This window comes from Diorhabda carinulata, chromosome 4 (genome assembly GCF_026250575.1).
Source record: "Diorhabda carinulata isolate Delta chromosome 4, icDioCari1.1, whole genome shotgun sequence".
NCBI classification, from domain to species: domain Eukaryota; kingdom Metazoa; phylum Arthropoda; class Insecta; order Coleoptera; family Chrysomelidae; genus Diorhabda; species Diorhabda carinulata.
In genome coordinates, this window is record NC_079463.1 from 15,544,824 (window position 1) to 15,754,449 (window position 209,626).

At 31.8% G+C, this 209,626-nt stretch overlaps 4 protein-coding genes across 6 annotated transcripts; 1 reads left to right on the forward strand and 3 right to left on the reverse strand.

The window, feature by feature from the left end:
• Window positions 1-3,176: 3,176 nt before the first annotated feature.
• Window positions 3,177-33,452, reverse strand: LOC130893258 (N(G),N(G)-dimethylarginine dimethylaminohydrolase 1). Its single transcript, XM_057799205.1, has 5 exons — window positions 33,149-33,452; window positions 24,902-25,004; window positions 13,289-13,386; window positions 6,189-6,413; window positions 3,177-3,531 (listed from the first exon to the last, which is right to left on the reverse strand). Exons 1-5 carry the CDS (start codon window positions 33,404-33,406, stop codon window positions 3,406-3,408), a joined length of 810 nt encoding a protein of 269 aa, XP_057655188.1. The 5' UTR covers window positions 33,407-33,452; the 3' UTR covers window positions 3,177-3,405.
• A 6,259-nt stretch (window positions 33,453-39,711) lies between these two features.
• On the reverse strand, window positions 39,712-55,137 carry LOC130893256 (sodium/hydrogen exchanger 8). Its single transcript, XM_057799200.1, has 2 exons — window positions 53,052-55,137; window positions 39,712-40,054 (listed from the first exon to the last, which is right to left on the reverse strand). The coding sequence occupies exons 1-2, from the start codon at window positions 54,960-54,962 to the stop codon at window positions 39,920-39,922; spliced, it is 2,046 nt and encodes a 681-aa protein (XP_057655183.1). The 5' UTR covers window positions 54,963-55,137; the 3' UTR covers window positions 39,712-39,919.
• Window positions 55,138-58,645: 3,508 nt separating this feature from the next.
• LOC130893259 (uncharacterized) lies at window positions 58,646-105,848 on the forward strand. Its single transcript, XM_057799206.1, has 4 exons — window positions 58,646-58,935; window positions 64,541-64,737; window positions 72,019-72,206; window positions 103,691-105,848. Exons 1-4 carry the CDS (start codon window positions 58,908-58,910, stop codon window positions 103,758-103,760), a joined length of 483 nt encoding a protein of 160 aa, XP_057655189.1. The 5' UTR covers window positions 58,646-58,907; the 3' UTR covers window positions 103,761-105,848.
• A 12,815-nt stretch (window positions 105,849-118,663) lies between these two features.
• Window positions 118,664-165,624, reverse strand: LOC130893257 (uncharacterized). Of its 3 annotated transcripts, none has more exons than XM_057799203.1 (6): window positions 165,357-165,624; window positions 149,145-149,289; window positions 138,035-138,231; window positions 130,638-130,870; window positions 126,423-126,859; window positions 118,664-118,892 (listed from the first exon to the last, which is right to left on the reverse strand). In XM_057799203.1, the coding sequence occupies exons 1-6, from the start codon at window positions 165,560-165,562 to the stop codon at window positions 118,689-118,691; spliced, it is 1,422 nt and encodes a 473-aa protein (XP_057655186.1). In that variant the 5' UTR covers window positions 165,563-165,624; the 3' UTR covers window positions 118,664-118,688. The 3 variants fall into 3 exon arrangements, with proteins under 3 accessions (XP_057655186.1, XP_057655185.1, XP_057655187.1); XM_057799202.1 differs by having other exon boundaries at window positions 149,121-149,289; XM_057799204.1 differs by lacking the exon at window positions 118,664-118,892 and adding an exon at window positions 122,440-124,116 and having other exon boundaries at window positions 149,121-149,289.
• Window positions 165,625-209,626: the final 44,002 nt, after the last annotated feature.

Here is a 209,626-nt window from a genome sequence, read left to right on the forward strand (position 1 = left end):
ACTATTGAACTTTTAAATGGACTTTCTGGTAAAAATTGTGTTATTAGTGAAATTAATCTTCAAGAAACAATACTGGAACAAGTAACAAATGATGAACTTTTGGTGATTCCAAATTTAGAAACTGACGTAATTTCTAAATGTGTATCAGACCGCTATTTTAAAATAATGTATCCATCGCTTATAAAAATTCCAAAAAATTGTAATATTCAAATAGGAAGTGAAATTTTCTCAACTAATGTACAAATTAAAAAAGGAAAATCAATAATATTACCGAAATTAAACTTTAAGTTTTTGAATAATCAAATTTATAAATCTCCTAATTTAACTAATATAGATTTTAACAAATTGTATGAAATTAATAACATTGCTAACAATATAAAACCAATCCATGAAATTTATAATCCGCAAAGCCATGTATCGATAGGACTATTTACTGTAATAATAATAATTTGTATAATTTTAATAATATTTTGGATAATTCGTAAATATAAAGCATTATTTTACTATAAATAAGATTTTTGTAAACAACTCGATGATATTTAATGTTTATAATTAGTTCGATCTTGAGATTAATTGTATTCATTCAAATATTCAAAATAAATTTTTAAAAAATAAATTTCGAAACCCGAAATTTATAATTTGCGCAGTGGAGAGTACAATGGAGTTCAAAGACAACTTTTAATTTAATATTAGCAAGACTTTTATATTCGTTATTATATGTCATTGATATTTTATATTAGATATGTTCACGATCGTAAGTCGATCTTAGATGTAATTTTAAAATTATTGTAAAAAATGTATGTGCAAAGGGAGGGAGTGTTAGGAATGACGTGCTTTGCGCATACATGAGGCACCATCTATTAGATGAGTAAAACAATATCTGGGCCTCTGGGTTATGCTCGTGCGTATAGACACACTTACTCTGAAAGAGTACGATAAACACGTGCTTCTATATACACTCGGTGTACTTTAAATAAGCAGTTACTACACATAGTACATACATATATATCTTAAATCGTTGTGTTATATTTTCAATATACAGCCATCCTTCCTAACTTCCATTATATATATTTAAACCTTTACTCCTTCAATAAGGTTTCAGTTTTTGTGATTTCGATAAGCCATTCCATTGTGTTGATAAAGAAATTCTGATCAACAAACTAGAATATTATGGCATCCCAAGTGTTCCCATAAAATGGTTTGTATAGTACCTTGAATGTCCAAAACAATTGGTAAGAGCTAATGGCGAAGTTTCAAGTAAATTTGCAGCTAGTAGTAGTGTACCTCAGGGTTCAGTTTCTTTTTTTGCTATTCATTAATTATGTCACACACTTACGAATTAATAGTAAATTCACTTTATTAGGAAATGACCCAAGTGTAACCTGGAGTGGTCCATATATACAAGCTTTACATTTTACCATAGGTAAAGATCTCATTACTCAAACACTGAGAAAACTTTAGTTCTCTTCTATAAAGGAGCTTTACCAGCTCTAAAACTCAACAGCTCGATTCTCGTACTGCTTTAACAACTTTCTACTCGTTGTTCGAATCGCATCTTTGGTGTGGCTTGCTTTCTGAGGGTCTTGTTGTTTACACCTCTTCGAATCTACTTTCAAATTACAAAAAAGAGCTATTTGTTATAGTTTTGGTTTGATTAGTTGAACGCATTGAGAATTCTATTTAAAAAAACACAAAATTCTAACTCTATCTATCAAATATCATATCAATTTTTATCAATCTCTTAAAAATTATTAAAAAAAATATTTTAAAACAGAGGAGACTTAAAATCAAGAACATTTAGAAGCATTATTATATCAAAATGTCTAATAAATAAGAAATATTATAATTACTATATCAAGTCAAATTGTTGTTTTATATTATTATATTTTATTTATTCTAATATATAATTGTATTGGTTTGTCGAATTGTAAAATTTTCTAATGGCAATAAAGCTTATCTCTTTCTCTCTATCCTCAATAGTTTTAATGAACAAAATTATCCAGATACGATTTTTGAGACAACAAGCGCCATCTATATTTGTGGTTTGCCATAACACCAGTTACGGCTTAAAGTGTAAAATGATTGTAGCTGATTTGAACCTAATATTTAGGTTAGTTTTGTATTATATTGATAAATATAACGGAAGTGTAGGTGAAACGTCAAAATAAAATATATATAATAATAATAATATATAGAAAACTTAATTTTGTTTCATATACAAAATGCCAGGGATCTACAAAAACTCTCCTGACGTTTTTGCTATTTTTGTGGTGAATTCACTATAAAATCTCAAAGGAACACATCGATTTATTGGATTGAAATCGCTTATAAGAGTTATTTTTGGATTCCAAACGATAATAGACAAAAATATGTTCAGTTCAGTTGTTCAAGAACTTTAAGTCTTAAAACCATGTCATTTTCAATGCCCGTGATTTGGATGACACCTTAAAACCATTAAAACGTTTATTTTTTTTGAGTTTGACAGAGGGATTCACAAAAAAATGAGCACAAATTTCAATTTTCATAAAAACCGGTACCGCGAACCAGTAATAAGGAAGACAGGAGAATTTGTGTGCAGTGAACTATTGCGCGCTTAAATATTACGGAATCTAATAAGCGTTGTCACCTAGCGATCGATGTATCAAGTATAGCATACACTTGGAATCGATTAAAATACAGTTAGTTTGAGAACTTTTTGGTCGTACACCAAAGATGGTGTTTGGCTATAATTTTGGCCGATTAAATAAACCCCACTCCCATTTCTTATTCTGACGATTTAGGAAATCGTAATCAACCCCTTATCTTAATCTAACGCGCTCGAGTATTTCAGATGAAATACTCGAGAGTTACTTCACTAAAGAGGATGATATATTGGTATTTGGTAATGATGCGACATGTATATTAACGCGAAATTTTCATGGCGAGGTATCAAATCTATAATATTCTTTTACAATAATGAGGAGCACAAATATTTTTTTGCAGACCAGTGTTATTTGGTAAAACGTTTTGGCATGTTCATATACATGTGCCATACACAAATTTCACGTCAAACTAATTTGTCTTGACAGTATTAAACGTTTTGTTCTGTATATTAAATTCGCAAACCCAAATGTTTTGGAAATCAACAAAAGCATTTTTTTATGTGACTATCTCTAATTAATATGAAGAAACAGCAATTTAATCCGCGTTTATATCCATTTTATTTAGTGTGCTTGTTCTTAAAATTCATCTTTAACAAATTACTGTCAGCTAACTCAATAAATCTTTATAGCTATAGAAATGGCAGAATTTGGACTGTAATTATTTTTCTTCCAATTATCATTAAGAAACATATTTTTCAATAGTTTCGAAGTAACAAAAATTATATAGATGTTTAATCAGACTACAAGCAAGAATATTTTGTATTTAAAGATTTCTCAGATGGCGTGTTCTTCGTACTAATATACAACTTGAAGTTAATCCGTTTGACTTCGACGCTAGCTGGGAAATTTTAATGGGCCTCCTGGGATAGTCGATTTTTTCACTGAATACCTACAACATACAAATTTCTGTTATACATTTTATTAAGACTTCTTTTGTTATAAGTTAGAGAGGCTATAAAATTAAATGAATGAACTTGGTTTGGTCCCAGTTAATCCCTCAAATATTTGGACAAGAAGTAAGTATAGGACTCATACATGGCCATTCAAGGCATCAGCATCAAATCATGTAGTTTGATTTTTGACAACCAGCTTAAAACATACAAAGAGCAGCTTTGCGGCTCCGAACTAATCTTATAATTGTACCTGTTCCAGAGTTCACAATCCAATTGAGGAGGTGTCAACGAAGGGTGGAGCAAGACATATACTGATAGTCTCTCCTGGTGACGTGAATCTAACTCTTTTATATAGGCGCTAATGCCAACGCCAACAATGCGAAGGGTGAGTATCTTTTTGAATATTTAAACTCCAAAAACATTAATATTCTTGACAAAGACAAGGCTTTCCCGGCTGAGAAGTCACAAAAAATGGTGAAAACCAGAAGCACTTACTGGAAGAAGGCATCTTCATACTTCCTAATAGGAAAAGCAAAATTCTGTCACGTAAAATCTGTTCAATAAACATATCAAATGGGCGATTGAGAGCTCTAGGCCCTACATATCACCTGGCAAAGTTGACATACTACAGAAAGGCTTCGAAGTAATGAAGAAATATCTCCAGAAGTCTATATACTAGCCGAAAACAGTTGGCGTATAAATAAACTATGATTTTATAAAAATAAATTTTTGGACTTTTACACACAAAAAATTTTCTACCATCTTCTACGCGAATCAGTTTTAATGATACATGACTATTTTGATCAATCCTCACTTCGTTGGAATCTGATGGAAGTATCGTTGGGACAATATTATTCGTTTTCAAAAGATGGACTGCGATAAATGATGTGAAATTTAATTGTAGCATTTTGCTATCATTTACAGTATTGTTTTCTTTTTTCCAGAATTTATAAGAGTACTGTCGATTACATTTAAAAATAGTGACCAGCACCACTTCTTATCCAACACACAGGAACTAACACTAACTAATTAACACTTTTTTTAGATTTATATTATATCTCTTCTGTTTCGACAGCAATTCACTTTGTATCAACGGACAGTTACTTGATCGGTTTTTGCGAATCGTCTCTGTGACGAAGAATCTTTACGATTTCAAAAGACAATTTAAACCTCGTTTATATCCATTTTATTTAGTGCGATTGTTCTTAAAATTCATCTTCAACCAATCACTGTCAGCAAACTCTATAAATCTTGATAGTTAGTTATTAAAGAACATATTATGATCCCAAACATTTTTCTCACTTGGCAAAAGTTCAAGAACTACACTTGTGCCACGTCTAAGATCACTTGTCTTTTTGCAGTTACCGCGAAAGAAATGAGCTAGTAAACGTATCCACTCGTAGAACAAATCTTGAATCCAAAACGGAGTGGCTTTCCTTTGATATACATCTTGCAAGAATGTTGCCCAAAATAAAAAACCATTTGCTTATCAATAGACAAGTCAAATGAAAAAACTATAACAATGTTTGATTGAGTGAGTCAAGAAAGGGACGATTTTTTGTGAATTTGTCTGTGAATGTAGATTGGTAATGATAATTGATCCGAACTTCTTCCGGCTCATACATTTTCTAACAATATCCACAGTTTTATTCTCATCTGAAGATTAATACATATCAATCTGCGGTAATGTATGGTCTCCTGAGAAAAGTCTGATTCCCAGAAAGTTCAGTAATTCCTCTCGCCATAGATGGAAGTCTTGGTTGTTATTGTTCTTTACGTATTTTTTCCAAAAAACTGAATAATCATATACATTATGTCGTTTAATGATAAGGACTTTAGAAGATTATCCAATGTTGACAGGGACTCTAACTTGACTTTCAGTCGTTAAGGTTGTGGTGATCCCTCATCTAGATACTCTAGGTTGGTACGAACCATGAGTTTCCCTGCTATGTCAATATTCTGGCTATTATTTGAGTCGTCAATTTTCTCTACAAATATTGAAGAATTTGCTGAATAATGATTGAAAAAAAGATGCAAAGATCTCTAAGAATTAATATATACCACTTTCATCGTCCAACTCAACGTACTATGCCCGAAGCCAGTTCTAGTTGCTTTTGCACATTTCACAAAAAATAATGCAGAAATACGGACTCGAACTCGATTAGATCAAAACAGTTGAAGTGTATGTCTTGACAGAAACTGTTTATGTACTTCCTCGAACAATTTCCGTTTTTCTCAAGATTTGTGCTAACAGTTTACATTTAATCGGTTGCAATTTATTATCTAATTTAGGGAAGAGAAGGGCATTGTAAGTCATGCTTTTGAATTTTATTATAAATTTTGTAATATATTCAATAAAAAGTGAGTACCAAAATTTTTAAAGTGATTAGATATGTATATTTTGATTTTTAAAAATTTCTGAATAACATGTTACAAAATTAGATTTTTTCTGGATATTTTTTCAATTTTCAATTTTTTCAATAAGTACTTTCTTTAAATTCTATCATCTTATCACATTTCTTCTTGAATTCATTTTTGATAAAAAAATAATTTGTGTAGTATTGCGTTAAGACAGACAGTAGGTTTTACTTAGCAGGAATAAGAGCGAGCGTATTATGTGATTCATAAGTTATTATGTCATTATTATTGTTACCTTAACTGACAAAGGTATTTCTTCAACACTACGATGAACCAACGTGTTATTTATATACAATACGTTAGCTGCTTCATCTTCTGGTAAAATTATAATGCCATAACTGAAAGTTGCTTCTCTTTCCATTCGTTTTAAAACTTCCTGTGCTTCCTTTCCGCTACCTACGCATAATAGATCTGGTCCTCCCATAGTTATAAATGATTTAAGGTGTTTTGACTCTGGAACCTTTAACAAAACAAACATTGTTTAATATAAATAAAATAAGAAATGTAATACAAATAACTCTTCTGCTTTCCTGTATACCGTTGAATGGTTAGAATATTTATATATATAGCTGAGGAGATCAGTTATTCTACGAGCAAAAATACTGATGGTTAAATTAACTCAAGTGTTATTCTTATTATGTTGAAATCATTTTAGAAATTTGGTATTAATGCATATCGTCTACTATTTTCTTGTGCCAACTTTGTTGTTCTATAAAATATTCAATTGTATGTAAGTCTTCGTTAGTATCAGAGCCCTATCGATGTTTTCTATTAAACAACATCTTACCTTTTAGCTAATTTATAGGCCTATCCAAGTAGCTGTCACTTGAAAACAAATCTCTTTCGCGTGCAATGATAATATAGTTTAAATCCGTTAAATAACATAATTTCGACATTCCAATCAATAATCATCGGTGTTCTGTGATTTTCCTGTAACTTCACCAGCCAAATGGCCGACGATAAGGAATAATGCAGCCGCTCTTGTACCCGCCCGCGCCCCATTAAAAAACAATCAAAAATTACACAATATTGCCCCAAACTGGAAGGAACCTTCCTCTCTTTAAAAAAATCCTTATCCAACCCCAAATTGATAGTACTAGAAATTTTTAATTTATATTTGTGAGAGAAGAGATATATCAAGATAACTCATTTAATATATACTTGATGCAAACAATTCAGAACTGAGTAGATGACGTGAAAATAATGCTTACACAAAAAAATTTCTCTCTCTGAGTTATAGGCGTTTAAAGTTGCGAAATCAGAACTTATACTTAAGTATATTTTCCAAATTATACATTCTAACATTATGAATTTTTAATGAATGATTACGTATGTCCATAGTGTGTTTGACAGAATAAATAATTCTACATTACTATCTGAAGACCAGGTCCGGCTCATGAGGAACATCATCATAAATTGTAATTATTTATTGAAAATACTTGCAGAAGGTATTAAAACACAATCATTGCATCAGTGTATGGAGAGAGAGGGGAGCCGAGGCCAGCACATCACTCGTCTGACCTTGTAATTTATGCTTGTTCATTGTTCAGTTGCCATCATGTCTCTGTGGAACGCAGAGCATCGCGTTTTCGTGTATGACAGTTTTGTTTGGAGTGGCGAATCAGTCACGGAAGTTCAACGCCTCTTAGTTTAATTAAAAGGCAGCCACCGGGACCACGTCGCACAGTTCGAACTCCGGAGAACATGGAACGTGTAAGACAGGCTATTTTAACTAGTCCAAGATGTTCAGTTTGTCAGCATGCATGAGCCTAATGCGATTTTGATAATGAGCGACGAGGCTCATTTTCATTTCAATGGTGTTATGAATCGTCAAAACTTCCGATAATGAGCATATGAAAATCCACGCACTTTACATGAATTATCATTACACAGCCCCAAAGTTACGGTGTGGTGCGGCGTCGGGAAATTTGGTATCGTGGGAACAACTTCTTGAAAACTGAACTGAGACGACGACGGATCAATCTGCCAGATGTTTATTTTCAACAGGATGGAGCTACGGCCCATACTGCCCGAGTGTCGATGGCTTCAGTTAGACAAATGTTCCCTAATCGCGTTAACTCTAGATTCGGTGATCTGCATTGGCCCCCTCGTTCTCCAGACCTTTCAATGTGTGATTTTTTTTGTGGAGGTTCCTAATGTTCCTTAATCGCGTTATATCTAGATTCGGTGATCTGCATTGGCAACCTCGTTCTCCAGACCTTTCGATGTGTGATTTTCTTGTGGGGATTTCTAAAGTCTCGTACGTTGGGCGAACTGCGACAAGCTATAGAGCAGAACGTTGCTCAGATCGATCGTCAACTATTGGAGGGAGTGGGAAAGCAAACTTCAGTGAGCGTCTCCACATTTGTCAGCGTGATAATGGACACCATTTTAATGATATTATTTTTCGTACATAGGTTAGTCAAATTGCATGTTCTGAGAAACTATTTTTAAATTATAAAATACTGGAGTGTTGTCCATTTGAAAAACATCCATTTCCCGTGAAGAGCCCTTTATAAGGATTATGATTTCCTACAAATAATAATATAAATAAACTTCCGGTTCACTCTAGAACCTTATCTACTCGTCCGGAAAAAAACAGTACTTTCTGGACTTGTACGGAAGTATAGGTACATAAAATGTTCCAAAAGAATTTCCACTCAACTAGCGCAGTCACATTTATAATCAGAATAAATATGCGATGCTTTTACTAAGTTAGCTCGTATCAGTACATTATTAAAATATACCCTTTCTAGCGAAGCTTTAGGAAAGGAGAAGAAAACTATAAATTATACAGGTTTGATTAACTAATAACAATTTAAAATGATTCTAGGTTTATTGGAGCTGTACATAGTAATTCATTCTCACAGGCAAAGAAGAGATATTGAGATATTGCTAACATTAATAAAATCACATTTAAATTTGGATTACAATGATTTGGAATATCAACTTGGTATAAGAACATCAAATAGCTTCGTATTTTGAAAATTTTATTCAAATAATGTGTATACGATTTAAAAATGTACTATCGAGGTCAGAAAGAGTCGTTATTAAAAAGACAACAGAACGTAGGATTACAATAAAAAATTAGTAAGCCCCCTTGTCACCATAGCGTTAAATATGTTATTTGTCGTATAGTACCCATATTAGTGTTGCGCAGGCTATGGTTCTGGATTGCATTTTAAGAAGAACTGTAACGAGGTTAAGTAGGTTGTTGGATTGGTTAGGTTATTTTACTTTTCCCTGTAACTTGTTTTGTGTCTATACAAGTCTACAGTTATTCAATAATCTGGAGAGATATGAGACTATAGACGTTACTGGTACGCAGGATGCAGCCCTGGATTCCATTTTGATGGTATCATGACATTTATCACATTTCCTTCTTCAACGAAACTCATGCTTTTCCAATTAGTACTCGTTTGCAACCTCTCCGCCGTGGCTCCATGACTTCATCAAAACCGGTGTACCTTCTTCCTTGCCCACAGTAGCTACGCTACTATCATGAAAACGATTAATTTGATTTTGAAGAAATTTCAAACAAACCACACTTAATAACACAAGAAAACCTAAATAACTCTTCAGGCCATACTATTCTCACGATGTAGATTTGGTGTATTGTAATGATATAAATGAGGCGATGGATGATTTGAAAATCGAAACAAAATCCTCTTATTGATGTTTATTCATTGATGTTTCGAAAAGGCAGTTTTACTGCATAATGAAAAAGTAATTCCTCTTGTACCTTAGACTACAGCTACATTAGATTTGTATTTTTCTCGATCCGATTGCTCCCGACCGTCGGAGGAGAGCCAAACAGAAACATTTTAACACATATTTACAAAATGAGTTCCAGAGCTTGATTCCTCCTTCATATTTCCATAAGTAGTTTCTTTATTGATTCGAACATTCCTGAAATTTATCATTGTGATTGCGTAAATAAAAATCTCTCCTCTAGATCCATCCGAATTAAAATCATGCACCCAAGCTTTCATATACATATGGTCTAGGACAGGGATCGGGAAACTTTTTTCTTTCGCGTGCCAATTTTGCCATAATTTTCTGAAATACTAATTCTGGGTCTGGTCTTTGTGGGAACATGTGACATATGAAACTGTTTTTGTTTCTGCATGACTTTAACATAAGCTGACTCCATTTGTGATACTGAAATTTTTAACAATGAAAAAAGGAGGTCATCTGAAAGCCTATTACGAAGACATTTTTTTAATTATTAAAAACGTTTGTACGCACAAATAGCTTGTACAAAACATAGCCATTATTTTATTTTCTGGGCGTGGGAAACTACATTTGGGTATAGTGTACTGGATAAGGTCTTATAAAATTCCAATTTGCTGGTGTTCAAAAATAGTTGCCTCAAATGGGTAGTCGTTCGACGACAGTCGGGTTTTATGCCCGTCGTGTACTGCCTTTCCTGCCAATTCATGAGAATGTAGTTTCTGATAAAAAGAAAATTGTACTTAATTTTTGTTTGTTAATCGCGGGCCGGATTTCAACGCTTTGCGGAGCGGAGATGGCCCAAGGGCCGTAGTTTCCCCATCTCTGTCTAGGATTACCTAATTTTTGTCTTATATTAATGTGACTGTGAAGAATCATAAATCTACCTACTTACTATTGTATTCGTATTGTATTAGAAGATTTATTGTAGACTGACCGTCCTCAATGTCTTCATAAGAGGTTCGATATGTCCCTTAAACACTTGAAGTTCTATTAACTTATCAAATTACTTATTTTATTAATGTGACGTGACGACCATAAATATAATTAATTATAGATTTTGTATACAATAGAATTAGTATTTAAGAGAGAATAAACTTGCATAGATTGTCATATATAATCTTAACATTCAACGATAACAGTAGTCAGATTATTGAGACCATTTATTTATATTTTATGTTAATAAATAGATTTTCAAAGTTGTGAATTAAGTTATTTAACTGGCGCAGCCAGATTGAATTTCCATAATTGTCGCGTATCGAACGTAACAATTTCGTTTCAACGATTAATTGGATCGATTTACAATTAATCCAACCCGGTATCGCGATTCGTGCGTGGAGGCGTTCGCAGTGGAGAAGTTCCCAAGAAATCGAGAATCTATCTAATCCATAGAAGACTACTATGAATTTTTCAACGTCTAGCGTCGAAAGTTCAGAATAACATTGCTCAGCATTGCAAGGAGTACATACCCAAGAGAAGGCACCGTTCATCCTTATATTTTAGATGAGAATATGCTCAAATTCAAAATATTTTTGTAAACAATTTTATCATTATGTCTACTGACTCATTCAGTGGTTTTGACTTTGATAACTTAATCGATCTTTCTAGACCAGAGAAAAAAAGCTGTTCTAGAATGAATAAAAGATTAAAAAACAGAAATATTAAATTCAAATATAACATGGCAGATTTTAAACCAGAGTATGTATTTAAACTGTGTACCAGGGTTTGACGGTAGCCTAATGAACTCAATAAGTATTTATCCGATTGCGAATCACTTATTGATAATTTTTATAATAGAGAACAACCAAATGATTTTCATTTACATTTGATTAATTCCTTAATTTCTTAATTTCGTGGCAATGCTAAACTGGTGGTAAATATTCAAAACGTCACTTCTTGGACATCACTTAATGAAACACTTTCTAGACATTTTGCAGATCAAAGATACAACGCCTGCTTTAATCGTGATCTTGTTATGAAGAGACAAGAAAATAACGAGCGACCTCAACATTTCTATGACAGAATAAATTGTTTTTCAAAGTTGTGAATTAAGTTATATAATTCGCGCATGTTTATATGTTGTCAGTCAGCGCCAAGTTGAAATTTGCGGGTTCCGGATTATTCGTTTAACTTTAACTGTGAATTATTTTTTCGGTATTTACGATTGTAGTTAGCCCTGTGATACACAAGAACGTGCTGTGATTTATACTATTTAGACCAAGACATTTTTTGTGAAGTTCATATACGAATTATTTTCGTTCTCGCAAATTCAGATTTATTTTAATATGGGTAAAAGAAAGGAGCTATCAGTTCAAGCTAATGCAATAATTGTAAGTCTTTATAATCATTACCACCGAATTAAGAATACCTCGACGTACCGTGGACTACATAGCGAAAAAATAGCTTTGGTAATAGCAAACATTCAGGACAGCCTTGAAAAACTACACCTGCTGAATATAAACATATTGTATGGATCAGTTAACGTGATTAATGAATCACGAATCTAGCCCTCCAGTACCCGCTTGAAAATCTGGGAACGGTTACCCGTTTCGGTCTCATAGACCGTTTTGTTTCAACGAATAATATAATAGCTTTTTCTATTTAATTTATATAGAGGTATTAAAACAAAATAATATTATACTAAAATATGTTTATTCTTTATTAAATAAAACACAGATACAGATAGAAGAGGTAAAGAATAAACTGATAACTTATTCTAAATAAATGTAAACTGAATCACAATGTGCAAAATATATGATCGAAAAAACACAGCAACTAATTTTACATTTTCATTTCGAAAACTTCTCGAAACATGTTTCACATACGATGGTAACATGTTCGTGGCACATGAATTTTTTACATTTTACACAATGAAAGCGGGTTTTTCTATTTCTTTTACTATCGCAAAATTGGCACCTTCCTCTTTCAGGTAGTGGTTCTGCACTCGTTCCTACTTGGCTCATATGCCAAACGACTATACAGATTTAGCTATCCCATTGAACTAACGTCGAACGGGTCGAGCTAGGATGGTTCTTCGTTCCTTGCGGCCTCCATTGAAGTGTTCATACAGTTAGTCTTAGTCTGGTTATATGTCTGACGACCTTCATTCAAGGTTTTATGTCTCCTTCACTAAACCCTTTAATCCGAATCGTTGAGGAGATGGTGAAGATTGTACATTTAATCGATCTCTGTGCCATTTATCTTCGCTCTCCCATCCCATATCTCAATTGCCAAGTTTGTTTCTTAGAGATACCGTAACATTTAGTTAGCATTTATTTTATAAAATTTCCTTTGATTTGTTGTCAACTTAAGTAAAGCATCGATTTTAAAGGTTCAGTAATTTATTAGGAGAAATAAGACCAACCTATACTGAACTAAAGCTACAGCCAGATAACGAAATTACTCACACAAGTAAATTGATTATACAATCCCGGTTCTACATTATATACATTTAAGCAGAGCCTGATGAATATTATGTCACAGCATATGTGTTTCTGTTCATTTGTTGAAAAACTTAATTGTTATGAAAATATTATATAACTTTGAAATACTTGAAAAGCCGTCAAAGTTACAAAGAGCGTCAAAAATGTTTCGCCAACATACCTTAATAGGTGTACAAGGATATTCTGGAAAAGCGCTTGCCACTGCTCTTGCTCCAGCTTCATTCGTAGCTTGCGAAATTCCAACAAAAAATTCTCTACCTGTGAAAATTTCAAATAGTTTTAAGATCAAGTTATAGACTAGAAAATATATTAACATAATAATTATAAAACTAGAATACAGGATCAATAGACAAAAAAAGAACACTCATGAAATAATCAACATCTACGACACGCCTGTTTTAACGTACTTTTTTTAAATCCTGAAATAGATGAACATAGAGCTAAAAGATATAATAATAATAAGTCGTCCACTAATCGAACAACTTGCCCTTAAAATAGGGCGAATTGACCTTTTCAAACTACACTCTCGACAGATAATTGGACTATGTTAAATCTTTTAGAGGAAATCAGAAACATCGGCCCAATATCATATTATATCTAAAGCGGATAAGAATTCCTCACTGAAACTGAAAAGCTGGAACAATGGTTCCAAAAGATATTACGCGGTAAACATCATCACGACCTCAACCAGCCACTCATTGATAAAGAAGCTTCAAACATATGGCTAACTAACTCTTTTTAGATGACTATTCAAGATTGAGTTACCAACCCTAAAACCTACCTAACTAAAATCATTCTCTCCGATAAACAGATGACGAATAACAGACCGGACATCGTGGTGGTTCATAGAAGAATCAATTAAGCGTAGCCATATCAAACATAAACACAACGAGAAATTGGCCTAATACGCCACAACTGAGATTGACAGATGTTTCCCAGCAAGCAATTCTTATGTCATCAATCGGCGCCATATCTAAGTCCCTGTAAGATAGCATCACCAAAACACACCTTCGCCGACATAAAGAACGCTATATTGAATACTTGCGTGGTATCCTGCATAGGTAAATGATACCAGCTCTAAGCTAAGTACATAAGTCTTTTGTATAATAATAATAAATTGTTTAGATTCAACATTTAGATACGTATACCAAATTTCAAAATCTGTGGTAAACTATAACTGGTATTTTTATGTTTATTTCACAAATTAAAGAGAATATTTATCATAAAGACTGTCATTAACAAACAAAATTGTAACCATATCAATATTAATCTGTTAAAATGAGCTGCCAAAAACTACTTTTTTAACTTGAAGTGTCTTGTTGCAAATCAATAGAATGTGGAGTGTTCCAAAGCTCAGTACTAGGCTCTATTTAGTTGTTTCTGTTTTTAAACGACATCGCCTATCTAGACATCCGTGGTGTGGTGCGTCTCAATTTGAGTGAATCTTCAAAATACAAAAGAGAATTGTTAGATATTTACTCGGTCTAAACAGCAGGGCTCACACAGGCACAAGATTAAAAATTCTGACACTTCCTTCCTTATTCATCTTTGAATCCGTTTGCCTAATTCGTAAGCACGCTTCTCCAATTTCAGAAAGATCATTGCACGGCTACCCACTCAGGAACGCTCAGCACGACCTTTAGCTACCTACTCCACGTTCAAAATTAGTTAAAAGCTCAATATTTTAAAATACAAAAAAAATGCACAATCACTTGCCAATTGAAATCAAATCGATATGATATTCCTCATTAATTTGACACTGGAAAGTGCCTTCTACTCTGTGAACGACTTCTGCATGCTGCATACTGGTAATTTTTGTTATTGACTTATATAGGACTTAAATACTAATTATTTCCTATTACTATTAACTATATTTTTTTACTCATTGTACTGCATTGAAATAATTACTTCAATAAATATGATATTACTATAAGTCATAAATGACATAATACATTATCCAAATATTTTACTAAATTAAAATCTGAAACACCAAAAATCAAAAGAAGTAATATTATATATCAAGTTCCTTCTACTAATGGTGACGCTGTCAGTCATAGGGCAGACATCTCAGTATTTAGAAAATAGACTAAAAGGTCATCAATACGATAAAAAACTGCATTAACGAACCATGAAATACCAAAAAAACATGAATTCACAAAGATTCAAAAATTCTTGAAACGGAATCTAATATGTACACAAAAAAGAAAGAGAATTTTTAGAAATGGTTTACATTCATAAGAACGACAAATCTATAAATGATAAAAAAGACTTTTTCTCTAAATCTTTATCAAAATATTTTGATAAAGACTTGAAGAAAAGTCGAAACTTCAAAATTTATCGTTCCTTTAAAAACTATCAAAAAAAAAATAATTTTGAAACAGGAGAGACCTAAAATCAAAAAAATTTAGATGCATTAATATATATATATATATATATATATATATATATATATATATATATATATATATATATAATTTCTAAAAATTAATTTTTAGGAATTCTAGAAATGTCCTTTCGGATATAAATTCCAGCTTGTTAGCCACGAAAGTTAATTTATATTAAAGTCATAGTGAACGGAAAAAAATAGAAATGTAATCAGTGAATTTAAATAAATTAGAAAAGTAGTTATAAAATAGTGAATATTTAATTATGAAAGTAATGATAAGTTAGTTATTATATAAGTTGGTCAAATCTAATGTAAGTGTTTAAATAAATTAAGTAAGTAAAAGGCAGTGTATAAAGTTACCCAACCGTTGAAAAGCAGCTTAAATAAAATGCGCTGATATTGTTTTTCTCATTCTTTTAGCAGTAAAATTATAAAAAACTCATTACTGTATAGTATAATGACATATTTAGACAATTTCATTCTACCAATTATTGACAGTCGTACTTTAAGTTCCAAGGATTTATTTATAAATAAATTTATTTACTGATATCTCTGTATTGTAAAATGGCACCCAACCACAAAAGTTTTTGTGTTATTGCTAAAAGTGAAAAAACGTCATAAAATTGATGTGTTTTCTAAGTCAAAAAACTAATTAAGAGCTTGATAATACAATTTGGAGGAATATTATGTTAAATTATATATTAATTATGAAAAATCAATATTTCTGTGTTCAGAAATATTAAAATAGGTCTAGAGTACGTGCAAAATATAACCTATATTTAACCTTTGTGTATAACCCTGGAATTCAACAGAGCCCAACAGTTTTCATTCATATCTAAACTCAGTTGTCACTCTTGTGTGATGTTTTTGCACTATTGCCGCTATTAGGCAGTCTGCCACTGTCCTGTGTTATCTTCTCTTGTGTATTTTATGTTGTTTTTGTTTACATGTGAGTGTTATTGTATTTATCAACGCAATGGCGCACCGATCGACAGGTAGGTGCTTAACATTGTAAGACAGTCGTAACATCGAAATACATATAAAAAAAAATTATTGCTTACATAGGGCTTTGCTGGTGTGCACAACGATTCAAAACTAAATTTGGAAGAGTTTTGGTCACCTGATATAGGATTTTCTATTGACTTAGTTACTATGTCTTTGCAACGGTTTCGCTTTTTGAGTACTTCGTTGAGCTTCGATTATAAAGCCACTAGGCAAAAGAGGATAAAACAAGACAGAGATATCTGCGAAATTTTTGAATTCAAAACCTGCGGGAGAATCGTTATTCGTTTTCAATCATAACATAATATTAGTTTTGTTTAGCGCTAAACAGAAAAAATATTGTATAGTTCTTGACAATGCATCAAAATGCAAACTTGGATAAGGAAATCAAGAAACCAAAATCGACCTCTTTTATAAAGAGAGACAGAGAGAAATGCTTTATTGTCAAAAAATTGTTACAATTTGTAGACAAAAGCTTGAAAAAACTAAAAAACAAACATAAATATAATTAAATAAAACGACAATGAATAATAAAATTATTGGTAATAGGGAAAGGTAATAATTGGTATATAAATCGATAGCAATAATTAAAGCAGTATACAGCATGTCCGGAATTGAATATTATTATTAGTAGTCGTTTACGGAGTAGAAGGCTCATTCCAGTAAATATGCTCTCAAATTATTGCGGAATACGGGAAAAGATGATATCGATTTGATTTCAATTGGCAAGTGATTATGCATTTTTTGGCATTGTAAAATATTGAGCTCTTAACTAATTCTGAACATGGAATAGGTAGTTAAAGATCGTGCTTAGCGTTCCTAAATGGATAGCTGTGCAATGATGTTTCGGAAATTGGAGAACCGTGCTTACGAATTAGGCAAACGGATTCAAAGGTGAGTAAGGAAGGAAGAGTCAGAATTTTTAATCTTGTGTCTGTGTGAGACCTACGGTTTGGACCGAGTAAATATCTAACAGCTCTCTTTTGTAGTTTGAAGATTTGTTCAAATTGCGTCGCACCACACGTACTCCAGAAGGGAAGGGCATTTCGGAGATATGACTGAATAATAATAATAATAATAATAATAATCTTTAGTAATAGCACTTGGCTAGAACATATACATATACAAAATTCCATATTCACACAGAAAGAAGATAAATAAATCAAATACAGTACTTCCAGAAAAATAGCTACCATTTATATAACAATATTCTCTCTTATAAATGTTTTGCACAAATTCTTGAACTGCGACAGACTACCCGAATGCCTGACGCTTTCAGGCAGTTTATTGTATTGCTTTAAACCTTTGTAAAATAAGCTATTCTGGCTGAAATTAGTAGATACCCTATTTATATAAAAATTATTTTGTGACCGTGTATCATATTTATGTATATCTCTTACAAATTTACAGTTTTGGAGTAGGTGTTTAGGTACTAAATCATTCAACATCTTGTAAATAAATATCATAGTGTTATAAGTTATAATTTGCCTTACACTTAAAAGATTTGTTGTTTTTAGCATATCAGTTATTCTAGTATATTTGTCACAGTTCAGAATCATACGTAATGCCTTATTTTGTTTTTTCTGTAAAATATCTATCTGGGTATTATTCATCAAAAATAACAATGTGGAACAAAAATAAAAATGTGGAGCAATGATAGTTTTATAAATAGTTAACTTAGACCAGCAAGCAACTCAAGTTTTGTGACGTACGTCCTAATACATTACTTTTTTTAGCAATTTTATTTGTTATAAATTTATAATGCTCAGAAAACGATAAATTTTCGTCTATTATACAACCTAGGTACTTATACTGTACTACCCTTTCAACCATTTCATTGTCTATTTTAACTACACTGTTTGCATTGAGAGTCAATACCTTATTTTTATTTTTCAGAATCATCAATTTAGTTTTATTTATATTAAGTCTGAGTGAGTTGTTATTCAACCATTCAAATAAATTACTGAATTCCTCATTTAGTGTTTGTATTATTTCATCAACATTATCACCCACAGTATATATCATAGTGTCATCAGCAAACAACTGAATTCTACACTTTTTTACAGCCTTAACAATGTCATTTATATATAGAATAAATAGAGTGGGTCCCAACACCGTTCCCTGTGGTACACCATAAGTGGTTTGAGCAGCGGTTGAAATATTATTATACTTAGTTACTTGAGTCCGATCAGTTAAGTAATCTTGAAACCACTTGAGAATGGATGATCCAAACCCATATTTTTCCATTTTGTGTAATAGTAGCTGCCTGGAGATTGTCTCAAAGGCACGCTTAAAATCTAAGAAAACTACACCGACAAGATGACCCTCTTCCAATGCCTCTTTCCAATTAAACATCACAGTTTGTAAAGCGCTTTCACACGAATTTTTATGCCTAAAACCTGTCTGATAGTCAGTAAAGATTTTATTATCTTCAATATATTTCACTATTTGATCATTAACACATATTTCAAGGAGTTTTTCATATGGTGGTACCATATTAATAGGCCTGAACTCCTCACATTTAATAGTACCCTTAACTTTTTCAACTGGGATGACCATACTGTTCTTCCAAGAGTTTGGAAAAATTCCCTTCTCTATGCTGCTGTTAATTATTTTAAGAAATTTGTCTCCTATTGCTTCAAACCCGTATTTTAATATTTGTACCGTGATACCATCAGTATTACTTTCTTTATTTTTCATCTTTTTTACTATTTTTCGTAGATCTGCCATTTCTAAAATTTTAAATTTTTCCATTACGCATTTAACTTCTATATTACTTACAATTTCATTTTGATTATTATTTTTCACTATTTCTTTAATACTGTCTAGGAAAAATATGTTAAATTGTTCACTTATTTCTTTACCTGTGATTCGTTTATTATCAAATATTATTTCGGGTTTAGGTCCCTCATTTGTTTTGGAATTTATAAGTTTTTTTATTGTTTTCCACATTTCTGTGGGGTCGTCCTTCAACAAGTCAATCTTATCATTGAAATAATTAGTTTTCGTATTTCTGATCATTGATACAACTCTGTTTCTTTGTTGTCTATAATTGTTCCAGTCCTCATCAGCTTTTGTTACTATGGCTCTTTGATATAGATGATATCTTAGTTTAATTTCATTACTTATCTCTTCATTCCACCACTTCTTATCTCCAAATTTTTCCGTATATACCACTGTTCTTTCTGGAGCAAACTGATTTAGTGCACATAGTAGATTATCGATTAAACATTCAGCTAATTTGTTTGTGTCTTGTGACTGAGGCCATGCCATGTCCATAAGTTTAAGTTGGAATCCCATTACATCCATAGATTTGTAGTTTCTATAACTTTTTTCTTTACGTTTTTTAATATATTTACTTTTAAGATCTACTGTAATAATTGAATGATCGGTAATTTTAGGGGTTGTTAGTACTTCGTAGTTAATATTCTTTTGGTTTGTGAGAAGAAGATCAATTTTTGTGGATGATATCCTTGTTACTCGAGTATACTTATCAATCAGCTGGTAGATACCATGCTTTGCGATTAGATCATTAAGTTTAATACTATAAAAGTGATTACTTGCCAGATCTATATTGAAATCACCCAAAATTATAATAATTGCATCCTGGTTCAGGTTTTCCATGAAGTTATCAAGTTTATTTAAGAACTCTGCATCACTTGTGCTCGGTGAGTGATATAAAGAATATAGATAATATTTTTGTTTTTCCAAGACAATTTCAATTCCTGTTATCCATACATTTCTATTATCACTTATATTAAGAATTTCTTTATACCTATATCCTTTTTTTATGTATATTATTGTTCCTCCTGTATGAGCACTTGTAGAAAAACTAATTACCGAGTTATATCCTATAATCTCTATTTCATTTGAGGTAAAATCTTGAGTAACGTGAGTTTCTGAAAGACATATAATATTTGGTTTATTTTGATTTGCAATCCACGTTAGCTCTGTTTTGTGTGTACTTAATCCCTGTATATTTAAATATAAGATACTTGTTCCTGGTTGCTATATTATGTTGTTTCTTCTATGTATTTCAGGATATTTTATTTTTTCTTGTAACTGTTCTGCTACTCTTTTATACGCTTCGCAGGTTTTTTCATATGCCTTATGTTTACTATCAATGTGTGGTATTTTTAATAAGGGCATAATAGACTGTTAAGGAGGTGGATAAATTTAATTCTTTATTTATATAATTACAAATACATCAATGGTGGTGCTATTTAATAAAAAAGGCTGCCATGTATTTTTATATGATAAAACTTTGTTTTTAGAAACGTTGAGATAAAGAAGATAGAATCGCACCATGATTTAAGGGTGATTAGGTCACTAGATATGGTCCTATGAAGTGCTGTAGGATCGGGGTTGTTTCAAGAGAAACTATTTTCGTCTCAAATAGATATATTTTATCACGAATGTCTAGATAGGCGAAGCAAAAGAAACAAAATAGGGCCTAGTATTGAGCCTTGGGGTACTCCACATTCTATTCGCTTGCAAGATGACATCGTTGTATCAACCCTTACAAACTGACTTCTGTTGGTAAGGTATGACTTAAACCATGCGAGAGGTGTTCTCCTGAAAATGTAGCACTGCAATTTGTTGATTAAAATATTATGTTTAACACAATCGAAAGCCTTAGAAAAATCAGAAAAATTTGTTGTAGTGGAGTGATGGCTGTTTAAGATAGAGTATACATTATTAAGGAGGGAGAATGTAGCATAATTAGGTAGTTAGTATATTAATGCATCTAAATGTTCTTGATTTTAGGTCTCTTCTGTTTCAAAATTAGTTTTTTTTTTATATTTTTTAAAAGAAAGATAAATTTTGACGTTTCGACTTTTCTTTAAGTATTTTATATTTAAACAGAAATAATTTCAACCTCTTTTTGACCAATCTTTCTATGATCTTAAATAACGTAGGAGGGAATGCGATTTGGCGATAATTCGATGCTTGATTTTCATCTCCTCCTTTATGCAGATGTATAAGTATAGCAGTCTTAAGGTAATTGGGAAAAGTGCCATTTTTAAATGAAACGTTAATTAAAGTGGTAAGGTGATTTAATGTGCAGTTAAGATATTTTGTACGAGAAATATCTTTTTAAAAACAAAATTTATTTAATGTAAAATTCAAGTTTACAGTTACAGAGTTACAAACAGAATGAGAGTGAAATGAATAATCATGATAATATAAAGTTCTTTTATCGCTCACACAGATATTTTTATATAAAGCAAAATAACTACACATAACTGGCAGACTCGATAACATTTTTGAAGTCCATCAGTTCCAGATGAGTATTTATTTTTGATGTCATTAACTGTACTGCGAAGCTCTGCTAAAACTACGGGCATAAAGAAGAAACTGTGTAAGTTAGCATTAACATCAGAGAGATATGAAAGCGGATCATGAGAAGGAGTTTTGGCTACATTTACAAAGTTATTATTGAGGTTATCAGGTGAAGTACATATTATGCTCTATGAAGAAGGCTTATTTCTTAGATGATTCACAATGGACCATGTTTCTCTAGAAACATTAGGAGAATCGGCGAGATACCAACACATTTGATAAATTATGCCATTGGTACAACGTCAGCAGAATAATAAAACGTTGGCCAGTGAGATTTTTCTCGGAATGTTGGAACATTACTCAAGAATCTAATCAAATTATAGCTATATGAACGCTTGGACATTCCAATCATTAAAAGAGGAATCAAATTGGCAATCAGAGAAATACTGCAAATCTCCTTAAAAAGTCCAGCTGCAGATGGCGACGAGCCTCCAAGGAAACGGCGTTGCTCTTTCTGTCCTCAAGTAAAGAATAAAAAAATAAAACTTTACTGTTTATTTTGTAAGGCTACAATGTGTTAGGAACATCGTTCAATACTTTGTAGGAAATACGGATGTACTTAATAGAAACGAGTATAAACCACCTGAAAGCAATTTTTCTATTATGAATTTGAAAAATTTACTGTATATAATTTTTTTTAATTCAATTACTACAATATGTGTAAAATAAATGTAGCCTAGGGTGTGTAAATAAAAACTGTTGTTGCAGATTTCATTAACTCTCATTTTATACCTATTATGTCAGTGATTATGTTAATGGTATATTAGAAATTTGGTAATTTTCAGAGAGTGAGATTTATCTCTTTGGGAGAGTTTTAAAAAAAACATTTAAATTCTTTCATGTTTATAATTATGTTCAAAAATTTTCACTTTTCCCATACTTTCAAAAAAGATAATTAGTTTTTATCCTGTTTGAAAAATCTCAAAATTAAATCGGTTTTTCAAACTCGATGAATTTTTTAAATCAAAATATAAATCTCCAACATTATATGCAAGTGTTTTACTAGTCAAAACTGATTTCAGCCTGAACCGAACAAGCAGTAGGATGACTGATTCCAAATATTTTTAAAAACTTATGGTAACAAAAAAGAAAATTATAATGGGGTCCATGAAACCCCAAGGTTATATATCTGTATATTCTAGTAAGTGTTATACACAGAGGTTAAAGGTATGTTTAATAAAATTAATATGAAGGGCACAGGGAAAAAACGGCGACAGTCCATCCGGAAGAATTTGGAGAATATCGAAAATTTGGGTTTACTAACTCGTTAGAAGGTAAAATATAAGGAAAAAAAGTCACAAAAAATATGATTGGTGTAAATAATGTGTTTATTATTACATAAATGAGAAAAAATAAACATTAATTCAAAACTAGTGACGTAACAGAAAAGAAAAAAAGTTTTATCCTGGACTCATGCCACTTTTCCCCAGCATCAAACTAATCTGTTGGTGGGTCATCCACAAATTCGTCATCGCTCTGTTTTTGAGCTTGTTCACCAATTGGTAATTGTTGATAAAACAACCTGGCTTCTGTTCTCTCAAGGAATGATGTCAGGTCTTACAAATCCTTCCATTTGGCCATTTTAACAGGGATGGGACCCTGATAAAAGTTTTCTCGGCGTTTTCTGGTTTCCTTCTTGTTTCTTTTTCACGATTTTTTTTTCGCCAAATCATTGCTTGCAATGTTCCTCGTTTTATCATCCGGGATGAAATTCAATTTTAGAGTAAGTGATGATGTCGGCTTTAAAGGTATCACAAGTACTGCACACATATAGCCAAACGATATATTAAAGTTGCTTTCAAAAATTCCTCGAAAAGTTTCGTAGGAAACTTTATCATCAGTGTTGCGATCAGAATACATTTTGTGTAGTTTGACAAGGAATAATGAGATTTTCGCCTTTTAAGACACACTTTCTGTTTTGTGTCCTCTGAAAGTCTGTGAGGTCGTGTGTTGTTTTCCACGCATATCGACAGGTGCTTCCTAAGTTAGAAGCAACGACTCCCTTACGTATCTAGCTCGACGCCCTGTGATTCCGTGTAAAGATAAAAAAGCCTTCATACATACTGGAACATCACGAGTTATTCCATCCTCAATCAGTCAGAGACTGATCCTAAATGAGGCATTATTAAGCCTTGATTCAGCTTCATTTTTCCGAGGACGCCTATGCATAACAGGAAGAACAGTGATGAGATCACCAAGGTAAAAGTTTTGTTTGTCAGTGTTACCTAGAACAAAAAAAATAACTGATTAGTCAGTAAGGTAAGTTGTTTGTTATTGTTACCTAGTTCGTTAAATTCCCGAAGTATTCTACGGCGTTCAGGTTCAGTAACAACAGTAAAACAGCCAAAACGTTTACACAAATAGTCAAATCCAAGTTCGTGTGTAGTGGCACGCAAAATTTTCATTACATCTCGCCCTCTACCTGTTTTTTTGCGTTTCTTCGTTTCTCTGTTTGATGGACTAGCTTCATTTTCACTTGACACTGAATAGTCACTATCTATTGTGTACAAAACTGTAAAACTAAACCAAATAAACTGGCCTAGCTAATAATATTGCCAAAATGTACGCATTTAATGCAACATGCAAACTAACGGCTAATGCAATAAAAACTAACAGTGAACAAGGGTCGTCATACGAATTATCACCGTAGACATGGACTGATGCCGTTTTTAAATACATGCGCGGACTCATGTCATTCTTCCCAAGTATAGCGTATGTTTTAGCTGATCTTTTGTTTTTATCATTTAACGATTTCATTATCTGAGAATAACCACAAAATATCATAAAATAATACTGCGTGCGGAGTTTCGTATAAAAATGGACTACTGCCGTTTTTCCCTGGACCCTTCATATGTGAGCAATTGGTCAATTAAAACCAAAGTTTCCAAAGTTCTATGCAACTTGACAATTGTATGGAATCTATTCAAATAAAAACTGTATATTTTATTTGTAAGCCATTTTAATCTTTGTATTATTTGAATAAACCCTGCAAAGCAATTCCAAACTTCACTATTTGCTAAGGAAAAAAAAGTTTATTCTTACCTGTAAATAAAACATCTCCACCTTCTAATCTAGCTTGGGCATCCGAAATTTCGATAATTGGTAGACCTAATTCCTTTTTTAATACCACCCTAATTGTTTCTACCTGAAATACATAAATTTAAAAAAATCAGTTATGTGCCTACTAACAAACTGAAATGATTCAGTTATAGTTAGGAGATTTGGTACAGTGTTTCTAAAATTACTCATTCATTATCTGCATTCAAATTTCATATACATATAAGGTGTTGGAAACGTATCACCTCATATATGTTATTCACGTAGTTCAGTCCATTAGTACTAGGCCTCATATAGTAAATAAAATTCGTTCATAAAAATATTTTAGTCTCAACAAGCTTTACATAAAGTTTCAACTTGATGCTTCGATCCATTTGATTAGAGTAAAGCTCGAACGACCACTCAGTCAAGTTGTTGAAAAATGTCTCAAATTGAGTTCGGGTTGTCATGAAATTTTTGACTAAAGAAGGATTTAACATCAAATCGGAAAACAGAATACAAGCTGTTTACAGTGACTAGGGGTTGTTTCGCTGAAGACGAGAATCATAAGAAGATAACTTATGTGCGGGAGGAAGAAGTGTTCTACGTGACCGGCACTTAATTATAGACATTGCGACACATACCCGCATTTCCAAACAAGTTTTGTAAGAAACTTACATGAGTATATAAATAAGACATATAGTGCAAGATGGTTTTCATGAATTCTGAGCGCAGTGCAAAAGCAGCGTTGAGTAGAATGTTGTGAGCATTTTTAGAGCTTTGTAGAGAGGCCAAAAATGTAATCTGATCAATTGTAACAGGTGATGAAACTATGGTCTTTTCTTGATAAGAAGAAACAAATTTATTTCTTTATCTATCGATTTTAGAATAGTGTTTGTTAAGACAATTATATTAATTGAGTCGAAATACCTTTCTCAAGTTTTTGACAATTTAACATCTTTACAACTTTGAAACATTATGTTTTATCTTTTGCATTGTCTAAAATAATGTGTAGTGCTATTGCTATCGGTCATACTGGTTTTGATTATCAAAGGAAAAATATTGTCTGATTTTCTATTCAATTTTGGAAACAAATTGTCCAAAAGGCATCCAATTTGATTGGCTTATTGATGGTGTACAATATGAGTCTGTAATTTGGATTAAATTGACTATTAATACTATTAATTTTTTTGTTATAATCATATAATTCATTATATAAATTTTTATATTCAAAATATTTGGAAAAACTAATATAATATATTAATGTGACAAACAAGAGTATTCGGACATGAAATTGTCAAGATTAATTTATTGGCATTACGAGTAGTACAATAGAATATTCATTTTCTTTCTTTATTACGTATTTATACAATTTTTCAATACATCACTATCAAAAATTCTGATATAAATATACGTATGTTTTGAATGGCTGAATGCACTGTTATGCGGGAACAGTCTTTATAAGCTGTGTCCATGAGTCTGGCAAAAGCTTTAAATAACATACTAGTCTTGTATATATAGCGTGTTCGCTGGGAAATTTTAACTACATTTACCAAACATCGACACTCTTTGAATTTGTCTTCAGTTCGGGTCTCAAGCCCTAACGAGGATTGTTAAACTGCTCGTAACGACATCGAAAATAGTCGTTACAACCTCTCCTTGCAATTGCGAGTCATTGGGGATGTTAATATCGACAAATTGGTTGATTGACATCACACTCTTCCGAAGAGTTTTCTCTTTTAAATAATGAATTAATTTCATATAGCTCGTAAAGACTTAGAGACAGACTAAAGATAATATATATATATATATATATATATATATATATATATATATATATATATATATATATTCTAAAATTCTAAAAATTCTCTTTTTCGTGTATTAGATTCAGTTTCAAGAATTTTTGAATCTTTATAATTGAATTTATTCTTTTTTGACATTTCATCGTTCGTTAATGCAGTTCTATTTTTTTTATCGTATTGATGATCTCTTGGTCTATTTTCTAAATACTGAGATGTTTGACCTATGTAGGCAGCGTCGCAATTAGTAGAAGGAACTATACGATTATTACATTTTTCACGCACTCATATTTACCTTTTCACAAAGCCGGCACTCTAACCGCACAAACGCCGAAGACTGAATTGTTCACGATCACTGATACAGTAAAACGTCAAACATGATATTGTCAGATTCAAAAATGAGAAATGAATGACGTATGCAACGGTACATGAAATTTTATATGAAAAGTAACGAGTTTTGACAACTAACCTCTTTCGGAAAATAAATGAGTTATGGAGTCAAACGCCGTGATAAATTAATGACTTTTGCAACCAATTTCACTTTTGTGATTGATTTTGTAGGAAATAAGCGGGTTTTGGCGCCGTATATAGTAGACAGAACGATAGAAGGTAGAATTGGCTGGCGATTGACATTGCCAGCTCAAAATTTAAAAAAAAGTAAATTAGCGACTTTTGCAACTGGACTCCTCATATATATATATATATATATATATATATATGTTGTTTCATTCATTCATGTGTATTCATTCATTTATTTATATTAAAATAGAAAGGAATTCAGGCAGCGGTCCTGTCAAGTTTAAAAAAATTTGGAAACAACACGTTGGTTCGTCCTATACAGTGTCCTATACCTCAAAATATGATGATTCTGCTCAACATGCCTTACGTAAATATTGCTAGTTTCCGAGATACGGGGTGTTCAAAGTTTAAATTTAAATTTTGATTTTCAATATTAATGTCCCGAGTGCATGTCAAATTGTCGATAATTTAATTTTCTCGAGTGCGCGAATGCGCACAAGAGGAAATTATGAGACAATTTGACATGCACGAGAGGGCATTTTGGCAGACTATTTCCTGAGAAAAATTTAATTCAAAATAAACTTAATTGTTCCTTTTCTTAAAATATAAAATTAAAACCAAATGATGTTTATTAATCCTAGACGAAAATTTGGCACTAGTGCAAATTATCGATAATTTGCACTAGTGCAGTATTATCGCTGAAATTTGATCGTTGCTAGGTAAACATAAAATATTACAGCTTTTTGGTTGGCTTAAATTTTTCGAAGGAAATAGTCGCAATAATTTTTTATGTTTTCACAATTTCTCTTTGAAAATTGTTAATTTTACGTTTTTCGGCATGAGGAATAATAATTTGCACTCTAATTTAACATTACTAATAGAGGGAGCTAGTTACACTTGTTTGTGTTAATTAAATCAAAGTAAACTTTTTTTGAGCTAAACTTACAACTAAAATAATAAAAAAATTCTACAAATTCTTGATTCGTGTAACTTAATCGGTTATCGAGTTATTTGCTTCTAAAAACGTCTATAAATTCTAATTTTTTCATAAAAAAATTTTATTATTCCTTAAATATCTAATAATAACAAATTTGTAAACAAAAATAAGAAACTTCAAAGCAAATGCTCAAAATGCCCATCATTTACTTCAATAAAATTTATAATCCGCTTTCGTAAACATCTCTTAATATCAAATAATCCTTGTCTATTATTTTTAATTACATCCGCGGCTTCTTCTATATTCCGTCGCAGTTTTGAAAGAGAAGTAATTTTTTCTTTATAAACTAATGCCTTCATTTGCGACCAAATTGAAATATCCAAAGGATTTAAATCAGGGCCTCTTGGTGGCCAAGCAAACTCACTTCCACGACCAATCCATCGATGCGGAAACTTCGTTTAAGTATTGACGAACTTGTAAAGAATAATGTGGTGCTGCTCCGTCGTGCAAAAACCACATATTTTGTCTTAAAGCGAGAGGTATTTGCTCTAGTAATTCGTGTAAATGTTCTTGAAGAAAATCTAAATATAGAGGTCCATTTAAATTGGTTGGCAGTTCAAAAGGACCTATTAAATACCCACATATTACACCACACCAAATGTTAACGTTAAACTCGTGCTGAAAATGTGTTTCCTTCATAGCATAGCATGGATTTTCAGAATCTCACAAATGATTATTTTTATAATTAAATATTCCTCGTCTGGTAAATGTGGCCTCATCAGTAAAAAGAATTGTATCCAGAAAATATTTAAGGAATAATAAAATTTTTTTATGAAAAGATTAAAATTTATTGAACTTTTTAGAAGCAAATAACTCGATAACCGATTAAGTAACACGAATCAAAAAAGAGTAACTTTTTTTTGTAGAATTTAACACTTTTTAATATTTTAGTTGTAAGTTTAGTCCAAAAAATGTTTACTTTGATTTAATTAATTCAAACAAATGTAACTAGCACCCTCTATTAGCAATGTTAAATTAGAGTGCAAATTATGATTCCTCATTTCAAAAAACGTGAAATTGTCAATTTTCAAAGAGAAATTGTGAAAACATGAGAAAATTATTGCGAAAATCAGAATTTAAATTTAAACTTTGAACCGTATATCGGAAACTAGCAATATTTGCATAAAGCATGTTGAGCAGAATCATCATATTTTATGGTCTAGAATCTACAGTTCAGAGATTGGACATTCTTAATGAATCACCCTGTATAAAGACATTATAATAGGCTACATAATTTTACTGCCAAAAATTGAAGATAAAAAATTATTTTTATTATTAACTTTTCTACATATTTCACGATTCTGAACCGATGACCCAAAAATAAAAAAAAAATATTCAACTATAACAAAGTTCACCTAATTAAAAAACAATTAACAACAAATTGTGATATAAGTACTTTTCATAACACCAAAAAAATTCATAATGTTTACATTTGAGCGCTGACGCACATCGTTCGACTTGATATTGAAGCCCCAAAATTTCCTCAAATTTCTTGCAAAATACACTTGAATATCGAATCCTATGGTATACAACAAAAGGTTTCAGATATCTGGGGAAATTCCACCCAGGATAGTAGTTGCTCAAAATTTACAATTAACCAGAAACATTGAGGTTAAATGAGCAGATAGTGCCACTATATTCCACGTATTCCAGAGAGTAGGGGAGGGATGTGATTAGTGGAAGAATATATCCGACCCTTTTTTTGAGAGGCTGTCTTAATTTTTATAGAAAACTCTACCTTGATTAAATTGGTATCTTGGTTTGAGAAGAATTACAATTATTGTGAAAAGTCACAATCAGCACAGAAAACGCTTTTACTTAATTAGTAACTATATAATCTAGCGGTATATAAAAAGATCTTACTTAAAAAGTAATTTCCCTTTTTATAAACAAATAGTAACGCTGACGTTCATATTAAAAAACTTTTACACAGTGAAATATGCCATAAATAATGGCGTATTCTTATTAGCATTATTAAATAATTATAAATTCGAATGTATGTAAAAATTTATGCATTTTAATGTAGTAGATATTCTTCTCTATAGAACCACAAGAGTAATTTATATGAACCATCCATCCATCATTTTCCGATCATTGTGTGAGAGATGATTTTATTACTGGTTATATAAATTAAAAGAATTTATTGCATATCCAATTATTGCTGGTCTCTCCATTTCTTTTCATTTAGTTACCGTTCCGACAAAGGTGTTCCTCCCATAAATAATATCGTTTTCGGTTTTCAAAAAATTTCAAGATATTGATGCACTATAATATTACTTTACAATTTAAATTTTAGTTTAGTTTCACAACGATTATTGAAGTGTAAGTTACTATTTAGATATTGTGAAGTAGAATCAAACGTATTTTGTTTTGTCGTTATAAAAAATACATCTCAATTTTTTGTTAATATGTTCCTCAGTGAGTGTTCTTCAGCACTCAAATGAAGTTGTGAAGTTTTAAAACATACTTACACCACAATTTTTGGTTAATTGTTTTCGAATTAGGTGAAACTTTTAATAATTGAATAATTTTTTTAATTTTTCGGGTCTTCAGTTCAGAGTCGTGAAATATGTACAAAAACACGTTTAACATTTTTTCGCAAAAATTCAGTTTATTTTGTAAAAAGAATGTTCGTTGCAAAAGTATGTGGATAATTTCACGGGGATGTTATTGGGCTCTTTTATTACCTTAAGGTTACAGAACAATTGAAAAAGTGTTAGATGGTCCAAAGCTCTATATATTAAAGATACATAGCCGTATCGTAAGATCTATAAACTCCTATTGGCGTTAAAAATTGTATGCAATTTTTTCAAAAGTCAAAATATTTCATAGCTTAATATTTCACGTTGTTTGACTTTATAGGAATACAGCTGCCCCTAACAAAAATTCCATAAGTAAATTAAGCAAATTCCTAGCCTCAAACTTTATTCAATATTTTTTGACAGTTTAAAAATAAACAAAGCTAAGTGAAATGGACAAGAAAATAGTGATCAGTGAATAACTGGCAATAATGATATCTGCCGCTTTTGAAGCCCGATTGACAGATTGATTGTTACGCAAAAAGCTACTGGACTTCTCCCTAAAATTTCAGCTGACCCGCAATAAAAATTTTACCAAATCGGTAATTTTGTAAGTGCGAGATATTTCATGAAACGATCAGCTGAACTCAATCTGCGCACGCTTTTGATCGAGAGATATTGCGTCTTACATTGCATTGCATCATGTCAAACGGCTGTAACAGTTTAGTTTCGGTACAAAATACAGTGTGCAATCTAGTGAGATTATGGAAAATTTGTAAAAGCCGCGTAAAAGCCCTAAAAATCCGTCCTTCAACAGTTATTGAAAAACCAATATATTTAATTGTTTTATATATCATTTATAGACAAAAATTCATGTAAAAGTATTGATGACACAGTGAAATTACAACTTAGCTTAATGTTGGTGAATTTACGATTTACAGAGTTATTAGGTAAACAGTTCAATAGTACACATCGGCAGTTTAAACAGTTTGGTTAAAGGTGGTTTATTGTCTTTTGAATCTACTTGTTCCGGTGACTAGCGAGAGGATATAAATGCAGATGTTTTTAGAGAATGGTTTGAACAAGTGATAGATCTTCTTCCTCAGAACTGTGTTGTACTTAAAATGCAAGATATAACTAGAGACTTTTTGAAAAATTGCCCACAAATGGTTACTAAAGGATTTACTCAATATGCTAAATTCAAAGAATATTAAATTCCATCCCGATCAGAAAAGAATCGTATTCTTTATGTTCCCTTTATTACGAGAAATTAGAAAAATATATCTGAAATTGCAGAACATCGTGAAATGAAGGTGGTTAGATCACCACCATATCATTGCAAACCAAAACTGATAAAACTGTATTTGAACAGTAATTGAATATGACATATTTTTTTAAAAATTGCACTTTTTTACTTACAGCTGTTGGAAGTTAATTGAATAAAAATTATGAGTTCACAACCGTTATATATTCATTATATTTATATAAATTTTATTTCATAGGAAAATACTGGAGATATAATATATATATATATATATATATATATATATATATATATATATATATATATATTATAAATATTTTAACTGTCTTCTAAAAGGAGTGATACGCCTTCAACATTTTATTACTCTCTCATTCATAGAATTTAAAGAAAAAATGATGTCCACGGAACTAACACATAAAATTTTAAAGGCGCTAAGCAATTAAGCAGATGTGGGCAATAATTTAAAAAAAAATTTAAATGGAACAAGTTTACTTATCACAGATGTAAATGAAGAAACTCTGATTCAAAGAAGTATCAATGACGCCTAATTTAATGAAATTATCTTGTATTCTTGTATCTTGAGCTTTGAAATGCAACTGACCACTCATTTTTCAGATTATTGAAATAATTGAAAAAAATTTTTTAAATATTTACGGCTACCCTCGTTTATCTTCACTAAAAGTTTGTAAACAATAAAATTAATTCATTTCTTAGTCACATAAAAGTATTCTGAATTAAGTAATTTGCAAATAACCGTATATACCTATAATTAAAATAAATGAGTCTCTATACTTATAGTTTCTATATATATATATATATATATATATATATATATATATATATATATATATATATATATATATATATATATATATATATATATATTCACGGTATTTTTAAAAAATAAGTCAATAACACCTCAAAATACGTCACCTTACGGAAGCTATAGTATTATTACAATATATTTGAATTTATTATTGTAGTTGTACTATTTTTTTTTAATATTTAATAGTGATCAGCACCTCGAAATTTTCCTGTGTATTTGAAAAGTTATTGCATTTGTTAATTCTATTCACAGATATTACAACTGAACCAAATAATATTATTACTTTTTGTAGTTCAATAACCCCTGAATTAAATAATGCAACGTACTTCTTGTGTCCGATGTGCCGCACCTGACCTAGCTATTAAAGCTGTCCCATTACAAACAACCGCTGTGTCTTCTACGAATACACACTCTGGTAAAGATTCATCAGGCGGCAATTCGATTACATCCAAACCGATTTCTCGTAACAATCGAACATAATTTTCGTGTTGTTTTTTCGCTTCTTCTATATCAATATTGCCTTGATTTTCTAAAGAATTTGGCAATCGGCTGACTACAGCGTGTGTATACCGAAACGCCGCCATCTTGCGAAGCACAAGCAGTTAACTTTGCAAACACGAGAACGCAACTGCCATACGATGATCAACGACTGGACATTGTTGAGTTGATTATAACAGAACCGGAGCCGAACATATTTCCGACGCATCGTTTTCAAATTACAACGTTAAATCCTTTCATTTTTTAATTTCAAAGTATCTGACAGAAAAATATATTAATTGTTTATCAGTAAAAAACTGAATTCATTTTAAAATAAATTATCTATTTATTATTTGAAGGCTTAAGAGGTGCGACAAAAAGAAAAGTTATATAGAAATCACAGTAAAGGAATGAAATATTGTTTTTATTTTGGAAATAATAGAAAACGCTCGATAAATTGGGTGCGATTTAAATACCAAACCAAATTTACAGGGTGGTTTACAAGAGTGAGGCATAGTCGGTATTGTTTATATTCGTATATTTTTGAAAGAAAAAAGATTGGGGATATGGTCATGACAGCGGAAAAAGGAGCACGGAAACAGTTTGGCAAAAAAACGATAAATGAAAATATGAACTTTTCTCCAAAGTTCCAAAAACTAGAAGGGGCATCGAATAATATAAAACATAAAAATGGTATTGTATTGAGGCACTATAGACAAACTATAGACCGGTGGAGGAATACTTTCAGGAAATAATAAAGAAAAAGAAAAGGAACAACTAGAAAAGGATAAAAACAAGCGACATAAACTACACTGCGTGAAGACAAAGGCTACGGTATTTGGAAAAAAAATACCTGGTCAGAGTAACGAAAATATGTCAGGGGTCTTGCCAAACTACATACAGTTAAACGTCGACGAAGTAGAGGTCCAAATTAAATATGCAATTATTCCACAAGTTATCATTTGGAATATCAGAAGTATCAGAATTATCGAGTTTGTAAGAAAATAACGTATCTGAAGGTCACTGTGGGAAAAAGAATTGTGATCTCTAATATGGCAAATTCCAGATTATTTGCTTTAAAAATAAATTTGGCGTCTGATTATCATGTACTTCGCAATAATCAATGAAGAAATAAGAATAAAATCGTTTATTATAAGTTATCAAGTATAATTGTTTCCTCATTTATTATTATTTGTATAATTTATTTTTATAATTCAATAAATATCTGAATTACAGAAAATAATAGTTTTATTATTACATATTATTAATTGAAATTGATATGTCTAGGAAATTGTGTAATTCCACAAAATAGTTAAAATTTTTATGAGAAATTTGTGTGAATCCATTATAAACAAAAAACTGAGATTATGAGTTATTTTTATTTCAGAGATTAAATAAGTTCTGCTTCGTATCTAAAAGTTTTTGTAGTCTTAATGATAGTAGTTTCAAAGATCTCTCAAAAATTTGTTATAATGGACGTACACTAGTTAATGACACTAAATGATGACAGATCCGAGGATTTCACGACAGAAGAATGATCAAGTCCGGCATTATTTCAATGATATTGGCGGAAGCAGTGAAGATAAAATTGAAACAGGGAACATGAATATTAATATGGAGAATGGTAGTGGGAAAAATAGGATTTTAGAATCGAAATATATGAAATACAGTTGAAAGGATTAAAGAGTTTCAAATATTTAGGTGTGGTTATATCAAGCGATGAAACAGTGTATGTTTGTTAGAAATATTCTTCCAAAGCAGACCCACAGGAGTTTCTACTTAAACAAAATTTATATTTCGAAGAGAACTATAGAAAGAAGCAACAATAGATGTTTAGAAACAAAAATAGTTGCCAAAGAATATACTGTAGATGACATTGTCAAAAGGAATGGTCACACTGTTATTAATTACCTCAGTACTACTGTGTTTTAAATCCAATCGAATTAGTTTGGTTCCGAGTAAAAAGAAAACAAGAACTTCACCCAAAACTTTTTTCTCCTTTGTAGAAGTGATAATGAAAAAATTTTCAAATATTAGCGTCGATAATTGCAGAAATACTGAGTAACTTTCATCAAGAAGTGTTACTTAACTTTTAATCTAGTTTCTAAGTTACAAATGAATCTTTGAAGCAAGAAATTCATCTTTTTATTTAATTCTACTCAAATTATTTTCATTTGTTATAGTAAGTACAACTCTGTGCAATTCTTAATGAGAGGTTCCTTAGCTACGTTTATGGTTTTAAAAAGTGAGAAAATTTTTGTTATTTGTTGACCTTTATTAATTAAATCATCATAATAATTAGGTATTTTGATTGGAAGGAAGTCAGAATCAGGCAGAAACGCAAAGAAAATGCCAAAAAAAGAAAAAGGAAGCCTTGGTAAAGCGACTCATCAAAAACTGGGAGTTAGATTGCGAAAATTGGGCAAAAATATCACCCAATTCTTATGTTTACATATTAAACGGGCAATGAGATGATTTTTATTGACAGTTGTGATACTGCAGTATTTAGTATTACTTTTCTTGTTGTGAGCTGCACTTTTGTGAAATTATCTGTTGTGGTAACTTTTATTACTCGATAATGGATAAATTTGTTATAAAAAAGCCGAGATTGAATTCAGCTAGGATCAGGCAGAAAAACTGAAAAATACTAAAAAAGAAGAAAGAATCTTTGATTAAACTAGCTCAAAACTAAAACTGGGGGTCGGTTTGCGAAACTAGTAAACAGTAAATTTAAAACTTATAAGAATTATGAAGGCTAAAATCTAAAGGAACTGTTTAAAAATCAAGAAAATCAGCACTCAAATATTCTGAGAAACAAAAATCAAAACCCTCAGTAACGAGTTTTCGCCCACTAAAGGTTTGGAAATCATTATCGACAACTAGTCATATTTTACTTTTGAGGATAATGAAACAGCCAATAATAAGATTTATTATTGTCAGAAAGGGCAGAAAATAACTTCAGAAGTATATTCCAAAAGACACAAAAAGTTCAACTCAAAAGTATAGGTATGGTTGGCGATACCTTCACGTGGTCGTTCTTCAGCATAAATTTGTCCTTCTGAAAATTCTGTAACCACCAAAATATATTGAAAAGTGTTTTAGATCTAGATTAATGCACTTTATAAAAAAAAAAACTTGAAAACAGAGTTGTATCAATAAATATATCCTCTCTTAAAGAAACTACTTAATAAGCTCTATCATTTAGCGAAACTAAAAATATATTAATGGAAGTTATTTAAAAATAGTACTGAGTATTATATTGGTATCAAATAATTTGCCAACGTGTTTTATAATCAAATTAAAAAGTTTTTTTACCCAAAATATCCTTTTTATGAATCCGTTATTTGTAAGGCAAAACTTCCTAAGAAGGTAAAACTAACAATTATTAGTATCGTAATTTGTTACAGATGAATAAATGCCAAACAATACTCCAGTTCGTCATTATGAAAGCGATGTCAGTTGCCTTTAGAATAAATATTTAGACTGATTATGATCCAGAATCTGATGAATCAGAGTAATTTAACAATGAAAGTGGTAAAGAAAATGAAGATGAAAATATAGAACAAAGGAAAACGGGTAGCAAAAGAAGTTAAAATTAGCATATGAATAGAAAGAAGAAAAGGAGGAAGTTGCACCCAAGGACACACCGGTTAGGTTATATAAAATAGAAGAAAGAGAAGTTGAAACACCGATCACGTATTTTGATGCTGATATGATGAATAATATTGTGGAATAATCGAATCTATATGATATTAAAAAATCCAGATGAAATATTATTCATTACATCACTGAGATGAGGCAATTTCTAGGTAAAAGTGAACCTAATCCTAACTTTCCGGATACTGGAGTTAGTTTAAATGTAATCCTAAATATCATTCAGTTTGTTCCACCCAATAAAAATTAAACAGAATAATTTGTTCAGCTACATAATCGGAGAATTGTTAATCTGGGTACATTTCAAACAAACGGATTTCCTGGACTTACTTTTACAGCTGACAAAGACGTGGCAAAAAAGGGGACGTGATTCTGGTGAACCAAAGAAAACAACAATAAATGGTGTTGAACTAAGGACTAGAGAGTGTTTACATAATAAATCTGTCTAATAGTATCTTCTATTTCTTTTTTATTCTTATTTCTGTTTATCCTACGAAAAAAATGAAAATGTATGACAAGTAAACAAAAATACATGGGACGAGTGGATTTAGTAAATTGTTATCTTATTATAGAAATTAAAATAAACTCAAAGAAATATTACCTTTGATTAGTTCTTCATTTTTTGGATGTAGCTGTCAACAGTTGGTTATGTTTTAAGACGTTTTAAAAAATAAGAAATCTATTTTCCTTCAAATGAATCATTGCTGAGAATTTATTCAATGTAAACCATAATGTTATATTGAAAAGGCCTTAGAAGCAAAGAAAAAAAGTCCACCATTACCTGAGATGGAAATAAGAAGACAATTTCGGCCACTTTTTAGACGTAAAAAGCAGTTGAGTGTACGAAGTATCAGACTTATTTGGCTAAATAAATCTAGACTTTATTGAATAAATCTTTGCTATCTATTGAAACTAATATTATGTCCCTCATTCACCATTGTATCATAGGCGATACATAATAGATGCAATTTAATAATCATAAAAAAATAAGCAATAATTAGACTAATTAACGGCTCATCATCAGTTTGAATGTTTATAAAAGTTCGAAAACAAAAATATGATAAAGATAAAACATCGTTTTAACTTTACTTTATTGTGTTGTAAGGGTACGTATTTATAGCAAAAAAGTGAGTCTTTATATTATGTTTTTTTTCCTTTTGTAACCATAAACATAAAAAAATTAAGAGATAATAATACGTTTTGCTGTGCGCTAGAATAACAATTGTAAAGGCCTATTCATAAACTTCACTTTCCGTTCACTATTACAATATTAAAAACATCGAAATTCACAATACCATTCAAAATTGCCGTTTGACGTCGTTGTTGGTGACTTTCAACATAAACGAATTTTATCTATTTCTGCCGGCCGTTCGGAGCAATAGAAAATCATATATGTTTGCATTTGTCACGTGATTTTGCCTAATGCTACTAATAAAAAATCTCTTCGTTATTTTTCATAATATCGTCCATAAATACCGGATTATAAAAAAAACAACAAAAATATCACGAAAACAAAAAGCAGTACACACGTCAAAAATAATAAAACATTTTTTAAGTTAACAGCAGCAGCGTCAAACTTATGAATAGGCTCAAAAGACGCCAAACTGCAAACGGAAAGTGCAGTCTATGAATCAGCTTTAATATTGACGACCAATGTGTAAGAAGGGTGAGATCGCACTGCCGAATAAGCAGCGCGATCGACTCGCTGCTGCGTTTGTGACCTTGAGTTTGATGGATCATCGTGCGTAGTAGAGGGAAAATGTCTATATATTTATTTATTTTGTCTGTCTTATTAAGCCTGTGCTATCTATTTGTTTGATAAATATTGTTTTTTTGGCGTTTGCCGCACTTTGGTCAATATTCTCTTACGTTTTTTCTTTTTTCATGTAAAAAGCAAGCACAAGAGAGTAAGTAGTTCGAGTGGAGTCCGCCGTGTAAAGATGCATATAGCTAGATCGTATTGCCTACGTATTTCAGTATTAGCCAAGTTTCTTGGGGCGTTTGATTTAGAAAATGACACTAGTGTTCTATCGTCGGCGAACCTATAGATCGGGGTTTATAGTTTTGGTGATGCATCCCTGGGAAACCCCAGCGATGACCTCTTATCTTTATGATATGTATCCATCGATAGCTACCTGGATCGATCGGTCTTTAAGAAAGCTACTAAGCCAGTCGATGAGTGAGAAAGACGAACCGTACGATTCAATTAATTAAGAAGGTTGGCAAATTAACGTCTGTTTATAGCTTTCTATATATCCATTGTCATTGATGTATGTTTACGAAAGCCGTATTTCTGTTAACAGGTTCAAAATTAGCTAGTTAGCCACAACTCCATGACTTTAGCAATGGCTGGGACTAATGCAATCGGACTGTAGTTGTTGGGAACCAACATTTTTGCTTTCTTTGGTACGGGTTTAACTATATCAAGTTTCCAATTTGCAGGGAAGATATCTTTTTATATGATAGAGAAGAGTTTACAAAGCGGATATGTTAGTTCAGCAGAGCATTTCTTCAATACGGTTGGTGGTATTTCATCGAGGCCAGTAGTTTTGATGTCGAAGCTTTTGAGACGTTATAAAAATAATAATTTTTTATAGTTTGTTCAAAGGTTGCCAACCTCTGTCCTAATTGTATAGCAAGAAAAGATTCATTAGATACTCTTTTTGATCCTAAAAATAACAAATTAGTTTTTCTTCCTATAAAACCGATTGATGATTACAGAAAGGCCTAATCAAACGTATTTAAATAATAGACAATAAGAAGATGATATATTTATTATCATCAAAAAATCTTAGTGCAGACTAATTAACAATATACAACCATATTTTTTAATAACAACCTACAAATAAGAAATTAAAACCAAAAAAGGCCTAAGTACATTTTTTTATTTGACTAGGGACATTTGCATTTCAATACTGTTTTTTATATGGATATATTGATAAACGGGTTATAAATATATTATTTAGTCAGCGAACGATGCTCGATATACTTGATCGTGCTGTATTCGCGCTATCTTCATCAGATTGGTCCGGAGATATACGGATTGCCTGGTACCACTGGTTGGTTAAATCTGTCATCTGACTCTTGCAATCTTTTAATTCCTTAAACAAAACAGATAATTCAACAGATACAGTAAGAAACTACCTTTTTATATGATATATTTAATAGAATATATACAGGGTGTCCCACAACGAGTTAAAACTATCTGTATATAGCAAAATACTTAAAGTAAAATCATGAAAATTTTTATGTTTGGGTTTTCGGATACGATCTTTTCAACTAAAATATTACAAAGATGGCCGACTTCCGGTTCTACCGGAAATGTAAACTTGCTTTTAATACAAGGTAATTATGGCAAAGTTGTTACAAGAACATGTGCTTTCTTCGCATTAAGATATCCAGATAGACCACGATGGAAATCGCACATTGTTAAAAGAATACATAACAATTTGAAACTATTCGGTTCATTTTAAGCAAAAGTTAATCAAATTAAACCATTTGTGACAACAATAAGATATGCTACACAATTTTTTGGAAAATTAAAAGTCAAAGGAAAATAGTTTGATGTTTTAAAGAGCACTTCGTCTTCGAATCTTCGTCATCATGGCATTTTATTCATTATTAACTCTATTCGTTTAATAAAATCGGTTGGTTTTAAACTTTGACACAAATTGTAAGAATAATGATGCATTTTATGTTTTCGTGAGATACGGTGAATCGACGATTTGCTTACTCCAAGATCTCATTTTCCATGTAATAAAAGCAAATTTACATAATGTTCGTTATTAAATTGAGAACGAGCCATTTTAACGATATTCGAAAGTATCAACAAGGAACTAATGACAGTTAAATAAGTGTCATTTATTATAAAGCCTACTAAAAGTATACATAAAAAAATAAAACTTGTTAAAAAATACAATAATAATTTAAAACCTCAAATATCTCGGAAACGTTTAAAAGTTGGAATGGGATTAGTAAATACAATTTGATTTGATTTTTTTACAGACCTTAACAAAATAAAAAAAATTTAGACACATCTGCATCTCTACCGGGTTCGAATATGGTCTAAGAAAATTTAATAATGTTTTTTATGTGTACAGAAATAAATTGATATTTATTAATATTCTACATAAAAAAAATTATAAAAGGCGATTTTTTGTAGTAAAACCATATAATATAGCTAAATCAAGAAAGCATCTGACAGCTTTGATTAATGAATTTATTAATTACGGCAGAGTATTATTAAAGTCGAGGTAATAGATGTATAATGAGTACATTAAACGACAGTCGTGGATGAAATCAGTTTAATTTAAATTAAACAAAAAACAAACAAATAATTTTTAGGTTTTTTATAACGATAAATGAGTACTTGGATAATGATAAAACTTCTAGAAGGAATACACAGAAATTGATACTATTGACTCGTGACTCGTCGGGAATGTGTAGAAGGTCCGAGAAACTGTCTAGAATGTCTCCCATTGAAATGCTCGGTTGAGATTTCCTGTTTTCCTCATTTCTACTATTGAGTGTTCACCTCTTTGGAATCATGTTTTGATATGGTGAGAAGGGCTATAAGCCCCCTTTTAGCCAAATACTTTTTCATTTCCTATCTGGCACCCATATAGAGGGAAAACTATTTTATTTGACTAGTTCATTTAGATTTTTAGATATTCTCTTATGTCAGGTAAGGTAAACTAGTAAACAGTTTACTTTCAGCCGAAAATTTGGTGTAGTGGTAGTTTGTTCAGTATATTCAGCTGAAAATAAAAACTGGTCCTTGTTTTAGTTTTTTTTATATTTGATCGATTAACGATATAACTGCAACAGAAAAATATTTTGAACCAAGCCATACATTCATGACAGCCGCAGTGATCAATCACATCGCAGTGATTTTCAATATGGTTGAGAAACAAACTGTTCGACTTTTATGATTTCATTTCAGCCACCAAGCCTTCGTTTGCAAAACATAGTGTTAGTATGAAATACAAGAATGAAGGAGAATTCAAAGAACTCAAGTTTTTGTTGTCCCAACTGACACAGGCAAACAACAAACCAAGAGAAGTATATTGGAATTAGAATGGAGAAAGAATAATCTCTAGTTTTTTGGAGAACTTATTGAAAAAATCGCCTACAATTTTGGCAAAATACTCCTGAGAAATGGTCCTGTTTGTAGAAGTAAATATAACAATTTACGTTTTTTTAACGCAAATTTTTAAGCAAACTCATTTTAAAATCTTTGAAATGACATTTTTATTTTTTAAATAAAACAATCAAATTAAAAAGAATATGAATAACGATATGAACAGTTTATATACATATACCTTCTCAAAATAAAAATCAGTAAGTGAGCAATTTATACTGAAAGCATTTGTAATCTTCAACAGTTGGTATTAATCGAGAAACACCTCTTAGACTTAAGATGGCAGTATATGTAGAAACAAATTAGCTTATATTGTGCAATACAATAATTTTATCAACAGTTTTTTACAAAATGTTTTTAGTTCGTACTTAGGGCGATCTTCGACCAAATTCAAAATCCATAGACTGATGCACTTCTTGCGCAAACAGATGTGATTTAATATTTGTCTTGACTTTTGTCATGAAATTATTCTTTTTGAAACACTGAGCATTCCAAAATATATCTGTATTTTAGGTATATTATGAATAACGGGTTTTTTATAGAAATTATTTTTGTTGCATTAGTTCATTACACAAACATTTTCCCATGGAATGTTCAGAGACGTTTTCAGAGTGTTTTGAAAATTTGAATTTAAGTAGTAATGTAAGTAACGCCTTCTATTATGATATATATGTTATTCGAGAAATTTATCGATTGACTAATTCTAAGCAACTTTTGTTTGGAAGCTTTTTTTAATTGATACTTACTAACGATTGCAACTCCCTTAAACATTCTTGCTTTTTAACCTTTTTCCGTGAATAACTCAAAAATATCTAATTTAAGCAAAAAATCATTCAAAACAAAATCTAATACGAGTGAAAACTTTTAAGCTTAAACAACTTGTATTGGATGTAGCTGAAGTAGCTGAAAAGTCTTTTGAAATGAGCACTGGTAGAATTTTGCATTAACAAATATAACAATATAACAATTAGGAAGCATGTGGCGAGCTCGGGTTTTTAACAATTATTTCCTGTATAGTTGTAAATGTGCCGAAGTAAAAGAAATTTTGAGCTTATTAGGAAAAAATTAATCAAATTAGCCAAAATGTTATCCCATTGGCCAAATGACCCCAAATTGACGTTAATCGACGTCTATTCATATCATTTGAGGTCATTTCTCATTTCATATTATGAACATTGTCAACAAATAATGAAGACAAAATATTAAATAAATGAAATTTCTCTCGCGTAGAAAGTGCGCGACATTTTTACTTGTTTTAATTTGACAGTTTGCTCAAATTTTTATAAAAATGGATGTGTAAATGTCGACTCAACCCGTAATAGCCATTGGAGATGGTCATTAAATGTTTGGAGTTGAATTATAGGTGATCATGTGATAGGATTATATTTCTTTCATAAAAGAGTAACTGGTGCGGTTTATGTAAACTTTGTTCAGGTTCTCTGCTAGTTTTATTAGAAGTTCCAGTTGATATGGAGCTAAAGAATTATTCTGAACTACCAACATGAATATAATGAGAAATTTTGGTCAATCATTTCAACTTATTTTACAGCATTGTAATGTAACGGTGAATAGTTAAACAATCAATTCATAGTTACATTCAGAATTACACTTTGATAACGATTGCAAAGAATAAACGGCCTTTAAAATGATTATAAAATGTATGAGATCAATACCTATTAATTATGGTTTACGATAAGTGATACAATATAATTCTGTTTTAATAAACTTTGGATATAAGAAATGCTTAACAAAAATTGAATCAACATAACTGAAGATTTTATTTGTGGTATAAAATACGGGGCTACATTTTGAAGAAAATGGTAATTTTCGAGTTTCCGTACACCCTGTATACAAAAAATTTACTCGAATACAGAGAAATTGCATCATATTACAAAACCCTGTTAGGTTGAATAGAATTTGTTTCACTCTACAGTATGAGGGTTGCTACTTAAGTTTTGATATAAGGCCACAATGATGTGAAATGTCAAATCTGGCATGGCCATCATAAAGTTTTACATTTTTAAAGGTGAACGTACTCAGAACATGTTGTCATAGAGAGAGAGAGAGTGAGAGAGAGAGAAAGAGAGAGAGTGTGAGTAGGTGAATTCAATAGATCTATAAATAATTTATTTCCACTTTATTTGGACAAAATACTGCTCATATCGAAGACTTTTAAAATTTTTGTAATAAGGGATACTTTCGGAACTGAAAAATAAAAAGTTCACTTCGGTACAAATTAGATTTTGAAGAAAATGATAAATAGACCTTAGATCCAAATTTTCATGAAAACCTTTATATCTAAAAATTCCACGGATTTAAAGTTTTTTACCGCCGAAGACGGGACTAAGGAGTAAAAATACATAAATTTCAAATATTTCAAAGTAATCTCCTGTAATACCCATTAAAACTGAAAATAATATTTGTATAAAGCTCTTTGATCTTTTGGAATAATTCCCATAATGGACTGTAATATCTATACTTGATAAAATTATTAACTCCTATTCTAAAACCCTGCTTTTGTGAAACATTACGTACTTAAAGTATATTATCAGTTCAATCAACGGAAAACAATTACTTCGTCAATGCCAACAATTTACTTATCAATAATTTATTTTAAACAAATAAAACATATTTGAGCTACCAAACCAATATTTTATGATAAGAAAAGTTTAAGATCATTTAATTTTTCAAATGCAGTTTGCAAGAATATTAAATATTTTAGCACCGTCATAAACAGTATGAAGATTATCCACGTGGTACTGGATTAAGAAAAGTCAAACTACACTAACTGAATGCCGATAAACTGCACAACAAAAATTTAGTGAAATAAAATACGAGCTCTCAAACTACAGTTCATTCGACTTTGGTACCTAACGCGTGGATGGCTTACTCATGAACAATTCTTTTCTCAGTATATGCTGATAGCTTCTTCTGTCTCTCTAACCTTAAAATCTGACCAGTATTATTTGGTGAAATTTGTCGATAGTATCGATGGTTGTCACAGTGTTTGGCCGTCCCGAATGTTCATCGACAGTCAAGCTTATACGACCACGGTTAAAATCAGTTGTCCACAATTGAACAGTCGTAGATGATGGTACAGTTCCTTTGCATAGGCGTATGGCTGTATGTAGATATATGCTATATATAAATATTTATGAATTTATATTGATAAATGATGACATCTTCAGGTTGAGGTACGAAACTTTTCAGAAAATCCTCGTAATTTTACGAACTACGGAATATATTGGCACTGCACAGTTATGTGTTTTTGTACTTATTTACCGTTGTTAGTTGTGTGGATTTATCAAATTTTTTTGCTTGCTTCTGTCTTATGAGTTTTTTTACGAAAGCTTTTTGTTCTGGTTGAAATGTTTCAGGCTTGTCTCGATAAACATTTAGTTTTTGTACAGTTTTTGATTCAAGGGCAATAAGATCTGAATTAATTTTTGAATAAAGTAATTTCGATTTTTCCTTATGATTGTTTATATAGTCAATTATCAATATCTGATCGATTTCCATATTAAAAAGATTATTGACTGTTATATGTCTATAGTTTTGAATTTTGTTGTAGAGTGCAGAGAATGATTATAAACCAAAATTGCATAAATGATTTTATTTTTAATTGGGATTTTAAGAAATCCTTTTGTATTTATTATTCTGATATGTTCGATTAATGTCGAAGGGAACCTTTCAACAATTGCATTTGACTGTGGGTGATTTGGACCGCAAAAGTGGATATCAATTTTGTGGAGTTTCAATAACTCGGTTATGACAGTATTTTTAAATTCGGTACCGTTGTCAACTACTATTTGTTGAGGCACAGCGTGATGTGAGAAGAATTTTATCAGATTTTCAACGATTTTTTTGTCGACCAGTGTAGTTTTCGATCATATACGAGTCTGTACAGAACAATTGATAACTTTTATTTCAAGAACGCAGAAGAGGCCAAAATATCTTCTATTGAGTCAAAAATTATGGTGCACGAACCAATTTTTTAAGTTTGTATCGATATCTGGCAATAATCGGTAATCAAAGTTTCTGTATAGCTCTGTAAAAGTGATGACGACTTTCCAGATTTTATGGAGTATCATTGTAAAATACATTCTCAAGTGAGCGCTCAAAAGTACTAGAATTAAATCATATAAATTAGTAAATTCTATAACATCTAAAAGTTTGTCATACTACGCTTTGCTGAAAGAATATGACAGTGAACCCTTACAACAAACAGGACTATAGTTTTATTAATATTTCAGATATGCTCATATTTGAAAGGCCTTTCAAATTCATAATTGAAAGATCAAGAATGGTTCCTCGATTTTGCTCTTTTCTGGGACAGTAATCTCACTAACTAAATTTACAAGCCCAAGGTAGAACAATAATAATAGATGTGATAATTTTGAAGTCCTTGAAAGAGAAAATAGGTGCAGGGTGAACCATTAGTATGTGGAAGTGGAAGTCAAAAATATTTTTTCGCGTTTTGGATATCGTTAATCAATCGCTCAAAAAAGGTCGCGTCGATTTGTGCAAAGAAGTTCTGAATAAATTCTATCGTGATGCTTCAAAAAACGTTTATAAGATCGTGACAGGCGATGAATCATGAATCTATGCATATGACACTAATCAAAAATCGACTGTTTAGTTTGAATACCTAGGATTAAAAATAATAGAGGATGATGAAATAAAAGAAAGAGTAGGAGCAGCAGGAAGATTCTTTGGAAGTATCAAACATTTCTTCTTGGTAAAGAAATACTAACAGAAATGGAAACGCAAATTTTTGAAATAGTCACTCCAATATGCATTTTCGGGACAGAAACATGGACCACAATTGAAACATACAGCGCATGTAGCTACTAAAATAGAAAAAGCAAAACTAAGACGATTTGGGCACATCAACGAGTAAGAGGATACAAAATTGTTTGAAGAGTGTAAGAAGCAAGCACAGAAAACACAAAGTAAGCTCTAGAAACACACTACATGGTGGGATATTAGAATATGGAAGAGGTCCGAAATAACGGAAGATCTATATAAAAAATTTACAAATATATAATTAATGCTTGGAGGACATAGACATGACGATAAAGGAGGAGACAACAAAGACATAAAACTTAAAGTCATGGTCCTTAAGAAATAACGAGAAGAATAAGGTGATATAATAGCTGCGATCATTTGCTTCGATGTGCTTCTTGGGCAAACAACTTTTCTTGTATTTGGCTCATTTTGAAAGACCTAAACAGTCGATTTATGGTTAGTGTTCATATGCATAGATCCATGATTCGTCGCCTGTCACGATCTTATAAACGTGTTTTGAAGCATCAGGATTGAATTTATTTAGAATCTCTTTGCACAAATCGACGCGAGCTTTTTTGAGCGATTGTCAAATCTATCTAGTTTCTCTTTAAATGACTTCAAAATTATCACATCTATTATTGTTCTACCTCTACCTTGAGCATGTATATTTAGTTAGTGCGATTAATATCCCAGAAAAAAGCAAAACCAAGGAACCATTCTTGATCTTTCTATTATGGATTTGAAACGCGTTTCGGATATGTCATGCGTCTATTTGTTGTAAGGGTTCACTGTCATATTCTTTTAGCAAAGCGTAGCATGGCAAACTTTTAGATGTTATAGAATTTATTAATTTATATCATCAATAACATGATTTAATTCTAGTACTTTTGAGCGCTCACTTGATAATTTATATTACAATGATACTCCATAAAATCTGGAATGTCGTCATCACTTTTAAAGAGCAATATTACCAATTATTTCCAGAATCTTTTTGACAGCCAAAACTGCAATATTGAGTGTATGCTATTAGAACTAGTGTCAAAGTATGGCTCAATCTTACGGTATGTGTCATGACGATTTTGCAATATCAATTTGCGCACAGTATAGATGTTTTCTGGCACAAAAGCCGATTTTGGACGACCTTCGCAAAATTTATTCAGAACCGAAGTGCGACCTCGATTGAAAGCGGAAAATCAGAGAAAGACAGTCGCTCGAGATGGTGTTTCATTACCAAAAGTCAAAACGAGTTGATCTGCACACTACTGTTATAGAAAATCATCGAAGCAAAAATTTCGCGATTTAATAAAATAGTTTCAAGTATCTGTAAACAACTAATATGTTCCGAGTACATGCAGCATTAGAAATGACAATCTTTATGATGGTAATGCCAGATTTGACATATCCAAATAAGTATTGCCATATCTCCAAACTTAGTGGTTGTTTAAGTGATTTTTTTGTAAAGTGAAACCACAAGTCTTTTCAAATATTTTTGAAGTTATCACACACTATTATCAAAATCAAATGAAAACTGAATACATTTTAAATGTAAAAAAACTATCCATGACCTAAAATTCAAAATGCGTAGAATTATAAGTTATGCATAAGTTAAGGCAAGCAATAAGTTATTTTCAAGGAATGATACACAATTAGTAAAATTTTTCGTGGAAATTTGTATTATTATAATGTATACTTAACACTATAATTGTTACAAATTTCTATAAATTTGTAGGTGCCAATACCTAACCCAAAACATATTTTAACAATTCCGGTTCTGGCAACCGTAACGTTAACAGTTAAAGTGTCAGTTCCTATAAAAAATAACTATTTTTCGATAGTTATCACAGTCCTAAAATCTATGAATAGAATTTCATCCGTTCATACCAAAACAGTGAATTTGTTACACACAATTTTACATTGGTTTGGAAAAAGAGTTCGCAAGAAAAACCAGCTTTTATCAACTCGATATGAAGGGGGCCTGTGCCAAAACAGATGCGTACTCTCGAATCAAAGCGGAAATATTTCTAAAATTAATAATGTCAAATACAAATGTTGGGACTTCTGACTACAGAAGCTTTCAGAATCCAAACACTACAGAAAACTACTCATCTGCACTTAGTCAATCACAATTCCTTACAAGCAATCGTTTTTCCAGCTGTCCATAACCTGAAACTTCAAGATTACCTGATATCACTTAGAGAGCTAGATAGAATATGAATGAAGATATTGTAGAACGCTTCATGACCTAACATGAAGGGCTGATAGTTATCAACAACACTCCGATCCATCCCGAAAGCTTATAACACCTTCCGAAATATTAATACTCTCAAATGTATGCCATACCACACTCAGATCTAATTGATGATCTTAACAAAATACCAATACCCTCTCACCAATGTAGTTCCTCACAATTAGCTCCACAATTCCGGAATATAACTACATCTACAGCTTCAGACGACAAATCTTCATTTCACCACCCACAATACAAATACTCGATTGTCTAATAATCACACACGAGAACACTAGCTACAGAATTTATCTATCTCAAGTCCGTCTACTATATTTTACATGAAAAAAAAACTAGGTCATAATGCAGCAAACTGTAAGAACTCTCAATTACAAACTTATGGCGAACATCAAATAACTGAACTACTACAGAACCCGACCCAACCTTCTTGCCAACCCCAAAATTCCGAAGCCAATAGTCCACAATCTCACACCGAGATCCCATCAGAAACCCCTGTAACACCTCACTCCCAAAATGTATCCCCCATAAACATAAAATAAATTCCGCAAAACAGTACCAAACGCAACTACGAGCAAATAGTTACGCCTCCTCCTTTAAACAGACGGAAACGAACCAGAGAACCCTAAGAAACCGTCTTTCCCCAAACCAATTAGACCAAGTAAAAAGCTTAAAAATAAACCAGACATCTCTACATAAATTCTCATGGAATCAATTAGAATTAGAAAAATGATTTTACTGCATTAATAGACATGGTAACATAAATTTACCCTTTTTTAAGCACAGATCTATCAAAAGCAGATGCAGAAAACTCAAGAAGAAAATGTTTTCTCACCTGCAATTAAATATATTAGAAACAGACCTCTTAGAAATAGAAAATTAATCATCGCAAACAAACAAATAAATTAACCAACAGAACGAATAATTTACTTTGATTTTTTTTTCTTTCTTTTCTGCATCCTCATTGACCATAACGTAGAACTGTGGTTTATCCCTACTTTTGATAACAGGTGCATACAAAATAACCAGTGGAAATTCTGTACTGGGAATCAGGGGAACCATCTTTAGGAGAGAGAAGAATACATTTGAGCCTTACGTATGCAGCCAAACTAAAGTACAATACTTCCATTCCTACCCTCCAAAATTGCTTCTCCAAGACATTCCCAAATCTTTTTTCAAATAAGCCCAGAGCCTCCAAACCTTTCTAAAACCTTATTACCTCATACTCATAGATTCGCTTAGCTCAATCCAAACTCTTCAAAAAATTCACACCTCAAATTCCTTAGCAATCAAAATCAAGCAACAACTGCAATATATACAAGACAACAACAAAAATATAGCATTTTGTTGGATCCCTTACTAATTGGAATAAAAGGAAACGAAGAGGCAGACCTGGCCGCTAAGGAAGTTGCAAATAGTAATAGTGCGGAGTGCGAGAACTTTTTAACTACTGCCGATATTAAATCAATCTTAAAGTGTAAAGTACTCAATGAATGGGAGAACAAACGGTCAACGTCCACACATAAACTTCGTGAAGTGAAAGACTCACTAAAACTATGGTCAATACTACCGAAAAATCGCAGAGATGAAGTTCTTCTTACACGTCTCTGTCTGGGCTACACGCGACTGACCCATACCTACTTATTTGATGCGAAACCTGAACCAAAGTTAGCAACTGCAAAATTGCAAATTGACTATAAAACACATAATCGCAGAATGTCCATCTCTTAACTCAAAAAGATCATCATCAAATCTACCACTCGAAACAATACGTGAAATTTTAGGACCTAAATACAATATCTTAACTTAATTTAACAAATATTTATAGATAAAACACATAATTTTCACTACATCGCTAATAACCAGTATACGGTTGATGCGAATTTTGTAATAAAAAAAATCCTCTCAAGTGTTATTTCTAGAATGAGTGTGCATGTGTTTAACATAAACCTCTAAATATTTTAGTGTGACATTAAGATAAGAAAGAATACATTAAACTAGAAAGTTGTTATAATTTTTGCATACTTAAACATACAAGTAATTAAATTTTTTTTTATTTTATGTATTAAGTTTGTTCTCTTTTTGCGAATATTAGATTACTTTTCTGGATCGTATCCGTACATGGTATTGCAAGTAAAAAGATTTGTACATTTCAAAATTGTTGTTACACCTAGGAGCTATTGCCAATTCAAGTTATTTGTTTATTTCAGAATGACAAACTTACTTCAGAAAAACAAAATGATAATCTTACAATAAATCAATCTCCATAAAATTCTACGGATGATTGAACAGTGGCAAATTTACCACTAATTTTTGTTGATGTTTCATTTATTATAACGAAAATTCCGATTATATCGAGCAGCGTAAGTGATGTTACTACGAGAGTGGCTACTTAAGTTTTGAGATATGGCAACACTGATATGAATATGTCAAATCTGGTAGTGCTAGTTGCTTATAGACATTCATATTGGTCAAAAAATGGATAGCCAAAGAGAACTCTTCAGCTTTGCACATGACACTGTGGTGTTTTATAAAAACACCTGTTGGACTACATTGAAAATAAAAGCCGAATTAGATTTCCAAAACATTCCGAACTGGTTCAATCACAAATGCCTAGCTGTGAACTATGAAAAAACAAAATTTATACCATTTACAGCATACAAAAATAACTTGCATGACAATTCAGATTTGAATACCTCAAATAATGGTAAAGTTATCAACGCTACCCAATCAATGAAATATTTAGCGATAATACTGAACGCGAACTAAGATAGGATTCACACATTCACAACATAACCACAAACCTGTGACGAATAGTACCTATATAAATTCAAGTTATTCAACAAAATCCTAAATATAAATAGTCTAAAATTTTATATCATGCACTTTTTGAATCCTGACTAAAATTATGTAATATGTACTTGGATGGGGCGGTGTGGCCAAAAGTTAACTAAGAAACTTAACTGTTCTACAGAAATTATACAATATTATTGTTATGGTATTCAAAAAAGGACTTCAAGAGAATTTTCTTGAACATAAATATTCTACTAGACAAAAACAAAATCTATCTGCTAAGACCAACATGACCAAAAAATAGAAACGTCAGTTACACTTACAATTCACTGAATTAAAAAGGAAAATCCTTCATTATATTCAAACTCTAAGAAAGTATTAAAAATGAAATTAAATCATACATAAAAAATATAAATAGACAAAATATACATGAAATGATTGAAACATAATGCAATTGATAGCATATTCACCCCGCTCTTTCTTCATATTCTACTACCCTGTCACATATGATTGATATAAATTGGAATATAGATTATCATAAGTACTCTGGTTTTACTTTTCTTTTGTAATTTTGAGTTACTTTCTATAATAGATATTGATATATTAAAATCAGAACAATTGAATTGGAAACCCTACTAATAACATTTTTATTCCTGTAGGTTTCAAAGTTTATTCCTCCATGACTAAAATTATATTGTTTGTTTTTAATGTCATTCACAACACCCTTTCATAACTAAACATTATAACATATACTTATTTATATTATATTATGTGCAATATTGTAAATATTGTATAAGAATTGGTTTTATAACTTAAAATGAATGTATGTTTCCAATTGACAGTTTCTATAGATATTTTTTAAATCTTCTAATGCTCATAATTTTATTGCCATTTAAATTACAATATATGTATGTGACATGTAAAAGTTTGGAAGTAATATTATTGATAATTGATTTGTGTACAAATAATTTTGACATATGTACATGGAAGGTATTGTACCTAGGTCGTCGATATTTTTGTAAATAGTAAATTGTCACTTCAAATCATATGATTTATTATTGTGAAAATTTGACAAAATCAAAGTTTTGATTTAAATTTATAAATCATAAATAAATATATTCTATGATACACTAACCTGCTGAGTAAATCTCCTGGTGAAAAACGGTATGAAATATTTTAGATCATATTTAGCAAAGCCTCGGATGCGATCAGATACAAAAGAAACTTCCACTTCTCCTTCGGTAGTTTCAGATAAATGCTCAGAATCCAGAGTTTGTCCCCATTCTCTCGTTTTGCTTAAAGTTACTTCTCGATCTTTTTTACGTTTCTTAAGTCTTCTAGAAGGATTTTTGGTTGCTTGCATAAATTTTAAAAGAGGCATAGTAGATCCCCCAAAGAATAACGTTGTAACTAATACAATAATTAAAGTAGTAGTAATTATCACATGCCTTGTCTCATCACTAAAATTTAGATGGAGTGAAAGAGCATAAGAAATGGCACCTCTCAACCCACTAAACCACATTATAAACATCATCTTCTTAGTTATCTGATGTTCCCTAAATTTGTTAACTAAAATTGCTAGAGGAAATATATTACAGGCTCTCCCGAAGAGACACAAAACTATGCTCCAAACAATTAAAGCAGGTTCTACTCTATGCTTGAAACTAAATAATGCTAAACCTAAATATGCAAATACGCATGTTTCAGCAATAAAAGCAAGAGTTCTAAGAGTCTGTTGCATAGTAATTTGTGTAACAGTAGAAAGATTGAAGTGTGTATAATGGGACATTACTATCCCACAGAATAAAATTGCCATTATACCAGAAAGATGGATACCTTCAGCCAAAACATAGGGAGCATAAGTGAAAACCAACATCATACCAAATTCTAATGACGGATTTTTCCGCAAGTCTACATGTTTTAATAATAGAGCACTAACAAGTGCAAAAACAACTCCTAGAAGAGCAGAAGCAAAGAACATTAAGCAAAATCTTTCTATACCTAATACTATAGCTTCACCTGTATTCATATTAGGATTGTTAGACTCTAATGCTGCATTTGTTAAAACGATAGCTATAGCATCATTGAGAATGCTTTCTCCAAAAACTAACATGTTCAGAATCGGATCTACATCTAGAGCATGAAAAATTGCTATGGTAGCAACTGGATCGACAGCTGAAATAAGGGAGCCAAATGCAAATGATTCAACGAAACCTAATTTATAAACCACATCAGCCAATCCCAAAAAATATATACCAAAACCAATTACGAATGCAGAAATAGTTGTTCCGAATATTGCAAACACTAATATTGATCCTATATTTTGGAAAAAATTACCCTTGTGTAAGTTATAACCTGATTCAAATATAATAGGTGGTAATAGTATTAAAAAGAATGCTGTTGGCGAGAAAGCTTCTTCTTTTCTCCAGTTGCTAATATTTCGGTTTGAAAGAGCATTCATAGTTAATCCAATCAAGGCTCCAAGAAAGACAATGACAATACTTTCTGGGACATATTGGAAATGTGTTTGAAGCATAAGATGTATCAATAAAATACCTAAAGCAAGAACACATAATACAAAAAATATTGCCATGGAACTGTTATGTTCATCTTCAGCAGCTTCTTTGGCAGGTAGCACAGGAACTGGATCTGCTGTTTGTGATGTGGTTTTAACCTCTGGTGCCGAGCTGTTACGCTCTTCTTCTAAAGTATCTATATGTGCTAAATCTGTAAGTTGTACATTAGTTACATTTTCTCCAGTCACATTAGCATGTTTAACAATCGTTGAATTATCAGGTTTCACTGTAGTTGATATTGGTTTCACTAGGGTTGTTGTTGTAATTGAATCATTTTGTAGATTTTTAGTATCATATATCCCTTTATCCTTTTGGTCATCAACAACTTGTTCTTGAACATTCTGTTTAGGAGTTCGTGATTCATCAATCGTCAAGGACGATGGTATTGTCCTTACATACGTCGCAATATTAAAAATTAAAAATAAACAAATTAAAGGATTTATCACATATTTTCTTCTATTAGACTCCATGATTAATAAACGCTGTGCATACTTTGGTCAAACTGTTAATTAACTATTTTCACATTCACTCTTTAAAAATATTCGAGTCGTTTACATCGCAATTTACAATAATAAAATTAACAATGGAGGATTTTTGATAACATATGATTCGTCATTTGAGATGTCATTACCAGTTTAACCAACTGACAACCAACGAACAAGTCACCTAAACATTAAAGAAAGTTTCACGTTCTGTGAAAACTTTTGCAAACTACTTCAAACAAATTTGAAATATATTTGTATAGTGTGTCTGTATGATATGCATCACAAAAAATCATCACAGAATTTATGTATAAAATTCAGACGATTCGATGCTTAGGCAACACTCATTACATTCTATCTAATTGAATTAGATCTATCACCCACATTACAGTACGCAATACAAAGAAATGAAATCAGAGAAAATTAGTGTGGGTATGATGGAGTAGAAGGAACACAGCTGTTGAATTACAATGATGAAATAAATGGAGATAAAGGTTCAAAACGAGAATGATGGTTGTTAATGAGGATTTTCAAAAAGGAGAAAAAACTAACCGGGAGACTTACCGATATAGAATAATTATCAATGAGATTATCCCAGCAAAAATGACTTTATCGGTTTCAAAATTCTCTACTAAATATATCGGTTTCAATTGTAATTTACAGCAAAATTCTCCATTAAATATATCCGCTCCAGTTTAAATTCATTCAATCATTTTAAGAATCTATATATTGAAAAAATTGGCTGGCCGTTCTCTCTTGCTTGTTTATTTCATTTTTTCTTTCGACTGCACGGTATTTACGGGTGTTACTACTTAAGTTTTTCGATTCCGATTGAGGCATCTCCAAAACATCCAAATAAATAATTTTTCACTTCACTGAAAATTTCACAATGTTTATGTAATTTACATATATATAAAGAAACTAATAATGTTCTATGTAATATTTATTTGGAAATAAATTAAAATTACAAAATACTATGTACAAAATTTGTCATACAGAGCAGCCACATGCTAGCAGACGATTGTTTACAGCGATATTGATTGGTTGCATTATCGATTACACAGAGCAATTCATTAATCAGCTGATTGTCTTTGCAAACAAAATTTAAATTAGCGCTAGCAGCGCCAACTATCTTGTCTAAGAAGTAAACAAAACTCGGTTTCAGATCTCCCATTTGAGTATCACACCTTACTTTGGCTTCGCTGATTGGCATCTCTCAACGCTTCCCTGTTGCGATCCTCAGCAAACTGTAGTTAACAGTGCGTGCTTATAACAGTTACACGGTTTTATTCTATGTCTAGAAAGTATACACTTTGTTAAAGAGAAGAAAACAGAATATGTAATGTAGAATGGGAGTTAGATTTTTTCTTTGCTTTCGTTGCTTTGTTAAAAAAGGAAAACTTAAACTTGAAAAATTGATATCATTTCACTGCATTTTGCATCAGCATTACCATTTTGCAAGACACTCTGTATAGAACTATTGCCATTGTCAACTATATTCGCGTAAATGCAATGCATCATCGTGAATATCGGCAGATGCTCTCTTTAGATGAGGAAACGTATAGTGTTGATCTACCATAATACTGCAAGGTTCGCTGGCTATCAACAGGTCAGGTTTTGATGAAAGTTTTGTCTTTAAGACGACAAATTTTAAACTTTTATTAAGAACAAGGAAAACATTGTGATCTATCAGATGAAGTATTTCTCAGAAACCTTGCATTTTTGTCTGAAATGATGACAAAACAAAACAATTTAAATATTTGCCTGCAAGGTGAAACGAGGTATATTTATAAAATGTGACAAAAGATCCAAGCGTTAAAAAAATTATCATTTTTCAAAACATTTGTTGATTGGAAATATCTGCACAACACTTCCCGGAGCTAGCTAAAATGTTAAATGAGCAGAACTGTGAAAATAAAATAATCGATGAATATGTAGGTGTCTTGAATTGTTTAATAGAAGAGTATACTAATAGATTTTCTGATTTTGACGAGCACACTTCTGCTATGAAACCGGCATTTGAACCACATTTAATAGATATATCCGAGGCTCCTGCAGAACTACAAATGGAGTTAATTGATTTAGGGGAAGATAGTATCATCAAATCCCTTTTTAACGCTAAAAAGGATCCCATAGAAATCTGCAAAAATGCTGTTGAATATCCATGCCTTTGAGAACATACTTGCCGTTTACTTTCCTGCTTCGGAAGTACCTACTGTTGCGGGATAAATATACAATTACTGTCAAACAATAAACAAAGCCAAATAAGTCACTAACTTAGTAAATAAAAAAATATTTTTATTGTATTTTTTTATATTTTTATATTATTTTATATGTATATTATATTCATAATTTTGTAGTATTATATTTTATTTTTTCTATATAAATTTTTAAATATATAGAAAAACTATAATAATTTCACAAAAGTCACTTTCTTAGGTCAATCAGCTTATGCGGCCTCTCTTATTGCTGCCTAATTTAAATGTGACCTCTAATGGTAAAAAGGTCCCCATCTCTGGTATACAGTATATTTGTTAAGAATAAAAATAATAAGGTGATGCATTATTATTGAAGAATCAGACACCATTAATAGCACCAAGAGGTCAATTACAACTGTAGAGAAACGATAGAAACTAATTATTTTCCAGCAAACATACAGGATGAGTCATGAGAACTTCAGGGAGGATATCATGATGCTTGGATTTAGAAATTCCAGGACCGCCTTTGGAAAACTTTATTGAGGGATTCGTATAGAATATTGCACCCTAAATAATTTTTTTTAATGTAATGAGTGATCTCCAGATTATATTGATAACCAATGAAAACGACGTATGCGACAAAAGTGTAACATTTTTATCTGTATCGAATTACAATAACGATAAACACCAAACGACAAAAAATAGTAACGTGCAACAATTTTAAAACAATAACTAAAATTATGTACTCAAGACATATTAATTCGAATTAAGAAAAAATAGTAATTGCAACAATATAAAAATAATTTGAAGTAGATTCTCGAAATAGAGCCGAGCCTTCACATTTTTGTTGCCAAATTGTTAATTATCGTATTGAATCACGGACACTCTGGAGATCGTTTTTCTAATAGTATTACAAAACAGTATATTTTTTAGTATTTTTAGTATTTTTAGTAGCTTCAATTGTCCCTAAATATGGTAATCAAAGAAATCGGGGGCTCTTGAAGGTCACGAAATAAGACCTTCACGTCCTATCCACCTGTTGCCATAAACATTATCTAAATTTTCTCTCCCTGTCAGTAAAAAGTGGGGGAATGCCCTCTCATGCTGAAAATACATCCCTCGGATAACAACGTTCGCCTTGGCAAGTAAATTCAGCAAAATATTACTTTTGTTTTCAGTTCTGTTATTCTTCCATTTGTCATTCTTACTTCATGTTAAAATATCAGTTTTGTTGTAACGAAAAGGCAACTTTCCCAAAGTTAAACTCAATCAAGAATCAAAGCTAAGAAGGTTTTACATTTCATAGTTCTTCGATGAATCAGATATTTGGAGCAGAAATCTCAATCTTCCATCACAAACATGTGGTCTCTGAAGCAGTCTCTTCGACCACATTGAGCAGAGGAATACTGAAAGAGATAGATGAGCATTATAAAAAATCTCTTCCTAAAATAAGAGTTGTAATTGCATAAAAATTATTTATTGCGAGCAGACAACTTGTCCTTTTAAATATAAAGTCGGTCCTGGCTCGTTTTTTACTCGATATAGATACTTGGGGTGAATAAATTGGAATGATTGTACCTTGCTCCAATATTAGTTTGAATCGTGCATTTTTCCAAATTTAACCTTGTCTATGAAAAACTCACGATTTCATCAATAATATTAATATAGTCACGAATTTTCTCATACATATTTTGATACACGTAAAGTGAGTTTATGAAACATATTTCGTTGTGTGATGTTTTCAGAAACTGTATCTTCTAACGGTAAATATTTCATTAACAATCTAGTAATATAATGTAATATTTTAAAAACGCAAATTATTTTATTTGTTGTATTTTTTATTATATTCATTATTATTTCGTCCTGATTTTATGGTCAATATAGCTCCAAAATTTAGAACTATAATCGGAGCCGTATCTTAGTTTATATATTATATAATAAAAGCATATTTATTTACAACGATATGGTATGGAGATTTATGGTATTGTATGGTGAAGGTTATTTAAAATAATAAAATCAATTAAGTAGTGTGACCCAGAAAACAATATTCTCTTTAATTGTATTATGTATCGAAAATTGATTTTTAAACTTTCAAATGCGTATACCTATAAGATCAGCTCTTCAGGGAAATAATAGTAATAATAAATCTTCTGTATCGACATAATAAGTGTACAAAATACAATTTACAAAGTAGGCATACAATATACATACTCGTACATCATGCAACAGGAGTGGTGAGATTTAACATATATTTTATTCTCCCACCTATCTAGCACCTTAAAAATGCAAAATAACTTAATACAGTCTCAACTATAAATTGATTAAATAAGTAGGTACCAAAGCCCCAAAAAGATAAAGTCAGTTACATATTTGCTTACTACACAAAATTGTTCTTAACTTAGATTTAAAAGAATTTATACTATTTTATACTATTTATACTAAACAGTCCTAAGGTCCTTGTGGAGAACGTTATAACCAACAGCTACATACTAGTCCAAAAGGAAGCTTAAATCTGACTAAACATATTTTACGGTACCAAAAATTTTGTCCAGTGAAACTGCTACACCCCGTAAACAAGCAATGGGTTATAGCTACTCGTAAGGGCAGCCGCGATAGGTTTGGGTCAACCAGGTTTGGAAATTGAGTAAATTTTTAAACTATTTTACGGTGTCTGCCGATTTAATATAATGTACCTCTAGAAAAATTTGAAAAAATAACTAAGGCTGCGGGTAGCCACTTTTCAAAACTCGGAAAAATTTTTTCATGTATTTAAAGCGTCTGCTATTTTGATATATTATTTTTTTCTTACTAATTGAGTCCGAAACTTTACGGTATCCTTGTACTTTCCAGTACTATTAAATTCTCCTAATTCAATATGTCTGCCTTTGTTTACAATGTTACCTTAGTGAGTTCTGTTAATTTTTATTTTTTTAAATAATAACCTAAAATTTTCAAATATGATATTTCATATAAATTTGATTTTGGGTTAAAAGCGAAAACAGTATGAAAAAAAAACATATTACGATATATGTCCGTGAAGTTATTATTACAGTACTCGATTAGGTAGAAACATATATCTCGTACCGTACTAAATCACTTCCCAAACTTATAACGTAAATAACTATTTTGGACCAATATTAAAAATGTCTGCCTTTTTTTCCAGTTGTAAAATCCCTTTGTCTGTTTTGATCAGATCCAGAAACCGAGTAATCTACTAATGGTGCTTCATGTCGAAGACTCCGATCGTTGTGTTTGACGGAAGGGTACCAATATCAATCATAGATAATATCTACGTAAATACTGAAAATTTAGTTATCAGTTGCAATATCTGACAATTTCAACCTTCATTATTTTCTTCGACAATTATTTTTAAAACTTAATATATTCTGATATGAGTAAATAAATATTTTCCATTAGCGTTTGAGTTTTTTTTCATTATAATAATAAATTGATATTTGTTACATTCTTATAATGGACCTTTTTTCCTTAATAAGAACATAGCTGTAGATGTATTCGTTTTTATGAATGTTGACTATGACTCCAAAACTACCACGGCATGGCTTAGCTATAACCCATTGCGTTTGCTGGATATAGCAGTATCACTGGATGAAATTTCAGGTACAGTCAAATATGTGCTGTTAGATTTATGCTGGTTATTAGACTATAAGTGTTTGGGGTAGATAGCCAGCAATCATTCATTTGGTTTGTCTTTGAATTTCTAGATTGTCTACTTGAATAGTTACCGGGTCATCTGAAACCATCAGAAAGAAATGAATAACTTATGTTGTACATGTTACTACATACCAGAAAAAAAATAAACAATATGATACAAAGTGAATGATATGAAATGAAAATTATAGATGGGTATCAATTTTCTGTTTCCACTTCTTCAAGGATGTTGATGTCAATTTGGGTCTTTTTTTTGGAACGATAGTGTGAAGTGTAATAGAAACGTTGGATTTTTCTGCAGACGGCTTTCCTGTAAAAATCTCAATTTTCATATTTTTACACTTATATATAACATATGTAGAGAATGATAAAGGTATCGAAGAGTGTGATTGTAGTGTAAGTAAGCCAGGAAATATTTTCCTGAATACACTATTTGTTTACATATTCGTATAGGTTTTTGGAGTATTGGTCCAATTTGTGTTTTGTTACTTCACGGTGACAGTATCAAACTCCAACGGTTCTATTTTAGATACGTCTAATTTGGTTGATATGTTTGGGCAACAGTCATTATTAATTATTACAGGATGAGGTACGTGAGGAATGTTTGTCGTTTTGATGACCCCACGAAAACACCGAAGATAATACAAACTGTCTTTTTTAATCATTAATTCTTTGTTCTATCGTTGTTTAATAAAAAATATCATAACACAAATTATAATTTTGTTTCTAAAAGTCCAAATTTGAAGTTTTAATATATAATTCGCGTAGCGTTTCGACCAGGATATTCACGTGAAGTTCATTGTTTTTTTAATATCTCTCTTCGTTAAATACACGAGTTTATGCACATTATAACCTTGTCCGGTGACTACCGCACTTTTACAAAAAATACAAAGAAATGTCTTATAATGTTTCAACCAACGAGTGTTGTACATCGCGTTATCTCTATAGAATAGGTGTAAATATCGCGACACATTATTCGAAGCGTTGATAATTGCTTGCTGTATGTATTTGAATATAAGATAAAGAAAAAGGGAAGCGAAAGAGAAAAGTCCAGAGGAAAATATCAGTTTTTGGCAAAGAAATCATAATTAATTATTAAATGGTAGGTACATAATTATTGTTTTGTAAAGAAAAAGCAAAATATCTCATAAACTAATAATTTTAAGTGCAGAAAATACTTGGTAAAAAATACTCGATGGAAACATCTTCATGACGCTGTTTTTTGTTCCATTATGGGCAATCGCGGCACCCAACTTGCGCACAGCTCTCTCATGTCCAAATTTTTAGTTAAAATGCGATGTACGGGAATTTGTGGATTTTCCTCAATATTCCTGGAGTCGTTACCTCATTTTGTTGACCACTGCGATGCTGCGATATTAGGTTGTACGGCCTCGCTTGAATTGTGCTATCCAATATTTTACTGTGGATAACGAAGAAGCAGTCTCACCCCGAAAAGAATCTAGATCAGCTTTTATATTGGTTGGGCTAATGCCATTCAAATGAAAGTGTTGTATTACATAACGATGACCAATTTTTCCATTTTTACAATTACACTATTTATGGCTGCTAAACAAATACTTAGCTAATAAACAAGTGGCATCTTCAATCTTGAAACATATGCTCTATAGACTGTGTAATTTCTGATAAAGTGATATTTTTCAAGCAATTACTCCCATTTCTAGGTTAGGCCAGGTACTCTGGGACAATCCTGGTATATCAAGTGCATTCTAATGATTCTGTTGCTATTTACTTGGGACAGAGCATTTACAAAATAGATTAAAAGGCTATCAGTACAATGAAAATAATATATATATATATATATATATATATATATATATATATATTTAATTAATAATTATAGTTATGTTTTATAAATTTCAATGCAATTGATAGTTTTTACTTATTTTTGCGAAACACTAACTGGAAAAGTTGGTAATCATGTTATAGGTGATCTATTAATATAATTTTACAAGTAGTCAATGTCAATATTTTGATAAAGACCCCAACAGGTTGGAAAGTCACATTTTTAACTGTCTTCAAAAATCAGACCAAAAATGAATGAGTGCTCTTACATCTATTACTTGTGATGGTGTGATTGTCCTGTTGCTAATCAATCATAGACTTTTGATCTCTGGGGTTAGTAGATGTATATTTATGTTGCTCTTTGTGAAGAAAATACGTGTTGTTTATTCGTAGCTCGTTTCTCGCACAGAAGTCTATCAGGAGTTCCCCATTTTCGTTGGTTCAGTATATATTTGTCTTATGTCCGGAATTACCTCTCTTCCTATTCTGGCGTTCAGATCTCCGAGTATAATGATTCTATCCGTGCTGCTTAGTTTATCTATAGTATTTTGTAGGTGTTGGTAAAATGTTTCGCTCTCCTCTATGGGTTTACTTATATCCGGTGCATATGTGCTTATTAGGCGTGTCTGCGTATAGTTGATTTTAAGAGATATTTTCAGGATTCTGTCGTTAATGTAGTCTATGTTTTCTATACATTGTTCGTATTTCTCTTGAAGTAGAATTCCCACTCCCAATTGTGCTCGTTCTTGCTTAGTTCTTCCGCCATAGGCTAAGATGTAATCATCATATCTTGATGTGCCCTCTCATTTCTTCTTCGTTTCTGATAGAACGCATATGTCAATCTTATGTTGTTTTATTTCGTTAACAATCTCCAGGTCTCTGCAATTCCACGATGTTATATTCCAGCAGGCAAGCCGTGTTATTGTTCCGATCGGTTTCCGGTTTTACCCCAGGCAGAGTGCTAGCCTAACCTTAGAACCCTCCTTCTTTTACCCGGGCTTGGGACCGGGCTGAATGACCGTTGAGCTACTCAGTACACCCAACAACCATAAGGCAGAGTTTGCTTTTTAATTGATTCTGTTTATCCTTTTCTTGAATATGTTATATATCATTTTTTCCGGATAATCATTTTCTTTCAATGCAGTTTTTACTTTTTGAACAGCTGAGCATCTAAATTCAGGATCTGATAGTTGGATAGATCTATCAGCCAAACTTATTATCACTGATCTTTTTTGTGACATAGGATGAAGTTTAAATATCCTGAGGACCAAGTTGGTTTTGTATATCATTCTTTTCATATGTTATTGTTAATTTAATTTAATGTTACATCAAGAAAATTAATTCTATTATGCTCGACCTCGTTTGTGAATTGAAGTTTTTTATGATAAGAATTGAATTTTTTATTTATGTTTTCAATTTGATTCTTTGGTACTGCAGTAACTCAATCATCTACATATCGGAAAAAGAATAGATTATTTATATCAAGTTTGCTTAGAACCGTTTCCTCAAGATCTTCTATTACTAATTGTGCTATAACTAATTAATCAAGATTTCCGATCATTTCTATTCTATTCTATAATTTCTAGTAGCAAAATTAAACAGAGTGTATTAACTCTAATATATTTCCGAGCGTTAATTGCTTTTGTTAATTGTTAATGTTTTAAATAACATTAATTTCAACGAATTCAAAAATCAATAATCAAACAAATTTAAAATGTCGCAATTCTCAAATAATTAATTCTCAGATGGTATTGGAAAGCTTGGAAATATATTGGAGTTAGTAAACTTTGGTGCTTAATTTTGCCACAATCCCACTACGAACTCTCTGATAAACTAGCTGGCAAAGAATTTGTTCCAATTCATATATATTTTATCAACCAAATATATATATTTCAGAATTTGAATATATTGTGGAAGTAAAAAAAGAAGAAAGAATATGCTTTGGTTCTACCATAAATAGAAGTACAGGTCCAATCGGAAAGGGATTGTCACCATACCAAAAAAGAATGGTTAACGAAATTAATACTAAAACAGGTCCTGGTTATTACAAAACAGAAGCTTTCAGATCAGCGCTACACCCTCTATTAACAAAGGTAAAAAATCCAATAATAGTTGAACATTGATTTAATATCAGTATTTACAGATTTATTTCGAGTCATGAACAAACCTAACTATTTTGTTTCGCGAAGACCGGTACTTTTAAGAAGTAATGCTTCTGTACGATTTGGAAATTGTTCCATTGTCTGACAGACAGCGTTTTATGTTTTTATTGAAATAATCCATATTGTGATTATTGTAACAAAAGATGTAGGTTTTTGTTAATCAAATAATCCTTGAACCTATTGTCGACAATTTTTCAAATAATTAGAAAATGGGGTAAGGGAATGTCAGGTTTGTGCAGCTTTGGTAAACCATAAATTTTAGGTGGTAAGATCCAAAAATTCTTAGACCGGAATCTAATACACAAAAAGAGAATTTTTAGAAATGGTTCACATTCATAAAAACGATAAATGATAAAAAAAGACCTAAATTTTATTTTGATGTTCATGATGCAGGTGATCTATTGATTGATATAAATACGCAAATTGTCAGTGTCAATATCATATATTGATAAATATAGTCGAAACGTCAATTTTTATCTTTCTGTCAAAACTTATGAAAAACAACTAATTTTAGAACAGAAGAGATTTAAAATCTAGAACATTCACTTATCGTTTATATATATATATATATATATATATATATATATATATATATATATATATATATATATATATATATATATATATATATATATATATATATATATATATATATATATATATGTTACCGGAACTGTACGAAATCTAAGAATTGTATACAATATATATATATATATATATATATATATATATATATATATATATATATATATATATATATATATATATATATATATATATATATGTTACCGGAACTGTACGAAATCTAAGAATTGTATACAATCCTAAGAAATTTATAGGAAATGTACAAGGATTTATTGAAAAATTCTTAGCCTACTATAGAACCAAATAAAATTTTAAATGTCAAAATATTTTCTTACTTAAAATATTCTCCTCTTAATTGGATCCCGCAAAAAAAAACACCTTTGGATAGTTTTCCGCGTCTTTTCACTTAAATTTTTTCCTATAGAGTGGTCAATGATGTCGAATAGTAATCTCCAGTTATTGTTCTACCCTCATCCAAAAAATCAATTATGAACACTCCATGTCAATCCCAAAAAACTGAAGCAAGAACTTTTCCATTAGATTTTTGGACACGAAACTTCTTAGGTCTTGGAGAGCCAGAGTGTCGCCATTCCATCGATTGTTGCTTTGTTTCTGGATCGTAAAAATGTGCCCAAGGCTCATCCATAGTAACAATTTAGTTTAAGAAGTCTACATCGTTTCCAAATCGAACACATATCGAACGCGTTTCTTCTTCCCTTGCACGCTTTTGGTTAACATTCAAACATTTGGGGATTCATTTTGCTGCAATTTTTTCATGTCCAAATTGACGTGAATTATATCATGAACTGCATCGATATTTTCGGAGATTGACACAGATACTTGCCTTCCGGGTCGGTCAATATCACCAAAATCGATCGATCAAACTTTCCCTCTTTTGAAGCTTGCAGTCCAATTTTTCACGGTCGCATTCGAAGGACATTGATCACCAAGGGTATTAAGCGTATATTCGTAAATCTGTTTACCTCTTAACCCTTTTAAATACAGGTACTTGATGATGGCTCGATACTCCAATTTTTCGATTTTCACAAATTCGGTGGACATTTTTTTCTCTTAATTTATTGTGTAACTCTGGTTTTGATGTCAAACTTTACACTGACACTTCTACTAAATTATTGTTCGTTGCTATGGTAACGCAATATTTTGTTTATGCATGGAACTGATTTAGGCTAACTAGATATCTATACATCCTCGTATAAAATCATTTTTATACAGAGTGGCAGATTTATTGAGTATATAATCTTTGTATAAAATATTGTTTCGAAAACTATTTAATACATAAATGTCCTAGGAAATGTGCACAATTCCTAGGAATTGTATATAATTCCAATATCGTATTAGGAAATGTATCAAAATAATGATTTCTATAATAAAACACGTTGTTAAAATGAGAATAATTTTTATTAAAGCACTCGTTGAGACAACAACGTTCAGGTAGCAGTCATATAGCAAAATATAATCTTCATATTATCTTACTAATTATAGCTTCGAAAATCAAGTATGTAGGAACTTTTAAAATGTATCACAGAATTCAAATTTTACTTCCGAAGAGCTGTTCACAAACGACTACGACCAATCGGATGACCAAAATCAAACGTACTATAACTATGACAAGACAGAAAATGAAAATTTTATTCAAATGAGCCAACGCCAAGGAACACCTTAGTAGAAATTAACATTTCATCAGAAAACGCATTACCTTACACAGAAAAACTTATCCGTTAATCAAAACAATGCACAAATCAAGACAGCTTTGGGTAGTCAAGATATTTTTTATCAATCAACACTTAGAGCATTTGCTGAATTCAGAATCCAAACTATTTCATCTCCATTCTATTATTTGATTTCCACGAATATTTCGATGGTATTATAGGACTAAATGATTTAAGAAATATGAACTTTAATATTGGGCTATTAGGTCTACTATTCAACTACTACTATTCTACTATCAAATATTAGGTCCAAATACTGATATACCTCTCAGATATAGACGAAAAGAAAACTCAAATATTTTATTCTCAGTAGAACCACAACAAAAAAATCTGAAGAAGTTACCTGTTTCTATTTTTAATGGAGGAATATTGATAAATGATGGTAAAATAGGACCATTGTATATACCGCAAATTTTGACTGATGTCAGAAACGGATTTGCTCTTGTAGAAATCCAAAACAAAACACATCGAATAATTTCAGTTTATCTTAAAGAACCTTTAGAGGTACTGTCATTCGAAAAATCTAGTATACTATACTTTTAATATTAATTCGTTTCTTAACTTAAATAACGAAGACAATGAAAAATCAAAAAAATATCGATATATCACAATTAATTAGAACAAACCATATGAACGCGGAAGAAAAAACTGAAATCTTAAAACTTATTCGAAAATTTTCAGACATCTTCTTTATCTTTCACGGCAAGAACAAAACACGAAATTAAAATGATCGACGAAATTCCTATATATTGTAAATCGTACAGATATCCCTATATTCATAAACAAGAAATAAATAACCAGATGAATGAAATGTTGGATAAAGGCTTAATACTTCACCATGGTCATCCCCGATTTGGATAATCAATAAAAAAGAAGACCAATCAGGGAAACAAAAGTATCGTCTAGTCAACGATTATAGGAAACTCAACGAAAAAACGATTCCAGATCCCAGACAAACCAATAAAATATGATTACGGAAATAAACTTAAAAAGTTCACTTTCCAAGAATCTTATAAAAAAATTACAATCCGCATCTTATCAAAAAATCAAAAAAATATCAAAAAAAAATAATTTGGAAACTCCATAGCTTTTGCAAAACTAAACACACTTCATCCTTCTATTATCACTAGTCAAGAGTTACAAAAAACGCTAGAATATTTAAGGAGAATTTACCCTGACAACCAAATTAAAAAATTTAAAACCATTCTAACATACTTACTACCAATTTTTAGGCACTCAAGTTTCGTTTGCCAATAATAAGTTAATTTTTGTTATTCATATACCAATTACCAAAGCCGAAGTTCTTAAATTATATCACCTCTTTCCCATCATTCAAAAAAACCAAATATTTTCCCTAAAATATTCCTATCTGGCACGAAACAATTCGAATCACTAATTTATAGAAAAAATCTGTCCACTACTAAAAAATGTATATTTCTGCATCGAAGACCACTCTCTTGATGACAATTGCACTCTGCAGCTCCTCAAAAATCAATCGACTATAAAAATAAATTCAAAACTAGAGCAAATCACACAAGACGAGATAATTATTATTCCAGTAAAAACGGAAAAAGTTTTTTTCAAATGTCACACAGAAAAATACCTAGAAGTAAAAAAACCTACACTAATAAAAATACCAAAGTCATGTCAAATAGAAATCAACTCAAAAAATTCTTCAACGACGTCAAAATACAACGAGAAAAACAACTACTTCTTCCTAAACCAATTAAGGAAAAATACGATATGACTTCAGAATACGAAACACCCAAAATGGAAAAAATCAATTTAGAAGATATTTATAAAATAAACAGAATGACGAATCAATTTATACCACTAAAAATTGCAATATCCAACCACTATCCCAAAATTTCTGTTAGCTTATCTTTACTAGCCATAATTTTATTAAGACTGAGATGAATTTTTGAGAAGAAAATCAAGAGAACTCTGCAAAAATGCTGCAAAAACCAAAACAAGAAAGAAAATTCAATAGAAGAATACCAAGAAAAGTCCAAAATCGAACACCACTGCGTTATGTTCTCATCTTAGAGGGGAGGAGTTACATATGAAGTAACAGCTGACAGCATAGTTCCAACGTTGCTTAATAAACATATATTGTAATTGTAATTTTTGTTTGTAAAAATCCAAATTCGAAGTTTTAATATCTAATTTGCATTACTTTAGAGTGTCTAAAACTTCTAAGGTAAATCGGATTTTTGTTTTTTGTTTTACTTAACTTCAAAATCTGTTTTTTCTCAGAATTCAAATGTTCTGTGCGAATAACTGACTCGTCAAAATTGCCTTGTGGATTTGTTATTTCATTACTTTACAAGTTATCTACTATTATCTACTATCTATAAAACCATGTCTTACCGTGTGAATGGACTCTGGAGTTCTTATGTTATCAAAAACGGTTTCCGGGAGTAATATTTCACCATTACTTATACTAAAAAGAATTTTCTTACATAATGTTTCAAACGGAATTGTAATATTTAAATTTCTAAAAGTTAATGTTTCTGTTGAATAATTTAAAATTACGTTAAATCGTTGTCATAATTGCCAAGTAAAATGTCAGAATTTTCACTCCAGGGGCCAATTCGAGCGTCAATAAGTTCGTTTATGTTATATTCGTCAAATAAGGGTGTATTGATGTTAGAGCTGAATTTATGAGTTAATAAGTTAATATATATGGTTTATGATAAATATGAGATTTGTTAAAATACTTTGCAACATCTGGAGGGATTATAGTGTTAGATCCACCTGAATCGATTAAACTTTTAATTTTGATTTCAGCATTACAAAATAGAGTAGTTGAGGGTATTCTCGAATATTATTTAAAATTATGTGGGGGGCGGTTGTTCTTCGGTAAGGTTCTCGTGAAAATCCTGAAAATTATTTTCGTCGTCGTTTTCTGTTTCGTTTTCAATTGTGGAATTTATATTGTAATTGTGTGTATCGGTCGTAATTTCCATTAGATTTTTGAACTGTTGTTCAATTGTGTAACTAAAATATCTTTTGAACGTCTGTCACCGTACTTAGATAATAAGGCCGGTCGTACGTCTGTCCAAATAGATTTCTTGGAATAATTCAGAGAATCTCTAGGTGCTCCCTTGATACGAGATATACTATTAGCATTTCAAAAGGATTCTTGATTTTACTGATAGAAAAGCAATTAAGTTATCGGCTGATTTTATGAAGGTTGATAAATTATCTTCCGAGGAAAATACGAGCAATGTAGCTCAAAGGCTAGAAATATCACTGTTATTCATTGGTATATTGCTTATTGAGTTATTTGATAAATTTGAAATACGTTTATTAGAAATATCTATGACAAGATGATCGAAAAGTAAATGTAAATTAACCTGAGAAATATCACTAAAAACGCTCATAAAGGGATAAAAAGGAATAAACCCTTACAAAAGGATGATCACTGATGATTTCCTCAGCATGCTCTTCCTTCTGTTCCCAGGTTCGGTGAATTCTCGTCAAACAATTTACTAGGAAACGGATAGCGTCTGTACGAGAATCCTGTTCGCAACGCCAGAAATGTCGTTTACAAAACTTGTCACTTCTTAAAAAATATTTTATTTCCAAAAATACACTTATTACAAACTTTTTGAAACTTGAATAGTACTACAATTCTACTATCGTCGTGAAAAAACATGTGTTCTGTTACTTTATAATAACTCATCTGCTGATTAAGCATGTCGGCGGCAACCGTCTTCCGTTTCCTTATGCTTACATTTCATAAAGAGATTCCACAACAAGGTTATGTTTATTTATATGGTAAAAATTGAGATATTTAGTAAAACTCTTTGAAAAGCATATCGATATACTGGGTGCATAACGTATAAAATCTAAAATATAATATTAGCTATGCTGGCTTACTAGCTAATTTTTCTGCAGGATGATATATTCATGTAGTTCACAATGTTACATAAGAACGTTTTTTGGGATAGGCTATAGGTCTTGAACAGAAGTTCTAGCTGGAACCGAAAGCCCTTCATATCTAAGTAGTGCTTGGTTAGATTAGGTCCTCTTAGGTTTGTTCTCTGAAAAATTCTAACAATCATAACAAGAAAATCATACTTTTTAAAAAACTGTATATAATATCATAATATTAATGTTATGACATTAAAAGACAAAGTTGAGAAAAAAGTGTGTATGAGAAGTTTTTACATTGATAGTATACTGTTAAGAGAGAAACATGAACTGCCGATGCCCTACGAAACATCAGCAAAAGTAGATTCTGAACAAACCAATATAGTGTTAAATGTGATTTAATTGCTGATTCCTGATAATGTAATCCACCAAGAAACAGTTAAAGCTTGTTCCAAGAAATGAGATGCGATGCTACCACCTCTAGAAATAAGACCCAGAAAACTTTTGGGCACCATTTGACGGATATCTGTTACACTAATGATCAGAAAATGAACTCAACAAGTGGTTTCTATTTTGAGGAGCATAGAAATTATTAGAAAACAGGATAAAAAATACAGATCTCAGGAAATAAAAAAACCAAGTCAACAGTAGCATAAACACAGGTTGACTATAATAGTGATACGTATTCTGCGGTTAAATACAAGTTTTCAGAACAGAATGGGTTAAAAATAACTTTCTAAGGCGAGAGGAAATTCTTCCAGAACCATTTAAATGGAACTCCAGGTGATCCAGAATAACATATGGGTTAATTTGACCCCTTACCACTATATTTTTTTACATCTAAAAAAGTTTCATGTGTTGATTGAATTTATTGAATATTTCAAAACCTTTAGTCTAAACTAAAGGAAACTCTAGCGTTTAAAAAATGGTCTACCTATCTTGCATATGCATATATTCTCCTATTCCTGAGCTTGATTGAATTACTGGAGTGCTAAATATAGGTATTTTTGATTTTTAGATTTGCAGTAAAAAAGGCACTGTTCCCCTATGCAGCAAAGTTCCTAGATTTAAAGAAAAAGTCTGCTTTCAGATTCCCTCACCTGGACGTTATAATACTTGTCATTTCGTAGCAAAATTCAAACAAAATGCAGTCCCATTTTGTACAAACAGTAAGATTGGAGAAAAATGGCTCAACTGCAATCCCGGGTAAGTTAGCTTGATACGAATTAAGACTGAAAAGAAGTTTTATATGAAACAAATAAGTTACAAAGAGGAAAAATCAAAAGATTAATGCAGTGTAATTTATCAGTTTTTTGGGACGCATGGGATATTGAGAAAATGGTGGCTACAGGTGCTTATCTTATTTTGACAAAAGTTTTGTTAGACTGCCATTAGGTAACTTATGCTGTTTGTTAGTTTGGTTTCCATATATTGCTGTACAGCCAGTTTACCACTGATTGGATTCTAATAAAAAAATTGGGATACAAAGCTATTGTTTTTTGTTTCGGTGGAAGCTCGTATTATTTTGACTGAAGTGTGTTAATTAAAAGTGAGCTAATAGGAGGCTTGCTCGAGATGTAGTTTTAATTTGGCAAAAAGGGTACAAATATAAGAGTAGAAATACAATACAAATACTACTATCTTTTGACATAGCTTAGGCCATTAGTCATATCGTGATACAAGATTTGTATACTATCTTCATAGACTGTCATTGAATCATTGAATAACTCTATTCTTAAACAATTTTGGGAAATTTTCTGACAGCTGAATGGATGATGCAATATTCAATCATGTGTGAGGGTGGTATGGGGTCATTTCAATTTCAAGATATTATGCACAATAAACTATAATGAGTTCCTAAACAAAGTAAATGTGGTCATGAAATATGGACAAAACATACAAATCTACAGTGAAGAATTTTTTTGGAAAGACCTTACCTTAAAATGAATAAATGGTTTAATATATTGAAATTATTATGTGCAGCTCTCTAAAGAGGTAAAGTATTTATAACGGTAGAGGCCACGTCTCGCAATTCTGGTGGTGTAAATTGAAGCCCTTCAGCCGACATTTCGCTTACAGGATGAATTTTTGCTGACGTTACGGCCAACTCTCTCAAACACTTGAAAATTTATTGAAAATTGGTAGTAGAGCAGAAGTTGGATATATTCTTTTTATCGCGAATAATACAGAGAATACTCTATTTCATAATTAGATAGAGGAATACTAGTGATTTTGATTGTAAAATATAGATACTCTTATTTTTTTCATATTTGGATAATTAAAATCATTTGAGTATTATTTTTATTGTCATATTTCCTAAAACAAAAATTTTCACCTATAAATATTAGTTCATTTTCTCAATATTATTTTTATATTTGCTTTGTTGTACATAATATTCGGAGTTCGTGCTTGATGTTGGTATATTGCGGGAATATCTGGTGTAAGTAAGTATATGATAAAATATATTGCGAGCTGTGTTCAAATTGTGTAAAAAACTATTCCTAAAATGTTCTGGTTCTATCTATTCTGTTAACAAATATTTTATTTATTAGTGACGTCCCTCTAGTGATTCATCAATACGAATGATGAGACTCTAGATCGAAAGCCACACAAATTATAATTTTTGGTTTTCGAAAACTATTTTTAAAAATTTATTTTACAATAAAATTAAATGAATACAATTAATCTCAAAAGCGAACTAACTAATATTCATTGAATGAACTATATATTCAAGAGCGATACATATAATCATTGAATGAACTATATATTCATTACCAAGTTGTTTACAATAATTCGTATTTATAATAAAATAAATGCTGATGAAGTGTTTACGATATTTAATACAATTGCGTTTTATATAAATGTCCTTTTAGAATTTTCTCCATGTAACTCCTCCATCCCTAAGAATGAAAAATGACGGATGTATTTTTCATGTCTTGTTGTTTTCCTTCTTCTAATTCGATATTTTCTTTCTTCTTTTCTTCAAATTTCTGTTTTCTTAGAAATTTACTTTTATATTTGCGAATTAACCATAATGTTATGAGAATTACACAAATTATTATTATTATAGTAAATAGTCCAATTGATACATGGTTTTGCGGATTATAAGTTTCATGAATTGGTTTTATATTTCTAGCAATTTTATTGATTTCGTATAATTTGTCAAAATCTATGTTGGTTAGATTAGGAGATTTATAAATTTGATTATTTAAAAATTTGAAGTTTAATTTCGGTAATATTATCGATTTCCGGATTAACATCTGCAGAACTTTTTAATCAAAATGTAGATAATTCTTATCCTTATGATCAAAAATTATTATATATAGGAAACAGATCGTCACGTTACGGAAATATCAAATAATCAGACTCAGGATTTTCATACTCACACTACAATTACTATAATTCTATACATAGATTTACAAGCTACTCGTTTTGAACTTACTTTTGGTTGTACAGATTCTAGATACCCAAGCGAAATTTTTGTACTTCAAACTTTCTATAATGACTATGTAGATAATCATCGAACAAAATTACATGTGTTTAAAGACGTACAAGAAAAACTGAGAGAAAACAATGACAAAATTATACAAAAACAAAATAAAGGTGACTTGAATGGTGAATTTAAAATTGGTCAAACTGTATACAAGCATAATCCCAAAAAACGGAAGAAAAAGAACAAACGTTTTCTAGGTCCTTTCAGAATTACTCAAATACTTGACAGCAATCGTATTGAAATTTCTGGAAAATTACTTAAACCTAAAAAACTTAAAGCATAACATAAAATTGTTCACATAAATGAATTAAAAAAATCTCCCATTTCAGTTTCCTTTTTTGGACCGCCAAAGGAAAATTAGATACCCCCAAATTTCATAACCTAAACAATAATCCTGACCCCCAGCCTTACAATTAGGCATAGCACATATACAAACAGGCAGGTATACGACATTACAAATATAACCGACCTCTTTTTAAATTTAAAGGACCATTATAATAATCTATACGAATCTTTTTTAAATCATCCTAACAAATTCAAGTCTACAGAATATTTCGATAAATCCTATCACATAATTCAAGTATTAGAAAATAAAATCAGTTTGCAAATATAATTAAATCCATTATGGAGAATACACGCAAAGCTTCTTTAGACCAAGAAGATGCTGTACGGTATGTCGAAGATATTAAAGCCTTATCTAATTATAAAAATAGAATCAAAACATTGCTAACACATTAAATTACGTTACTTGAATCAACTATTAATTATTTTAAAATAATTCCAGAATACTATCTCATAACCAAGAAATATTGAGCTTACAAAAAGAATTACGAAATATAAAAACAGAAATGATAGAAACTTACCATTTCTTTTCAATTCAACAAATTGTTTCTCAATTTTCAATCTGCTTTCAAATTATTTAGGAAATATTTGCTGGAATTAAAGTGGCTATAAGCTTTGCAAAAATTAATATTTCTCACAATTCTATAAGAAATCCAAATCAAATACTTTTTGGGATAATATCATTTGAGAATAATATTGATGAAAATAACTCGTTTCCTTTCGTAACATGTTTGAACATAATTTTATTATATGAAAAAATTATCAGAGTTAAAAGTTATAATATATATAATAGTATCATTTTCATATTAGAAGTACCGATTTTAGAATATCTTAATATAACTACTATCATCTTTATCCCATACCTACACCTTCAAATCAAAAAATTTTGAACACATAATAACTCAATCCAAATATCTCCTTTCAAATGAGTAAAGCTATGCCTTTACTAAGTGGCAAGAAATAATTTGAGAAGAATTCATCTGCCAAGCACTACAAATAAGAGCAATATCTCTTTGCAAAGTCCAATTATTAATCTACAAATATTTGCCGAGGAATTCCGTCTACCACGAAGGAAGTCAAAATTCAAAATTTAAAAACTAACTGTTGGTATAGTGCTACAGTAAAAAAACTACAACAAACACATTACAAACTTCCTGTGAACGGTAGTTATCTAATTAACCTTAATACCGAATGTGAAATTTATTAGAGAATTTTAATCTAAGAACTTTCAGATCTAGTTTTAGAGAATTATAAGAACATTTCTTCGATTTCTTATTTCTTAGATCATTATGTTTGTGTATCTAAATCGTCTTGATTTTAGGACATTGTTTTAAAATTATTTTTTTTCTATAATTTTTTATATAGATTTCACGTTTCGACTACTTTCAGTCTCTATCAAAATATATATTTTAAATTGTGTTTTTCTTTTTCTGTGTTTTAAAAATTATAAAAAAACTGAATTTAAAACAAAAGAAGTTTAAGATCAAGGCGATTTAGAAATACAAAAATATAAGAAAATTGATGTACCAAACTCTAATATTCATATAAAAACTTTTACCTTAGATAGTAAGTTGAAATCTGTTTAGATTGTTGATTGGTGTGAATAAATGTTGTGAATGTGAAGAAATTCAATCGCAATATTTCAAAAAACCTCTATGGAACGTGTCAGGCAACGAATCATGGATCTATATATATAAAAGCCCGTAAATAAACAACAATTGATTGTATGGACCTTTCAAGACGAGCCAAATCCAATAAAAGTTGTTCGCGCACGAATCACTTCGAAATAAACGGAAAAACCTAGGAAAATTAATCGCAGAAGACGAATCATTCTTCTCCACAACAATGCGAGTTCTCGCATATCAGTTCAAAAAAAAACGTTTTTGAACAGTCAAAACATTGAATTGATGGGCCATCTGCCGTACAGTCCTTGTTTGGCACCCAATGATTTCTTATTCCCGTATATCTAAAATAAATTGCGTTTTTCTACATTTGAAGAAGAGATTGATGTGTTCGAAACACATGTTTTGGAGGTACCTCAATCGGAATGGAAAAAATGCTTTGATAATGAATTAAACTCATGAAAAAATGTTTTGACCATAAGAAGAATTATTTTGGAAAACAGTTGAGCCATATCCAATATAATAAATATTTGTTTTTGTTTGTCATCTCATAACTTAAGTAGCAATTCACGTGTCACTTCTAAATCTAGAAAACTTACTCAAATACTAGTACTAAATATAACGGACCTCTTCACAAAAACTTATTTCAAGACAACAGCTTACAAAGCTGAGATTGATAAGATTCATTGGAATTATATTAATTTTCTGTTAATTTTGAGTCTTCTCGACGTCTGGAGGTTTTTATGAATAAATTTTAAGCTGATAAAGAAATCATCGTATCGCTTTCTGAATTTCTGTTAGTTGATGTAATTTGTTTTCTCATTAACCCAAAAGTATTATAAAATTTAGACCGATATATATTTGGTATCCAGAACTTTGAAAGAATTATTGCTTCACTGAGATGAAATACATTTATCAATTTTCAGTCCTCAAACGTACAATATTAATAAAAAGATTCATAGAAGATCAATGATATTGAATAATTTTGGCATTCCTAAAAGAATTCACGCTGTAGAAATGTTTTGTGTGAATGAATCCATTGATTTATGTAAAAAATGCGAACAGCTCTGTCTAGGTGACTACTGGCAAAAAAATTATACGACTTTTTTATGTAATATTTGCTGGAATCAAGAATTGAAATCCAATGAAATATTTACAAAAAGGAAGTTGGAGGAATTTAAGGTGTAAACTATATTTTTTAGTAGTTAATTTCAAAAAAAAGTATGTAAACTACAAGAAAGTACCGAGATGTAAGCCTTATATACTCCAAGGGAGTTAAGTATCAACTATTATTCAGTTTTCCTACTTCATCTCAAATTTGTTGCATTGCAATGGACTCGATTTATGCATTATAATAGTACATTATATTACTAGAAGTAGAAGGCGATCATTATTGTTGAGCCCAGATTCTGGCACTGCCGAGACATTTTTGCAATACACTTATCAAAAATGACAAACAAAAATAAAAATTAAATGACATTTCCTGACTACTTGGTTACAACGTCCATAATAAGACGTTGCAATGGTTTCTCTTTATTTGGTTTCGTAAGCGAACACTTTATAAATGTTGGATGAGTCTTACAAAGAAAACAAAAAAGAAGCCTTCTCAAAATTCAAATTGTGTACAAATCTTGATCAAAAGTTCAACAACTGAAAAGTTTTAGTGACCTATCTACGGTACTTTCTTGTTATTTTACTACAGGAAGTCTCCAAAGTGAAATATTGTTTTTGAAACGATACAATAAAAAGTTTGTATATTTATTTCATAATTTTCAAATGAAAAAAATATTAGGACACCACAATTCTCAATCAATTAATATAAATAATGTTTGATATTGTTACAAGCATTTGGAGAATAAATATTTTAAGAAATTATTGATTATTTATAATATAATTATAACTACAGATAGTTCTATTGACTTATTCAACGGCTTGAGAGACTATGTTTCTCTTTGAGTTCTGGCGTTGATAATGATTATATTTATAAATCAGTTACCTATATTTAATTAATAAATTTGTATTATACTGAGAGTTATCATTACTAGTACTAATTTTGACGAAGTTATTCAGATAAGAAGAGCTAAATATTTTCCGGATGGCATAACTATATAATTCTAATAACAATAAGAAAATTGTATTTCACATTTGAATTATGTTAGGTGCATAATGATTTAATCTAATTAAAAAATTTTAGGTAGTTCTCGACACATGTGTATTGTTCCTTTTATTGTTACTAATAAATAAAATTAACTTTAGTTGTAATCACAATTTGGAAATAAAACTGCAGATGTGAAAGAAGCGGTAGAAGATAAAAATGAAAATTTGAGAAAAGAAATGCGAGAAAATGGGGTTGAGATCAATGAAGGAATAGAAAAACATGCAGGGGAAGAAATTAAATAATTAAAAAAGGATTTCGAGGAAAAATCATCAGGAGAAATTCAAATGGAGGTGATTAATCCAAATGAAGACTTATCCAAGAAAATGGAAGTCTATAGTTAAGTTACTTATACCCCTCTATGCTAAATGGAATGAAAAAGTGAACAAACAGTGCAATAAAGAATAAGAGGAAGTGAACAGAAAATTGAGTATTAAGAAAGTGATACACAAGACAAAATAAGAAAGGCAAATCTGTATAGTAAACGTGGAAGTTGGGGACAACTTTGGGGTGGTAATATAAATACAATTAAGCCAATAATTTTCGAAAATATAATAAAAACTTGGTATGGAAGAAGTCAGGGTCATGATAAGAAGGAAATTGATAATCATGGCCATGTTATTATATTTACACGCCAACAACTTACTAATTATTATGATAGTATGCTTCTGGATATTACCTAAAAAATATTATCATTATTAGAATAAGAATAATAGAAATAAATTAGCTGAATAGATAGATTTTAGAGTAAAGATATATAATTAAGATAGACATAACAATTCAGCTAATATTATAAATAGTTAAAACGAAAGGTAACAGATTCATAGTCACTAATTAATAATAATCACACAACATTTTAAATAAAATAGTAAATAATATTAGAATGATTATTATAATGAACAAGATTAATGTTTTCATATACTACCAACTTACCATTTATAGTAATAATAGATATGGTTATTGGAATTATCTAAAATTAAAATTTAGTAAATGTGATGTAGTTGAAACAACAAGATTAAAAAGAAAATCACTTGAAATTTAACATGAACTGAAAGTATTAAGGTGAGATAGAGATATCAAAATTTTCATATTTGTACCAAGACTAAGACAACAAACGGAAAATAACTAATTGAAAGAGCATACTTGGAAATATAGTAAAAGGGAAAGATATTGTAGAAAGAGTTATATTAATTAGTAGTAGAAGAGATGAAAAACTTTGATCGAAGAATATTATATAATTGAAATAGACAATGAAAATATAAGGTGGAAATTTATGAAATTGAATTGAAATGAAGTTAAATACATAAAATGATTATTATTATTTATGTGAAGAAGAGAATAGAATAGATTTATTGTTTGTTGGGATAAAGATGATATATAAAACCAAAATTACACAAATCGAATATACCAATGCGTCCAATAGTGTCATAGTAACCTTTCTACAAATTATCCAAGTTTCCAATAGTTTATAAAAAATAAGCAAAAATTGTTTTTACATAGAAGATTAATTTATGCTCAAGCAGTTTTTAGACATAGTACATATTCCTGACAATTATAAATTATACCATGTCTCTATACGTTGTCTCAATGTACACAAATATTCCTAATGACATTATAACACACGTATTGAAAAATAGATGGGATTCAATCAAACAACATACATCACTCAGCTATGACGAATTTCTAGAAGGTATTATGCTTATTCAAACTAATAATTATTTCTAATATAAGGACAACTTTTTCCAACATCTAAACGAATGTATAATAGGAACTCCAATTTCCTCAATTTTAGCGCAAATTGTTATGGAATATGTAGAAGAGAAGATACTGGATGATATGGATATTGATGTAATGTTTTTTAAAAGATACGTTGACGACTGTTTAGCGGTTATTCCTTGGAATGAATTCATTATATTTCTCAAGTATCCAATTCACTTTAGAAATTGAAAACAACAACAGAATGAATTTATTAGACATGACACTTATCAAAATCATTAAAATGAAAACTAAATTTTATACATAAGAATCATAGTCTGGAAGATATCTTAATTATAACTCATGCCATCCTGATTCACGAAAAAAACAACGTCGCTATAGGAATAACAGATAAAGCATTTAAATTAACTTATCCAGAATATCACCGCAAAGTAATAAAAAAATTCAAAAATACTTAGGGAATAATAAATATCCAGAAAATCAAATTAATGGTATCTTCCGACAACGCACATATAAATTACACAATAAGAACAATATGAATCCAACTACACAAATAAATTCAAGTAAAGAAAACTCCCATATGCAAACCAAATATCAGAAAAATTGAAATACATTTTTACGAAACATAACATCCATATAAGCTATAAATCACACAACATATTATTATCACCTCCATTCGCTACTATAAAAAACAAAACTAAAGACTCTTTAAATAAAATCTTATATATTCCATACCATGTCTGAATTGTCTTAATTATATAGGAATGACTACACAATACTTGGAGAACAGAATAAATGGTCACAAATACGCCAAAAATGCATCTACTGCTCTACACAAACATGAAAAAAATAAACATCATGAATTTGATTAAAAAAAAATCTTAGCTCAAGACACGAACAACCAAAAATTATGAATCAAAGAAATGATATACATAAAACAAGATAAATGTTCTGGAATAAATAACCAAAATTCAAAATTCACCATAAATTGATTAATTAGTTTATTTCAATTTACCTGGTATAATATCGTTTGATTGAAATTATGAGGTAAATACATTGATTCTAATACTATGTTTTTAATAATGTTTTTAAGATATCTACTAATAATCATATATTACTAGATTTCTCCTAGCATTTGAGTATAAATTTATTTTTCTCTTTCTAATTTCTCAACCTACAAACCCAAGAAATTAGGTAAAAAAAAATAAATATATATACATACATACATACATATATATATACATACATATAAAGTTCGAAAAATATAACAGTAGAATTTAGTAGAAATACCGTTTACCAAAAATTCATAAACCTACTTACTCTATCAGCTAGACCTATTCTAGCATCAATTAACACTCCCATCGAATCCCTTACAAAGTGGTTCACTGAAATTTTGACTAAATCTAATGATTATCACAATGATTATTATATAAAATACTCATTTAAAATCGAACAAACTTTTAATAATATGATATTACCACCGAATTATGTATTGTTAGGATTGGATGTAATATCCCTATTTAGTAAAGTACAATATATGCCTTACAGATTTACAACATAAATGGAGCAATATAAGTAAAAAACAATATTCACATCAGCGGATTCCAAAATTCGTATCAAATAAATATAAGTTTATTGCATTAAAATTCGAGCTCATTCATTGTTTTGTTACTGTTCATTGTTAAAATATTGATTTGTCTGTAATTTTAATTTTATGTAGAAAATATAAGTCGTTTATTGTGACTAAAAATACTTTTTAAAAAAGTTAAAAGTGCTTCAAAGAACATTTCTGGCGCTGCGAACAGGATCAAATTCGTACAAAAACACAAGTTTTCCTGATCAACTTCAGTTGTTAAACGAGACGATCCATCAAACAAAGGCGAGAAAAACGTAATATGCAGAAGACAACACCAGTGATTATCCTCTTGTAAGTACAACGTTCCTTTTCACCTTATTTATGAACACTCTCTATAAACCCTTTCGACAGTTCATCTTCAGCTAATAATTCTCGATTTTCTAAAATTGAAATTTCAAAAGTTCGAAACACTGATAGCTTGAATATATCTCTTCAAAACAATGATATCTCCAGCTAAATACGGAGATCGACGCTCCGAAGATATTTTACTAACTCAATTATCTACAACAGTTCAGTACGATAATGAGACCTATGACCAATATCACCAAAGAATCTATAATAATTTAAATGATTTGCTTCAACACATAGCTCTTAATGATAATATAGAAACTGTAAATTTCAACACCCCATACTTTAAAAATATTGTTCTCAAAACCTTTTGCACTTAACGAGCCATATTGTGAATATTTATCACATTTTTTCAAATAAATTCTTTCAATGAAACCCTGCAAAAATGTATTTCCTACGATAATCATAAAAATCAACAATTATATATGAACTTTTTGAGGAGTCAACAAATAGAAAATTACCCTCTATCCAAAATGTTGATTCCCATCAAAATGAAAACTTCAACCCTAACGATACTTTAGACTTTGACGATACAAATGATAATTTTGAAAACGAAAATTCTCATCCTGACGTCCAGGCCGAAAATTTTTACGAAGCCACTCACGAAGCACCAATTCAATAAATCTTGATAATATCCTTAACAACCCCCAACAACCATAATTCATTATGCCAAAATCAAAACTAAAAGCTTTAATTGATACAGTAGGCTCAGATACAATCATATCTCCTAAAGTTTCTACCTTTTTCAACTCAAATCATATTTATAATAAGCCCTTCACGTTGACATCCACGAAAATAACACGGAAGTATAACTCCAATATTAAAACACCCTTGCTCAAAGAATTTAACATTTTAGAACCCATCGACGCTAGAATTGCCGAATGGAGTAAAGACTTTGACATACTATTAGGAAATTATGACCTAGAACGCTTGCATGGTTTGATAGATTATCAAAATAAATTACTTACATTAAAACGTCTTAATATTACTATTCCTTTTGACACCTTGCATAATAAAATTCCTGTAGACATCTTCAATGGGGACATTTTCCAACCCGAAACTATAATAAATAACATTAAAATTCCTGAATCTATTCATACTGCTACAAATGGTTACATTAACGATATCTATTTACCAATTCCTTTGCCCTTAGAACCTATACATGTCGAGCATTTAGATCAGGTATGGGCAACCTTTGACATGCTGAGGGCCAAACTAGCGTGCAAAACATTCGCGGGCCGCGTTTAAAAGTACTTAGTGCATTTTAAAGTAAGTAGTGATAATATTTTATTGCGATAGATATTAGACATGAAATAATACGACAATGTTATTATTGTATTATGTATTTATTATTGACATGTATGTGTATATTGACAATGTGATTATTGTATTTATTAAAATAACAAAATGAAATTTTAAAAAATGGTACAACATTATAATTAAATAGTTACATTTGCAATTGTTACAAACTACAAAAGTTAAATACACTGAAATCAATGAGACACTTGAGCTTGAATTTGGGAAACTAATCCATCGATATTTGGATGAATTCCACTGATACAAAGACGTAAAGAATTTTCCAAATTATCGTCAGTCAGTCTTGTACGATGTGTTGATTTATTAACTTTCATCAATGAAAAGAACTGTTCGCATTTATAAGTACTGCCAAACGCAGAAATCAATCTTTTTGCGAATTTTCTAAGCTGCGGAAAATTGTCTTCTTCTAGGTATTTTTTGTAGAAATCCCACGACTCTACGTCTTCAAATTTGGATTTTAGGAGTGAGTTTTCTTGAATCTCGATTAACTCCATTTGTAAGTGTATTGGAGCATTTTGTACATTACATTTTGTAGGAGTAGCAAATAAATTGAAACATTCTTCCATGTTTTTGAAGTCGCTAAATCTGTTCGAAAATTGTTCCGACAGTAACTTGAGTTCTTCAGCATATTGAGCATAAGCAATATTTTCATACGCAGAGAGCGTGTTGAAATGGTAACTGTTACCAGACTGCATCTGTGACTCCCACAAGCGTAGTTTGATCTGAAACGCTTTCAAATGGCTGTACAAATCATTTACTAACTGTCCTTGTTTTTGAAGTTTCAAATTTAAATCATTCAAATAGCCTGTAAGATCGACCAGAAATGCTAAATCACATATCCATTTTGGGTCACTCAATTCAGATAGTGGCTTATCTTTTATTTTCATAAAGTCTGCTATCTCATTTCTAAGCTCGTAAAACCGTTTCAACATTTTTCCTTTGCTCATCCATCTGACTTCACAATAATATGTTACGTCGTTATATTCAGCTGATATTTCATCCAAAAACGTCTTGAACTGACGATGGTTAAGCCCTCGGGATCGAATAAAATTGATGGTTTTTACTACCACATTCATAACATTGTGGAGTCGAATGGACTTAGAACACAAGTTCTGTTGGTGGATAATGCAATGAAGGACTATCAAATCATCTTTTTGCACATTTAATTCTGTTGCTTTTTCATTCAAAATTCCGATGAAACCTTTTCGTAAGCCGACCATAGAAGGTGCACCATCAGTGCATACTCCAATTAATTTTGACCATGGCAGGCCAAAACTTGTGAATACCTTTTGAACTTCATTAAAAATATCCTCTCCTGTAGAGGTTGCTTTTAGCTGCTGTAAAGCTAGCAATTCCTCAGTAACAGTGAATTCCTTATCAATACCTCGAATAAATATAGCCAGTTGAGCTGTGTCAGACAAATCGGTGCTCTCGTCTAATGCTATGGAAAATGATTCAAAACCAGCCATACGGTAAGTCAATGTTGTTTTTATATCATTAGCCATCATTTCTATACGTCGAACAACAGTTCGTCTTGACAAACTAATTTTTTCAAATTCATTTTTCTTTTCAGGACACAAAACACCGCAAACTTCTAACATACACTCCTTGATAAATTCTCCTTCGGCAAATGGTTTTAATGCCTTTGCCAACCAATTTTGAGCTAACTATAAAACTAGCTTTCACAACATTATCAAGTTGTGTTCTTTGTTTATGAAACATTTGTTGCTGTTTTTCAATATTTGCTCTAAGCTTCTGGATTTTGTCTGTTCTTAATTGTCCTGTCAGTGAGTGCTGTGTAGCATGCTTAGTTGAGTAATGCCTTTTTATATTGAATTCTTTCATTACTGAAATGGATTCATTACAAAGCAAACAAATAGGCTTACCATTGTGCAAGATAAAAAAGAATTCTTCAGTCCATTTTTCTTGAAACTGGCGACCCTCTATATCTACTTTTCGTTTCTTTCCACCAGACATCATTTTTTTTACTTTTCGTTCAATAAACTTAATAACAAACTATAGTTAGTAACCACTCAAGATGCACAAAAATTCACAAAGCAAGTTGACGGCTCTAGCCGTTCGCTAGGATATCGCTTGTCTGAGTTATCACCTCGGTAGCTCAAATAGAACTGAACTAACTTTCGGGCCATCCACCCGCTTATATAGACAAAATGAAGGAATAATCTGGAATAAACTAGTTTAGAATAATCGAGAAGTAATAAATAAAATCTTTTGATGTGTAGCCCATGAGGCGGCAAATTTCCAAGAATTTGATCGAGCAAGCCGAGTGGCGGTGAATATCAAAGAGTGAGGTGGCAAACATCTAAGGTTTTGATGTTTGCCGCCTCACCGTCACTCCCGTGAGTAAACTAAGGAAACACAAGGAAACTTGTGTAGACTATGGGATTCATTAGTCTATTGATGACTCCACATTTTTATAGTCTATTCATATCATATCCGGTGCCGGATAAGATAAAAAGCACAAACAAGTGTTTTCTTTTAAAGATATGTACTAGTATAAGTATATGTACTAGTACTAAGTATAAGTACTTAGTTTAGTGTAATATTTTTTTAATTGGGTTTTTCCAAAATGTCTCGCGGGCCGGATCATATCTTACACGGGGCCGGATCCGGCCCGCGGGCCGGTGGTTGCCCATATGTGATTTAGATAAATACGGAATATATAACGGTCCAAGTAAATTCGATCCTTCATTAATCCGTACTCAGCATTTGAACCAAGAAGAAAAGGTAAAAATTTTGAAGCTTTGTAATAAATATAAGGATACTTTCTTTGACAATAACTCCGATTTAACTTCTACTTCGGCTATTAAGCACGAAATAAGAACAAAAGACGAAAACCCAATTTACGTCAAAGGCTTCCGACATCCGAAAGCAATGCAAGAAGAAATTTCCAGACAGATTAATCAATTACTCGACAAAAAAATTATTAGACCATCAATATCTCCTTATTACGCCCCTGTTTGGAATGTACCAAAAAAACCGATGCTTCCGGCAAGAAAAAATTACGTATGGTTATTGACTACCGCAAACTAAACAAAAACACTGTTGAAGATAAGCATAATCTTCCCAATATAGAAGACATATTAGATAATCTAGGAAAAGTCAAGATCACATCAATATGTCTAACCTTCCCTTACTACCAAAAACCAATCCAAATATTAACTCTCCACCTTTATCATATGCTGCAGCTACCTCAGCAAAATCCCCACCCCCTTCTGTGCCCTCACGAAATCAGGCCATTATTATGCCTTCTATCTCCAACACTGTACTATTTGACTACATTAAATCAATAGGTCTCTCCTAAAAATGTCATTTTCGCATCCAGAATATCACACGGACGCATATGCATTTATTTATCATCGACGACTCTAATCGACGAACTTCTAAAAACCAATCAAAGTATCCTAGTTAATTCCAATTTGATCCCTATACTTCGGCTTATATCTCCAACCAAAAGAATACTCATTTCCAATGTTTGTCCATCCATTCCCCATTCCGTCATTGAGAAAGCACTGCAAGACCTAGGGTTATCACTCACCTCTCCTATATCATACGTCAAATGTGGCTCACCTGATGACGAATACGCACATGTGTTCAGCTTCCGCCGAGTAACTTACGTATTACCAACCAATAATGATTTTTCTCTGCAAACGTCGACTGTCATCAGTCATGAAAATACAACACACAGAATATTCATTTCTACCGACAAACTTGAATGCTTTCTCTGCAAACAGGCTGGGCACACTGCTGATTCATGCCCAAACACTCCCATCCCTCAAGATCCCTCTCCCAAATCAAATGATTCGGTCAATCTGATCCCCACCTCCTGTGCTGACCCTACTGCCACTACTAATACTTCGGTTATTCCCGTAGTATCCTCGGAGGATACACTTTCTCATTTTCCCTCCCTAATTTCCTTATCAAAAACTAGCGAAAAACGTCCCCGTTCAAATGACCCGCCACAGTCTATATCTCCTACTGATCTTCATCCAGATCCAATGCCTACCCCCGAATTTTCAACATCCAGCTCCAGAAACCCTGCGAAAAAGAAGACCAAAAAATCTAAACTGACTAAAAACGATTGTCACTTCATAAGCCCTTAATCATGCTCCGTTATACATAAATAATTCAACGATTCTCCTGAATCATTTTCCCTTACAGGCACCCAATTTATTGCGTTTCTTGAAAACACGTATGGTACCAATGACCCCTTCCCCGAAGCCAACAAATTTATTTCCGACACAACCCTTCTTCTGAAGTATTTGTCCCTAATTTATTCTAATATAAAAGAAAGATCTTTAAAAAACCGTATTATACTTCTAATCAATAGAATTAACTTTAAACTTCACCCCGAACAAAAAACTCCTCCCGAAATGTCTATTCCTGATGATGGGAATACCACTGACTCCTCGACATTATCTCAGTAAATACTCTCTCCCTTCTTCCTAAACAAGTACATTCTCTCTGATATAGTGGAACTGCGATGGATTTTATCCTCGACTAGAAAGAATTCAGAAAATCATTTCCTCTCATAAACCTGACTTCCTTTATCTCCAAGGAACCAACTTCAAAATTGATCATAAACGCAATTTGAAAAACGTTGAAGGATATCATTACATCCGTACCAACTGCATAAGAGCTAGTGGCGGCACTTCAATATTTGTATCCAACGACATATACTCATCCCACCTCCAATATCAACAAACCTTGAAGTAGTAGCTACAACTACTTGTTGCTCCAATAAACTTACCATTTGCAGTATATACATTCCACCGGACCACCCCCTTGATGAAAAAGAGTTAACAGACCTAATTCGTCAGCTTCCCCAACCATACATTCTTGTTGGAGACTTTAATGCACATCACACTATGTGGGGCGCCACCCAAACTCACACTAGAGGCAACACAATAGAAAAAGTCATAAATGCAACTGGTATCTATCTGTTAAATACTGGAACCAAAACTCACTTTAACATCTCCTCAGGTTCCTTTTCTACTATTGACCTCAGCTTCTGTGACTCTAAAACTGCACTTTCTATTTCTTGGCAAGTTTCCGATGACCTACATGATAGCGACCACTTTCCTATTATTATTTCCAATCCTTATAATAAAGAAAATGTTGCCAAAAGCTTCTGGAAAATAAAAAATGCAAACTGGCCTGACTTTACCTCTCTCTCCGCAGCATACTTATCACCTTTGATCATTTCTACGAATATAAACTAAACGCTTAGTCCGAGAGCCGGCTGTATAAAAGTCCTATGGATCAGATGTATCAATCATTTTTGAACAATAAAACCATAGGTCTAGAGGTCGACACCCCTGAAGTTGCTTGATTTTGCCCGCATGCAAAATTATGACGTCACTTCCGGTTTTTATTTTAGGTGTAATTATAATTCATGAAATACATCAAGAAAATTTATGTCAAACGAAAGTTTTCGATGAGTAGAATAGAAATGTCAAGGGTCGACAAGCTCTATTTATTCGCTACTCTGAGTCGACCTCCGTTAAAAATTATTTTTTTTAAATTTATCTTAAGCCATCGAATACATGGATTTGCTTACGATTTTCTGAAACTAGAACCTCTTCAATGACTGAAAAAAATTGGTCGACACCTTTTATTTGCCCGGATCTAACTGTCGACTTGTTTGAAGAATTAAAGAGCCTATGCTTCTACATTTCATCTCTATGTACATTTAATTATTTAATCATCTATATATCTTCTTCAAATACAATAATATTTTTTTTTAATTAATTCTGTAACTCTAACATCACTAAAAAAATGGTCGACCCCTTTTATTTGCCCGGATTTAACTGTCGACTTAGTTTGAAGAATTAAAGAGCCTATGCTTATACATTTCATCTCTATGTATATTTAATTATTTAATTATCTGTATATCTTTTTCAAATACATTAATAACTTTTTTTTCATCAATTGTTGAAAATTTCATTTCCTTGAAATACTTACTGTACATTTCTCCATTCTTTACCACATATATTGTGAGTTTTGGTGTTATTCATTAATTCCTGTGAGATGGAACGAAAGAAATTAAAGCCTTAGATTGTGAAGTTAACACATGAATGAGTTTTATTACATACAAAAATGATATACAATGATTAACTATTAATGTTACATATAACTATCGTCATTAAAATCTACATCATTATTTACATCATCGCTATAATTCGGAATATTAACATTATCGTCATTGTTGTCTACAATGCTACTTCTATCATTATTGAAGTCGTCAGTATTATCGTTATTACAGAATTCATGGCTACTATCAGTTAAAATGATTTCTTCTATTTGAAGTGGTGTAGGGCTACCATTAAACATATTCGGCGTTATGGTAATATTATCATGATCATATATCCAACCACAATTTGCGTAATTCATTACAATACATTTTTTATACAAAGAATTTTGCCACATCGCATTAACATAAATTGTTCTAAGAATTTTTTGTTTTAGCGGTTCCCAGCAAGGTGGCATTAGGCTGGAATCATAATTCCTTACTTCATGCAAAAACGCCTCTTGAGTAGAAACAGCAGAAAAATTATTTTGAAAAATGATTAATCGTGATAAATTAACATCCGTGCAATTTTTTATACCATAAATTTCGCATGTATACTTTTGAATTGTTTCCTTCATCTCCTTATCTTCGATCTTACCAAGATTATTAAGTAAAGCAAACATTTCTTGATATTTTACATTATTCATTAAAATATTGAAAGGTCTGGCTTTACCTTTTTTAAAGAAACTACAGGTATAGTCACAACCTGTATACGCGTGAAACCCGGGCAATGCGTTGCACATTTTTTCACCTAAAAAGTTCGCTAATTTGGTACAATTAATACATTCATCACCGTCTTCACTGTTTGTTGAACTTAAGATCCAAATTTCAAAACGCAGTAATTTAAAAATATTTCCTAATAACATTATTAAAACATCTGTATCTGATGATTTTATCATTATTTTAGAGTTATCAGCGCACTTATTTATATGGTAAATTATCCGAGTGTCAGCTTCTTCATGCAGACATTCTAATCGTTTTTCTTCTCTTTTAATAATTATATTATTACTTACAGAATACGAATAGCATTTAATCACGACAGTAAGAAAAATTGTTTTTTATCTATAATGGATGCTAAGCTTGAATTTTCCCAATATTGACCTAAAAATTCTACTAAAGCTTCTTTAAATTTTTTATTTCTTAAAGCTTTATAAAAATCATTTGGTCGACTTTGAGATGGCTTAAAAATCGTATATAGAATATCTGTTTCATTTCTGTTCATTCTTTCGATGTCTTTGATTGAAGGAATGACATACCGGTCAAAAATGAGATGAATTTCAGCAGCTGTGCTGTTACAAATCACCACCATCTGCGGTTTTTATTATTTTTTTCAAACATTCGGAAGCAAAATTTTCAATCTTTAACCTAACAATTGATGAAAAAAAAGTTATTAATGTATTTGAAAAAGATATACAGATAATTAAATAATTAAACATACATAGAGATGAAATGTATAAGCATAGGCTCTTTAAATCTTCAAACTAAGTCGACAGTCAAATCCGGGCAAATAAAAGGGGTCGACAATTTTTTTAGTAATGTTAGAGTTACAGAATTAATTAAAAAAAATTATCAATGTATTTAGAAAAGATATGTAGATAATTGAACATGCATAGACATGGAATGTATGAGTTAGAGCTCATTGATTTTTTAAACTAAGTCGACAGTTGGGTATGAGTAAATAAAAGGTGTCGACCAATTTTTTTTAGTAATGTTAGAGTTACAGAATTAATTAAAAAAAAATTATTAATGTATTTGCATACATAGAGATGAATTGTATAAGCATAGGCTCTTTAATTCTTTAAGCTAAGTCGACAGTCAAATTCGGGCAAATAAAAGGTGTCGACCAATTTTTTTCAGTCATTGAAGAGGTTCTAGTTTCAGAAAATCGTAAGCAAATCCAAGTGACGTCATAATTTTGCATGCGGGCAAAATCAAGCAACTTCAGGGGTGTCGACCTCTAGACCTATGGTTTTATTGTTCATACCCCAAAAATGATTCATGTATCTGATCCATAGGACTTTTATACAGCCGGCTCTCCGACTAGCTAGATATGTTCACTAAGAGCATACTTGCGGCTGCCGAGGTTCACATTGGTAAAACGCTCGGCATGTAGGGTTGTTCCATGGTTGAGTCCGGAGTGTGCGAATGCCATACGTGAATCAAAACATGCTCTTAATAGGTTTAGACGTCATAAAACACAAGAAAACCTTATTGTACATAAAAGGCTTAAAGCTAAAGCTAAATTTATTATCAAGCAAAGTAAGAAATCTGCTTGGCAAAGTTATACTTCAACCCTTACCCACAATACAGACCCCAGTCAAGTTAGGAAAAAAATTGCACAAATTCAAGGCCAAAAAACTAATATCAAAATTCCTTCTTTATTATCTAACGATCTGCTTATCACTGACAGCCAAAAAATCTCTGACACACTCATGCTACATTTTAAAGAAAATTTCAGCATCCATAATCCGGCATCCGATTTTCATAACTCATATATTCAGCCCTCCCCCACACTACAGCTAAATCCTCTCGATATTGCGTCTGTCAATGCTCCTATTAGTTTAAATGAGCTAAAATACGTGCTATCGTCCTGCAAAAATTCTGCTGCCGGTCCTGATGTTGTCCTGTATATATTTCTCAAAAAACTATCCGACTCGTCCCTCTCCAAGCTCCTTCACATCTATAACATTATTTGGAATACTCACCATTTCCCAGCAACTCTATAATCATTCCAATTTAAGAAGTAGGTAAATCCAAATCATCCCCTAAGTCTTTTCGTTCAATCTCACTCACTTGCACTACTTGCAAACTCCTTGAAAAAATAATCATTAGAAGACTCCTATGATTCCTTGAAAAATCGATCGACATACGACAATCTTGTACTTTTGCAAACAGATATCTCCTCTGCATTAAATAACCATCAGGACGTCATTGCAACTATTCTCGACGTTGAAGGCGCTTTTGACTCTATATCCAGAAGTGCAATACTGAATAAACTCACTCAATACAATCTACATGGTAACATATTATCATTCATCCATAATTTCCTAACTGATAGAATTTTCAGGGTAAGCTCTCCCTTCATCATCCACAAAATACTGGCATCCCTCAAGGTTCAGTATTAAGCTCTACTTTATTTTTCCTCACATTAAATGAGCTATGTGACAATTTCCCATCTGCCGTAAAATATGTCCAATACGCTGATGACCTAATCATTTATTGCCACGGTAAATACGTCCCCTCTACATGCCAACTGCTCTAAAACGCAATAAATCTACTTCAAGAGAGATCCTCCTCCCCCTACCTAGGATTATCATTTTCCCGAAACAAATCCATACTGATAAAATTCTCTCGAAGAACATCTATTCACTCACCCCACATTTTCCTTGATAACTCTACCCTCTACCTATTGTGAATCAATGCAAAATCCTTGGTGTGACTTTTGATTCTCAACTGGAATCACCATATTCATGATGTAAAAGGTATTTGCCTAAAGAGGCTGAGTATAATTAAAACCCTTAACCACCTTCAATGGGGCTCCAATGAAACTATACTGCTAAGAGTTTACACAGCTCTCATACGCTCAAAGCTTGTCTATGGTTGTTTTATCTATATGTCCGCTAGTCTAAAACTGACTTGTTGACTCTGTACACAACACCGCTCTTCGCCTTTGTCTTGGTGCCTTTCGCTCAAGCCCTGCCGCTAGTGTCAATGTTGAAGCTAATGAGCCACCACTATTCTTAAGACGACAATCTCTTCTCCTGTCATATGCTGCTAAAGTATCTTCCAATCCTTCTAATCCTGTCCATTCGCTACTTACCACCACTTCCGTACCTAACAGCTCAGGAACAACTGTAATTTCAATCCCTCAATTGCTCACACCTCTACTCGAAAATACCAATCTCTCGTTGACCTCTCCACTTCCTTTGCCTTCTTCTCCCCCGTGGTAAAAAATATTCCCATAGTAGATACCTCACTAACCATACACGAATCCCCTAGCGTTCTTGTAGAGAAAGCATTCTTGGAAATTATGCATAAAAATGCCTTCGACCTAATTCTCTATACGGATGCCTCCAAAGCTGAATCTGGTGTGGGTTGCGCAGTCACTACAAACCACGAACTCATAAGTTCTTTCCGCTTACCTTCGATGTGTAGTGTTTACACTGGTGAAATATACAGTATCCTTCAAGCCTTCAAATATATTTCTTCTCCCCATAAACATATCGCCATATGTACTGACTCTCTTTCATCCATACAATCAATCACAACCATATTCACCGACCACCCAATAGTCCAAAACATTCATGACATCTACCAAACTCTCATTGCTCTTGATATAACAGTCTCTCTCATCTGGCTTCCATCGCTCACTGGAATTACTGGAAACAAATGTGCCGATCGCCATGCAAAAGAAGCCACAAAAAATCATCTTGAAATCCCAGTACAGCTGGCCAATGATCTGAAGATTACTTTCAAACACCTCACTAAAAAATCTTGGCACGATACATGGAGTAAGAGCACTACAGCACTACATCAAATCCACCCAACTACACATTTCCCTGAACTTTCTGAATAGGAGAGAAGCTGTGACAATAAGAAGACTTCGCATCAACCACACGAAACTTACTCACAACTATTTGATGTCGTCAGAAAGTCGTCCTGTCTGCCGAACTTGTCAAGTTCCTGTGACTGTTAAGCACATCCTCACCGACTGCAGAGAATATTCCACCGCATATCAACAGGAGACACTTAACTGCCCGATGGAAATAAGGAAAATCGTGCAGTTACTTAAAGCCACCAAGCTGTACAAGAAAATATAATTTAATTTATACATTGTAACAGATTTTATTTTTTGTATGTAAATGTATTTAACTTATGATTGTTTTTGTGTGTCAATGACCAGCGCTGTCGAGGCACGTTAAACTGAAATAAAAAAAAATAATTATTGTCCCTAAATCCAGAGAATATGACATTATTTATAAGAAACCTTTTAAAAAACATAGATATACCGCAAACCTCACTGACAATTGGATAATGGAAATACCTGATGCTCTCAAAAAAATACTTAGATCAAATGAAAAATTCGCAATACATGTACCCCAAGAATTTCGACCCTTTATCTGTGATTACTTTTGTCTCGACCGTTGAAGCTATTTTTCGTAATGAGTTACTACAAGACATAAAAGAAGAACAAAGACGAATAGACTGTGTAAAACAATATCACACCGAAAATCACAACGGCATAGTCGAAACTTACAAACATTTGAAAAATCAATTTTATTGGACAGCCATGCAAACTACTATTTCTAATTTAATAAATCAATGCGAGATTTGCTTAAAAAATAAATATGAACGACAGCCTTGTAAATTACCTCAGTTAGGCCCATTATTAGAACAAAAACCTTTCGACATAATTCACATTGACTTGTTCCATTGTAACAAAAACTATTATCTAACGATTCATTTAGCAAATATGCTTAATGCTATAAAATCTCTGATAAAACTTTCGTATCAATTCTTAGCAAGCTAAGACATTATTTTTCTCACCACAATTATCCGAAAAAAATTGTTTGCGATAATGGCACTGAATTTAATTCTGCTGTCATTAAAGAATTTATGAAACTCCACAAAATTGAAATACATTTCACAACTCATCTTCTAATTCCCCTGTTGAACGATTCCATTCCACCCTTATAAAAAAACTAAGAACAATACGAGACCAAAATCCAGATGATCCCTTAGATGATAATTTCACACATGCAATTTTAATTTATAATCAATCAATCCACAGTTCCACTAACTTCTCACCTATTTCAATTCTTTAGGGCCCCTATGCCGAAGAAATACATTTCGATTTTGATCTTACGCTATACGAAATATACAACCAAAAACATAAAGACGAACTCCAACCATTCATAATAGACTTATATAATAAACAAAAAGAAAAACGACAGAAAATTCTAGACAAACAAAATGAAAATACTGAACCAATTCTGTAATCGATCCCACTAGTTCTGTCTACGTAACTAAGAAAAAACATCGACCTAAACTGAGCTCTCCATATTCTAAACTACATCCAAAAAAACAACTCAAAACTAAAATTATTAGTAAGACCGACAAACAAAACACCACAAGTACTCACTTAAAAATCGCAAAACGACTTCGTAACGTGAAGAAAAAGAATATCTCAGATAGACCTTATTTACAGAACGACCCTGGGACATCTGCTCAAGATACAAGAAATCCCCAATAACGGCTATTATGCAGAAGACATAGGTAAATCGAACGAGATTAATCATTATCATAGACATATTTTACAAATTAATTTAGAAAAATTAACTGATACTTCAGAAACGAACCCTAATGACCTTTTCGATTCACCTTTAGAAAATGGACCTTAGCCCCTTTGAAATCTCAATATATCCACCTTTTAAAAAAAGCAAAAGATAATCTTCATAAAATTACCCGTAACATAAAAGAGGTTTGTTCAACTTCCTCGGAACAACTATTAAATATATATCTGGAAACCCTGATGATTTGACTTGGAATTATTGAAATCACAAATTCCTACTATAGAGGTTAAAGAAAATGAAATTATTAACAATCTTAATAAAGAGATATCTTTTGGACACTCTATTTATACGAGATTTAATAATCTTCTAAATTTGATAAATAATAATAATAAAATAATTGTGGCTGTAGTGAACAAGTTATCATCCGATTTCAATGGATACGTTGGACTTCATAATGAAATACTAAACCCTCAAACTATAAACGAATTCTTTTTGAAACTGATTCGAACTATAACTTTATCCCAAGGAGACCTTTCGAATATTGAACTCTTTACTTCAGATGAACTGGAAACTTTAAAACAAGAATTATTAGAAACATATTCTCGGAATGCCCTTTTAATCAGTGACGAACATCCATATCGATTAATTGAAGCTTATAAATCATTAGTTTGCGTTACCACCAAGACCCGCACATTACTACGCAAATAATAAATGATACGAAATCTGCACCAGCTTAGCTGAACATATCAACTGTACGAAACCTATAAGATCGCAATGCAAAATCCCGAATATAGAGAATTGCACCAAGTCAATCACAACAGAGAACTTTTCACAAGAAACCAGCAAAGTAATTCTATTAGGAATAGTTCACCCAACCATAATTCAAAACCAAGAAATTAGGAGAAGTAGCATCTTAATGACAAATGAGCCAATTACTATAAAAGAAATACGATACAATAAGAAAACTGTGCAAGAAATTACAGTGCCGCAAGTAGTCCCAATCAAGCTGCATCCGAAGCACGAAATTATGCTGGAAAAACTCCAAATTCCAGAGACGCATGGACAAGTTCAACACATGGAACCAATTCCACTCCTGCCGCAATTTTTTTGCAGGACTCAGTATGGTTTCTTTAATTACAATTTTGATTATTTTAGCCATTTTAATAACAGCCTCTGTAAAGAAACGAAAAAGAATTTGCAGATTCTTATATGGTCCCAAACTACAACCCACTCAAATCCAGATTCTCCAAGATTTATTCTCAGAGACTTCGAGGACGAAGTCATCACCAAAGGAGGGAGGAGAAATGTGAAAGGTCCCCGACACTGCCATACGACCAGCGGATTCCAAAGTGTAATAAACAATATTCACATAGTCAGCGGATTGCAAAATACGTATCAAATAAATATAAGTCCATTGCATTAAATTCGAATTCATTCATTCTTTTGTTACTGTTCATCGTTAAAATTTTGATTTGTCTGTAAAGTTATTTTCTGTAGAAATTATAAGTCGTTTATTGTATTTCCTAGAAAAATTTTATGCAAAAACCACATATTTTGTCTTAAAGCGGAAGGTATATCCACTAGTAATTCGTGTAAATGTTCTTGAAGAAAATCTAAATAAATTTAAATTGGTTGGCAGTTCAAAAAGACCTATTAAATACCCACATATTACACCACACCAAATGTTAACGTTAAACTCCTGCTGAAAATGTGTTTCCCTCATAGCATGTGGATTTTCAGAATCCCATAAATGATTATTTTTATAATTAAATATTCCTCGTCTGGTAAATGTTGCCTCATCAGTAAAAAGAATTGTATCCAGAAAATCTGGGTTAATATTTTGTTTATCTTGCAAAAAAATTAAAATTTATTGAGCTTTTTAGAAGCAAATAACTCTATAACCGATTGAGTAGAAGAAGAAGAGTAACTTTTTTTTGTAGAATTTGACGCTTTTTAATATTTTTTTATTATTTTAGTTGTAAGTTGACCCTAAAAAAAGTTCACTTTGATTTAATTAACACAAACAAGTGTAACTAGCGCCCTCTATTAGTAATGTTAAATTAGAGTGCAAATTATGATTCCTCATGCCAAAAAACGTAAAATTGCCAATTTTCAAAGAGAAATTGTGAAAACATAAAAAATTATTGCGAAAATCAAAATTTAAATTTAAACTTTGAACACTCCTTATCTCGGAAACTAGCAATATTTGCATAAGGCATGTTAAGCAAAATCATCATATTTTGAGGTCTAGAATCTACAGTTCAGAGATTGGACATTCCTAATGAATCACACTTGAAAAATTTGATTTCTTACGAGTCTTCAGTTTTGTTTTTTAGAGTAGTGAATAGAGGTGATAATATGTTGTGTGATCTATGACTTATATGGATGTTATGTTTCGTTAAAATTATTTCAATTTTTCTGATAGTTGGTTTGCATAAGGGAGTGCTATATATGTATCGTTTTTTTTTACTTGAATTTATTTGTGTAGTTGGATTTATATTGTTCTTATTGTGTAATTTATATGTGCGTTGTCGGATGATACTATTAATTTGCAGTGCGTCGGACGGAAAATGTCACTTTTTTAATAAATACAGAGGACTAAATTCTACGTTAACTGACATTTGAAAAATCAAATTCATTTTATTGATATAATCAAAATCGAATATTAAAAACGTAAAAAATTTCGTATTTTGGTGCAGCCTTATATTATACTGCTTTCCAAAACCACATATCGCACCTCTACTCAAATAGTGTCATAGTCAATAAACAAACTATCGAGAAGTTAGCGTTTGAAATTGACTCTGACTTTATTTATCTATTTCCAGCCAAAAACTTCAAGTAGAGAAATAATTTGGCGTTTTTTCGGTTAACGAATATTAAGCTTACAACCTGGTATGATGCAATCTCAGATTACACGCATTTAGGACCAAATAGAGGTTTCAAAACGATTTCCAGCTTGGTGGAAATTAGTTCCTCAAAACATATTAGTTTGATTGGCCTATTAATAAACATTAGAATTATAGCTGAAAAACTCTATTGAAACTGGCATAAATGATAACTTATACTTATGTCTACTTGTTTTCCACGCACTATTTATAAATAAACAGAATTATTTAAATTAATAATAAAAATATTTAACAATTAATTGCTTTCACCTTCTTAATACTTCTTAATAGAAATATGTTTTTATTATAGAATTTAAAAGTCAAATATAACCTTAAAATCAAAAGTATTATAATGGTCTTGTCAGGGTTTTGAGATAATTTTTGATACAAAAATGTATCGACTAACAATTTCAAAGAAAATAAAATTAGAAATAGTTTATTTAAAAGAATTTATGTTTAATGTAAAAATTTATGAATAAGAAAGGTTACATACATAAAATTTAGAATTTAGGTTGTTGGAATTTAGTTAGTAGTATTAATATATACGAATATCGTAACCTATAAATCAATTATAAAATTTCAAAATATATCTCAAATGAACATTTAAAATATTAACAAAGTATGTGATGGTATAATATGTGAACCATTAGGAGAGAGCATGAATCAAAGAGCTCGTAATTTATTTTAAAACTATAAAAATTTATGGATAGTATTGAATATCTGTGGTTTCGATAAAGATATTTGATTGTATAAGAAAATTTTTCTGAGTTTACTCTTTAAATGGTTTTTTTTGAGTTTGCTCTCTCGAGAAGGGTTTCGGAAGTATTTAGGGGTCGAGAGGACGTCGGTGTCTCGTTTTGGGAGAAAAAGAATTATGAAATGTGGAACCGATCATTAACATATAAATCATAGGAACAATGAAGCATATGTTGAGATACATATCTAAATTAAATAAAATTAGGATAGAATAATTAATCAATCTTAAATTAAATGTTAAGTTAATTATAAAAAAATATATATTATGTAATCCTTCATATTTGATTCATACTGTTGAAATTAGTAATTTTTGTCAATAAATATATTAGAAAATAATTCACAAATATAGTATAATATATATACAATATCTCAGGGGTGGTGACTGGTGACTGAGGTTTAATATTTTTTCTAAAATGTTAAAATGTTATATATATATATATATATATATATATATATATATATATATATATATATATATTCTACTTTGGTATTTCATTGCCACGTTCCCAAGAAGAAACCGCTCAGAGTAAGTTTTATAGATGGAACTCATAATTATTTTGGAAGCGGCTTGAACGATTTTGATAAATTTGTGTACATGGGTCTTGTGATACGGCCGCTAGTATAGTGGTATTTACAAAGTTGACAGATCTTTCCTTTTTCCGGAAAAATAATGAAATTTGTTATTTCAAATGGATCACCTGTATATTTTTCGCAATTCGAAATCCTTGAGAAATACTTATTATTTTTCATTGATGGTCACTATACCTAAAGTCATAATTTCGGAGTTATAGCTACATTTGCGTTATCTCCGCCGAAGTTAAAATAATACTTTTAGGTGGCTATGACTGCTTCAGTAACAAATTTGACGTTTCAATAAATTATCATTGTTGAAGTTTATTGAAAGTCACAATGGATCCATATTTTGATTCAACCAATTTTAGATATTCTTCCAAACATTTGAATACCTCACTTTTATAATTCATGATATATACAAAAACAACATGAGCTGATGGAGTTCTGGTCCTACCACATCACTGTGTACAATTTTTAGACGTCGACATAATTTCTAGAGAATAAAATCCTGAACAAGACAGTCATGCTATCTGTTTTTGGTCAAATGTGAATAAAAGTGTAAGTGTAAAAGTAAAATTGTATTTTTTACGGATTCAGCCCCATCTGAACTTTGGAATGCCAAATGTGAAAAATATAAATGTGCTGCCTATTATCATGTACCGAAGCAATTAGGTACAAGTTTTATGCAAAAGCAGATACATGCATAATGGTAAAACTCGAAGAGGAACAGAAATAAATGTACCGAACAAGAGTAAAGTATCTTTATTTTTTACAATTCAGAAAAATGTTATAATGTAAAGTTGTTTTGATTTAAAAGTTATATTCGAATATGCAGTTACACCCATTGACTATGAAAATTCAGGTTTTGTGATTATTTACTAATCATTATCCTGACGGGATAAAATTTTCCGCAATCTACGATGCCCTGACATGAAGTATGTGACAGTGAATGTCAGAATGAGTTTTTGTTTTTAACATTACAATATAAAAATGACAATTTTACTAAATCGTGAAGAAAAAACACTTCATTATATTATAATGAAAATTCAGGTTTTGTGTTTATTTACTAATCATCCGTATAAATTATTCTGGCTGGATACAATTTATCTCTCTCTCCCGTTAAAAATATGATAACCTTTCTATTTATTACTGTTTTTGAACAACTTTGCAATTTATATACGAGGATATATTAAAAAATTCTCACCCTAGTATAGAACCAAAAAAATTTCAATGTCAAAATATTTTATTACTCAACATATTCTCCTCTTAATTGGATATATTTGTTACAGCGAACCTGCAATATCTCTAGACCTTTCAAAAAAATGTTTCTTCTTGCCCTGATCATTAATATGCTGATCTAAAGACAAACTGACTGTCTTATATAAAATTTGATCATTTTGAAAATGTATTGGGCTACGCGAGTACACATAAGTAACTTTTGTAGAATTGAGGGAGAGTGTCATGTCACCAATTACTACAAAAGTAATTGTGTGAAGTTACAATAAGAAAATTAAGATATGCTTTTTGTTTTATCTACATATCTGCAGTCTGTCTGTAATATAGTGATAAAAAGAAAAATGTGGGAGCAGTTTTATTATATGAATAATTTATATAACATTTATTTTCAATTGCAATAAGTGATTTTTAAAATACATAAATAATCAATGAAAACGATCAAATCTCATCAAACAGAAAAATATTATTCAAAGTGCAATGTTTAATACAAATCCCCAAATATGAATAATCAAATGAGATCTGTAAACATTTTAGCCAATAAAAATTCATGGTGAATTTCACAAATCACCCAGTGAATTGATAAGAAGGAGAGTTGCCACTTTTTAGTAGCTTCATGATATACTCTACTTATGGTAGAAGTATGTTAAATTTCACATGACTCCCCTGCATACTTTTCGTTTCACGAGATTTATGTTCAAGTTGCATTTGATTGTATTTTCTGATTGAATATAGCTTTGTATAATTAGAGAATATCTATTTTTATTTAAAAGTGTGTATTTCTTATGGTTAAAAAATAAGATTGTTTTTGTTGTATTTTATTTGCTTGAGCTGATATTTGCCTTTTTTTCTTGGATGGATAGATATGATTCATGGCATCGTTAAATAGTAGTAAAATCAGGGATACCAATCCACCACGTCAATGCAAGCTCTCAAACATTAGTACAAACAAACACGTTTTTGAACATTTGAAACATCAAGTCCTCAGTCTTTATTTGGCATTCCAATGATTTCTTCTTATTTCCGCAGATCAAAATTTAATCACTAGGTCAACGGTTCACTACACATAACGAAGCAGTTAATGCGTTGTTTAAATAACATGATTCGGAGGTACCTCAATCGGTACCAAAAATATTTCCATAGTTGGTTTAAATGCATGGAAAAGTGTATTAATCTTTATGAAGAATATTTTGAAAAAGAGTAAAGCCATATCGAATTATAAATGTTTGTTTCTATTTATTTATTTTTTAAGCGTCTGTCCACAACATTTTGTTTTCATGAGACAACAGAAGATGCCTTTTTTTCGAAAGGACGATATTGTTTCGAAGCTTCCAAATCTAGTAAAAACCAGTACTTTCAGATTATCAAATTCAGTCAGATTCTTTGACGACCTCGCCAAATACAGTTTTCTTTTAAATTAACGTATTGTATTTTACGTTCAATTTTTTTTCAATAAAGTTCAGTTTTTGTTTAACGCCTTCCATATCTTTTATTTTGGTGCACTTACGTAATACTGCCTCATTTGTAGAGTAAAGCGTACACAAATGGAGATTTTTTAAAGGCATGTTTTTCATTTATTAGTGAACTTATATAATATCCTGTCAATACTAATAATGGAAAAGCAATATGTAAGCTCACCCATAGTAATTTTACAAAAATTGAAAACTATCATAATTTCTGTTATCAGAGCAGTGGCAGTTGGAACGCGCCCCGGCACATTTTCTACGTATCTAATCAATGTATAAAGGTACCCTTCCATATTTGGTAGTGATACTACGGATATGTTTCAGGTACATTCATGGTTTTAAGCGTATTTATTTTCAGACGATTCCGACTCCATCAACGCATTATACGCTATAACGTTTATCCAAGATATTCTTGACTATTAAGAATGTATACGTCAATCTATCAGATATCGAGAAGTATACTATTTTTATTCTCATTTGTTCTAAATATCAAATACATACAACACTCAACAACATATTAACAAGAAAGTCTACCAAAGACCTTTTAGAAGAATAAGAAGAAAAAAACTTTATTGTCAAAAATTTGTTACAAATTTAATGATATGAATAAAGCAGAATATGAATAAAGCAGATAATAATATCAAATATACGACAGCCCCAAACTTTTATATTACTTTGGAAACTTCCGATTTGCTGCAACAAAACAATTTATGATTTATTGCCTTAGAAAACTTCCTTTTTAACTCAGTTTTTCATATTTTTAGAAAATTAGAAATTGTTCCTTTATGCACCAACATCAAAAATCCGATGCTGCAATTCATATTTTACCCATGAAAACAGTGAGGAAAAAAATTCGAATAGAGGATTATCTGAATTTATATATGTGAAAAATAAAAATACGTTTAAGTTCAACTTTTATAGTAAATATTTAGGTGGTATTGCAATGCATTCAATCAGGTAATAGAGTTGTCACTTCAAAATAATGGAAAATATCGCATCGTATATGAAAACTAAGTTTTCCAGCACCACATAGTCGTAGCTTAATACCTTAGGAAGTGGAATCGTTAAAAAGAAAATTTTCTCCATTTTCAGGTCCCTTCTAAATGCCAAAAAATACAAAAATATGAACTCTTCCTATATACAAATTCCAAATGATTTGTCTTTTGGAGGGTTAAAATTCGTTTCAAATTAGTCCAGTTTTCTTTAGTGAGGTGACATTGAAATCTACTGAAATAAGATACTGAAAAACAAATTGTCAGGCCTAGTTGTCACCGTCAAGTAGGTCAAATCCCCAATAAGTTCACGATAAAGTTTTCTCTTAATTTTAAATTTAATTTAATTAATTTAATTTTAAATTAGTTTCAATGGGAGTGGAATTTGGTTTACAATCACTCATATTGAATTTAATTAATAGTTTTTCGATAAAACTATAGTTTCATTATATGATTTAATGTTAATTCCTATTTCCCCCATATTTTTCATTTCAAATAGTTTTGCTAAGGATATATTTCAATATATTTCAAATCATTTCCAATAAGAAAGAAATCATCTACATAGAGTAACATAAAATTGAGACTGTATTTGCATTACTCGGAGAATAAGCATTTATATTTATTATTATATATTCTGAATCCTTGTTGTAGGGCAGTCGTAAGATTTTTATACCATTCCCTTGATGATTGTTTTAAACCATATATAGTTGTATGCAACTTACCCACCTTGTGTTGTTAATCTTATCCTGGAGGCTGTTTCATATATATATTGTTTCTGATAATTTTCCATTTAGAAATGCAACATTATTCTTAAACTGTTCAATTTTTATACTAGGGAGTTAGTTTCTGAGTAGTCTAAACCCTTCTTCTGAGAGCAGCCTTTTGTATCCAATCATGTACGATATCTTGTTATATCTCCTAACACATGCCGTTTTTATGAGAAAACCCATTAACAATTGATAGCGTTTCTACCTGCTGGAGATCAACAAAGTTCATGTTTTATTTGTTTCTAAAGCGTTTATTTCTTTATTCATGGCTTTCTGCCACATTATCCTTTTTGGATGACTCAACATCTGAAATATCTTATGGTATGTTTTCCATAAATGTTTCTGCATTCAGTGCAAATATGAGGTATGCTTCATTGTCTTATGGCTCATTTTCTACAGCATAGTTTTTATGCCATGTTGGTGTTTTTGTCATTCTTCTGAGTCTCAAATTACATTTGCTTACTGCATTGTCTTCTATTTCTTCTCTTTCATTAAGTCCATCAATATCATCTGTTTCTGTAATTTTCTCATTATCTATGTCTATAGCTGCTCGATTTGTTTTGCAGTAAAACTCTTCCTCATTGAATATAACGTCCCTTGATATGATTACCTTTCGTTCTGTCTTTCCATTATGTTCTGGAGTGTATGGTGTTGTGTAGTCTATTTAACGTACCATTCTTGCAAAATTGCTTAATATTTCCTGAAATATATTCACCTCCATTATCACAACGCAATACAGATATCTTTAAATTGAATTTTCTCTGAACTAGAATAACATATACTGTGAAACATTGATAAACCTCATTTTTATTTTTTATAATATAAACATAAACAAAATCAGAGTAATAATCGATAAATGTTAAAAAAACATTTGCCACCTTTATGAAAAGGGGTATTATAGGTCCTGCAACATCTATATGAACAATTTCAAGTATTCTTACCTGTTACGGACGAATTATGTCATCTCCACCCTATGCAACTGTATAAGAAAAGACGATGCCATTGTAAATAACTTGATTATGTCATGTAAATTAATATTATATAAAAGACCATTTTTCTGTTGTATAAGTAGATCTAAATTATAACTGTAACGCTGTTGTACCGAAAAACATTGTCGGGATAGTTAATTTGTAGTTTGACTCAGTAAATATATTTTTTAAAAAGGACTTCTTTTTTTATCAATTACATATTTGGCGCAGTCAGAAGGATTGTTCGGATCGTGCGAATTGAACGACCGATATTCGTTTAAACGATTCACCGAGACAATCGAATATCGTTAGTTAAAAAAAATCTGCCTGTGTACAGTGAATATTCAAGATTTTTGGATTCTATCAACAGTCTATTGAAGACCTGTTCCAGTTCATTCAAATCCGAGAATTAGGATCGCCTAGCTCCTTCGAGGAATAGCTGTTAATTGTAGTACAAGAGGCATGATCAAAGTAGCACTATTCATCTTTGTAAGACAGTCTATTAGAAGAAATTCCAACTGCTTTTAGTAAATTTACAGTTGGTTCTCTTTCTATTAGTTCAAATTCCAAACATAAACATACAAACGCCCACTCGACCTCCATTTAATTCAAACACTCCGAACTATATATTCAATAGGCAAACTAATGATTTTCCTTCTGAGCCTATACCAATACAACTTCGACCTATACAACACAATTTTCCTAGAAATTCTCAAGTCTTTAGACAACCAAACTCGAATACCTATGTATCCAGACCAAATCCGAACAACAATAGATAGAAACGAGAAAACGATAGATGATTACGACGACTTGATTACGACGACTTGACAACGACGAAAAACGAACTCAAGACGCCCCTGACGAAAATTAACGACACGATAAATTTTATCAATGAATATATTGTTCCAGATGTCTCATATTACCTATATTTTGAAGACTCAGCTCTGTATGAACCATTTTCAGTTTTTTCACAGCAATATTTTAAATTCTCTTCCATTAAATTAAAAAATGTACTAGTAAACTAATCGACGTTACGGATAAACGAGATATATTTGAAACAATAAAAAATTATCATGTAAGCAAATCCAATAATTGTGGCAAAAACGAAGCCCCTCAAAAAGTTGAGAAAAAATATCATTGGCCCGATATGAAAAAAATCAATTTACAACTATATTGATGAATGCGAAATATGTCAGCACTGTAAATATTACCGGTTTCTAATCAAAATCCATATGAACCTTACACTAACAGCCAACCATTCGAAATAGTACACATTGAAAATTTCGAAAATTCAAAATTTCTAGCAATCGTAGACAGTTTTTCAAAGTATTCTCAAGCTTATTATTTAAAAGCCTTATCAGGAACAGACGCAGTTAAGAATCTCATTAAATTTTTCTGTCATAACGGTATACCCAAACAAATAATTTGTGATAATGGAAACGCATCTGAAAATCAGTTGTAATGGAACTTCTAAGTCTACATAAAATTAAATTACATTTTTGAGACCACCCACAATCAAAGGGAATTGTTAAACGTTTCCAATCAACAATAATCTAATACTTAAGATTATTAAATACACAAGGATTCTCTGATACCCCATAAAAAACTAAAATCTTATACGTTATTTTGGCCTATCCACTCTACTGTAAAATTAAATGAACTAAAAACTAAAACTAAATCAAGATAAAGACAAAACAGAACTATTGTACGCAAAATTAATTCTGATCTAATTGAACAAAAAACTAGTCATTTAGAAAAAATCAACAAAACTCGAAGAACTTAAAATATTTGAACCAAACCTAAACATATTTATTAAAAGAAACAAAAGAAAAAAAACTCCAATAAATTCGATAAGCCGGTTAGTCTTAAAATCAATAAACACGAAACGTAAAACCGCAACAAGGCTAAAACGAGGTAAAATACATATGGACAACATCAAAAGCTCACTAGAAAGATAACATTCCTTCGACTTTTAACTTCATCTTATTATTTGAGATTACCAGAAATTCTAGAATTCCAATAAACTATCTCCAAGATAACCCCAGCCTACTACCAGTTAAACTCAGCAGCGCAAAACTAATTAAATATTATCATTAGATTTTCTACTACTCTTTGAACATGGAATTTCAAAATTTAAAATCTGAAACTCTAAAAACAATCGATTTAATTAAAACCATTAAAATAAAAATAGTAGAACTCCCGTATAATTTGAATACAGTTAATTTTATAGAAAATCAGATATAAACTAAATTAAGTGAGTTATTACCTTATCATCTGAGAACAAAACGTGGATTAGTCAATGGGCTTGGTTCAATTTTTAAGGTAATTAGCGGAGATTTAGATGATAACGATGGCGAACCTAACGAGAGACTTATTAAAGAACTTCAACAAAATCCAAATTCCTTATCACAAACGATCAAAACACAAAATACTCTAGCTATTTCTTTAATTGACGATTTTAATTCAACTATTCGACAAATTAACAAAAACAAAAAACTATTGGAAAACAAAATTACTATCATAAGTTCATTTATTCAAAATCAGTATAATAATAGTAATATTTCTATCAAAGACAGGTACTAAATATGTACGAAATTTTAAATTTGATTTTACAAGATGTCCAAAATTCCATTTCTTTTGCAAAAGCGGGTCATGCTCTCAAGTAAAATAAAACGATTTATTGAGACTCCTTCCTATTGAGAAATATACGAAAACCTTGAAGTAAATAAAAAGCCTGTCAGTTAAAATTTAAATTTGATTCCTATTTCCGAAAACCTCATATGTATCATATTGATTTGTTCCAATGCCCATTCTTGAAGAACACCAACCAAAAACTAACATCTCTCAAAATAAATTTATTTTAAAAATAAATTGTACTTCGTATATTTGAACGACTCATGCTTCTAATAACATTTCTAATAACATTTGTTGTGCATATTAGTTTTAGGACAATTGAATTCTGAAAAGTCGCTCAAGAACCTGAAACCAACAAAAGTAAAGAAAAAGCTGAAAATATCCATTTTCCTTGATCTGTGGCCTTTAGAAGCCGGATCTTCAGCCATCTCCACTCTATACAACTATATAAGAAAAGATGATACCATTGTAAATAACTTCTCTTTTATCAATAACATATTTCACTCTTCATAAAATCCAATTTCACCTATAGTTACATTTTCTATACCATGAATAAGATTGTGCGTAATTTATTTTTCTAAATTAGAATTAAAAATATGTTCTAATCTTTTGTGCCATAATATTAAATCATTACGTTCAATCTCAATGTTCAAACTCTCATTAACTACTTTGAATTTAATTTCATAGAGGTTGTTCCTGAAACCTGTACCTCAAATTATTATTTTTAAACAAATTTAGAACATAATATACATGTTAAGTACATTTAATTTCTTTTCCATTTACATTGCTTATAGCATTATGATCCCTATATAGCTGTAGCTTCTAGATGATAGTTATTTTTAGAAACTGCAATTTTAATAGGATTATTCAACAATACTAAGGTGGAAAAGTACCTTTTAACATTGACCAAGTGGTTGGTACAACCAGATTCTATATAAAATAATACATTATCAGCACTTACATTATTGGATGTCAAATCTGTCATAAAACAAATGTTTTTCGCATTTGCCGTTTCATCTCCATTATTTTCAGTATAATTTACCCTTCCAAGACTTCGTCTACTGGATATGATTTGGCTGTGTCCCCCTCTACCTCGGTTCTGAACTCTCTTATCTCTATTTAAATAATTTTTGTTGTGTTGAAACCTGCCGCAGTTTTTTTGAATGTGTCCTTCTTCCTCACAAGTGTAACAAGAAAATATTGCTGGTTTTTCCAATTTCTATCTTTTACATACTATACATACTTTCCTTCTCTCTATTTCAGATCTTAATTCCAGCTTAGCCAGTTCAAGAGTAAATTCTTCTTCTGGTAGATTTTCTAGCAGTGTGATAAACAATTTAAAATGATGCTGACATTGCGAGCAATAAACTGCAGACAATATCATTTTCATTTATTTACAACCTGATGCTCTTAATTATCTTATATCATCATATTCTCCGAGGAATTGATCCAAGTTTTCGTTCTCTCTCAGTCTCATACTCATCATTTTTTTACGGAGTATTAATTGTCCAGAGATATCTCTTTTTAGAATTTTTCTTCTAATGTTTTCCATATATCATATTCTCTAATCTGGTCTAAACATCACACAATTAGAGATTTAAATAGCCTTCCATTTTTATTCGATTTTCCATTTCTTTCGGATCATCGTAATAACTTGTAAAGAAACTCTTTCTTTATAAATTTTTTTACACTTTTTTCTTCCAATAAAGTTATTATTCGAAATTTTCACGTGTTATAATTAGTTATTCAATACATCCATTTTAGAATTTGCATTGATCTTACTAGATATTATCTTCCTGGTGTTTCTTTAAAATTCTTTTCTTATATGTCACACAATAAATTTTAATTTTAAGCAAATTCAAAAGTTCTAGAATTACAGAATTTCCATTTCATTGTGTGTGTGTTATTAACGATTTTGGTGCAAGATAAATTGTTTAACCTAATCAAACAAAATTTCAATGTCAAGATATTTTATTACTCGACATATTCTCCTCTTAATTGGTTACATTTATTAGAGCGAACCTGCAACGCCTCTAAGCCTTTCAGAAAAAATGTTTCCTCTTGATCTGCAAACCAGACCTCATAACTTTTATTACTTCCTCGTTAAAAGAAAATTTACGACTTTTTAAAATTTTTTTCAGTTGAGAAAAGAGATGATAGTCGGACGGAGCCAAATCTGGTGAATAAGGAGGGTGTTCTAGTTATTCAAACACTAAATCACGAATTTTTTGCATGGCAACATGAGATTAGTGTGCAGGGGCGTTGTCCGCAAAAACAAAACACAGTAATATCGAATAGTAATCTCCAGTTATTATTCTACCCTTATCCAAAAAATTAATCATGATTATTCCATGACAATCCCAAAAAACTGAAGCAAGAGCTTTTCCAGCAGATTTTTTGACACAAAACTTCCTAGGTCTTGGAGAACTAGAGTGTCGCCATTCCGTTGATTGTTGCTTTGTTTCTGGATCGTAGAAATGTACCCAAGTCTCATCCATAGTAAATAATAATTATGAAACCTCTATAACCTTTTTTCAGCACACGGTTGCCTAAATGATTAAGAATTTATTAGTTACAATTTAAATTATTTTTTTTAATTTCAGTAATTCTTTGATACTATTTTCTCTTAGCTATTTACAATTAATTGTATTGTATAGTACTTGAAAACACTATATAATTTTGTTCCATACTCATGTTTGTCTATATATTATAATAATTTTAAAAAATGCACTGTAACAGAAATTCTTCTTTCCTTTTCTAATTTAGTATCCTACCCTAATAATTTGTTTCCTCTCAATAGACACTTTTTAATACACTGAGATGATCCTCCTTACTTCTATTCTCTATAAAGTTAATACATATGTTATTAAATTCTAGGATCTACTAACTTAAAAAATATAAGTCAAATTCTTATTTTTCTGTTGACCACAGAATTATAGTTAATAAGAGAATATTTACACTTAGTAAAAAAATGAAACCTAACAAAACCTTTGTCTTTGAACAAAATAAATGAATGGAATAGTTTCCTTGAGAATCATGAGTTCTTAAATAGAGGCAAATGGCATGTGGCAAGTGGCTTTTTAATGGACATTATTGAGAAATATGATTTGTGGCTTAATGTGGTAAACTTAGGAAATTTATTTCAGAATCGTTAAAATATAATACATCATTTCCAGAAGTATCTACATCTGTGTTATAGGGTTATGAATTGGAATTTTGAGGATAGAAATCATTATTCTGAAAATTTGCATTAATTAATTAGATGAGTACAAAATTTTTTCGAGATTGATTTCGGTTTACATAATTTGCGAAATTTGTACCGTACCTTGTATTAGTACTCGTAGTTATGGAATGAAATTTACCTATAATCAGTAATATCAATGTTTTATTTGTACGAGGTCGTTGGTCTGCTGTGTCAGCAATACGACATTTCCTTATTATTAAATATAACAAATTTGACTTTATTTATACGAGGTCGTTACTATGCTGTATCATCTGTAACATCTTTAAAAATATTAGCAACGCTAATGACGTAACAGAATTAATACGTACCTCTCTCTTAAATGAAGAAGAAAAGTTTCATATTACTAAACTCTGTAGGAAATACTCAGATATATTTCATAGAGAATATTCTCCCTTAACTTCCACAAATCAGGTCAAACACCAAATAAAAACAAAAGACGAAATTCCCGTATACACGATATCTTACTGATATCCTTTCATCCATAAACCTGAGGTTGAAAAACAAATAAATGATATGTTAGAAAGAGCCATCATCCGTCCAAGCGACTCTCCTTGGAGTAGCCCAATTTGGATAATTAGCAAAAAACCTGACGCTTCTGGTAAAAAGAAATGGCGCATTATAGTGGACTATCGTAAACTTAATGAGAAAACCATAGATAATCGTTACCCTATTCTCAACATAACTGACATTCTCGACAAACTTGGCCGATGTCAATTCTTCTCAACTCTCGATTTAGCTAGTGGATTTAATCAGATAGAGATGCATCCGGATGATATCAAGAAAACATCTTTCAGTGTTAAGAACGGTCATTATGAATACCTCCGTACGCCATTTGGAATAAAGAACGGACCTTTAACCTTCCAAAGGGTAATGGATAATGTCCTACGAGAATATATAAACAAAATCTGCTTCGACTACATGGACGATATAATTGTGTTCTCTGTATCCCTTCAGGAGCACATCGTCAATTTATAGAAAATCTTCCAAAAATTAAGAGAGAGTAATTTAAAGATTCAGCTAGACAAATCAGAGTTTTTAAAGAAGGAAGTTGCATTCCTTAGTCACATAGTTACGCCAGACGGGATAAAACCAAACCCGGAAAAGATTCAAGTTATCCAAAATCACCCGATTCCGAAAACGGTTCGTGAAATAAAATCATTCCTAGGATTGCTAGGATATTATTGCAAATTTATTAATAACTTCGCGAAAATAATTAAGCCTTTCACGTTGTGTTTGAAAAAGGGCGCTAAAATAAATATAAACGATCCATTATACATTAAAACTTTCGAAGATTACCTTACCAACCAATTTTAGCCTACCCCGATTTTACTAAAGACTTTATCATAACTACAGGTACTAGTAGTTTTGCTATTGGTGCAATTCTATCCCAAGGCCCTATTGGTCAGGATAAACCAATTTCATACGCCTCACGCACACTCAATGATGCAGAAACATCCTATTCTACAATAGAAAAGGAACTTTTGGCCATAGTATATGCTACAAATACTTTAGACCTTACATTTTTGGTAGAAAATTCCAAATTGTTACAGATCACAAGCCCCTATAGTGGTTAATGTCTCTGAAAGAGCCAAACTCACGATTAGTACGTTAGAGATTAAAATTAAAGGAATTTGATTACGAAATTGTCTACAAACGAGGTATATCAAATGGTAACGCGGACGCTTCAAGTAATGTAGAAATTTAGCCTGTAGATTCAACACCATTTCTCGAATACATGAAAGAATTCAACAAAAATCTTAACCAAACTCTCAATCCAGAGGACTCTTCCATAATTGCCCAAATACACCGTGAAAACGAAACGGTACACACAAATCAAGAAGGCCCAATCTTAGGAATACATATTACCGACAGACCCCTTAATAATTTTCACAACCAAATTATTATAATAAAAGTAGATAAAAACCCTTGTCAAGAAATTAAAAAGCTTTTCGATAAGAATGTCAGAACTAGATGGCAACTATATGTTACCAACGAATCTTTTCAATCTCAAATTATAACATTCCTTAAACAATATGGGGTTCCAAAGAAACAATATGTATTTTACTTTCAAATTGACGACAATAAAGTTTTTTATAAAAATATGTGTAGATTCATACCAGAAATATTCAAAAATTCTGCCTTTAAATTACTCAAATCAAACACCCTTCTATTTGATGTCCTTAATGAAAAAAGGCAACTTAACCTAATAAAAAACTGTCATGAAGGTATAACAAACCACAGAGGTATAAATGTAACTATTCAGGAATTGAAAAATGAATATTTTTGGCCCAAATTGAATGAAGATGTAAAAAATTTTATAAATAATTGGAGCATATGTCAACAAGCAAAATATGAAAGACATCCCCCTTTAATAAAATTACAGCTCCAAAACCCATTAAACCATTCGAAACTGTGCATATAGACGTTTTTAAATTTGATAATACTATGGCATTAACAATTTGCGACAGTTTTTCCAAATGTGCACAAACATCACTTTCAGCTATTCACGTCTACCAATCTTTATTAAAATTCGTTTCCCGTTTTAAAATACCCGAAAATATAATCTCAGATAATGGAATCGAGTTCTGCCAAAATATGATCGAAGAATTTGCCGACTTATATAATATCAATTGGCATTACACTCTTCCATTCAACCCAAATAGTAATTCAATTGCAGAAAGGTTTCATTCAACTCTCCTAGAACATATGAGAACTCTTTCAATTAGTAAACCAAAACTTACCCCTTTCGAAAAACTGAGTTATTCAATTATAGGATATAACAATTCTATACACTCCGTGACAAAACAAAAACCAACAAATCTAACTTTTGGACATCTAGAACTTAAAGATCCATTTATTATAAACTCCGACGAACAACTTATAAATCATCAACTCAATGAACATAAGGAAACAATGAAAATATTATATGACAATTTACATAAAAGTTTATTCGAAAACAAATTAAAAAATTATTGAGAAACGAAAAACGCTCTGATCCTCCTACTATCGAACCCGGTACCATAGGTTACAAAAAACAAACAGACAGACAAGCAAAGACTAAACCTCATTACAAACCCGAGCATGTTCTGAAATCAGAAGGGATTACAGTTACAACTCCTCAAAAAACCTACCACAAACTTTTATTCAAACCTCCCAGGAAAATGACCAATTACAGGATGACGATCCTCCCATTGACAATGAATCAGAAAATTCAAGTGCAAAATCTTAAAGACAACTCCGGTAATCTGCCTTACAAATTAGGAAACGCTAAAGTTAAAACTGCTACACATACCTTTCTCCACTACATTCCACTAAAACCTATCCAAGACCAAATAGACTCATTAACTTCATCTTTTCGACAATTAAGAATTGTAATTGAAAACTCCACAGCTCCCAATAGACTTGCACTTTTTACAATGTACAAACACTTACATCTTGAAATTGATAACTTAAATAAAAAAAATGTTCTCAATTTTCTCTAACAAATTATACAAAAGAGCTTTAATCAATCATCTAGGATCTCTCGTAAAATTCATATCAGAAAACCTAGACGAACAAGATGCAATAGAAGTTAACAACAGTATTTCTCAAATAGAAAATAGCCAAAATAAAATTATAAGAAAACTCAATAATCATATTTCATTAAATCAAAAGTCTATAAATGTTTTAAATGCTACATTATCAACATTGAACAGAAACCAAATATCAATTTTCAATAAAATAAGAGAAACACAAACAATATTAAATGAATCTAGAAGTAATGTTACTCAATATTTAGAAATAAGAGATATTATAGATCAGCTAAAATTTAATTTGGACCTAATATTAAGATTTTTAACAGATGTCGAAAACTCAATAGGCTTTTCTTTATTAAACGCCGTACAACCTAGCTTAATTTCTCTAAATAATTTCAGAGAAATTATAACAGATTTACACAGATTCCACAATAAATATCAAATATTTTCAGCGGAACTAAGTTGATTTTCTATATAGACTTTCCTCTGGTCCACCCAGACTACTTTGATCATCATCATCTCTATTCCGTTCCAAATATAAATCAGACTATTATTATTCCCCAATCACCCTTCTTTATAATGAGCAACAATTTGTACCAATACCAAGAAGAAGAATGTCTGCAATCAATATTTCTATGTGAAGAGAATAGAGTCCAGCCAACGAAGAAAACAGACTATGCGACATCTCTACTCTCATTCAGTAGCATAAATAATTGCAAGCAAGTGCCTGTCCAGATGAATTTCCAACTCATAGAAGAACTAAGTAATAGCCATTACATCGCTGCCAAATTAAAACCTCATCTGTATCATATTCGAACGAAAAGAGTACAATTACAGGACACGCCCTAACATTAGAAGAGATTACCGAAATCTCTTTCCCAATTATGAAGGTACAAAAATTGAAAATAGAGAAGATTCATCTGGATAAACTTCATCAAGTACTCCTTCAAGAAAAGTAAGAAAAGCCACTAGAAGAAATTAGAATCCACCAGAACATCTCCATATATGGCTTTAGTAGTATCACGATAATAATCTTAATCTTTTGCAGTATCTACATATTTAGGAAAAAAATACTTGATACTGAGTTTGTGTAGAAGAAAAGAAACCTCGAAGAGCCCCGACATGACTCAAGTTGCTCCACCGCCATTACGCCCTTGAGTTCCATTTGAGGAGGGAGGAGTTATAGAATGAAATTTACCTATAATTAATCAGCAATATCAATGTTTTATTTATACGAGGTCGTTGGTCTGCTGTGTCAGCAATACGACATTTCCTTATTATTAAATATAACAAATTTGACTTTATTTATACGAGGTCGCTAGTCTGCTGTATCAGCAATACGATATTTCTTTAATGTTAACTTTAATTAAATTAAGCAGAATGACTTTAGACTTCATGGTAATAACATAAAAATCTGTGTAAAATAAATTAAATAAAATTTTTAGAAAATATATTATGTGATTTCAAAAATATAAGTCGTTGGTGTATGTACCTGTTTGAAATGTATTACGTGTAGAAACGGATATTTGCGTTGGATTCGGTAAATTTTAGTATTTGATTAGGTTTAAAAATGTTGACATTTCTTGACTGAAAGTTTAAAAGCTGGTTGGAAAATTTTGGTTTTAGGGGTCGTGGTTAAATATTTACGGGACTCATCGGTAAAGGCTGTTGGACTTGAAAGGAATAATCATTTGGAAAATTATTATTATTTGGAGTTTGTACATTTTCACCTTGATTGTAGAAGGTATTTCTACTATTTATATTGTTTCGATTAGTAAAATTATTCCTATTGTTGTAGTTATTCTTTGGTGCTTGTTTATTTACATTTTTATTCTGAAAGTTTGGAAATTATTGAATATTATCTTCTCCAAAACATATTGTAAGGTTTGGTTTAGACACTCAGACTTATACTCATACAATTTATTAAGATGTGTTTTTTCATGTAAGTCAATAATGTTGAGATCGTTAGTTATTTTCTTGTCTCATTATAACAAGATCGTGATTTTAGCAGGCCTCGTATCTTTGAACAGCAAAATCTCTAGAAAGTTCAAACAAGTGACGTTTTGGACATTTACAATTATTTTAGCATTACCACGAAGTTTGGAAATTAAGGAATTGATGAAATATCAATTTTAAAAATGATTTAGTTGCTCTCTATTATGAAAATTGTTAATAAGTGATTCGAAAACGAAAATATTTGAATTTGATATTTCTGTTTTTTTTTAATCTTTTATTCAATCTAGAACAGCTTTCTTTCTCTGGTCTCTGGTCTCTGGTCTCTGCTCTCTGGTCTAGGAAGATCGATTATTTACAAAATCGCTGAATGAATCGAAAGACATATAATGACAAAGTGAAATCGAAATTACTTACAAAAATATTACGAATTTGAGCATTTCCTTATCCAAACTATAATGGCCAATTCTTGGATGTGCACTCCTTGCAAGTTTAAGCAATGTTTTTCTCAAATTTCGACGGTTTCCAATCAATCGTTGAAATTAAATTGATACGTTCGATACGCGAAAATTCACAACTTCACACAAATATATGAGAATTGATGTGATTCGACTTCAAATGGCGAAAATAGACTTCGAAAATTCGAAAATCACAAAGTGACAATCGACCTCAATCGGCTTCAATGCATACAGGGTGATTCATTAAGAATGTCCAGTCTCTGAACTGTCGATTCTAGACCTCAAAATATGATGATTCTGCTCAACATGCCTCATGTAAATATTGCTAGTTTCCGAGATAATTTAAATTTTGATTCTCGCAATAATTTATGCGTAATTTAGGCATAACGATTATTGCGCAAATCAAAAGTTAAATCTAAACTTTGAACACCCCGTATATTGAATAAGGCATGTTGAGCAGAATCATATATATATATATATATATATATATATATATATATATATAAAATAATGCTTCCAAATGTTCTTGTTTTTAGGTCACTTCTGTTTTAAAATTAGTTTTTTTAAATAATTTTTGTGACGTTTCGACTTTTTTCAAGTTTGTATCAAAATATGATATTGACATATAAATCACCTACATCATGAACATCAGAACAAGAATAAGATCAAAATAGAAATTCGTTCTAATAAGAAAAATTAATTTTTTCTCAGTCCTTACATCTCAATATGTAATAGTCTTAATCAATCAAATTATTTGTAGTTTCATTAAAATTCACAAAATACAGGTTGAAAAAAATATGAGGGGCACGTTTGCCACAAATTTCTTTTATTCCCTCAAGTTTGTACAGAGTCTGATAATGTTTTTAGTCATCGTAATAAATTTAATAGCTGATCATTTTGAAAAAATGAATTTCTTTGAAAAGAGTGGAAGTTATGGGATGGTTACATGATGATAGGTGAAAGTTGAAAGAATAAAATACCGCAAACTATCTAAAAAGGTTATGGATTGACGGTTTCGTTTTAAGTATGTAATGAAATAGTTAGCTTTGGAAACTCCCATTTCGCGTTTGACTTTCGTTCGAACTAATAATTATTTCACCTTCATAATATAGCATGCATGCAAAGTACACTGGAAGACATCCAGTGGAAATTTTTTCAACCTGTGACAAGTTTTGGGCGAAACTTCTGGAAAATAGACAAATATCCTTTGTCCTCTGAACAACATTTATTATTACTTCTTGATAGTTTTAAATTTGAGCAGGATTGATTCTAGTTTTACATTTTCATTTTGCAACGTTTTTATTTTTTCGTTATTTTCTTCTATTTGCTTAGTAATATCTTCGATGGGATTTCCTTTTACTTGTATTTTTGTGTTGGTATTTGGAGCGGACATAGCATTAAGTCTCATTGCAAATAGTTTTTCTATAATCTTTACCTATAAAAAGATGAATAGAGGAATTAGGTTTAAATATCAAAGCTTATCTATAAAAAAAACACGTTATATATTAACTCTTATGTCGAAACCTGTTATTACAACGTTGTCAGAAAGCTGGGGTACCTAGGTACCTACAGAGGTTATTCATTCAATATACGAATATTCATACTTGAAGACTTTCACATTATACATGTTTCTATAGATATATTGAACTCAGGAAAGAAGATAGGTACAGGAATAGTCAAAATTTTTTTGTGTCATTTATAATGGTCAGTTCCATACCAAACTTGACCTGGAGTAAACGTTTGAATATGTTGTGTGCATTTTCTGTCTGAAATAGATTGTTTGTGTCAAAATTGATATAAATAATAAACAATTCATATATAAAGGCTAGCAATTGTTTTCATTTCATAAATTTATGAAAGTTCAATTTATAAATGCTCAATTTATAATTAAAAAATCAATTACGGATTGACAGTGAAAAATGATATTTGGATGAGTTTGATAGAAGATTCCGTTGTCGATAATTATGTCTCAGATTTTAATGACGAGGAATGCAAAGCATTTATCAATTTTGGATCGTTAAGGATCTAACAAGCACCTCATTTTCGTTAGGTCTGTATCATATAAGGAAGATCAGTGTCACCCTATTCTCTATTTGTTACTCAATTGTCATTAATATTTTCGCAATACATTCATACATTTTGAGGCTATTTGCTATATTTGATTTCATTATGCATCCAACTCTCTCGTTTTCTAAATGTATAACTTCCGCTTTTTCTGCGTCTGTGTAACAGCTGGAGTTTCCGCATATATTTTCTTTTCTATGCGCTTCAGATTTTTTCCCTAAGAAGCCCCTTATATTCCATGTTACTAATTTTTGTCATTCCTCTTTTTGAAGTTATATTTTCTGAATTTTATCAATGACATTTAGCTTTGTCGTGTCGTTCAATCCATTCTTTGTCTTATAAGGTTTTCGTGTTGGATGAACCATCAATTCTATTTTTTGACTGTTCTAAAATGTTTTTGTTTCAACTGATATGTAAGAGCCCGCATTGTCGTGATAAAAAATGATGCGCCATCTGCGACAGATTTTTCCAATGTCTTCACGTCGCTCTAATGGAATGGTGGCGAAATGTCCAGTGATTCTGAATAAAATGTCGACCACTTGCTTGGAAGTGCTTCTTACGCGAAAAAATTTGGTGTCATGTTACAATTTTTGTGGTATACGAAATAAGATGTTGATTTTCATTGGCAACTAATTATTGCTTTCTAACATAATTTGGTGAAAATCTAGAACACTTCCTTGACTTCTAACATATTAAATGTTGCTTATACAATTTTTTAATAACGTAATCAATTTTATTTTTATCTCATTACTTAGGCTAAGATGGCTAATTGCAATTGAGGGTAAGATGACGACATCGTCATCTTAACCGCACCAGTTAACAATACTAATTTGTTTATTAACTTTTCAATTTAGTGATAGGAAAGAACACACGCAAGACAACGAAACAGTCATGGAGCCAGTATGCCAAGAGAGATGCGATGAGAGCCTTTATATACAATGGTAGAAATATTAACTCAGCTTTAAAAGAGTTTGCTATTCCAAAATTATATATTATATACAACTAACATTCATGAATAGTGCTCCCTCAGATTCAATTGGCGTGGCACATGAAACCATTTTATTCAATACGTCAAGCCCTCTAAAGAAAATTCCATTTTATTATTGATGGATAACCATGCTATACATGTAACTCTGGATGCCATAAATTTATGTAGAGAAAACATCACATTACTTGGATTTCCGACGTACACAAGCTATAGAACGCAGCTTATTGATTGAATGGCAATTTGGTATGTAGAATATTTCTACTTAACTTTGAATATTCGTCGTCCTACCCGCAGACAAAAGTCGTACTTATAAATGTTTACTTCATAAAATGAATTATTGATAGATATGACTTTTTAGTCGTACTATCACTTCAATCATTACGTTCGAAATCTTACCCACTCTTACCCTACATAAAAGTTTACATAAAAATCCCAACAATGACCTGTACTTCCTACACTCAAATTCTGAATAAGGAAGAGATAGTTTAATAATTTTGAAAATATAATTTTTATGATCGATTTAGATAATTTATTAAATACATTCTGTGAATTAAACTTGAAAGACAATTCAGATTGCGAAAAAATGGCAACAGCAAACCCTATAACCCTGAACTGGGAATTATTTAAATTAAAATTAGAGAATATAAAACTTTACGATGGAAATATAAATACTTTAAATAAATTCATAAGCAGATGTGAAAAACTAATTGATACTTATGCGATTTATAATGATCATGATATTAATACACATGTGCTAGAATGCATCCAGGAAAAATTAGTCGTAAAAGGTGAAATGATGGTAGGAAATAGGACTGAATTGAACACGTGGCAGAAAATCAAAGAAGCATTGATACAATGTTTCGCAGATAGGCGCGATTTAGACTGCATACTGCAGGAGATAACAAGAACAAGACCGTTTAAAAATGAAAACTTAATAACATTTGGTAACAGGCTACAATTATTGAAAAGCGAAACAATACAAAGAATAAGTAACAATTTTGAATTCAGGTGAGATTGACAAGTCATTGCGAAAAAACAGCCTTGAACACCTTTATAGCAGGATGTTCAGGTACCATACGCAATAATATGTATTTGAAAAATTTCGGTCGAACAAGTATAACAAAAATTCGGATGACTCATTGAATGAAGATTCCGCTGTCAAGAGTTACATGAGGAAAAATATAGATGATTCTAAAAATTAATATGCAAAAAGATCATATTTTGTAAACATGGATCAGCATTTATTTCAATGTAAAAATAGGCTTGTTGTTAAGACTTTTTAATGAATATTAGTCAATTCACTTGTGAAATTAATCAAGTTCATTCGCTTATAAAATTGTGAATTGTGTTTTTTATGCTAAGTTTTTAAAAATGATGTGTCGAATGCTAAATATATAATTGGCGCAGTCAGTAGGATTCGTGCGCTATTTTAATACAGAAGCGCGAATATTTACGTTTTCTTAGAGGAACAGGAACTTCAGATCGCTGTAAGTATCAAGTCTCCTTACTTTTGCAATTTTTCCCTTTTATAGTATAATTCAATTCAATTTAAATAATTTTGTTTATTTAACCGAAGTAACAGAGAAAAAAAATAAACAAAACGAAAATCCATAATCAGTGTTACACAAAGGAAACAATACAAAAAAACAGATATAAGTTAATTAATCATAAGAATAGACCTATGAGGTCAGAAAACGTAGAAAATTTTGTCAATAATTGTTGAGTGTGTTAAATGGATAAATATGATATAAACCCTCCAGTAATTGAATTTTTCTACGCCCATATCTATAAACGTTGAAAATCGCACTGTCAAAATTGCTTGTAAGTGACATTTAACAATAACAAGCACAAATGAGATCTCATAACATACACGTGCGTTTTGAGAAGAAAACTTAAACTTCTTGGTTTAGTTAAATTAAAATCAAATTTTTATTTACGTAAGACTTTATTTGGTATATTTACTTAATTAAAAAACATAAAAGCTTCTAGCATTAACAATATATATTTATGATTGAAAGAGTGATGCCCTTGATACCCTTAAATGTAGGGACCACATTATGCAATTTATTTGAAATTTGAACACGTTTTCTTAAGTAGCATGCTATAAAAATAAATGTCATGTCATTTATATTGTCAATTTCTTGAACAAAATATGATTGAATCCGAACATCTTCTCAACTTCATCTACGAACATGTGTGAAAGTGATGAAATTATGAGAACTCCACCGGAGATTTTAGAAAAAGCTCAAGCTGCCATCTCTTAATAATAAAAATAACGCATCACGAAATTATAAATAACCGTTCATCACCATTGAATAATAATACACAATCGATTTACAATAATTGTTCAGTTGTTATTAACAACTATTATATAAAGTTTAAATATTTGTGATGTTTTTCATTCAATGAAAGAAAATGAATGGGCGTAGAAAAAGTATAGTACATTACACGAGTTGTAAGTCCATTACGCACTCGTGTGCTGCGCGGCTTCGTGCATGAATTTTTTTCATTTCTCGCGTAATGGGTAACTTACAACTCTTGTTACGTATTCATATTTAACTATAATAAATGAATTATCTCGTTCCCATACAGGAAACCCCAGAGTTGACAAACGGGCCTGAGAAGCCTAGCTTCGGCGTACCTGCCCATGCGTGGGCCAGGCTACTTAACTCAGCTTCGGCCATACCAATGATTACCCAAGCTCGGGCCAAGGCTGGGATACCCAGCCTTGGCAATTAATTGGCCACCCAGGCTTGGACCAAGGTTGGTGGACCTGGCCTTGGCCTTACCAATGATTACCCAAGCTTGGGCCAAGGCTAGATATTCCAGCCTATGCCATTTTTTGACAACATAGGCTTGGACCAAGGTTGGGCCAATCCTGGTTAACCCAGCCTTGGCCATTCATTGGTGACCCAAGCTTCGGTTTTTCGGTCACATAAGGCGTGGTTCGAGTATTTTCGCCCGTCGACTGCCATACTTTTTTTCATTATGTGTCTGATCAATCCGATCTCTAGTTTATTCAGTGTTTGTGTTTTTTATTATTTATTACTACTAAAAGTAACTATGTCTGATGCGTATTTTCGAGTTCAAAGATGACGGGCATTGAATAGATAGAGAAAAAAACAATGGTGAACGTGTAAAGCTTAAATAATTTAAGTCTGAACATCAGCTCTGTGAGTGAGGTTAACGATAGTGGTACAGACTTGTGCAATCTGCAAGTGTTTAATATTTTTATTTAACTAATTAACTGATATTTTTATATTGTTAATTACAGTAACAGTAAGATCAAATATAAAAATTTGTTTGTTTATTTTTAAAAACAAAAAAATCATATTGAATAAAAAATAAATAAAGAAATGTGATAAATATAAAGAAGAAGAAGTTATGTAATGAATAAGTCTTGGTATTTAATCTTGGCCCAGTCCTGGCAGTTAAGCTTGGCCCAGTCCTGGCAATTAAGTTTGGCCCAGCCCTGGCATTTAAGCATGGCCCAGTCTTGGTGACCAAGCATAACGACTGTATAACAGCATCCAGTTACTCATGTGAGTCGAATTAAGAGACAGATTTTACTAGACAAAATATTATGGTAGAATCATGTTCTTTTTTTCTGTAAAATAGACGGAGAATAAATCTTGCGTAAAAATGAAAAACCGTATATGTACAAAAACATAGAAAAATTGTTTCTATTTTAATTTTCAAGTCTCCTAGTTAATCTTGAAGCACTACCAAATATATATCCAACCTCTGGGAAATTGATTCTAGTGATAAATTTACTCTAGAGGTCAATTTACGTAAATAAACCCTTTTAAACGGTTTTTCCTTAGTATTCCCTTTCGGTTTGGCTTTAATATTAACGTGGAAAAACAGAAATTTGACATGTACTGCTTTACCATTGACAAAATTGCATTTTTTTTCGTGTTTTGAATAATAGATATAATAGAGAATAGAGATAATAGACAGTTCATCGAAAAGTACAATCTAGAGTCTTTAACAACGGAGAGTACAAAACTCCTCTACAAGAGCAGGATTACTAATAAATTAAAAGAGATAGATTTGAAACCAGAATGGGGAGTAGAAGAGAGCTGGTAAACTACTGCGAAATGCATCAAAGAAGCAGCGGAGGAAGCTATTGGAAAGCGTAAAATTAATGTAAACGCGACAAACCACACCAAACCATGGTTTTATCAAGAGGTGAAAGAACTCTCTGATTCAAAAAGGAAATGTTACTTAACATACAAAAGCGCACCGTCGGAAGAAACCCACGCAGAATATGTCCAAGTAACAAACAGAGTAAATGCAAGAATAAGATCAATCAAAAGAGCACATTGGGCTAATTTTACTAGCGACATGGACCATTACCTGTATGGCGCCCAAAGGAAAGTGTGGAAAATGCTTCGGAATAGAAAAAAACGAGTTAACGAGTTCGTGCAAACCAAAGGAGTAGCAACAGAGACATGGCAACAGCATTATAAATAGCTTTACGATGCTGAGGAAATGCGGAATATAAACGAATACAAAACAGATATAAGTGGTACGGTCGATGATGAAGAGGTGGAAGCAAAACTCAAGAAACTGAAAAACAGAAAATCACTCGGACCGGACGGCATCCCAAACGAGCTTTTAAAATATGTAGGCCCCGAACTTGCAAGGAAACTAGTGCAACTATTTGACAAAATCTTAAACAAAACGGAAACACCAGATGAATGGCATAACAGCATCACCATACCTGTATTCAAGAAAGGACTAAAAACCTGCCCAGACAACTATAGCGGAATAACTCTTTTGAATTCATTGACCTAATAAAGGCGTTTGATAGGGTCCGGTAGGGAGACTTTTTGCATAAATTGATGAAAATAAGGCACCAGCAAACATAACGAAGATAATCCATAACCTAAATAACAATTACGTAACAAAGGTCAAGGTAGGAGATCAATTCACTGAAAATATCCCAACACCAGGAGGAATTAGACAGGGAGACAGTCTAAGTCCCTTCTTGTTTAATCTCCTCATGGATAAAATTAAAAACAATGTAACATGTCTCAACCTCGGATACAGAATGGGCAACAAAAGAGTTGGTATGGTATGCTACGCCGATGATGCAGTAATCATCGCCGAATCAGAAAACGACCTACAGAGACAACTCTTCCAGTTCTTTTTGGTAAGCCGCCAACTCAATATGAACATTTCTATCAGCAAAACCAAATGTATGACAATCGCGAAGGAACCGCTCAGATGTAAGCTGGTGGTGGAGGACAATCCCATAGAACAAGTTATGCAATTCAGATGTCTGGGCATAGACATATCAAGTACCCACGACCCAGTTAAAGACCTAAGAAGCCAGATTAACAAAGCATCCGCACTATCAGGATGCCTACGAGATATAGTCTGGTCCAACCCGTACATGCGCAAAGATAGTAAAATTAGAATCTACAAGACTTGTATCAGATCCATCATGACCTACGGCACGGAAGTCCGCGAGGACCCAACAAGACGAAACAAATGCTGAGGGAAATAAGATTAAAGAAATTGATTGCATTGTAGTTCTAGCATACTCGGTATTCAGTCCGCAACCTACACCGTCAGCTCACTATTTATTCAGATCCATGACGAAATTCTTGTGTGGGAAAATTTGCAACTTAAAGATGAGAATGTATTGCAACAACTTTTTGCTTGATGAAAAGGTAAAGGTAAACTAAACAGTTTACCGTCAGTCTCAAAATAACATAATATTCTTTTGTTACAACTTCGTTACAATTCTAAAGTTTATCAATATCATTTACTTCTGAACGGCTGATTTTTCATAATAATTACTGCGATTCGTGAATGTTTTAATGGTTCATGTTATAAAGTTTGGAAGATTTCGATCTACTTATTTACTTTGGTAATGTATTAGTACATTGAATAAAAATTTACCTGAAATGTTTTAATTTTCTCCGTTATATGTCTAGCATTGTCTTCAATGGTCCCGCATGAAATTTTTATTCTGGTTTCCATTTCATTATGCAGTTTTGAAATTTTTTTGAATGTTTTTATCAAGCTTTCTAAATCTTTATTCATATCGTTTAATTCTTCCACAAAACATTCATGTTGCCGATATAATATAATGAGTTTTTTGTCTAGTTCAGAAATGTCTTCAATACAATGTTTTATATGTGATGTTGTTTTACCGCAATTTTCTTGCAATATAATCTTTTCTTCGTGCAACCGACTGTTCACTTGTCGGTACACGTTTAGAGTAGAGTTCAAGTCGTCATTGAGTGATTTTAAGTTTTCTTTTTCTTTGTAAATTTCTAAATTTTCTGATTGGAGCTCATTAATTTTGTTTTGCGTGATAGTTTGTCGAGTTTCACCTATAATAATGGATGAAAAAAGAACTTATGAAACACATCATGTTATTTCTACGTATTATAAAGCTGTTCAAATAAGGCATACCTTTAAATAATTAGAAAATAATTTGAATAGTTATCAATACAATAAAAACACGGAGTGACATTAACAGACCATAAAATACCAAAAAAAACAATAAATGTAATAATCTACAAATCCTTTTAACAGAATCAAACTCAAGAAAAATATAATTCTTAAAAATTGTTTACATACATACAAACGAGAAAGATGACAATGATGAAAAAATATCTAAGAGCCCCCAACTTCATCATCAAATAGCTCTGTCGAGATTTAATTTCATAAACACACTCCAGCATATTCTCTACGATAGAGATGATTGCCCGCATGAAATTACGATGGGTATTTTCTACGAGTATTGCTGCTTAAGTTGTGACATATGGCAAAACATTTGACATTTTTAATAGTGAACGTACTCTGAACAAGTAGTCAAAAAAGCACTATTTGAGTTGATAACATATATTTAAAACATTCATCTTGGTCAAAAAATGGAATTAAATCGCCATTTTCGTGCTATGATTTTCTTTGACTTGCGACTGCATTAAACTAATATCAGTTTGCCGATCAACTTATAGTGATAAAGCATCATTTCAAACCACCAGGCTTCGCTAGTTTCACGAATTCAATCATGGTCGCACTTCCCTCCAGGATGAATTTCGTAGAGGTCGTCTGTTGTGTCAGTAAACATCAATAATGTACGTAAACTGATATTGCAAACTCATTATGTGGCATATCGTGAGATTGAAGCATAATTGAGCACTAGTTCTACTCGCATACATCCAATATTACATGAACATTTTGGCTGTCGAAAAGATTTTTTCGCGTTGGAAGCATATGATCGCCCACCAGTATTTGTTTCCAAAAGTGTTGGAAGGAATCAAGGAAACGAATCATTCTCCACCACGACAATGCGAGCTTGCACACATCAGATCAAATAAAAACGTTTATGAACAGTCAAAACATTGAATTGATGGGTAATTCGTCGGCCGTAAAATTCCTGTTGGCACTTAATGATTTCTTCAAAACAAATTACGAGATCAACGTTTTCCTACACCCGAGGAAGCGGTTGATGCGTTCAAATCACATGTTTTGAAGGTACCTCAATCGGAATGGAAAAAGACAATAAAGTCATAGCAAATATCCAATTATAAATATAATAACCCTTGTATAATAACGTCCAATCCTTACAAGGTGATAAGAGAAGTCTTAGCTTTATTGAATGTCCAGAGATTGAAATTTTGTATAATCGTAAAAGTGTAACACTAGGTTTTCTTTCAGTTTCTGTCATATGCATATAAGGGGGTACAATTACCAGCCCTCAGCCATATTATCAAATAATTTTATCAAGATCCATTTTTTTTTAAAATATTAAAGGAAATATCAGTTATTGATATAAAAACTTATATAAAATGAAAAGATATGAAGAAAACAATACAAATGTGATTGAAATGATAACGATTCTGTCAACTCCTTAAACATAATTCAACCGAAAAATCTGATGATTACGGTCTGTTGGAAATGCAAGTCCATTTTCTAAATTTGATGTACAAACTTGCTGCCTTCATATTTTTTTATTGCATTTGGGGTAGGAATTTGGGAACATAGACAAAAGTAAAGCAAGGACAGTTGAAAATTTGTTTTTTCCAAGTAGAGTTCGCAATATATTCTTCATTAACAATCCATAATCTCTTAATGATCTTTCTTCCAAGAATTATATATAAAAATATATAAAAATTCGGGGGTGGGTAGATGACGTGAAAATAATAAGACAAAACAATATCTCACTCTCGTTTATGATTATGAGCTCACAAAGTTGCCAAATCAGAACTTATATTTAAGTATCTTTTCTATATTATACGTTAGAACATTATCAATTTAATGGAATAGTGTGTTTAATGGAATAAATAATACTACATCACTATATTAAGGCCAGGGCTGCTTATGCTCAATGGTTAAGAATTCGTAATTTTTACAGGGACCACCAGTACAATCCAAAGATAGCAAAAATGAATTTTCAATCGATTTTCCAAAAAAAGTACTATTTGTTCAACTCTATAAAATTTATGATTCAGGAGATATATAGATTATCAGATCGGTTTTCATGTCAAGGAAACCGTTCGCCATAAAGAGATATTCTGACGAAAATTATCATAAATTGTAGTTTAGTTGGTTAACTATAACTTATAAAATAAAAACAAAAGAAAACTATAATAAATGTTCTAAGTGGGTACATTACATTTCTACACACTTCTGTAATTTACAGAGGATATTTATTTGAACTTGGAAGAGCATTTCAAGCTTCTGCCTTATAGCGTTACAATAAGAAGTTTATTCTGTCGATCATTGCGTTCCTAGTGTTAACCGGTATTGCATATTTTTTAAGGAGGTAAGTATTTTTTGATAATAATTTGAATGGCCAGCGAATTACTGCAAAATAATTTCCCACCCATGTTATGTGATATTCATCTAAACATTCACAGAGACGTGTGGTTATGCACAATGGAGCCCCTCGCCATTTCCTAAATGGTGTGAAAAATCATTTTAATAGGTGGAATGATTGGGGAGTTCCATTTGCATGGCCACCACGTTTTCCTGAATTAAATACAATGGATTCGGTATTTTAGGATATCTAAGTTTGGTACATAGAACACTGGTAAAGACAAGGGAGGAAATGATTGATAGAATAAACTTCTATTGTGACGCTATAAGACAGAAGCTTGGAATACTGTTCCAAATTCAAAGAAATATCCTCCCTAGACTCCGGAAGTGTATAGAAGTGCAATGTGCCAATTTCGAACATTTATTATAGTTTTTTTTGCTTTTATTCGTTACGTAGTAGGCTAACCAACTACATTTTTTTACATTTCAATTTTTTCCTTATGTAAATAACACGATGTTCGACCGTACGCAGTTCAATTAGAAATGTTTGATTGTGTTTTAATATCTCCTGTAAATATTCTCAATGCATAATTACAATTTATGATAATTTTCTTCAGAATATCTCTTTAGAAAAACGGTTTCCTTGGCAAGTACAGCGATCTAGTAATTTGCATATCTCCTAAACCATAAATTTTGTTTATTTATATTTTATCGACTTTTAACGATAAAAAGTACCATATTTTTACAAAATCCATTGAAAAACTTATTTTTGCCAGCTTTAGATTGTACAGGTTATCCTTGTAAAAGTTACATGGACATATGTAATGGTTCATTGAAAATTTATAATGTTCGAACATATGAGTTACAAAATATACTAATATTTGAGTTCTGATTTCGCAGTCTTGGAACACCTTGTATATAGGGAAACTATTGCCGCGTTTTATTTTTACGGATCACGTGAAATAGGTATTACTGAAGGAACGAGTAATGATTGTGGATTCACATTGGTCTTGCTGGAAGAGGCAGATGAATATGGTTTCCAGGTTGATTGTAATCTATGGTTTTTATCTCTTAGTTAAAATAATTTTGAAGTTTTAATAGTTAGATAGTATCAAAAATTAATTTGGTATATACAAAATCTAGATGTCTAGCTCATCAGTGGGATTAAAACGAGCAGTCAGGGTATTAGTGTCCAGAGTCTTTTCAATTATAAGCGTAGTTTGTTCAATTTTCATCATTATTTCAATTTTTCAAGTTTAAATTTTTTGGTAGAAATCCAATTAGCTGGCAGAGTGAGACCTTGTAATAAGTCGACAGACAAATTGAGAAACTAACTCAACTAACTTTTCTTCAAGGTATCGTTCAGGGTAATATTCTCCTGTTCAAGTAAAGTAATTGTGCCGTTTTTATTTAGTATTTGTTTGGTCAACATTTCAACCCTATCCTTCAACTCCCCATTTTCATTTTCGTATTGCATAATTTTTTCCACTAATTGCTTCAAATTTTTTTCAATGGATGCTGTCGTGAGCTGCATACAACCAAATTGGGTTAGGTCTTGTATATTGTTTTTCATTCTCCTAGAAAATAATTATACAATATTATGATATTCCCATGTTAATTAAAATTTTCAAACTATTATTATTATTATTCTAGTTTTATTTTTTATTGTACACAAATACATTGTGTACATATACAATGAAATTTTTATGAGGAATTGGAAATCTGACAACAAAAATGTTGTTTTCTAAAAAATCAACTCAACTTGTAATTCAATGTAAATGACTAAAAATTATAAATTTGAAGCAAGACCCCCTTATATATTACTAATAAAAAGTATAAAACAAGTTTGCACATTTCCTCTTCAGAGGGCCATCCAAGATAACAGGAGAAGAGAAATGCTTTATTGTCAAAGAATTGTTTACAATGTGTAGACAAAAGCTTGTGAGAAATCAAGAAACGCATATAACTAAATACACATAAAATAAAATATAAATATAAAGTATACTCAAAAAAACTATAATGAATAACGATATTACCTTTTAAAATGTGCATATGTACATTCTTTAGTTTTGCCACATTTTTTATCAATATATTTTTCACAATTAATTGTAACAAGAATATTTGTGTATAAAGTAGGGTTGCCAACCGTCCCAGGGCATGTCCTAGTGGCCCTTTGTAGTATCCTGGAGCTCCTGAATAGTTTTTAAGCAGCGTCCTGGATTTTCAAATTTTAAAATTCGGGTGCCTCTTTTCAAATCTTGCATTAGACATACTGAGCTATCATCCAGTCAGATTACTATTTAGTTGCAAATGTATGTTATAGTATCTAATATCTAATAGTTATAGTCTATAACTTACCTAAGTTTCAAAAATTTGTTACAAATTAAAATGTTTGTTTTATATTTTAATAACTATCTTGCAATTTGTATAATTTTATTCAAATATTTTTAACAAAAAGTGTTATTATTTTAATTACTTGAATTTTATTTCACCTGTTTTTACCAGATATTTATTTAACTATTGCAACTCTATCAATGCGTCCTGTTTTTAAATTTGTTTTAAAATTGTCCTGATTTTTCTAGCTTCAAATCCTGTTTTTTTAAATTTGAGGTTGGCAACCCTAGTATAAAGAAACTACATCTAACGAAATAAATACATATTTGTCAGGAATGTTCATATTTTTAATTTTTTTTCGAATTCCCATGTTTTTTTTATATAGTATTTCATTGGTATAAAATGTTTTTACATTTTTTACATTTTTTAGCGAAATAAAAAGTTGTTCTTCCCAAGATCGAATTAGATCATTATTTTGTTTTTGATAAGAATTCTTTAATTTTTTTAAAGTTGTGTTATCGTTTAATAATTTCATAATTTTATTATCTTCTAATTTTATAATAACCGTTTTATTAGATTTATCTGGTCTGAAACTTTTGAGATGTTTGGTTTTGATTGATAAATTATTTGGTTTTAGTCATATTTTGAGGTTTGATATTGTCTTGTTGTTGTTTGTTTTTCAATTTTTTTTAAATTAGTTATAATACCAGATCTTATTTTATTTTAAATTTCATTTAGATGATTAGTCTTGCAATCAATATTACAGAAGATATTTGTCACAGGTAATTCTTTGTTGGTTCTTTGATTTGGTTCAAAATTAGCATACATGGCTTTTTTGGCGGCGGATTGATGTTATTAGAGTTTGGTTGAAAACAAACGAATATTTCGAGGGGTCGCAGTGCAAATAAAGTTGTTTTCGATCTTTGCTCACCTCTGCAGGTCAAACGAAAAGCGACTGAAAAATGAAATTTCACATGTAGGTTCAATAGTTGCGAGATGATTTCCTGTCTAAGGTCGAAACTTTCCATCTCCACCCCTCTTCATTTTATGGTAATTTTTGTTATATTTTCTTATTTTTTGGCCAGAAAAAGATTAACTAGAGGGTTCGAACTTCGCATGCAAGTTGGGGTGATGTTGAAGAATTGTCTTTCTCAAATTCAAAGTTTTCTTCTTCAGTTCTTCTATATATAGCACAAAACGCCCGAAATCATTTTGATCGTTGTAATTGTTGAACTGGACCGCCTCCTATTTAATGAATAATACGAGTATGATCGTTGCTAGGGTGATTTTTTTTACTTCCCATTTTCGAAATTTCTTGTCATTATGACAATTTTTTCTTTGTTGTCAATTGGAATTGAACAAGAGGGTTCGAGACCACCGGGTCTATTGAAATTATGAATTTTCATTCGAGAGGGAGAGAGTTAACTTGTGAAATGAAAAGTTATTGAGGAATAGCAAATTTTCCATATAAAGAAATAAGATTGAAAATTGATATCATTTCCAAGAAATTCATTTTATGAAATGATTTGTTTGTGTATTAGTTAAATTCCTCATTTGACGAAAAATTCGACTGATGGAGCTCTGCTACTCACGGCTTTTTTTCTTTGCATTTTTTAAAAAGTGATTCAGTTATTTCCCGAAATTATTTCTCAAATTTTCGTAAAATATTAATGAGAATTAGTTTACTTAATTTCACTCAATTTTTATGTTTTTCAAGTCATTTTCCAATTTTCTTATTAAGATAGTTGATTCGGTAATAGTTAGTTGTATGATTTGGAAAATAAATTTAGATAAAAAGTCATTTTGATATTCATGCTGCAGGCGACTATTTGTAAATTTTATATGGGGTGATTTTACATTTATGTAGGTATCTGTTTTGCATTCGAGTAAAAATATTCTTTTCTATCTAGCAATTTGGTGGAGCATATTTTCATAATTTTTCAAGTTCTGTTTGGCTCCATTTCCATATGCAAGTTCAATGCTATGAGAGGTAGGCATTATTTCTACCATGCTTTATGAATTTCTTTAATGTTTTATTTCTTAGACCTTTTGATATGTTTGTTTCTCAATTTTTTTTATTCTAATTTAAAATTAGTTTTTTCCTATATTTTTTAAAGACAAGATGAAAATTTGACGTTTCGACCTATTGAGGTCCTTATCAACATATGACTTGACGCTTTGCGTATTCATCATGAATATCAAAATAAAATTAAAATAGAAAACTGTTATAACAAAAAAAAAACATTTCAAAAATATGTAACAGCTACCATTCAAATTATTCGTAGTTTTGTTACAGAGTACAGCTGTAAATTTTACTTAAATTATTTTCTCGTTTTTATAAATATGAACCTTTCTCTTGTCAAGAATTATCGAGTCTTTATAATTGAATTTATGTTATTTGATATGTAGTGTTTCGTTAATACAGTTATATTTTTTTTATGGTATTGACAACCTTTTAATTTATTTTGAGGAGACTGTCTAAGCAAACTTGATATAAATATTCCATACTTTTTTCATTATGTAGATGATTGCATTACCGCCGTACCAAAAAATCAGATTGAAAACATAAATAAAAAATTCAATTCTCATCATGAAAATCTGAAAATCTAATAAAGATTCAAAAATTCTAGGATTGTACACGTGAAAATAATGTAAAAAAACTCATATGTTCTTATCCGATTTTCATATTTGTTTTCAAGTTATGGAGTTATAAAAAATGTTAATCTAACTCTCCACTTATATCTGAATTTTATCATTATCAATGCCATGTTCGAGGGTGAAAGACATTTGATAATTCTGACGTTTTGATGAACTGTTAGTGTACAATGAACAGAAACTGAACTTTTAATTTCGAATTTATGTGATAGTTAGTGTTGCAAAACGCCAGATACTTATTCAAATTTAGAATATGCAAATATCGTGTTTGTTTATGGTTTCTGTAATGGAAATGCTACAACTGCTGCTGAAGAATATCGTCAACGTTTTCCACACCAAAGACATCCTGATAAAAACGTATTTATTAGAGTTTTTAACAAACTGTGCGAGACTGGTAAGCTTTCCAGTGCTACCATATCATCTGAACGCGCTACTCGACAAGGTTTGGTAGAAGTAAAAAATATTCTCGTCAGGTCAAGCAACATTTGGACGAACATTTTCCAGGGCATTATTTTGTTTCCCAGTTACACTATAAGCTTTTTGACAACGTTAGCAATATTGCATAGTAACCGATACATAACCGATGACCATAACTTGATCTCAATTACGCCATACTATAACAATACATAATCATTCTTCTAATATTTCCTAATTATCAAAACAACCTACATAATTATTTAACCTAATATTATACCTTACTCCTACCGCGCGAAAAAAAAAATTACATAATAGTGTGTTTTTTTGAAACATGGAAGTCTGCAAAAAATATCCTGAACTGAACTAACTCTTAACTAATAAAAAATGCTCTATGACATATAAAATGACATGAACTAGACATATTAAACTAATAAAAGTATAATATTAGAGTCAATAACATGTTTTCTTTCTTTCAAGAACATTATTTTACCATAAATGCTAAGGTGCAAAACAAATAATCATTAAAATTAGGTCATAGTTGTTTATTGTTCATTGTTCGGGCCCTAACAATTATATAACTTAATTCTATTTTTATGCACTTCCACTAGTTTATTATCCACTTTTATTACAATATTCGGTGACTTGTCTCCTATCACTTCATATCGTCCTTTATACACAGCTCCATTTTATTTCCCGCACTATTTCTTAACATAATTTTATTACCTACGTTATATACAATCAGGTTATTTTTACGTCATTTTTTTCTTTTCTCTTGCTTTTTGATTCCATCAAATTATTTCTTGCTCATTCCAAGCTTGTTGTAATCTACATTTTAATTCAATAGGATAGTTATCGAAACTATATAGGTACGGGATCACACGTACTTAATATATTACTTGGAAGTTACAAGTTTTCCCGAAAACCAATTCAAAAGGAGTGTACTCGCGACGGTTACAGCTTCTTTATTTTTTAACGCATAACATAAAAATGGGCAGTTATTGTTATCGTCATTGGCTTTTTTATAAGATTAGAATATTTATATGGTTGACAATCGTCACACTTTTTTACAAAACTCATAACATCTTTTTGATTTCCTACCCAATAAAAATATCTTTTGATATTATTTAGCATACGATTTATACCAGCATGCCCTCCGGGCGGTAATATGTGAAAATCGTTTAATATAATTTGTCTAGTTTCTGAATCTAAAATATTTTTAACATTTTTAATAACACTTATATTTAAATTATTATCTTTTGTCAACCCCTGATTTTTCAGAAATTCTCTTATGAACTGTACATATTCATTATTTTTTATTATTATTCCGGAATTTTATATTTCACGCATATAATTTTCAGGTCTCTCAACGATGCACTTAGTGTCAACGCCGATCGAGTTTCCTGATTTATGCAAATATAAACAATACTTACCTCGTTTATATAAATAACATTTTTTTTCTTGTAATCGCATTTTTTAGTGTCACTTATCAATTTAAAGTGAGATTCAGAAATTGGTCGTAATTCTCAAAATTATTTGGGACATTTAATTATTTCAACCACTCCAGGGTGATCAAGTTTTTCGTGAGGAAACGAATTAGATGTTCCTGGCAATTCCGAAATATTATCCTCACTATTTTTAGTTTGAGCTCTAGTAGTTGCATATACAGTTTCTTCTATGGTACTCGCTAAATTTTTTAATTCTTCCCTGGAAATATCAATTCTAGACAGCGTGTCGTCCATGACATTTTCTTTCCCCTTAACATATTTTATAATGAAGTCATGCCAAATAAATAGACTAATGGTCTAAAGTCAGTACAGAGAACAAACTTCCGACCAAACAATACGGTCTGAATTGCTTTACAGCCCAGACTACAGCCAAAAGTTCTTTCTCTATAGTACAATAGTTTTTCTCTGCTTTATTAAGAGAACGACTTGCATACGCTACTGGCTTGTCATAACCGTTTGACAAAACAGCTCCAATCGCAACTCCTGAGGCATCTGTTTTTAAAGTAAATATATTATTGGGTTCAAAAATTGGGTATTGCAGGATAGGGAGGTTAACAAGAGCGTTTTTAAGCGTCTCGAAAGTATGTTGACATTCTAATGTCCAGCTAAACGTAACAGTCTTGTTAGATAAGTAATTTAACGGTGTTGTTATTTCAGCGAAATTTTTTATAAACTTTCGATAATAATTCGTTAATGCAACAAATCTTTTCTAAATCCGATAAAACATCATCGCATGTGGTATAACTAATTTTGAGCCTAATCTTTGCATGCTGGGTCAGACGGGTTTTTAGTACATAATTGATAAGAAATTTTTTTCCGTCGGCATTCAATAAATCGCAATATAACTGAATAGAATCAATAAGCTGTTTTGTTGTGGATTCAGATCCATCTATAACAGGTAGCAGACTAGCCACTGTTTTCAACTCAAAATTAGACATCTTGACCTGTTCCGGACAACTACAATCGATACTTGATTCAGAGTTACTGTCGCTCTGTTTATTAGATTCTAGTTGTTCAGTTCGAAGTAAACTGAGCCTAGTATCTATAGCCTCAAAATTTGTATTTATGGTTTTTACATAATCTTTCGCATCAACAATACATTTCTCCGCATTTGCACTACTATTAAATTTTGATTTTACAGTTTATAATTCACTTCCTAATTCTATCTAACTTACTTACATATCTTCTAGTTTTGTCTACCCTCTGTCTTCGCTCTATCGGGTCTTTTCCTAAGTTCCTATGAAACACTCGTACCTCCTCTAGAATATATCGGAACTCGTTTAACAACGACATGTAGACATATCCTTACTTGTTATCTTAACTCAAGGGGTTGGGAACCAGTAGAATAACCAGCAACACTTCTCAAAGCTTAAACAATCTGGTTTCTACTTCTCGCTATTTCTCTCCGTACCCTTTGATCTAATCCTCTTTTACATCTGTTAAAGTAGAACACTAGTACACACAGGGACACTACACTCATTTGTAGCAGCTGTAGCTGTCGTACCACCTCTGTACTATCACTGTCTCCTCTTTGAATTGATTTTTCCCCATTGTTTGAACTAGCACACATTTTCTACCCTCACATAATAGGCGCGAAATGGCATAGCTACTTTATGCCACTGGCAGGATTGCCATGTAATATGTTAGGGGATTACAGTCTACTTTAGTACAGCATAAAATTTGATTGTATTCTTAGTCCTCCCAGGACTGTAATTCCCTAACTTATTACAAAATATAAATATAATTTATCACATTCATATGAAAAAAAAATCAATTACGAACTATAACTACTTGGTTAATTCACCGTAAATTTGCTAAAGTGGGTATTACCTGACTTGAAGGATATCAGTTTTTGCGGTTTCGAATATATCCAATAAAAATTTCATAGAAATAATCGCTGACGCACAGCTATCGCAATATGTCATAGACGTAACGTATGTTTGAGTACCGCTATTAATTTTTTTCATTTTTATTACTTCTCCTGTAAAAATTATCCTATTCGAATTTATGGCGGTTTTCATTTCTATCTGGAAATAAATGTAGAAGTTTTTCACAAAGATCTTTTAATATTCTGCATGATGAAAAATTCAACTACTTTTATTTCGCTGCCAAAGTAATAGAAAAAATTATGTTTCGTATGTATTCGTTTCTTGTGGAATAGTCGATTGCACTTTTAAGTGGTATGTTTCTAATATAATTTTACATTCGCAGAATTTCCATAATAACGATTTTTAAATGCAGTGCTATTTATTCGTTTTCTGTAAATATCACAAATGTCAAAGATAAATACGTAACTAATTTTAACTCAATTTATGAGTTTGTGCAATATTTATGAGTTAAAAATATTTATGAGTTAAAAATGGATATTACTTTATTTTTATCAAGTCAAAAGTAATTTGGAACTACATTTAGAACAAAAATATTTTTTAAGACTTATAGTATGTATAACAACCAAGCGGCCTGTTACGTTTTTCAAGTATTTCTGTCACTACTGTTTTATATTCAAAAACTTTAATAAAATATACGCATTGGTGTGGTTTTGAACACCTTATGGTTTGAATGGTAGAGAAAGTGTCTTCAGAGTTATATATATGAAAAAATAAAAAACTACTCATATATATATATATATATATATATATATATATATATATATATATAAATTTCTTCAATTTCTTATTTCTTAGACCTTTTGATATATTAATGCATCTAAATGCTCTCGATTTTAGGTCTCTTCTGTTTTAAAATTAGTTTTTTTTGATAGTTTTTGAAAAATAAATTTTGACGTTTCGACTTTTCTCCAAGTCTTTATCAAAATATGATATTGACACTGACAATTTGCTTATTTATATCGATCTATAGATTACCTTCATCATGAATATCAAAATATTATTAGGGTAATCGTTTACATTTAAAACACGTACTGTTCTAGATGCTCATGAACATATCGCATGTCCAAACTCTTCTTTAGCTGTTCGAAGTCGTCAGCTTCTTCAAGAGGCATCATCTGAAGTCCATCTAAAGCGTCTCCTCGCAGTGCAATGGTCAAGATCACTGCAGTTTATTTATCGAACCAATTATTCACTTTAGCGTCTGCCTGAAACTGTCTAACATAATTGGTCCAAGACGTCTTGCCGCTGAACGTTGTGGCCTTGTCTAGTGTAGAACTGCCGATCTTTTCTGTTTAGAGTGGTGCTTATATATCTCTAGGTTTTGTATATTCGAACTTCTTTTCTTCTACTAGGATATCTTATGCTCTAGAATGCACAATCTTTCTTTCCAACTCCTGGGTTTTCTCATCCACAGTTGTCATTTTGTTCTCGATATCCGATTTTAGAGACGACATTTTGTTTTCGACGTCAGCGTCAATGTCGGTTTTCAATGATAAAATTTCGGCAGAAAGGTCGCTCTTCATGGTCGAAACCTTCTCGTTGATATTATCCGTAAGATCGTTCTTCATATCGCCATTCGTTGTGGAAATATTGGCCATTATTGGCCGAAATATCGTCCCACATAGTAGATATATTGACAGATTTCGTTTCTCATGGTTGAAATCTTCTCGAAATACCCTACACCTGACACTAATATAATGTGTTTCGTATTTATTATACTATACAATACACTAAACTCATAAAAATTCACTTTTAAATATCATTTAAATTATTTCTGCTCTTAGTTTTACTAATTCGTTGTTTTCACTACGACTATTTATTTAAAACTAACTTACTACGCTACATAAATTAATTTATATACCACAAATAGATTTCTACAAAGTTCTAAAACAAAGAGAAATAAAAGAAAAACGTAAATATACTTTTGTAGGAATTATTTAAAAGAAATACTGTAATAAACCGCCTTCTATAATAAACAATCTTTTTTCTCATATTTTTATGTATCAATTTATTACTTTTTTGTTGAAATTCCCAAGTCTTTTTATGACTTCCAGCTGTTCATGTTGAAGCAAAAGTTTCTAGATCAATAATTTTAGCAGATATTACATTGAAATTAGGGGGTTATAGACTTTTGAATAAATTTGCTGTGAATAATTGTATAACGTTGGCGTTTTAGATAAAGAGACCGTTCAAAATTCGGGATTGATATTTTATCAAACTCTTCCAACTAACTTGGTGCTCTACAATAAATTGATTTTTTTTCACTCTGTATAGAGCTTAAATGACTACTGCGTCACAATATTTGATGAAAAAAGTAACGGGCTGCCTTTTTTCAATGAAGTTGACATAAATTTGATTCCAAATTAGCCACTTCAGCTCAAACTGAAGGGTAAATGTGGAGAAAACTTATCACGACACCATGATCCGCCGGAAAATTATTTGCTTTAAAAATAGAAAGAATGTTGAGATATTTAGGATGTTAGTAAGTATTCACATTTGTAAAGTAGAATAAAAAGAAGAAGAATTGTAACTTCAATTATAGTCTATTTCAGAAATGTATAGCAATAAAATGGGGAATTCCGTCCAGTTCGGCTCAATTTCGGTGTCGGCCATAGGTGTAGGTCTTGAAATATTGTGTAGGGATTACTTAGATAGTAGATTATACAGTTACGTGTTGCGTTTAACAGGTACCGTTTAACCCTCTATTAGTACCTCTACCTAATTCCAACCCCACTTCAGATTCGATTTAACCATGCGCCGTAAGGGCAATGGTGCCTTACCCAAAATTTTTAGACCTTCATAAGTATATTTGTTTAGTTTAACGCATAAGTATTTGCTGTTAAGCCGTAAATAGTGTTCACATTATTATAAGATTAGTAATAAAATGGCGAAAATTACACCAACGAAAAGATGTTCCAATAATTCTCCACTATTAGTGAATGAAAAATTTCTAATTTCAAATGTACACGAGTGCATAAAATACGATTACCCGAATTTTACTGTACAAGAAACTGTCGCCAGATGTTCCCGAATGACTGGAGTTTGAAAGTCCACCGTTTTTAAATTATTGCGGAGGAGAAAGATAGTAGGCCAAGTGGAACCTCCCAAGAAAAGTAAAGGCAGACCAGTAAAAGTCCTTGATGAAGACACCAAAAGTGTAATTCAAAGAAAAGTTTATTCTTTTTATTTAAAACAATAAATACCCACCCTAGATAAGATTTTAATGGAGCTTGGCCACGATGACAGTATTCCGTTAATAACTAAAAAGAATTTATGGACCATTTTGAGAAATATGGATTTTGCCTGGGAAAAGCATAAGCGTAAAGAACTTTTACTGGAAAGCGATGAAATTGTTTGCTGGCGACAAAAATACTTATGAAGTATAAAGTAGTACAGAACAGAGCAGAAGAAAATCTCTTATCTTGATGAGACGTGAATTAACGAAGGTTATACTGTACCAAAAATGTAGCAAGAAAAAAATATGACCAGTGCTTGCCAAGCTTTGGAAGTGAAGAGGGATTTTTAAAAAAAGGTTTGCTATCCTTTTAGTATATCACTCTCGCATAGAGAAGATTTCAAGTTCATCTTGGAGAAAACAAGAAATTATTGACTGATTAACCACCATAAGCTATAAAAAATTTACACAAACATCGTTTTATGAAATACGCCGTGGAAGATATAGCAGAAAAACGTAACTATGCTGCGCAAAACCGTCATATCATGCGAACTTAATCCTATAGAACTTATATGGGCGCAAGGAAAGGAAAAGCAGTCCAGCATGTCAATAACAATAGGCTAAATAAATAATATTCGTTGGGTCACTCTGTGGTATTATGTTTTATTATTTATTATTATTATTATTATTATTTATTATTATTATTATTATTATTATTATTATTTATTATTATTATTTATTATTATTATTATTATTATTGTTATTATTATTATTATTATTATTGTTATTATTATTATTATTATTATTATCATTATTATTATTATTATTATTATTATTATTATTATTATTATTATTATTATTATTATTATTTTTTTTTTTTATAACGACTTGTCACACTTCCTCAGCAATTTGCTGGGAAACATTCACCACCTCTGCGGAGTCCTGCTTTGCAGAGAGGCTCGGACGGTTGGAGTGTCCTTCTAGTCGTCTACGGCCCCTTTTGTCACTTATGGCATCGTTCCTGGAACATACTTCATGAGTGACGGGCTATCAGTGGTTTCCTTTTACCCTACGTCTCCCTTCCCCTCTCGGGATTAGGAGTTCGGGTTCCTTTCTCTCTGCTGTCTTTGCCTTTCATCTTTTTCCTTGTTGCTGAGAATACTCTTAGCCAAGTTCTGCATCAATTTCCAGTTCTCTGTGCTGTCAAGCATCTTCTCTACAATGTTGTCTGGAGTGAGCTCGCATTCCAGCTGTCTGTAAGTCCTGTCTCTGACCTCTCTCCACTTGTAGCATACGAAGATGGTATGTTCGGCGGTGTCTACGGCGGCACAGTATATACATCTATCCGTGGTTTCTTTTTTGAACCGTTTAGCATAGCATCGAAAGACGCCATGTCCTGTTAGGACCTGTGTCAGGTAGTAGTCTACCTGGCGGTGCTCGCACTTAACCCACGGCTTGATGTCTGGTATTAACCTTTTGGTCCATTGGGCCTTTACTGTCTCACCTTCCCATCTAGTTTGCCATGTTGTGAGGGAACTTTCTCTAGCTTCGTTGCTATTCTGTAGCGATTTGTACTTGGATGCTCTTTCCTGGGCTAAGAGATCAATGGGCACCGTAGCCGTAATTACTTGGAGTGCTACCCCAGACACAGTTCGGAAGGCGGAGGCTACTCGCAACAGCATGTCTCTTTGTGCTCTATTGACCGTAGTAAAGTGCTTTTTTCTCATAAGCGCTTTTTGCCATATTGGGGCTCCATATAGGACAATATTTTGCATAGCACTACACAACACTGATCTTTTGCTTTGCCTAGGACCTCCTACGTTTGGCATAATCCGAGCAAGTTTGGACACCCTTTCTGTAGCTTTCTTTGTTACTGTTTCTACATGTTTGCCAAAATTTCTACTTTCGTCAATGGTTATACCTAGGTATCTCAGGTTCTTTGCTGGCTTTATATTGACTCCGTCTACGCTGAAGCTTATTTTCTCCCTCTTTTGTTTACCCTTTAGTAGGATTGCCTCAGTTTTGTGGGGGGCAAGAGCAAGCTTGTTGTCTCTCATCCAGGTATTTATTTTTTCCAGGCACATGTTGGTGTTAGTAACCAATGTCTGTTGGCTTTCTGCTCCGACTATCAGCGCCAGATCGTCAGCAAATCCTATTGTTACAGCATTACGAGTTAGTTCTAAGCTCAGCACGCCGTCATATAGTACATTCCATAGCAGTGGGCCTAGGACGGAACCCTGGGGAACACCTGACGTAATATCCACCTCCCTATTCTTTTATAATTGCAGCTTTCTGTTTCTTAAATAGTTAGAGACAAGGTTTATTAGATATGTCGATATATTCCTTTTTTGTAGCTCTTTGATAATCAGGCTGTGACATGCAGTGTTGAAAGCATTCTTAACGTCAATTGTGACAAGGGTGCAGAATCTACTTTTGAACTCCGTTACAGTATTCAGTGCAGCTTCTACAGCCTGGATCGTGGATTTCCCTTTTTGAAAGCCATACTGACACATGTGCAACCCTCCTCTGTCTTCAAGCTCATCTTGTAGTCTTCCCCGTATGAACGCTTCTAGTAACTTTCTCAAAGAATTTAACAGACAGAGTGGTCTGTAGGAACTAGGTAACTCAGCTGGCTTTCCTGGTTTTAGTATTAAAACCATCTTTGCAACTTTCCATTCATTTGGAAATTCCTGTTTTTGAAGTAGTTTGTTCATCATGCCTAATAACCAATCTGGGGCACAATCTGCTACTATTTTGATAGCCTTAGGGGGAATTTGGTCAATTCCAGGTGATTTTCCACATTTGATACTTTGGGCTACCTTCCTTAGCTCTTCTGCTGTGAAGGGTGGGGCTGGAGCTTCCTTTTCAGGGTATCTCCACTTATCATTTCCGGGTGGAAACAGTACTGCCACGATTTCGGATTTCTTTTCGATGTCAAGCTCATAGGGTTTTAGAGTATTAAGCTTTTTTGCTACTAGCTTATACGCATCTCCCCATATATTATTATCGAGTTCTTTGCATATGTCGTTCCAGTATTTCTTCTTTGATTCCTTAATTAGGCAGCAGAGTTCCCTTCTATTGGTCTTGTACGCCTCTTTCATTGCTTCAATATCGTCTCGATTTGGGTTGTTTCTTCTCGCCGCACGTTGTTGTACCCTTCTTAATCTGTTGCATAGTGACCGTTTTTCAGCAATGTTTTCATTCCACCAATATGATGTTTCAGTCTTTAGAATTCGATTTTGCGTGCTGTTCTTGCTTGCCATCTGTATCAGCTTGGTTACTGTTTCATGACTCATTTCATCTGGAGTAATGGTAAGCAACTCTATGCAGGCTTTAAAGGCGGTCCAATCAATAAGGGGCCTTATTGAAATTGTTTTGGTCTTCGCTCTATCTACTTTAATTTCGAATGCGATATATCTGTGCTCTGTCAGTGTTTCGGTATCAAGTATCTCCCAGTTGGTTACTCTTTGAGATACACGATTGGTTGCTATGGTGACATCAATAAAGGACTCGCTATCTCCTCGGATAAATGTGGGCTCATTTCCAGTATTCAGAACCACCAAATCGCGAGCGTTGATCCATTCCACCCAGTATTGACCCTTTTCATCGGTTACAGGTGATCCCCACATTGGGGACTTGGCATTTAGGTCTCCCAGAATAATGGCATCACTGTTGTTCGTTATGTGCTCCATTATACTGTCCACCTCAGTTTTGTAGTCTTCCATGCTGATGTTTGGGGATATATAGCAACATATCAGCTCAAGATCTTTGAGTTTGATAATTACGTGACCATCTCCGACTACGTGGTTTATTACGCTAAGCTTTTTATTCAGAAGTAGGACCCCCACATTATGCCTGCTGTCCTTGATCCAGTTTGCTTCTTTGGTCCTTTTTTTGTTCGGTTCCCCAGTTACCATAATATCAATACCTTACTGAACTGCGGTGGCATACGCCATGTCTTGGGCTGTATAGGCACGTCCAACGTTGGCTTGAAGTATTTTAATATTGAACACTAAAGTTTTGACCGCGTGCAGTGCTGAGCCTGCGTCTGGTGTCACTAATTGCTTTTGATTTTTCCTTTACAAGCTTAAGGTAGTAAGGGCAAGCAGTCTGGTCAGCTCTGTGACCGTCTTTTTTGCATGTTAGGCAATAGCTTTTGTTAGTACAGTCTTTGGCCTTGTGGTTATCTTTGCCGCATTTAAGGCACATCTTCGAGTTATCGGTTCCTTTGCATTCATTGGTGCGGTGGCCAAACTCCAAACATTTGTAACACCTGGTGATTTTGACCCTTGCTCGGACCTGGCACGGTGCCCACCCTATTCTCACAGTATCCATTTTGAGTAATTCGCTGGCCACTCTTCTTTTGACCGCAAGTGTAGCAGTTTGGTTTCCCCTCTGGTTTGGTCTGCAAGAGAGCACTCGGACGTCATCTTCTTTTGCGTTTGCTACGCTTTTCCTGACATCTTGCTCTATCTGTTTTGCGTTCATATCTCCGTCTATGTCCGAGATATGAATAATGTCTTCATCTCTTTTAATTTCTACCTGGGTATCTTTATCCTTGTCCATTATAGCTTGTCTGAGGGCGGTTACTTGATTTTTTTCTCCAAGTATCTCCATAAGGACATCACCCTTAGCGGTTTTCTTAATGCCTTTTACCTTAACACCCATCTCGTCTATGTTCACACTACTCTTGATCGAACGGAGTATGTCAGCATATTGCTTTCCTTCAGATTTGATTATAATCTTCTCTGTTGTCGTCGCTGGTCCTCCCTTACTTGACTTAGGTGCTAGTCGGCTTGGATCTCTAGGTATAATAACTTGCACTTTGACCTCAGATCCTCTGAAGATACCTTCTGCGCACTTTCTAAGGTAGATTTTATCAATTTTGCCGAAGGCTACTACTTGAATTTCCGTCACTCCATGGTTTTGAACCTCTGCTTGCAGTTTGCCTAGCAACTGATATAGTTGACCCATGTCGTTTTTCCCTTCTAGGTTGACCTTGTACGGCAGCATGTACATGGTTCTTGACCTTGCTCCATTTTTGCCTTTGCTGAGTATGACCTCGGTGTTCGTCCTCACATATTCAATACACCCTTCCTCAAGTTCTTCGCACATAAGGCTTGTTATTTCCGGAAAGTTGCATTTTAGGTCGCTTTCCGTAGTGGTGGTCAAGGTTACATCAGGGTCTGCTACTATTACCAGGTCTCCTCGAAGCTCTCTAAGCGATCCCAGCTCTGTAACAACGGTGCTTTGGTAGCAGCTTTCTGGCCACTCGAGATATATTACCTCTTCTAGCCCTGTCCATCCTTTTCTTGCTGTTATTTGCGTCTCAACCCTGGTACGTATTTCATTTGTAAGATCGAGTAACTCTCGTCTTATGTCGGTTTCATCAGCTTGGACTCCTATACTTTGTCTTGCGTAGCTAGGATTATTGTCCTCTGGTTTAGCTAAATTATTAGCAGTTTTGCTCTTACCTGGCGATGATTGCTCAGTGTTGTTTCGCACCATCTGCGTGTGTCTGATGTTTAAAACATCCATTCTTCTGTTCAGGGTTGCCATTATGCTTACGAGCTCTCTCGTTATTGCCTTGATTTCAGTTTTTGTCTTTGTACTCACTTTGACTTCATTTTTTAATTCGTCGACTTTTTTATTAAGACTACCCAAGGCGGTCATAGCAGCAGTCATCTCTTGGCTAGTATCATCCGGGATATGCTTTCCATGTGAGTCTCGCTTTCGTTTCTTTTTGTCTGGACTGGTATTTTTTGCCAGTCCATCGTGACTGTTGTCGCTACTTGCTTCGTACGCCGTGTTACTGTGGCTCCCAGTCTTGTCATCTTGACGTGTGCCAGAGTTTGTCTCTAGGCTAGCAAAAACATCATCCGTGGCAGAGGCAGATGAATCTTTGCGATTCATTGGTGGTGTTCTTGCCAATGAGGATCTCCTAACGCTAGGGTCTGTAGTAAACATCCAGTGATACCCTGTTGGGGTCATATCTCCTTCATTTTGTCCTTTGTCTTCTAAAGACAATGCAGTTTTTTCGTCGTTTGAACTATAGCTATCCATTTATTTCTTGTCACCAGCGCTTCGTATGTAAGGGGGCGGGTCGAGTTGATTGAGAACGGGTGTACCCTCGGCTGTCGCCTACCCCAGTTCACTGAGGCCCAATCCTCGCTTAGCCAGTCCCGGAACACACAGACGGACCAGACTCGCCCGGGGCGATGTGAACTTCCGACTTCCACATTCAATACATACTACCTGATCAGGGCCCGTAGTGGCTGGCTTCCGATCCCGCGCCATCATCCACCTCGGCAGAGACTAGCTCACATCAGCATCAGCAGCTACTTGGGTGACGAACCGAAAGCAGGGCGATGCACTCCCAGCAGACTACAACGCAGAACCAATCCGGGATACAGGAAGGTAGGAAGGTAGGAAGCCCCCTAGCCCTCGCAAACTAATAGCGTCGGGGGAGGAAAATCTTCTAGGAATAGTGGGGTTTTTTGGGAAGAGTCCACCTTGGGAGTGGGGTGGATCTCTAGCTAGGGTACCTCGGGCTTGCCACACCCGTAGTCGCAGTGCGACCCCCTGAGGGCATTATTATTATTATTATTATTATTATTATTATTATTATTATTATAATTTTTTTTTTTTTTTTTTTTTTTATAACGACTTGTCACACTTCCTCAGCAATTTGCTAGGAAACATTCACCACCTCTGCGGAGTCCTGCTTTGCAGAGAGGCTCGGACGGTTGGAGTGTCCTTCTAGTCGTCTACGGCCCCTTTTGTCACTTATGGCATCGTTCCTGGAACATACTTCATGAGTGACGGGCTATCAGTGGTTTCCTTTTACCCTACGTCTCCCTTCCCCTCTCGGGATTAGGAGTTCGGGTTCCTTTCTCTCTGCTGTCTTTGCCTTTCATCTTTTTCCTTGTTGCTGAGAATACTCTTAGCCAAGTTCTGCACCAATTTCCAGTTCTCTGTGCTGTCAAGTATCTTCTCTACAATGTTGTCTGGAGTGAGCTCGCATTCCAGTTGTCTGTAAGTCCTGTCTCTGACCTCTCTCCACTTGTAGCATACGAAGATGGTATGTTCGGCGGTGTCTACGGTGGCACAGTATATACATCTATCCGTGGTGTCTTCGAACTGTGTCTGGGGTAGCACTCCAAGTAATTACGGCTACGGTGCCCATTGATCTCTTAGCCCAGGAAAGAACATCCAAGTACAAATCGCTACAGAATAGCAACGAAGCTAGAGAAAGTTCCCTCACAACATGGCAAACTAGATGGGAAGGTGAGACAGTAAAGGCCCAATGGACCAAAAGGTTAATACCAGACATCAAGCCGTGGGTTAAGTGCGAGCACCGCCAGGTAGACTACTACCTGACACAGGTCCTAACAGGACATGGCGTCTTTCGAGGCTATGCTAAACGGTTCAGAAAAGACACCACGGATTATTATTATTATTATTATTATTATTATTATTACTATTATTATTATTATTATTATTATTATTATTATTATTATTATTATTATTATTATTATTATTATTATTATTATTATTATTATTATTATTAAACACACAAGTTGTCGTACGTTTTTTCATAACCCAAATAATAAAGAGTGCAGATAGTTCAGGAATCTGTAACACTAATTTGTAAAAGGTAGTTATAGCAAAGGTCGATAAAGGAAAGTTATTAGCAAATTAAAAAACCCCGATTGATAGACACGATGAAGGAGACTGTATATTATGAAGACAGTTAGCTTTAGATCAATATTGTATAAATACTAATGTTTCATGACCATCCGTATTAATTTGACAAACACTCTATAACGAGACTATTCGATAATTTTCATACCATCTGAATTATGATAATATCTACCATTTTTCTTAAATTTTCGAAGCAACAACCAATAGTTATTTGTGGAAGTTTGCAAACTTGGAGTTTGAACTCGTTCATTGTATTTCCATCAGACTTAATATTTTCTTCAATTTTCATCAAAATTAATCTTAATCCAATATATAACCTGAAAAACAATTTAATAAAAAAGAAGAAATCTTTTACAGAAGTAAAAGGCCACTCTCATTGAGAATTTCCTTGACTTAAAACAATTTAATAAACATGAAAGCAAAGAAGTTAACACAACTAGCACAAGGTTTTCCAATATCCAAATACAGTTTGCAAGAAGTTCATTTTTACTGCATCTCTTCAGACAGACTACTTCTACATTCGAGTATCATCCTAAAAAATGTCAATCGTAGCAATGTCCACTCCACACTTCATTGGAATCCTTCCAATACCACCCAAAAGATCATCTCGTTCTTTTATAAGCAATATCCAAGTGATATTATGTTCACCTGATTAAGTTATTGTTGGATGCGAATTCCAAACAACTAAAGAAATCAATTCAAACGAAAAAGAAAATACTCTCAAAGAACCACTGACACTTGCAAATATTCATTTAGTTATGAATTATTTTCCAGAGAAACGGGGAAAATTCATGCAGAATAACTACTGCAAATACATAAAGGTAAAGAGCAACAACTTCCACAGCCATTAACTTATGAGAAAAATTCTTCTGATATATTACAGTTTTAGAAAATCATGGATATTCATTGTTATTCATCTAAACATCATGGCTAAGTATCGACATTGAGTCCGACAAGTGAAGAAAGGCGAAGAAAAACTAAAATAAGAACAATATGTCACCACAAAGAAATTCACCAGTGTTATTTTCATCGCTTATAAAGCTATCATCTGTTGCGTAGATTATAAATTGTTTTATACAGTAGCTTATATTTCACACAAGAAGTTTGTACAAGAAGACCAGAATATTAAGAAACTTATAAACCCAAAAGACGGTATACTAATCGATTAAATACGGCATTTATAACTATTATATATATATATATATATATATATATATATATATATATATATATATATATATATATAGTCTATCTATGTAGTTTTCATCTTCCACTAGGATGTATTCGTTTGAAACAATGATAAGTGGCAGTGTCTGATTTAAGAGTTTTCAATACGATTTTTTCATTCGTATACTCCACATTAGAAATTTCATGATATTCATAATAATTTAAAGAACATCCTGACACTATAAATCTTTGAGTAAATGCTCTAAGAGGGTTCTGGAATAGAAGTGACGTTTGCGGGCTATAAAGTAGTATCCTTATCGCCACCTTGAACCACAGACGATAACACCAACATCAAAGTAGCGAAATTCGGGACGTGTTAACAAAAAGGCAATGATAGCAAAAACTTACGTGTTTTGTTAATAATGACAGGGTATGGCATATTGTTTTATTGATAATGGTGCGGGTGGGATGTATGTGCAGGATTACATATTATACAGGGTCGAAAAATCGACGTCAAAATCAAAGGCGAGGTAAGTCAACAACGGTAACATCGGAGTATCGGTGGTGGAAAAGTCATATACGTACGTGTTTTGTAAGTCGATAATGGCAATATCGACTGCATATTAAAGAAGTACAGTTATAAAACAACTCAAAAATATATGTCTTGCCATTCATCGAACAACAATACAACGCAAGGTTACTACAAAATAAATTGGACACCTAAAGAAATGGAGCAGAAGAATTCCAAGTTACCTCAAACAACAACTAGCCAGATCATGTTTAGCAACATTAAAGATGAGATAGTGTGTGTGCAATGACTTGTGTCATATTAATAGCTATATTTATTTTATTAATAAAAGTTGTGAAATGTAAAGTAGAATACCCGTGCAAGTTACATATGAAGTAACAGCTGACAGCATATAACAAATGTGATGACTTCGCAGAAACACAGAAGATAATAAAAACTGTATTTCTTTTCATAATTCATTCTTTGTTCTAACGTTGCTCAATAAACATATATTGTAATTTCAATTTTTGTTTTTAAAAATCCAAATTCGAAGTTTTAATATATAATTGGCGCAGTCAGTAGGATACGCACGGGTCTCGGAAGTGAACAGTTTTGCATAGGGCTGGAAGTGAAATTCGGAACCTTAGATTTTCTACACCTTAAGTGCGTATTATAAACTTATAAACTCTCGAACTTGTGCAACAGGAGCAGGGAATCGACGAACAATCTGTAAGTGCCTTTTCCTTTTTACCTTTCCGAACCACTCTGTATAAGGATTTTGGTAAAGATAGTTAAATTCTGTTCATTGCGAATAAATTGCTTATTATAAACATTAATTTTAAATTATTTTCATGAGCACAATTCACTAATTCTTCCAAATCAATAAATTCAACTAAATATGCCTGATATGAACTGGGATTTTTTAACGTCTAGAATTGATAACATTAAACCGTATGACGGTAACAGTAACACGTTAAATAAATTTCTAATTAGGTATGAAGATCTCATTAATGATTATCTGCAATTTAATGATGCACAATTATCTAAACACATATTCCAATCAGTTCAAGAAAAACTTTAGATAAAGCGGAAATATTAGTAGGTAATCGTGCTGAGTTAACAGATTGGCCGAGATTGAAATTTATCGCTGATCGTAGAAACATTGACTGTTTAGTCCAAAAACTCAGTAGAATGAAACCATTTAGGAACGAACCATTGATGAACTTTGGACGTCAAATTCAATTATTAAGAAGTAGTATGGTGCAGAAAATTAGTAATAATCCTAACATAACTAACGCGGAGAAAGTGTGCCAAATAAACCATTATGATAAAACTGCACTTAGATCTTTTATAGCAGGTTGTGATTGTACCTTAAGAAATAACTCATCCCAAAAATCCAGCCTCACTGGAAGATGCAATGGCCTATTTCAGTGAGTTTGAAAACTTTGAAAAATTATATGGCAATCTAAATGACACTAACCGAGCAACGACTTCCAGATTTAATAGTAATTATCGACAACCTTATTCACAACCAAGATACTATCCTGGAAACAAAACACAACCCTCTTTCCAACAACCTTATCATTCCGTAGACAATAATAAACCACTTAATCAATTCCCCAGTCAACCTATTAATATCCAACCTAGACAAATGCCCCCCAGACAATACCCGACGAACAGACAAGTATTCAGTCCTCCACAAAACGTTTTCAGACCAAACCAAAAACCTATGCATCAACTTCCTAAACCAACACCTATGTCAACCACTTCAAGAAATTCTTCCACATTATCACAAAGACAAACATCAGACGAACAACAACAACATTACTATCAGAATCAGAATACGGACGATATTGACCAAAATCAAACGTACTATAACTATGACAAGACAGAAAATGAAAATTTTATCCAAACTAGTCAACAACAAGGAACACCTTAGTAGAAATTAACATTTCAACAGAAAACGCATTACCTTACATGGAAATTAATAATCCCAAATAAAATTACTTATAGATAGTTCACGTTCAATTATTAAACCTGATGTTATAGAAAAAACTTATCCAAATTCCGTTAATTGAATCAATGCACAAATTAAGACAGCTTTCGGTAATCAAGATATTGTATATCAATCAACACTTAGAGCATTTCCTGAATTTCAGAATCCAAACTATTTCATCTCCTTTCTATTATTTGATTTCCACGAATATTTCGATGGTATTATAGGACTAAATGATTTAAGAAATATGAACTTTAATATTGATCTTATAAATAACAAATTAATAGGACCAAATACTGAGATACCTCTCAGATATAGACGAAAAGAAAACTCAAATATATTATTTTCAGTAGAACCACAACAAAAAATTCTAAAGAAGTTACCTGTTTCTATTTTTAATGGAGAAATATTGATAAATGAAGGTAAAATAGGAACATTGTATATACCACAAATTTTGACTGATGCTAGAAACGGTTTTGCTCTTGTAGAAATCCAAAACAAAACAGATCGAATAATTTCAGTTAATCTTAAAGAACCTTTAGAGGTAGAGTCATTTGAAAAATCTAGTTATGATACTTTTAATAGTAATTCGTTTCTTATCTTAAATAACGAAGATAATAATAAATCAAAAAAAATATCGATATATCACAATTAATTAGAACAAACCATATGAACGCGGAAGAAAAAACTGAAACCTTAAAACTTATTCGAAAATTTTCAGACATCTTCTTTAAACCGGGTGATAAATTATCCTTCACGGCAAGAAAAAAACACGAAATTAAAACGACCGACGAAATTCCTATACATTGTAAATCGTACAGATATCCCTATATTCATAAACAGGAAATAAATAACCAGATAAATGAAATGCTGGATAACGGCATAATACGGCCCTCAACTTCACCATGGTCATTCCCTATTTGGATAGTCAATAAAAAAAGACCAATCCGGGAAACAAAAATATCGTCTAGTCATCGATTATCGGAAACTCAATGAAAAAACGATCCCAGATCGATATTCGATACCAAATCAAAGATCAAACTATTTTTCAACTATTGACCTTTGGGCTGGTTTTCATCAAATCAAAATGGACAAAAATTCCATACCAAAAACAGCTTTTACTGTCGATAACGACCATTTTGAGTTTCTTAGAATGTCGTTTGGGTTAAGAAACTCCCCAACCACATTTCAACGTGTTATGGATGAAATTTTGAAAGATCTCAAAAACAAAAAATGTATGGTATATGGAAGACATAATAATATTCAGTACCGAATATCTTCAAAATTTAAAACTTATTTTATCAAAACATTTGTTATATGCTGTCAGCTGTTACTTCATATGTAACTTGCATATAATATAATAATATAGTAGTATAATAATATTGTTAATAAGTCACGTCAAATTGCTGACTAGTTTTCTGGACTACCGCTTGATATAACATATGCTTTTAAGTTTATTGATGAACATATTCATTTCTTGTAAGGAGACACAATATTATGAATATAGTGAATATACTAAAAAATTAGTGGAGGCAGGAAAATTTATTTGGAATCATTTCAAAAAAAGACAAAACATTTTATAATAATATTGTTAGTAATGAAAAAAAGAGTAAATTATTATTATCTAATGATAACGTACTAGTAGTTAATAATAAAAAAAAATGAAAAATACAATGTTGTTAGTTCATAAAACAATAATAAATTATTATCTAGTAAAAAAGGGTTTGGATAAGTTTCAACTCTTATCATTTTTTTTTAAATAACAGAGCTGAAAATTGTAAAACACTAACCTATCTGACGGGATTGGGGTAGATTCAATGTGAGCTATATCTCCCACTCGTAAGCTTAACTCCGTCTATGTAGAGAATAGCTCACACCTTTGTCATCAAATAAAATAGAAACATTAACAAAATGATAACTCTACTCAATTTTTGCAAATAGTATCATAATCTGAATCTTCAGGCTCGATGGGTAAATTGTATTGTCGAATAAATGCGTTTAAAAATCTTATAGGAATATTGGGATAAACTAAATTAAGTACTCTCCGTATATCGTTTTTAGAAAGTAGTCTTTGAATGTATATAAAGTCTGCAGCGTATCGCTCAGCTTCTGTGGCCGAAAAAAAAACACAAATAAGACAATAATTTGAGATCTTGAACATTTTACTGTAAATTCGGTATGCTCTATAATTGCCGCTTCAAGAATATTTTCCACGTTTTCTGACTTGTTGGACATAGATATTTTCCTCAGTAATATTATTGTGCCCCCAAGGCAGTGTATTAATTGAGTTCGAAAACAGTTTTCGATTATCATCGCATGAACTAAGTGCCACTTTTGATTGCACAATACTAAATACCTCATGGGCATAGAAACGGATCATTCTTTGACTTGCAGTTTTTTCCTTAAACTCTGAAAGACAATTTTTATAATTTTCAAACGTTAATTTATTTTTTACAATAGTATAACTGATACTCTTTAACTTTTTAACAACTTTCCCTACTTGAACTTTATATGTATACATTTTTGATCATAAACCTACGAAATGAGTTATTATTTTACCGTTTGCTTTAACTTTCATGATACCCAAAACTTTTTTTATTAACGCGTCATATGTCATAGCGATAATCTACTGTATAATCAGATGGATCAAATTTTGAAATTGGGGCGCAATAATATCTTTATGACATTCTAATTTCATAAATGAAGCTGTCAGTATCTGGGAACATTTATTTAACTTTGTTGTATCTAACTTTTGGAAGCATAAAACTATAATGTAAATCATACATGCAAGTTTGAGAAATATCCAAGTTTACCATACCAATATACAAGGACTTTTTAAAAACTAATTCTGCTGTTCTCAATTGCTGGTGTTATCAAACATTGCATTATTTAACAATTTAACTCGCTTCAAGCTACAGTTCTAAGACGACTGTTGAGCTCAAGAGTTATAATTTCGAAACAACCTAATGAGTAACGTGTACGCTAGAGAGCGCTATTTTTTTTTTTTTAAACTTGCATAATGTTAAATGGAAACATGCAGTTTTAATTAAGGAATATAAAAGTAGACCAAATTAGCAACAGAATAGCGAAAACCGCATATCGATATCTTTTTCGTATTACGAGATTAAGACATGTGTAAATTTTAAGCATTTTCCTTTAAACATAAATTACTCCGATTTGAATGAACGAATTTTAACATTTTTTGACTCCTCAAAAATGTCTTTCCTTGTTCTATTTATAATAGTTCCAATTATTATGTCAATATTACTTATGCTGTCAACGGGAAACGGCGTTATGGAAGTTAAAATGGAAATATAACTTAAGGTACCTCACTAGTGACGACTTAAATGTTCATATTGACGCCCATCATTTTCGATACAAGCGTTTATTCTTTGAAGAGTAGTCTCAATTTCTGCTCTCGAAATATTCCGAATGGCGTTTCGTATTCTTTCGATCATGTTATCTCTAGTAGTGGGTCTAATTGCACAAACAAGGTCTTTAATCCGGCCCCAGAGATAAAAATCTAAGGCGGTTAAGTCTGGTGACCTGGCTGGCTAAAACAATAGGCCTCCACGTCCTCTCCACCTATCAGGGTAAGCATTATCTAAAAATTCTCTTGTCTGGAGAAATGCGCCGGACACCCACCGTGCTGAAACAAAATAGACCTACGTGTTGCTAGTGATATATTTTCTAGAGGTGGTAATTCATCTCTTATAAAATTTAGGTAGCGTTCCCCGTTAATTGCACACCATACCATACCACATCATACATTCACCGAACACCGCCCCTGATACCGAACTTCTTCCATCCAGTGTGAATTATTCTGTGACCAATAGTGCATATTATACCGGTTAACCGAACCATTACTACTAAATGTAGCTTCGTCTGACCACAAAATACGTGACAGTAATTGAAGGTCGTCATATACCATATGTAGTAACCAGTTGCAATAATCCAACCTTCTGTTGTAATCACGATCAACCAATTGTACTATATGATATGAATAAAATCTAAAAGAAATATTTCCTATTAAATATCTTTCCAGAATGATAAATAAATAATTATTATGTTAAGATATAACCATGCCCACAAATAATATTATGCGGGTATATTTTGTTTAAGAAACATATCTTTTTACATCATAATTTACCTGTGTCCTGTCAAAATACGTTCAACGGTGGTTCTGCTTATTCTCATGTCTCTACTTATTGCTCTAATACTTAATAATGCGTGTTAAATTGCACATATGCCAAAACATTTATTGTGTTTTCCTCTGAACGACCTCTGCCGCGTCTTCTAAATACAGTAAGATTTACATTTCCAGTCGTTCTTAAATGGTGTATGAGTCGATGAAAAACTCTGCTACCGGGATGACATCTTTGGGGATATTGTATGGCATATACCCTAGCCGCAACAGTTGTATTTCTTTTACATTCAAAGTAAATGCCTATTATATCAAATGCTTCTTTGTTTGTAAGAATCATCTTAGATATAAGTTTTAAGTAAATTTTATATCGAATTTCATGCACACAAATCGCAATGACATGTAAATGAACAAATTACTACGTTAATTAATTTGACACAAGACATATCTTTTTGTTTTGTTTTTTTTTTCATGGCCCTCTACTTGTTTTTATATATTTCCATTTCAACTTCAAGCATAAGTAATATTGACATAATAATTGGAACTATTATTAATAGAACAAGGAAAGACAATTTTAAGGGGTCGGAAAATGTTAAAATCCGTTCAGTCAACCCGGAGTAATTTATGTTTAAAGGAAAATGCTTAAAATTTACACAATTGTTAGGATATCTTGTATTACAAAAAATATATCGACATGCAGTTTTCTGTTGATAATTTGGTCTACTTTTATATTCCTTAATTAAAACTGAATGTTTCCATTCAACATTTTTCAAGGATAGCTAGATTTAAAAAAATAAATAAATAGCGCCCTCTAGCGTATACGTTACTCATTAGATTGTTTCGAAATTATAACTCTCAGATTGGTAGAAAGGAGCTCTCTTCAAAAAGACTAAGTTTTGTATAGATAGGTTAAGTAGAACTGGACTTACAGGCGTTTTTTCATAATAAAGTTCCCGCTTCCCCATATTACGCCCTCTGGCGGTGGACCTACAACTCTGTAAATAATTTCCAGGTTTTTGTTATAGTTTTTTTTTTCGAAGCTGTACTATAAACGGTTCACCAAGACTGGTCCAAAAAATCTAAATGAATCAACAAATCAAAATTTAATTGTACCTAGTCTCAGCATCGTGCAGCGTAAATGAAATATATTTTTCTATATTCATCGGAAGTACTTATTCGTCCTTGCTTAGTCAGCTCTTTTACAAAAAAATTTCATAAAAAAGTTTTGATGTAAAATATGAGTGGTCTCTAGCTATGATGTCTTTCGGCTGAAAACTTTTCTCACAAATATAATAAATATTTCTATTGGCAGTAACAATGGTAATTATAATAGGTATAATATTTTTTTATTTTGGATTCAATGAAGCAGTATTTTTTAGTTCATTGGAAAACATTTTAAGTAGTAGTCTACACAGAATTCCCTATGATTTTGATATTTAGCAGTGGTATTAGATATTCTATCATCACATTTTTCTAAAATCGCTTCAAAATGAACACACACAACAGAAGGAACTTTTTGTTTATAAGTGAAATTGTTAAACTCGACAGCATCATATTCTGAAAACGAAATCTTATAGTCTCTAATTTTCTCACATACTTTCCAATGTTCAATCAGATTTACTGGCAATGGAAAATAATTGAAACATCTGTCACAAATATATTTTTTTATGTTTATTAACTTGTGAATAAATAAGATGTGATAAATTGTTTATCCAACAGTAATGATATTTAATCTATCATTATCGCATTACAAAACACGTACCTCACGTCGGCAGTTATCGCCTTACAAAAAACGTACGTCATGTCGGTCATTATCACCTTACAAAACACGTAAGTCACGTCGGCTGTTATCGCCTTACCTCTGTGTTTTTAAACCACACCTTGTTGATATTGCCGTTATCGCCTTACAAAACACGTACGTCACGTCGATTTTGCCGTTATCACCTTAGCTCACCTTTGATTTTGATGTAAATTTTTCGACCCTGTAAAATATGTATTCCTGTACATACATGCTACCCGGACCATTATTAACAAAACAATATGCCCTATCCTACCATTATTATCAGAACACGTAAGTTTATCATACCTCATATATACGATATTGGATGTTGACGTTATCGCCTTACCTCACTTTTTCCCCTTTTTTGCACACCGTATTTCGATACGTGATATTGCCTGCAGTTCGACGTGGCGATAAGGATACTATTACGTAGCACGTAAACGTCCGGCCCGCGGACAGATTTTGTCCGGCACGCGGAGAACTAGCATACTTGAAAACTCCTTTTAGAGAACATATTATTTATAGCAAATTAAATTTAGTTTACTGAAGTATTCTAATTTTATGTTGAATAATTATTAATATAACATCTACATTGATATGGTCATGGGCTAACTACTCATAATATTGTTGTCGGCTTATTGTTATTGTTTTTGTGATAAGTTGGATAAAGAAACACAGAATTGTAGTATGTAGTAAAGACATGTATAATATGCAGAAAATTTAACTTCAGTATATAATAACTAACAAATTATTGCAATGAATCCAACTAACATTTTATACATTTTAAATAAGAACATAACTTAACAAGCATAATGACATATGAAATACTAATGAGATTTATGTAATTGAGATTTTCCACTGACAATAGTTTGTAGTTGTGGACTAATTTTACTTGTACCAATTATTAAAAGAGGTTAAAGATGCTCATCAGTTAATTTAGATCTGTAAACATTTTTTGTGTACTTCATTTTGGAGAAGGTCTTCTCACACAAATAAGTAGTACCAAAAACAGAAAGTGAGCAAATTTATGCAAATTATCAAATTGTGTCAGTGGAAGACTCTTATAAAATTCCAACAAAGATAAGTTTTGATATTTGTTCCTAATTATATCACTGCACTGTAGATCAATCATTTTCATTTGAAGTTCCGGGGCTAGGGTTTCAATGTCAGTATCAAAAGGATTCTGAAAAATCTTAATTTGATTTGCATTAGCATCCAAGTCCGAGAAACGAGTATCAACATTTATTTTCAAAGCACTCAAAGTTTCCATTGCAAAATCGAAACTCAGTCTCAGTGGTGTGGCTAAATATTTCACATGTTTTAAAATGTGAAAAACATTTACTTCGTAGTTGTGATTGAAATAGTATCAATTTCTTCCGGAATGATTTGATATTAGTGTATAAATCAGGAAGATGCTGGTTTCTCCTTGCAATCTCAAATTCAGTTCGTTCACATGTTTTGTCAAATCAACATAGAATGCTAACTTCCACAGCCATACGAAAATACATACAGGATGCAATGACTTATGTACGTCATTACGGTCGTACAGATTTGCTTATAACATTTATGTGTAATCCAAATTGGGAGGAAATCCAATCTTTACTATTACTAGGTCAACAATCAATACATCGTCACGATATTACTGCACAAGTGTTTAAACAAAAGTTGAAATCTTTGATTAAATAGGACTATGCAGGATTTCAAGAATAGTGACAGACTTTTCGGTGATACTATTTTACTACTATCTAGTGATTTTCGCAAACGTTGCTAGTTATTCCTCACTCTACTTTTGCAGATGAAATCAATGCATGTCTAAAACAATCAATTTTATGGAGAAATGTTGAAACACTCAGGCTGACAAAAACATGTGAGTACAACTCCAAAATGAACCAACAGCACAGGAATTTTATAAGCAATTACTGGATCTCGGAAACGGTGATATAGAACTTCATCAGGATAAGCAACATTAGATTGCCAAATAATTTCTGTACTGTCGTTGAAACTAAAAATGAACTGATTGAAAGTGTCTTCCCAGACATACTGAATAACTACTTAAATCATTGTCTTGTTGGTGTTGATCTCATTAAATACCAGATACAACAATTATTACCAGATGATTTAATGTCATTCAAGTCGATCGATGCTACTGTAGAAGAAAACGAGGTAGTTAATTTCTTGATCGTATTTTTTAAATCTTTAGACATATCAGGAATGCCACCACACAATCTTCGATTGAAAATTGGATCACCGATTATTCTACTGCGTAATTAAAAGCCTCCTAAACTATGCGACGGTATACGTTTGGTGATAAAAAAATAACTGAAAACGTTTTTGAAGCAAATATTTTGACAGGAAAGTTTAAAGGAAAAATCGTTTTGTTAGCATGTATTCCGATGATACCATCCGATTCTCCCATACCATTCAAAAGACTACAGTTTCCCATTCGTTTAGCTTTCGCGATAACTATAAATAAATCTCAAGGCCAAACAATGTCTATTTGCGGCTGAGACTTGGACAATCCAATGCCTCTCTCATGGGCAATTATATATATATATATATATATATATATATATATATATATATATATATATATATATATATATATATATATATATATATATATATATATATATATATATATATATATATATTTATATATATATATATATATATATATATTTATATATATATATATATATATACCATCAAGTTTATTTGTATACATACATACATATAGTATTTATTATATAAATGTTATAAAAATGTTATGTTAATTTGTGTTGATTTTGTCTTTCAAATCCTTGTCAACTAAAAGTCGAGGAATTGAAGAGTATAATAAATCAGAAAGGATGGTGACGGAATTTTGGCATTGTTTTAGAATATTACTCTTACTTTTAGAATATTACTATCAGAATGGGAAAAACAATTCTTTTTGTTAGACGTGTTATCTTGGACCTACGAAAAAATTTAATTTGAATTAATATTATTCTATATGATACCAACAATGTTACAGTGTGCATTTTGTAAGCTCAGATCCACTTCAGGATTTTTATTGAGAGAATTATTTTGAGAAATTCTATTGAATTCGAATTCCACGTATGTAAACTGAATCCGTGTTTGTTGAAAAGCGAGTTTAACTAAACATAAAAAGTATCTAATTGATTATATTGAGAGACTCCACTAAGTATGTAGTACATATATGTGGGTGAGATAAATGCGGTTTTAGCAAGAGAGAGTGAGGAATTATTATTAGCAATGTCACTCTGGTAGCGAGAAAAGGAGCAGTAGATTAACCAAAACTAAGACGTGAAAGTTGAATACATCTAAATGAATCTAAGGGAATGTCCCGCAAAGTACGTTTTGTAAGTGATGTTGGTACAACATTTGTATGTCTGCATGCATGATATCAAACAAATTATCTTGAACCCGATATCCCTCCGATGTAACATCGTTAAGAGAAGTATCAGTATCAGTGCGAGAGGAAAAATCAAAAAATATACGATATTTAGGAGAGACTGAATAATCTCGAACTGCTTTATGGGGAACAAAATGATTGAGTTTTTTTGATAGTTCGCAAAACAAAGACAGTGGTACCACTAATGCGTGATAATCAAAAACCACTTGTCTGAAAGTTTCAAAAAATTTAGAACTTTTTGAAAATTTGTTTTTCAAGCAACTAAACCGTTTCTTTGCTATGCTTTATAGTGTAATTAATCAACAGCCACCAGATAATATACATATAAATTGAGATAATAACCACAATGTACAATACTATAAGATATCAGTTTTCTTCGAAAAATAATACATATATCAAACAGAATAATTCACAAGTTTTTGATTTCGCAATATTAAAATCAATAAGGCCAAAAGAGATATAGGTACACAAATATATCTGACAATCCAAATGTCTGGTCAAAAAATATTTGATTTTATAACGTTAGAATGAATGTTTATCAAAAAATATGGTGAGCAAAAAATTACTAAGTTACTAAGAAATAAATTACTGAGAAACTAAATACAAAGTACGTTTTACCAAAAATCAAATTTTAACGGCTAATAAAAAATATCTTCCACTTATATTCACATTGGGCAAATATCTAACAAATAATCATTCTTTAAATAAAAAAGAATCAAATGTATGAAAAAATTTCCAAATGAACAACGATTTCAATTGTAAAAGCCGCTTGGTTATAAACCATAAGAAGTAACACGCACAAAAACTTCAAGTTGAATTCCAGCCAATGTCAGCAAAAAAAAGATGCGTTATATCCACAAAAAATTACACCACTCATTCAATCCGTATACGAATAACATACGAATATATGCGATTGTTATCAAAGTTGTGATGGAATGCAGCGTTGCCAAGCTTCGCGCATAGAACCAGAAATAAATATTTTTCATTTAGAAAGTTTGAAGTATTAATTAAACATGATTTTTCACAGATTTCCAAATTGTCCGTATCCGATTTGAAGCACCACTAAAAAGAGGTACGAAGGTATAATGAATAAATATAAAAATTATTGACAATTAACGTTACGGATCACTTAATATAAACGGATCGGCAACGCTGCATTTTTCGAGAAGGGGCTGCAATAATCACATATTTCGGTTGAGCTAAGGAAATAATCTTATGTCCAAAATATTGTATTGCTTAACCTAGATATTTGATTTAAAAAGGAAAGTCAAAGTATTAAGCCAACGAGATTTATTCAAAAAAAAATCAGAAGGATACTTTGTTCAAAATATATACACAAGTTCATATAATACAAAACATTTCAATTATGAGCTACAAGTAGCAATTTTAGTACCTCAATTATATCAATCAAATCAAATCAAATAATACCCAATTTATAAAAAAATATGAACTGATGTTTTTATACCATATAATTCCAATCATCCCATCCCATTTCAGTTGTGTGCCCATTGGAGAGTTTACCAATCCCAGTCTGGCGAGTGAGTTCTCTTCGTCGTTGCCTTTGTTGCTCGAGTGGCCGGGAACCTAAACGAGCTGGATTTTGCAGCCATCACTCGCCAGATTATGAAAGTCTCTTACACTTCAGCTAGATCCTAGAGCATACCTTTTCAGCTGTAATAGCTTGTATGGCAGCTCTGCTGTTTGAGCATATCGAGATTAATGTGTTCCTGTGGCGTCGATTGTGTATTGCACACCCGCATTCCATCACAACGAATACCTCGGCTTAGAAGATGGTAGCGTGTTCCCCAAGCGAAAAAGTTTCGCTTATTTTGGGGTGCCCCCTCAGAAACCTGCATCGGCCAAGCCGTTTCTCCTAGAACCGTCTGTGTACCAGGTGGCTCTATTATTCAATACAGCGGGCTTGGTGTCACCATTCCACTGCTCGCGATCAGTGATGTGTGCCTCCAAACCCTTCTAATCAACGGTGGAAGGAGTCATTAGGGCGCTGCCCATCGAAATAATTGGGCATCCACCTGTGGCCTGCACCTAGATTTTTGCATGGACAATTGGTCTAGCCCGCAGTTTTTTGTGGATGTTCGGCTAGTAGGTTGGTCTCATGGCTTCGAATTGCATCTCAAGATCCTGGAGTGGAAAGTCTAGTAAGACCTCAAGAACCCTAGTTGGGGCTGTACGCATTGATCATGTGATGCTGAGGCACGCTAGACCATGGACTCTGTCGTCGCGCTTTTGTCTCTCCTTGCAGGGCCACTAAACAATGGCCACATATGTGAGAAGAAATTTGACCGTAGAGGTATGGATCCAGTGAAGGGTCTTAGGTGAAACGTTATGTTTGGGGGCTCAGTTTTTCTTAGGCTAATCCTCAGTCCTTCGGACAGGCACCACCTATCCACCATCCGCAGGGCCCTTGTCACGGGGCCCCGAGAGGCGGCGGTGTCTTTTCACGAACAAAGGATGACCAAGTCGTCAGCATAAACCTGAGTGTACAAGCTCGCCTCGTTTAGAACATTGATTGTGGGCAGCTACGATATCGACAATTACGTTGTTTAGTTCAGCCGACGATGCCGGCATTGTGAGAGCATAGCCCATAGGGGTGTTGTGGAATGCCCCTTTGATTTCAAGAAATGCTGCCATTCCGACTTTTCCACAGTCCAATATGCTCTCCACCCTCCTCACTAGTTTTTACTAGAAAGCTGGTAACGCGGATGGACCGGTATGCTTTGGGGTCAGTGTAGTAGTTCCTCCTTGGTTTTGGGATAAACATTACCTTCACCTCTTTCCATTGTTCAAATATATACCCCTTAGCAAGGCTGGATCTGAAGATCCGTACCAGGTGAGGAGCCAATATACCACCACCTTATATACTCCCAGTATCTTCGATAGGTGGTAACAATGTAGAGGGATTACCATATCTCTTTATACTTGGTTAACCACCATCTTTCTTGTGAATATAAAATTAGTTAACTTGGTGCATTATTTGGTGGTGATTTGAAAGAAGGGTTAATTGTGGAATTAGTAAAACAAATGCGATGCTGTCAATAATTGATCACCCCAACGGATTGAGATTTGAAAATATTTACTTTTTTTCTAAAAGCCTACATCAATCAAAGTACAATACTTACTTAACGAATCTCATCAAACCCATAAAAGAAATTGGATATGGGGAATATAATGTTTTACAAGACGTAATTCATCCGGACGATTTTAAGAATAACTCAGTAATCATTTTTGATGATGTGGCTACGTGCGATCATAAATTATTCAACGCTACTTTTATTTTCTACTGCACAAAAATAAGGTTTTTGTTGTGATTTGCAATAGGCAACTTATATTTAAATATTACAAAATTAACTTACCTATCAATTATTAATTCTAATATTAGTTTAACATTCAACTTCCATTTATGATTGTCTTTGATAAAGCTGTCAATAAATTTGTAATTCTTTGTAGGAAACAACCACGACTGCAAATCGCCATTTGTACTGATATTATTAATTGATTCATTCAAAGTGTACAAATCTTGTTCCAGAGACAGCAATAACGTTTTATTGATATAATCCATTCAATTATAACGACATTTTTCGTGACGGATACTTTGTATATTTGACAGAACTCAAGATCAACGAGTCTCAATTTGAGCACACTATATAACAGATTAACAAGTAACTTAAAAAATAGAAGATATTCATGGCAACCTATAGTCTAAGTGTGAATAATTAACTTATATCACAAGTCGACAATAATTATGTGGTTTCAGCTTTTTTAATCAATTAATATAAATATTTTGGAGTAGAAATAAACTGCTAAAAATACGGTTGTATGAATTATTCATGGTATAGATGAAAATATTTGTTGCACTTACTGCTTACATATGAATCTGAATATGAAAGAAATGAGAATAAAAATATTCATTAGTAATTAAATATTAATTATCTGCTGAATTTACGTCTTCTCGACGTCTACACATGCTCATTAAATGACAATACAGACTAGCCTCTTAAGTATTTTATTCCTCCCTCCTCTAGTCCTGGCTTCGTTTTTGCAGTCATAGAACTTCTTTGACTGGATTCAGTCATAAGTAACGTGACCAGACGTCCCGTTATGAATGGGACTGTCCCTTTTTATAGTTACGTGTCCTGGTGTCCACGAAATGAACTCTGAGACACCAAATTATACCGTTTCCTGAAACCGAGCGAAAATTTGAGTAGTCGAGCCAGCTGGACGCGAGTGGTGTGCGAGAAGAGCGAGACCGCGTCATCGTTTGCGCTTTGTTTACTAACCGTTCGCCCACTTCTCGATATTTGTTTTGTTGTTGTTTGATGCTCGCGTACCCTGTAAATAACTTGAACTTCTTTTGTTTTGGAGCCATAAATTAAAATACCGAAACGCATGTGTACGTTCAATGTTAACTTACAAGCAAAATATCCGTTTATCAAGCAAACAAATACTCTCTCAGATGTCAGATGTGAAAAGTATTGTACAGAATTTATCGTTTTCCACAGTGGTGCCAGTCATATTGAACAGCATCTGAAGTTTGAAAAACTTAAAAATGCCGATCACGCCGCTGCTTCGAGTTCTTCGATGTTAGCCTTTTTCAAGAAATCGGACACACCAACTTTAAAGGTTCTTGATAACGCCGCGGCAGAAGGTGTCTGTGCCTATCACACGATACAAGAAAACCACAGTTTTCGCTCTAAATTAATTCAATCATGTTTTGATTACAAATTTACATGGCGCTCACAAAATCAGAAGGTATTGTAGTGAATGTTTTGACTCCTACAGCGATGAAATAATTAAAAGACGATCTTGATAAGTTGATTGATTAACAATGTTTTAACGAAATGACAATCATCTCTGAAAAAACCATCGATAGGTATTGGATATGGAGCCCATGTAATTCACAATGCAATAAAATCAGCTGCAGACAAGCTATTCATTTTTTTTTATTTACATGAGTCGAGCTGAAGCTCTAAAAAAGTTTTGCGCCAAAAGTGAAAGGGAAATCAACAAATGCTCGGCTACAGCAAAACCAGATGGCTTGCTCTTATGCCTACCTTGGAAAGGATTTTAAAAATGTATTAGCCATTAAAAAACTACTTTTTGAGCATTGAAAAATGTCCCGTTACAAAAAATTTTTTTTGAAAATCCTACATTCAAAATTGTGGCTTTATTTTTTACACGGTGAATTAGCAATTTTTCATCAAGCTGTATTGAAACTGAAAGTTCAGACGGTATCAGCAATTGAAGCTGCAGAAGAAATCAATCAATTAAAAGACAATTTGACTCAGAAATAAACCAATCAGTTTCTTCTATTTATGGTCCGTCAATGAAATCAAAAGATAATGTTACTGACATAGATGAAGAGTTTGTGAAAAGAACGGCTACAGAATTTTATGGAACAAGCTGTGAATATCTAGAGCAGTGGACTTGCTTTCTTACGAAAGAAATGGAGATATTTTATTGAGCAGATTTAAAAGGTCCCTGCATAGGAAGACGTTCAAAAATCTCTGGATGTATCAGTTGAAAGGGAATATATTGACTGATGTTAATTTGTAACTACATTACATCGCAGAAAGTAACTGAATGGAATAATCTAAATGTTATAGGGATACTTGTTGGATGGAAATTTCAAACAAAATCTTCAACATGAAAACTTCTCTATTTTAATTGAATATATTTTGTTTGCCTTCTACAAATGCTCCAGTAGAGAGTATGAAAACCCCGTTAGAAATTTCAGTTCTAAAGGCGATATATATATATATATATATATATATATATATATATATATATATATATATATATATATATATATATATATATAACTTTTTCTGAATAAATAACTTTAAAAAAGTGTTTTTTTCATTGACTACCTGTAAATTAACCTAAATAAACCAATGTCCCGTTTTGAGTCCAAAAATAAATGGCCACGTTAGACATAAGCAAATTTGCTTTGCGGACGATCTGGCAATCGTGATACGAGCTGGTAAAGAGGAGGAACTAATGGACAGGGCACTTGGAAAAATAAGCGAATAGATGGAGGAAAATGGACTGAGCCTAGCCCCGGAATAAACAGAGACCGTGATACTTAGCGGACTGAGGCATAGAAAGAACGTCAAATTGAAAATAAATAACGTACAGATTACTCCATCCAAGGATATAAAATACCTTGGAATATCGCTAGGAGAAGACATAAATTTCAGAGCGTATGTTGAAAATACATCAAAAAAGGCAAACGACAAGTTAAGCGCTCTAATGAGCCAAATATCAGTGGACTGAGGTCAAAAAAGAAAATACTGCTCTATGGAGTAGTACAATCTATACTGCTGTATGGATCATCGATTTGGGGAAGACAGTTGGACATTAAAAGACATAGATTAATAATGGAAGGAACGATATCAACAGCTGCAATCCAAGTCCTTACAGCGATCCCCCCAATCGATCTTATTGTTGAAGAACGGGCTAAAATCGAAAAAGCGACTGGCGACCGAGCGGAGATAATATCTCTCGCTAAGCAGAAAACACTCGTAGCATGGCAAACAAGGGACGGAAATGAAACTAAGGGCCAATGGACCAAAGAATTGATCCCTAATATTGAGGCATGGCTCAAATGTCCGCACCGAAGACTAGATTACTTCATGACACGGATCTTTCCGTACCTACATGAAAAGACTCGGAAAGACGGAGGACACCTGCATCTATTGAGGCGCTCAAGATACACCAGAGCACACTATATTCCTTTGTCGTAAATGGGATACACTAAGGGTAAGGACGGAAACAAAAATATTAACCACGTTAACAAAACAAAACCTAATACCTATAATGATAGGAGACGAAGAAAGTTGGTGTGCAAAAAATGATAAATGAAATAATGTCTATCAAAGAAAGCGAAGAAAGAACAAGACAACAAATGTAGACTAATATTTATACATAAATAAGTCTACGAGACCGGTAGTCGTTGAAGAAGAAGTCTGCGAGGATGGTTCCAGCTACTGCTGTGAGATACGGGATGATGTTTAGTGGGTATTGCTCTTCCAGAACAACGGGAGGAGTCGAGCCCCACACTACCTGGTATTCTATCCCAGGTGTACGTAAATGTATTTTACACCTCGAAAAAAAAGTTATAAGCAAATATATATATATATATATATATATATATATATATATATATATATATATGATGATAATGATGATGATGAAGTTCCTTGCCCATAGCAGATTTCTAATTTATTTGAGGTGAATAATACAATATTTCAAAAATTTACATGGGATAAAGTGATTAATCTCACGAGTTTAATTATAAATTCATTAGTACTTGCTAAATTAATAATTTTCTTGTGGAAAACTATATACTTAACCAAGTCGACCGATCATTTATTTATAACAGGAGAGACTACTCAATTATTATTTCTTATTTCATCCAATAGTTCATTAAATTTCGTATGGATTGAGACACCAAAAGATATTTGGTTGTTGGATTCTTTATTACAAATTTAATTCTGTTTCAATGTAAAGTTCCGATTGCCAGCCCTATGTAAGTTCCCATTGCTACGACTATATAAGCTATTGAATTCATCTTTCCACTGCTACTAAAGCTTCCCTTGCTTCCTATCCACGGACACTTTTTGATACATTGAGATGATTCTCCCAACAACTATTTTGTAATAAATATTCGAACAAGTCAAGATGCTGTTTGTGCAAAACCAGTGTTTCTCATGAGATGTCTAGTTTCAATACAAGTACAACCATATTTTATAAATAATTATAAATATAAGTGAATTCATTTTAACTGATAGTAAAAACTCTTAGACTTAGTTCTATTCACGTCATTATTGTTATAAAATGTAGAGTTTAGTATAGGAAAAAACATAATTCAAATTAATAAATAGTGAACTAAATGTTCTCTTTTCTTCCGCCACACTACATTAATTCAACAGTAGTTTTATGCGGTTTAAGTAAGTCGAGTTCTGTGTCGTCCGGATTACCCGTGACGAATAGTAATTACTTTTTGAGAAGTCGCAAAAATAAGATTGTTAACCTAGACCAGGAAACGACTATTGAGAATTGTCACAGCTGCGCACCATTATCAAATAATTCTTTATTACTATGAATTCTAACCTCATTATGTTTATTATCAGATAAATTGTTTGTATTTCATATTTATAGATTGTCAACTTTTTTTTACTTTTAATTACTTATTATCTATTTATTATTAACATGACTGTAATCAACCATAAATATATTCATCTACTTTTATAATTATTATTGTATAAGATAAGAACAGAAGCTTGTAAAACTAATAAGTCGTTCATTTAGTTTCATATTCATCTAGTACGCCAATCAGATTATAACCAATTATAACTTGTTTTTAAAAAGCAAGTTTTGAATTGAGTTATTTGATTGGCGTAGTCTCAGTAGGATACCACAAGACAAGTACCAGTGTTTGGAAAAGAAAAATCTTTTCTGAAACCTGTGCAAGTTGTTAGCTTCAGAAGAAACAGAACAGAAGAAAACTGTGATACATTCCTTTCCCACCCATTATTTTTGTAAAATTGTATTCATATAGAAACATCACCATAATGAAATTATAAATTCTCGTAGAAATTGTCATTGTTGTTCTTTTTTACTCATTTTACAATTTTACAAAGGTGCAACTTTCAATAACAAAAAATTGTAAGAAAGTTCCATTCGTTAAGTCATTGTGTAGAAAATAAAGTTTTTTAATAGTTATTCTTAAGTTTGTGAAACATTTCTGGCGCTTCTCGGGATCATTTGTACAGAAACATCTATATTTTCTGGTCTACTTCAGAACATTAATCTAGCCCTTCCTGAGGAAGTTGGCATGCAAAAAACCTTATTCGTGATGATAAGTACCTATATTTCATTATTTTTTTATTTTATTTATGAGCATTTTTAACGATATTACCGACAAAAATTTACATTTATTATCAGCCGAAATAAATTTAAATTCTAGCAATTCTTCTAAGATAAACAGTTCTCGATATTCTATCAAAAAACCTTATTCTGAAGAATCTCGAAACAGTAATCGTAAAAAGAAATGTCAGTAACAGCGATATTACTAGCCTTGAGCTACTTTACCTGAATTTTCTTAAGAAACTGATCATATTTCACCGTTCATTAAGTCTATTGATAATTTATTTGAATTCTTAGGTGATCAAAATCTAACTGCATCTCAACAATTTATTTTGAATGCAAACATTGTCTCTCGCATTAAAGGTGGATCTTGAGATTTTTTAAATTGTTCAAATAAAACACATTGGACCGACATACGGCAATCGACGATTTGAAGACACACCAGTTAAAAAATTATCGACGACTGTACAAAAACAACTTATCACGAATACCACCAAGAGTCTGTAATAACTTGAATGATTTATTACAACATATAACTCTTAATAATAATGAAAAAAATTGTAGGTTTTAAGACTCCCTATTTTAAAAATATTGCATTGAAAACACGGGTATAAACGACCCCTATTGCGCACTTGCAAATAAATTCTTTAGAATAAGCTCTCTAAAAATGTATTGCTTATGATAAGCACAAAAACCAACATCAGTACATGAACTTTTTAAAAGATCAACAAAATAAGAAAACCTTGTCGCTCACTAAAAGGGTCAATTCCCCGGCATCATAATCGAATGAACCACATTTCAATTCATTCACAAATGCTCCTCCCAATAACACAAATTTTCATACAAACAGCTTTCAATCCAATAATTCCAGAAATAATTATTCTCCATCTTTTAATCGTTCTCCACTTCATAGAAACCCCACAAATTTCCATAATAACAACTTTTGTACGCCCCGATGAGTGGCGTACAAACTATCAATTCAAGAAATGATCGTATGAGTATCTCTACTAGAGGACCTCATCATTTCAATGTGAATACCACTAATGAAGAACCCGAACTTTCTGAGAACAATTACGTAAATTATGAAAAGGTAGATGATCAGGTGTTTTAGATTAATCCGACTTCGTAAATCTAAATAATATTAGGACATTTCCCTAGTTACCATATTTTATTTTACCAATAAAGGTTTAAAAGTATAAATTGATTCTGGAGGCTCCAATATTATAATTTCTCCAAACGCATCTACGTACTCTAACCCGTCAGATCAATAGCAAAAACTTTTTGTATTAACATCTATGAAAATAACTCAAAAGTATTTCTCTAACACCTTTTATTTGATGAGCTAAGTATTGATAAACCTATCGATGCTCGAATAGCAATTTGAAGCAAACGATATTTTACTTGGAATTTTTTTTGGAACGTTTGAATGCTTTAATTGATTATGAAAATAAAATTTTAACGTTAAGAAAATTTCATATTAGAATTCCTTTTCCAACTGTATACAGTAAAATTCCAGGAGACATACTACTCCCGGAAATAAATATTAACTCATAAATATAGAAACACCTCAATCTATTCACACGAATATGTAGATGATGTCATATCAACATTAGCTATTAAACATGGAATGAGAACTAAAGACGAAAATCTAATATACTTTAGAGGCATCCGACATCATAAAGCGATACATGAAGAAATTACGAGACAACTCAATAAATTGTTAGATAATAAAATAATTAAACATTCCGTATCCCCTCACTCTGCCCCAGTTTAGATAGTGCCAAAAAAGGCAGATGCTTCCGTTGAAAAAAAGTTTCGCATGGTAATTGATTACAGCAAACTTAATGAGGACACGGTAGATGACAAATACTTACTTTCAAAAATTGATGAAATCCTAGATAATTTGGTAAAGCTACCCACTTCACCGCTCTCGATCTTGCTGAAGGCTTTCATCAAATCGAACTTCACCCTAATTCTATAGAAAAAACTTCCCTCTATGTACCTCATGGCTATTTCGAATTCTTAAGAATGCCATTTGGCCTGAAAAATGAACAAAACGTTCATCCAATCTTAAGTAAATTGAGACATTACTTGTCTCACCATCATTAGCCAGGTAAAAATGGAAAGGAATTTGAATCTGCTGTAGAAACGAAAATAAGATAAAATTGAAATTCACTTTACAACTGTGAACAACTCCTCGTCACAACTTACCCGTGGAACGCTTCCATACCTCAGTGATTGAGAACTCTGCTAGAACAAAACCATCAAGTGCCTCTCGACAATATTTTAAACACATGCTATTTTAATCTATATATATTGATAGTGCAAGAAATTTCTTCCGTTTCTTGCAGCCTTATATCAAAAACAAAAAGAAAAGAGGCAAGAAATACTAGAAAAACAGAACCAAAATGCAGAAGCCAATCCAGAGATTAGCCCTTCACAAACTTCATACAGTAAAACTAAAGATAATCAAACTAGTACACATTTGTGCGAAAATTCAATAATCAAATATCTTCGGTCTGTCTCTCAATACGAGATCCAATAAATTCTTAAAAAATATTTGTAACAATAATTTGATGATCTCTACAGCTATCAATAAATTATCAGCTGATTTCGATGGATACGTCGATCTTCACAATGAAAATATCAACCTCGAAAATATTAATGTATTCATAATGAAACTTGTAAGAACAATCACTTCATCTTATTCGAACCTTTCAATTTTTCACTTTAAATGAACTTGAAATTCTAAAAACGTAACTTATGAAAATTTATCTAAGAAAAGCTTTCCTTATTAATGATGAATACACTTACGAATTAAAGGAATCTTTAATCTGTGTGACTCCAAAGACAATGCTCATAATAATCAGAATTCCTATTTTCCATACCAACACTTTTCTAACCCATAAAATTTATTTTAGATCCAGATGTCGAATACCAAACGTTCAAAGCTGTACGAAAACACCTGTAACTGAAAATTTTCATAGAGAAACTAACAAGCACTTTTGTTGGGTATCGTAAACCTCACAAAAATACAAGAGAAAACTGTCAAAATCAGCAACCTTTTAATGTCTGAGGAACCAATAGTTATAGATGGGAGCCTTCATGGCAAAAAGATTGTTCACGAAATATAGCCTCCAGACATCGTAACCATGGAGTTAATGTCCAAGCACAAATTAGAAATCGAAAAGCTCAAAATTCCTGTATCCCATGGAAAAATATGACCAATAGAATAAACAGGAGTTACACCTCAGATCTCGACCGGCCTCAGCATCACTGCTTTTTTATTAATAATATCCATTTTAGCAATTTTATGAATTATTCTTATAAAGAAGAAGAAAAGAAGAAAAGATTGCTCTTTGGTACAAAACTACAATCTGCTCAAGTAAGAATTTAACAAGATTTTCTTGAAGAAACAGCTTCAATAACAAAGTCAAATCCAAAGGAGGAAGGAGAAATGTGAACGTAACGCCAAGAAACATCCTTTATCAGCATAATTAAATTATAATATCTCGTAAAAATGATCATTGTTGTTCTTTGGTACTTATTTAACGCAAAGTTGTAACTATCATTAACAAAAAAAATTGTAAGGAAGTTCCATTTGTTGAGTCATTGTGTAGAAAATAAAGTTTTGTTAAAAGTTATTCTCAAGTATGCGAAAACGTTTCCATGTATATCGAAAAAAAATGATTTTTCCGCTTTTCCAAAAATTACTTTCGGGATTTGCAGTAAAAATTTGATCAAAACTAAATTCAGTTTGAATGTCAAATATCGAATCCTTAATTGTCTAAATTAAATATAAAAGTTCCAAAAGTTATAAAAATGAGTATTACAGCAGCTAAAGAAATTGCATATACCTTTTTCCGATAGCTGTGAACATATAGAATATTTTATAAATTGTGTAGATACATTTTATAATAGGTGCGCTGCAAATTCAACAGACGAAAGTCAGAAATAGTTTGTATATGCATCTATTACTTCTGAATTAATAGATGAAGCCTTGATTTTCTTTTATGCAGACCCGATTCAAAAACATGAACTTTTGCAACAACTAAATTTTTTGTTTAGAAATAAAAGAAACCGCGTTAGAATTTATTGATAGAATAAAATTATTATTGTCTAAAGTTTCTATTAAAACACAAGCCGATAATACATTAGTACACCAAATCAAAATCGCTTTGATGAAGCAAGCCGAATGTTTCTAGCAAGCTCATTTTAATTATCCATAATTCTAAAACTCTAGAAGACGCAAACTGTCTTATTTTCAATCACAGTTTGATTGAACAACAAATTAATCCACTTTCCTATATTAATAAGCCTTTTACACCACATACAAATATAAAATTAAGGAATATGCATCAACAATCTAGGGAATATAATCAACAATCCAGAGAATGTAATCATAACTCTCTTAAATTAAGTAAAGAAAAAATTATCTTTAATTACATGCAAGAACATTCATAAAACATTCAAGCAATAAATAAACAAATTCGTAATATCAAATACAGTATATTGAATAAACGAAACAAATAGAAGCAAAAATATTACGATCGACCACGATATACCTTTATACTAAAATAAATTCTCTCAAAACATCAAAATGTTAAACAAGTTAAGACAAAATAAAAGAAAAATTTAAAAAAATAATATAAAACCGCAACGTTTTCTTTTTCCAGATGACAAAAATCTTTCTTCTACTTTTAACGCTTCAAATAGCAACTGCAATTCAAATTAAGGAAATTAAAAACCTAGTTATTCCCATCTCCGTAGGTCCTACATACATACATACATACATAAATACATACATACATTTTCATACCATATTAATATTAGCAATATAGTTATATCTCGAGCAGTCTAAGCACATATTAATAAACATAATACTGACGAAGAATTTACCTTTATGACTCATCGAAAACTTTACTATGTTCTCGATCCCCTGTATTCAATAGAGAAAAATACTCTTCTTTACCATAAAATCAAACCTAACCAAAAGAGGATTACTCAATATAGTGGAAAAAGTTAATAAATGGCTCTGTGGCACATTAGACGCAGATGACGAAGAATGTTTTAATACTTACTTCCAAATAATTATGAACAATTAGAAACAATACAAAATGAATAACATAGTTCACCTTTGATAGCTCAACCATGTGGAATGATTTCGAAGTACATTAAACCTTCATTATTATATTAGACACACAACAAGACATTTAATTTAAATGGACAATCCTAAGTATTTTTAAGTTATTTCTGATTCTAAAGATTTTGTTTTCGTAATAATTTTTCTTATTTCCGCCATAAATACCTCAGAAAAGTCATAAAAAACTAAAAAAGATGGAGAAACTGTTCAATTTTTGGGCGGTCTATTAGCAATTTAGGCTTATAGTAAATATAAAGTACTAAAGGGCGACTTCTGATATAGCCAAAACCAAATCTATATTACCTTTTCTCTGTAAATCAGAGCAACATGGAAAAAGATTGCTGTATTTTGATGTAAAAAAGTAAAATTTGGTAGAAAAACATCTTTTCTCATTTTGTAAACTTTTTTGTATTTTTATTTTATTTTTATTCTCGAACTAAGTATGAAAGGTTTGCCAAAGGGTAAAAAATGGTTACCAGTCCATTTGTCTTAGAACTGATATTATATAGTCATAGTTGTTAAAAGTTGGAAAGTATTGAACAGTGGAAGCAATCGGTCCTGAATTGTCAGTTTGAATTTACTTCTGGTTTTTACTATGAACAGGTTGCAATGTAGGTAAAAGCACATTTCCAATATGTATGGTTATTCTTGTCGAGAAACATTTCCCAATTGAGCCTCAAAAATTACATCATTTATCAGTTTTTCTGTTATGAAAACAACACTTGCTGGTAAATCTCTTAATTTGTGATCTATGTTCTTGCCAATAATATAGAATTTATCTTCTCCAGTATCAAGTTGTTTTGATATTTTTTCCAGTATGTCATCACCTTTATTTCTGGATCACTTTGATCTAGGGGTATCTTTTACTCGGGATACATTGAAGATTGTGGTGTATTGATATCGCTCTTATTGTCAAGAGTTGACGGTGTGGCAGGACATGAAGTACTCGTAGATATTAGAACTTGGTCTCTCGTTATCCTGATTTGCTTCTATAGAGTAGTGAATCTATTTCCGTTCCATTAAACTTTTGTGAATTCCCATTCAAGAAATAAATTGCTATTCAAATTTGTGCATTAAAAAAAATAAATACTTTTTCAGTTTCCACAGTGCGATAGAGAATGGAAACAAATTGCGGATGATTTTGAAAGAAAATGGCAGTTCTCGCATTGTGTTGGAGCAGTAGATGGCAACACGTGCACATCCTACCACCCCCAAATATGGGTTCATATTATTATAATTATAAAGGCACTCACAGACTAGTGCTTATGGCAAACGCTAACTATGAATTTATCATGTGTGATTTCGGAACAATTCAATGTCACTTCCTTTTGTCTTTATTGGTAACGACGCATTAACTACTATTTACATATTGATTTTTTGGAGCCGTTGGCTCAGAAACTTTTAAGTGAAGAGAGACGAATATTCAACTACAGACTTTCCAGAGCACGTCGTATAATCGAAAATATGTTTGGAATTTTTGCAGGTCGATTTAGAATCTTTCGATTTGCTATAGGTTTGGATCTGCACAGTACTGAAAAAGTGGTAATGGCTTGCTGTTTTTTTTACGAAGAAAACGGGGCAATACATTCCGTCGGCAGTAAATGAAGACCATTAAGGAACTTCATCTACGTCAACTGTTAAATGGTTTTATAGACTACAGGTCAGACGAAAACGGGGTGCGTCCAAACAGCCAAAAATGTTCAAAATGCCTTTACGAATTATTTTAATAATGATGGTGCCGTATCTTCGCAAGATCAACATTTTCAAATTTAACTTTTTCAAAAGCATAAAAATGGAATATTTGCCTACATTTCTTTTCAATAAAGTCTTTTTGTTATTACTTTATTTATTTGACCTCAAAAAACAGAGTACAAATAAAATTGATTGGACTAATAAGAGATTCTTGTTGTACCAACAACTAAAATATAATTCTATTTATACTTACAATGGATTCCGTATTAACCACAATATTGCTTTGGCTTTCTCTTGGCATCTCTTGATCTGTAAGGAGCAGCAAAGACTTGAAATACCACAAGTTTGGTGTGTAAATATCATCCGACCCTGCTCCATATTTGTGTGATGTCTTTACTTTTTTCATCTCTTTTATAAAAGATCCCCTTAGATTCTGGAGATTTCATTTTCCATAAACTTTTTTAACGATTTATATAACTCCAAAAATTCAATAGTAAAATCTTTATGCCACATTCTTGTATCGGCCATTTTGAAGAGCGACAATGGTTTTTCACGACGGATTTGAATGAATACCATATACACAAGCAGATTTGTACGAGTACGTTAGCCTGTACAGGTAAAATCTCAGGTCATGTCGAAGATGAAAAATGTCGGTTAACATCGTCGTGACTGGCCCATACACTAGAAATTTAGTACGTGTAATTTTAACTGTTCGGTTAAGATTGTCGTGTTCACCCATAGTGTATGGGGGCCTTAACTCTTTCAAGCTTCTGCAACTTTTTTTGACTATCCCTGTGTCCACTGCAACGGCAGAATGAATTTTCAGGGTCTTGACACGCATCAAAAACTATTCAAGAAATTCTATGCTCCAACAACGTTTATCACGTTCAGATATACTAGCCCTTGAAAATAATGCGGTTAAGAACATAGAGGAATGGGTGGAAAAATATAAAGCAGTAACACTTTCATAAGACGTGTATCAAGTAAAATAACATAACTGTTTACTACCTGTTTTTTCTATTTATACTTCGTTTGTACTTGTTCATTTATTTTATTTGTTTTATTTATTTATATATTTGTGAATGGTTTTTAATGAAGACCCAAGAGGGCGGAACCTTCATAAAAATAGTTATAATGATGTGATATTGTGATGTTCTGTATAAAATAACTACAGTTTCAATATTTTGAATAGTGATAAATTTAGACACTATACAACTGACGTTACATACTTTCTGAAATAGAGAGACGGCTTCATCTACGAATGAGCAAGATAGAGCACCTTCTTATAGCTTTGGGCTATTTGCTTAGCATCTCATCATGTTTAATGATATATGGATTGCCCACCAGAGTTTATTTCGTTGGCTATCTCGCTGCCCTGACTTTGCTCCTTTAGATTTTGGTATTTGAGGTTACATAGAAAGCCAGGTATTTTCCAAACCTGGTACGACAAAGGAAGATGTGATGCAGAGATTCTCACTTGAATTTAATTTTCAAACACCCAACGATATTTTTAGAATTACAAGACATCATTTAATAAAAAGGATTCATAAATGTCTGAAAGTAGATTCAGCTAATTTTGAAGACTCATTGTAAATATTTGTTTGCTAAGATTAGTTAGTTTTGTTTCAAAATTATCTGATTAAATTGATACAAACTACCTTGTCTATATTTTTAATGATTTCCAAAATTAATAACCCTTTCATACTATTGATTACTATCTAGTATGATTGAAATATTGTTACAAACTCACCCACCGACATACTCTTTGAAGCCGATCTTGTTGGATTATATAAAAGATGCTATGAATAATATGTATGAATAATGCGCCGGTTACAAAGCGGCATTCCTTTGTATTGTTTTTCAAAGTTTTTTACATTTTGTTCTGACTATTTTTATAGAGAAAATTTCTTGGAAGTCTTTTTCATACGTTTACGGCATTGTAGAGCTCTAATTATCTAAAAATTTAGCAGTCAGAGTCATAAGATGATGTGAAAATGGAAACATCGGGAGAGTAAGTAGTAAACCAAACGGTGGATTCAGATGAATTATATTTGGGTGTAATAGTGTATAAATAATTTCCGTAAATAAACTACACCGTGTGAATAAATTCAACTCAACGTTCAAAAAAACTGTTTAAAATCCTCACAATATCATATTAAATAATGAAAATCGTGGACTACCCTTTTCCAATGATGATATAATTATATGGTTATAATTTTATTGCGAACTAGAATTTTTCAAAGTACCGAAAAAAATCGAAGTTTATGGGGAAAACTTCATTTTTGGTACAGGACTTTGAGCAAAGATGTCATTTAAACTTCATGTAGAATTCAGAGATAAAATACAAAATATTAAATTTTCAAATAACAAACCGAGTACCACATTCAGGACATCATAAAGTTTCGTAATTTCAGATTTTTTACATAACAGTATTCGCCATTACTTTTAATGAAAACATTTCTCACTACAACCTCTATTACCTCCTAATAAGCAGTTCGTTTAATGCCAGACATCAAATAGCGAAAATGTTCTCACTGCAAAACCATAATCGGCTTAAAAACGTAAGTCATCATCATCATCATTATAAATTGTACACAGTTAAACTAAAAACAATAACAAACGAAGATAATTTCAGTGAAATTAAACACAAATACTTATGAATTTGTTGCTTCAAACTTTTATTTGTAACTTGAAAACATGAATGAATGCTGCATAGCACCTTTTGATAGTTATTCATAGAGTTAAAAAATCTTTGGTAGTAAAACTTGTTAAGGCCATTTTTTGTTTTTTCTTCTTTTTGTTGTCATAATATAGATAGCAAACAGTGAATATTTTAAAACAATAAAATCATAATGAGGAATTACTCTTTTATTTCATAGCTTTTGGAAGTTCTTGGAAAATTCTAAAATTGAGACTGAACAAGCTTTTCCCCTGTAATCTTCATTAATAATACACATATACTATAACACAATTAGTCTAAATCACTAATATCAAATTCATTATGTCAAAATCACTGTCGTTTAAATCAATTACAAGTCTATTTAAAACTGGCACTTGTTGGTTTTCAACTCTTCATACAAGATTTATAACATTTATTTAGTTCTTGGTGCTAATGTTTGCACATTATTCCGTTATCAGTTCCAGAACGGAGGAGGATTTTTTGGTGAAGTGTTTTTAGCTCTTGTCTGTCTCTTCAATTGGAATCATATTAATTCGATTGGATTTAAAACATAGTAGTACAGAGCTAATCTTAAAACAGTGTTCTAAAACCTCTATGAGTTGTCTCTTTGTATAAATAATGTTTTTCTACATTTGTTTTGTTCAAATAGAAATTCCTGTATGTCTGCTTTGGAAGAATATTTGATTGAAATTTTTTGAATTTGTCTTGAATGATACGAGGTGTTATTTAACACAATTACACTGTGTACATGTAGTTTTGGTAACAGTTTTTTTCCCTAAATCAATATCAATTAATATCTTAGTGGTTATCTCTGAAGAGCTATACTTTCCATTACTACTCGCCTTTTCATTCACTGTTTTATATCTAAAACCGTGTTCTTTAAAAAATGTTACCAATATTCGTACCGAAAATACCTCAAGGATTTTCAAGAGTTTTCTTTCCAGTTCTGTAAGAATACCTTGAAGGTTTCGATGCGAAGATATCGTCAAATTTTTCGCATATTGGAGTTGATCTAACAGGTTGAAAAAACTTCCTCAAGTTTAGTCAAAGTCTTTGACAAAAACATTTTTTACTATGTAGTACCTTTTCTGGATATTCCTTGACTACAAATCTGTTTGGCATCTCTTTGTGCTAGGCTCTAGTAGCACGTTTTCACCAAATCTGCAAATCGACTTTTTTATGGTGGATCTTGAAGCCACGGTTGCCACATATTGTTCACAAAATTTTTAATAAATAATAATCAGATCTTAAATACACCGCACACTTGCACAGCGTACAACTAACTACTGACTGTGAATCGGAAACTTTATATTCTATTTACTTTCATTATTTTTTCACTATTTTATTTTTCGATTCAGTTTTATTTAGGAATTCCAAGGGATTAATTTTTTGTGTATTGTGGTGGCGAAAAAGTTTACAGTAGGGGCTTTAATATTTTTTTGTTTAGATAAGATTTTCGCTATTTGATAACCGGCACTAGATATACTCGAGCGGAATTCTCTCGATCTTGCGCGAGTGTTTATCTTCACACGTTTCTGACAAGATTAGTGGCATAGGCTCTTAATGATATGATTTATCGATTTCAGTAGATATGAACCTGCTTCTAGGTTGGTAAGCAATTATTTCAAATACATGCGAATTTTTTTTGCCTAATTTGATTTTTCTGAATCTCTCCACAAATATGATTTAAATGAATATTATATATAGAAAATGTACTACAAATATTGCGAATTTTGTTGGGAAACTAATTCTTATTTCCTATATATGTTATTAAAGCAACCAATTATAAAAAGCACTATTTTTCAAAACAAGCGATTTTCACGCAAATTTTTTTTTCTTTAATTTTGAATCAGATATGAGGGTTTGTAGATGTATTACTAACATCGCAGCTCTGTAGAATTGCAAGATCATAGCTAGATTGATATCTTAAAATCAGCTGAAAAGGGTGATTCGATGGATGGAGTAAGAAGATTACCATCACATAATAGAATCATTTCATAGATCAACTGATGAATAACCTCCTTCTCTTCATAATAGCTTCAAAGTGGAAGCCGAAACGTCGAGAAATTTCAAATTGCGAAAGTGTCCATGCTAATAAGAAAAATATGTTGTCAGCTTCTGACATACTGTATATTCCTGGATTCATATGTAAATGGAATAAATGAAAGGCCCTGTATTACACGTAAACGAATTTTAATTTTCAGTTATAAAAACTTCACTATTTAGTACATTTAGTTCATAATATGATATTATATACCAAAATTTTGATAATAAAAAATTTTAAACACGAATTAATTCAACAACATAAGAACGGAGAATCTGCTCATCATACGAACTGGTTACTAAACTATCTTTTGGAACGACAATGATATAATCTCCTAATTCTTCAGGAATGGGTACTTCTTTATTTACAGGCAGGTGTGAAAAGGAAGTTTCTATTTTGAACGTACCTGCAAAAGGATAATTATTAAATAGCAGTTACATTATTATAATTTGAGTTTGTTTATTTAATATGCAATTAATGATGTTTTTTTATAACGCATTTCTTATTGGTACCTACAATGTCGTATTCAATTGTTTTGTAAGACGCTGTTTGTGCAGATTAAGCAGTTTTCATGCTCGATAGATGCTTCTTGTGAGGAGATACGTGGCTACAGATAGATTTTTTATAAAAAATGCACAAAAATATATTAAACGGATAGATAAGGGGGCGGGTGGACATTAGACGAATAACCGAGTTCATCGAAGAGCTTTACAGTATTCTTGGTAAGGTAATTGTATTTATGGTTTTCACTGTGCTTTTGATGTCATCTGTATAAATTTTAGATAACTTTCACTGATAGATTATTTTTAATACCCAAAAAATAATTTCCTATGTTGATTTAAGTGGAAAAATAATTAAAGATATTGTAAGTTACGTATACAGGGTGAGTCGGGAGGAGCGCACCAAACTCTAGGAGTGTATTATACACGTCAAAATAATGAAAAAACTCATATCTTCTTATCCGACTTTCATTGTATGCCATGTTCGAGGCTCATAGGCATTTGATAATTCTGACGTTTTGATGAACTGTCAATGTACAATAAACAGTAACTGAACGTTTAATTTCGAATTTATGTGATTGTTAGTGTTGCAAAACGCCAGATACTTATTCAAATTTAGAATATGCAAATATATTAGTTGTTTATGGTTTATGTAATGGAAATGCTACAGCTGCTGCTGAAGAATATCGTCAAAGTTTTCCACACCAAAGACATCCTGATAAAAATGTATAACAAATTGTGCGAGAATGGTAAGCTTCCCAGTGCTAACATATCATCTGAACGCGACAAGGATTGGTAGAAGTAAAAAATATTATGCATCTAGTAGAAGAAGATGCAACTACTAGCTCACGGATAATTGCCACTCAATTGGGAATTCCACAAAAAAAGGTGACAAACACACTCCACGAACAAGGCTTATATCCTTATCACGTACAGAGAGTACAGCACCTACTACGCTAACCGTATGGAGTTTTGTCGGTGGATAAATATTTATCCACCGGCCGACATCATTTTCCTTGTTCAAGTTCTGATTATTTTTTCCACTAATTTGGTAGTGCTGATCACGAAATTATACCTCATTTTAACGTATCACATCAGGTTTTTAAAAAAGTTAAGACATTGGCTATTTTGAGTTTTTTTATTAAATTAATTAAATTTTAGATTTTGGCGTTCTTTTCTCGAATCGTGCGACCTCTCGTGAGAAAATATATTAGTTGCAACAACAACACACCCATTCGAAACAGGTACATGCAAATAAACCTCTACAGTTACTTTGTTTATAAACTCTTTACTGAAATTAGTGTGTTTATTCAAAAAAATTTCTTACGTTTTACTTTTAGTGTTCAATAAATTTTATGTATGATTTGTTGTTGGAAAAAACTGTTAAAACAACAGAATGTCTTCAAGAAAGTGTCATAATAATGCGGATACATTTTGTTATATTTGTGGAAACTGTGACTTTAAAGCAAAAACAGAAAATCGCCGAATTTTTTGAAAATTCGTATAATGCTTATTTTGGCTTCAAAATACAACTAAAACCGCAAGTAGTTTGTACTTGTGTTGAACAATTACGACAGTGGACATACCGCAAAAGACAATCTTTACCTTTCGGTAGACCTATGATATGGAGAGAGCAGACAAATCATATTGATGATTGTTATTTTTGCTGTACAAATGTGAAAGGTTTCAATGCTAAAAATAAAAATAAAATAATCTACGCAAATGTATCTTCAGTTACACGGTCGATTCCACATGGTGGAATGCCAGTGCCCCTTCCAAGCTCAATATCTGATCTTAGTTCAATATCATCAGAACAAAATTTAAAGCGTCAAGAGTCGACGGAAGTTTATGAACCAATTTTAAATCAACCACAAAAATTTACTCAAGGTGAATTGAATGATTAGGTTAGAGATCTAAATCTTTCTAAAGAATCTGCTCAACTTCTTGGATCTAGACTTCATGCAAAACATCTGTTAGCTCTGTTGCATGGTATAGAAAACGCGAAGAAGAATTTGTACCTTTTTTAGTCCAGAAGAATCATTAGTTTATTGTAAGGATATCCCCGATCTTATAGAAAAGTTAGAAGCAAAATATAATTCTGGAGAATGGAGACTTTTTATAGATTCTTCGAAGCGGAGTCTAAAAGGTGTTCTTTTACACAACACTATTATTATTATTGGATAAGTATCAAAAATTGGGGTGTAATATGAGCACAAAACTCCACTTTCTAGATTCACATGTGGACTTTTTTCCTGATAATCTTGGTGATTACAGTGAAGAGCAGGGAGAAAGGTTTCATCAGGACATAAAATCTATGGAGACAAGGTATTGAGGTCGATGGAATGTGAATATGATGGCTGATTACTGCTGTTCACTGACACGTGATATTACTGAAGTTACTCACAAAGAAACTACACCCAGACGTAATTTTGTCGTGAAACGTAAAAGATGTCACTCTAAATAGTCCTGTAGCATTTTTTAGACCCAATGTTTTCCTTGTAAATGTTCAAATATATGTTTTTGTAATATGATTATTGATTTTTTCTTTAAATTTTGAAAAAAATGCTTTTTCCTTTTAAAAAAATCTGTTGTTATAGGGCAAATATGTAGGTGTTTTTGTGTTTAAAATAATATAAATTGGTGATATTTGTGGCCCAAATACATACAACTTTCAAAAAATCTTCATTTGTCGGATTATTATAATAATCATCGTGTTGTATCGAGTATTCTCTTTACGGATTAAGCTACATTTACCCGTGATGGCATTAATAATACTCGTAACAATCATGTATGGTCGGACAAAAAGCCCCACGCGACAATCGAAAGCAATATTCAACATCGGTTTTCTGTAAACGTGTGGTGTGGTATGGTTGACAGTTATTTAATTGGACCTTTCATTTTGGAGAATCGTTTCACATGAGACAACTACCTAAATTTTTCACAAAATTACAAGGCCTCCTAGACGATGTTCCTGTAAATATTAGAATGCAGATGTACTATCAGCACGATGGAGCTCCTGCACATGTCGCTCGTCAGGTCAAGCAACATTTGGACGAACATTTTCCAGGGCATTGGATTGGTCGTGGAGGTCCCATTAATTGCAAGATCTCCAGACCTCACACCACTAGATTTCTGTTTATGGGGCTGGATGAGAAATTAAGTCTACAAAATAAAAGTGGACACACGGAATGCTCCAATTAGACAAATTGAGAATACTGCAGCCCATATTAAAGAAGAAAGAAATGAATCAATTGGGAGAGCAACAAACGCTCTTTGTAGACGAAGTAGAAAATGTTTAGAAGTCAATTAGAAAATTTTTATGTGATAATTTATTTATTTGTTAATATGCTATAACTTGAGAACAAATGAAAATCGGACAAGAACATATGAGTTTTTTTACTTTATTTTCACGTGTATAATACACTCCAATAGTTTGGTGCGCACCTCCCGACTTACCCGTATATTATCTCAAAATCATAGAATGATTTGTAAGTGGTTATCAACTTTTAGAAGTGGCCTTGTGAACCTCTTTTAGATAGACTAAACCAGACTAAACAGAATATATCATAATCAATTTACGTTAGAATGAACAAATTATATCGGATGGGATCTTTCCTAACTCGACAAATTCTAAAAAAAATATTAATGAAATCTTATCACAGTATGTTAGACCAAACAAGTTATTTCTAATTTCATCTTAGTGAAACAACTATAGATAAACAAATTTCTCAATATGCCAAGTCATCAATATTTTTTATATAAAATTACCAAACTAAAATTATACAACTCAGTCTCACTTCAGTCTTGGTTTCGTTATATTATTAATAATATATACTTTCAAATTTCTTCTAAAAGTGCTTATTAAAAAGTGAGGTTACAAGAGTCGATTCATATTTTGCTAGTTGCATTATAATAATTTTAGTTTGCTTATGCAGGGTGTTTAAAAAAAAGGTAGAAAGCTGAAAAATATTTGTTCAGTAAAAAATTTTCGTTACGCCATCCGTATTGAAGATAAAGGGCGTTGAACATATTTTTTACGATTTTATACGAATATGTTTTGGAAGCTAATACATCCAATGAATTTGTTATAATGCCTGACTCTCATAGAGGGCGCTAGTAAGATTCTTTAGAAAAAACGATAAATTTGTGTATTCGTGAAAACTGAGGACATTTTGAGCATCTACTCTAATTGAATTCTATTTTTAGCTTCATTAATACATTTATCATTATTTAATACCAGTATCGGTTATTACTTCATAATTTTCAAATCAAAATATTTCGAAAACGATACACAGTATCAAGAGTATCTTTTTATTGTAAAATTAAATGATGTTTAAGTTCACTTAAAATTTTGCTTAATAAATCTAATATTGAAAATGTTATGTCCAAAACTACTTGGTACGAACCGTGTAACTAGCGCCCTATATGGCAGTCAGATATAAAAACAAATTCATTATATTAGCTTTCAAAACATATTCGTATGCAATTTCAATATAAAGTTGCCAGTAGTAGCAGTAGGTAAAAACGTAAAAAATTTTTCATTTTCCAGTTTTCTTACTACCCTAGAGACGTGATTACCTTTTTTTAAACATCCTGTATAATATGTAATTAATTATATTTGTGTATTTAAAACGTATTTCTGATTTGTTACAATGTTGTTTCCAATAAGACTATTATTGTTTAAAAACAGGCTGATTGAGCAGTTTTTATCTATAAACATAAAGATGTATCTATAATACATGGTTCAAGTAAGTTTAACGTGAATCTGATTTATAATGAAAACTTACATTTTTTAGCTTTTAATAAACTAAAAACCGAAAACGTAATTTGTTCGTGTTCGTGATGGGTATGCAATAATTTTGCTTGAATTATATGTACATATGTATATGTAATAAATATCCGCAAAACGATGCACCATTATACATCATAAACAAAAATACCTAAAAAACAATAAACTTCATCCGAGGAACGTGCTTCAAAGAAACTAAAAGTTTTTTGCTCAATAAGATCCTGGTTTATTGACAATTAAGAGAAAGAGAAAACGATTATCGACAAATATTTTTCTAATTTTCTGATAAGTTTTAGTGCCAAAATTAAAAAAAACGACCACATTTGGTCAGGCGAAAATGCGTCTGACCCTCAGCAGGTGGTACAAGCAGGTGTTTGCAGAAAAAATTTTTCAAACAAATGAAGAGGTAATAGGCAGGGTTTTTTTATGGGGATTCCCGAAGATAATATTTGAGTGGTTTGAAATGAAACAATGTAAACTCACTAGATCAAATGTGTAGAGTTATCGGCCTCGCAGATAATAAACGGCTTGGAGTGGGAGATATATTCTTTATATTATGAATGATGTTGTTATTGGAGCAGAATTGGAACTTAGAGTGTCTCAGAATTGACTCGCATCACAAGAACTTTTTGAAACGGTGATTGGATATAATAACGTTTACTCTATGTTCTATTATGAGTAGAATGTATGTTTCATACGTATGAAGTAGGATAAAGGATGGGTACATTCGAAACTCAATCGGAGTACCTTGATGAAATTATCATCTGTATCCACAGTGGTAACCTGGCCGACCGTCCAATTAAGAGTATGAGTAAATCGTACTACTTTCATTTAGTTCTCGATGTTTTCTTCTCCTTACAGATGACAGTTGAGCTTTTTCAATATCGAGAGTCGTACTCCATCTCAAACACCAATTCAAGATTTGCATTGAAAGATTTTGGAATTAGATACTGAGTGAGTGAATGTCGCGAGGTATATATGTCGGGGCTAATTTTGAACACTATTCAGGGGTGAATGATTAAGATTTGATATTTATGAAACAGTTGTGGGGATATTATTATATCAGATTAAAAGCTTTTATGGACGGATACTCAACAGCTTCATAGTAAGTCTTGCGTGTCATACCTGCTTTAAAACTCCCTGCGTATCCATTAAAATAGTGGTGGAGCGCTCCAGCGCCTGAAGTTTTTAGTTTATTCCTTGCTTATGATCGTATGAGAATTGTTGATGGCGATATGGCTTGAGTAGTCAGACTTTTTCTAAATTGACAATGTGGAATGGGGCTGTGCTCGGAATAGAAGTTTCAGATTAAAGGTTTTACTTTATCCAAGAGACTGATAAGTGATATATAGCGGTACGATACCAGCATTCTGAGATTATCAGAGGTATCAAGTAAAAATAAATGATAGGCTAGCTTTTAATTCGACAGCTTACTCTCTCTCTCTCTCTCTCTCTCTCTATATATATATATATATATATATATATATATATATATATATATATATATATATATATAATGTATTTATATTCTTTGATAAAGCCTTGAAAGAAAAGTCGAAACGTCAACTTTTATCTTCCCACCAAAAATTATTAAAAAAAACTAATTTTAAAACAGAAGAGACCTAAAATCAAGAACATTTAGATGCATATATATATATATATGCATCTATATGCATATATATATATATATATATGTATATATATATATATATATATATATATATATATATATATTACTTAACACTTGCAGCTAATAGAATTTTTCCAGAATATGTCACCTTGACTATAGTTCAAGCCAGCAAATCTGAGCTCTTCAATATTCCACTTTTATCATCAAATGTGTATATATGCGCATCTAGACGGTCAACACTGTTAAAAACTGACTATATTCGTAAAGTACCGTGTAATAAATAAGAACTCAACAGCTTCTGTGAAAAAAGAAATTCTAGCAAAAGATTTCAGGTCCACAATTAGTAGGCGTATCTGAAAATATATAATTAATAGCGCAAAATTTTTTAATTAGTTCGATTCTGCTTAGCCGATTTTTTGTATACTTGATGTTGTTTGAAAGAGCTTTTCGAGTTTCTTTCGGAGCGCCAATAGAAGATCGATTGTAAGGACTTAAGGACTGTATATTCGGTCACTGTTTTTTTTACGCCTCTTCGAAATCCTCATAGCTAGATTATACCTGCCTCGGAGCTATCCCAAAAAGACGTAGAAATATTCCTCGTCAAAAATCCCAACCCACCTAACAACCCGGAAACTCCAAACGCCCCACACATACCATTCCAAAACCCCAAAATCCCCTATTACTCACATAGATTTAGGCTCCCACGGCCTCACAAAAACAACTCCGTACTTCCCCCCAATCACCCTCACTTCAAACTCTCTGCCTGAGGAATCTGCCTCAAAAATACACATTCCAGAAGGAGTTCCCCTTCAAAACCCAGAAAACCTTTTCCCTGGTCTTCAGAAACGTAGACCACTCTTACACAGACCACAGATGAGAAATTTTTCGAAATCCTCAAATCCCTCAAGTTCCTAGTCCTCAAATCCTGGAGTGTCATCGCAAGGTCCACAATCACCGACTCCAAAACAACCGTAGTGTATGTAGTGATACTACGCTTTTACCACCGGCATCAATTTTCATGGGCACTACTGCGAAGCCTCTATCTCCAAGGCCATACTCGCAGTATCCAAATACTGCAGCCGATACTGGCCACTCCGCAGAGATATGCAGGCCAAGCCAATTTGTTCCTCTTGTGGTACATTAAACCACAAATCTGAGAAATGCCTCAAGTCAAATACCCCCTTCAAAAATTGCGGTGGTTCTCACCCGCCCACGTTGTCCGAGAAAGATGGAAATCTCCTAAGATCTTTAAACCGAAACCAAAATCCTTATTGAAATCCTAGCAATGACAATCATGGATGCCATCCCCATATCCCGTGTGATAATAGCCGAAACGCTACAACGTCTAATTCAGTCCTTCTACAATCACCGTGTATCGTGATTAGCGGGTGGGTAACTTTATCCATTTCACATTTAGCCAAAAACCAAGAACTTCCTATTAAAGTTTGAAGTTCTATGGACTTCATAATTGGGACCATTAATTGCCAAGGTTGAGCTACAAGGGTCACCCAATGAAACATCTGTAAAGCTTGCACAATATCCAAATATTGGACTTTCCTCGTCATCCCATCATCTCCCTCCACAACAGAACCTGGATTGCATAGCTATGGATCGTTGAATAACGAGACCACCACCTTCATCTCCTATTCAAACACACCCCAAACACTTTCTGGCGACCTTCTCGAGTATGCATTCACTCTTCCTAGAGTCATTTTCATGACATTAACTCCAGAAATATTTTTTTTTGGTAATACAATAACCAAAAATGCCGGCAGAATTCTCGCCGATTCTCTAATTTTTCTCCTCATTTCTCGAATTAAAAACCAAAATCCAGCACTCATGATTCACCTAGGCTCTTCCATCGTCAACAACAAATCTGCACAGACAGATTAATTACCTTCAACGAGGACGAATGCTCTAAAGGCGACCCAATCACCTCAGACCACGCTTCTCTACTAATCAACATATCACTCCTAAATACAATAAACCCACCCCCTACCAGCTTCACCTTTCGAAATTTCGAAAAAGCCGAATTTCTTTCACAAACCACATAAATTCCAGTTTATCTAAACAACGTTGTTCTTCGTATTACCATCGATACTCAAGACATCGCCATCCCTTTTATCACCGTTATTACTAATAATATTTCAATCCCACAAAAACAGTTATACAGGCTGTACGTTCGAACTAGAGATCCAGCAGTCAAAACGCAATGGAACCGTCTCAACGACAAGTCAAGCTGGAAATCAACGCTGAAAAGCGGAAAAATTGAAGGACCGCTCCTGCCGGCTTGAAGTATAGACGGGGTCGTGTGTTTTAACAACAATTCTACAGGCCCAATGGCTAATTAATTCCGCTCCCGGACGGGATTGAAGAATCTGCCCGAGACAGCTTTCCCCCAGCTATGCGGCCAATTTAGGGCCTGCTTGGAGTATTCTCACTTTACCCAATACTAGAAATCCGCCAGCACTGTTCTCATTCCCAAACCCAGCAAAGACCCCTTCAAGCCTGAATCCTACTTCCCCACATTGCTTATCAGCGTCCTGGGTAAAGTCTTTAAATGACAGAATCTGATACTTCTGTACCGAGCATAATATAATTCCAAAGCTTCTAATCGGATTGAGGACCAAACACTCCACGTACAATGCATCACAAATCTTTAAACTATCTTGACCAAAGCAAGGAACTGAAATTAATGTGCCTCTGTCATCTTCATGATATCCAGAAGGGTTTCGATCAGGTTTGGCATGCCGGACTTATTAGAAAGCTTTTGACTATCCGACTGCAATATCCAACAATAAAATTGATACCCACAGTCCACAAGACTCCATTCTGGCTCCACTTCTATACATCATAAATTCGTATGATTCCCCAGTTCCCCATGACCCCACAATGCGTTGCCTCAATACTAAATCCCAAAATCTTCTGAATCAGTTTTGAGATTGATGGAATGGAGGGTGACTCTCAATTCTCAAAACATCCAAATACCATGTGCAAAAATCTTCAACCACAAAACTTCCACTTTTGGGAGAGCGGCTCCACATCCGCAGAGAAGTCGTCTATCGGGGAGTGGGATTCACTCACACTCAGTTGAGTTGCCGATCTGAACCCACTCCCCACCTTACTTCATACTTACAAAACATACATCCGCCCCATAATCGAACATACAGCAAACTTCTACAGCACTTTACCCGATTATCTCTTTAAGCTACTCCTGATCTGCAAGCAGTCTATTCTCAGGTACTGCCAATACAAGTGTAGATTCAGCTCCAGTAACACCGCTTATGTCAATACAGACATAACCCCTATCCCAAGCCGTCTAAATGACTTCCAAGCCCGCTATGTTATTTGTACCATCGCATCAAACAACTCTGCTGTCACATCCTTTTAACCCTCTGGTTCCCCAATATGCGGCCCCTCGGCTTAAGGCACAAGAGAAAACTTCCTTATCCGCCCCTCTGGCTGCTAGTAACAGTATGCGAAGACCATCCTGAAATCTAACTAAACTTTCTAGACAAATTCTCCCATCTATATCAGATAAAACCCTATCTCATCACCTCGTCGATCGTCGGTGTTGCAGGTTTCTCTGCGGTAACTTGGTGAACCGGTTCACCAGCCAAATGGCCGACGATAGGGAATAATACATCCGTAGTTGTATCGCCCGCCCCCAATTAAGTTACCGAAAAAATTTCCAAAAACAAACAAAAAACAAAAAAGTTGAATCCCCAAATCCAGAAGAGCCGTTTTCACTTATACCAGATAAATATTTTCGTTTTATTCTGGTCAAAAAAAGAGCTTTTCTTCAGCAATACAAAATAAATGAATTCTATGCAATTTACTTAGTAAGGAGAATGCAAGAGGGCGTTGCATAATTTGTTCTCTTTGTAATCAAGATTATCTTTACATTAAGATAACGCCAACTAGCGGCAATAATGAGATTATTATTAGAATAGTTTGAATTATGGTAGGTAGGCCAATGTAGAAACTTTTCATCTTGAATGAATTTTCAATTTCGTTTGTGCGAACCAGCGTTATATACGTTCGAAGAAAAGTTCTTGCCTGTACACATTTCTTGGGAGGACAAAAAAAAATATCGACATGCGCATTTCGCTCTTTTGATGTTAAATTAATTTATTTTGAAAAGACAAATTTTTTAATGGATTTCATTATCTAAATAATACCCTCTAGCATTTAGCGTTGCTAATTAAATATATAAGAATTTCTATATTTTGTATTGCTGAACAAAAGCTCTTCCAGATAGCATCAAGTTAATAAAAATCTGCTATGCAGAACCGGACATTTTTTCATAACAAGTCTTCCCCACCTCCATCATGTGTCCCTGATCATGTCCATATAAGGAACCTCCCAAGATCACTTTATTGAAAAGAAGAATATTTCTTATAAGTTTATCCTGACAAGGTCCACACTAGGATGACATTAGATTGACCCGTTTGAATATAAATAATTTTTTTTAGGTTTTCCTAGTCATGTCCTTGCAAGGAATCTCTTATTTTTCATTGTTTGGATATAAGTGTTCAGAGCTCCTAGCAATTGTATCGAATTGGTGATGGAAGAAAATATCAGTTACGTTTTAAACAATCAATAGCATGTGTGTTTCTGGGTGTTTTCTTATATGAATAAGAAAACAACTAAAAGAGGTAGAAGGAGGCAATCTGAAAATTTATATGAACACTCTCGATACGATAGAATGAATGACCTAATTCAAAATGAAGGAAACCAGCCATGTTGTGAAAATATTGCAAAAAGTGTAACTGTTTTTTGTAACAAATGTGAATTAACATTTTAATAATTGTGTTTTTACTTTTGCTTCAAGAATTTACCTTTTATGTATTTAGCATTGTAGTGAATTTTGCCACTGACCTTCTAAAAGGGCAGATGGGTATCATTTTTTTCTACTTTTCCAATGGTTTTCTATCCCTTTGAATATCAAAACACCAAGAAAATATTAATTATAAAAGAAAAAATAGTTTCGGCGCTGTCTGGGTTAATTCTAATAGAATTTTTCTAATAAGTGCCATTTCACTTATCAATCCGTTTGTGTTGTAAATAGAGAATTAGATCCCGGGATCTCGAGTCCCGGGCTGAGGAATCCCGGACGATTTGATATCCCGAAAATTAAAAATATAATTGCAACCTGTATAAAACGGGAATGCGTGAGATGAAACGCATTTCCGTTTGACATTTGGCAGCCACCTTGGTTTGTTAGCTCATATATTTATTACGATGTTAATTTACAAAGTTTTTATGTAAAACACGAAAAAAAAGAAGCGCCAATTATATATTTCGGGTTTCGAAATATTTAGAAATTACATCAGTTTCTGAATTTGGAATCACTAACAGTTCATCATTCGTTACTTGTTCCAATATTGTTTCTTGAAGATTAATTTCACTAATAACACAATTTTTACCAGAATGTCCATTTAGCAGTTCAATAGTACAGTTATCTTGTAATTTGAAAGTTTCTTTACAATAATATTTTCCTTTTAATTCGGGGCATTCTTCTTTGATGAAAGTAACTTCTTTTTGACTTCTGGCCAAGTAAGGTTGAGGAGGGATAAATATTGTATGGTTTTGAATTACGGGGTATAAATGGAAAAATTCATAGGTTTTTGGTTTTAGGATAGGAACATGGGTAGCAAATATTATTTTGGATTTGGAAAAGGTTACTTGTGAACCAAGAAAGAGATAATATGTCAAAATATTATTAAATTTTGGTATTTGTTCTTTATTATAAATGGTGCTTAAATATTTTATAATTTCCAAAATTTCTTGGCTTGATATAACTGAACTATGAATTGTATTTAATTTAGAAAACGTTATTGCATTCTCGATATTATCAATTAGTGTAATTAAACTCTGGCAATCCAGATTAATTTGTGCAATTGTACTTTGAAATGTTATAAAATTGTTTAAAGTTATTATTTTGTTTTCAATGGAGATGTGAAATTTCTCTAAATTATCAAAAAGTTTCCGTTGATTATCCCATAGAGTCGTAATCGACTTGTTATAATGATCAATTAATTTTTTATGTAATGATATTTGTAAATTAACTTCGTGAATTATTTGTTTCTGATTTTGTTGTAGAACATTTATAGCGTTATTATATCCTTCTTCATCGTCCGAATCTAAAGTTCCAAAAAGCCATTTATCTATTTTGCCTACAGCATTTATTTATCCTCTTTTCAATCTTAAATGTGGATAAATATTTTCTGATTTTTTTATCTAAAGTATTAATTAAAATTTCTGTTCTACTCAATGATTGTTCAGCTAAGTTATGGTATGAAATAGGATTTGTTGCGTTCGCTTGAGATAAATTATTTCTTAGGTTATAATAATATTGTTTTAAATTATTGATTTGTATATGAATGAATTCTAAATCTATATAGTAGATGAAAGTATGTTTAGTATGTATAAGATTACTAGTTCCTAAATTGATAGGTAATAATAAGTTATTTACGTTCGTAACTGTTATGTCTTCCGTCTTGATCGTCTTGTAAAGTAATAGTAACGTTAATACTATTGTCGGCTTCATTATCTGTAACAATTTTTCTGTTTTAATTTTTTGGTTTTCTAATTATATTTTTATGATATGTTCCTTTGTTTGTTTCTAATAGTATGCCAGAATCTTTTACAATTTCGGCCTTTTTGAATTTAGGTAATTTCTTGTCTCGAAATTTTGTTTTTATGTAGGCTATGTTCTGATTTTCATAGGATAAGGGATCATTTCTATTTTCGTTTCTCTTATTAATTATTTTTTCTTTAATGTTGGCATTTCTTTCTTTAATTTTTTCATATAGTAATTTTGATGTTTCCTTATGATTTTGTATGTAATTAGATATTATTAGGTGATCATCTAAGTCAAATGGATCAGGATTATTTATATGGCCTTTAATAATTTCAAATGGCGTGAATTGCGTTACCGAATGAATTGAATTGTTATATGCTAATATTGAGTGTTTTATCAATTGATCGGGAGTCAAATCGTTATTATTTTCTTTTATGCATCTAAAATGTTCGATTAAACTGGAATGAAAACGTTCAACAGGTGAATTAGAATTGCTATTTTTAGACGTGGTATAATGTAACTCAATTTTGTGTAATTTGCAAAAGTCTTGAAGGTCGTTATTCTTGAACTCTGAACCACAATCAGCTGTTATTTTATAGGGTAACCCATGATGAGTAACGTAATTTAATATGTTATCAACAACTGAAGTTCCATTCACACTTGACATTGAATAAGCTTGACCGTATCTAGAAAAAGCATCTATTATTGTTAAATATGATTGGTTTGCTATTTTAAAGGTATCAATGTGAATGTGCTCAAATGGTCTACTAGCTGTTGGGGTTAAATTGAATTTTATTATCGGTGGATTTCTACCATATTTATTCTTTTGACATGTTTCACAATTATTAACGAAATTTTCTATGTCTTGTATCATTTTGGGCCAGTAATATTTTTCGGTTAATGATTTTTTTAATTCGTTGATCCCTCTATGTCCTTTCTTATATATATGATAATATTCTAATTTTTCTTTTTGTTCTTCCTCAGTTAAAATATCTTTTACTATATTTATACAATGAATAAATTTGAATGATGCGTTTTTGAAATATTTTTGTACAGTGGCTATAAATTGTTCTGGTTTTAGAGGTTCTCTAAAATATAATGCGTAAAGTAATTTTGGGTTGATATATTCTTTAACAAATTGAATTATGTTACTTTCTTCCTCGTTCATATGACTAGTTCGAATTAGTTTACTGATATCTATTTTATTTTTTTGCTGATTATAAGTTTCGTGCCAATTATAATTTTCGTTAATTAGTTTTTTATCTTCTTTTGAATAGTTAAAGTTGTGAATTTCATATTGATTTATTTCTACAGGATAAACTTTAAGAGGTTCATTAAAAATTATATAAATTGTCTTAAACGTTTCATTTGTGTTATACTGATTATAATTGGAATTTATTTATATTATTTTCTTTTTCATTAGTTAAATAAACAAAGTCATGAATTATATTTTTAAATTTCTTATATATACTCTAATTAATAATAAGTTTTTATTATTATAGTTTCTTTTAAAAGTTTACTAATTTTTTTTTTACTTATTTATTATCTATTAATTCTAAATCTTATCTATTCTTATAACATAATAATAAAAAATAAGAAAGTTCTTTGCATAAAAATCCATTTTATAATTTCTTGAATTGCGTACCATTTCAATGAATGATAATATTTAATTTTCCAAAATAGTTCTTCAATTAAACTTTCATTTAGTATAGCATTTAATTTTCTATTGAAATATTTTGAACTTATTCCATTATCATTTCTATCAAATTCTTTATTAATTGTTTCATAATTAATCTCAACTTCGTCATTTTTATTATTTATTTCTCTTTTATTAATCATATTATTTTTATTTTGTATGTCCAATATATTTATATTTAATTCAGGCTTTATGCCATAACATTCTTTTTCTAATATATCATTATTTATTTTTATAACATCATTTATTATATCTTTTTCTTCCATTGTCTCATCATTATTTATTTCATTTATTTTTCTGTTTAATTCCATTACATTTTCTTTTACCTCACTTTCATTATCATTTTCATTCATTTTTAATTCATCTGATTCCGTATATTGGAATTCTACATTTAATTCCACTTTATCAAATAATTCTAATTCTAATTTTGTATCATTATTCATTTCTCCTACCATTATAATGTTTTCTTCTGAATTCTTTTCTGTTACATTTAATTTATCTTTCTCCTTTTCATCAAATAATTTATAAGATCTAGTTCTACTTGTTCATTTATTTCTTCACAATCATTTAATTCCGATTTTTTCATTTTTATCAATTTTTGAATTTTTGGTAAATTATTAGATGTAAAATTTATTTCAATTATTTTTTCACTAGATTCTGGTTCGTTGGTTTCTATAAAATTTTCAAAGTATGCTAAAGGATCATTAGGAGTAAAATTTATTTCTTCTATTTTTGATTCTTTTTCCGAGGCTCTTTTCAAAAATTTACGATTCGATTATTATCTTCGTCGGACTCAAATAAATGTTGAAAATCAATTATTTCTTCCTCTTCCTCTTCTTCGCTATTTTTATAATTATTATTATATAGTTCTTCGGATGTAAAATTTGGATTATTTCGTGATTTGAAATATTTGTTATTATTTGTATTATTATTATTATAATTATTATTATTATTTATACGTCTACTTGATCTGTCAGAAAAATTTCTCGATGTCGTTGACATCGGTTCTGGTCTAGGTAATCGATTTACAGGTATTTGGTTCGGACGAAAAACATTTTTCTTAGGACCAAATACTTGCGCATTCGTTGGGTAATTTTGTCTTCTTTGCTGTATTGGATTTACGTTTATAGGTTGACTAGGGAAATTATTGTTATTATTATTATATCTTTCATTATAATAGTTGTGATTATTATATCTATCATAATTATTATATCTATCATAATTATTAGTATTAGGTTGTCGGTAGAAAGAATTATAATTATTATGTTGATTGTCTCTATTATTTCTTGATGGATTCATTTGAACATTGTTATTATTATATTTAACTTTAGGTTCGTAAAATTGACCATAAAGTTTTTCGAAATTCTCAAATTCGTCTACATAAGCCATAGCGTCTTCCAGAGAGTTAGGCTTTTTTAAGTACATATTATTACGTATAACGCCTGAACATCCCGCAATAAAGGTGTTCAAAGCTGTTTTCTCACAGTGATTAATTTGACATATTTTATCAATCTCTCCTAGGTTTAAATTATTACTGATAATTTGTATAGTTTGACTTTTCAATAATTGCAATCTATTACCAAATGCTATTAAATTTTCATTTTTAAATGGTCGTGTTCTTGTTAATTCTTGCAAAATACAATCCAAATCGCGCCTATCTGCAAAACACTGAATCAACGCTTCTTTTAATTTAAACCATGTATTCAACTCAATTCTATTTCCCACCATTAACTCGGCTTTATCTATTAATTTTTCTTGAATAAATTCTAATACGTGATTATTAATGTCTTGATCATTATAAATTGAATACGTCTCTATTAGGTTTTCACATCGATTTATAAATTTATTTAAAGTATTTTTATTTCCGTCGTAAGGTTTAATATTCTCTAACTTTAATTTGAATAAATCCCAATTTAGGGTTTTTGGACTTGACGTTGCCATTTTTATATATTCTGGTTTATCTTTTAAGTTTAATTCACTAAATATATTTAATAATTTATCAAAATCGTTCATAAAATTATATATTCAAAATTATTAAATTATCTCTTCCTTATTCAACGTTTTGATAAGGATGGATAATAAAAAGGAATAAAAATAATAGGGAAACTTGGCACTTACAGCTATCTGAAGTCCTGTCCCTCGTTGAATATGTAGGTCTAGTGCTGAGGTACTGAAGTACTTAGCCGGAACTTTATTGCACTTTGCGTAAACTCGCGACCGCACTAATCCGAATGACTGCGCCAATTATAAGTTTCGGGTTTCGAAATATATTTTTAAAAAACTTTATTTTTGAATATTTATATGAATACTATTAATCTCAAGATCGAACTAATTATAAACATTAAATATCATCGAGTTGTTTACAAACATCTTATTTATAGTAAAATAGTGCTGATACATGTTTACGTTATTTGATACAAAAATAGAATAAATGCTGATACATGTTTATGATATTTGATACAATGGTATTGTTTTAAAAATGTCCTTCAGGAATTCTTCGCATGTAACTCGCCAACTCCAATATCGAGTCATTACAAACACAGATTTGTATTGAAAACATTTCTTCGAAACAGCAGCAACGACATCCGCGGTTAATGTTAAAGAAGAACCACAATTAAAATGAAAAATAGATTCAATGGCAGAGTATTCAATTGAAAATGATAGTCTTGATATATTACTGTAAACATTAATTCAATACGGATTTTTTGGAATTTCGGTCTTATTCGCATTGATGAATCTTTGAATGCAGAGATCTCAATTCATATCTTACGAGAACGTCTTTCTAAGTTCTATTTCTCACTGGATACTGATATTACTGATGATAGTAACTGATGATTCAAATACAAAGCATCAACTGTGCTTTGGGCATAGTATTCATTTAGCTGTGTATAATTTACTATATAAAAATACCTGATACCACTCCTTATCGTTTTTCTGATTATCTACATGATAGCGAAAATTTGACATTGGGTCTAGTTATTAGAGCGGGCAATTTTCCGTGTTTAGCGGATGATAAGAGTTATTAGATAGGTAATTAATGAAGTTCGCAAAGTGGTTCTTTCTGCAAAAGTATGTAAAACTGGAATATAAAATAGAGCTTGTTTAGTTGCTTGATTGACAGACTTCATGGAATAATCTATTTAGAATGCTTGAACGCTTCAAACTTTTGAAGAATTGGATCCAAAAAGTGATTGTAGACCTGAATAATCCTATCCATTTCGATAAATCTTCTTGGCCACGCTTTGTCGCTCTGATACCTATTTATGTTACTGATGCTACTTTTAAGTTATTGATTCAATGATTGAGCGAAAATGATTCACGTTCTAGATTGAAGATTCACGCATTAAAGATCGTCGCCAAAAAGAAGTGAGTAACGTACTAAGCTACTTACAAAATCCTGATATTGATACTATTGAGAGGGATAATTGGAATGACATTATAAAAGAATTGTTCGGATTGAGGTTGAAGTTAAAAAATTAAAATTCAAATTTTGTATGCGTACGTTTTTTGATATAATAACTTCACCAATATAAAAAGATATTTTTATATGAAACAATGATTCTTAGTGTTCGTAATTTGGGGGTCTCGGAATTGCCTGAATCCTATATTCCGGGGATTAGAAAGAAGATCTGGGATCCAATCTTTTAGTTGTAAAGTTGTTAGACATGTATGTGAGACCAATATACAGAGGGTTCCTAAATTCATGCATCAAAATTCAGGAGGTGATTCATCGTATGAAATCAAGATAGATCATTCCTTTAACAAAATTTTATTATACTTTCCGAGAAATAACTCTCAGAAGGTTGAGACTAGAATTGAGTTTTCATTTTTTTTTAAATTTCAGTAAAGTTACAAACTTGAAACTCTGCCATTTTCGTGCACTTGCAAATAGTAAATACGGATAAGTATAAAATGAAATATTTTTTCTTCTTAAATTTTTCTTTCAATAGCTGCAGAGAAAAAAAATAAATACCATAATATGAAATTATTTTTAGTAAATTGAATTCAAAATGTATGTAATATGTAATACGATTTTTAATGAATACTGGAAATATATGTATATTATGACAAATGGTAATTCTCGACAAGTTAGACTCATCCGAAACTGAAATTTTTAAAAAACTGGTCGTTTATGGATAGTTAGACATATAATGGTAAAGCAAGCAGTTTTATATGAAATTAATGTACAGCCGGTAACAAGCACTAGAAAAATTACCAACACCTTAAATATCTGCCATCCATCTGTGTGGCGAGAATCAAAAGAGCGGCAGTTGTATTCTTCCCCATTCTCCCATCCAATGATTTTGTGAATGGTTAATACAAAATCCTCAATTTTTAAATAATACGAGGATGTATAGTTAGCCTAGACCATTTCTAGAACAATAACTGAAGATTACTATTCGACATTACTGAGCACTCTACGGAAAAAATTAAAAAGGAAAGACGCGGAGAGCTATCCAAAGATGTTTTTTTGCAGGAAAACGCCCCTAAGCACAAAATCATGTTGCCATACAAAAAAATTCGTGATTTAGGGTTTGAATTACTAGAACACCCCCCCCTATTCACCAGATTTGGCTCCGTCCGACTATCATCTCTTTCCTCAACTGAAAAAAAGTTTAAAAGGTCGTAAATTTTCTTCCAACGAGGAGATAATAAAAGCTGTGGAGGTCTGGTTTGCAGAGCAAGAAGAAATAGTTTTTAAAAGGTCTAGAGACGTTGCAGGTTCGCTGTATTAATTAATGTATACAATTTTATATTGTATTATAGGTGAGGCACATTTTTTAAGAGTATCTATCATAAATTTTCCTAATAACGCTTATGGGCAGACAAAAATCTCGTGCTCTCGATTGTGCTTCAACCAACCATTGGATTTGTCGAGTAGGATCCCAATATTGGCCTCCTTGATCTGCAGAGTTGATTCCTTGTGATTTCTGTTTATGGGGTTACTTTAAATCATTAGCCTACACGACACCTATAGTTGTTATCTACGATTTGAAGAATCTTTTTCAAATAACGTGTGAAAAAATACACCTCAAATATTTGAACGTCTACGGCAATCCTTCACTGAAATTAGAACTAGTTTTGTTATACTCAATGTCATTAGACGTTTCGTTAATTGTAAAGAAGTCTTTAATATAATATTCATCGTCATAAATAGAATATGGTAAGAGTATGATAAGCTACCTCACAATGATCATCATGAAACTCTATACATAGACTAATGATGATACGAGAAATCGATTTATCATATTTATTTTATGTGGAAACATATATTTCCGGAGGTACCTAAAGTGGAAGGTTCACAGATATCGAACCATGGATAACTTTATTCTAATCAAGATCTATTTGTGTGAGAAAGTCATAATGATTGACGCATGAGTTTCATGATAATCATTGTGGGGTAGTTTATCATAATTGTGCCAATATTTTGTCAAAGTTTCTTCAGGTTCAACTGAAATGTTTAATGATAAACCAATAAGTCTAACTGATAATATAGGTCTATAAGTTTTAGTGAAAATAGAAATAAGCAAAACTAATATTTTAATTTGTCAATTTCTTTTTAAGAGACATCACCTTTGTTAGATGGTATGACTACTAAATTTTGATTTTCTTAAAAAAAATTTGGTTTTTTATAATAGTTCTCTAAATGCAGATGATTGCATGCAATATGGTTAGTTGAAATATTAGTTGCTTTAGCTACGAAGATATTTATTTCTCTTTCTTGTGTAATGTGTAATGAATTTGGTTAAAATAGTTTTGATTCAAATACTTCAGTTGTTATAGATTCCATAGATTGTTTCGTAACTTTATTTTTAAAAACTTCATTATTGCTAAAAAACACAATTTACAATTTTATAAGCTAATGAACTTTATTAATTTCATGATTGAATTAACTAATATTCATTAATTCATTATTGAATGAACAAAATTCATGGAAAGTGTTTAAAATAATCCTCTCATTATATTAAAATAAATGCTGACACATGAATTATCTCGACCATTCCCACAGAAGCCGATAAGTTGCTGTTTCCACGGAATCGCTAGCGGACCTCATCAGCATTTTACAATATTATAAGTATTTTCTCATACATCTTCAGTCAGTCAGTTGTTAATAATTTGAAAGTGGCGCAGTCAGTAAAATATTCGGGATTGATACGTATCGAACGCGTCGATTTTCTTTTTAGCAATTGACTGAATATTGAATCTACGGACACAGTTATTTTGTACTACTTATTATAAAAATTAATTTTATAATTTCTTGAATTGTGTACCACTTCAAAGAATGATAATATTTATTTTTCAAAAAGAGTTCTTCCATTATCTTTTCATTTAGTATCGCATTAAATTTTTTATTGAAATTTTTTTTAACTTGTTTCATTATTATTGTTTATTGTTTATTTCTCTTTTATCAATCATATTATTTTGCTTATGTATATTGAATATATTGGTATTTAATTCAGATTTTATAATATAACATAATTATTTCATCATTTCATTATCAATTTTTATTACATTATTTATATCCTTTTCTTACATTTTCATATCATTATTTATTTCATTTATTTCTCTATTTTCTGTATTTTCTTTCTACTTTAATTTCAGTATTATTTTTAATTCATGTGATTCCGTATATTGTAATTCCACGTCTAACTTCACTTTATCAAATAATTCTATTTCTGATTCTCCTTTTGTATCACTATTCATTCTTACGATTATAATCTTTTCCGTTACATTCAATTTATCTTTTTCTTCAAACAATTTACCAAGATCTAGTTCTAATTGTTCAATATTTCTTTAGAATGATTCAATGAATTTTTCAAAGTATGATAATGGATCATCAGTACTAAAATTTATTTCTACTATTTTTGATTCTTTTTCCGAGGCTCGTTTCAAGAATTTATGGTTTGATCATTGTTACTTTTTTTAATTTAAATAAATTTCTGAAGTTATCTACCATTTCTTCGTTTTTGTTATCATAATCATTATTATATATTTCTTCAGACGTAAAATTCGGTTTCTCATTTCTTGATTGAAAATCTTTATTATTATGATTAATATTAAAGTTCCTGGTAGGTCTGTCTATGAAATTTCTTGATATCGTAGACATCGCTTCGTCGTTTTTGTGGTATGAGGTTATATTAATTGTTTGATTAGGAAAATTATTATCATAATTGTTATTATTATATCCATTATAATTATTTTTACGTGGGTAATTAGAATAATTTCTATTATATGATAACTTATTATTATTGGTGTATTGGTTGTTTGGATCATTTTCCATTAAATTCATTTTAAAATTATTATTATTATTGTTATTACATTGAACCCTTGGTTCATAGAATTGGCCATAGGGTTTCTCAAAATTTTCAAACTCATCTACGTATGCCATAGCATCTTCTAAAGAGTTAGGCTTTTTTAAATGTTTCTTACTATGCCTGAACATACTGCAATAAAGGTATTCAAAGCTGTTTTTTCGCAATGATTGATTTAATATCTTTTATCTATTTCACTTAAATTCAAATTATTACTTATCATTTGTATAGTTTGACTTTTTAAAAATTGTAATCTATTTCCAAAAACTGTTAAATTTTCATTTTTTTAATGGTCTTGTCTATTCGCAAAACATTGTATTAGTGCTTCTTTTATTTTTGGCAATGTATTTAATTCTATTCTATTTTACACCATGATTTCGGCTTTTCCTATTAATGTTTCCTATGTTCATTTCAACACATGCGTATTTTTATCATGATCATTATAGATAGCGTTTGTTTTAATTAATTTTACACTTCTAAAATAGAAAAAAGTGGCCTCCGAAAAATAACCTTAACGGAAAAATGGTATATGGGCAATTGAATTGAAAGAATGTGTAATGAAAATAGGAGCCATCGATCCGACAAATGAGCTAACGAATGACGAAAAAAACTTTCATAAAAAGTTGAACTGAAAAATTGTGTTATTTATGAATGAATAAAATAGACGCCGTAACAATATTAAAAAAATGTATATGGAAAATGTAATATTAACGGTAAAAGATGTATACAGAAAGTTGAAATGAGAAAAAGTGGAATTTTTTATCTGAGGTATAATAAGAAAACGTCTCGAATTTGATATAAAGATTAGTACAAAGTGTAATGGCATCAAATTAAAAATTTTTGTCGAAAAAAGAAGCTTTGTGAAAATTTATTCATAGAAAATGCCGTTTCCGAAATACTACTATTAACAACAATATCAGTTTTATTGCATTTCTTCATTTCCATACATACGCGTTTTATACACTGACATCGATGTAGCCTTACTTCACTTTTTTTAACACACACCCCCGATACACACCGTTATTAACTTTATTTCACTTGTTAGTTTATCAGCAAGACGATATGCCCTGCCATTTCAATTTTGCCTTTATCGCCTTACATGTACACCTCGTCGGTCTACCTTGCACGTCACCTCTTTTTAACGTACCCTGTATTTAGATGTTTTTTTTTCAACACATCCCGTAATCCAGTTTGGCCGTTATCGCCTTACACGTACGTCAAGACAAGTCACATGTATTTAACACACTCCGTATAACGATGATGTTTTGTTCAAACACACTCCGTATAACGATGATGTTTTGTTCAAACACACTGCGTATTTCGTTGTTTTTTTAAACACACCCCCTATTTCGATGCTGTGGTTAGACATAGCGATAAGGATACTACTAGGTAGCGATAAGCTCATAAACGTCACTTCCGTTCTGGTACTCCCGTAAGTTTTACTGGAATGTTTTGCATCTTAGAACATAGATTATTTAGTATTTACTTTGAACATTTGATTGAGAAAGGATGTTGAGACAATCAAATTATAAGCTTGTATTCTGTGTTCTTCATTGTTTGACATATGTCAAGTGTTACCTCTTGTAATGCTTAAGGTGTAAGGTTAATGTGTGTAAATAAGAACATGTGAATAATGATTAGAATAAAGATTGACTTCAGTTTATCAAAAAGCATTTTATTCACCATAATATAAAATAAATTTCTATGGTTCGCTGCTCAACTTAAAAGCATCGGATAGGGGTCTGAACTTGAATTAATAATATAACATTCTTCATAAAATACTGGCATATTTGAATTTCATTCATGGCGCGTAATTTAAATTATTTGAAGGTAGTCCATACCCTACTCTATCTCAGAACTAATGAATTTTTAAAAATATGTTTTTGTTTATATTTCTCAAAATGGCATATTTTCAACAAATAATATCACAAAAGATGTGATTTCTTAAACAAAAATAGCAGATTTAAATGTTGCATATTGAGTAATTAAACCCAATTTTAATAAATTTTATCATTTGAATTTCATATTACATCCCTTGCATTTACTATTGTTTATAGCCGGTAGCTATCTATTAATACATTTAAAGTCCTTATGAAGATTTGTGAACAACTGTATCACATTGTTAGAATTTCAATGTTAAACACATTTATTGAAAATCATTTTGAAAAATTAACTTCATCCAACATTACGATTAATCAAAGGACATAATCATTAATTAGATTCCATTTGCTTTTCGACATAAAAATAGCTCTTTGGTATGAACATTTATTGAAAATTACGTGTGCATTGGTGAACCGCTCAATAATGTTTGAACAGCTATTACACGAATTAATAAAGATATATAAATACAGAAAATTACCTTTGAGTAATTAAAATATTTTCAATGCGATGTCGTGCACATTGACACTATATTTATCATAAATTGAAGACAAAGAAACATACTAATTAAGAAAACACTTGGCATGAGAGAAAATAACAGCGGGATAGGCTAGTAGACAAAATTTGAAAATTAGTTTGAAACAATAGGTTAGCATCTATTTCGCCCCAAAATATATTATTTAAAAAAAAATTGGTTTTTAACATTGGTATTTTGAGTTTTTAGAAATGAAATTGGAATTAACCGCGAAAAAGGCCAAGACTGTCTTGGCGTCTTGAATGACGTCACATCTCGCGAAACAGCTGTGTTTGTTAATGACAGTCAATTGCGTTTTTTAATAAATAATGAATTTCTCCAATTATAAATACTGTTTTGTGCCCCAATGTGAAAATACAACGATAAAAATGCCAGACAAATTATTCAAATACGTTCCACACAATAAAGAAATACGAAATGGTTAAAAATGGCAAGGAGGTAAGATGCTCTTATTTTATCAACTAATTCCACAAATTATTCCTGTGAAGATCATTTTGATGTAAGTATCAAATAAAACTTAATATATATATTTTTATAAATGTATAGTAAAAGGAATGAATTTTGCAAAATCTCCCATAATATACCACACATAACATATAAAATGTTATGACTTAATTAAGATAACTTATTCGCTAACTCAAAATCAGTATTTTCATTCCCCAGTGGGTAAATGCGGCTCTCTCCCTGGTAACTGCTAATTAAATAAGACTTTGTTTGTTCTTCACATAATACTTATATAGTATACTTGTGTGTCAAGAATAACGGCGTCAATTTTGGGCAAATTACTGCAGTTTGCTTTGTTAAATCCTAATTCCATGGCAAATTATACCTGACTTTCAAGATTAAACTATAAATGAACTCGATTAATTTCACAATAATTGCTGACAACTTGAAATAACCTGGTTACTTTATACGAAAATGACAGCTACAACATAGCGTTTCGCGATGTGTGACGTCACGCTTTTCTGATCGGTGTTTAATGTCACGTGATTAAACGCCTAATTTTGTCGATTTTATTTTACAAAAATATTATTATTCTTTTATTATTTTTGTAGAAAACTTTTGTTTTATTTACAAATAATCATGGTTAATCATTAGAAACTCAAAGCCATCCGATTTATTCTTAGTGAAAACAAGCCTTTTCAATGCAGTACATCTTCGGTATGTAAAGACAAACAAAAGAAAACTGATGGTGGCTTGCCACCGCCGGCCCACGATGAAACTATACATGGTTTGGATTCACTTTATGATGTATACTTTTTATGTCATGAAGAAGGAGAGCTCATTAAGGATCCTCAAAACAATATAAAAATTGTATAAGTATGAATATTCTAGGGAAGATTAAAATTATATTATAATTAAAAATATACTCAATATCACTGTGAGTAGAAATGATATATTTAATTGTTTTTGTGCTATTTTTTAAAATAATATTAAAGTTGTAATACCTATATAGTTTTAAATCCAACTAAAAGATAAGTTTTTTAGGACTTTCCCATCACTTGGAGCAAATATACAGTTGCTGATTTACAAAATTAGAAATCTTTCACTCTAAGAGTAGAAAACCGAGAAAAAAAGAGATCCAAATAAGTCGCCAAATCCTATAATTGTGTAAAAAATGTGAATCACTTCTTTTTACATATTGCTCCCTGTACTAAAATCTAAAACTTGTGAAAAAACGCTTTTTACTTTTTTTTTATGCTAGCAGTGAAATAAGAAAACAAGTAGGTCGAAGAACTGAGAACAAACCCCAACCAACAAATCAGTTAACTCCAGCTTTCAGAGGGCGAAGGCACTGATCTCCTCAGAGGTGTAAGAAAAATATAATCACAAATTAAAGTTTAATTCGAGAGCTACGACAGTCAGAAGAAAAACATAGAAGCTACTGGAAGCGTAAAAGACTGAAAAAAAATAACTTAATGAAAACGTAATTATGCTTCCTTCCTAGTGTCTGGCCTTATTAATTCCAGGCCATATTTCAATAATCCTCCAATAAATAATAGTGGCATGCTTATTTCTGATAAAGAATAACTTTTTATTGTATCTCTTAGTTTTGCTTTTATTATCGATTTATCTCGTTAGGAGACAGGTCTTTATTGTGATTTAGAGTTAAAGTAGTACTAGGTGTATATTACTCAATAAAATAGTTATAAATAACCTTTTATTAAAACTAATGGTTTAGTTAGTATAATGTTCAGGTATTTTGTGTTTACAAAATAAAACTAAAGTTTAGTCTACTGTTTAAGATTGTAATTAATTAGAACAATCT

Coding starts and splice junctions, on each gene's coding strand:
- LOC130893258 (XM_057799205.1), bottom strand. CDS start 33,406: ATGGCGGCGTTTCGGTATACACACGCTGTAGTCAGCCGATTGCCAAAT. Junction 25,005..33,148: donor CGGCACATCGGACACAAGAA/GTACGTTGCATT, acceptor TATGTATTTCAG/GTAGAAACAATTAGGGTGGT. Junction 6,414..13,288: donor ATCCTTGTACACCTATTAAG/GTATGTTGGCGA, acceptor GTTTTGTTAAAG/GTTCCAGAGTCAAAACACCT.
- LOC130893256 (XM_057799200.1), bottom strand. CDS start 54,962: ATGGAGTCTAATAGAAGAAAATATGTGATAAATCCTTTAATTTGTTTA. Junction 40,055..53,051: donor CCAGGAGATTTACTCAGCAG/GTTAGTGTATCA, acceptor GTTTTGTTTAAG/GAATTAAAAGATTGCAAGAG.
- LOC130893259 (XM_057799206.1), top strand. CDS start 58,908: ATGTTTTCAGAAACTGTATCTTCTAACG. Junction 64,738..72,018: donor TACACCCTCTATTAACAAAG/GTAAAAAATCCA, acceptor TTTGATTTTTAG/ATTTGCAGTAAAAAAGGCAC. Junction 72,207..103,690: donor TGGCTCAACTGCAATCCCGG/GTAAGTTAGCTT, acceptor TCATATTTTTAG/AAAATTAGAAATTGTTCCTT.
- LOC130893257 (XM_057799202.1), bottom strand. CDS start 165,562: ATGGATTATATCAATAAAACGTTATTGCTGTCTCTGGAACAAGATTTG. Junction 138,232..149,120: donor ATATTATCATAATTCAGATG/GTATGAAAATTA, acceptor ATTTATTTCCAG/ATAGAAATGAAAACCGCCAT. Junction 118,893..126,422: donor AGAAAATTAAAACATTTCAG/GTAAATTTTTAT, acceptor ATCTTTTTATAG/GTAAAGATTATAGAAAAACT.